Here is a 288358-nt window from a genome sequence, read left to right as displayed (position 1 = left end):
ATTATTTATGTACTTTAAATAAAAACTAGAACCCTTACCTTTCCTTAGTTTAATCTATTTTAAACTGGAGAAAAACACTTTGTCACTACTCACCAATCAGCTCTCACCTTTGTGCTGACATCACTTTTTGAAGCTTCCCCGCACTTGCGCTGGTTCTGATCTCTCCACTGCTCAACCACCCAGTGCCGAAAGAGGATGACTGATCTCCTCCATTCTGCCAGGGTAAGTCACTCTTCTCAAATCTCATCCACTGCCAGTTCAAGGGACATCACCATTCACTCTCGCACACATCTTCATCTGCCCTGCAGATCATGTCCTCATCCCATCCATGGCACCACTCAGCACCCACACATGCTAGGCATACTTATCATCTGGCCTGGCAGGTGTCCTGCTTACACTCTCTACATCTGTAATCATGCAGGACAAGCTGGCACACAATAAAAGGGGCAGGTTGCAGAGTGGTGGAGGAATGCCCGATATCAAGGTCCTCATAAAATTGAAAATAGAGCCATCCAGCTGGCTGGCAATGATCTGGACAGTTCCTGTGCTGATGGTGAGGTCGGCAGTGCTCAACCAAGTGAGGATCCAGCAGTGCAACATCCATCAGACAATCATGCTGTGAGTCAGGTCCCCTGCTCCGCAGGACACTGCCATGCACTGATTATTTCTCCTTGCTTTTGCAGGCACATCTGGGATGCAGCCGAGGGGGTCCACGAGCCAGGTCCTCCATTCCAGACCTGAGGACACCACGGAATAGGAATCCACAGACACTGATATTGAAGACCCATCACAGCGCCCTCACATTGAAGACCCAACACACCACACCCTCCACCAGCACAGAGACACACACGTTTGTGGGACCTAGTTCTAGAATAGCCTTGGGGTCAGAATCTGGTGTGTGCGAGTCAGATGAGGAGCCTCTGGACTCAGTCATACCTCAGTTACTGGAGATGCAAAGGCAAGTTCGGGAACATCAGGAAGGGATGTCCACTGCACTCCTCAGGTTGCAAGGAATGATGGAGGAGTCCATCCACCTTCAGTCTGAGATGATAGCGCCAGCATGCCAATGCACTGAGGGAAACACTGGTAGGATGGTCCAGGATGGTCCAGGACATTGGTCCTGCACTGCTGCAAGAGCTGCATTCCATCATTGAGGCGCTTGCAAGCAACATGAGAGTCAGGGGGGAGGGGGCATCTCGAGCTCACTCCAGCTGCCCCTTCCTCTCAAGGAATCAACTAGGGGTCCTCAGGCACCCACAGGGAGGAGGATCAGCAGGTGTAAACCCCGGGGCCATCCACCCAGAACTACTCTTGCTCAAGTCATGCCCTGCGGCTGCCTCTCAAGGCCCCTTAACACATGCCGGAGAAACCAGGCCACCACATGGGTGTCCAATGTTTAGTGTGCATGAAGGCTCACCATGTCCACGCCCAGCACCGCCACACACCACATGACTGAGTGGCAACAGCTTCGGCCACTTGGCTGCATCCTGAACTCTCATCTCAGGCGCAGACATTTTCCTAGCCCGGACTCCAAGGCTTCGCGGTTTGCTTGTACTATGAAGATGACTTTTCAGTGTCAACTGAAACATAATGCAAGGGACTAGAAGCACATCCCTCTGTTAGTTTTCGATGGGCACTTTTCCAAAGAGGATCCTCAAGCTTGCCCAGTCGCCCAATAGTTCTGCAGCACCATAGCACTCATTCGAGTTTGACATGTGCGTGCAAAGAGTTAACAGTAGAGGAGCAATCATCGGCACTGTGAGGAATTAGTGCTGCTTGAGTGGGCACAACTACTTGATAAAAACAAAAGCTAAAAGCTACTGCGGATGCTGGAAATCCAAAACAAAAACAGAATTACCTGGAAAAACTCAGCAGGTCTGGCAGCATCGGTGGAGAAGAAAACAGCTGACGTTTCGGGTCCACATGACCCTTCGGCAGAACTGAAGTATAGTTAGGAGAGAGGTGAAATATAAATATAAATATATATATATATATAAATATAAATATAACTCATGCTGGAGTTGGCTAGGCTGACTAGGCTGACTCCAAGGTGGGGGGCGGGGGGAGAGAGAAGTTGAGGGTGGGGTGGTTGTGGGGACAAGCAAGCAGTGATAGGAGCAGATGATCAAAAGATGTCACAGACAAAAGGATCAAAGAGGTGTTGAAGGTGGTGATATTATCTAAGAAAAGTGCTAATTAAGAATGGAAGACAGGACACTCAAGGTACAGCTCTAGTGGGGGTGGGGTGGAAAGACTAACAAAGTATTAGTTGTAGATTTAAAAATAATGGAAATAGGTGGGAAAAGAAGAATCTATATAAATTATTGAAAAAAAAAGGGAGGGGGAAGAAATGGGGTAGGGATGGGGGGAGGGGGAGTTTAAGATCTAAAGTTGTTGAATTCAATATTCAGCCCGGAAGGCTGTCAAGTGCCTAGTCGGAAGATGAGGTGCTGTTCCTCCAGTTTGCGTTGGGCTTCACTGGAACAATGCAGCAAGCCAAGGACAGACATGTGGGCAAGAGAACAGGGTGAAGTGTTAAAATGGCAAGCGACAGGGAGGTTTGGGTCTTTCTTGCGGACAGACCGCAGGTGTTCTGCAAAGCGGTCGCCCAGTTTGCGTTTGGTCTCTCCAATGTAGAGGAGACCGCATTGGGAGCAACGAATGCAGTAGACTAAGTTAGGGGAAATGCAAGTGAAATGCTGCTTCACTTGAAAGGAGTGTTTGGGCCCTTGGACGGTGAGGAGAGAGGAAGTGAAGGGGCAGGTGTTGCATCTTCTGCGTGGGCATGGGGAGGTGCCATAGGTGGGGGTTGAGGAGTAGGGGGTGATGGAGGAGTGGACCAGGGTGTCCCGGAGGGAACGATCCCTACGGAATGCCGCCAGGGGGGGGTGAAGGGAAGATGTGTTTGGTGGTGGCATCATGCTGGAGTTGGCTAGGCTGACTAGGCTGACTCCAAGCATTTCAATTGAGCTCAAGCTAAATGCTCTCAGCTGCGATGGAGTGCTCATCTTTGACATGTTTTGCCTTTAGCCCGGCTGTTTTCTTCCCCCACACCACCACCCTCCCACCTCACATGTGTTTGTGCTCAAACTTCAGTTGGTGCTGCCCCCCAGCACTGCCACCCTTGCCCCAATGGTCCCTTCACCCCCTTCCCCCTTGTACTGTTGCCCTTGCCCTGAGGTTCCCTTTTTTCCCTTCTCCCTGGCACAGTTGCCCTTGCCCTGGCACCACAAAGAAACCATTGTGGAAACTTGCCTGTGCCCTCATTGAATCCGCGGAGCCGCTGGGACCATGGCGAGTGCTGCACAAAGTTGTGTGCACTCACCGTCGAGTTCCCCTCGAAGTTGAGGTTGCCAGGTGCACGCTTTTTAAAGGCAGTTCTAAATCACACCATTGTGAAATCACACCAACGTGGGATTTAAATTTGACGTGGGAGGATGATTCTGGTGTGTGGCCAAAATAATGAGGTGCAAATTTATTAAAATTAAGTTCCTGACATTCGATGGTGAGAAACATGGCCCACCACTGGCAGGTGAGGGGGTAATCGCATCCTGGATTTACATCATCGGGAAACACGACTAGGGCCTTCTCGTGAGATTCTCCGATCAGATGTGGAAAATCCCAGCCTCAGCCACACAACATATATTTGCTGTTTCGCCATAAGAATTTCTTTACATGTTGTCAGCTGCCTATTAAATAAATCAATACATTGTATGATGTATTAATTGTATATGCTTTTCAATACAAATAAAGAAAACAAATACATGACTAGACAAATGTTTGATTAAGAAAGAAATTGATGGTTAAGAAGGTTAGTGAACACAGATGATCAATATTAATGCAAGAGTATTGTATTATAATATTGAATGATTATGCTCATTGGAACACCATGATGCTGGTCTTGGTGGGAACATGGGGACATATATAAATGATCATATACAGTTTCATAGCTTGTGATGTTAATCTGTTATCTTGAAGTTTTCACAGAAGTCCCTCTGAGGATTGAGAAAGAATTTTCAGAGTTTGGAATTTTATCTCTGATTAGTCACCCCTCTCAGAGGACTAAATAAGTTGAATGGAATTCACAATAATGTAAAAGACACAAGGAGAGAATGGACCCACTGAGTCGAAAGGCATTTTGTCATGCATACTTCATTGGCCTGAATTATGCAGTCAGCAGTGAAGACATGGCACTCAATATTCATTATGCTTGCAGCTCCCCACACATTTTTCATGGGCAATTGAGCAGCAATCTATGGGCAAGGATATTGAGGTTGGTGAGCAGGGTGCGGGGCCTGCTCACCGACACGTAAAATGATGAGGGAAGACGTCGGGCGGAACTCCCGACGTCACCCCGCGTCATTTCAATTTTCAGGTCGGCGGGGGTGCAGCCAAATCAGCTGTGCACCCACCGACCTGTCAATGGCCAATTGAGGCCATTTAAAAACTAATTCAACTAGTTAATGGACCTGCCCGTCCAACCTTAAGGATGGCAGGCAGGCTGGGAGCCCTGGCGGGCTTCAGAAAAAGCATGAAACCTCATCCACAGGCAGGATGAGGTTTCATGTACGTTTTTAAAAAAATTAATAAAAGTTCGAATAAAAGTGCCACATGAGGGGACATGTCAGGGAAATTTTATTTTTCTGCATTGACCCTTTTTGAAGTTGGCGCCGATTCTCTGAGGCAGCACTTAGCCTCAGGGAGATGAGTGCGCTCTTTCGCATGCATGCGTGAAACAGCACACTCACGGCTGAGGGATTTCCCCCCCACCCCGCCTGCACAGGGAACGCATAGCTTTTCCTGGCGGACGTCACGCTGGGTGGGCCTTAATTGGCCCACCCACATAAAATGGCAGCGTGCCCCCATTTGGGGGTGCTGATCAGAGGCGCGCCTGCATGCGCCCGCTCCTGCACTTCCCCCCAATGGGGGGAGGATTCTTCCCATGGTTATCAAAGATCCTTTTCAGTTTAGCACCCTCTACTGGGGCTCTGTGGCATGTATGAGCAGGGCAAGCAACAGCATACCTCTTCAACCAATCAGATTGAAGCATTCTCACGGAGATATCCAGGGTCTAAACCAAGAGGTATAAATTAGAATACTTAATTCATCATAAAGTCATTTACAGAAAGTGAAAGAAAGAGAGGGAAAGGAAGTGGGAATAAGGAGAGAGGAAAAAGACAAAGTAAAGTTAAAATGTAAGTTTTAACATTTTTAAAATCTCCAATAATAATTATATTCTGAAGGAATGAGAATCCACATTTGTAAAAAAAAAATTAGGATCAGAGAGGTTATTTGTTAGTAATTGTGATTTCTTACACTGCTAAAAATTCACTTACACAAAGAAAGGGAAATAATGTTGGGATAAAGGGAGAGAGAAAAAAAAAGACAGAAGATAAAAATAAATAATTTTTAGCATTTTTAAAATCTCCAACAATAATTATATTCTGAATAATGAGAATGCACACTTGTAAAATTATTTTTCCTTTGACCAGAGAAGTTGTTTAGCAGTAATTGTGATTTATCACACTGTCAAAAATTCACTTAGGATTGTTTGCATCAGTCCTAATGTTTTCTGCCGTATTTAATGGTCAACTAGTTTGTAAGTAAAGTAACTTCATACCTTGACATGGAATTCAAGGTCGATCAGTAAGGTGTCGGTGTAGCTTGTGGAATCAGAGGCGAATCAGACAGCAAATTCCAAATTTCCGCATTTTTCTGCACAGGTGCAGAGATGAATACATATTGTGGTAAATGCTGGGCTATCTTCTGATGGATCCAAAATCCTGCATAAAAGTAATTTTCCTTGGTTATCATATATGATTGGCAATATATTTCTATAGCTGCAGTGTAGATTATAAGGGGTGCACCAAATGAAATTTAGATTTAAAGGCAAATCTTGAAACACGCCAGTTTTCCTTTTTAGGTCACCAAATGTTATAATCCTCTGGCAAAATGAATTAATATATCCCCTAACAAGTCTGTAACCATGCTTACTGGTATTTATATCCAATTAAAAAGCACAAGAACACAATATAAAGAGATTAACATCAGGGTCAGGAAAATAACTCTGCTATTGTCCTGTAAACTCTGAATCAAATGGCTTAAATCTCAATGCCTGATATTTCCAGACATTCCTATTTTCCACCTCACCCTTCCTCATATGAAGTAACTATTATCTATGTGTGAGCTGGAATATTTAGGGTCAGCGAGCTATTAAACAGGTGGGTTATCAACCAAGCTAAAGCCTATCCTCATCTGATATCTCACATATACTAATTTCCAGCTACGGTGACTAGATATCCGTCTGGATTAGAACCCTCACAGGATCTTCCCTTTTCATGCCGGCGGTACTGAGGCCAATGTTAACATCTGTATCTGTTGGTTCATCTGAGATCCGCACAGTCCACAAATCAAACCTAGTAATTTTGTGTTCTCTGTAGTTTAGTAAGTACCATATTGAGTAGTGCACATCCACTGTACACTGAGTCATAACACAGTAGAAACATAAATGCTAGGATTTTGACATTGCAAATTATCAAATCAAAATTGAATGGTTAAACATTTATCTGTAAACTTCTGTTGATTAAACCGTTAAAGTTCAAGTAAATTGACATTTTAGATCTTATCAGATATTTGTGCATTGTTGTTACTCAGTATTTCAGTGAAGAATGTTTGGATATTATAGTTGAGAGTCAGATTGTAAGTCACTGAGTACAACTGTACCAAATATCTGAAGTGAAAGAGAAAGCAAATTAAGAAAATCAAATGTTCGAAGCTTTACCTATTCAACCCAATCAACTCAATGGTCATTTGTGATGAAAATGTATTAATATTTGAAGATCACTTCAATGTTTCTGAAAAACTCATGAAATTACATGAAAACCAGTGACTCTCTAATATCTGCTATACATCAAATATCAATCACTTATGCTTTTATGAGTAATCAGTAACATTATTATATTCTGGAATGATGGGCCATAATTATAAAGTAGCCACTAATAAACTCAATAAAGATTACAGAAGAAGCCACTTTGCCAACAGGGTTAGATTGTGGCACTTGCATGTGTTATATTAAAGAGTCTTTAAAGGGAAGCCAGATAAATATATGAGGGAGAAAGGAATTTAAGGATATGCAGATAGGATTAAATGGTGTAGTGTGGGAGGAGGCTTGTGTGGAGCTAAATAGCAGTAAAGACCAGTTGGGCTGAATGGCCTGTTTCTGTGCTCTGTATAGCTTAGTACCATATTGCGTGCATTTATCCACTGCACTATCAAGAGGAGTCATAACATAGTAGAAATATAAACATTAGGATTTATACACTGCAAAATTATCAAATCAAAACTATAACTTCAATCTAATTGCACTTAATTTAACCTAAGTAACTAGTATGGTTCCTTCCATGAAATGAATCAAACTGAAATTCAAAGCATTTCTATCTGCACTCAATATTTTAGCACTTTTTGATTTTCAATTAATATACATGCAATACATCAACTAGCAGAGTGTAGTCACATAAAATAGATAAGTTTTGCAAGCTCTACTTTCTGACAAGTTGCTCTTTTTCCTATTTACAGTTTTTTTGGGTATTAATCATGGCAGGTGCAACAACAAGAGATTCCCACCTGCTTAGATCCGCTTGGATATTTGCACATTCAACAACTTAGGTAATGCTGTGACAAGGTCATGGTTCATATTAGGTGGTATGCATCAACACAAAAATAAACCTAAAACAAAAACAAAAATACCTGGAAAAACTCAGCAGGTCTGACAGCATCTGCGGAGAGGAACAAAGTTAATGTTTCGAGTCCGTATGACTCTTTTTGTCTATGACATCTTTTGGTTATCTCCACCTATCACTGGCCCTCTATCCAGCTCTACTTGTCCCACCCCCCCACCCCCCACCTTAAACCAGCTTATATTTCAACTCTTTTCTTTTTTTCCTTAGTTCTGTTGAAGAGTCATACGGACTTGAAACGTTAACTGTGTTCCTCTCCGCAGATGCTGTCAGACCTGCTGAGTTTTTCCTGGTATTTTTATTTTTGTTTTTGTTTTGGATTTCCAGCATCTGCAGTTTTTTGCTTTTACAAAAATAAACCTGTTAGTATTAACCCGATGAGGACTAAATTTCTGTTAACTTTCAAATGGCATTGCTGCTAAGATATATATTTTTAAAATGTACTTTCTGTAACTATGATTTGATGGAATGGGTATTAAGTCAGTGGGTTTCAAATGCTTCTGTGTATGGGACTGTGTGCAAATTGGTTCTATCAAGAACCCTCTGTTTTAAAGTTTGAACCCTAAAATCAGCCACCCAAATGAAACTACTATTGTTGTAGACATTTTTAGCAGACAGGGATGGAAATGACATGCTCAGGTGAGAAAAACTTTTCAAAAATATAAAATATATGAGATGGAATTCTTGAGACACTGTGTTCAAAGATACAGCAGCTTGAGATGGACAGAAATCAGACCTCACAGCACCTTTGGGTTCCATCACAGACCCTGGAAGATACACAAATTCCAGTTTTAAAGCTTTATAGTAAATGCTAGAAATGCACCATGTCAATCTCTACCTAAAAGAAAAGTGATAGGTTAGTGTTTACAGCTGGGAACCATTCATTAAATTTCTCTCTGTTTCATTGAAACATTGTTGTGACTATTATTTCAGATGCTGAAAGATCTGCAATGTATACGTGTGACATGTTTGCTTTTTCATGCATTTCCTTCAGCAGTATGGCAGTCTTTTCAATTACGCTACGCCATTCCACAGCTCCTAGGTACTATCTTGGCACGTTGAATCTATGCTTGTTTAAAATGAATTACCTGAATGTAAAAGTTTGCTCACTACATCCAAAAAGCTACAGTCTTGGTGTTCCAGAACCCTATTCAAAAGCAGAGTTCCCAGCATCCAAATCAAATAAGTGTCTCTGAAATTAATTAATACTTTTTCACTTGTATAAGGGAATTATTACTGCCATTTCCCAGCCAGAAATATTTTTCTGCATTCTCTAGATTGCATGCATGATGTATTAATTAATTCCACAAGCTGTTCTTTACAGTATCTATATTTACATGACCCAGAACATAGATTCCATAAAATAGTTCTCATATTTCCTAGAAATAATATTCCTAGTCTTTTGAGTCAAACTATTTTCTTTTGAAAATTCATTTAGAAAGAAGGCTTAAAATATAATTGACCCAAAATTACCATGGAAAAAGTGAAGCATTTTATCTATGATGTATCCTGCTATTGGCTTTTTTCTTTCTGTCCCTGACTGAATGAAGTTTAAAAAAAAGTTTCACAATGGAAAATGTGTTGGATTGTTTCAATGTATAATAGCATCAGAATCGACATTATGAAGCAGGAAGTATTTTGGGCCCAGACGCAGCACTGAGGAGGCAGCACGCACCCAAAGCAAGAAGCCTAAGGATTGATGAAAATTGGTCCTTGGGCCTCATCTGAATAATTCAGAAAGGCCTCCACAGGCAGCTCATGTGACAGAAATTGACCATTTTGGTCCAAATGCATCACTGGCATTGTCCCTCAGGTAAATTGTGTGTGAAAAGGTTGATGCAATTCCCTGGAAGCTGACACACACACACACATACACACACGCACACACTCACACACGCGCATGCACGCACAGCTAGCTAATACCTGGATGAATATTTATTTATCAAGATTACTTTAACTTAGGGTACGAGGTGAGTGGTGGAAGAGGCACCTTATTTTACCCTTATTTTGGACATTATGAACTTCAGTTACTAATTTTAAAAATGGCAATTGAAAAACAATTTTAGGCAAAATCTTGTCCACTTAGTCCCTGTTGGTATTATTTACATCACTCAGAAGGCAGAATATTGGTGAAAATAAAAATGATATTTCCACAGTGATGATATCTTAACCATAAATTTATATTATTAAATTAGAAAAATAGAGGTATAAAAATGGTGAAAACTTATATGTTGTAGATAGAATGTGGCAAGAGCTGTTGTAGTAAATAATGTAAATATGGAAGACTACAAGAAATATTTCTGCTTGCAAAGCTGGCTAAGACTCGGTTCTTAATTTTGTCATGTGTATTAAATTTCACTTATCTGGGCATATCTGACTTCTGCCCATGACCATCTCCCATTTATTTGATCTTCAATAGAACATAAGTGAAATCTTGTCACCAAATTTAAAAATGAACTGAACAACATTTTGTTTGACAAGATATACAAATCTATATTAGCTATTAGTTGGTAGCGTTCTTGCTTCTGAGCGAGACAGTTACAGTACAATTGTCCATTCCAGATACTTGAGCATCTAGTCTAGGCAGATGCTTCGATGCAGCAGTCAGGGAATGCTGCACTGTCAGAGGTTCTTCCTTTTGGATGAGATGCTAAACTGAGGCCCTGTCTGCCCTCTCAGCAGGAAGTATAGGATCCTATGCAATGCTCCCGTTAAAACTTAATTGTTGCGTGAGGCTAGTTTTTTCAATGTGTGCCTTATTTACATTTTTTAGTGCAGCTGTGCACATGCATGATTGAGCATGGCCTGTGCTGGACCCTCCAGTCAGCTGCATGGCTGTACACATGCAGTTTAGCAGGAATGTTAATCCCATAGCACTATTCCAAAGAAAATGAGGTGTTTTCTTTCCATTTCATGACCAATATTTACCTTTCAACCAATGTCACTAAAAATTGATCAACTGGTCATTATTTTGTTGCTGTTCATGACACTTTGCTGGATACCAATTGGTTGTTGTATTTCCAACAGTACAACAGTAGGTGGGGTGAGGGGGCAAGTACTTCACTGGCTGTAAAACACTGACACATCCTGGACAGAATAATACGGTTGCGTGCCGACGGCTGGTTCCGTACCTGGAAGTTGGAGACGTTCCGCTTCTAGGCCCGCCGTCGGTGCGCGCCTGATAACATGGTAATTGCCACGAATTAGCGTCAAGGGTGAGTTACAGACTGTCATCTCACCCAATAAGAGCTGGAGGGCAGGATGTCCGACCCCCGAGGCTGCAGGCTGTGACCTGGAACAAGGTAACAGCTAGCACTTTAAAGGGCTCTCTGGCATGGTCAGTGTCAGGTCACCCATCAGATGATCAATCAAGCGCATCTACTATACATAATGAAGATTTATACATTTTCCAATCTGGCGAGGTAAGTCTATTTAAATTTTGGTTTATCTCTGCCAACCATGTCAATCTTCATAGGTGGCAGAAATTTTAAAAATCAGCAAATCTCCCAACTTTTGGCATTGAGGAGTTGTACATTTGTTTCATATTTCCATGCATAGATGTCTGTGCCATCGGAGTGAAGGGAGAGGCATTCTTGAAGGGGAAAAGCTGTCTCCAGATTCAGTAAGGCCACCCTTGACGCCCTCCTGTGTGCAGCATATGCTCAATGTGACCAGCCCATGCCCAGTGCCGTGAAAAGGAGGACCAACATTTCACTAAACCCCTTCTGCAGCAGTGGCAAGATGTATTAGAGAAACCTTTGCCATATTAGGGCGTCCCAGGTGTCACAGCCATGCACTCGATCATAGCCAGAGCCTTCAGTATGAGCCATGCCATGATCCCTGAACTCATCATCACCCTCATCCTCAGAGGATTGGCTGCCATCTGGCACATCATCAAGTTCCAGGGCATCTCCTCTTTGGATGGTGATGTTATGAAATGCACAGCAAACCACAACTTAGCGGCACTTGTGATGTCACAGTCGCCCTTGAAAGCTCGAGTCTTCTTCTGTACTGAATCTCACTCAGTTGCAGGTAGCTGAATTGCTGCCGATATACCCTACGGGCAGCATAAGCTCATCTTGTATAAATAATCGCACTGCATGGCAATCACCTTGTTAAAGACAATTGCTAGTTAAACAGGTGATGGGCATTGATTATCCCATCTAAATAGAATAAAAAGAAACAGCTAGAACACTGTGTGGAAACTACTTGGAAGTCAGTAGCATTTAGGGGTTGTCTTGAAAATAAACCAGCTTGAACCAAAATACCAGCCTGGATTAATTCTTCCACCACAGCCTCTCATTATGAATAACATGGTAGCCGAGGATGCACTTTAAGCTTTGCTAATTGATTGCTGTATATGAAGTTTTTTGTCTCATCCTCTGAAGGAAAAGAAGTGTACTGTTGCTGACAATTTAAGTTACAGAATGGCGGAAGGATGGTGCAAAATCGCAAACTTTGACTATCCACCAATTTTTTCTGAGTCTGAACCTTATCAGCAATGGAAGGCTGAAGTTGAAATGCAGACCTGGGTTACTTCCATACCCTGGAAGAAGCAAAGCATGGCTTTGGCGTTATCATTACCAGCCAAAAGTACGATAAGGAGTAAGGTATTTTCAGAGTGGAAAGCGGATGATTTGGATCATGAAGAGGGATTGAACCTTCTGTTACAATTTTTGGATAAGTTTTACAAAAAGGATGAGTTATTGGAAGCATATGAATCTTGGACAATCTTTGATAGATTTAGGAAATCAGATGATCAGTCCATGGAAGAATATATCATGGATTTTGATAAATGGTACAGGAGACTACAAAGATTTGAACTTGAAATTCCGGAATCGGTATTGGCATTTAAATTACTGGACTGTGCTCGCATTTCTCATGTTGATAGTCTTTTAGTACGAACAGGGGTTCAATTCTGGGGGAAAGGACCTCTCCTAGATCAAATGGCTGTTGCCTTGAAAAAATTTCTGGGGAAACAGTTGTTCCCTGCCACTTTCTTAGCAAATGCGAACAACTATGCTGTGAAACAAAGGGTAGAGGATTCAATGGTGGCTGAATTTCGAGGTCGACCAAATAATAGATGAAGATACCAATACAAAGATGGGGTTAATGACAGGAGGTCTGTAAATTGTCGTAAGCCTAGCCAATTTGAGATTCGGGACAAAAAGTGTGCCTGGGATGGTGACCAGAGGCGTTTAAGCCCAAAAGATGCACGGGGAATGGTTAAATCGGTGTTTTCGGCGTGATTCCCAGTATCTTTACGCGATGAACTGCCTACAGCGAAGGAATTGCATTTTTGAAGTGACCCACGAGACAGTTTCATCTGAAACTGAAAATGATGATGGTGACTGCCATGATGGAATTGTATTGATCACAGAGTTTGAATCTGGTGATGAGTATCTTGATGGTAGATTCCTTCAACTATGCAGTTCTGGACAGCGTGGCATGGACTGGCTTGACTGCTATCTGGAGTCTCTCAATGAGGCAGACTGGCGGAAGGTCAAGGAGTATGAAAGCTTTACCTGCTTCAGGTTCGGAGATGACCATACATTAACATCCTCCAAACGGGTAGTCCTCCTTTGTAAGATGGCAGGGATCAACCTGTTTATCAGTACTGATGTGGTTTCTAGCAGAGACACCGTTAATGTTGAGTCGATCTGTGATGAAGAAGGCTCAGATGACGCTAGATATGAAGAATGATAGAGCAGTCGTGTTTGGAAAAAAATGTGGATTTACATTTTACTCGGTCAGGCCATTACTGCTTGCCACTAAGAAAGCCAGAGATTTCTCATCAAAAAGTGCGTGAAGTTTTGTTAACTGCTGAGAATAAGAATTTGGTGGACAAAAAGAAGATCATTTGGAAATTACATAGACAGTTTGCACATCCGGCGCCACAGAAACTGAAGACTCTGCTTCTTTACTTCAAGATGTGGGGGTGATCGATAAAGGATATGATGACCTTATTGAACAAATCACTGCTCAGTGTGAAATCTGCCTTAAATATTTTAAAACATCACTATGTGAGCTTGCCATAGCCAGGAAGTTTAACGATGTAGCAGCAATGGACTTGAAAGTTTGGGACAAGGATAGGGTTTTTTTTTACTGCACTTCATAGATATGGCAACCAGATTTAGCCTATCCACTGTGATACATAGTAAAGACAAAAGGACCATTGTCGATAAGGTCATGGAGAAATGGGTAGGAACAGGATTAGGAACACCAACAAAGTTCCTCACAGAAAATGGTGGGGAATTCACCAATGAGGAATTTTGAGATATGTGCGAAAAATTTAAACATCATAGTTATGCACACTGCAGCTGAGAACCTGTTTAGTAATGGTCTTTGTGAAAGAAACCATGCAGTAATAGACATTTTACATTGAATATTGGCTGATCAGCCAGATTATAAATTGCAAACGGCACTACCATGGGCAGTGCACGCAAAGAACTCTCTGCAAATAGCTGTGGGGTACAGTCCGTACCAGTCGGTGTACAGAAGAAATGTGAAGTTGCCGTCGGTGTTATTGGATGCTCCCCCTGCTCTAGAAGGGACTAGCATTAGCTCCACCTTTTCTGCTCATCTGAATGCTTTGCATGCCGGCAGAAAAGTTTTTATTAAAGCTGAGGTTTTGGAGAAAATTCGGCGAGCCTTACAGCATTGGATAAGACCATTGGGAATACAGTTTAGACAAGGAGACATGCTATATTATAAAAGAGAAGGCTGGAAAGAGTGGAAAGGACCTGGTAAGGTAATAGGGAGTGATGGGAAAGTAGTAATTGTGCAATACGGCAATTAAACAGTTAGGGTACATTCTTCACGGCTAATTGGTACTGACTATACCTTTTACAGGTTCCAAACAGGACATAGAACACAAGAAGGCACACCATGCACTTCACACACACACACACACACGCACACGTTAGTTATGAGGAGCAGACGACGGAAGATGCAGGGTTGACTGACTATGAACAAAGTAATACTGAGGTGCAGGACAATGCTATTCATCCAAAAGGGCAACTACCCAAAGTAGGAACAAAGGTAACATACATGCCAGAAGGGGCCAGTGTGTGGAGGGATGCCACTATCATACGGAGCACAGAAAAGGCCACTGTTAATAGAAACATTAGGTAAATGTGCAGGATGAAGGACAGGAGTCAAGACTAGCAAACCGAGGTAAAGATGTGGAAACCCAGAAAGCGCAGTGAGTTTAGACAGTGGACCAGAAAGTGGTCATGACCCTAGAAAAAAATCATGGACTTGCAAACGGGGTTCTGCTCACATGGGAGAATGATCATATAGTAACAGTCCAGAAAGGGAGAGGAAGGTGAGTAGAGGCTGTAGCTTAACAAGGAGGACTGGAGAGCAAGCCAGCAATCTCAATAAAAGTAGAAGTCCTTATGACCGAGAGATTCTAGTAGCTGCTAATATATTGGAAAATAAGCTGATAAAGGAAGCCAAATGGAAAGAGTTAGGAAGCTGGAAGGAATTTGGGGTATATTCTGAAATACCTGACAGAGGACAGCCAGCTTTATCCCACAGATGGATCTGTACAGAGAAGGCACTCCCAGATGGCACATATAAAGCCAAAGTGAGATTAGTAGCCCGAGGCTTTGAAGGGAGACTAGGATGTCAGAATGGACTTGCCTACTGTAGGAAAAGTGAGTTTGAAGATATTTTTTAGCTATTTTGGCATCCTATTTCTGGGAGTGCAAATTGATTGATATAAAGGCTGCGTTTTTACAGGGCAAGAAATTTCAAAGGGAAGTTTTTTAGAAACCACCCAAAGAAGCCAGGGATGTAGAAGGAAAGCTATGGATTGAACAAGTGTGTTTATGGGTTGAATGATGCATCAAGAGTTTGGTATTTTTCCATGAGGTCTGTCCTCAGGTTGCAGGTTGCATTTAGTTAAAGGCAGACCCTGCGGTGTTCTACTGATACCATAAGGAGAAGCTAGCTGGAATCTTTGTCATGTATGTTGATGATTTCCTATAGGGACGCTCTGTAGAATTTGAACAATGGGTAATCGAGGAGATAAAGAAGGAATTCAAAGTCAGAAGTCAGGCTCCAGGAGCTTTTAAATACATAGGTTTAGACATTAAGCAGAACAAGTTAGGAGTGATGTTGAATCAACAATCTTATCTAGAAAATGTTAATCATATCCCAATAACTCGGGGCATATCCTCACAAAAAGAGGATCCTGCTGCCAAGGAAGAAACGGAACAGTTGAGAAGTTTAAATGGGCAGTTGAACTGGTTGTGCACTCAGATTTGGCCTGACGCTAGTTATGATGTGTTGGAGCTGAGTACAATGATGAAACATGCTACAGTTGAGCAAGCTCTGAGAGCAAATAAAACACTTAAAAAATTAAATTCTGAGAGATGTGTGCTCAAGTTTCCAGCCTTGGGTGATCCAGAAGATATGAGGCTGGTCATTTTTAGCGATGCCTCACATGCCAATTTTCCAGATGGATACACTAGCACAGCAGGGTTTATCATATTCTTGATGGGAAAGAATGATAAATGTTGCCCGCTGGCTTGGGAGGCCAAGAAAATAAAAAGGGCATTGAAAAGTACCGTAGCTGCTGAAACGCTGGCCTTAGTAGAAACATTAGATATGGGGGTTTGCTTATCCAACATACTGTCAGAAATATTATATAAGGGGCATTGTGAGAAAAGTTTGCCCATAGAATGTTAAGTTAATAATTGGTCTCTTTGGGACAACGTTCATTCCACAAAATGTGTCACCGAAGAAAAGCTAAGCATAGACCTAGCCAGCATAAAAGAAATGATAGAGAAGAGAGATCTCTAAGATACAATGGGTTGACACCAGTCACCAACTATCAGACTGTTTTACAAAATTAAGTGTCTGCTCTAAGAAATTACTAATTGCATTGGAAGAAGGGTGCCTGATGTTACAATGATGAAATGAAAAGAAAACTATTTTCGTTTTATAATTGTTTATGTATATTTCCATATTTGGTAAAGGAAGTACAGGAACTATAGATGTGGAAATATGTGGCATTATTTCCTTCTGTTTGTTTAAAAACAATGTTTAAGTTTTTTCCCCCCAAAGTTTTGATTTAAAAAGAGGGGAATCTGTCAATGTATAAATAATCACACTGCATGGCAATCACCTTGTTAAAGACAATTGCTAGTTAAACTGGTGATGGGCATAATTATCCTATCTAAATAGAATAAAAAGAAACATTTGGAATGCTTTGCATGGAAGCTACTTGGAAGTCAGTAACACTGAGCTGTCGTCTTGAAAATAAATCAAGCTTGAACCAAAAGGCCAGCCTGGATTAATTCTTCCAACACAACCTCTCATTGTGAATAATAATCTGTGCCTCCAATGAGGGCTTCTGGGCTCTTCCTGACCATCAAGGTCTAGTGGTGCTCTGTCCCCTTCCTGAGGAACCACAGCATCCTGAGCATACCTGTGTTCCCATCTTTCTATCACCCTACTCCTCCTCCTCCTAATCCATCTCTCCTCCTCACTGGAGGTTGTGGCTCCAACTGAGACCTAAATCCCCATCTGTTTCCAAGGGTTTTCACCCCTCACCCCGGGTTACGGACAGGGGAACATTCAGTGAACAATCAAAAGGCCCCACCCTGAATGAGAGGAGATTCCTCCTCATGAAAAAAATATCCAAAATGTCAATCTGCACACTGAAATGAGCAGTCCCTGCAGGCAATGGAGTTTGCACTGCAAGGCTGAGACTCTTGTCTCAGCTGAAGTTTTAAAACCTGCCCAGACAAGCTTGCCTATTTAAAAAACGGTTTCCCCACCTGTCATAAACCTCAGCCTGAAGGTGTATTATTACCTTCTGACTGTATCATTGCAGTGAGATGGGTAGTTAATTAGCTGAATTGTCTTTTATATAGATCTTTAAATAACGCGGGCAGGTTACCATCTTAGCTTCTTCCTTGAACAGAGGCCCGAACAATCCCCATCCACCACTACTCTCCTCCGTCTGGCTGAACTTGTTCTCACACTGAACAATTTCTCCTTTAACTCCTCTCACTTCCTCCAAATAAAAGGTGTGGCTATGGGTACCCGCCTGGGCCCCAGTTATGCCTGTCTCTTTATGGGGTATGTGGAACATTCCTTGTTCCAGTCCTACTCCGGCCCCCTCCCACAACTCTTTCTCCGGTACATCGATGATTACTTCGGTGCTGCTTCATGCTCTCGTCGGGACCTGGAAAATTTATTAATTTTGCTTCCAATCTCCACCCCTCCATCATTTTCACATGGTCCATCTCTGACACTTCTCTTCCCTTCCTTGACCTCTCTGTCTCAATTTCTGATGATAGACTGTCCACCAGTATCCATTACAAGCCTACCGACTCCCACAGCTACCTCGACTACAGCTCCTCACACCCCGCTTCCTGTAAGGACTCCATCCCATTCTCTCAGTTCCTTCGCCTCCATCGCATCTGTTCTGATGACGCTACCTTCAAAAACAGCTCCTCTGACATGTCCTCCTTCTTCCTTAACCGAGGTTTTCCACCCACGGTCGTTGACAGGGCCCTCAACCGTGTCCGGCCCATATCCCGCGCATCCTCCCTCACGCCTTCTCCTCCTTCCCAGAAACATGATAGGGTCCCCCTTGTCCTCACTTATCACCCCACCAGCCTCCGCATTCAAAGGATCATCCTCCGCCATTTCCGCCAACTCCAGCATGATGCCACCACCAAACACATCTTCCCTTCACCCCCCCTGGCGGCATTCCGTAGGGATCGTTCCCTCCGGGACACCCTGGTCCACTCCTCCATCACCCCCTACTCCTCAACCCCCACCTATGGCACCTCCCCATGCCCACGCAGAAGATGCAACACCTGCCCCTTCACTTCCTCTCTCCTCACTGTCCAAGGGCCCAAACACTCCTTTCAAGTGAAGCAGCATTTCACTTGCATTGCCCCTAACTTAGCTAACTTAGTCTACTGCATTCGTTGCTCCAAATGCGGTCTCCTCTACATTGGAGAGACCAAACGCAAACTGGGCGACCGCTTTGCAGAACACCTGCGGTCTGTCCGCAAGAAAGACCCAAACCTCTCTGTCGCTTGCCATTTTAACACTTCACCCTGTTCTCTTGCCCACATGTCTGTCCTTGGCTTGCTGCATTGTTCCAGTGAAGCCCAACGCAAACTGGAGGAACAGCACCTCATCTTCCGACTAGGCACTTGACAGCCTTCCGGGCTGAATATTGAATTCAACAACTTTAGATCTTAAACTCCCCCTCCCCCCATCCCCACCCCGTTTCTCCTCCCTCCCTTTTTTTTCAATAATTTATATAGATTCTTCTTTTCCCACCTATTTCCATTATTTTTAAATCTAAAACTAAAACTTTGTCTTTCCACCCCACCCCCACTAGAGCTGTACCTTGAGTGTCCTGTCTTCCATTCTTAATTAGCACTTTTCTTAGACAATATCACCACCTTCAACACCTCTTTGATCCTTTTGTCTGTGACATCTTTTGATTATCTGCTCCTATCACTGCTTGCTTATCTCCACAATCACCACACCCTCAATTTCTCTCTCCCCCCGCCTCCCCCACCTTAAACCAGCTTATATTTCACCTTTCTCCTAACTATGCTTCAGTTCTGCCGAAGAGTCATGAAGGTTCGAAACGTTAACTGATTTCTTCTCCACCGATGCTGCCAGACCTGCTGAGTTTTTCCAGGTAATTCTGTTTTTGTTTTGGATTTCCAGCATCCGCAGCAGCTTTTAGCTTTTTGTTTTTACCATCTTTTTTACCCACCTGCCTGACGTATTATTGAAACCAGCATGATGATGTTGTACATGGCGCCCAACGTCATCCCGCCTCATAATACGCTCCGTGAAGTAGGGAAGGCTTTCGACCTCAGAGCGTATTATTCAGCCCCCCCCCCCCCCCCCCCCCCCCGAGTATAGTATTAGAGTGTTCGGGACTGAAAGGGTTAATGAAAGGGTTAATGTGGGACTAGGGAAACAGGACCACCCACAAGATGGTGTAAATTGAGTCACATGACTAGTAGTCATCTGATAGTAGTCTGAATGGTGAAAGCTCATGGCTTGGACTGGAGAAGCCTATTGTCTTGTATACCTGTACATAATTAAGTTCCACATAAATAGTTGCTACTCAGATTCTAAACCTCTGAACCTCTTCCTTAGACAACCATAAAATACAACACAGATTGTGAAAGGCCTTAATTAAATGGAAATCTTCCTTTATAAAAGAACTAGTGCCTACATTAGATCATAAGATCATAAAAAATAGGAGCAGGGAGTCATCTGGTCCATTCAGCATACTCACCATTCAATAAGATCATGGCTGATCTGATAGTGGCCATTTTCTTGGCTGCTCCCCCATAACTTTTAATTCCCTTGTTGATCAAAAATCTGTCTCAGTCTTGAATATATTCAATGACCCAACCTCCATCGCTCTTTGTGGAAGAGAATTCAAAGCACTAATAACTCCGGAGAGAAGAAATTTCTCCTCATGTCCATCTTAAATGGGAGCTCCCTTAATTTTAAACTGTGCTGCCTAGGTCTAGATTCTCCCATGAGAGAAAACATCCTCTCAGAACCTACCCTGTCAAGGCCCCTCAGAATCTTTTCAGTTTCAATAAGACAACCTCTCATTCTTCTAAACTCCAATGAGTATAGGTCTAACCTACTCAACCTTTCATCATAAGACAGCCTCATCATCCCAGGAATCAGCCTAGTGAACCTTCGCTGATCTGCTTCCAATGCAATTATATCCCTCCTTAAGTAAGGAGATCAAAACTGTACACAGTACTCAAGGTATGATCCCCCCAATGCCATGTACAGCTGTAGCAAGACTTCCCTACTTATATACTCCAATACCCTTATAAAAAAGGTTAACATTCAATTTGCCTAATTACTGTGCCTGCTGGCTAACTTTTTATGATTCATGTACAAGACACCCAGATCCCCCTGTACTGCAGCATTCTGTGGTCTCTTTCCATTTAAATATTGCATTGGAAGCAGTTCAGCAAAGGTTCACTAGGCTGATTCCTGGGATGACAAGGTTGTCTTATGAGGAAAGGTTGAGTAGGTTAGGCCTATACTCATTGGAGTTTAAATAATATTCTGCTTTTCTATTCTTCCTGCCAAAGTGGACAGTCTTATAACCACATTATACTCACATCTGCCAATTTTTTGCTCATTCACTTGACCTTAGCTAACAAATACTTAGGTGTTATGGCATGGCAGGTGATGTGTGTCAGGCAGTCCAAATCCACAAAGGAAACTTGACTATGCTATCACAACTGTTTTGCAATTTATATTTATTACCAGAAGATTTGTACACTGAATTCAGAAGTAATGAGTCCACTAACACCTTTAGAGATTTTAAAAGTTAAACTAAAACATTTATTAACAAAAGAAAAGATTTCAAGCATATACATAAGATTACAGTTACTTAATACTATAACAATTCCCAAAATTCCTAATTAACCTGACTCCCAACTACACACCCTCTTTAAGGCAACAGTCCAAAATAGATTTTAAATTTAGATAGGCAATCCAGCAGGTTTACCACAGCATCCACTTGACAGTGGAATTCCAAAGGCATTTCTCCAACTTTGGTTACTGGACAGAGCAGACTTCTGCAAAACTGGCTGTTTTCCATAGTCCTTTTAGATCTCACATGCTTTCCACCACCCCCTATCCCCAACATAGCCTTCCATCCTTCTTTATATATATTTCTCTCTTTAATCTGTAAATTTCATTGTTCGCTATGTCTTCAGAAATTTACTTTCCCATAATATAAAAATCTTTCACGTTGCCAATATGGGAAAAATAAACAAACTGATTGGCCTTGCTTATCTTGTTAGTTGTAAACATCCTATCATCCTTTTTGAAACCTAAACAACCCCTTCACTTATCTAAAACTGCAAATTTCATTCACACCCTACATGCTGCCCTCATCCATGTTTACTCATTAGCATTTCAAATGCCTTTTACACCTAACTTATTTTGATAATTTCAACCTTGCAGTCTATGGTGTGCATGTCCACCGGTCCCTTAAATTAGCGGGACAGGTAGATAAGGTAGTTAAGAAGGCATATGGGATGTTTGCCTTTATTAGCCGAGGCAAAGAATATAAGAGCAGGGAGGTTATGCTGGAACTGTATAAAATGCTGGTTAGGCCACAGCTAGAGTAATGCATGCAGTTCTGGAATCCGCATTATAAGAAGGATGTGATTGCACTAGAGAGAGTGCAGAGGAGATTTACCAGGATGTTGCCTGGGCTGGAGAGTTTTAGTTATGAGGAGAGATTGGATAGACTGGGGTTATTTCCCCTGGAGCAGAGGAGATTGAGGGGGGACATGATTGAGGTGTATAAAATATGAGGGGCATAGATAGGGTACACAGGAAGGAACTTTTTCCCTTGGTGGAGGGATCAATAATCATGGAGCATAGATTTATGGTAAGGGGCAGGAGGTTTAGAGGGGATGTGAGGAGGATTTTTTTCACCCAGAGGGTGGTGGGAATCTGGAACTCACTGCCTGAAAGGGTGGTAGAAGCAGAAACCCTCATAACATTTAAAAAGTATTTGGATGTGCACTTGTGATACCATGGTCTACAAGGCTATGGGCCGAGTGCTGGAAAATGGGATTAGAATAGTTAGGTACTTGTGTGACCGGTGCAGACCCGATGGGCTGAAGGGCCTTTTTCTGTGCTGTAGACCTCTATGACTCTATCTGACTCCAATTCAATTAAATCACACAGGCAGAGCCATACAGAGTCACAAACCTACTTTACAATAAACCACAATAATATAATGAAAAATATGATAGTTTCATGACATAGGGAATCCATAAGTTATCCCATTTGAGGATGAGAAGCTGGAGTTGAGAATAAACTTGAAATATTTGTGTTATTTCCACTATGCCAGAAAGCATGAAGAGGGTTTTTAATCAAACTTTTGTTACATAAGGTGACTGTACAAGGATAGACTATCTCCTTTGGCTGGGGCGTCATTGCCGAGGGACCATTTGATAGTAGTCTTTACTGGTCCTTCACTTTCCTAAACTGTAGAGATGTGGACAGCAAGTCCTCGTTGTGTTCACTAGAAGGCAGCAGAGAGAACACGTGGTAACCATGGAAATTCTGAAACGTGATAACCTAGCAACGGGTTGTAACACTATAAACAAGTCACAACGCAACTACATTAAGTCAGGGAGATTTCTGCCCGTCAGAATTCTGCAGCAGCCGCCAGCTCGCTGAAAAAAAATGCCTGAAACCAGAGACCCATTCCCTTTCCCAAGATTTGAAAACGATGATAATTTCAGAGGTCGGAAAAAGGACACGCAGGTATTGCAACAATATTGAAGTTTACATTACCACGCACTATGCAAATTTGCTCCTTGCATCTTATTGCGGATTTCTCCTTTTTTTTTGGATATAATTAGACAATTTTGCCGGCGTTGTTAAAGTAAATTCGGCATTTCATCAGTTCTTTGTATTTTTGATACACACATTTTGGCACGAAATACGCATGGCATACAAGATATCTATATGCAAAACTGCTAGGACGCATTACGGTTTTTATCTGGAGACGTTCACATGGACATTCTATTAAATGTTTGCCGGTTTATTAATTCCTGTAATATGCAGCAAGTTACTGAATAATCCACGATTTCATATGTGAAATATATGCAGGAACGTTCCATTTTAAGTCAGTAAAAGCACTCCGAGTAACGATACAGACCGTAGCTCAGCTTCCTTCCCCTCCACCGAACATTCAAGTCATTGACATTATTTTTCAACGTCCGTCGAATAGTTACTGAGCATAAAAATTGGACACGGGATTAACATTTTAAGCAATGCTCCGGTAGCTGTCTCGGGGTATCAATGGGTGGCACTCTTGCAATCACAAGGTTGTCCTCCTCCAAGGTTTGTGTACGAAGCCAATGCTGGTGCTTCAGCGTGGCACTGAGGGAGTGCTGCACTCTCGAAGGTGTTGTCTTTAGGATGAGACGTTAAAACTGTGGTGCCATCTGCCTGCTCCGCCGGATGTAAAAGATCCACAGTACTATTTAGAAGAAAACCAAAAGCTGCGCGGGGGGGCGGTCGGTATCCCTGCTGCCTTGACCAATATTTATTCTTAAATCAAAAAAACAGATTATCTGGTCATTATTAGATTCCTGTTGTGGGAGTTTGCTTTGTGCAATTTGGCTGCTTCATTTCCTTCATTATGATAGTCACTACACTTCAAAAGTACTTCACTCACTGCAAAGTGCTTTCAGACATACAATGATTATATAAATGCAAGTCCTTCCTTTTTTATATCCAACAGTTTGAGTCATTTTGGTTCCTCCAAGTAGTTTTAATAAATTGATTCCTTTCTTATCTGTGATTGCTCCCTGCAACATAATTACTATCTATACAAACTACAAAAAGGATGCATTGCATACTACACTATCCAACTTTGCAGGCAACATAAAAATAGGGAGTGTGGTTAACTGTGAAGAAAATTATAAGGGACTTTAGGAAGTAATAGACAAATTAATATCCGGGACGAATTGATGTTAGAGGAAACTTAATGCAGAAAACGATGAGGCAACACATTTTGGGGGGATAAATGAGGAGAGACAATATGCACTAAATGGGAACATTTGAAAGGAAGCAGAGACTGAGGTTCAAATTCCCAGATCTTTTAATATGGATAAAAAAAATCTGTAAGAAGGAAAAGCAGACCCCAGATTTTACAAATAAGGGAGTCAAGAACACTTGGCATTTTAAACCCATATAAATCATTTTTAGCCCACTGGTAGAATGTATGTTTAGTTTAGGGCACCTTACTTTAGGAATGATCCCAAGACCATGGAGAAGATACAGAAGAGATTCACTAAGTTGATAAAAGGGACTAGAGCTTAATTAAAAAGAGAGACTAATTAAACTGCAGCTTATTTCATCAGAGGTAAGAAGGTTAAGAGGAGACTGATCTGAGACTATGGTAATTAGAAAACAAATTTAAGATCAGGGTTGACAGGCTTGGCTACCTATCCAGCCAGGAAATCTTGCAGCATGAGGCTATATCCTGGAAGTGTGTAGGTTTAGTGATTATTGGAGGTAAAATGGCAGGTGGAGTGGTGGGTAGGCCATTGCTTCAGGGGTGATTACGGGGTGGTTGAAGCTCAAGGGGAACGTTGGGGAGACCAGATGTGGAGGGGAGGGTTTCTGAAGGAGCGATCATGGGTCAGGGAGGAGTCAGAGATCACCAGGGAGATCAGAGGTGATCAGGAGATACTCTGAGATTGCAGGTGACAACAGGGACCAACGATGGGGGTGCTGGTGATGAGGGGGAGGGTTTGTGATAATGATGGGAGTTGATGATGGGGGCAGATGGTGAAGATGGTTGGGGAATGCTTACAGGTCAGTTTGATGGGCTTGGCATAAACACTCCTGCTCTGACTGGTCCAGGAAAAAAAAGTGTTCTAAAGTACTTACCTGAAGGATCCAGCCCTTCTTGTCTCTGTTAACTGCCAGATTTCCTGAGGTTTGGGAAACATGGCCAACAACAGTTATAGACTAAGACACTGTATAAACAGAGGCATGCAGCCTCCTTAAAAAATGTCAATGATCGATCCGCCACCTGAGAGCCCCCTGTACCACCTCCTTTAAAACTGAAAGTAAGCTACCCCAAACCAAATATACGTTCTACCAGTGGCCTAAAAATTATTGATATGTTGTCTGCAAATTTGGATAATATATGCCGCTTATCGCCAAGTTCTGAATGCAATGCATCCCTTTTGTATTTTGTATGGATAGTAATTGTTAAAGAGAAAGCAGTCACAGTTAAGAAAGGAATCAATTTATTAAAGCAGCTTGGATGAACCAAAATGACTCAAACTGTTTGATATAAAAAAAAGAAAGATTTGCATTTATGTAGCACTTCACAATCACTCAATGTCTGAAAGCACTTTACAGTGAATGACGTACTTCCTAACTTTATCCACTTTTTTGGTGCTGATTCTGCTCTGCATTCAACTTTCTTTATATCACCTACCTACGGGCTGTTTACAAATGGTCTGCGGCGTTTTCTACATTACAACAATGGCTGCAATTCACTTATAGGCTATAAAGCACTTTGGGTCATCCTGAGGTCATGGAAATTGCTTTATAAATACAAGTCTTCTTTTCTTTCATCATTCCATATTCAATCCTTCTTTATCCAATACTTACATTGGCAGGATCACATCTGCCCCTTAATGGAAGTCTCCCATTCATTAATAAAGCTGCTGAGAAGTTTAGTTTGGTCTTTATTGCCAATCATTTTTCTACTCAACAATGCCTAACTTTTTATAATGCTCAGGTATGTGCAAAATTTGAGTACTACTTGTATGTCTGGGAGTGTCTTAAAATCCCTCTTATATCCTAGTCAAAAATGAGAAAAATCTTGTCAGAAAGGTATTCCATATATCACCTTCTGGCCTGCTTTATCAGTACTGTAATGATTAATACTTGCCTGAACCTTCTTCTGTTGCAGTATTCATCCTAAGCTGCTTCCTGGCAGTTCTTCCTCTTCCCTATGTCCAAATGGACATGAATGTGCACCAGCAGCAAAGCTCCTTGTCAATGGTGAGGATTCCCACAATTTAGCCACCTTCCCTCCTTCAGCCTTTCCTTTCTCCTACAATCAGCGAATATTTAAACAAGAAGTTTTGCATCATTTTAACACCATTTCCCTTGTTCTAAAATTGCAATCATATTTTTATGTTGTGGGGAAATGTTTCCATGTTATTTCTAAGAATTTTAAAAAAATGTTTGTTTCATTAAATCTTATAATTCTTGCTTCACTTCTCACATAACTAACAAAGAATACTGAAAAATAATAAATTGATACCAGAATCAGAACTCAAATTTTATGACTGTATTTTGATTTCCAGCATCTGTTCCAGTCTTCTTTAAACCTGAAACTAAAATTAGTTCTAGGATTAAATCTTTATTTCTGCACATTAAATTTTAGTTTGAGTTTAGTTAGTTTGCATATAACATTTTTTCTTAAATTAGGCTATTATTGCTTTTGTTACAAAAATATAATAATTTTCATAATATTTTTCTGGTTCATTGTGACATAGGTTTATGGGTGTAAGTATAGGTGGTTGGGTCTGTGTGATTTAATTACATTTGGAGTCAAGTAGACTGCAAGCTTGAAATCATCAAAACAAGCTAGGTGTAGAAATGTGCTTGACATGCTAATGAGTAAACATGGATACTGGCATAGCATATAAGGTGTGAGGGAATTTGCCTTTTTATTTTAGGTAAATGGAGAGATTATTTGGATTCAAAGATATGTTAGTCTGTTTACAAATAGCCAGATAAGCAAGGCAATGGAGTGTGTTTATTTTTCCCAAAGGTTACTGACAATATTGGCAACGTGGAAGTTTTTATATTATGAGGAAGTTACAGTTTCAAAGACATATGGAACAAAATAATTTACATATTAAGAGAGAAACATATATAAAGGCGAATGAAAGGCTATGTGAGGAGAAGGCCATGCAAGATCTAACAAGAGTGTGTGAAACACCCTTCAAGAAGCTTCCAGCCATTTATGCATAAGTCTAGTATGTAAAGTAACTGAAGTTGGGGAAGCCATTTTGAATTCCACTGTCAAGTGGGTACTGTGTTAACTTGCTGGTTTTGTTTTAAATCTAAAATCCATTTTGGACAATTGCCTTAAAAGGGGGTATGTAACAGGGAGTCAGGTTAATTAGGAATTTTAGGAGTTGTTACACTAGTAAGTAATTTGTAGTCTTACGTATGTGTTTGAAATCTTTTATTTTGTTAATAAATATTCTAATTCAATTTTTAAAATCTCTAAAGGTCTTGGTGGATTCATTTCTTCAGTGCACACATCTTCTCATAAAAAATACAAATAGCAAAACCGGTGTGATAGTACGACCAAGTTTCCCTTGTGGATGTGGTCCACCTGGCACATATCATCTACCACGTCATAACACTTTGTACTGATCTTAAGGCTGTAATATTAATCTGGAGCTAGGACTCCACCTGGCTCTCAAGTGAAACGTAGCTCCTGGAGCACATAATCTTGTGCTTCTTGAGTTTGACAATACATGGAATAGAATAGAATGCAGTGTAATGCTAAAGCAGAAACTGAACTGGACTAGCCATATAAATACTGTGGCTACAAGAGCAGCTCAGAGGCTAGGAATCCTGTGGCGAGTAACGCACCTCCTGACTTCCCAAAGCCTATCCACCATCTACAAGGCATAAGTCAGGAGTGTGATGGAATTCACTCTACTTGCCTGGATGATACAGCTCCAACAACACTCAAGAAGCTTGACACAATCCAGGACAAAGCAGCCCACATGTTTGTTTGTGGAAGGGGTGTCAATCTGTCCCTCCACCACCAACGGAGTCGCAGCAGTGTGTACCATCTACAAGATGCACTGCAGGAACTAACCAAGGCTCCTTAGCACTTTCCAAACCCACATACGCTACCATTGAGAAGGACAAAGGCAGCAGACACATAGGAACACCGCCACCTGGAAGTTCCCCTCCAAGCCACTCACCATCCTGACTTGGAAATATATCGCTGTTCCTTCGCTGTCGCTGGGTCAAAATCCTGGAATTCCCTCCCTAACAGCACTGTGGGTGTATCTACATCACATGGACTGCAGTGGTTCAATAAGGCAGCTCACCACCACTTTCACAAGTGCAATTAGGGATGGGCAATAAATGCTGGCCTAGCCAGCAACACCCACATCCAATAAATTAATTAAAAAAAACCAAAGAGCGTCCTGGCATTTTTTTTTAGACCTCTTGTAAATATTTTAAATCTTCTTGGAGGTAATTTAAATCTTTAGTCAGTATGAACATAGCCACCTGCCGTATCTAAATATTCAGGGAGGACCTTTGTATGCATTTAACAACATGACATGCAGCTCTCTTCTGTGTGGAAGGATCAGAGTTCCAGCAGCTCGTGTCAATAGTGCTGGACAGGCATAAATGTATTAGATTTATTGATGAAAATACAATCGTTTTAGTTCATATCAATTTTTCTCATTATTTTAGTTAATGAAAAGGATCACTGGTTGAGAACTGGGCTTAAACTGCCAAAAAATATGAAACTTAGGCTTTGCAGTTACTTAGCAGAAGAAATTTAATCCAATTAAGCTGATCTGGTTTCAAACCTGATTGTAGTTCTAAAAGGAGCATGCACAGATCACCCCAAAAGATAATTATGTTAAATATTTTTTATCAGCAAACATATTAAAGGGTAAGATTGTGACCTCCTTGATGTTTTGCATTCTCATTTTCTTACAGGATCATCAGTATCTCAAACCAACTCATTTAGCTCAACTGGAGGATCCATGGAATCGACTCAATGCAGCAGGAACTGTGTCAAGTGCAAACAAAGGAATTTACCTCTATAATCCCAAGGTATAAAATGTATAGGATACATGAAATTTTGCAGTAAAACGTGACAGCCATTTACTATGGAGGTGGTTCTGTTTGTTGGTAACTTACTGTTATCTGTAAAGTGAAATTCTAGAATCTGTTCTGGGAGGTTGCTCACAAGATCAATGCAAATTAGGCCCACTGAAGGTCATCCAATCAGAATTCTTTGATGCCGGGAAACAGCCTTGTGTTTCTTTAGTGAACCACCTCCATGGTTTGAATATCTTGGTGACCAAAGCTAAACAGAATAGTGAAGCAGCATTTCACTTGCATTTCCCCTAACTTAGTCTACTGCATTCGTTGCTCCCAATGCGGTCTCCTCTACATTGGAGAGACCAAACGCAAACTGGGCGACCGTTTTGCGGAACACCTGCGGTCTGTCCGCAAGAAAGACCCAAACCTCCCTGTCGCTTGCCATTTTAACACTCCACCCTGTTCTCTTGCCAACATGTCTGTCCTTGGCTTGCTGCATTGTTCCAGTGAAGCCCAACGCAAACTGGAGGAACAGCACCTCATCTTCTGACTAGGCACTTTACAGCCCTCCGGGCTGAATATTGAATTCAACAACTTTAGATCTTAAACTCCCCCTCCCCCCATCCCCACCCCGTTTCTTCCCCCCCCCCCTGCTTTTTTTTCAATAATTTATATAGATTCTTCTTTCCCCACCTATTTCCATTATTTTTAAATCTAAAACTAAAACCTCTAGTCTTTCCACCCCACCCCCACTAGAGCTGTACTTTGAATATCCTGTCTTCCATTCTTAATTAGCACTTTTCTCAAAGACCACCACCTTCAACACCTCTTTGACCCTTTTGTCTGTGACATCTTTTGATTACCTGCTCATCTCCACAATCATCACACCACACCCTCAATGTGTCTCTTCCCCCCCCCCCACCCACCTTAAACCAATTTATATTTCTCCTTTCTTCTAACTATGCTCCAGTTCTGCCGAAGGGCCATGAAGGCTCGAAACGTTAACTGATTTCTTCTCCGCCGATGCTGCCAGACTTGCTGAGTTTTTCCAGGTAATTCTGTTTTTGTTTTGGATTTCCAGCATCCGCAGTAGCTTTTAGCTTTTTGTTTTTATCAGAATATTTAATATATTGATTCTCCAACATAGGCTCAAACAACAGTAAAACTTTCTCTCTAACAAAATAATTAAGTCATTTATTGGTTAGATGCACTCAGTTAAGTTTCATTATCCTGAATTCGCAGGTTATACACGAGGTAGATTTTGACTTTGTGGGGCAACGTAATACAGATGATAGGAAATCAGCAGTTTCCTTTACGTATCTTATGATTTTTATCCAATTGACTTCAATACATCTAAAATCAGAGGAGAGGTATAATGGCCTGCTGATTCCCTATTATCCATTTAGACCATCGCACAAAGTCAAAATCTACTCCATGAATTATATTTAAAACAGGATGCACAAGCGAATAGGTGACTCTGAACTGTTGGTTAAAAGGGCATTAGTTAGTGTTCCAGACTGATATGGTGAATATGATTGTGCACAGGAGCTGGAATGAAAGATAGGGTGACAGATACTTCTGGCCCGAGAGTTAGGACCTGCCTGCCTTGGGGTAAGGAGACTATGGACACAGATTTTAAAAGTCCAGCTTTTAATAAAGGATGTTATCATAGCATGGAACCTGCGTGCAGCATGCTGGAGATCTGAGAATGTGCAGCAGGAGACAAGTCAATGCAACGATTCTGTCATCTACATTGATGAAGGTGTGTGCAGCATTGTCCAACCTACAACATGGAGAATCTCCAGACTGAACTGCAGCATAAGACCTGAACATAGTCATATCTTCTGCAATGGAGACTTGATCTGCTGCCATATATCCTTGGGAACCAAATTGGTTCTGGTTGTCTCTCCAAGCCATTGAGGCTTGGACATAGAGAGGCATCTCTCAGAGTTTCAATAATCTCTTGGACACCATTTGTTTTCCTGCAAATCAATGGCCTTGCAGAGTTACTACCAGTACCAGTGGCATAGCAGTTATGGAGTTTCATGATGATGTTGCATCTCAGGATGGTATCACATGCTTACCTCTCACGTAGAACATGCAGCATAAAAACTGGTCATTTGGCCCAGCTGGTCCATGCCAGTGTTTATGTTCCACATGAAACCCCCTTCCACCTTTCTTTACCTAATCCTGTCAACATAAACTTCTATTGCTTTCTCTGTCATAGGTTTATCTGGCATCCTCTTAAATGCATCAATGCCATTTGCTTTAACTACTCCTTGTGCTTGCGAGTTCCAAGTTCCAACCACTCTCTGGGTAAAGACAGTTCTCTTGAATTTTCTATTAGGTTTATTGATGATGATCTTATAGCTTTACCATGTGGGCAGTAATTGAAAACAATTATGGTTGAACACCTGCCTAAAAGCCTGCCAAGTGAAAAATAACTCTCCATGTTGCCTTAGTGTGCTGAATATCCTTCTGTGATTGTGCTTCCTATTAAATAATAGGGACAATTTTTATCCAACGACGCACATCACTTAAGCACAAGTCATGCAGAGCACAGTCAAAATGCAGTCCACTTCACCAAAACTCTCCTGTATTTGTACATTTAGGATGTTTAAATCAGCTCATGCACCTGAGAAGCCAGCCCATCTCTTGAAAAGGTTTCATCTCTGGATACAGAGATGGAAGTGTAATGGCTGCAGCAGTGATAATGTTTGAGGCTGAATGGAACATCTGCTGATATACATTCTTATGGATATCTGCCCAGCATAACTAGATGAAAGTGAGGGCAGAGGTGATATCCTTTCCATATTATACATGCTTGTGCCTGTTATAGGTGCAACCCAGCATGCCCACTCCAAGAAGCACCAGAAGTCCTGAGGGAATGCAAAATCTTGGCATAACAAGGTCCTACCCAAATTTTTCTCTGCTTTGCTCCCAGAGATTAAGTGGTCCCTGGGAATGGATGAGAAGATAATCACCGAAATAGCTCCAAAACATGTTTGGTATTAAGTTTCATTAATTATGAAGCAGAATAATGTAAATATGCAGAAAGCATCTTCTTGAATATTAGTTAAAGTTAAAACATTTCTTTTAATTAACACTTCTACAGTTCACAGTCAAGTTACTGACTTTGTCTGTATAGTTTTGAAGGCTGTACATTGTTCTAACAGGCACCTAGAGACAGTCTGGATCTTCATCTTAATACTGTTTATAATCATTCAGAAGATTTTTTGAAACATAAGAATGAGGTACTTCTTCAAAAAGCAACCTGTGATCCTCAGAGGTAAGTGTGTTGTAAGACAAATAAATTTCATGTTACCCTATCATTCAAACTTTAATAAAAAATACTCTAATTGTAGTGTAGGCATTCACAATTGGGTTCACAATGGTTTGAGATTAATTTTGACACTTTTGTATCCATTATTTCCAAGACATAGTTTGGGGAAATAGCATTTGCAACACTTTATGAAGGTCCTTTATTCATATAGTTTTGTGCCACCTTGTCAAAAGTTCCCACAGACCAAAAAAACCCCCACTGTTTTTCATGAAGACAAATGTAAAGATCGATCTAGTTAATCTGCACTGTAGACAAGTCAAAGGAAGGAACTAGCTGAACCTAACTACAATGTGAAGATGTAGGACAAACCGTAAATTAAAGAACAATGTAATTGGCTGATTTTCCATTTTGGTGACACCTTTCTCCCATACTATCTTCAAGAATTCCAGTGAGACTTCAAAATTGCTTGCAGCATAATTTTAATGTTTCTCTGCCTGGTAGAAACTCAAATGCTGCAGCAGCCACTGAAACTGGGTTTGAGTTTGCTCCTAATACATACAGATTAGACAATCGGAGATGGCCCTGCCATAAACCTCCTTGCTAAGTCCTTCAATTTCTGGGCCAGCGAGTAAAGTCAGAAAGGCTGTAGACCTCCAGTCTGCTCTTTTTGGACAGCAGCCAAAAAGTCCTTGATCCAATTGCTGTCGGGAAATGGTCTATTTTTGTTTCTCATTTTTGGGTACATGTCCATTCCAAAAGGAATTCCTATAACAACCGCATGCAAGAGTTATGTTAATAAATTGAACCCAGAAATACAGCTGGGTTCAACTGCATTCAGGGACAGCATACTTCTGCTGTGCTTCATCTGTCGTGTCTGGAAAATCAGCCTCATCAAATATAGCTAATGACTTGAGAATTGTATCAAATAACACGTCCCTTCAGCTGCTCACAATGGGCAGAGAACTGACTGTACTCAACCAGTCTGTGCTTGCAAAATTCAGAGCATAATGTCTAACATTCGATGTGATTCCGTGATTGGGCAGCGCTAGGCTGGATAATCCCAAGTGTGATTAGCATAACGCTAACAACCAATTTAGTATTATCAGTTGGGTTCGCAACATAGCTCACTTATGTTTATTAGAAGCTACATATATTCATACACAGGGGTCTATCCTCTGCAGGATAAAGAAACATGTACAGGCATTGTACCATTTTTTGAATTAAACAAAAGCTTAGGGAACCAATAGTTTCCTGGTGTATTCACCAGCTCAACCAGAGTTGAATTGCCAACCAATCAGCATCCTTTTCTCATGCAGTATAAATTGTTGCTCCCTTTGGAATTTGGCATTCTTGCATCTGTCCTGATGATTGCAAGATGAAAAGCTTCAACAGCATGTCTCTCTTATTTCGGCAATATTCAAGTTCTGTATAACCAAGCAACCAAATATAGCTTAATTGTTCTCTTGGCTGTTTATGGGCAAATCACTGTTGTATTTACATATAACACAAATCATTGTATGTAAAATATTTTGAGGCATGATTTTTTTTTAAGATTCATTAGTTGGGTGTGAACATGACTGGCAAGGCCAGCATTTATTGTCTATTCCTAATTGCCTTTGAGAAGGAGTGGTTTGCATACAGCAAAGTGAACAATGCCTCATTAAGCTATATTTGGTAGTGGAAAGAATGTTAGTCAAGACAATTCCCTACTCTTGAAATTGTACCAAAGAGCACTCAACCAAAAGATAAGTAAGACTTTAGTTAACCTTTGCCTTTGAAGTGCCACACTTCTGACAATGTAGCATTCCCATTTATGCTATAGTGAAATAGTAACCTAGGATACTTGCTCAAGTTCTGGAACGGAGCTTGAGCCCATAATTTTCTGGCTTGGAGAGAAGAAGCCTGCCAAATGAAAGCTGACTCTTAATTACAGTAAATATAGCATTAGTTGCACAATAAACTGTTCTTCAAGACCTGCATCAACCCCAAATGTTCCAATAAGAAAGTCATATTTTGTCCCCGTGCCAACTTTTTGTAGGGGTTTCATCCCAAGGTGACAGAACCACACACATTATGAATCTGAAGTAACTATTAAAATGATAGCAGTAAAGTCAGAACTAGCTTCAGCAGCACATATTATCCAAACAGAGCTCAAATATGCACTTGCAATGAATTTTAAATATATTTTTAAAAACTTTACTACCCAAGGCACTTGCCTTTTCTTCGTTCTATTATTTTCCCCAATCCAGTTTTACTACATTTTCCTTCTTCTGCTTTTGTTTATTTTACTGTATCACTATCTAATGTACCCTATCCCTCATAGTCATCCCCACATTTACAAATAAAGAAAAATTAGACAACAGGTATTGTCGTGCATCCATTCAGCACAGAAGGCGGCCATTTGGCCCATCATCCCTGCTTTTTTATCCATACCCTGTAAGTTCCTCATCTTCAAGTACCTGTCCAATATCCTTTTAAAACTATCTATGGAATCAGCTGCCACCACCTTTTCAGGTAGAGGGTTCCAGATCCTAACAACTATGTCCCCAGTAGATCTTTTGCCAATGATTTTGGATCTATGACGTCTGGTCATTGACCCAGCCACCCACCAGAGGGAACAGTTTTTCTCTATCCATACCAAAACCTTTCATTATCTTGAAAAACCTCTACTATACCATCTCATTACCTTCCATATTCCAAGGAGAACAGTCCTGGAATTTACAATCTTTGCTTATAACTGAAGTCCATCATCCCTGGTAACATCCTTGTAGACCTCTTCTGCACTATTTCTAAAGGCCTTTACATCTTTCCTGAAGTGTGATGTCCAAAATTGTGTCTAATACTCCAATATTGGGTTGTATTTATGGAATCATTCAGTATAAATCAAAGGACAACATTCTGTCATTATACAGCACCCAGCTTTGGTTCCCTCACATGCTTTGTAATATGATAGCCTTGGAAAAGGCTGAGAGGGGATGAATGGGAATAACTCCTGGCTTTAATACCCTTAACTACTTAGATAAGCTTAAGGACATGGGTCTCCTCACTTCAGAGCAGAAGCAACCTAACAGAGGTCTATGAAATAATGAAAGAGTTGGATAGAGCAACAATAAATAGATTATTGCAGTTTAACATATTGGGGTGAACAAAGGAACATGAATCTAAACTATGTAAGAATGGGGATAGACTGGATTTTGGACAATCTTTTCCCAGGGAGTAGTGAGACTGTGGAATATATTACTGGCTGGCATGGTGGGTGCTGACTTTCTGCAACATCAGAAATGCTGTAACTAAGCAAAACATTTAAGGTCTTGGCAAATCACATCTGTGAACATATAACTTATTTTTTTGCTACATTTTCTGAATTATTTACAGAGGCTGTTGGTTGGGCACAGATGAGCAACAACCGGAAGACGTTTTTCGTAGGAAAATAGCAAAGGATAGAGTGCATAAAGATATTTGTGGTTGTGCATCCGAGGAGCTGGAACCCAGAGCTCACTATTTATGTGAAAGACCTCCCCCGAGACTTTGGATGTCGCCAGCAAAATTATCTATTCATAGCATTGATGGAACAATAAGTGAGAAATCAGTTCTGTGAATTTTGCATGTACTTATTTCTGTCATGTGTGTTACCTAGCAAGCTTAGCTGCTGGTGTAGGATCTCTTTGTCCCTGACTCCCCCATCCTGCCACCCCCAACCATCCCCCCAACATGCCCATGCTTCAATAGTTAGTTATTTGAAATAAAACAGAAAAGGGACATATATAGAATTCCAACATGCAATGGTTGATTTGTTTTGATTGGGGTGAAAAGAAGCAAATGAACATTGCCATATATTGCCCACATGTAAATAGCATTCACAAATTCGACCTGACATCAGCAAATGGTCCATTTCCATATGGTGCTTCATTATATTGGACCTTTTATGCAAAGCTTTTCAAAAGTGCCCGTTAAAAAGTATTTCTAAACATCCAGAAGGAGGAAGAAGTTACAATAATACTAATTTTAATGCTTAATTTTGTTATTAAGTGATACTGAATACTGAGGTATCATATTCCATCCCACATCAAATTATAGCAACATTATGGAGTTTCATTTGTAGCTATTGACATTTAAATCAAGAAAATTTAGGCATAACTCAAAATGTAAGGTGAGATTTTAACCCTGCTTGTCCAGTGGAAACCATAGGCAGACCAGTGTCTGGCGATGTCATGCTCCCTTTCCACCAACTTCCATTTTAACATGCTCTTCTGGGGAGGCAGAAAGGACACTCTCAGGTATCTGGCGGGTCTTTGTTTAAAGATGCATATCGGGCACCAATGGCCTTACAAGGAAAGTTAAAGTTTCCATGCTCTGGCACCTCACCACTGATTGTGAAGCTGTGCCACTATTCTTTCCCTGTGGCTTATCTCAGCGCTGGAGATCATTCCTTTAGTACCCACCAACAGCTTCCTGTGGCATTGCATGCTGCTCCTGTCCACCAGCCCGCTGTAGCTTCTCTCCATTTCAGGAAAGTAACTGCTCAGGTTCATGCAAATCAAGCCTGGGAGTCAAAATTTCCCAGCCTCAGTGCTGTGATCAGGATGGTTTGGCAACTGTCTCAGCATTGTCCCGACTTAAAATTGGAGCTTTATTTTTAAAAAAAGTATATTTGCTCAAATTAATGGAGATTTTATTCTTGCGCTTCTGAAAGACCTGGTTGGTAAACATTCTATGATCCTGCTGTTACTTGTTGCTGCACCGCCATAACTTCACCAAAAATGTATTGGAAGCCATATTCTGTTGCAGTTCCAGTGAAGTAATGGTGACTTAGCAGCAGAAGGTCCAAGGAAAATTATGGGTTTTTAAATATATATTACTGAATCATGTGTGCTAGGAAGCTCCAACTTTTGATCTCTGTTCCATTATGAAACCTCTGCTAAAATCGTAGCAGGACACTGCATTGTGATTTTTACCCATGTGAAAGCAAATACAATCAATTAACATTCTTGATCTTGATCTCTTCTCTGCCATTAAGTACTTATATGTGAGCTTACAGTGAGGATAGTGTCAATTTTAGATGTGATGCACCCCCATCGGATTAACATGCTCCTGGCTGTTGAGACACACATGTTATCCCAGAGCTGGGCATGACTGGGCCTTTGGAATTATGTCCTTCAGAAAAAAACTGAATGATTTGGGTTGTGGAAGAGATTGTATTTTAGACAGAATGTTACATGTTTTGTTTACTTTTCTTCACAGGAAGCCAACACACAGCTGCCACTAACAGAGGATATTCTAGGAAATTTGATGGTGGCTTCTTTACAAACTGAGCAATACTCCACTAATATTTTGATTGACTGTTTGTGTTTCCCCTTCAATAAGACACTGCAAGATAAGGAGCATGTAGCAGCAATACTGTGAAGTAGCATCTCAATAATGGTCTTTTCATAAGATAATTAAATGATTGCAATAAGAAAACTCAAAATATTGTTTCATGAAATTTTTATCTTTAAGCTTCTTGGGCTTGCAATTCCAAGGTTAGTTTTGGTGCATGATCTAAAACAACATTGTGTGGAAGTAAAATTGGGCATAACTATTTCCATCGGGTTTTTACCACAACATCACTCCCTTTGCATTTCCTCATGCTTTTAGATTCTTCTTACAATCAAGCCGTAAAGTCCCGAATGCCTTTATTTACATATATTATAATTGAGGCCTGTGGCACTGCTGCTTAGTGTTTCTAGTGTTTATGCACACAGATTACTGAGGGTAACTTTGGGAGTTATAAGGCACAGCTACAGAAGTGAAGAATTTCTGAGCCTGAAGTGTCTGGGGAGAATTATTAGCAATTTTTACTCTGGGGAAACACTTTTTTGCAGTACTTTCTTTCTTACTATATGGGCTTGTTTCTCACTGCTCCTGATAGGGTCAAACCACCAGCAGGTTTTTACTCTGCTTCCAATCCTTATCCACAGACAGGATTTCTCAGCAGTAGTTACGATATTCTCTGTAAGCATATTATTGTATGCTGTTATAATGGCCACAGAAGAGGAGCAGAAGGATAATCAGGCAGCATTTAAGGGGGAACACAGCCATCCAGATATTATTCCCTGTCCCGAACTCCCACAGACCATTCAGGCAGCACAGGTCATACAAATGTACGAGATAAGGTCTCGAAGAATGGTAGACTTCACCAAAGGAACTAAAGGGCAACTCTTCACTTACTACAAGAGGATCTGCAGCTATACTCATTTGCCTGCACTGCACTGCACTCTGTGTGGTTTTCAAGGTGATCACCATACTCATCTTTTATGGTACAGGAAAGCAGGCATGTGATCTTTGTAATATCTGCCAGAGTGCAATGCAGGTATGCATTCATCATGTGAATAAACTTAACAGGAGAGCTGAGAACTCGTCACCTTTGGCATCACAGCAAGGTTCATGAAGTTGCCAGCTTTCCCCAGGCACAGGGTGCAACTGATGGAACCTATTTTTGATGCCTCCACAGAACACCTCCTCAAATATCTCAACAGGAAGAGTTTCCACTTCCTGAATATGCAGATACAGAGAATTCAATATGTCACCACCTTATCTGCTGCAAGCTATCACAATAGTTTCATCCTTTCTGATCTCACCAGGGAAGAACATCAGGTACACGTATAGTTTTTAGGTGATAAAGCATAATCCAATGCTCCCATGAAGAGTGGCCAAAACAGCAGTGGAGGACGACTTATAAGGCGGCTTATAATTGGTCATCGAGGTCCATCAAGCTATCAGAGGGTTTTCACTCCCGGACAAGTCAGGAGGATTCTGTACCATGGATCTGGCTTTTATGGTCCCCATGTCTCCCGGCTAAATGTCGGTGGGAAGTCTGCCCATGATTCTGATGGCTGCTGTGCAGCATTTTAAAGCTGGGAGCAGCGCTAAATGCTTTTAAGATGAGACAGTTTCCCCAATCTCAGGATGAAGTCCTGCCTTAGAGAGCTGTAGGTCAATCCGACTACAGGCAGTCCCACCACACCAAGGAGCCCAGGCAAGTCAAGGGTTGGGGCTGGGTGCCTTGGCAAAGGGTGGAGGTGGGGCATGTGAAGGATGGGTTCAAGAAGCCAAATCAGGAGGGTTAAAGGGGGGGGGGGGGGGCGGGGGAGTACCTCTGATAGGCCCAGTTGGCCCTCAAAGGAGGTGTATCCCCCCCCTCCCCCCTTTACTGACACCAGCTCATACAGCTAAAGCTGCCAGGCTTCCCACATGGTGTGGTTTTCCCCTGCCACAGGTAAAGTACCGATGGCAGTAGAATGAGGCCCTTATGGCCAGTAATTGGCCACTTAAGGTCCTCAATAGGCCCAAGCGCAGCAGGTCACCCAACTCCAAGCCCAACCCTGTAAAATTCCAGACAGGCCTGGATGGGCAGGTAGGTGGCTTGTAGGCCACCTGCTGGATTTTATGGAGTCCTCTGCCTTCAAACCTGCTGACTGGGGAGATTGTGGGCAGAATTTAATGTACATGATGGCTGGCTGTATAGCTGGTGAGAGCCGGCTATAGAGCTGGTGAGAGCCCTGTGTTGCCTCTTTTCGGGAAGGTGCGTCACATTGAGTACCAAATAGGACACCAGTGATGGAATTCTCTCCCACTGAGAGCTTCAGGACATAAAGAAGCCAGCAGCTTTTAATTGCTTGGCATCGTCACCATGGAGTCGTTGGCTCGTGCACTCACCCAAGGCCCAGGATTGTTGATGGACCCAGGCCACAGGTGGCAGGAGGGGAATCATGGGTGGGGGTTGTGGAGGAGGGTGTGTCAACAGCAAGAGCAGAGGGGTGGCTCTCAGTGGGTGTGCCACCCACCCCCTCTTTCCTGATGTCGGGTCTCTCGATCAGGCACCGAGTGCCTTTGAACAAAGGACCTCCCCTGGAAGTGCACAAAATACAGTTTGCTTTTTGGGCTTCCCGCATGGCAAATCCCCCACTGTCACTGGGTGAATACCAGTAGAGGTGGGAGGAGGCCCTTAATTGGCATCAGAGCGGTAAGGTCACGGAGTCTCGCCACGGATTTAACTAGGGCAGAGACGGGTAGGTGGCGGGGTCCCCAATCACCACCCTCCTATCCAATTACATGTCCCCATCACCAAATCTCAGCATTGGGTGGGGCGGGGGGTGGTGGGGGTGCACACACATTAAATTCCGTCCCGTGTCATTTATAATTGTAGCCCACTGTGTCCTTCACAATTCCGATTCTCAATTGGACTGGACTTTGACATTGCTGCACTGGAGCCATAACTAAATGGAGGAGAGCATCATGATGACCTAGACTCAATGGATTCTTTAGTAACCATTGCAAGCGACATTAGACCATGTCTTACACTAAATTCCTTTATATAAAATAGTCTACCTTTGATACCATGGCCTTACTTCCTTCTCACCACTTTTAAATAAAGAGATATTCCCTCAGTCAATTACCACTCCTATAATATGGCAATGTCAACTTTTTGCCCCATGTAACTCTGGCAACAATCATTATCTGAGTGAATAAGTTACCACTAAATAAACATGCCATTTCTTGTATGATTCTAACCACTGTGACTAACAAGGCACAATGTCGTTGTGCATTATATGTTATTGCAATGGAGTCTAAAGTGAGCACAAGCCAAGCTACTTTTTGCTAACACTGTTCTACCCCTAGGAATGTATTTCCTTACATTTATTCTAATGTTTCTCCTAGATGCAACCTAAAGGCAAGTATTGTGAGAAGGGGTTGACTGCTCTTGCTTGACAATAGGATCACGGGGCTGAGGTGGGCCCAGCCTTTCATGGTAGATTGGTCCTGTCAGAACAATTGCTGGCTGCCAACAGTCTGGATAGTGTGTTATTGCCTCCCACATTCCACCGATATAGAGCTCTAAAAGAATGGTGCCAAAGTCCTGTCATGTGTTGATGTGCTGAGGATCAGCAGTATCAGGCAAGTTGGCTCCAGCCATCAGCATTCCGCTAAGCCCTGGATTTGTGTCCCAACTGATCAGAAGATGGCTGATCCATCCTAAAATTCCTGAGAGATATGAAGCAACAATGCAGGCTGCTTTTTATTATTTCCCAATTGTCACCCGAGCTGTGTGTGCTTGTGTTAAGGTGGACCACAGCTGCTTCTTAAATTGGGATCTACAGACTCCAGTGAAGCTGCCACATGCTTCATGGATGCCTGTAAGAAAGCAACACTTCACTGATATTGCAGCAATATTGCAGCAAATGAAATCTCGAGGACTGGAAGTCACAGTTGTTTTCTGAAAGCCACTTGGTTATATCAAACTGCTACAGCAATTCCACAAGACGGCCTACTATCATCTTCAGTAGACCACCGATAGAAAATGTATCTTTATGTGCAGAATTCTATTGCTAGAAAAAAGGTATGTGAAATAATGGATGTGTCCTTTTCCTTCTTGCACATTCACTGGTTTTCTGCTTTGGGTCTAGGAGGCATTTGATATGATTATAATGATCAATTTTGACCATGACAGTCCTAATTTTAATATACTTGCCCCAGTATTCTGACCAGCTGTTCTGGGATAGCTTGCTGTCCCAGTATGACAAACCTATTGTTGCAGATGTATTTCCATTAATAGGTTTGCAGACATGTTCCATTTTCACAAATCAGGTCAACTTAGATTTGGTATTATACCATATTTGGTCAAAGGTACTCAAAAACTGTTCCAACTCGTTTGATGTGTTAATAACATTCTCTAAGACACAATCAAATCTGGCAGAACACTACTCTGTCTGAAATGCACTTGCATTACTGCTACCATGCTTAGGCAAACTGCTATCCTCCTCTGATTTTATTATCACTAATCATCACCTTTAGCCTGTTGACTGATATCGCTATGTTTTACTTTATCATTGCTACACCACATTTTACCTTGCCCTTTGCTGTGCTCAACTATATCAATATTGGCACAAATCCTCTGGTCTCCAGATCTTTGGAGATTGGATGTATGACCAAAGGTGTGCGCCAGGACCCTATGGGAATCTTGACATGCAGGCCTACATGGGAATTGCCCATGAAGTTTAAGTTTCTGATGGGCAATTCCCCTGCTCCCCTGTGTGAGCGTCTCTGACTCTGAGCCAGAGTCGGAGACTTCGGACATATCCATGGTACTTACCTGGATAGTTACCAAGAAAATGTTAGACAGATTAAAACCTTGTCCAACAACTGGGTAGCTCCATAACTGACCTGCCAATCACCACCCCCTCCCCACCGACCGCCCTGTATACACAACTACTCCCACCTCGACCAGACGCAACTACCTCCTGACCACCTGAATACCCCCAATTATACACTCACCCACCTACCCCCACCCACTTCATCCATCCATTCACTCAGCCATTCATTAACCCACACTCATGCATTAAAAAACTGGAAAGATCTCAATACAAACCCAAGAAAGTTACTCAGATATCCACTATTTCTTCAGCCCAGCTAAATCTTTACAGACACATGCAAATTCAGAAAGATAAAACAATTTACTATATCTATCTTATACTCTAATACTCAGGGTAAGTATGCAATACATATGAATTAACAGGCGAACTATGGTCAGACACACCACACTCTGTAAGTGACAGATGCCACCAAAGCAGATTCTATGGATTTCTCAACAACCCACCCATTCGCTTGTTACAACATGACCCAACTGGTCTCACTGAAACTCTGCCTTTCTCATGAGGGTTTCTAATCTCCACGTCTGAAGAACTCACCTTGGAATTCTCTCCAAAAGTCGGTCCCATTCTGACAGCTTCAACAGGAATCCGCCTGTGGGGTTTCAATCTCGCCTTCGGTGATTCCTTTCCCCTGGAGCTCTGCTTACACTCAAGCTTCACCTTCCAAGCACAATTTCAGATTTTAGGCTATGCCAAGCAGAACGCCACTGCTCCAAAGGGTATATTTTCCCTTACGGCCCGCAGCACCAAGTCACCAATCCTGGGCTGCCCTCTCAGATCTTCAGGGCTTCTCTTGAACCCACTTTACTTCAAGTCTGTTCCCCGCAGCTCTCTCTCTTTAATTTGGAGCCTAATGCTCTGCTCCTTTCTCTCAACTTTACTTAATAGAATCAGTTTCTGATTTCTGTCCTTGTCCCTTACCTGGGACTGTCTTCTGGGGCCTCTTGATGTCCCACTCCCTTGCTCTTCTTCTTGGTTTGGACCTTCTCCCCGGGACACCTTCTCCGCAATGGCACTACTCTTCAGGTCACCTGACCTGCCGTTTCACGCTTTTTAACTTTACTTCTACGCATGCGGGCAGGGCTGGTTCCTGACCCGAAGACGGTGAAATCAACAAACTGCGCATTCTCCAGCCAGTGCATGCACAGAAGGCCTGAAAACTTAAAAACAAACATGAGCTGCGACAGTTTTAATACCCATTTTCTTTTCTAGTACAGACTTTCCTGAAGATTCCTTAAGCGCTCCTACTACGGCAATAGGTGTCCGATTTAGTTTCCAGCAATTAGCTTAGTATGTCCAGTGTTATTATAATGGAAGCATACTATTTTCTTTATATCACTTCTAGTTTCTGGCCTATCTCCTTTATTAGTTTGACATTCTTCTATACGTTTCCTTGAACTACTAACTTTCCATCACCAGGTTTTCTATTCCTCCAATTTTCCTGTTGATTCCCATATGAACATTTCCCCACATGTAACTACCTGAGTGAGATATCATAGGTATCCACCAACACTGCTGCTTCTCAGATCTTTGATACTTGATGCTCATCTAAATAAGTTTGATACTTGATGCTCATCTAAATGGTTGCTGGAGTACTATTTCAGAATTCTTCCATAATCATAATTTCCCTCAGGTTCTCAAAATTTTTCTCTAACTTCAGTGATCAAAACCACCAATCCCACAGCATTTCTTTTTCCCTAGCAAATTCTACAAATGTCTGATTTGGTGTTTTTCCATGGTCTTAAACTTTAATTGATAAGCTTCAGGAACAAGCTCATAAGCATTGAGTATTGCCCTTTTAACTACTTCATAGTCTGCAGATTGCTCTTCTGACAGAAGAGTGTACACATTCATAGCTGTACCCGACAGAGCATTTTGTAATATTAAGGTCCACACATCTTTTGGCTACTTCAACTTCGCAGCTATCTTTTCAAATGAGGCGAAATATCTTTCAGCTCTATCCTCTGTAAATTTAGGCACTAATCAAAGATTTTTAGTTAAATCAACTCCATAATGGAATCAGAATCATCCTCTGAACCACTATCTCTCTTTTCTTGTTTTATTCCAAGCTTTTCTCTAGCTGGATCATGTTGTCTGATTTTCTCTTTGAGACTCAAGTTTTTGCATGTCCATTTTTTCTTTTCCCTCTTTTGCCAGCTCAAGTTTTTTCATTTCCATTTCTTTTTCAAGTTTAAGCTTCTGTTTTTCTCTATCTCTTACTATCTCCATTTCTTTCATTCTTAACTAAATTTTAGTTAACTCTAGCTGTGAGACACCAATTTCAGGTTTCTCTCCTTTTAATTCTAAATGCTGGGTAATTACATTAATCATATCATCCTTATGAGATCTTGCTTTTATCTCTACATTCAATTTATCTGCCAACACTCTCAGTCTTAGTCAAGGATTTCAAATAATCTTCTACTCCCAGAAAAGTCTTAGCAACAGGTAAAGCCATTTTTGAGTTCCAACCAGTGTAATTGTCAAGGAACGATCAAAATTTTCCTAATATTATTGTGGGATATTTTAAAGCAGGCTTATATATTCGTGTGTGTGGCTAATTTGATTAAACTAGAAACAATTAGACTGCAAGGTTTAAATTATCAAAGATGTGAGGTGTAAAACAGGCATTTGAAATCGAGATGAGTAAAGCTAGGTTGAGGACAGCAAATATGGTGTGAATGAAATTTGCATTTTTAGATAAGTGGGTAAGTGTTTGATTTTCAAAAGGACGTGGAAAATGTTTACAACTGGCAAGATAAAAAAGGCAAGGTTATTAAGTTGATTTTTCCCAAAAGTGCTGGCCATTATGATAACATGAAAGATTTTTATATTCTGGGAAAAATAACTTCTAAAGGCAAGTTGAAACAATGGGATTTACAGAACAAAAAGGGAGAAATATATTTAAATAAGGATTGAAGGCTGTGTGAGGTGTGGCCGTGTGAGATCTTGAAAGGTGCCCATGTGAAACAGACTTGGGGATAAAGCTTCAAGCCACCCTGAAGAAGTTTGCTGTTCCAGGAACCAAAGTTGCGTTAAAAACCTTTTGGAAGTCCATTAATCCAGTGGGTGCTTGTGGTAATATTGCTGGATGACTTAATAAATTTAGGATCTATTTGGACTGTTGCCTTAAAGGGGGTGTGCAGTTAGGAGTCTGGTTAAGTAGAAATTTTGGGAACTGTTATAACATTGTAACTATAATCTTGTGTGCATTTAAGTTCTTTCTTCTCTTGCTAATAAATGTTTTAGTTTAATCTTTAAAATCTCTAAAGATGGTAACAGACTCATTACTTCTGACTTCAGTGCACCAGCCTTCTCGTAATAAATACAAATTGCAAACTCGTTGTGACAGCCTGGCCAAGTTTCCCTTGTGGATTTGGTCAGCCTGGAAAATACCACTTGCCATATCATAACAAAATTGGGGGCTCTTAGTGGGATTTTAAAAATTCCTTGATTGGCTTGGAGTTGGTGAATCTTAAGGCTACGAGTATGAGAAGAACACTGAAGTCAGGAGCTAGTGTTGAGGGATTTTAAAGTGGTTAGGCTGCAAAAATGTCTTTAACAATTGTAAAGGCTTTTCTGGGAGTAGAAGATGTAATCCTGATTAGTTACTTTTTGTAAACCAAGGCACCGTTAACAGAAATGGCAGGGAAGTTGCAGTTAACATTAACTGCAGGGGCAAAGAAAGCAGTCATAATTGAAATAATAGCCCAGCATTTGAAACTGGAAGGGATACCTGGAACTAGTGAGTCACAGCTGGAGGTAGTGAGACTTCAGTTGCAAATGAAAAAAACTTGAATTGGAGGTAAAAGAGAGAGAAAATGGAAAAGAGAGTGCATTTCTAAGAGAAATGGAAATGAGAAAACTTGACCTCCAGAGGGAGAAGTTAGCAATGGAAAGAGAGAAGGAAAGGGAAAGAGACTATCAACTTAAAACTTTGCAAGTTAAAAAAGAAACTTCAGATGCTGATGTAGAAACAACCACTTTTAACCCAAAGCCCAGTGGGGTGATGTTTAAATTTGTGCAGGTTTGAGGAAAGGGATGTAGAGGTGTTCTTTATTTTGTTTGAGAAGATAGCTAAACAAATGAAATGGCCTCAAGAAATCTAGACATTGTTTTTACAGTGTAGGTTGGCAGGTAGCGCTCATGAGGTATATGCATCGCTGTCAGAAGTAGTATCGGTGGATTATGAGACAGTGGAGAAGGCTATTTTGGGTGCATACAAGTTGGTTCCTGAGGCGTACAGGCAGAAATTTCGGAATGTAAGGAACCAGCCTGGTCAGACTTACATTGAGTTTGAGAGAGTAAAACAAAGTAATTTTGATCAGTGGATACAAGCATTAAAGGTAGAGACAATGTCTGCAGCTTTTAGGCAAGTAATTCTTTTGGAAGAATTTAAAGATTCAATTGCTTTGCTAGCTAGAACTCATATGAAAGTACAGAGAATTAAAACAGCTAGACAAGCAGCAGAGATAGCCGATCATTATGAGCTAGTCAATAGATCTAAACCATTTTATCTGCACCCTTTTAAATCTGAGAAGGATAGAAAGTGGGAAGGTAAGAGGAAGGCGGTTAGTCAGGGAAGAGAAGGAACAGTCAGAAATTTTCATGCAGTTTTGCCTCAGACCAGAAAGGAAGGCGCTGAGGGTAGAACTGACTCTCGAAGATGTAAATGTTTTCACTGTAATATGGTGGGGCACATGAAGTCAATGTGTTGGAGGTTACAGGAAAAAACTATTGCAGTAGTTGAAACACAGAAAAGTTCTGAAAATAAGAGTACTATGGGTTCTGAGATTCAGTGGCAAGGAAAACCAGTGGTTTGTGTACAGGTGGAGCAGGAAAAATCAGTGGTAGATAATGTGTTCACAATTTACCCAAGGGAGATTATAAGGGCAGGTTACAGAAATGTTTAAAGATTTTGTGTGTGAAGGGAAAGCCTTTCCATGTGTACATGGTGGAGCAGGCAAAGGTGTTAAAAGTTTAAGGGACACGGGCTAGTCAGTCCTTAATGTTTTGAGTAGTGCTATTTGTTGTCTAGAGGAAGTATCGCAAGAAAGAATGGTAATAAGTGGAATTCATGGAGTTGCTAAACATATTCCATTGTGGAAGGTAAGTTTAAAGAGTAAGTTGAAAACAGGTGAGGTGGTTGTTTGAGTAGAGGAAAATTGCCCATTGCAGGAGTTCAATTTATCTTAGGTAATGACATAGTTGGTCACAGATGTTGGTGATGTCTACTGTAGTCGAGCAGCCTGTGGAGATGCATTCAACAGAGGTGCTGCGGAAACAGCATCCTGGATTTTTCCAGATCGTGAAGTAACAAGATCATAAACTCACAGATTGAAACAGGAAGAAGAGGGATCTAAAACTCAGAGGAAGGATGCTGACATCCAATTAGCTGGATCTATCTTTGAAAAGATTGTGCAGGAAGAGAAGGTTGAAGAGAATGAGGCGGAAGTGTTCAGTTCAGTTAAATTGGTAGAATTACAGAAGAAGGATTCACGAATAAAGCAGTTATATCAGACAGTTTATTCAAAAACAGAGACAGAATGTATTCCAGAATATTATACCTTAAAAGGTAAGGTGTTGATGAGGAAAAGGAGACCATCTCATATTCCAACAGATGAGAAGTGGGTGGTAGTACATCAAATAATTATACCATCTGGATACAGAAATGAAATTTTGAGAGTAGCTCATGAAATTCCAACAGCTGGACATTTAGGAATTGGGAAAACTCAGGTGAAAATATAACAACATTTTTATTGGCCTGGACTGCATAAAGATGTAGTCAATTTCTGTAAATCATGTCACACATGTCAGGTGACAGGAAAACCTCAAGCTATGATTAAACCTGCACCTTTAATTCCAATTCAAGCATTTGAGGAATCTTTTCCCAGGGTCCTAACTGATTGTGTAGGGCCCCTACCTAAAGACCAAAAGTGAAAATCAGTACTTGCTGACAAGATTTCCAGAAGTGATACCTTTACGAAATATTATAGCAAAGAGAATTGTAGAGGAGTTGACCATTTTTTCTTAACAAGATATAGTTTACCAAAAGAAATACAGTCGGATCAGTGTTTGAATTTCATGTCACAGCTATTTAAGGAAGTAATGAACAGCTTGGGATAAAAACAGCTTAAGTCATCAGCTTATCACCTTGAATCATAAGGTGCTTTAGAGAGATGGCATCAAACTTTAAAAACTACGATGAGGGCTTATAGTCAAGACTATCCACAGGACTGGGATTGGAGGATTCCATTCTTGTTATTTGCTATTAGGGATGCCCCTAATGAATCGACAGGAATTTATCTATGGTCATGAGGTAAGGGGGCCACTTAAGTTGAATCAGGAGAAACTACTGAGTCAGAGTTTAGAAACTACTGAGTCAGAGTTTAGAAACTACTGAGTCAGAGTTTAGAAACTACTGAGTCAGAGTTTAGAAACTACTCTCCTGGGTTATGTGACAAAACTCAGAGAAAGATTGAACAGAGCATGTATGTTAGCAAAGGAACATTTAAAGATATCACAGCAGGTGGTGAAGACAAAGGCAGGGAAGAGGACCAAAGTTCATAGTTTAATTGCTGGGGAAAAGGTGTTAGTTTTGTTACCAGTGTCCGGTGAACCATTAATGGCAAGGTTTAGTCGGCCTCACAGGATTGAAGTGAAGTAAATTATTTAATAAATACTCCAGATAGAAGAAAGAAGCAGAGGGTGTGTCATGTAAATATGCTTTAAAAGTACTTTGACAGGGAAGATAACCAAAAGGAGGTATTAGTAGTGGTAGATGAAGAGAAAGAGGTAGAAATGAAGGATTCTGAAATTCATTTCCTCTAATCAAATTAGACAATAAGGGGGTACTTAAAAATTTAAATGTAATATTGAGTTATCTTCAAGACAAGTGTCAAAGTGATTTGGAAAAGCTATTACAGTCACACAAAGCTATTTGTGGGAATAAGCTGGGAAAAACAAATTTAGCTATACATGATCTAGATGTGGGAGATTCAGTTTTAATGAGGCAAAATCCTTATAGATTAAATCCAGTAAAATTAGCTCAAGTGCAAAAAGAAATTGACTTCATGCTTCAGAATGACATCAATCTAGCTGCAGTAACTGGAGTTCACCTATTGTGATGGTGCCGAAATTGGATAGAACACAAAGACTGTGTGGGGATTATCGAAAAATAAATGCAGTGATAAAAGTGGGTTCATATCCTATTCCATGGTTGGAAGATTGCATTGAGAAAGTGGTACAATCAGAGTTTATCACAAAGATTGACTTGCTGCAAGGATATTGGCAAGTGTCATTATTGGAAAGAGCAAAAGTGATATTGGCTTTTGTAACACCAGATGGACTATATCAGTTTAAAGTTATGCCATTTTGTATGAAGAATGCACCAGCAACATTTCAAAGACTGACAAACAAAGTAATTGCAGGGCTAAGCAATTGTGCTGTTTACATTGACAACTTGATAGTTTTCAGTCAAAAGTGGGAGAACCATTTACAACATCTGGAAGAACTATTTAGTCGACTACAAGAAGCTAATTTGGTGGTGAACTTGGCTAAGAGTGAATTTGCAAAAGCGTAAGTTAGATATCTAGGCCATAACCATTAGACATGGTCAGGTAGCTCCAAGAAATGTGAAAGTAAAAGCCATTGTGAATTTCCCAGTGCCTACAACAAAACAGGAAGTTTTGAGATTTCTGAGCATGAGTGGATTTTACCAGAAGTTTGTGCCAAATTTTAGCAGTGTGGTTGGTCCATTGACTGAACTACTGAAAAAGAACAAGAAATTTCAAAGGACACAAGATTGTCAGGAGGCATTTCACAGTTTACAAACTGTGGTGACTACCACACCAATTTTGGCAGTATCTAATTATGCCAAGCGGTTTAAGTTGGCAATTGATGCAAGTGATTTGGGTATTGGTGCTGCGTTATTATAAGATGATGAAACAGGAACTGAAAAGCTGGTAGGATATTTTTCACAGAAGCTGAATGTACATCAAAAAAGATACTCAACTATCGAAAAAGAGTCTCTAAGTCTGGTGTTAGCGTTGCAGCATTTCAAGGTTTATGTTGCAAGTAATTCTTTGGAAACAATTGTTTATACAGACCATAGTCTTTTAAAATTTCTGAAGAAATTTTGAAACCGAAGTGCAGGGCTGTTCAGATGGAGTTTATTACTGCAACCGTTTAATTTACAGATTATATATGTGGCTGGACGAGAAAATTTAATTGCAGATGTGTTGTCAAGGGTTTAAAGTTCCAAGGAAATTGGACATTTGAAATATGGACACTAGACTGAAATGACCTCTGTTGATACAAAGGATTTGTTTGTATTGTCATGTTAATGCATGCACCTGGTAGTGTAATTTTGTGTATACAAATAAGAATAGTAAATAACGTGAAATTGGTTGAGAAAATGAAACCGTCTTTTAAAATTATGATGGTTCATTTTTACATAAGGATGGCGGTGTCAAGGAACTATCATATTTTTCCTAATATTATGGTGGGATATTTTAAAGCAGGCTTGTGTGTGTGTGTGTGTGTGTGTGTTTGTGTGTATGGTTCTGTGTGTGTGGCTAATTTAATTAAACTAGAGACAATTAGACTGCAAGTTTTAAATTATCAAAGAAGTGAAGTGTGAAACAAGCATTTGAAATGGAGATGAGTAAAGCTAGGGTGAGGTCAGCAGATACGGCATGAATGAAATTTGCATTTTTAGATAAGTGGAGAAGTGTTTGATTTTCAAAGGGACATGGAAAATGTTTACAACTTGCAAGGTAATGAAGGCAAGGTTATTACGTTGGTTTTTCCCCAGAAGTGCTGGCTATTATGATAACATGAAAGATTTTTATATTCTGGGAAAAGTAACTTCTAAAGGCAGTTGAAACAAAGGGATTTACAGATCAAAAAGGGAGAAATGTATTTAAATGAGGATGGAAGGCTGTGTGAGGTGTGGCCATGTGAGACCTTGAAAGCCATCCTGAAGAAAAGTTTGCTGTTCCAGTAACCAAAATTGAGTTATAAACCTTTGGAAGTCCATTAATCCAGTGGGTGCCTGTGGTAATATTGCTGGATGATTTTTTATAAATTTGGATTCTATTTGGACTGTTGCTTTAAAAGGGGGTGTGTGGTAGGGAGTCTGGTTAAGTAGAACTTTTGGGAACTGTTTAACTGTGTAACTGTAATCTTGTGTGTTTAAGTTTTTTCTTATTTTGTTAATAAATGTTTTAATTTAATCTTTAAAATCTCTAAAGGTGGTAGTGGACTCATTACTTCTGACTTCAGTGTACCAGCCTTCTTGTAATAAATACAAATTGCAAAATCGTTGTGATAGCGTGGCCAAGTTTCCCTGGTGGATTTGGTCAGCCTGGCAAATACCACCTGCCATATCATAACAAAATATACTTCACAGCAAATCCTGTTCCCATGCCCAGTACCTTCACATACTCATTTCTTTAAGGATTCACAGATCCCATTGAAAATCAAGGATTTTTGCTCCCACAAGAGCCCCCGCTTTGTCATGATCCCAGCTGATGTTACTACTGGACAAGTCAGACCTGAGTGAAACTTGGCTTGATAGATGCTAACTTATATTTTCAGAAACCATGGAGGAAAGTTTCTGAACAAATTCACAGGAGTTTACTGATGAACTTTTAACAAAGAATCAAATATTTATTAAACAAGGAAAAAATGAACTATATTACACCAGATAAAATGATGGAAAGATCTCAATACAAACACAAGAAAACGATTCAATTTCCCAATATTCCTTTACCCCAGCAATATCCCCTTAGACACAAAACCCAGTACAGATTTACCACTATCTTGATGCCAGGTCTTCTTGCTTGGGCTGGAGCAGTTGCAAACAGTTTTCTTCCAGTGAATTTCTGAATATTCACTTAATATTTTTCACCCAACTAGTATCTTTTCCTGAGACACCCAAACCCACACTCTAAACTCACTATTGCATCAACTGCAGTGCAAACTCGAATTCCCTAGACTCAGTCTCTCAGTAACCTTATACTATTTCTTATCAGAGAGCTTAAAATTCCTGTCTTCTGTCCCTGACACCCACTGACTGAACTGCCTCTCAACTCCTGTCTACCTTTGTCTACCTGTCACTTGAGCACTGTTGCTAGGCAAAAGTTCAGTTTTTTCTAGTGCGTTTTTTTTCCAAAATCACTAAACTTCTAACCTTTTTTTAACACCTGTCTTTGACATCAGGGGTTGTAAAACCTCATTAAAAATGTATGTAACAAACCGCAAAAAGCTGGCCTTTCAGCAACAGGTCCACCCAGACTTCTAGGCGCTAAGGTTCATAAAAAAAAATAAAGTGAAACTGGAATCACAATCTTCCTCAACACAAAAATACATATATTGTTCATCACACAGCATTGTGTGATGCAAGATGTGGGAACAGCACTGTGGGTATACCTACACCCCGAACTACAACGGTTCAAGAATGTGGCTCACCACCACCCTCTCAAGGGTAACTAGGGATGGCCAATAAATGCTGGCCTAGCCATCGATGCCCACTTCCCATGAAAGAATAAAGAGGTAAGAGAGATCCAAGCTCAGCTTCTCAGATATAATTGTGAAAGTGCTGCTGTATGTGATCAGGCAAAGAAAGAAGACCCTGTTTGGAACTGAATAAAGCAGGTCATAAGTAGGCCTAGTCAGGGGCTGTGGAAGGAATTGGTTGGGATAGTGAGTGCCAATTCCAATGCTGACACACAACTAGTTGAAAAAGTGTAATGGCCTAACCATATCAAGGATGGAGTAGCTAGCCACACAATTTAAGAATGTATTGTACTAAGTATGTGTACAATTATCTCCTCCTCACACTGAATTAAATTCCTTGAATTACTTAACATCATTGTCAATGAGATAATGCAATGTCCTTTACGCTTCCACTATGAGTTTGACTACAGTCACATCCTTAAATTCTTTCAATCCAACAAAAAAGCTTTATATGGTATGGAACTGCATGCCTAGGTCATCACAATTATTTTGGACTGCACTCTGAACTGCACTCAGAACAATGTATTACTGCTTGTCAGGGTAACAAAAGATAATTTGTCTCTTTTTGCTTTCTTTTTCAAGGACAAGATAGCAACATGAATGGCAACAGCAAAGATCACATTTCTGTAACACTTCTATAATATAGAAAATGTTTCAAGGCACTTTGTAAAGGTGTTAGGAGAAAAAGACGTCAAGGTAAACAAGGGAATATTAGGAAGTATGAAGAAAAACTGGGCCAAAGACTCTGATTTAAGGAGGTGGTTCAAGGAGAGAGGAGAGATGGGCAGGCAGAGGGGTTGGGGGAGGGAATTCCAGTGTTGGGGTTAAACAGCTGAAGACATGACTGCCAAAAGTGGGGCTCATTGCCAGCAGATGCACAAGAGGCTGGAGTGAGTGAATGGAGAGTTTGATGAAAGATTGAAGGGCTAAAAGAGGTTACAGAGGAAAGGGTAAAGCTACGAAAGTCTTCAACATAAAAATAATCGTTTTAAATTTGAGGCATTGGGGAATCAGTCAGCAATATAGGGTGTTGAGCGAGTAGTTGTGGGATAGGATACATTTAGCAGGGTTTTGAATAAGCTTGACTTAATGGTGTGCAGGACATGTGGTTGTACAGAAAAGCGTTTTGAAACAGTTGTGTGTGGAAGTGACTAAGGCACATATAAAGCAGATGGGCCAAGATAGGGAAGTGATTATCTGATGGAGTTGGAAGATGGATTTTGTGATGAAGAGGATATGTGATTAGAAACCCAGAAAAGATTGAACAGGATGCCAAGGTTGTGAACAGTCTGTTTCAACTTGAACCAGTAGCCAGAGAGGAAGATGGAGTAGGTGTCATGACTATGGAGTTTGTGTCAAGGCCAAGTTTGATGGCTCCATGACTTCCCAGTGTTTAACTGGAGGAGGTAATGGCTCATCTAAAACTGGATGTTGAACAAGCAATCTAATAGCATAGAAAAGGAGAGAAAGGCGGATGAGGGAAAGAGAGATGGGGAAGTGATATATCTGCATGTCCACAGCATACATGTGGAATTTAACTCCATGTATGTAGATGATATCACTAGGTTCAGCATGTAAATGAGGACTAGGAGGCCAAAGGTAGACCCTTGGGACAATTTTGCAGTGATGTTGCAGGAGGGGCAAGAGAAGCTATTGCTAAAGATGCTCTGGCTATGATTGGATAGGTAAGAGTGGAGTAATTGAAGACAGAGTACAACTGAGTTGGCATTGGAGGAAGATGCAAGGATCATTCATATCACATATTGCAGAGGTTCAGGAGGACAGGAGAGTTAATAGATCATGTCACAGGTAGAGATTGACTAATGAATTTAGGTTGTTAGGGCTGTTTCAATACTATAGGAGCGATAGAAACCTAATTTGAGGGATTCACACAATGTGGGATCTGGGAGCTCACAACACTTTCAAGGAATTGGAGAGGAAAGGGAGGTTAGTTAATGAGGACAGAGAGGTCAAATTAAGAGAGCTATGACCAATAAACTACTGCTTCCACTACCAGTGAAGAAGCAAAAACACATTCCGAGGAGGGAAGATATAGGGCTGGATTTTACACTCCCCTGCTAGCAAGTGGCCTTCCCACTACCTACCCACTTGTCCCCAGCCTGTGTGAAATTTTGTGGGGATGGTATCAATCATCCTGCCTGCCTTTGGGCCTTCTGAGGTGCTTAAGAGTCCACGAAATGGCCACCATCCTGCTCCCACTGCTATTTTACCCTTGGCAGGAAGACCCCCACGCCAAGCAAGTAGCCTGGCAGCTTTAGCTGCACAGGTTGGTGTTGAGCAAGGGTGGGGGGGGAAATCTACTTTGTGGGTGCCCTGTGTCCATAAGAGGCACCCCTCCCAAGATCTCACTTCCCCCCTTACCCTCCTCGTTTGGTCTCTCAAACCTGGCCTCCCCCCATCCCCCTTGGTGGCGCCTGCCAGCTTGACCCCGGTGAAATTCCCTCCATTTACCTTGGCATCTGGCTCCAGTGATAATCTCCGTTGCTGCTGGGACTACAGAGCTGCCAACCACCTGACTGGCCAGCAGCTTGCTAAGGCAGGACGTAGTGTCTCTCAGGGGTAGAAATCCCACCTACAGCCTATTAACGGCCATAATGACAGTAGGGCAGCCGTTCTTGCCATGGGCAGGTTCCCCACTGACTTTTTAGCCGGGGGTGAGACCATGGTGCTCCGTAAAATCCAGCTCTTGGATATGCAACCTTCAGGGCTGTGGACCAAAAGCTGAAAGGTGGGGTTAGGCTGGAAAACTCTTTTTCAGCTGGCATGGACACGATGGGATGACAGGCCTCTTTCTGCAACATAAATTTTTCTATGTTTCAAAACACTTATTCAATTTTCCTTGCAAGTAATAAGTTAGATTTACAATATAAGAATATTTTACAATGCATAAAACTATAGATAGGTACATAAAATGACTATAGAAATTAGGATATGGAAAAAGCATGCCTATTATGGCTGAAGTGATTACTTTTACAATTATTGTGTTTCCTCTAAATGAGAAGACAATTGTGACTATTATAGGATCATGATGTATATGGTTATTAGATTATATTATAGGTTATCAGCTGATATTCATGATAAGCTCACTGACTCCCACAGCTTCCTCAACTACACTTCCTCACACCCAACACCCTGTAAGGACTCCATTCCATTCTCCCAGTACCTCCCTCTCCATTGTATCTGTTCTCATGATGCAACCTTCCACACCACAGTTTCTGAGATGCCTTCTTTTTTCCTCAACTGAGAATTCCTTCACACCAAGATTTGACAGGGCCCTCAGCTATGTCCACCAGATTTCCCACACCTCAGCTCTCACCCCTTCCCAGCATGATAGGGTTCTCCTTGTCCTCATCTTCCACCCCACCAGCCCCCATATTCAATGGATCATTTCTGCCTTTTCCACTGCCTCCAGCATGATGTCAGCACCAGAAACATCTTCCCCTCCACCCACCTTTCAGCATTCCAAAGGAATTGTTCCCTCTGTGTTACTCTGGTCCACTCCACAATCACCTCCAACATCCCATCTCTTCTCCATAGCACCTTTACATGCAACAGAGGAGATGCAACATCTACCCTTTTACCTTCTCTTTCCTCACCATCGAAGACCTCAAACACTCCTTCAAAGTGAAGCAGCAATTTATGTGTACTTCTTTCTACTTATTCTATTGTATTCATTGCTCACAATGTGGTCTCCATAAGACCATAAGACAAAGGAGCAGAAATTAGGCCATTCGGCCCATCGAATCTGCTCCACCATTCAATCATGGCTGATAAGTTTCTCAACCCCATTCTCCCACCTTCGCCCGTAACCTTTGATCCCTTACCAGTCAAGAACCTATCTATCTCGGTCTTAAATACATTCAATGACCTGTCCTCCACAGCCTTCTGTGGCAATGAATTCCATAGATTCACCACTCTCTGGCTAAAGAAGTTTCTCCTCATCTCTGTTCTAAAAGGTCTTCCCTTTACTCTGAGGCTGTGCCCTCGGGTCCTAGTCTCTCCTACTAATGGAAACATCTTCCCTACATCCACTCTATCCAGGCCTTTCAGTATTCTGTAAGTTGCAATCAGATCCCCCCTCATCCTTCTAAACTCCATCGAGTATAGAGCCAGAGTCCTCAAACGTTCCTCATATGTTAAGCCTTTCATTCCTAGGATCTCGTGAACCTCCTCTGGACCCTCTCCAGGGCCAGAACATCTTTCCTGAGATACGGGGCCCAAAATTGCTCACAATATTCTAAATGTGGTCTGACCAGAGCCTTATAAAGCCTCAGAAGCACATCCCTGCTTTTATATTCTAGTCCTCTCGAAATAAATGCCAACATTGCATTTGCCTTCCTAACTACCGACTCAACCTGCAAGTTAACCTTAAGAGAATCCTGGACTTGGACTCCCAAGTCCCTTTGCACTCCAGATTTCTGAATTCTCTCCCCATTTTGAAAATAGTCTATGCCTCTATTCTTCCTACCAAAATGCATGACCTCACACTTCCCCACGTTGTATTCCATCTGCCACTTCTTTGCCCATTCTCCTAACCTGTCCAAATCCTTCTGCAGCCTCCCCGCTTCCTCAATACTACCTGTCCCTCACCTATCTTTGTATCATCTGCAAACTTAGCCAGGATGCCATCAGTTCCTTCATCTAGATCATTAATGTATAAAGTGAAAAGTTGTGGTCCCAACACTGACCCCTGCGGAACTCCACTAGTCACCGGCTGCCATCCTGAGAAGGACCGCCTTATCCCCACTCTCTGCCTCCTGCCAGACAGCCAATCTTCTATCCATGCTAGTACCTTGCCTCTAACACCATGGGCTCTTATCTTACTGAGCAGCCTCCTGTGCGGCACCTTGTCAAAGGCCTTCTGGAAGTCCAAATAGATAACATCCATTGGCTCTCCTTTGTCTAACCTACTCGTTACCTCCTCAAAGAATTCTAACAGATTTGTCAGGCATGACCTCCCCTTGATGAAACCATGCTCACTTTGCCCTATTTTACCATGCACTTCCAAGTATTCTGAAATCTCATCCTTAATAATGGACTCTAAAATCTTACCAACGACCGAGGTCAGGCTAATCGGCCTGTAATTTCCCGTCTTTTGCCTCATTCCCTTCTTAAACAGGGGGGTTACATTAGCGATTTTCCAGTCCTCTGGGACCCTCCCTGACTCCAGTGATTCCTGAAAGATCATCACTAATGCCTCCACTATCTCTTCATATTTTAATCTTCTCCCTCCTTATTTCTTTTCTAGTTGTCCTCTATTGGTCTTTGTAGGCTTCCCAATCCCCTGGTTTCCCACTGCTCTTCGCCGCATTGTATGCTTTCTCTTTAGCTTTTATGCTGTCCCTGATTTCTCTTGTCAGCCATGGTTGCCTCGTCCTCCCTTTAGTATGCTTCTTCTTCCTAGGGATGAATTTTTGCTGTGTCTCCCAAATTACTCCCAGAAACTCCTGCCATTGCTGTTCCACTGTCTTTCCTGCTAGGCTCATCTCCCAGTCAATTCTGGCCAGCTCCTCCCTCATGCCTCTGTAGTTGCCTTTTTTCAACTGTAATACCGTTACATCTGATTCCAGCTTTTTCCTCTCAAATTACAGGGTAAATTCTATCATATTATGGTCACTTCCTCCTAAGGGTTCCTTCACCTTAAGCTCCCTTATCAAATCTGCCTCATTACACATCACTAAATCTAGAATTGCCTGTTCCCTAGTGGGCTCCACGACAAGCTCCTCCAAAAAGCCATCTCATAGACAAGCAAGTGCCCCATGTGAGGCTCGAACTCACGACCTTCAGAGCATGAGACTGACGCGCTGCCTACTGCGCTAACGAGGCTCTGACTACTACATTGGGGAGATCAAATGCAGAATGGGTGACCTCTTTGCGGAACACTTCCATTCAGTCCGCAAGCATGACCCCAAGTTTCGAGCGGTCTGTCGTTTTAATTCTCCACCTTACTCTCACACTGACATCTCTGTCCTCAGCCTTTGGCAACTGTTCCAGTGAAGCTCAACGTAAGCAAACAGCACCTCATGTTTCAATTCAGCACATTAGAGCCTTCCAGGCTGAACACTGAGTTGAACAATTTAAGACTGTAAATTCTGTTCCCCCTATTTTGTTTCCTTTTCATGTTTTGGCTTTTCTCTTATCTTCACTTTCAGACAGTAGCACAAATGCTCTGGACAATCTTTTCTTGCCCATCACTATTCCCTTTGGCTCTGTAAGACTAACACTTCTGTTATCCAATCTCTCCAATATTCCACCCTATGGCAGCCCTTCCTTTTGTCCTAGTTCCACTCACCTTGGACATCTATTACATCTCTAAATTTTTTCCAGTTCTGATGTAAGATCATTCACCTAAAAAAAAAACACGAACTCTGTAATTTTTCCTTCCACAGATGCTGCCTAACCCGTTGAGCATTTTCTGTTTTTAATAGGAGAATTGGGAGATCGAACGGCGCATTTCTCAGGGCGATGACGTCACGTCATGTCGGTGACGTCACCGGCCGGCCGGCCGTTCGGTCCGCTACCTGCGGTCGGAGGTCGGAACAGCAGCCGGTGACATGAACGGGCGGCAGCGCCAACGGGCCATTGTGTCCTCCCACCTGACGGCCGGAGGTCGGAACAGCAGGCCGCGAGTGGGGAGGACGTTAGAAAAAGCCCGTGGGTTTGCGCTTGCGCGGCGAGTCTGTGAGGAACCGGCTCCAACATGAGCTCCCGAAAAGGTGAGGGAAGCTTTTTAGCGGTAACCCGCTGTGTAGGGGTGGGCAGAATAACCGTCTTCGGGACCCTCGAGCTCCGCTCTAATCCTCTGTCTTGTAATTTTTTTTCTCTCTTCCAGTTCTGGCTCTCCAGGCGCGCAAAAAGCGAAGCCGAATCAAAAAGGAGAAGATTCTGAAAAAGTGAGTGCTGGTGGTTTTTGAGCTGGGGCCGTTCACTCTCTCGCCCTGAGCCATTGGCAGCGCAAGGCCGAGGCTCTGACTGCGGCCCAGGCCTTCCCGGCAGCTTCCATTCTGCCTCTTGTTGCCCGAGTGAACGCACTGAGAGGGGAGCTGGCCGGATATTTTTTTTTTTTGCTGCCTCTGGTTTGGACTCTTTTGTGTTTGGTCTGCTGTGTGTGTGCGTGTTTCGTTGGAGGTGGGGCGGGTGTGCTCTAAACGTGCTCAGTGTGCCACCCATAATGAGCTTCTTATCCACATAGGATCGATAAGTTTGACCGTTTTTATTTCTGAAGTTTATTCAGCTCCATCGACAAAAAGTAATATTAATATTTGGAATTGGAAAAAGCTAATCAATTTGTATAAACTTTCCTCCTTCCTTTTCCTCTTTCTTTCTTCCTGTAGGAGAATCTTTTAATATTTTAATTTCTGCTGCTGAATCATCTAGTAAGAGAATATGGGTCTTCTGTGGTGTGAAATCTGGAGTAGGAAAAGGCTGACTAGTGTAAATATCTTTTTTATTTTGTTTGGTTTTGCAGTTGAGTCTTTAAGCTCCCATTGTCTGAAGACCTTACGTTAGTTTTCACTGAGCCAACAAAAGTGTTGCAGGGCTTTTGGAGAGTTCCTGATGGGAGGGTTGGGGTGGCCAAATGTGGAATAAAGGGAAGGGTGAAATCCACAGGAAGCCTGAGTCAGAAAATAAGAGGGGAAATGTAAGATGGGAACAATACTTAGAAGTATGGGGTGAAGCCCTGGAATAATTTGTGGACTTAGATCAAGTATTTTACATTTGATTAATTGAATAATGGGTGAGGTAGGCTTGGGCAATAAGAGTTTTAAACAAATGGGTTTGGTAAGGGGTGATGGTCTTGAAGTTGGTGAGGAGAGCATTGTAAAAGTCAAGTCTAGAGATGATCCAGGTCTAGATCAGAGTTTCTGCAGCAGAGAGGATAAGGTAGGGGTGGAGGTGGTTAATGTTGCAGAGCTCAAAATAAGTATTGTGATAAAGTTTGGGACACTGCTTTGGGTCAAACAGTGCTAGCAGAAACAGATTTGTATGTTCTCAACAGGCTTGCACCAAAGTTTATTGTAATCTTTTAGGCTATTGCTTTTGATGAATAGATCTCTTTATAACCCTTTTGTTTTCATGGTTACAAGCTACAATCTGTTTCTATGACGTGAGATCATAATGTCAGTGACATCACAAAGCAGTTTCAACTGATCATTTTCAGTTTTTTAAACTGAGCTATATAAATGTTTTTGATTGTTCCTGCTATTATTTGATTACTGCCATATTTTAATGTATAAATAATTTGCTAGTGCTGCTTCTAAATCTGTCTTATTGATATCTTGTTGAAAGATAACTTGCCACATCTTGTCAATTCATAGCCTTGTTTATTAGACTCTAGTGAGCTGTGTGATTCATAAGCATTTAGCAACTAGTAGAGCTTGCCTTAAGCCACTGATAAGTCCTGTTACCCATGTGTTGAGGCTGGCCCCATTTGTGGTGGTCATGGTCAACCAGCCAAGCTTAGATTACTGCTCTCAATAATGGTAGGTATATGCAATTTTCGGTCCTCCATCGGGTTGTTTTTACTCATTGGTGATTTTTTTTGAATAAAGTGTCAAGAAAATTTTCTAAAATAAATGCTCATCAGCATTTTTGCTTCATCTCATTGCTGTGGTATCTGAAGATAATATAATTTTGTTTTGGGCAAAAGTGAAATAAGGAACAAATACTTCTGCGGGTACAAAGTAGTAAATACCAGGCAAGAAGATAAAAGATGCAACGTCAGTCAACATCGTTTATCTGACTAAAACATCTTAAGATTTCCTTTTTATGGAATCGAAACAAATACTCATCTTGTGTGTTGAAAATCCTCTGTTAGGTGAAAAGAGGGAATGTCTTTACAAAGTGGTTGTCACAGTGCAAAGTGGTTGAGGCAGGGACTATTTATCTCGAAGGAAAATTGGACAAACTTTTGAAAAAGAGGAAGATTTCTTTTGGATTGATCTAACAAAGAGCTGGCACAGGCACAATGGGCCGAATGACCTGTAAACATGGTTCTCAATGTTCTGTACTTAGTTCCCTTAATGCTTTCTAGTGTGTTCTACAATACAGTAAACTCAAAGGAAATATCTTAAATTGGAAATGAAAGTGTCTTGCTTTCATGATGTGACAGAAAATAGAGTGGGCAATTTTCACTTGAAACTGACGACTTCACTGGTAACCTTTACTGCTGCTCTGTCTTAAGAGGGCAACTCCTACTGTTCGTCACTATTTTAATCAGCCATGTTAAATCAGTTGCTTTTTGACTACATTATTTTGTGCTACAATATTGTGACCTGCTGTCATTACATTTCCGCCCCCCCTGCCACCAACCCCAAACATACACACACCCCTTTTTTAAAGTTACTGTATAAAATTTGTTTGTTGGGGGTGCATGCAAATAATTTGCTGTGACATCTAGCGATGGCCTTGAACTAATTGTTCGGAAGTGACCCAAATTTTTGACATTGCATCCTGCGATGGGAAGGGGAAGAAAGAGTTCTTGTTCCTACAACATTAGATTATGGATTTCTAATGATCCTCCTGAAAAATATATTCTGGGTGAAGCCAGGATCAAGTTTTTGTGCTATCACTTTTGATCAAGTAGCTTGTCAACACTTGAAGTCATCCATGCAATTACTTGGTCATCCACTGGCTTGGGAGTTGGGGAAAGAGGGGAAAATTGAATGTTACCAAGGATTTGCCTCATTTAAGGAAAAAAACAACTTGGTGCATTCATTATTAATGAGTTTGCATCCAACTTGGATTTTAGGAAACTATATTGCTTTCAGTGTATACCTGTTGGACATTGTAAAACTGGTGTGTTAGGTAATTGTTTAAATTAGATTTGAATATGAAAGTTGTGTGATGGGAAAACAAAGTGCAAGCTTCCTATTCATATGCCAAGTTACTGTATTTATAGAAAAGACCTTGGAACTATGGATATACTGCTGCGAAATTTCATTGTCCCAGGAGTTAAGTTTATGGGAGTGGATCAATTTCTACTTGTTGAATGTTTAAGTTGGGAAAGGTTTCTATTGATTAGAAGCACTACTTATTGTATATAAAATTTTTGTGGAGGTTTATTCTAAAGTAACTGTAATCTTCAAGTGAGATTAGCAGTTTGAGATATCTGGCAGATTACGTTTAATGAGGCATAAAAATTTTGGGTTCTGGTTCTCTTAATAACAATCTTTTTCTACTGCTCAAAATGAAGGACATTTGCCTGGGTGTCCAGTACTTTATTAGGTCAGTTGTAGCACAGCTAGATGCAGAACAAAGCTTTCAGTGCTCTGCCCGAACTTCAGAAGAGGGTTCTCTCTCTCTCCTGCACCAGTGTAACACTTTTTTGCATTTCACATTAGCCAACCTGTGGTCCCTCGAGTAACATTGCAAATTAGATCTGCATTTGAATGTTTGTCCTGGAGGCTGAGTTTCTCCACTACCCCCCGACACTTTGAACCAGATTTGAAACTGTTGAAACTCATTTCACATTTGGCTTTTTAGGAGATGTTCCACTTTCAGTTGGGGCTGGACTTTAACACTGGATTTTCAATCTGTTAGCTTTTGTTCGCCCTCTGGAGATGGGTTGAAAGTGAGGGGGAAGGTCTTGTAAAATGGCAGTGGAATGCACCGGGGGAAGAATCCTGACGTCTTCCTGTCAGTGTGGGATATTACCAGTAGTGGGGACCTCAGCTGCCCACTGACTGAAGTTGGGCAGCCAATTAAAATGACAGACTGCATACCCAACCCTGTGAAGTCCTCCATACTAACATCTAGGGGCATGTGCCAAGACTGGGAGGACTGTCCCATAGACGAGCCAAGCAACAGCCTGGAATGGTCATGCTCAGAATCGTGCCTCACAGCCAGCATCCCTTTCAAGCCGTCACCCTCCCTGGGGATGTCCTGTCCAGCAGAGGCGGGGCAAAATGGTACTCAGTCGGAGGAAGTTTCCCTGGGAGCCCTCGATATTGAGTTCAGACTCATGAAGTCTAATAGTATCTTGTTAAACGTGTGGAAGGAATCTCCTGATTACCATCTACCATTCTCCCTCAGCTGATGAATCAGCACTCCTCCATATTGAACACCACTTGGAGGAAACAGTGAGGATGGCAAGGGCACAGAATGCACTAATTGGGGGACTTCAATGTCCATCAACAGGAGTGGATTGACACAGCTGGCTGAAGGATATATCTACCAGACTGGGCCTGCAGCAGGTGATGAGGGAACCAACAAGAGGGAAAAACCAACTAGACTTTGTCCTCACCTATTTACTTGTCCCAGATGGATCTGTCCATGACAGTATAAGTAGAAGTGACCACTGGCAGTCATGGGGGACACAAAGTCCAGTCTGAGCATACCTTTGTCGTGTTGTGAGGCATTACCACATTGCTAAAATGGGATAGATTCAGAACAGATCTAGCAACTCAAAACTGACCATTCATGAGGTGCTGTGAGCCATCAACAGCAGCAAAATTGTATTCCACCACAATCTGTAATCTCATGGCCTGGTTTATCCCCTCACTCTATAGTGCCATTAAGCCAAGGGATCGACCCTGGTTTAATGAAGAATACAGGAGAGTATGCCAGGAGCAACACCAGGCATACCTAAAAATGACGTGACAACTTGATGAAGCTACAACACAGGACTACTTGCATGCAAAATAGCGTAAGCAACATGCAGTAGAGCGAAGTGATCCCACAACCAATGGATCTGATCAGTCCCGTCACATCCATTCGTGAATGGTGATAGACAAATAAACAACTACCAGTAGGAGGAGGCTCTGCAAATATCCCTATCCTCAGTGATGAGGGAGCCCAGAACATTAGTTCAAAAGACAAGGCTGAAGCATTTACAGCCATCTTCAGCCAGAATTACTGAGTTCTCCATCACAGATGCCAGTCTTCTGCCAATTCGATTCACTCCATGCGATATCAAGAAATGGCTGAAGGCACTGGATACTGCAAAGGCTGTGGAACTTGACAACATCTTGGCAGTAGTACTGGGTGCTCCAGAACTAGTTGTACCCCTAGCTAAGCTGTTCCAGTACAGCTACACTACTGGCATCAACAGGACAATCTGGAAAATTGCCCAGATATTTCCTGTCCACGAAAAGCAGGACAAATCCAACCCAGACAATGATTGCCCTATTAGCCTTCATGCAGCCATCAGCAAAGTGATGGAAGGGCTCTACCATCATTGAGGATAGGGATATGTGTGGGCCTCCTCCTACTATTGTCCACCGCCTTTCACAAATGGATGTGACAGGACTGCAGAGTTTTGATCAGATCCATTGGTTGTGGGATCGCTTAGCTCTATTGCATGCTGCTTTTGCTATTTATTTACAGAATAAAGGAACACTCATTTAAAACTGAGATGCAAATTTCTTCTGAGGGCAGTGAATGTCTGGAATTCTCTACCCCAGAGAGTTGTGGAGGCTAGATCACAAAGTATTTAAAGAGGAGGTAGATAAATTATTGAAATATCAGAGAGTTGAGGGCTATGAGAAGCTGGCACAAAAGAGGAGATGGGTCCTGGAGCAGATCAGCGATGATTTTATTGAATGATGGGGCAGGTTTGAGGGGCCGAATGGCCTACTATTATTTCTAATGTTCTTACTCTTGTGTTCGTCGACAGTGCTATAAAGCGGCACTTAGCAAAAACTGTTCACTGACGCTGAGTTTGGGTTCCATCAGGGCCACTCTGCTCCTGACCTCATTACAACCTTGGCCCAAACATGGGCAAAAGAGCTGAACTCGTGAGGTGAAGGTGACTGCCCTTGACATCAAGGCAGCATTTGACCGAGTGTGGCATCACGGAGCATGAGCAAAATTGGAGTCAGTTGGGAATTGGGGAAAACTCCACTGGTTGGAGTCGTACCTAGCACAAAGGGAGATGGTTGTTGGGGGTTTTACAGCAGGAGTTCCTCAGGATAGTGTCCTAGGCCCAACCATCTCAGCTGCTTCATCAATGATCTTCTCTCCATAAGGTCAAAATTGGGATGGCTGTTGATTGCACAGTGTCAGTGTTTGGTACTATTCACAGCTCAGATGCTGAAGCAGTCCATGGCCTTATGCAGCAAGAGTTGGGCAACCTTCAAGATTGGGCTGATAGGTGGCAACTTGCATTTGTGCCAGACAGTGACCATCTCCAAGAGAGAATCTAATCATCTCTCCTTGACTTGCAATGGCATTACCATCATTGATCACCCACTGTCTAACCATCTACATGGCACAAGTCAGGAATGTGATGGAATACTCTCCACTTGCATGGGTAAGGCAGTTCCAACAGTACTCGATGCAGTGATATCATCTGGGACAAGTCAGGCTGCTTGTTCACTACCACGTGCCCCCCCCCCCCCCCCCAATCCACCAACTTAATCCATCACTGATGCAGAGTGGTAACAGTGTGTACTGTATACAAAATGCCTTGCAGCAACTCGCCAGGACTCCTTCAACAGCACCTTCCAAACCCCCAACCTCTACCACCTAGAAGGACGAGGGCAGCAGGCACATGGAACAACACCACCTGCAAGTTCCCCTTCAAGTCTCACACCATTGCCATTCTTTCACTGTCACTGGATCAAGAACCTGGAACTCCTTTCCTAACAGCACTGTGGGTGTATCTGCAGCAGTTCAAGAAGGCCATCTTCTCGAGGGCAATTAGGAATGGGCAACAAATGCTGGCCATGCCTGCGTTACCCACGTTCTGTGAAGGAAAAACAAAACTATTGGTCAATTGTTACCCACTGCCCACCCCTTCCAACGTTTTACTAGTGTTGGGAGGAGCAGCTGTTGCATGGAAAGACTCCTAGGTAAAGTGGCCTCTTAGGTTGCTGGGGGGAATGGTGAGGGGCTCCTTCATGGTTGCCCCACATGGATGTGGTATTGCTGCTGGTCGGTTAAACCCATCCTGATTGCTGGGACCTGCCTGCCTGATCCCAGCACTAAATAAAAAAGCTTATCTTGCCTTTGAGAATACTTTAACATGAAGGCACCTCCTTCCTGCAGCCTCAGCAGCGGCCACCTCTATCAGTGGTACTGTTGAGCTGCTTGTCCTCTGGGCCAGCCAGCGGTTCTGGGTGGCAGACTGTCATCATTAATTGAATGGCAGTTCCAGCAGCAGCCACTTAATTGGCTGCTTGCCAGTGCAGGGTCGGGTCCCACTTTTGGCCCTGGCGGCAGGGCGACTTACCTTCCTGAACAATTCTGGCTCCACTGTCTAACTGCACCACCCATTTCCTACTCATAAGTTCTAAATGATCAGGGAGCATGGATAGGTGATTAGAATTGCACAAGAGGCCAGAATTTGAGTAATGCAGAGTCCTTGGTGATCATTGGGCTGGTGGAGGTTACAGAAGTGGAGAAGGGTGATGTTGTGCAGGGATTTGAACACAAGCTTCGGAATTTTGATGAACTCACTAATAATATGCCAGATATTTCAATCTGCTAGTTTCCAAGATCAATTACTTTAAAACAGCCCTCGAAATGTTAAACAATACGTAGGTGTTGACGAGCTGAGATCCAAATATAGGCCTGAGTACAGGACTGATGGTTGAGGAGGACTAAGTGTGAGCTAGGATATGGGCAGCAAAAAATTGGAAATTAGTTTTTTTGGAGGATTGCAAATTGCATCCCTTTTGTGGTAGCATATGGTGTGTAATCTTTTGTTTATTGTTAGCATCTAATAAGTTCTGTTTACTGAATGTTAAAATAACCAGTGCATGAAGGTAATAAGGTAAAAAGGTGCTGGATGTTGATTTGTTAATAATGGGAGGGTGGAATACTTCTTTGTGAACCTGCTCCTGGGCCTGGCCAGGCTGGCCATCAATAGGCCCAGGCAGCAGGTGACTGAGGAGGTCATCCGGCCAGACTGTCTGCCCCTCTTCCGTGGTTACAAGTGCTTCAGATGTGGATCTATGTATAATTATGCGTTGAATTTCCTGAAGTGAAAGAGTTTCTGAGACGACACATGGCATCGAAGGTACGGAAGACTAGGAGGGCGATACCAACCAATCAGAAGGAATCATGTTAGTGACCAAAAGCTTTAGTCCTGTAATGAGTATCCTAATTGCAGACTCAATCAATTGCGCAGTTCTAGATAGTGGGTGTACGTCCACGGTATGTGGAGTGAATTGGCTAAACTGTTACATAGATTTTTTGAGGAAGACCGGAGTAAAGTCAAAGAATATGACAATTCTACTTGTTTTAGATTTGGCGATGGTAACATGTTGAAATCACTAAAAAGAAAGTAATTCCGAGTAAAATAGGGGTAAATTACTTTATCAGTACTGATGTATCGAGTGAAATATCTTTATTGTTAAGGATGCCTTCAATGAAAAGGCCCAAATGAAGTTAGAGTCACCTGAGGAGTCTTTGGAAAATCTGTACATTTGGAATTTACACAGTCGGGATATTGTTTTATTCCTTTAAATCCTGTAATCTCTAGACAGAATGTTAAAGAGGTATTAAAGGCAGCTGGAGATGAGGATTTACGTGAGAAGAAGCAAATTATTACAAAACTGCATCAACAATTTACACATCCCTCTGGCCATAGGTTGAAGATTCTGTTAAAAGATGGGGGATTGGTGGTGGTGGTGGTGGCGGGGTGGGGGGGGGTCACTGGATGGGGAATACACTAGACTTGTTGAGGATATTAATGAAAAATGTGGTATCTGTAAAAAGTGTAGGAGGACGCCATTATGACCAGTAGTAAGTCTTCCATTGGTGAGACTTCAAATGAAACCGTAGTTATGGACCTCAAGGTAAAAGATAAAAGAAATATTTTTCTTCTACATTTTATAGAGTAGTGACTAGATTTAGCTTGTCAATGGTAATTTTTAGCAAAGACAAAAGTAATTATTCAATTAAAATAATGGAAAGGTGGGTAGGAACGGGGATGGGAGCACCAGATAAATTCTTAACGGGCAGTAGAGGAGAATTTGCCAACAAGGAATTCAGGAGTATGTGCGAAAATTTGAATATTGTTGCAATGCACACAACAGCAGAAAGCCCGTCTAGTAATCGGTTATGAGAAAATCATGCCGTGATTGACAAAATGCTCTGAAAAATTTTGGCAGACCAACCGACTTTTAACTTGTCAACTGCTATAGTGTGGGCAGTGCATGTAAAAAAAAAAAAACACTTCAGGTTGTTGGGGGCTCCAGCCCTTATCAATTAGTTTATGGCAGGAATCCAAAGGTACCTTCAAAAATGTGTGACACCCCCTGGCTTTGCAGGGGACTACCATAAGTTGCATTTTTGAGGAGCATTTGCATGCATGCCAGGAGGAAAGCATTTATTAAGGTGGAAGCTTCAGAAAAAATCAGGAGAGCTTTGGGGTATCGAATCAGGCTGTCTGAAATGCATTTTCAGCACAGGGATATGGTGCACTATAAAAGAGAAGGGCAGAAAGAATGGAGAGGCCTGGGACAGTTATGGGCACTGAAGGCAAAGCGATTAATCTTGCGACATGCTAACCAAGCTGTTAGAGTACATTCCATGTGACTTAGTGACACTGATTACACATTGATGAAACCTGAACAAATGATGGAAACACGATGCATCAGGTACCTTGCATGTACGAACAACAGATTGTGACAGATAATGCACCAACTGAGAGTAGACCAAGCAATAGTGAAGACCAGGATAGGGCAATTTGTCACAAAGGTCAACTACTGAAAGTTGGAACTAGAGGGATATATATGCCAAAAGGGGCTAGTGAGTGGAACAAAGCCACCGTAGCAGGAAGGGCAGGAAAGGCCCCAAGGAAATACAAAAACTGGCTGAATGTACAAGACAAGGGGCAGAATATCAGATCTATGGATTGGCAGAAGGAAGTGGAAATCCAGGAAACATAGTGTAAGCTCAGATGGTGGGCCTAATGGTAATCATAGCCCAAGGAAAAGATCAAGAACTTATGAAAGGAAGTCTAGTCACAGGAACGATGAGTCAAGTAGCCGCAGTCCAGAAAGGGACAGGAGATCTAGTAGGGGAAATACTGGTGGTTCAGGGATTCGAAGAACAACTGGGTGACCAGGAGGTTAAGAGCAGATTCCCCAACAGCAGGAAAAGCAAGCTTGAGGATTTTCCTAGCACTTCTATCGACATACTCTTGGGAATCTAAATCCACGTCAAAGCAGCATTTTTGCAAGGGGAGTAATTTCAAAGAGAAACATTTTTAAAGCCTCCAAAAGGAGCTGGAGATACAGAAGGGAAATTATGGAGGTTGAATAAGTGTGTTTACGGGCAAAATGATGAATCGGTGGTTTGGTATTTTTTAGTTATGTCTGTCTTTTATTTAAAGCTGGTTGTGTTCAGCTAAATGTAGATCCAGCAATGTTTAATATGTATTATGAAGGAAAACTAGCGGGCATTTTCTTATTGCCCGTAGATGATTTCCTGTGGGGGTGGCGGGGAGCTGATCTGCGGGATTTTGGAAATTTGTAATAGATAAAATTTAATAAGGAATTCAAAATTGGAAGTCTGACTTCTGGAGCTTTTAAGCACGTAGGGTTGGATGTTAGGCAGACTAAGTTGGGAATAACCTTGATTCAACAGTCTTACCTAGAGAATGTTAATAGGATCCTGATAAACCGGGCTAGGTCTTCGCAAAAGGAAGACTCCACAACCAAGGAAGAAGCAGATCAGTTAAGAAGCTTAATGGGCAGTTAAACTAGTTGTGTGTGCAACCGAGGCTGGATGCGTGCTATGCTGTATTAGAGTTGAGCACCATGCTGAAATATGCTACTATTGGGGGAGCACTGAAAGCAAATTAGACTTAGTACATTCTACTGAACTTAATTCCTTCAATCAGATTTCCAGACGTTGGTGACACGGAAGGGATAAAATTAGTTAATTTTAGTGACACCTCACCCACTAACCTGCCTGATGATGATTCAAGTACAGCAGAATTCATGATATTTTTAGTGAGAGGAAATGATACATATTGCCTATTAGCGTGGGAATTGAAGAAGATAAAGAGGATATTTGAAAGCACCTTAGCTGCAGAGACATTTCCGCTGGTGGAGGCAACAGATATGGCTATATATTTATTGAGCATTTTAAAGGAACTCCTATATAAGGGACAACCAGGGAAAAATAAGCCCATGATGCTACATAAATAATTTTGTCCCAGAGAGAGCAATGTCCATTCAACAAAGAATGTCGCAGAAAAGAGGTTGAAGATTGATCCTGTGAGTATAAAAGAGATGTTGGAAAGGAAGGAAATTTCCAAAATTAAATGGGTTGACACAATTCACCAGTTATCTGATTGTTTCACAAAAAGAACTGCTCGTCCAAAGAAATTGTTGAATATCCTTGAAGAGGGACGCCATGTATTATAATGGATTATGACAACATGGAAATTTTCATGTTAAACTTTTTTTAAGAAAGGAATTTGGATTATGTCAGAGACTGTATAATATAACATGTATTTTCATTTTGTATGAATTTTTTTATGCATATCAATTTAATTTAAAGAAAAAAGGGAAATCTGTTAGCTTCTCATAGGCTCTCCTTAATGAATGTTAAATACTTGACGGTAATAAGGTGAACAGGTGCTAGGAGTTGATTTGTTAATCATACTCAATTGAGTATATAAGGAAGACTTGGGCAGCATTGGCTGTCTGGTGGGTTAGAGGGGAGAAATCAGCTCTGTGGTAGGCAATAAACATTCTCTACCTAAGCATCCGAGTCTCCTGTATCCTTCACATCCAGGCTTGGGAGTTGGCCAACACTTAGATACTCCTGTCATAGTACTTATGTGAAAGATGTTATTGTGGTGTGCTGGATTCTACATGTACTCTGGTGCTTGTGGTATCATCTTGCAAGCCTCCTAGAAAAAGGTCATGAGTGCATATGTTACTATGGTGATATGTAACATAGCTGGGTAGAGTTGCAAGGTAAAATTTTGAATGTACTGCTGTTGTTCGGAATAAACATTTAAGTTTGAACAAAGACTGTAAAACGGTTCAGGAAGATGTAGACTGGTTAGTAAAATGGACAGACAAGTGATGGATGCAATTTAATACAGATAAATAGGAAGTAATATATTGTGGGCAGTGTGGTGGAGGGAATGAGGAATGCAAGTAATACATTCAATAGAAAGACGCTGAAGATTTAGTTTAACTGGAAGACTTGGGCTGATCACTAAGCGCAAGTTGAAGTGCTTAAATAAAGCAAAAATTTGAGTTTTAAAATTGAGCAGAGACCAAGTGCAAACAAGTAAAAAATAAATAAAAACAAAAATACCTGGAAAAACTCAGCAGGTCTGGCAGCATCTGTGGAGAGGACCTGCTGAGTTTTCCCAGGTATTTTTTTTGTTTTGGATTTCCAGCATCTGCAGTTTTTTGCTTTTATCTTAAAGTAAAAATAAATGTTACGATGAACATGGAGACGGGTAACTTTTAAAGAGAAATTTGAACTAAATTGGCTAAAAGGATCACATGACAAGGCTTCAAGTTTTAAGACTTTTAAAGTAACACTAAAACTAAATGCAACATTAACTACTATTTTAGTAGGCAACTTATACTCTAAACTACAGAAAGGTTCCCCCATTTAACACTTAAAATGACTGAAAATCACCATCTACATTCATACTTTGCATTGACCCTTAAGTAGACACTCTATTCTCCTGGAGCCAATCCAAACTGATTCTTAGCTACTGAGGGCTTGCCTCTTTTTCCTTTTCCAGTCAGATAACTTCTAATCCCCGAACTGGCTTTCATGGTAAGATTTACCCTGGAGATCCCTCCCTCTAACCAAAGCTAGGTAAATCTTCCAGTTTCATTTAAATCCTCACGAACTTGGACTCATCAATCCAAGTGCGTGCTCCCACCCACGTTCTTACATTATGAACCATAGAGACTTGCTGTCTACATATCTCTCGGCTCGCCCCCTCTCAGTTCCTTACAGTTCCCTGTCTGAGAGGCTCGGATAAGAAACAGGAAAGGTAAGAGATCAGTTGTGGGGGTAGCTTACAGGCCTAACAGTAGTCACACTGCAGGACAAAGTATACAGGAAGAAATAAATGGGGCATGTTAGAAAGGTACTGCAATAATCATGGGTGACTTCACTTTTTTCATTGGGCAAAGGCAGCTTGGGAAATTAGTTCAGGGTGTGTTTGGGACCATTTCTTAGAGCAGTACAATCTAGAGCTCATCAGAGGGCAGGCTATCCTAGATCTGGTTATGTACAATTAAGACAGGATTAATCAGTAACCTCAATAAAGGAGCCTCTTGGCAGCAGCGATTATAATATGATAAAATTTCATTTTCAGTTTGAAGGTGAGAAGTGTGTCAAAGACTAGTGTTTTAAACCGAAATAAAGGTAGAGTTGGCTAAAGTGAACTGGGAAGCTGGATTAAAAGGTGGGACAATAGAGATGCAGTGGCAGACTTTTAAGGTGATATAACAACTTTCAGCAAAGATTTATCCCAGTAAACACAAAAGGCTGTTTGAGGGGACTGCTTCATCATGGAAATAAGGAAGTTAAGGGGAGTATCAAATTGAAAGAAACACTACAATTCTGTGAAGGTGAGTGATAGGTCAGAAGTTGGACAGATTTTAAGAACGAGCAAAGAATAACAAAAAGAGAAATTAGAGGGAAGGCTAGTGAGAAATGTAAAAACAGATGGTAAGAGTTTCTACAAGTATTTAAAAAGGAAAAGAGTAACTGAAGTGAGTGTGGGTCCTTTATGAATTCCCCAGACTCTCTCTCTAATGGAAAATAAGGAAATGTCTGTCTCCACTGAATAAGAATTAGAAAACTTCCAAAGATAATTGAAAATTAAGAGATGAAAGAAATGGAGCAATTGGCAATCACCATCACCAGGGAAAAATTACCGAGAAAACCTTGACCTAAAGGCTGACAAGTGCCCAGGACCTGATAGTCTGCATCCTAGGGTCTTAAATGAAGTGGCTGCAGAAATAGTAGATACATTGGTTATAATCTTCCAAAACACCTTAGGTTCTGGAAGGGTCCCAGCAGATTGGTAAATAACACATGTAATGCCTTTATTCAAGAAAGAAGGGAGACAGAAAGCAGGAAACTATTAGCCAGTTAGCTTAATATCTGTCATAAGGAAATTGCTAGAATCTATTATTGAGGAGATTGTAGCAGGATACTTGGAATATCATAATGTGGTCAGGCCGAGTCAGCATGGTTTTGTGAAGGGGAAATAGTGTTTTACTAATTAATTGGAGATTTTTGAGCAAGTAACAAGCAAGGTGGATAAAAGGAAACCAGTAGATAGTGTCCTTGGATTTCCTAAAGACATTTGATGAGGTGCCATGTCAAATGTTGCTACAAAAAATAAGAGCTCATGGTGTAGGGGGTAACATATTAGCATGGATTAAGGATTGGTTCACGAACAGGAAGCAGCGAGTGGGGGATAAATGGATCATTTTGGGTTGGCAAGCTGTAAATAGTGGAGTGCCCAGGGATCATTGGGCCTTGGCTATTTACAATTTATATCAATGACTTGGCTGAGGGGACCGAATGAATGGTAGCTAAATTTGCTGATGCACCAAGATAGGTAGGGAAGTAAGGTGTTAAGAGGAGGTAAAGGATCTGCAAAAGGATGTAGTCAGGTTAAGTGAGTGGTCAAAAATTTGGTAGATGGAGTATAATATGGGAAAATTAGACCCTGTCTAGTTTGGCAGGAAGAATTGAAAAGCACAATACTATTTAAATGGAGAGAAAATTGCAGAACTCGGTGGTGTAGAGGGATCTGGGTGTCCTAGTACATGAATCATGTAAAGTTAGTATGCAGGTGAAGCAAGTGTTTACTTGCTCCTGACACCACAGCTAGGGAGGTCTCCCTTCTGATTGCCTGTGCCTGCCTGACCAACTGACCCTGGCACAGAAATTTTTCAATTACCCTGTCAGGGTGCCTCAATATGGAGGTGTGTTCTCTATCTCCTTGCAGCCTCCGTCATGGCTAGCTCTATCAATGATACTGTCGCGGCTGCAGAGCTGCCGGCCCTTTTGATTAGGCTGGCAGGTTGAAGAGGCAGGCCGCCTTTCTTACGGTGGAGATGAGAAGAAATTTTCAGAGGGTTGTTAGTCTGTGAAATTCTCTTCCCCAGAAAGCATTGTAGGCTGGGGGTCATTGAATGTATTTAGTGCTGACTTGGATTAGATTTTTGACAGACAAGGGACTCGAGGGTTCTGTTGGGGGCTGACAGGTAAATGGAGTTGAGACCACAATCAGGATTAGCCATGATCTTGTGAAATGGCGGAGCAGGCTCGAAGGGTTGAATGGCCTACTTCTCCTATGTTTCATTGTTCAGTGATGTTGTTAGGAAAACCTGTAATCTGATCCTACAATGGCTTCCCATGGATTCTTTTCTCAAAGCCCATCTCTGTGGCAATGTATCCAGGTAGAAATGCTGATTAGCTATCTTTTACACTCCTAACTGCATTCTATCTTGAAATTAAATAAGCAGTTTAAAGTATAATAGTTTATAAAACCTGGCATTCCTAGCATCTTCCTGGGACTTGGAAACTAACAGTCTATTACTGTGACACATTCAATGGTAAATGCTGGGCTGCTCAAGTCCCAGAGGGAAACTTGAAACAATTGTCAAAACCAGTTTTTGCAATTTGTATGTTTTGAGATGCAGGCTTTGAATTCAGTAGGAGTAAGACCACCAAGTCTCAAGAGGTTTTTATAAAACTAAATTAAACATTTTATTAATACAAGAAAGATTGTAAGCACATACATATGTCTACAAATTACTACTATAATAACTACAAAAATCCCCTAATTAATCTGACACCTAGTTACATCTCCGTTAATACAACATTAAAACACATTTAAACAGACTGCTGGCAAAGCGCACTCTGGGCAGTAGCATTCAAAATGACTTTCTTTCAGCTCTGGGTCCTTGTAGATAGCGGTATGAGGCTTACAGGCTGGAGGCTTTAGATCCTGGAATCCCCCTCCTTTTTACCAACAGCCTTCTCTTCCTTTATACATATTTTCCTATTTGCATGCACGTTTTCATTGTGTCACGATATCTTTTGAACTTATACCTCTTCCAAAGTTGCGACCCTTTCATAATACCCACTTTGAGTAATCCTTGGGAAAAATAAACAAACACGCTGTTTCTGAGCTTTACCTGGTTAAGTGTAATATTTCACTCCGTCTTTGAATCCAAGTTACGCTAGTTTGTTTAAAGAAAAAATGCAAATTGTCCCCATATTTACCTAATTAACATTTCAAACTAACTTCTCGTCTATATGTCAAAGACTCTAGACCAGCTGGCTTTAATCCAATTAAGACACAGACACAACTAGAACTCTATTTTCAAATAATTTCCAATAACATTATAGACATTATATCATCTTGATGCTATCCACTGTCACCATATCTGTCTGGGTCATTGTTTACAGGTGTAAATATTTTGCACCTTCTTCCCAGTAAAACAACCAGGGCATCATTGTAACCTTGAGCAACCAAAGCTATCAAGCTTGTCGGGCAGAATCCAGAAAGGTCAAATGACCCCATTCATTCCTCCATTTTATCCCAAATTAAAGACTCCATCCCAAAACAACATAAACTTATTATAAAACCTTGCATTTGTAACTCTGTGCAAAATATTGGTTAAGCCACAGTTTGCACTGTGTGGTTTTGAAATTCCATTATAGGAAAGACATTGGAGCATATAGAGTAAAATTACCAGAGATGGAACTCATCTTTTAAGGAGAGAAGTGAGCTACTTAGTCTAATTCAACTGGAACAGAGGAAATTTGAGCATTTAAAATTTTTTTTAACGCTTTGAGAAAGAAATGGAAAAGTGAATGTTTTGATGGTGAAAAGATCCTCTGGTTGAGGACTTGGCAACAAGGGGCAATCAATTTAAAATCCTCACAGGGCAGAAGTTAGGCAAAATATCTTGATTCAGAAGCTGTTGGAACAATGAATGCTTTACCAATGAATGTGTGGGGTTGAGGCAGTGACACCTACCTTAAGGGAAAAGTGGATGACTATTTGAAGCATCAGGACTTGGGGTGAGGAAGGCAATGGGATTAGGTTTGGATCACTCGAACAGAGAGCTGGCAGACAAGATGAGTAGACTGGCTATCTCTTTTGCTGTAAACTTTTGCAGTTCTGAGAGTATGATGGTGACTGAAGCTGCCAAGCTTTCAAATGTCCTCAGTTGGTCAACTATTTTCAGGGTTCTTTCTTGTTGGTTGAGTTCTCTTGAGCTGTGAGAGCCACTACTAGTACTTGTTGCCTGTCCATAGCTGAGGACGGTCTTCTCCTTAAATCCACAAAATGTACAAACAATAATCAGAGTGTTTTCCAATAACTTGTTTTGTTTTAGAGTGGGTTTCATATTAATGAACTTTCTCTAAGTGCTGCCAGCTGCGACCTCAGTTTTTGGTTTGGTGTGGTTGGTAAATCTCAAGGGACTGAATGGACTGCTATTGTGATTCCTGAGTGATTCTTGGCAGGATGGAATCTTTCTGCTCCTGCCCCCCACTATCCCTGCTTGGGTTGTTAGCCTGTGGCTGCTCCAGGCTCTCCCAGTTGCAACTCTGGCTGGAGTAGGCTTGTGACTTTCCTGGGGCCCTGGCTGCTAACCGCCAGTAAAGGCAGGACTCTGGGCCTGGTAGCAATCCCGGACTTTGGGCCTGGCACTTGCTCACCTTCTCTGTGTCTGTGTTGCTGCCAATCAGGGCTGAGGTAGAAGCTGAGACTTCTCCACCATTTCCTGCTCTCCACCACTGAGTGACCTCTGTGTCTGCCTGGAGGAGCAGCCGTGTCAGGAACGTAACTCACCCTTGTTGTTATCTTCTGGAAGTTTTTCCTGTTTGCTATGCTGTTTTCTGGGAACAAGTTAGGTTCCATAATCAAGAGATTACTGTGTTTGCATTTTGAAGAGCAGAGAGTGCTCCCCAATACCACCATACATCATGCTTCAAAAAGGTATGTTCAGGTGACCGTTTGATCTTTGACCACAATGTGCACGTAGTATGATATTGAAACTTTTGACCATAAATTTCAACCTGCTGCCTAATGGATGTGGAAGTACGTGTGTGAAAGATTACTTCTTTCTATGTCCCTTGTGATGTTGTGGACACAGTGCTTGTAACATGCCACAGACTTGAGGGTTGGCATACTTTAGGCATGTTCAGATTGACACTTCCAAGTTGAACATTTTTCTTCATTTATTTCCAAGATGTCTAGACTTGGAAGACCTTGTCTCAAACTCCAAATAAGCCAACCTTTCTGCTTTTCAAGTGCAGTTATCCCAACTCTGTTAGTATTTTTTTTCTTGGCTTGGATTTACAGGGAGGTATAGGTGAGCTTCAAATTTGAGCAGGAGCTATCTGGATTCCCCAGTATATGTTAATCATGATGATCCTGGCATTTGAGTTTGTACTATCGTTGACTTTGTTGAATCTATAGAAATTATCTGCATGCAGTCTTGCGAGCCTTCTGTCTCTGGTGCTATTTTCACTGGGATTTCTGAATTTGTTCTTTAGTGCAGTGGTGTTCAATTTAGCATATATGTTGTGCCAGATACTTGATTGGCTGATGCTTAATTGGCAGGTTGTTGACGTAAGAACTATTGAATGCAGTAGAGCAACTTTCATGTTTTCCTTCACTGAAATGGCTGACCGTGGTCTAATTAATTTGGTTCAAAACAAGGAGTGTAACTTGAAGGGAATTTGCTTACCAAAAATTCTGTTTGCAGTCTTTCTCTCCCTATTCCTAAACTTTGTTTGTTTTCCTATTTTTTAAATCAGTTTTAAGTTAGTGCTGTCTCAGCATGTATGCCATGGGTCATGTTTTTAGAATATTGAGTACTTTATTTATGTTTTGATATTTGCGGATTAGCCATAATTTACTGTGTTCTACTCTACTGAAGTCACTTTTTCCCACGCATAATTTATTACAGTCAGCATTCTGTTGCATGATTTTGTTTTTGCTGCTTTTTTTCAAGAGTTTCATGGACAATATTATCCGTAAGTCAATTTCACATCTCCCTTTCAGGAAACCAAATGATAAAATGAGTTTAGCTGCCTTTATGACCTTTTTCACAGCACTCTTGCCTTATTGTACTGTATTTCTGATTTGAAACCAGCTCAAAAAGATATAAAATTACACAGCAGTATTAACTTGGAATTTTAAATTACCAAATGTGAAAATGAAAAAATGGATCTCCTTTTACCCCATTTTAATCTTTTGCACATTTTCTTCAGTTAACAAAAATAGAAAATGCTGGAAAAACTCAGCAGGTCTAACAGCATCTGTGGAAAGAGAAACAGAGTTAATGTTTCAAGTCCATATGACTCTTCAGAGCACTGAAGAAGAGTCATATGGACTCGAAATGTTAACTCAATGTTTTTCTCTCCTCAGATGCTGTCAGACCTGCTGAGTTTTTCTATCATTTTCTGTTTTGTTTCAGATCTCCAGCATCAGTATTTTGCTTTTTTCTTCAGTTAACAGTTGGGCACTATTCTTGTCTTGTAGGTTTAGGAGCTCTGCTTCAGGAAGTTAGAGTATTAAGTAGTTTGCAAGTACGAACTGTTGCATTCTCAAAATGTGATCTGGCCTTTTTGTTCTAAATAGCCAACAGCAAAATAGTGATTTTCTTTTTTGTTTTGGCCAAGTTGGAATATGTCGCTTGGAAGCATGTAATTCTTTACTGTAAGCAGGAAAAGAGGCTAAATGTTCTAATTGCTGCATTAAGCTTGCCTTAATATCTACCAGTATTTTTGAAAGCAACAGTAATCATTCTGAAGTTCTTGATTCAATATTGCATGGTGATTAGTTTGATGTTGAAATTGTAGCAGCATATTTTTTTAAAGGTGAATCTGCAGTCAAGTATTTTGAGAAACTATTTTTGTCAAAATGCTAATATTTAATTTGTAGCAATTTATTTGTTGGAATCATTCTCAACTTGAATTTTTAACTTTCTATTCTTGTATTTTTATCTCCCATATAAAGTCCTGTGTTCACATTGATAATAGAACTGACCATATAAACCTATTGTTCCAGTTACTACATCCTAACAGTAATGTTGTGAATACTAGCAAAGAAATATAATTATAGCTGGATAAGTTTATAGGCATTGTCCACAAACTGGATACTGTTATTTTAATGTTGCCATTGTAAATTCCTTTGTATGATTTTAAAAAGGGGAATAAATTATGCTCCTAGCCTTGGTTCAATTAGCCCCTGCCCTACTATCCTTGCTTAAGCAATTGGTTTTGACCCTGTCCACAACAGATGATTGTCTATGCTGGAAGTTTTGCTGCACCCCTGTCTTCTCCTGCACTGTCCCTTTGAGAAGTCAGCCTGTGAAACGAACACAAATGACCAGCAAGCTTAGTGCTGTGATTTTTTTTACTATGGGTAGAGTGAGGAGGTAGGCCCTGAGTCTGCTTCAGCTAGAGCGGGCATTGAACCCAATGCAGAAGGCATTGATTTGATCCAGACTGTAGTCAGTGGAGCTAACCAGCACCCCCCCCCCCCCAACCCCATATAAGCATTTAAAATGTAGATATATTTATGTAAATGTTTGCTTATCACTGCAGCTTCAGGCTCCTTTTTCACCAGGTAGTGCTGTGGAACAGCAGTTCTTGGCCCATTAGGATTCTGTGACAATTTCAAGTTGTTTAGAATCATGAAATGGTAATGGTAGAGAAAGAGGCCCCTTGGTTCGTTACGCCTGTGCCGACTCACTAAAAGAGCTGCTCAGCTAATCCCACACCCATTGCATTTCGCTGTAGTCATGCAAATCTTCTCCCCTCAGATAATTATCCAGTTCCCTTTTGAAAACCACGATTGAATCTGCCTCCAGCGCACACTCTGGCAGTGCATTCCAGATCTAACCGTTGCATAAATATAGCTTCTCCCTCATGTTGCACCTGATTCATTTGCCAATTACTTTAAATCGGTGTCCCCTGGATCTCAACCCCTCCGCCAAAGGAAACCGTTTCTCCTTATCCCTTTTAAGGAGCGTTACGACCAAGTAGAGGCCGAGACGTTTAGGGAGCAAATTCTAGAACTTGGGACTCGGTGGAGCAATTAAAATCAGGGGATTGAAGAGGCCAGAATTAGAGGAGAACTGATAACCTGGTTATGGGGCTAGAGGAGATTACAGAGATGGTGATGGTGAGGTCACACAGATCTATCTATTGCTCACTGTCTCCTTTGCACGGACAATTTAATGTAAATTTCTTGCTTGTCCCCATATGTTAGTATCAAAGATGCACAGTTTTACCTTCTAGCCCGAGTTACCAGCTGACACGAGTACAATGTTAGTCTGTCCCCAACCTTGCACAGGATATGAGGAATCTGAGACTGCCGATTGACCCCAGAGGAACATAGACATCGGTCCAGTGCCGTGTTGTCAAGGAGACATTATCTGGTCTGAGCAAACATGCTCACCTAGTAACAGATAGGAAGAGAAAAGAGAGTTGGTACAGCTGTCAACACACTCGCTCTCATCAGCACTCTTGTCAGCTTCAGTGATAGTCTACCCACCTTTAATGACAGTGTTCTAAACCATAATGGAGTCAGGATGAGCATTTAGCGTGACATGCATGTATGATTCTTTAAGATGCCTGCATGTCTTGAGAGAGTTGCTGCTCAGCATTAAGTAAAACATAATATATCTTTTAGTATGATTAAATTCTACACCGTAAAAATATTTATGGTGAAAGAGGTCCATTGAATTTTTATGACATGAGAGGGGTGCCTCCTGTTGTAAAGCAACCCATCTAGTCATTTGCTTTTGAACCTCTGCTCCCTCATTACAGAGATTTACTGCAGGGGATTTCCCTTGCAGTAAAAGTTTCTTTCCTTTCGACTTTATCTCTGTGTCTGTTCAGTCCTGCAGCCAACTTAATTTTTTTATTTGGCTCCTGTTTCCTTCAGCCCGATTTTGACCTTTTTAGCATCTGCAGCCCGGCTTCTTCCAGCCAGGATTCCTTGGGCTCATGAGGGCATTTTGCCCTGCTCTTTGTTCGTAGTGTCAGCCCTATGGGTTTTTTGTTTAGCTGTCCCACAAACCGCAATGAAATAATGATGAAATAACTTAGTGATGTTGATTGAGGATGAATATTGGTCAGGACATCAGGAAGAACTTGCCTGCTCATCAAATATGGATGATTTGTGTCCCCTCGAGAGGGCACTAGGGACCTCGGTTTTCATATCACATCTGAAAGATGGCACCTCCAACAGTGGAGGCACTCCCTCAGTATTGCACTTAAGGGTTGAATACTTGGATTATATAATCAAATTGGTGGTAGGCCTTAATCCACAGCTTTAACCACGAGCTACTAATACTGTACAAAGTCTCAACAAGACAGATCATCCAATGTTGTGGGAGCTGTGTACGTCAGAATCCACACAGAGGTCAATACAGAGTTCAGATTGGAAGCTGTCAATATCCTGATCTGCACTGGTCATTTGAGGAGGCACCAGTAAACAGCAAACTCCATGACATGAACACAAAGTTGGTTAGTTTACCACCTCATTTGACAACAACTGCCTGTAATTCGGGCTCTCCTGAGCAGATTATGTTTAATAGCCAGTTGAACTGCTTGTAACCTGTCAGTATGATGCAAACTGTTTTAAACTACACAGAATTTTAGCAGTGAGCTTAGTGGCGATCTGCTAACTGATACAACCCCACCACTTACACTGCCTGTTTATCCCAGACAGCAGCCTGTATCTGGTAAATGGTGCTAGCCATTCTCTATTACCATCAGCATCTATTACTATGGTACTGTTTAAAAATTCTTTTCGAGTTATCAACAGTCACAGATTGCAACTCTTTCGAGTACAATCACAGTTCTTGGTTTCCGGGAGTGGGACATGAACCCACAACCCTCTGATTCAAAGGCGAGGGTGCTATGAACTGAGCCATATTAAGTGGGATGGCTATTTTGAGCAGTTCAGCTGTACAAACTTCAAAGTGTGATTACCCATTAACTATTGAACTTTTGGCGACTGATCTTCATGATTGATCTTCAATGGGGAGACAATGGCATTGTGACTGAGCTAGCAATTCAGGGACCCAAGCTAATGTTCTGGGGACATGGATTCAAATCCCACCATGGCAGCTGGTGAAATTTTAATTCAATTAATAAATCTGGAATGCAAAGCTGGTCTCAGTAATGGTGACAATGAAATTACCATCAATTGTCAGGAAAGCCCACCTGGTTCACTAATATCTCTTTGATTAGAAAAAAATATATCTCTTTGAGAAGGAAATCTGCCATCCTTACCCTGTTTGGCCGACATTTGATTCCAGACCAACAGCAATGCAGTTAACTACCTTCTAAAATGGCCAATCAAGCACTTGAGGGCAATTAGGGATGGGCAGCCTTGCTGGCGATGCCCACACCCCATGAATGAATTTTTAAAAAATCAACTCTTTCTTATTTGACTTTTTGCGGGTAAAGCTGGAAGGAGTTTATGTCCATTATTCAAGGTTTTCTAATTCCACTTCTCGCACCTTGTAGATTGTATAAATTACCTGACACCTTTGTAGAATTGGTCTGTGTGGATTCTGAGGCACACAGCTCCCACAACATTGGATGACCTGTCTTGTTGAGACTTTGTACAGTCAGTATTAGTTACGCAATGGGCTGCTAATCTGCCTGTCTTTTGGGTACTGTGCTAGAATCATGAACTGCTACATGTTTTTTAACTAAGACGCAAAGGACATTTTAAACAAAGTGACAGAATGCGAGAGATGTAGAATTTTTTTTAAAAATCAGTCAAGGGGCAGTTGAATGAACTTAAAACAAGGATAAATAAAATAGTAATGAGAATGGGCCAAGTCTCTGGGCTTTGTTGCAAAGATTTTGTGAAATGTACACAAGCACAATTTACCTTATCTCATTCTTTGATGTTTCCTGACCCACGACATTGAAGAGTTCACTACCAACTGACCATTGGAAAGCTCATAAAATTAAGTTTTTCCTGGCAAAGAAATATCTTAATTCATGGGCGGAAGAAGGACCAGTGCTTGCTTGTATTGCAGAATGAGAAAGACTGTTGTTACCTCTCGTATCTTGTATTTTGGGCAATGACTATTTTGTGGAGAACATCGGGAAACATTAGACCGAAAAGAACCAGCTTATCTATCAAACCTGTCTGATAGTCATGTTGCAGATATGTCATCTGCATGAAGCAAAAAAAAATCTCAATCTCCTGAGCCACTTCCCTGAAAGATGCTTCTCTTTTTTAAAAAAAAATTCTAAATTTTTGGACCCTGAAGACAAATCAAAGCGAGTTCTGAGAGACTACACTGAAACATGCAAGACTAATTTTTCTGATTGTGATTCCATTAGATGTTAAAAATCTTGCACATGTATTTTCTGTCACCAAAACCTTTCTTCCTGTTACTTTTGAGCACCACTTTTGTGGTGATGTTTAATGGTTAACATTTATGATGGCAATTTCCTATTTCATCATCAACGCTGGGCTGTCACAGCACATTTCCAAACTTCTATTTCACCATCAGGCTAATGCCTGCTTCTTCCAATTTGATGACCCTAACCTACCTCTGTTTGCAACCATTATATGCCCTCGGGCAAGTTTTATTGAGCTCCCACTTATTCCAGCCTTCACCTTTTGAATGAGAGCATGACTTGGCTGTCTTCTTGCCGCCTCCCAATTTAGCCTGTATCTTTACACCGTAGGATTTCTTTCACTACCTTTCTGCTCCAAACCTGTTAATTTAAGTCATTCTGCCAGCCTAATTGACAGGAGGGCACAGTTACAAGTTGTGACAAGTTGTTAAATGTAGACCTAAGAATTTATAGTAAAAAATATGAAATGAGGACAATGTATATTTTTAAAATAATTGCCTCCAAACATGCATTGACATGGGGAATTGACAAGTATTGATCCCTCAAAATATAGACTGAATCTAGCTGCTCTAATCATAAAAGTTAACTTTGGTATTACATTTGTGCATTTCTTAGTGCTCATGTGTTACCTATAAAATTCTGTTAATAGTCACCCTGCAGCAACCCCGGGAGAATGATTGTCCTATTGATGGAATCTAGTACAGTAACTTCATACTTTGCTCTAATTCAGTTGAATTCAAAATTCAGTAAAAAGTGAGGTCTGAGTACAAAAAGTAATTCTGAGACTATTGGGGAGTTTGTTTGGGAATTGACTGTGATTGGGAATAAATCGCTTGTGGAAAATGTTTTAAAACATTTTCGGATGAGAGGGCCTTGGGTACATGTATGCAGGCACGATAAAGCTCTCTATGCTCAATCATATGCTTGAAATGAAAAATGTTCCTTTCCCCAGAATGAACACACTTAGCCTTGATCAACCCAAACTACAATAAAGATTCTTTTTTCAGCTAAGCATTTAGTTGTCTCTGTTTTGTGGTGGCTCTTTCTGCTTTAAATAAGCTTTATGCGTTACTATTTGTACCAATTCTAATTAATATTATTTCCGAGAGCAATCTTTCAGTTACAAAGAAAGATATCACACTTTACTGGAGAAAATGCCCTCAGGAATTTTGTATAACTATGGGGAAGAACCATGCACTGAATAAGCCTTTTCAAACTACTGCCATGCTGCTTGCCTTCCGATCTGGCAAAGCAGTTTAGCAAGAATAGCATTTTTTTTTATTTACAGTAAAGTTGGGAAGACAGTGGCAATACACCTGCATAGTGATTGTGATCTCCTGAAGTTCAGACCTGCTTCCAGTTATGCTACATTCTTCATGACTGGAATCTTAGAATTTGTACATAAGATTGTCTGAGCTTGTTTCAATGTAATTTGATGAGCAGATATACTTTTATTTTAACAAAGGAAACAAATATATTTGACAATATTGTAACTACTGCATTACAGTCAGTTTGCATGCCCTATTCCACAATTTTCATATTCGCATTTTTATAAGTGTGAAGGGACTTGCATCAGCCTCATTAGATAAATGATTTCTCAGGATGGGTGGTGATAGGTACAGATTTGAAAAACATTCCTTAAAATCAGTGAAACATTTTGGCTCTTTAATATATAATGCATTCTTGCTACTGTGAATGTCTGCCTTTCCTTTTTGAAGTACCATTATCAAATGTACGTTTTTCTTAGTGTAGCATAAGTTGTTGAATTTTACAGAAGCTCTTCAAATGTTGACTTGATAGTTTTAATTTGACTTACTCGGACAAGGATAAAACTTGAATCAATAACTTGTTGCTATAGAGTGGCAAAACTGTTTAGGGTGGGAAATTTGCCTGACCTTGAGACACATCTTTTCTATTTTAAATGTAGAAATACCAAATTATGCAGAAACCTGAAGCTATTGCTATAGCTACTCGTATCAACACGGTCTGTTACTGATACAAGAACAGAAAATGCTGGAAAAACTCAGCAGGTCTAACAGCTTCTGTGGAGAGAAAAACAGAGTTAACGTTTCCAGTCTGTATGACTCTTCAGAGCTCTGAAGAAGAGTCATACAGACTGGAAACGTTAACTCTGTTTTTCTCTCCACAGATGCTGTTAGACCTGCTGAGTTATTCCAGCATTTTCTGTTTTTGTTTCAGATTTCCAGCATCCGCAATATTTTGCTTTTATCCATGGTCTGTTAGTGATCTTTGTTTTTGGATTGAATGTTATTGGCTGAAAGCTAAAATAATTTCAGTTGTGGTAGGTGGGAAGACAGGGAGACTTGAATACAGTGTTGCTGAGACTTTTATTCATTCATGGGATGTGGGCTTCGCTATCTAGCCCATTTATTGCCTAGCCCCAATTGCCCTTGAGAAGATGGTGATAAGCTGTCACCTTGAACCATTGCAGTCAGTGTGTTGTAGGTACGCCCACAGCGCTGTTGGGGACTCCCAGGATTTTGACCCAGTGACAGTGAAGGAATGGTGACATAGTTTTAAGTCAGAATGGCATGTGTGGCTTGAGGGGATCTTGCAGGTGGCAATGTTCCATGTATCTGCTGCCCCTATCAGCCTAGGTGGCGAGATGGAGAATTTGGAAGGTGCAGTCAAACAGGGCTTGGCAAGCTACTGCAATGTATCTTGCATATGGTATACACTTCTACCACTGTGCATCAGTGATGGATGGGCTGCTGGTCAAGCAAACTGCTTTGTCCTGGATGGTGTTGAGCTTTTTGTGCGTTACTGGAGCTGCAATCATCCAAGCAGGTGGATAGTATTCCATCACACTCCTGCCTGTGCCTTGTAGACAGTGGAAAGGCCTTGGGGAGTCTGGAAGTGAGTTGTGCTCTGCAGAATTCCCAGCCTCTGACCTGCTCTTTGTAATATTTATATAGCTAGTCCAGTTCAGTTTTTGGTCAATGGTAACCCCCAGGATGTTGATAGTGGGGGATTCAGCAATGGTAATGCCATTAAATGTTGTAGAAATTGGTTGGATTCTCTCTTATTGGGGATGGTCATTGCCTGGCACTTGTCTGGTGCAAATGTTATTTGCCACTTAGCAGCACAAGCCTCAATGTTGTCAAACTCTTGCTGCACATGGACGTGGACTGCTTCAGTATCTAAGGAGTTGCGAATGGTACAGAACATTGTGCAGAGCATTCCTACTTCTGAACTTATGATGGAGGAAAGGTCATTGAAGCAGTTGAAGATGGTCGGGCCTAAGACATTGCCCTGAGGAACTCCTGCAGTGATGCCCTTGAACTGAGATGATTTTCCTCCTACAACCATCTTGCTTTTTGCCAGGTATGACTCCGACCAATGGAAAGTTTTACCCCCAATTCCTATTGACTTCAATTTTGCCTGGACTCCTTGATGTCGCACTCAGTCAAATGCTGCCTTGATATCAAGGGCAGTCGCTTTCACCTCGCCTCTGGAGTTCAGCTCTTTTGTCCATGTTTGGACCAAGGCTATAATGAAGTCAGTAGCTGAGTGGCCCTGGCAGAACCCAAACTGAGTGTCAGTGAACAGATTATTGCTGTTGTAAATGCAACTTAATAGCACTGCTGACAACTCAATCACCTTTGCTGATGATTGAAGTAGACCGATGGAGGTGGAATTTGGCTAGGACGGATTTATCCTGCATTCTGTGGCGAGACGTACCTGGGCAATTTTCCACATTGCTGGGTAGATGCCACTTTCGTAACAGTACTGGAACAACTTGGCTAGGGGCACAGTTAGTTCTGGAGCACAAGTCACCAGTTCTGTTGCTGGGATGTTGTCAGGGCCCATAAACTTTGCAGTATCCAGTGACTTCAGCCATTTCTTGATTTCGCATGAATGGAATTGAATTGGCCAAAAACTGGCATTTCTGCTGAGGACCAGTGGAGGAGGCCAGGATGGATCATCCATCAGCATTTCTGGCTGAAGATAGCTGCAATAGTTTCTGCCTTGTATTTTGCACTTGATGTGCTGAGCTCCTCCATTATTGGGGATATTTGAAGAATCTAGAAATCTACATAGTTATGTGGGGGTGGTGCGGTGGAAGAGGTAGAAAGCAACTGGAACCTGGACATAGTTGGAATTATAGCTAAATGTGGCTGACATCAGGAATTAGGACTTAATGCGACCAAGTTACTAGCTTGTAGCTTCTAAATATTTCTCTAGCTTTACCTGCGCAAGGAAAACTTGTCACATTTTGTTTCTGGATTCAAGGTACTGACTATTATCTAAGAGAATTTAATACTGAAGGTATTATGAATTTGTTTAGCATCCTGCTATTGGAGATTTACTTTACTTTATGTTGAGGATGTTACTGTGTGTATTTTTTTAAATGGCCAGTTTAGCATTACACAAAGTCAAGCTAAAGAACTCAGATGGTTTCTATTTGTGACAGTTTTGTGAAATTTGCTGAGTGGAATGAACATCTTGAAGAAATATCCACCAAGAAATATTCATAACATTTGCTTACATAACTTCTCAATGAAAGAAAGATTTGCTTGAAGCCCTAGTGGCTGAAAGCTGAGATTTGATTGAAATGAAATGAGAGGCCAGAGTGTGTTTTTTAACACCTTTGTTTTAAGAATTTAAAATTCTGCAATCAAAATAATTAAATACATATATTTTGGAAGCAAACTCTAATGAAGTGACTTATCATTAGCATCTTACTGTATTGTGAATGCTAATTTATAATGGAACCAGTCAGATCAAATGTTTCTTTTGATTTCTGGATGCATTTATGCAGCATTCTGGCTGACTGCTTTCCTTAAAATGCAGTATCTGTAACTGGCCCAAGGCTGGTTGTGCAAATTATTGAAGGAACGAGATTGCATTTAATAGACCAGGCAAGTTTTGGCTACAGGACTGAAACCTGTGCTGATGCCCAAAGTGATGAATCACTTAGAACAAGATTGCTTGACAAAGTGGGACAGTTTGCTATTGCGTAAAAGTCCTACCTATTCTTTATGTGCCTCATATTGATTGAACTTTAGGTAAAATAAATCATTAGCATGGAATTTTACAAACCCGATGGCATTTGTGCTGCCTCCCTGAAAGTGCTATCCACTTAGTCCCATTTGCTTCTTGTTTCCCTGTACCTTTTCACCTTTCTAAAGTATTTATCACTTCCCTTTCATTACTGTTTCACCCACTGTTATTTTTGGTAGAGCATTCCACATCCAAACAACCCTCTGTGTGTAAAAAAGACTTCTAATCTTTCAGTGGTGATTTTAAATCTCCTTTGGTTGTTGACTGATCAAACAGTGGAAATATTTCTTTGTTTGCCTTCACAAAACATTTGGAGCACTACCATCGTATCTCCTTTTCAGAACTCAATTTCTCTTAACACCACAGATGAGGGACAATATTATCTAATGAATCTCTTCACCATCCCTACAGCTTTGTCATCATTCTTAAGGTAACACAACCACATGTTGCATCTGAACCAATAATATGCGTGGGCTTAGAATTTTTTCTTTTGCTTTTTGTATTCTGTGCCCCAGTTTATAACACTTAAGATTCTATGTTTTTATTTTACAGCTTCATTATTTGAACTCGTTTAAATATACATGAAGCTCTAGGCGTCTATCCTTTACTGCTTTCAAAGCTGTAACTTTTGGACATAATTCTTCATTCACACTCTTTCTCACTACCACCTCTCATTTCTCCATATCACATTTCATCTACCCTCCTGCCAAGTTAACTTGTCTACATCCTCTTGAATTTGTTATAGTTATCTTCACAGTTAACTGCACTCTGGCATTGTGCCTTCTTACCCTAGTCTGGATCAATACTATATATTGGGCTAGAATTTCATTGATGCACTGTTATTTACTGAAACTCCCTGAGAATCTCAGCAGCACGTGCCCAGTTGTGTAAAAATAAAACTTGTTTCAGAAATTAAGCTATTTTTAGTATGTTTGGAGACGAATTTTGGTGGGCTCCATTCTCATGTACCTTTTGAAGGAATTGAACAAAATGATTCTGTGCAAAACATATGTTGGGTGCAAATTAATGATACTCCCAAGATTGACATATCCACAGTCCATTTGCTTACATCCTCAGTTCTGCGTATGGTCTAACTTTTCAACCTTTTTATTAAAAAAAAATGGTTAGCATGAATTCGTGACTGGAACCCGATTTTAAAAATTCTTGAAAGAAAGACTTGCATTTTTGTAGTGCTTTTCATGTCCACTGTACGTCTCAAAGCACTTTAGAGCGACTGAAGTACTTTTTGAAATATAATCACTGTTGTAACGTAGGAAACGTGACAGCCGGGTCGCACACAGCAAACTCTCTCAGCAATGTGACAATGGCCAGGACACTTCGGATAACTCCCCTGCTCTTTGAAATTTTGTCATGGGATCTCTTACATCCACCTGAGCAAGCTGATTTAACATTTCATCTGAAAGACAACACCTCCAACAATGCAGAATCCCATCAGTACTGCATTGGAGTGTTTGCCTTGAATTTTTGTGCTCAGTCCCTGAGTTGACATTTGTCTCAGTCAGTGTTCAGATTTCAAGAATGCTACCCACAGAACCATGACTGTTATATAAGACTTTATTGGATATTGAAGAGGCACCATAGACAGATTTGGGCAGATGCATGGTAAATAAAATTTACTGCATTTTGGTGGGATGAATGAGAAGAGGCATATAAACTAAATGATTCAATTTTAAAGTTTCTGCAAAGCAGAAGTACTTGGCATATGCATACAAATATTTGAATGTGACAGGACAAGTTGATACAACTGTTAAAGCATTTTAGATCCTTGACTTTAGTAGATGCAAAGAGTAAAAAGCAGGGAAATTATGCTAAATCTTTTATAAATTACTGGTTAGGCCTCAACTGGAGTATTGTTACAATTTTGGGCACCAGTAGGATGTTGGGGCCTTAGAAGAGATGCATAAGAGATTTATTGGAACGGTACCAGAGATGAAGAGCTTCAAGTTATGTGAAGAGACTGGAAAAGCTGGTGTTGGTTTCCTTTGAAAAAATAAGCTTAAGAGATTTAATGGGGGAGTATAAAATCAGGAATTTTTTTGATGGAGGAAAGACCAACTCTCAGTTGCAGAATAGTTGGTAACAAGAGAACAAATTTACGGTGATAGAACCAGAGGTGGCATGAGGAAATTTTATTTTGCAGTGAGTTGCGATCTGGAATGTATTGGCTGATAGCGTGGAAGCAGATTCTGCACTCACATTTGAAAGGGAATTGTATAAATACTTGGGTGAAAAATGCAGAGCTATGAAGAAAGAGTAGAGGGTGGGTGAGGGGTGAGATTAATTGACTAGCTCAACCAAAGATCTGAATGGCCCCTTTTCTGTGCTGTCTAATTCTATGGTTCTATCACTCATGTTCCCAGCTTAAAAATTGCTATTGTGTAGGTAGACCATTGTTATTTCTAAGCCCTGCTAGTTACATCTTCACAAAACTCGCAGGTTTGTGAAACGTGATTTCTCTTTCATAAATCCATGACTCTGCCTAATCCTACCACAGCTCACCACAGATGTACATGTTAAATTCAATGCCAGAAGTTTGCTTCTTCTTTGGTCTCCATCAGGTAAACAACCGCAGTAAGCAGTAACTGAGACCCTCAATCACTTTAAATCTAGATTTTAAATTTACATTTAAGAAAATAATTACTTGCACACAATGACATTTATTCAATTGTTTCCAGGTAAACTTTCCAAAAGGGCAACTGCAGCAAACTAACTTTCGTACATTTCCCTTAATGATTTGCCTTTACAATATGTTAAAAAAAAATCAGATCCACAGATGTCACTTTACATTATGGTGATGATAACATCAGACATCTATTACAGCAAATTAAGTGTAAAGATTTCTTCCAGCATCCTAAAATCGCAGATAATCCCATAGCTTGCAGTGACAAAAGATCATAGGACCATAAGATGTAGGAGCAGAATTAGGCCATTCGGTCCATTGAATCTGCTCTGCCATTCAATGAGATCATGGCTGATCTGATAATCCTCAACTCCATTTTCCTGCCTTTTCCCCATCGCCCTTGATTCTCTTGTTGATTAAAAATCTGACTATTTCAACCTTGAATATACTTAATGGCCCAGCCTCTACAGCCCTCTGCAGTAAAGAATTCTACAGATTCACCGCCCTCTGAGAGAAGAAATCCCTCCTCATATCTGTCTTAAATGGGCGACCCCTTACTCTGAGATTATACCGTATGGTCCTAGATTCTCCTAGAAGGAGGAACAGCCTCTCAGCATCCACCCTGTCAAACCCCCTAAGAATCTTTTATATTTCAACAAGGTTGCCTCTTATTCTTCTAAACTCCAATGAGTACAGGCCCAACCTACTCTACCTCTCCTCATAAGAAAACCCCTCCATACCTGAGATCAACCTAGTGAACCTTCTCTGGACTGCCTTTAATGCCAGTATATCTTTTGGATAAGGGGACCAAAACCATTCACTGTATTCTAGGTGTGGCCTAATTAGTGCCTTGTATAGTTTTAGCTAGACTTCCCTATTTTCATACTCCATTTGCTTTGAAATAAAAGTCAACATTCTATTTGCCTTCCCTATTACCTGCTGAACTTGTATACTAGCTTTTTGTGATTCATGCACAAGGACCCCCAAATCCCCCTCTGCTACACTTTCTGCAGTCTTTCTCCATTTAATTAACATTCAGCTCCTCAGTTCTTCCTGCCAAAGTGCATAACCTCACATTTTCCCACATTATATTCCATTTGCCAAGTTTTTGCCCACTTAACCTGTCTATGTCCCTCTGTGTCATCCTCACCACTTGCCTTCCCACTTGTTTTTGTGTCATCCGCAAACTTGGCAATAGTACATTCACATCCCTCATCCAAGTCATTAATGTATTTTGCAAATAGTTGTGGCCCCAGCACTGATGATCCCTGTGGTACTCCGCTAGTTACAGGTTGTCATCCTGAAAATGCCCCCCTTATCCTAACTCTCTGTTTTCTATTAGTTAGCCAATCCTCTATCTATGCTAATATACTACCCCCAACACCATGGGCTCTTATCTTATTAAGTAGCCTTATGTGCAGTACCTTATCGAACGTCTTTTGGAAATCCAAATATATTACATCTACTGGCTCCCCTTTATCTATTCTGCTTGTTCCCTCCTCAAAGAATTCTAATAAATTTGTCAGGCATGATTTCCCCTCCATGAAGCCATGCTAACTCTGCTTGATTATAATTTGCATTTCTAAATGCTCTGCTATTACATCCTTTATTATAGACTCTAACATCTTCCCAATGATAGATGTTAAGCTAACTGGCCTCTAGTTACCTTTTTTTTTGTCTCCTTCCCTATTTAAATAAGGGTGTTACATTGGCAGTTTTCCAGTCCTCTGGGACTTTTCCAGAATCTAAGGATTATTGGAAGATTACCACCAGTGCATCCACTATCTCTGTAGCAACTTCCTTTTAATATCCTAGGATGCAACCCATCAGGTCCAGGGAACTTATTGGCCTTTAGCCCCATTAGTTTCCCTAGTTCTTTTTATCTAGTGATTGTTATTGTACTTATTTCTTCCCCGCCTTTTGATTATTTAGTATTTATGATATGCTATTAGTGTCTTCTACCGTGAAGACTGAAGCAAAGTACTTATTCAACTCCTCTGCCATTTCCTGGTTCCCCATTATTATTTCCCCATCCTCATTCTCTAAGGGGCCTATGTTCACTTTGGCCTCTCTCTTCCTTTTTATATATTGAAAGGAGCTCTTACTGTCTGTTTTTATATTACTTGCTAGTTTACCCTCAAAGTTTATTTTCTCCCTCTTTATTGTTTTTTGGTCATCTTTTGGTTTTTGAAACTTTCCCAATCCTCTGGCTTACCACTAATTTTTGCCACATTGTATGTTTTTTTTTCAATTTGATACTATCCTTAACTCCCATGGTTGGTTTATTCCCCTAGTATCCATCTTCCTCGCTGGGATATATTTTTGTTGTGATTCATGAAATATTTTCTTAAACGTCTGCGATTGTACAACAACTGTCTTTTCTGTTAAACTTCTTTCCCAGCCCACTCCAAACAACTCTGCCCTCATTTCTCTGTAATTACCTTGATTTAAGTTTAGCACAGTTGTTTCCGACTCAAGCTTCTCACTCTCAAACTGAATGCTAAATTCTATCATATTATGGTCACTCTTTCCTAGGGGATCTTTTGCTCTGAGATAATTTATTAAACCTGCCTCATTGCACATTACCAGATCCAAAATAGCCTGGTCAGATCCACAATATATTGTTCTTGGAAACTGTCCCGAATGCACTCTGAATTTTTGCTCATGGCTTCCTCTGCCAGTTTGATTTTCCCAATTTACATGAAGGTTACGGTCAACCATGATTAATGTACTGCCTTTTTTTTTTTACATGCCCCCATTATCTCCTGAGTTATTCTCTGTCCTACAGTATAGCTACTGCTAGGGGGCTTATAGACTACTCCCACCGGTGTCGCCTTCCCCTTGTTATTTATTACCTCTGCCCATATGGACTCTTACATCTTCCGATCCAAGATCATTTCTTGCTATCTTACTTATTCCGTCCCATACTAACAAAGCTACCCCATCACCCTTTCCTTCCTGTCTGTCCTTTTGAAAAATCACACACCCCTGAATATTTAGTTCCCAGTTTTGATCTCCTTGTAACCATGTCTAAGACCATACCCATTAACCTCTATTTGTGACAATTCCTTTATTTTGTTCTGAATACTGCGTGTGTTTGGTGAAGAGCCATTAATTTTGCCTTTTCACCATTTTTTTTCCTCTTTGACTCTATTTGCTGCTTTTTAAAAACTGTTTGTACACTCTGTCCCTTCCTGTCACACTCTGGGTATCAATACCTGCAAAGCTGCCATACCCCTTTGTTTTGTAAGACTATGTACCCCGTCTCCAGAACCCTCCCCCACTTCCTCTATTTAGTTTAAAGCCCTCTCTACAGCCCTAGTTATTTGATTCACCAGGACACTGGCCCCAGCATGGTTCAAGTGAAGACCATCCCACTGGAACAGCTCCCTTCTACCCCAGATCAATGTAACACCCAAACTGTTGTTGAGTTTTCTATGGCAGGACCATTCACTATGTAGCACCATTCATGACTTCAAAATATCCTAAAGCACTACAAGACTTTTGAGGTACAGCCAAAATAATGTATACAGGAAAACATGGCAGCCAACCTTGGTCTCCCAAATAACAGTGAGATGAATGACTAGATATTCTGTGAAAGGTATTGGTTGAAGCAAGAACGCTGGAGGTGATTCTCTTGCTGACCTTCATAGTGTAATCGGGTTTGTTATGCACATCTGACATGGCTTCAGTTTTGTGTCTGCTTCAAAAGATGACACCTTTTATAGTGCAGTACTCCCTCAGTACTGCATTAAAATGCCAGTTTAAAATGTGTACAAGTCTCTGGAGTGGGGCTTGAATGCACAACGTTTTGACTCGGGCAGGTATGCTCCATTGGAGAGGAAGCGCAGTTGCCACAAAGGAACAGTTGTGAACCATCTTTGTAGTCTGGCACCTGATTGTAATGGATCACTGCCATTTAACTTTGATGTGGATGATGAGCTGATAGATTTCATGTTCCAACATGAGCTAATTTTGGCAGGAATAGGGCAAAGAAGGCAAGTACTGATGTGGCATTTCTGTTCCGTGGGGTGCTTCCATTACTGTGAATAATATGTTTTTGCTTTGTTCATTCTACTAGTGGCTGTGTTTAAAATTTGTTTTTGTTCTTGCATGCATCCGTGTATTGCAAGAAGGAAAACATTGAATATAACCACTGCAGTTGTGCATCCAGAATTCCCTTCAGAAGCAAAGCTATTTTTTGAATTTGGATTTATACTTTCCCTCTTCTTGCATACTAAAAGTTCCTTTTAAATATAAGAGCATTGAAATTTTAATTACTAATGACCTGAACTGTTGTGGTCACTTTTAAATATGTAAATACAATACCCTGTACTACTTTTAGTTTTGTAAAATCAGCTACATTTGATCAGATTAGAATATATAAAAATTATCAATAAAAATATTGTTGGAGCAAGATGTAGTACTTATTGCAAATTTACTATTATATTTGGGTAAGAATTGCTTGTTTAAAACAACGCTGACTTTAATGTTCTAAACTCAATTCCTTAAAAACTAGGTCAGATTATATATTTAGCTTATTCATATCAGGAATCAAAAGCCTATCTTTTGAGATGGGTTTCTCAAATGTGATTCACCATTTTATGTTGACACTTCATCTCCTTATTCTGAAGCCACAAGAATTTACTTTTGAGTGACTTCCTATCCATTTTTTAAAAATTTACCATTCCGTTGTCAAGAAATCAGAAACCATTACCTGCTTCCAGGTCTCTGCCAAAAATGTTCTTGAGTCAGACACTGGGAACAATTATCTGTCTGTGCACAATGGCAACAGCCCAGAATAATAACTACTTGTTTGGAGAAAGTGTCTAGTCTCAATTTGTCGAGGTTATCTTAAGGCAGTTGGGGCAGTACAATTGGTCTCTGCAATTACAGGGTTTGTGAGGGGGGGGAGAAATGGCTGGGATTTTTGCACCTGACCTGTTATTCAGTTACTCCTCAAAGCAAGTTTGTGCTTTTTTTAAAGAGTCATCCATGTTTGCTCTCAAACCCAATAACTAACTAACTTTGCACCATCTATGCTTGTATATTAAGAATGGCTACTTGTACAAAGTACCAGAGGGCACTTGAAGCCGAGGGAACTCTTTCCTCAGCAGGATGTGTACATCCTCCTAAGTATAACTTGCCATCCTCCCCCTCCATTTTCAGAAATGTCACCAGAAACATTTTTTCATTCCAACGTATTCCCTCATGTTTCATTTGCTTTTTCTCCCTTCGCTCTGTAAAGCATTGAACTCTCTATATGAAAGAAAAGCTATAGATATTAGTTATTCTAATAATCTGGCACTCGGTGAGGGGCAAAGGCATGCAATGAAGCAGGTGGAAATACATGGAAGATGAGGCAGATTCTTAGCTTATTGATCAATTATACTGATCAATCACACTAATCAATCACAGCACAGATATTGTAAGTCTTTATTTAGTTCCATTTAAAAGTTCATTGGTTGAAAAGCTGAGATAACTCTGGAGATGATTTGCCACACCTCATTTCCTTGTCTGAGCTGTTACTTTGACTCGACCTGTAAATTCTTTTCTGTTGCTTTATGTCCCTCCTTTGGTTGCTTCTTATCCTCACAATGTAAGTGAACAAGCTGCTAGTTATAAAGTAGAGGGTGGAAAACTTGTGCTCAGAATTCCTTCAGTGCTATATTTTGTTGGCTGTTGAAGCACACAAGTGTCCTGATGAAGACCACCACTCCAGCAGTGCATCCCTTACTACTTGATTAGCAACCCATCTGACAGCCCAGTAGCAGGGCCAGGAAGTGAAACCATAGGCCCTGATGCTTTTCTTACTTCTGGGCCTCCTATCCCCACTTCTTCCCCCCACAACCATTAACTCTCCCCCTTACATCCTTTCTGGGCACCCAATTGGGAGCCATAGTCACGGTGGGGGCAGTTTTAAATAGGTTTAACAAAACTTCTTGGTTTGTGCACTCTCTTCCCTATTTATAAAGCCCATCAAAAGCTTAAGTTTCAGTATGATATACTTTACAACCATGGCTTTGTCAGACAATTACACACAGCATGGTCATATTATGCAACCAACTCTTGCTTATTTGAACCTGGTCCTATGCAATATTTAGGCAGCAACATCCAAAAAACCTGAACCTTAGAAGAACTGCAAACAACAATCCCATGTAGAAATGAGAACATCTTGTACTAACAGTGACAAATTCTGTTGGTACATTACTCTTGGAATTGAAACCAGGAGTTAAAATGGCAAACTTTCCAGTAAGTTAGCACCAACCAATTGACCTGCAATAATATTCTATTCTATTCACACAAGTAGGCCCTTTTTAACAGCAAAATTACACTTTTTTTGTATTGTGATAAATATTTTCTGATTTTAAATTGAAACATAGACCCGATGTGGAATATATAATAGGAGAGCAAAGTACTGCAGATGGAAATACTCAGTAGGCTAGGCAGCATCCGTGGAGAGAGAAACAGAGTCAACACTTTGGGTCTACGACCCGAACTAGTTCTTGCGAGGGGTTTCCGACCTCTTGTTTCCTCTCTGCACAGATGCAGCCAGATGTGTTGAACATTTCCAACACTTCCTAACTCTATTGGAGCAAAGATAACCCCTTTTAGCCAGTCCAAAAGGCAATCGGATTTCTTGTAACACATTCACACTTTTTTCTGAATTGAATTGCATCTGCCCCATCTCTGACCCTTTATATACCCTCCTAGTTTACGTCCTGCTACGGTCTTTCACCAACACTTACTCACCCTGGGGGCATGGGAGGTTTGGAGATTAATATCGCTGAGGACGAGTTCAGGGGGGCTGCGAAAGTAGCAATATATGTTTCCTCTTGGCCCTACCTTACAGTCCAGCTGTCCTGGGCCTTGCTGAAACCACCGCTCCTCCTGGCCTCCTCGCTCCGCCATCACGGCTCCCCTAGCCCTTCAGTTAGTTGGCCAGCACCTGCATGGGAGGGCAAGAGTGTAGCTGAGGGCAGACTACTTCATCCAGAATGCACCCTGGCTGCCACAAAAAATGGCCACATAGACCTGGGCTCTCATTCCAGGACAATTGGAGCTTGTGTGCTGGGCTTTTTCCCAGAGCAGAGCACCCACTGCGTGCTTGTGTGCAAGCGCATTGAGGTATGAGGTGGCCACTTGAGAGAGGGTAATGCTGCCTGGGCCCTCCCCAGCACTACATGGTTTTCACTATTTTGAAGATGGAAACATCTGACTACCTCACAAAAAATAAATCAGTCCAAATTCAGGAGTGCAATACACTGCATTACCCATCTCAGCATTTTCATTTGGCTATTTTAATAATGACTTTAATTTGTTACTTTGTTGCACCATATGGTGATGGGATGTATTTCTTCCACCATATAATGTTTGTGTCTCAAATAAATACAAATAAAATGGTTGGTGTTAAACTTTGAGGGTGCTCACCTGCATTGCAGTATAGTCTTTCTGCAGCTAGGTGGTGGAGTATTTGCTGCTTGTGCTTTTGGAAGACTGGCAGCTCGAAAGCTGATCACTGCCTGCAGTGCACCCTGGCAGAGGCAGCTCAAATATTTGTCGATGGCTTTACAGAGAATCTCTGATCTGACTTCAGGGTTGCCATTGTCAATGGGTATCAGAGCTTCATGCAGGTATTATAAATTGTATGTAAGTTAACCATTTTAAAATGCTGTTAAGTTGAAGCTTTTCTACAGCTTGTACAGCTAGTTTTCAAATTATGATATTAAATGGGACAGAACCTTTTTAATTGCCAGCATTTGCTTCTTTTAGATAATTATACAAATAGATTGTAAGTGATTTTATGGGAAATATGAAGTAAAATGGATATTGGTTTATAGTTGCGGCTTCCCGTCATATCTCTCTTCATGGCTGCTTTTTTTTTAGCATTACCAGATAATTGATATTCTGATCAGGTATACTGTGGGGAAAACAGTGTTTTGATAAAGTGTTTACATTTCCATGTAAGCACTAACCTTAGTAGTCACAAGCAGGTGTGCAAAACTGCTAAGCTTTTGTATGCTTGTTAGAAAAAGGCTACGTGAGCTTGCTTTTATTGGGTTTATTCCCTGGGAGGGAAGAATGCAGCCTTGATATGCCGACATTGCTATTTTTGTCGGTTGATTCTAGTACATTCATTGATCAATTTGTTCTGGTTCCCTGGTCATTAGCATTTTGTTGGTTCTATGTATTGTATTTATTTATAGCTGTGTTGCAAGCTTGTCAATTTTATTTCATGCAGAGGTGGGGGGTGGGGGTACTCGAGCATTATTATAGATTGTCGCTATCCAGATACAAGTCGTGTGTCTTTAATATTGCTTTCTTTTCTACGCCACAAAAGGGGATACCGAATTGTTGGCAAATTATAATTTGCATTATTGAACATTTGTTTAATATGCTTTGACATTAGAAGCACACATTGGATGAAAACACAAAATGTCTACATGATGCTGAGAACATAAATTGTATCTGAAGTGGCAGCAGTGTGGTGAACATGATTAGGATAAACTCAGTTTGAAGATTTTTATTTTGGTGGAGGGGTGAGGTGGATCAATGTTTAGTTCAAAATATTGGAATTTTGATCATTGAGCTGGAGGCCATGAGCACTGAGTGGGTGACTGATTAGAGCAGTAAACAGGAACTTAGGTGATGGCAAAGATGAAGCTTTAAAGCCTCGTTAAATAATTTAAAATACTATTTGGTTTGCATCAACAAATTTCAGTCTGGAAATATTAACTTTCTCTCTTAATTTGCTGTAGCGGAACCACCAGGTAGGTTACAAGATTTTTGAAAAATAAATGTTGTTATGGCCACGTGAGGAGGGGTACAAATGACACCCCTATCCTACTGCTCCAAGTCTTGACAATAACAGGTTTTTTTGTGAATTTAGAAGGATGATGGTATTCACTCAGTCTGTGCTTAACCATTTACGTGCTGGTTGTAAAGAAACTAGGCTTTCTTGAGTTTAAAACAAAAAGGAATTGGTTTTTATTGAGTCAGAAACTTACCCAAGCGAAGATGTAAAAAAAAATTTAAAAAGGAAAACCTGCGTCTTGACCTTTGCAACCCACATTCGCGCGCACTAGGTAGTTACTTTCTTAGTCAAACTAAAGTTCAATGCTGAAAGGTTTTTTAAAAAATAGTGAACTCAATCTTCAGCTCCTTTGCTGGTATCTTGCAGACATTTTTCACGTTTGTTAAAATGGAAGATTTCTTGCCCACTTATTGACTTGCTCAAGTAGATATCAAGATTCTTCTTGTACTCAAATGTAACTCACGTGTACAAACTAAAACACATCTGCGAAATTACGCCATGTGTAGGATTAATTCTGCATTCAGTGGATTGGGTCAGATTATAGACTTGTGTGACTGGGCTATTCCATCCACTGTGTAGACTGTCTGATGCAACACTGATCATCTCAAATTTGACTCTGGTCTTTTGCCAGTGGTGGTAACGATGGGGTTACTTAAGGTTAGAAATGGGATATTTCACTGGGGTACCCGCTTCTGATATCAACAGCTGGTCCTAAAAAAAAGTAAGCGTATTGACTAACTGAAGATAAGCTTGAGCTTGACTAACCATGTGTCTCTTTCATCTTTCAGGGTTTTGAATAGCCCATTGGTGCTCCCTGTCTAGACTTGCATATAAAGAGATGTTAATGTGAATCAGGCACTGTTCCCTAGCTTGAGTCTTTACCTTCAGGAAATGAGGTGAAAGCATAATCAAACAAATGAAGAGGGCACTCAGAGTGCATACCTCTGCCAATCTATGTTAACTGGGCATTATTAAAATCACACAGCTCTTCCTTGAGGCTTTTCCCTGCCTGGTTGATGTTCTGTAACTATAAAGGTGAAGAAAAATCTTTTTATTCAGAGCTTCCATCTCACTGAGGAAGCTCCAGGCCAATCCACATCCAACAATCTGCTCTTTAAAAACTCTGCTCACACTTTAGCAGCTGTAAGAAATTCAATCACAGCAGCTGAGTCCAACCCACAACATTCAAAACCAATCAGCAAAATTCTAAATAGGGCAACCCACAATGTACTTTTCAAAAAAAAAATAGTTTGCCCTATCTCTCAATGCTTACAAATTCTTTAAAAAAAAACAATTCCAGGATTTGGGCCTGCAACTTCACCAAAAACTAATCAGCTCTTCCTTGGGCCATACCCTATTTGTTTCCTATTTGTGTACCATGTTTCATTGAAATCTGTCCATTAGTTTTTTTTGAGATATATAGTTTACAGACAGACAAACAGGTGAAAACATCACACTGCTTACTTCCAGTGGCCTTTGTAAAAAAAAAAAAATACAAATGCTGCAAAATTCCAGAAAAATCACATTTTGCTGTTATGACCATGTGTAGATCGCACAAGGTAGAATAAAATCTCCAGTTACTTGAACCATGAAATATTCTGGACCATTTGAGGTGGTAATGCTTCAGAATGCAATGCTGTAGCAATCTAATTTTCAAAGCAAGTGCATTTTTTTAAATTAAAAAAATCAAATTGAAAAAAATGATAGTGGTAATCTAAATTTAGATTTTAACTTTGAGTGCTGCTTTGTGCAGGTTTATGCTTCAAGGTTCTTACATGTATGCATAAATAGGAAGAAATTTGTTTATTAACGCTGGATTTAAAGTCACTCTGAGGGGAGAAAGCATCTGCCATTTGACATTGGCAGATCATATCTAGACTCACTGCTTGAAAAATTCTAATTAATTAGTAGAAATGATCCAGCTCCTCCAGAACCAAAGAGCTGCATGAAATAACTTTGGAACTGAAATAAAGAAATTATGAACATGTTCCAAACTGGTTGCATTACCGACTGAAGGGAATTGCATCAGTCCTGAAGACTACTGTCCTCCAATATAAAAGCAAAAAATGCTGGTTTTTACAAAGTTGTGTTTTTTTTCTCTATACTTTAAAGTGCTGTTTGAGTGGGAGACTTACCTGCTGAGAAATTTCATGCAGTTTGCTTTTTTTTCTTATTTCTGATACCACACTAAACGAAGAGTAATGATAGGTGGGTGGGGGAAACCAGGAAGAAGGGTAGTAATGTCAGGCTGAAAATATTCGGCAAGTCATAAATCCTAGAGTGAATCAGTCTCGATTGTACCATGTTTTAGTTTCCCTCACTGCACTGTCAAGCTTGATACTCTTACGAATCATTGTGCTTGATTTTTTAAATAAAATATTCTTCCAAAAATGATTACCACATTTTAGTCTATCATGTTAATCATAATTGTATACAATTTACTTTTATTCAACATAATGTGGCAGTATTAGTGACATTTCTACTTTAGAAGTATGTCTTTGGTTTACCTAATTGGGACTCATATTTGCAATTGCCTTGTATAAATTTTTCTGCAGTATGGTTGTGTTCTTTAAAGTTTGACTAGAGCAAAATTGCAAGTACTGCCTAATTTATTCTGCTGCATAAATGACAGGTGAAAATTTTCTTCAAAGGGGTCATCAGAGACTAATGTCTCCCCTTCAGTTTTCCCTGCCCTAGTTCCCTGCCTGCAGTGGAATGACACAATTTTTTGTATTTAAGAGGTTAGAGGTGAAAGAAACAGAAGAATGAGGATCTGTTTATACCAATCTATAATTGTGAGTTATCTAAGCCATTGGAGAGCATTTCTGAAAGGTATTAGTTTTCTGTGCTCTTGATTTTATAAGCCAGTGAATTTACGGTACAGCTTTCGTGTTTACTGTGGTAATATCTGACTTTGCTGCTACAAGTTTCTAAGATTGTGAAAGGTTGAAAATCATCTTTTGTGAATTAAATTTTGAACCTTTAATTTAGGTCTAGAGGACCTGGTTCTACAAAACAGAACTGCTTGGAAGATAATTAGGGATGTTTTGCTCTGTGTCTCCCTGTATTCACCATTTTCTGTCAGCTTGCTTCATGGTCAGCTGGCAAGATAGAGTAGCAAATAAACTCATACACATCTGTAAGGCAGGACATTAAATATATGTAAGTTATGCTATGGTGCATGATATGAATGTTCTCCGAAGAAAAGCATAAATAGAAGCTGTATTGGCCATGCGGCATCTTGAGCCTGCTTTGCCATTCAACAAGATCATAAGCTACTCTGATCTTGACCTCAACTCTACATTCCTGCCTTTTCGTCATAACCCTTGGCTCCCCTGCCGTTCAAAAATCTATCTGCCTCAACCTTGAAGATATTAAATGACTTGGCCTCTACAGCTCTCTGGGGTCGAGAATTCCAAAGATTCACAAGCCTCTGAGAAAAGAAATTCCTCATCTCCTTAAATAGGAAACCCCTTTACAGAAACTGTGTCCCTAACTCCAGATTCCCCCACTAGGGGAAACACCCTCTCAGCATCTATCCTTTCAGGCCCCCTCAGAATATTATGTTTCAATAAGATCACCTTTAAATTATTTAAACTCCAATGAGCACAGGCCCAAGCTGCTCAAACTTTCTTCTAAGACAACCCGTTCATTCTAAGAATCAAGCTAGTTGCCTGCAATGCAAATCCTTAGATAAGGAAACCAAAACTGTATGCAGTGCTACATATGAACATGAATTAGAAGCAGGAGTAGGCCATTAAGCCCCTTGAGCCTGCTCCACCATTCATTAATGTCATGGCTGATCTGATTGTGGCCTCAATGCCATTTTTCACCTGTTCCTGATACCCCTTTGACTCCTTTGTTAGTCAAGAATCTATCTGCCTCTGCCTTCAAAATATTCAATGACCCTGCCTTCACCACTTTCCGGGGAAGAGAGTCCCGCCACTTCACGACGCTCTTGAGAAAAAAATTTCTCTTCATCCCTATCTTAACATGGGAGACCCCTCATTTTTAAACTGTCCCCTTGTTCTGGTCTTCCCCACGAGGAATCTTAGCATCCAGTCTGTTAAGCCCCTCAGGATCTTGTATGTTTCAATAAGATCACCTCTCATTCTTGTAAACTCCAATGGATACAGTTCCAACTTGTCCAACCTTTCTTCATAAGATAACCCCTCATTCCAGGAATCAGTCAAGTGAACCTTCTCTGAACTGCTTCAAATATAATTTTGTGTTTTCTTAAATAAGGAATCTTGTCATGGTCTCACCAATGCCCTGTACAACTCTAACAGAACTTCTCTGCTTTTATATTCCATTCCCCTTGCAATAAGCGCCAACTTTCTATTTTCCTTCCTAATCACTTGCTGTACCTGCATACTATTTTTTTTTGTGATTCATACACCAGGGCACCCAGATCTCTCCTCTGTAGTCCGTCTCCATTTAGATAATATTCTGTTTTTCTATTCTTTATATTCTAGTTGTGGTCTCGGCAATGTGCTTTGTAGTTGTAGCAAGACTACTTCATCCCCTTACAATAAAGGCCAGCATTCCATTTACCTTTAATTATTTGCTGCATTTGCATGCTAATTTTTTGTTTCGTGTATGAGGATACCCAGAACCCTCCACTGCAGCATTCTGTTGTCTCTCTCTATTTGCATAATATGCTTTTCTATTATTCCTACCAAAGCAGCCAATCTCACATTTTCCCACATTATACTCCATCTGCCAAATTTTTGCCCACTCACTTAACCTATCTATATCCATTTGCAGGCCCTTTTGTGTCCTCCCCCACAACTTGTTTTCCCACCTATATTTGTGTTGTCAATACATTTGGATATAATACATCCTGGCTTCATCCAAGTCATTAATATAGGTTATAAATAGTAGAGGCCCCAGCACTGATCCTTGTGGCATCCCACTAGTTACAGTTTGTCAACCTGAAAATGACCCTTTTATCCTGACTCTGTTTCCTGTTAGTCAGCAAATTCTCTATCTATGCTAATATATTACCCCTAAAACTAAGGGTTGTGCAGAAAGCTTTTTCATGTGGCACCTTTTAGAAATCCAAATACACTACATCCACTGGTTTCCCTTTTATCCACCACCTTGTTACATCCTCAGAGTTCTAATAAATACATCAGATCGAATTCCCCTTTCATACAACCAAGCAGAGTCAAAATGGTTTTATGATCTTCTAAATATAGTGCTACTGCTTCCTTAATGGGTTCCAGTATTTTCCCAATGACAGTTGTCTTTAGACATGGCCTTTAGTTTCCTTGAGTCGTGGCATTACATTTGCAACTTTCTAATCCTTTGGGACCTTTCCAGAATAGAGGTAATGATGGAAGATTACAATCAAATATCCATAATCTCTGCAGCCATTTCTTTTAAGACTCTGAATTGAGTGAATCCCAGTTTACTAACTATAAGCATGTTGTAGCAATTTAAGCTACTAAATGTTGGCTGTTCTCCAGTGATTTTGATTTAGAATAAAGTTAGTAATGTCGGAAAATAGATTCCACCTATAGGTGAGCCAATAGCCTTGAAGGCCAAGGATGTTTCTATGATAACCTAAGGTCTTTGGTGCAGCAAATCTCATATATCCCAATTGAGGACTTTTCACCTTGAAGGCAGTTATTTGCTTACATACCTTTTTGCAACAAGCTTTGATTAACTTTTAAACTATCAAATGCACAATTTTTAAACCTGGCAAGTGACCCAATAAAAATTGATGCTTCCTATGTACATTTTAGCATCTAGGAAGAAGAAAGCAAAGTGCATGTACTGTTCCCAGAACACTTATACATATTGCTTGCAAATGAATCATTGGTTTCAAAATTGCTTTTCTTTTTTTGGTCTCCTTAAGATGGTCTTTCATTAATTTAACCATTGCACTTCCGGGTTAGATTTTTCACCTCTGGTAATAAAAGAAGACTTGCTTGTGAAATTATTGAAATATGACAGATCTTTTTGGAGGGTGAAGAAAAGTATAGCCTTTTTTAACAAAAAGCAGCATTTTGTGCTTAGACATGCTCAGTAATTTGGAATAATTTAAATTCTTTAGTTGGACTTTGCAGTGGCTGGAAATGTTGCACTTCTGGTTGGGTGGTGCTGTGCAGCTAGTTTCTCATAAGATTTTATATTCTAGGAATGGTGGAATAAAGGGATTATTTAGAGACCTCTGAGCAGATATGTTTTTAGTCTGATCAGAATACCATGCAATGGAAGGGAATTGTGCTTATGCATTTTATGAAGCAGTTTGTAACCAATAAACATAACAGTACTTGCTATTCTATTATCATCTTGTTGGATGCAGCTTCTATAAAAGTTTAGATTTGTGAGTATTTAGAGATGTATAATAGTTGATGTATTAAATGTTTCAAATGATGATTGAGGAATAACTGGCTTAGTTTTTGTGGAAATTAGGTAAGTTACTGTGCCTTACTCTGCATGTCCCAAATGTTTTAAGAGTTAACAATCTAACGTTAGGGTTTAATTCTGCTTTATTACCATATCACTAGATAGTTAAGAATAAAATACTAAAATTTCAATTGCGCTTCTAAAGGAAGTGGTTCAATGTGTTTATATAAATACGTTTAATATAATCGAATGTCTCGAGGCACTTCACAGGAGCATCTTGAAGGAGGTTATCGAAGTGGAGGGGTTTCGGGAGGGAATTTGAGCTTAGGACCTTGACAGCTGCAGGCATGGCTGCCAATGATGGAGCAATTAAAGTTGGGAAGTGGAAGAGGCAGGAGGAGTGCAAATACTCCACTTGCCTCGATGAGTGCAGCTTCATCGACATTCAAGAAGCTTGACGCCATCCAGGGCACAGCAGCCTGCTTGATTGGCACCCCATCCACCACTGACTCAGTGGCAGCAGTGTGTACCATCTACAAAATGCATTGTAGCGACTCAAGGCTCCTTTTGATGGCATCTTCCAAACCCGAGTTTCCTACCACCTGGAAGGACAAGGGCAGCAGATGAACCGGACCCCATCAGCTGCAAGTTCCCCTCCAAGCCACTCACCGTCCTGACTTGGAAACATCTTGCCGTTCCTTTACTGATGCTGGGTGAAATTACTGGAACTCGCTTTCTATCAGCACTGTGGGTGTTCCTACATCACATGGACTGCAGCAGTTCAAAAATGCAGCTCATCACCACCTCAAGGGCATTAGGGGTGGGCAATAAATGCTGCTTTAGACAGCGACGCTCACATCCCATGAACAAATGTTTTTTTTTAAAAATGATTGTTGCAGAACAGGTGGAAGTTAGAGGAGGAGGGACGAGGGCATTGAGGCATTTGAAAATGAAGTTGAGAATTTTAAAATGGAGGTTGAGCAAATATGGTTCAGCGAGCATGGGTGATGGGTGAAAGGGATTTGGTGCTTCTTCGAATATGGGCAGCAAAGCTGTAGATGAGCTAAAGTTTATGAAGAGTGGAGATGGGAGGCCAGTCAGAACTGTGTTGGAATAATCAAGTGTAACGGTAACAAAGGCATGGATGAGGGCTTCAGCCTCAGTTGAGCTGAAGCAGGGGTGGAGTTGGATGATGTCATGGAGGTGGAAATAGACAGTCTTATTGTGGCTATGTATTTGCATAGAGCAGATATTGTTGCCTTTACTCTTGGTGAAATGAATACTGTAATTTAGATGCTCTTGAAATTAAAATGGCAAACTGGGGCAAAGATACCTTGCTTGAATTTTGAATGTATTTAATGCAGGTTGTGCCTGCACTAAATTGATTTACTGCTTTACATACAGTATGTAAACAGTTTAGTATCAAGGTACAGAGTTTAAAAGAAATTGTGAATAGTGTTGGGCAATTAAACAACTAACCGGATGAGGAGGCTCCACAGATATCCCTATCCTTAATAATGGAGGAGCCCAGCACATCGGTGTGAAAGACCAGGCTGAAGCAGCTGCCTGGATGAGTGCAACTCCGACAACACTCGAAGCTTGACAGCGACAAAGCAGCCCACTTGATTGGCACCCCATCCTCAAACATTCACTCCCTCAATATGTACCATCTACAAGATGCACTGCAGGATCTCACCAACCCTCCTTAGACAGCACCTTCCAAACCCATGACAGCTACCATCTAGAAGGACAAGGGCAGCAGAGTCATGGGAACACCACGATCTGGAATTTCCCCTCCAAACCACACATATTCCTGACTTGGAAATATATCGCCCTTCCTCCAATGTCACTGGGTCAAAATCCTGGAACTCCCTAACAGCACTGTGGATGTACCTAAACTGCATGGACTGCAGTGGTTCATGGAGGCAGCTTACCACCATTTTCTCAAGGGCAAGAAGGGATGGGTATTAAATGCTGGCTAAGCCAGTGACACCCACATCCATGAATGAATAAAAATAAAAACCCTTCCTTTCCATCATGAGTTAAGAAGGGGAAATTTTTGGTGATGATTTGCACCATGTTCACCATTCGTGACTCCTCAGATGCTGATGCAGTTTGTCTCTAAATGCAGCAAGAACTTGACACACATTCAGGCTTAGGCTGATTAGTGGCAAGTAACATTTGTGCAAGGCAATGACCACCTCCAACAAGAGAGAATCTAGCAACCTCCTCTTGATATTCAATAGCATTACCATCGCTGAATCCCCCACTCTCAACACCCTGGGGGTTACCATTGACCAGAAATTGAACTGGACCGGCCATATAAATACTGTGGCTACAAGAACAGATCAGAAGCTGGGAATTCTGCAGCACGTAACTTGCTTCCTGACTCCCTAAAACATGTTCACCATCTACAAAGCACAAGTCAGGAGTGTGAATGGAATACTCTCCACTTGCCTGGATGAGGCCGCTCCAACAACACTCAAAGCTCGACACCATCTAGGACACAGCAGCATGCTTGAATGGCACCCTGTCCACCACCTTAAATATTCACTCCCACCAGCACCGATGCACAGTGGCAGCAGTATGTACAATCTCCAAGATGCACTGCAGCAACTCATCAAGGCTCCTTGGACAGAACCTCTCAAGCCTGTGACCTCTACCGCTCTCGAAGGACAAGGGCAGCAGATGCATGGAAGTATCACCACCTGCTTCTTCCCCTCCAAGCCAACCACTATCCTGACTTGGAACTATATCAGTAATCTTCACTATTTTTCAAGCAAAGGCCACTTTAGCAAAAAAACCTGCAATGTGAGAGCCACATCAACTTCTATAATAGAGGCCATTGCCTGAATGCAATAACACAAAGGAAGAAAGGACATTAATCAAAAAGCAGAGTGCATTGTTCTATGGGACTGATTTGGCCACGCCCCAGTGTTAGTGAGGGAATTACTTGCAGATTGTGCTTCTCTTTCCTGATGAGCTGGTGGTGCACTCCTGGTATGTTCTACTGCAATGGCAGCTTGAACACTTCCAGTAGCCAACTGCATTGAAATGCCAGGTGGCATTTTCCTGCGTGGAGGCCACTGTCAGAATCGGCTCACTCCTGAAGGAGTGGGCCCATTTCCTGGATACAAATTGATGCCCCACACATTCTCCCTCTCAGTAGCGTACGCGCACACACTTGGGTGCACACCCTCAGCCCCACTCATGTGTGCGCACACACTTCCCTCAGTCCCACCCCATCCCATGACCTTTGGCTCTGCTCCACAGTGGCTCACTCACTGACTTTGGAGCCAGCCTCTCCTTCCAAGGGGCCCCGGACCTCACGGCCAGCATCTCCTCCTCCCAAGTGAGGACTGCACACTGCTCTCCGGGCCCTGGCTGACGGTGCCAAAGCTCTGCTCTGATAGCACTGCACCATTGGCCGGGGTGCCTCGCTTAACGTCAGTGAGAGCAGCCACTGGCTTGCCGGCCTTGCACTGAAGAACACTGAATTATATTGTTGTTCCTTCACTGTAACTGGATCAAAACCCTGGAACTCCCTCCCTAACATTACTGTGGCTGTACCTACGCCACAAGGACTGCAGCGGTTTCAGAACGTGACTCATGACCTCCTCGAGGGCAAATGGGGATGGGCAGCAAATGCTGGCCTAGCCAACGATGCCCACATCCCATGAAAGAATAAAGAAAAATCTTTATATTTTCTGATGTCATACAGTAGCTTGCATTCAAATTGAATTAAAAAATGAGAAACACTGCAGTCAGCTGTATCTAAGAAACATGCTTCACCACGTAATACCAAGATGGGAATGGCTTCTTATCACTTATGCTCTTTTTCAAAGGGGACACTAAGGTAATCCACCAACATAATTGAAGCTGAAACTTATTACTGTGGTTTTCCAATGCATTGTATCATTGTATTACAAGCTAAAACTTGTAGATACAGCAGATCTACTAATCATACTTGTAATGGCATCGATTTTATTATTTGATTATTTCAAAAGAAGCACGCTAATAAAGGTGTGGTGTCTGCCTTCAGCTAGGAACATGAGAATATAAGAAATAGGAGTGTGAGTATGACCCCTCAAGCCTGCTTTGGCAATCAATAAAATCATGGCTGAATTATATCAACTCACTTACCTGCCCCATCCACACATCCCTTGATTTTGTTAATGCCCAAGAACCTATGGATCTCAGTCTTGAATATATTCAATGACTGAGTGCCCATAGCCCTTTTTGAAGTAGAGAGTTCCAAATATTCGCAATTCACTGAATGATGAAATCATTCCTCATCCTAGTGCAAAGTGGTCAACCCCTTATCCTGAGACTAGATTCTTCAGCCAGGGGAAACAATACCTTAAGAGGCCTCAACAGGATAGATGCTAAGCATTGCTCATTTCAATGAGGCCATCTCGAGTTCTTAACTACAGAGGGTATAGGTCCATTTTACTCGATTTCTGCTTGCAGGACTTCCCTCTCATCCCAGGAATCAATCTAGCGAACATTCGTTCCATCTCCTCAGGCAAATCTATCCTCCCTTGGGTAAGGAGACCAAAACTGTATGCAGTTCTCCAGTTATACTCTCACCAAAGCCCTGTATAATTGTAGCTAGATTTCCTCTTTTATACTGCAATTCCATGCAATAAAGGCTAACCTACAATTTGCTTTCCTAATTACTTGCTGTATCTGCACATTAGCTTTCTGTAATTTGTGTACGAGTGCCTCCGAATGTTAACATGTTCTATACTCCTTTTTAAAAAAAAGTGGTACTTTTTAAGGAATAAATTTATTTTGTAGGAAGTAAGTCGCCACAAGAAACGTTGATGTTTATCAGTTGTAAAAACAAAACTTGGGTAGATTAAAACAGTTTAACTGCAGCTGTGGAATTCCTCCATGGGAGTAATTTGCAAATAAACTCTTGGGTGTTATTTGCAGGCCTGAGCCTCAACAAAGACCCCATCCTACTACGACAGAGTCTGAGGCACAAGAGCCAGAGGATGAGATTTTGGGGTCTGATGATGAAGAACAAGAAGATCCAAGTGACTATTGTAAAGGTGAGTTTCTTTATAGCCACAAGCCATATCAATACAGCCCATGAAGACCAAACATCATGGTAGACTTGTTGTTCAAGGATCTCCAAGCTGTAAATGATTTCATCGTCTTCCTGTAATGGCTGCAGAGTCTGATGCAGGATTGGCATGGATGTCCACAGAACTGGCAATTGATGTTGGTGCTTGGGGGAACTTCTAGAGCTTTGCCACCTTTTGCCTTCCTCTGGGCATGTCAAATGATGCGAGTTTGGTGTAGATGGTCCTTGAAATATGATGAACTAAATTTCAGTACTTGCCTCTGTGTGGGCTGATGTGGAAAACCCTGTAGCCTAAGAGAGGTGGTCTGCAATGCAGATGTATGTAAGGCTCTTTTTTAGGGTGTCCTCGTATCCTTTGTATTGACCATCTTGATGCCGTTTTCCTGAAACTGTTCCCCATAGAAAATCTGTTTGGGGATTCTGCAATCATCCATGCGGCAGACGTGGCCTGCCCATTTAAGACCAAATAACTCAGCTGTTAGATTTTACTGGGACTAAATGTTTGCAAAGGGGTGTCTTTGGGCACTGTTGCTTCATTGATACATTCTATGTCAGATTACCAAGATCCATTGGCATCAACAGTTTGAGATCACAATGTACAAATCAAGGCAGCCATTCAGTTACCTGATTTAAAATAGAAACAGAAAATAGGAGCAGGAGTTCATCATTTGGCCCTTTGAGCTTGCTCTGCCATTCAATATGGTCATGACTGATCCTCTATCTCAATGCCATATTCCCACGCTCTCCCCATACTCCTTGACGCCTTTAGAATCCAGAAGTCCATCTATTTCCTTTTTAAATATATTCAGTGACTTGGCCTCCACAGCCAAGAGAATTCCACAGTTTCACCACCCTTAGAGTGAAAAAGTTTCTCCTCACCTCAGTCCTAAATCTCCAATTTCTCTATGCCCCTCTTCATTCATCACAACTATTGTCTCTGGAATTATTCCAGAATTTATGCCTCTGTTATCCTAGTAGAAGGTTGCTGCCTGCCTGTTTTTTTTTTTTTGCATCAAAAAGTGTTTGATGTCAAGCCACATTGTCGTTTACTGGTTTGCGCCTGTGCCCTCACTCCCTGGAGGCATCATTTAACCCTGAATAGTATGTTTGATATTTCTATCCCACATGGAATTTTTGACTCAAACACCCCATATACATGTCTATTCCAAGGCAACGTCTGTTTTTTTTTTCCCCCACCCTTTCCTTATTATCTCTGATCTAGAATGCTGAGCTAAGTAAGAGGAAGTAAAGACTTGTACAGTACAGGTATGAAAGGTGTGCCAGAGGATTGGGGGAGGGTTTCCTTTGTAGTATCTCCAATTAAAAAAGTAGAAAGGGATAATTGTAAATCAATTAGCCTGGCTTTGCCTAAGATGGCAAAAGGATGCAGTGAATAATGGATGTTTTGAACTAAAAGTAACCGGTGGTGACCCCCAGGTGCTGTTAATATAAAATCTGGACTCTTGTTATTGGTAGCACAATATTAACATTTGCAGAAGACCCCCGTAAGTGGCTTCGGACCATGATGAAGTGGTTAGTAGCTTGGTCAGGTGTGGGAAGTGTCAGATGAAATTTCATGGAGAGAAATTTTGAGGTGATAATGGGAGAATGTATAAGAATGGAAATTAAACAGAAATAATGTAAAGGGAGCAGATAAGCTGAGAAATCTTTAAAAGTGAGACGGCCATTAAAACATAAATTTATGGCTACAGAAGGAGATCATACAGGCCATCGTGCCTTTGCCAGCCGAAAGAGCTATCTAGCATAATCCCACTTTCCAGCTTTTGGTTTGTGGCCCTGTAGGTTACAGCATACCAAGTGAATAGATTTGCACTTTTCAGTTGCGTTGAGGATTTCTGCCTCTACTACCTTTTTTAGACAGAGTTTCAGACTTACAGCACCCTCTGGGCAAACATTCTAATCAACTCCCCTGTAATCCTTCTGAAAAATACTTTAAATCTCTGCCACCTGGTTATTGACTCCACTGCAAACGGCAATAGATCCTTCCTATCTGCTCATACAGTTGATTTTTTTTTTAAAGTATATGGTATCCAGGATCGTGCATTAATACTGCATAAATTTCATCATCTGACCCTGTGACTTATGGCAGTACCATCTGATGAGGACTGGTGCAGGAGATTTCAGCTTTTAAGTGACTCTCGATGTTGCAGCATGGAAAGTAACAACTGCTTTGTGCTTCTAGCATCACCTCTTGAGATAGATGGCTGCTGTAATAATACGTCTGAAGAAATTAATTAAGGTGCCATTCTGGTGAACTTTTTGAGCCCGAGTTATATTAGCCAGTCGCATAAACCCTGATCCATGCTGCCATCTGGAAAGCATGTTTTTAATGACACATCTCGCATTAATGATCTATCGTTTTTGAAAGCACAGAAATTTGACTCAAAATATTGAAGAAGCTTGGAGGTATCCAGAATACCTAAAATTAAGCAGTTCAATTTGTAGATATCGTCAAATGTTCCACCAGATTTGTATTTACCGTAATTTCCTTTTAATAAGGTGAAATTTGCTTCTAGATTTCATGAAGTACCACCAGCTGTGTACCTTTCCACCCTTCACTGCTTTGTCATCTTCATAACTTTAAACTTGACTGTTTTACTATGCTGTATTACTATTTGTGCAGGAGGCAAAACCCAACCTATTTGAATTTTGCATGACTAATGTGGGTGGTTAGGGAGTTTCCCATTGATAGCTTGCGTACAACAGGACATTTGTAAACTCTATCCAGTTAATCCATGACTACTAGTTCTCAATTAATTTAGCTCTTCACGAGCAATATCATTACTATTTGAGTCTGTGCGAACTTGTTTTTCTAACAAGAAAATATAGGGATATGATACATTGGTGTTACTTTTGACTTGGAGTTAACAAATTACAAGCTATATTGAAGTTGGGGCCTTGAGAGGAGGATCCTTGGGACTTGTCTGCAGTTTGTACCCCCAGGCTACTTCTCTATTTCAACTGGGGCAAGAATCATTGCATTTTATTTCTTGAATTCCACCATACAAACCACAGCTGAAAAATAATTCTTGCATAGGTTTAAGTTACTGGCCTTGTCTTTTTTGATGCAATTCACCCAACATCTGGTGAAATCAGCCCAAAAGATTGGAATTTTCAGCACAAATTAATGCAAGTAGGGTTTCTGTAATCTCTCAAAGAACTTGAGAGTATTTGGTCCTGCCCACAAAGCTGGCCACGCCCCAGGACAAATTAGTCACTGAACTTCAGCTAATTGCATCCGTTTGAAGCCCTTTGCAGATGTTCTTTAAAGTTAAGCTGAAAATTTTGACCATAAAGATAGCATTAGATGCTTTTTAAAAAATCTTTGGACTTTTGTTTCATTTACTAAAGAACTGACTGATGTACTCCAATATGACGAGTGAAGTGTTTTTATTCCAAGTCATTTTTAGCCATTCTAAAACTGGCTACTCAAAGTGGTGGATTGACTCAGTGATTAAAAACGTATTTTTTTGTGATAAACCCATTCTCAGCTGTGTTAATGAAACTGCACCAAGTTACCACTCTTAAATATATTGGAATATTTTTCAAAGCAGTATATATTTTTTTTGGAACCTCTACCCCAATAGTAAGTAATAAGTATTTTGTTTCAGTTTGGCTTCAGGCCAAAATTAATTTGTGTAATGGCTCCAGTTTATGGGTTTTATGCAGTTTTGGGAAGGGAGCAGACATGATGTCTATCTCAATATCTTCTATTTTAATGGGCATCTTCATGTGATTTCCCCACATTACTTCAAAAGCCCTGGGTTCAATCCCTTGATGTATTAACTTTTCGATCTTTTGTAAGAACACATTCTTTTACTTTATAAATCACTGACAATGAAACCTAAGTACAGATCTCTTCAAGTTTTAATAGCTGATACTTCAACATACATTGTCCTCTTTGGATGTTACAGGTGGATATCATCATGTCAAGATTGGCGATCTTTTTAATGGACGATACCATGTGATTCGAAAGCTGGGATGGGGCCATTTTTCCACAGTTTGGCTATGTTGGGATATTCAGTAAGTCACTTCTAACTAAGCCATTTAAATCTCTAGCTATCTTTTTTCTGTGGTAGCTTTCATGTTGGCAATTTTAAGCAATTTGTGCAATTGATTACTACTGGCAAATTTTATGGTGTGGAGTTCAATGGCACTAGATCGAAGTGTGAATGGTGTCTTTTTTAAACAAGTCCAGACCAACCGTATTTAACAGTCTGACTGTTGGCAGATCACTACAACTGCATGGCTTAACTTCACACTTTGTTTATAAGAAATGCAGTGCTGCGATCTTGCTTTCATAGAAAGCTGCCTGGATGCATCTGACTCATGATTTTGGGAAAGTCTGCAAACTCTTTGAAGCCCTAATATGTTGTCTTGGTTACAAAAACTGTCTCTGGCTATGTCCTACTGACTCATCTAATACACACAAGATTTGGACACAATTGTGAAAGCTAAGTGAGAGGTATCTTGTCCATCATCATCCAACCCTTAAAATAACTGGTGACTGACCAGTTGAAACAAATCCAAACGCTTTTTGTTTGGGTCAGTTGAAATTGAGTAGGAGAGGAGGTTCAAGTTTCCTGTGTATATCTGTACTTGAAATTAAAACAAAAGCACAAGACGTTTTCAATTTTTAAAAGAACTCCAACTTAAGACACTCTTGGGATGTGGCAGATTGCTAATTGTATTTATTATGATCAAAAATGGAAGATTATTTCTACATCATCCTTGTATTGAAACAAGTATTAAACTACTACTCTTAATTTAGAGGGAAAAGGTTTGTTGCCATGAAGGTTGTCAAAAGTGCTGAACATTATACAGAAACTGCCCTGGATGAAATCAAACTACTGAAAGCAGTAAGTATGAGGTTTTTATTTTGAACATTTCTAATGACAACGGCATCAATAATAAAGATTTCTAAACCTGACCCCTAACAATGGCCCTGTTGATAGTCATTATGACAGGCCATGCAGGTCGATTTCATTGTTTTGGTGATTATTTCTAGTTATACAATGAATTTCTTAACCTACTGATTACGCCACTTTAGATGAGAGATCTGTTTATTCTGATGGCAGTGAAAAGGTGAGAAGCATTGGGGTTGATCTGAGTTGAATAGTTTTCCAAAAAAGAAATTTAGGTGGCCTGTCCAGGTACAAATGGAGGCAACTATAACCAGAACTTGTACCATATGAAATTCTGGCAGTTGCACACCAGGTCAGAAGAACAACTAAGGTTGCAAGAATACTCTACATTTTGTAGTGATTTTTAAAATGTAGTTAGCTATTACCCCATGAGCCAGAACTCCATGCGATACAGATCTTAGAACTTTGGAGTGTACCGAGTCCTAGGGTAGGATTTTTTTCGGCACTTACCAATACAGTTATAATATCATGATTTGGTAAAAGTTGCTGACCCAGATGCAAGTCAAGGAGTTACACATTCACAACTGAAGAGAACTTGTTACTCAAACACTTTTTTTTAAGAAAAAAATCTATGCTTCACTTTTGGGTCTTGCACGTGAGCTTCACTAATACAGCAAAACTTTACAAGTAAATCAAGGTACAATATGTTGTTTCTCAAAGTCTAACTTTTGCATGGTTGTTGTACAGAGTCTTGGTCAGATACTATCTGGAGTACTGTGTTTGGTCTTGAGCATTGAACCTTTAAAGGATATTTTGCCCTTGGAAGGCATACAATACTAATTTGCTGGAAGGGTGAGAGGGATCTAATCAACGTTTAAAATAATAAAATGATTAAGTAGGGTAGATAGAGAAATTATTTCCTTTGGTGAGGGAGTCAAAAGCAAGAGGGCATAATCTTAAAACTGGAGCTAGACCATTCAGGAGTGAAATCAGAAAACACTTCACCCAAAGGCTGGTGGAAATCTGAAACTTTTACCTCCACCGCCACCTGTCCCAAAAGGCTTACTAATGTTAAAATAGGTGCAATTTTTAAGCCTGAGACTGATGACCTTTTGTTAGCTAAAGCTATCAAGAATTGGAATGAAGGATTTGAGGTACAGATCAGCTCTAATCTAATTTAAATGGCAGGACAGGCTCAGGGCAAAATTGTCTACTATGAACAATGCAAGGTTATCAAGTTAATTGAAAGGCTGGGGACATTTATTTTTTCTACAACCGTTATTATTTTAATTGAAGCATCTATAATTAAACTTTTATGAAAAATTATTTTTATTTTGAAAGGCATCGTTAGAAATGTGTTTTGAATATATCAACTTTGGCAACAAGAATGTGAGCAGCGATCTGACAGGATTTTCATTTTTGTTTACTTAAACCTTTCCTCTTGAAATGCATAGATAGCAAAAACAGCTATGACAACATACCTAATTGTACTTCAAAATATTACTGATAAATGACAGCATAGACCTGATCCAACAGAGATTCCTTGAGGGCCTGGGCCTCTGTATTGAAAAGCACTTCTTAAAAATCATTTGAATTTTTCATTGATTTAATAAGCATTTAGCTATTAATTTATAGATGCAGCAGGTCCAAAAGACTAATAGTATGTAATTGTTATGACTTAAGCTTGTTCCACATATTTTGTCTCCTGGGCAGTATAAGCAATCTGCTTGCATTGATAAGCCCATATCCTTATGAACAGAAGTGGCATTATGTGCAAAATAATCTGAAATAGCAAACAGCTGGGACCATTTTTATAGTTGTGGTATGGATTTGTATCTTTGTGTTCATAATTGTTCTGTTTGAACAAATACCACTTAATTTTTCTACTACTGTGTTAAACCAGTGTCTATGTAGATAGAATGGTACTTAGATGAGAAAATATAATTTCTTGGTCATCTTTTTCAGGTTCGCAATAGTGACCCCAATGACCCTAATAAAGAGAAGGTGGTTCAGTTATTGGATGACTTCAAAACTTCTGGAGTGAATGGATCCCGTATCCTTTTTTTTGAAAAACAGTTTTCATTTTCAGCTTAATGAAATTAAACCAGTGGGCTGTATTCACAATGGTCATAAAGCCATTTATTGCACAGAAGGAGGTCTTTAGGCCCATCGAGTCCAAGCTGGCTCCTTGCAGAGCAGTCCAGTCAGTCCAACCCCTCCCTTGCCCTCAGACCCTGAGGCCCTGCAAGTTTATTTCCTTCAAGTGCCCATACAATTTCTTTTTGAAATCATTGATTGTTTCCACCCTTGTGGGCAGCACGTTACAGGTCTTTACCACTGGCTGCATAAGAATTTTTTCTCTCATTCTCCCTGCATCTTTAGCCCAGCATTTTAAGTCTCTGTCCCCTAGTCCTTTTACTCTAGTCCTTGTACCATCAGCTAATGGGAAAAGCTTTTCCTTCTCTACCTTTATGCAAGCCTGTCATAATCTTTTACACCTCTGTCAAACCTCCCCTTAATCTCCTTTGCTTCAAGGAGAGAGCAACCCTAGCCATTCCAACCTAACCTCGTAACTAAATCCCAAGCAGCAACCATTCCGATAAATCTCCTCTGCATCCTCTCGAGGACCTTCATACCTTTCCTACAGTGTGGTGACCAAAGCTGGATGCAATACTCTAGTTAGGGCCTAACTGGAGCTTTATAAAAATTCAACATAACTGCCCTCCTTTTGTACTCATGCCTCTATTTATGGAGCCCAAAATCTGGTGTGCTTCGCTAATTACTTTAAGTATGTTCTGTTGAAGGGTCATTGGACTCGAAACGTCAACTCTTTTCTTCTCCACCGATGCTGCCAGGCCTGCTGAGATTTTCCAGGTAATTCTGTTTTTGTTTTGGATTTCCAGCATCCGCAGTAGTTTTTTGTTTTTACTTTAAGTATGTGGTTGACACTTAAATGCCCTCTGAAATGGCCTAGCAAGCCAGTCAGTTGTATCAAACCACTAGAAAGTCTATAAGGAATGAAACCAGATGGACCACCCGCAATTGACTTAGGCACCGGAACTCACCCCTATTGACCCTGCAAAGTCGTCCTTACTAATATCTGAAGGCTTGTGCTAAAATTGGGAGAGCTGTCCCACAGACTAGTAAAGCAGCAGCCTGACATAGTCATCCTTACGGATCATGTCCCAGACACCATCACCGTCCTTGGGTATGCCTTGACCCACCGACAGGACTGGCCCAGCAAAGGTGGCAGCACAGTGGTATATATTCAGGAGGGAGTTGCTCTGGGAGTCCTCAGCATTAATTCTGGGCTCCATGAAGTCGCATGGCATCAGGTCAAACATGGGTAAGGAAACCTGCTGTTACCACATACCACTGCCCCACCCTCAGCTGATGAATCAGTACTCCGCCATGTTGAACACCGCTTGGAGGAAGCACTGAGGGTGGCTAGGGCATAGAATGCACTTTGGGTGGGGGACTTCAATGTCTATCACCAAATACTGAGGAGCTGTCTTGAAAATAAACCAAGAGTGGCTCGGTAGCACTACTATTGACTGAGCTGGTCGAGTGCAAGAAGACATAGCTGCTAGACTGGGTCTGTGACATGTGGTGAGAGAACCGAGGGAAAAACAAACTTGACCTCATCCTCACCAACCTGCCTGCCACAGATGCATCTGTCCATCACAGTACTGGTAGGAGTGACCACCGCACAGTCATTGTGGAGACGAAGCCCTGTTTTCACATTGAGGATACCTTCCATCATGTTGTATGGCATCATGCTAAATGGGATGGAATTTGAATAGATCCAGCAACTCAAGACTGGACATACAAGGTGCTGAGGGCCATCAGTAGCATCGGAATTGTACTCAACCGCAATCTGTTATCATGGCTGGCATATCCCTCACTCTACCATTGCAGCCAAGCCAGGGGATCAGCCCTGATTTAACGAAGAGTGTAGAAGGGCATGCCAGGAGCAGCACCATACATAGCTTAAAAAAAAATGAGGGAGATGACAACCTGGTGAAGCTACAGCTTGAGACTACTTGCATGCCAAAGAGCATAAGCAGCATGCGATAGACAGAGCTAAGTGACCTCACAACCAGCAGATAAGATCTAAGCTCTGCAGTCCTGCCACATTTGTAAAAATTCATTCATGGGATGTGGGTTTTGCTGGCTAGACCAACATTTATTGCCCATCCCTAATTGCCCTTGAGAAGGTGGTGGTGAGCTACCGCCTTGAACTGCTGCAGTCCATGTGGTGCAGGTACCCATAGTGCTGTTAGGGATTAAGTTCCAGGATTTTGACCTGCTACAGTGAAGGAATGGTGATATATTTGCAAGGATTGTAAGCGGCTTGGAGGGGAATTTCCAGGTGGTGGTGTTCACATGCACCTGCTGTCCTTGTCCTTCTAGATGGTAGTGGTTGCGGGTTTGGAAGATGCTCTCCAAGGAGGCTTGATGGGTTCCTGCAGTGTATCTTGTAGATGGTATATACTGCTGCCACTGTGTGTTGGTTGTGAAGGGAATGAATATTTGTGGATGGGGTGCCAATCAAGCAGGCTGCTTTGTCAAGCTTCTTGAGTGTCGTTCGAACTGCACTCATCCAGGCAAGTGAAGAGTATTCCATCACACTCCTGACTTGTGACTTGTAGATGGTGGACAGGCTTTGGGGAGTCAGGAGGTGAGTTACTCGCCGCAGGATTCCTAACCTATGACCTGCTCTTGTAGCCACAGTATTTATATGGCTAGTCCAGTTCAGTTTCTGGTCAATGGAAACCCGCAGGATGTTGTTAGTGGGGGATTCAGCGATGGTAATGCCATTGAATGTCAAGGTGCGATGGTTAGATTCCCTCTTGTTGGAGATGGTCATTGCCCAGCATCTGTGTGGCACGAATGTTACTTGCCACTTGCCAGTGCAGACCTGGATATTGTCCAGGTCTTGCTGCATTTGTCGGTGAATCCTGCTTCCAGTTGTGAATGGTGGTGGACAATTAAACAGCATAGTGGAGGAGGAGGCTCCACAAATATCCCCATCTTTAGTGATGGGAGAGCCCATCATATTAGTGCAAAAGATATGGCTGAAGTATCTGTGACATTCTTCAGCCAGGTGCTGAGTAGATGATCCATCTCTGCCTCCAGAGGTCCCCAGCATCACAGATGCCAGTATTCAGCCAATTCGATTCCCTCCACATGATATCAAGAAACGGCTGAAGCCACTGGCTACTGCAAAGGCTAAGGGCCCTGATAATATTCTGACAATCATACTGAAGACTTGGGTTCCAGAACTTGCTGCGACCCACCATCCTGACTTGGAAATATATCGCCATTCCTTCACTGTAGCTGGGTCAAAATCCTGGAACTCGCTTCCTAACAGCACTGTGGGTGAAGGTGCACCACAGGGACTGCAGTGGTTCAAGAAGGCAGCTCACCACCACTTCTAAAGGGTATTAGGGATGGGCAATAAATGCCTACATCCCATGAATGAATAAAGAAAAAGTATGTCCTGCCACCTTCAAAGATTGATGCACATGTACTGCCAGGTTCCTTCCTACCTGCATAGTCTATAGAATTGTGCCAGTAAGTCTATATTGCCTCTCTCCATCTCTTCTACCAAAATGCTTAATCTTTCACTTCTGTATTAAATTCAGTCTGCCACTTAGCTGTCCATTCTGCTAGAATACCTATGCCCTGTCGATTGGTGTCATGCTGTCTGTTTGCCACACCTCCCCAAGTTTGGAAAATTTTGGAACTCTACTCTGTATTCCACGATACAAGTCATTTATGTAGCATAAAAACAGTGGTCCTTGGAGACACCTCTGTCTACCACCTTCCAGTCTGAAAGCAACCATCTATCATAACTTGCTGCTTTCTGTCCTGAAGTCAATGTTTTTGCAATTGCACAATGGTCCTCCTATCCTATTTCATCAGCCTCAATTTTGTCAACCAGCCTTTTATGTGCTACCTTGTCAAATGCTTTTTTAAAAATCCATATAGACAAGATCCACTGCATTTGCTTCATCAAGCTTCTCTGTTAACCTCATCAAAAAATTCAATTTGATTGGCCAAGTGCTATCTGCATTTTACAAATCCATGTCAGCTGTCCTTAATTAACTCAAACCTCTCCAAGTGGCTGCGATATTTACCCTGATTAAGGTTTCCAAAACCTTCCAACCACTCATGTTAGACTAACTGTCCTGTAATTGTTAGGACTGACCAAACACCCTTTCTTGAATAAGCATTTGCTACTCCCCAGTCATCTGGCATCTCTTGCCAACACTGCCCACCCCCACAACTAGGGAAGTTGGAAAAACCAAGATAAGCCCTTCCACTATCTCCATCCCCACTTTAGCAGCCTGGGATGCAAAGCCACCTGGAACAGACTTATCTACTCTCAGCAGAACCAGTCTGTCCGGTACCACCACGCTTTCAATTTTTTTGCACTGCCTATTGCCTCTATTATTTCTGCAGCAACTGATATTTTTGCAGGTTCCTCTTCCTTAGTAAACACCAATACAAAGAACTTAAATACCCTGACCTTGCCCTGTGCCTCTAAGCATCCATCACCACCTTTGCCCCTAATAGGACCCACTCTACCTCGTACTACCTGATCATTTACATGCTGATTGAAGCTTTTTGGGTCCCCTTTTATGTTGACTGCCATTCCTTTCTTATAGTCACTCTTAGCCAGTCTTATTTTCCTCTTCTCCCTCTCAACCTATTGTATTTGACCTGGTTTTTATTTCTCACCTGACATGCAGCATGCAACCTTTTTTTGGTTTCCATTTACCTAGTCATCCAGGGAACCCTGTTTTTGACTCCCTTGCCTTTTGCCCTTTGTTGGACTGTATCTAGTGTGTACCTGAAGCATTATTTCCTTTAAGATCAGTGATTGCTCTTACAGTTTTTCCCGTTGCTCTCTGGTTCCATTTTACCCTGGCTAGATCCTTTTCTCGTTGCACTGAAATTAGCCCACTTCCAATTTCGAAGTTCTAATATTAGATTGTTCTTTGCTGTTCTCTGGTACTAATCTAAACCTTATGATACGATGATCACTCTTGTCCAAATGTTTCCCACAAGCACTTGGCCCACCTCATTTCCCAGCACCAGATCCACCAATGCCTCCTTTCTAGTTGGGGTTAAGAACACACTGATCCAAGGATAGCCAAGATAAAACTTAATTTCTTAAGTACGCTTATATATTGTATTATTAAGACTGAGTAGCTGAGTGAGCTCCCTGCCTTGACTGGTTTCTTCTTGTCTGGTTTGCTGATTTTCTGTTCCTCTGTTAATCTGGAGCTAAGGGCTACATTTGAATATTTGCTGTTTGGTTGAAAGTATGATTCGTTTTACTGACAGTGGGGAAGTAAGAATGCTGAAAGTTGATCTAGTTTTGTCATTCGAATGATCGTAGTTTTTTTAAATGTTGCTTTGAGCAATGCTTTGCATTAACTTGCTTTGGCTTATTCGAAGTATTGCAAAGCCAAATTTCGTTGGTGCGTTGTGAAGCATAGTTAACTATTATGAAGCAAACAATGGCCATATTCCAGAACTGCCTGTTGGTGTAGCTCTGATTTTACTTCTATGACTGATATAATCACATTTAATCTGTCATATAAAAAACACAACTTTTTTAATATATAAATTGTGCCCATCAAGATGGGAAGGAACACCTCATTTCAGAAATGCAATGTCAAACACTCTTAAATCAGTTAATACAGCCAGATCACTTCTACACTGTCCCAACAGCATGCCTCGGAAAAGCAACCACTTTTCTACCAGTGTGCGGTCTTTTCCATTTCCTAGCCATATTTCGGCCTCTCTGATTGCCACAGAAGTAAGAACATGGAAACAAACTTTCAGCCCAAACAGTACACATTGCTGCTTACCCTCCACATGAACAGTATTTCAGCAATGTTCTCTAGGTGCGTGTATTAGGAACTAGTTAGACATTGCACAAACTCATCTTGTATTAAACAATAAATAGCCTGCAGTTTAAAGAGATTAAAGAGTTTAAAATTATTCTGGATTTTGCGAAGGGCTGATGGCGCTTGGGCAGTGTTTGTGAAAGTACTTTCTTGTATAACGTGCCTGACCAACATTTTCAGGGTTGCTTTGGAAGATTGGAATTTTTTGACTAAATGTGAGCTCAATACATGCCACTGAAATTGACTCTCTTCTTTAAGTAATTGTTCCCCTGGAGGGTTCTTATCTAAATGATATAAATTTCCTGGTTTGAATAACATCCTTGGTTTAGTGCTAATTGTAACCAGCATCTGAAGATCCAAGACTAGAACATATCCTTGACCTAGTTCAAGATGTTTGTATGGTGTTTGAGGTATTAGGTCATCATCTATTGAAGTGGATCATCAAATCAAACTACCAGGGACTTCCTATCAATTGTGTCAAAAGCATCATTCGACAAGTAAGTGTGTGCTTTTTAAAGAAGGAAGTTGTAAGGAAATGAAACAAATGGGAGGATCTACAAATCGATAAGCTTGGGGCCTTATTGGAAAGCTAATTGAATTAATAAATAAAATGCAACAGTAGCTGACAATTTTTTGCTGTATAGTGCTCCCTCTTGTGGTAATCTTCGTTAGTTTGTGTTCATTTTTCTGATTACCAGTATGGAAATATATTTCCTTCGACAATATCAAACAACTTGTGCTACATTTGTTACATATTAAAGCCCTTGGTAGCTAGCTGAGAGTTTGTTCTGAAAATGTGTAAAAGGCAGAAACTTAGACAGCATTGTAGATTTTGTATTGTAATCTATAATGAGCTGTTTAGTATTTACATTACTACACATTTCTTTGAAATGTTTGCAGTAGTGCTGCCTCTGGGCTACAGTGTTCCAATTTTTAAAATAAATATTTATTTAGTTTGCATGTTCATTACTTCACATATGAGGAAATGTAAATAATGTAGTGTTGATCAGGTTAATCTAGTTAAGTGATTTTTTTTGCTAACCAAGCTTAAAATTGCAAGATGGATGGGGGTGGGGGAACCCTCTGAATCTATGCCTGACTTTAATGAAATATAAAGTATTTCCTTTTTTTGGAATTTTGTAGTTTGTTATATAATTCAGAATTTTGAAACTTGAAGGGGTTTCACACAGATGCATACAACAGTCAGTGTCAGCTGTGGCCCAGGTGGTACCAGCCTCACCTAAGTCAGAAGGTTGTCGGGCTTCAAGCCCTACTCTAGGACTTGAGTGCACAAATCGGAACTGACACTCTGGTGTATTGAGCAAACACTACTGTTGGAGGTGCTGTCTTTTTGATGCAGTGTTGAACAGAGGCCCTGTCTGTCCTCTTTGAGTGGTAATAAAAGATCACACAGCACTAATTCAAAGAGCAATGGGATTATCCCTGGTGCCTTTGCCAATATTTATTTATCCCTCAACTGACTCTCAGATTATCTCGTCATTACCATGTTGCTCTTTGTGAGCATTTGCTGAGTTCAAATTAGCTGCTGTGTTTTCTGCATTATAACAGTGACTATACTTCAAGAAATGCTACTTTGCCCTAAAGTGCTTTGAGACTTCTGGTGTTAAGTGTTTCTTTTTTCAGAGAATTTGGTTACACAAATGAGTAAGAAGAGTTTTATTACAATCACATTTGCAGGATAAAATTCCATTCTATTTGTGCAATGAAGATTTTGCCACTGTTGATCAGTTGTAGGCGATATAAACTTGCATACAATTAAGTGTAGAGAAAGGCTTATTAATATTTGAAGATTTACAAAATGGTGAATAACAAATGCACCCACATCTGGAATAGAAAGAAAGCTTCAAGTTTCAGGTGTTGCTTTGCATTCTAATGGTGGTTACAAGGGTGTAACCTACATCAAAAGTTCCATGTGTGCACTTTTCGTTAAGAGAATTAGGGTTCACTTGTGAACATGCACTGGTATCGTGTAACATTTTTCAAACTCTTTTAACTCCTGCAAGGTCCTTCAAGGACTGGATTATTTACATTCCAAGTGCAAGATTATCCATACAGACATAAAACCAGAAAATATCCTGTTGTGTGTGAATGAGGCTTATGTGCGCCGCCTGGCTGCAGAAGCAACAGAATGGCAAAAAGCTGGTGCTCCTCCACCATCTGGTTCTGCAGGTAAGTTTTTATCAAAACTGCAATGGTAGAAATTGAATTTAGGAGAAGACCATTCATCTCATTGCGGCAATTATCCAAACTTTCAATACTTATTTCATTTCCCAGGCCTTTTTCTATGCTTTTTTTTATTTTCCTTCAACAATTTATCCAATTCCCTCTTAAATTTCACAATTAACTTAGTTTCAGTAACTAAAAGGGAAAAAAAAAAACTCTTGGCATTTCCCTTTATGCTTCTAATAATTTTGCATTTTATGTGCCTGTTTCAACTCACTGACTTGCAGCAATAGTTTTACACTGTTCATTTTCAAATCCTTTAATTACGAATGCTTCGACAGAACATCTCCTTAACCTTTTCTCTCTTGATGACCAGCCAGCCTCTTTTCTTAAAAGTTCAATGATATCCCTTTAATCATTGGGATTATTTTAGCGATCTGAATTGTTTCAAACCTATAATCGAGGTACATGAAGTTGTACCTAATATTCTAACTCTCTCCAAACTACCTCTCCACCTCAGATGCTGCTTTTTCATTTTTCTATCCATATGGAAAGGCATATTGGCTGATAAATACTGCAGGAATTTAACCTTGTACTATCTAGAAAAGGGAAACAAGTCTTCACATGAAGAATGCCTGACAAGTCCAAAATCTTCCTGTCCTTTTGTGCCGCTGCTATGAAAATATTATCACTCTGCTCATAAGCACTTTATCTTGTTTTAACCAAGTTCAGTTGCACTTACAAAAGCCAAATTGGCCAAGAGGACTGTGCTTTTTTGTGGTGTTTTTGGACCAAGTCACTGTCACTATCTTAAGGGAAAGCAGTCTTTGACTTTCTGCTCTCTTAATTTGATTTACTCCTATGCTGTGTATGGGATGCTTCCTTTTCAGAGACTTTGATCAGCACATCTGCTGAAGTTTAGGAAATTATATTTTATCTTCATAATTTTTGTTTATTTTTCCCTTGTAGTGAGCACTGCACCGCAGCCAAAACCTGTAAGTACTCTAACTTCTAGATTCTGTTGTGGAATTTTAATTTTCTCATTATTCAGACATATCATAAAGCAGGTTTTTTTGAAAAAAGAACATTAAAGATTCATCATCCTTTTATAGGCCATAATTATTAGTAGCCAAGTTGAACATTTTGTTTAAATGGTGCCAGAGTACTAAATAGGATCAATGAGACTTCTGAACAAATATTTTCAAAAACAAAATAATAGAAACCAAATTTAAGGCAATGCTATTGTTTTGGATTATAATTAGCACTTTTGTTCAAAGTTGGCTGGACTTGTATGCATATTTCCCTCAATGTAAACCAGTTAGGATTCTGGCATCATTTTATGTTGGGTCAAGTCATAAAGATTTTAAACATGAACCACATTCAACCAAATTATTTTATTAATTTCAGCTTGATTATAACAATTTAATATCATAATGTGGAATCGCATTTAAAAATAACCCAGGGCTCTTGAATTCTGTGGCACCTCAGGCTGATTTTTATAGGAAACGCAGCCAAATTCTACAACATGAGAATGTAGATTACAAGTTATCCTGTTCAAAGTTTGAGTGACATCTCAATATAGGTCACAATATTGGTATTTCGTTTCATTAGAAAAAAATAACATTTTAGACTTTAAAAGCAGTTTGCTCTGCCCAACCTCTATGCTGCCATTTCATAGCTTGCTATCTCTAGGTCAGACATCTGAGTATTTAAATAGCATTAGCTAAGTCCATGTTTTTTGTTTAAAGCACCTGGCATTTACAGCAGTGTATCTCGTAGAATAGTGCAGAGTCTACGCGTTATAAAAGAACTGTTCAAGCCGAGTTTGTTCATTTCAAAATGTACTTATAATTGCAATAGTATCTGTGTAAAACTGCCAAATCCTACATTTGCTCAAAAGGAGTATAATTAAGGTCAGACATATTAGTCAACAGGTATGTTCAACATGCACTCAGCTCAGCAGTCCATTAAACAACAGAAGATCCATTTTTCTGTTTTCAATTACAATTTCCAGTTACAATTTTCAAGTACAGTGCCTAAACATTTAAATGATTATAGTTTCTACAAATCCAGCTGAAGGTAAACAGGCTTTCATAATTGACAAAGCTGCTATATGGGTGAACTGTACAAGCTGCTAATAAGTGGGCACTGGGAAATTGTCAGCTGATAGCATTCTGATTGGAGCACTAATAATAAAATTGCGAGGAGGCAAAAGTGGAAGAAGGAATGCAGCAACAGATTGGTGGAGCTTTGTTCTTGAAGGAAAGTTCATTTAATTATGAATCTGTGAAGTTTTTTGGCCATTGATATGCTTGCAGATGAGCGAGAATTATTATTGAAATAATCAAACAGATTTAAAAAGCAGGTGCATATTTCATGTAAACCTAAATATTGCATTTTTGAGCAGGTTGGAAAAATGTCCAGGAACAAGAAAAAGAAACTCAAGAAAAAGCAGAAGCGGCAGGCAGAGTTATTGGAGAAAAGAATGCAAGAAATTGAAGAGCTGGAACGTGGAGCAGGAAATATGGATAAGGAGCAAGGATTGGAGGATGGTGAGGATGGAGGGCCAGAAAATGAAGAGACTCAACATGTCATAGAGCAGATGGAAAAAACAGTGGATAATATGGCCAATGAAGAACAAGGTAGTTTGTGGCATCCTTGGAATAATCAAAAAACAACTACTGTTAGACTAGGAGATTAGAAATTAGTATCTTCCTCCTATGTTACTTTTACCAAACATTTTAAAAGGAAACCTTTGATGCAAAGGGAAAATACAATATTCTGTGCTTCAGATAAGTTCCACCTAATGAATTTTTGTGCACAATTCCAAATGTAAGCTGCTTTTGTGGAAACCTGTTGACTATCGGGATAATGTAAGGATTTTTTTTTGTCTGCTCAGTTAAATTGCTTTTAGTGCGATTTGGATGTTGAGGCATATGAAAGATTGTTTGCTTTCTTGGAGTGCTTTAAGTGTTGGAGTATTAAAATGTGTATGGACCTTTATTGGTTCCAGAATTCTGTAATGCAATGCACATGGATTCCATGGCTTTTCATTGCCTTGACATTGACTGGTTCTCCTGCTTTATGATTGCATTTATGTCATGTTGGTAAGCTTTTTTGTTCAATTTTTTTAAATGTTGGAGCATACTTAACAGCTGGTTATAGTTAAACACTGGCATTGGTGAAGTTAAAATATAGTTATTTTATTGATATTGTGACCTGTTCTTGTCCTTTTATTTTGATTAAAATTCATTACATTTGTTCATTTCCTAATTCTGAATAATGCCTTGTTGAACATAAAACTGGCATATACCAGTGATATTTGCATCCATTTGTTGAAATACCTTTTTTATAGGTAAATGGCAGTGTTTTCTCTGATGTCCAATTGCATGGTTGCTTTGTTTTGTAAACTAGGAGAAGTGTTTCAAATTTCTCTATTGTATTTGTAGATGAAAATGAACCACAGGAAAAAGAACAAGAGCATTTAGAAGTTACCACTGCTGAAAAAATAAGGACAGAATCACTAAACTGCAATGGACATGTAGAGGTTGGTCCCCTTTCTGATCAAGTTAATAATGGTGAAGAAGAAAATAAGGAAGATATTAATCAAAACACTGATGACTGTGAGCCTAAGGAACCATACAGAGATGGAGACTTCTCCTTCCCTTGTACTTATGACATGTTAAATGGACTTCTGCAAAATGGAACAGGGAAGAACCAAAACAACCAGAGTAATTTCTCAGAAACATGCGGACCTTTAATAACTGGAATGTTGGAATCTATGACCTGTAGTTTGAATTCAGATGGAAACCCATTGGATGAAAATGAGGCCAAGCAGAACAGAAGTAGGGAAGATTCTGTTTGCAGCTCTGGTGACAATGGTTAGTTCCCTTTCAATTCCATAAAACACAAGCAATATTTGGTAAGAGTACAGTGTTGGGTTTTGATGTGTTATGGATTTAGTTTAGTTTATATTTCAAACTTGATGTTCTAGCATGGGCAGTTGGCTACTGAGAACTAAGTTTTCATGCCTTGTGATGATAAATGTGTGTGTAGAGAGCGGTGGCATGAGAGAAATTAATTTAATCCTTTATACTAATTGTAATCCTGGCCCTGTCTTCCTGCTACATACATTCTTCACTGCAACTTGTTAGTTTTCCAAATTTTACACCAACAAACTTGGATATTATTCCTCGGTACGGATTCACCTGCCGTGTGACAAAACTCTTTCACTGTTCAATATTTCAGAATTTTTCAAACATTACTTTGCGTCCTCCTCAACTATCTGCTTCAGTGAGGGAAAACCTAATTTTTTGAGCTTATCTGCTCTGTCTCGTTACAGAAATTGTATTGATACGCTTTTTATAGCTCTAATATCCTTTCTATAATGTGCCTGGAATTACACAAAAACTCCTTACTGTCCAACAAATGTGAAAATTTCACTGCACTTAAAATCTAGAAGTGTGTTTTTCCTTTGGCTTTTTGTGGGTTCTCTTCTTTTACCTCTTGATCCCTCTGTTCATTCACATTTTAAGCATTTGGTGTTTGAGAGTTATCCTGCTATTCTTTACTGCCTCAGTCACTGAATGGCATTAATTGCTTTACTAAGCTTGTCTGTCCTGTTGCTTTCTTCCTTTCAATTTACTGTTTTTCCCTAACTTGTCAACCAATTTTATCACTCCCTGTGTACCTATCTCAATCATCACCTTTTATGTAAATGGAAATAAAGGCCTCAGCACAAATCACGGGGGGACAGTTGGAAGAAACCAAATATACCGCACATTTTTAAAGGCTTGCAGGTTTTATGGATGAGCCTAAAATCATGACACAAGTTTTGACTTGAGTTTGCAGAACTTCCTGGCCAACTTGATTTCTGTTGACACTCAGTATTTAAGTTTTGAACAAATGTAAGATTCGTCAGAATTAATGTGCAAAACTGACTTCCATTTGAAGTCAGGAGGCAGACATTATTTCTAAGAAAGAAAAAAAGTGGATATATTTACACTGCAACCAATTCTGTTGCGTGTGAGTGTGTCAGCAAGAGTCCTGTACCTGCTTTCTAAATAAGTTCTGCTTTTATTTATAACATGTCCAGCTAATTCAATGGAGCACTTGCAAGCTTGACTCGACACCATGACGGAAACACTCTTCCAAGGGTTTTCATGCAGCTGTGTTCTGGGTCAACGCTGTTTGGTGTTGGTTTAATTCAAACTATAGTGATTGTATAATGTTTATACTCGAGTTGTGAGAGACATTGTGCAGATGTATATCTACTAACATTAGTGAAATCTAGAGTAGTAATCTTCCACCTGTCTTTCCAAAAGCCGCATTGCAGCCTAATTTTTAAATTAATTTGTTCTGTGAATATAGAATGTTTCCAAGAACGTAATATCTGGGTTGTTTGTTTCACAGGAAAATCAGATGCTGCCAGCTTGCTCATCAATCCTCTCGACCCTATCAATGCAGATGGTATACAAGTTAAGATTGCCGACCTTGGAAACGCTTGCTGGGTTGTAAGTGTGTACCTTAATTCATTCCTTAAGATTCAGAATTACTTTTACATTTGTTTCAAGTGTGTTCCTTAGTTAATTGAAGTAGTTATCTTGGTTAACCTGGAACTACTTAATTATTTGGAAACTTTGGGGAAGGAAACTAAATTAAAGAACCCGTTGAGACTCATTATTTGTGATAAATGTTAATTTACGTACTTGTTTAGCATAAACACTTCACAGAAGACATCCAAACGAGGCAATATCGGTCATTGGAGGTTCTAATTGGTGCTGGATACAGTACACCTGCAGACATCTGGAGCACTGCTTGCATGGTATGTAAGATGGAATGCTGGAAATTTCGAACAAACAACACCTGTATTCTCATTTTAATTAGAACCTTTTTGTGTATTGTTGCATTTGATAATGTCAAAATAAATTTTCCCCTAAAGTATTAGCGCATATTAATAATTATGATCTTCAGGATTGCAGTAGCATAGAGTGTGTAGGCATAATCCAAAAATGCCAGCTATACTAATTGAAGTCAGTCTGTTTTTCTTTGCTTTATTTACATGAGAACTAAAAAAGGTTCAGCATCTACCAATTAATATCAAATCAGAAAATGTATTTTTTTAAATAAAAAAGACAATTCCAGTGTGTTTGAACCAGAATTATTTTAATAAATTTGTATATATTGTGTCCTTGGTAAACAGACATTACATTATGCTTTCCCTTTCTTCTCTCCAAAGGCATTTGAACTTGCAACTGGAGACTATTTGTTTGAGCCTCATTCTGGTGAAGATTATTCCAGAGATGAAGGTGACTATCTTTCATTGATGAATATTTTTAATCATACTCTTCCCTCCTAGTTTTTGAGATGTGAAGTGTTGTTTTAGCATATGCAGCTTGAGGATAGGATTCTTCTTGTTAAGTCTTTAATGTAATTTGAAAGGTTATGGTTAATGCTAGAGGTAGTTGGGATTGTAATCAATTACTGTTCATCTACAAATTTGAGATTGGTATGCTTTTTTATCTTTCTTATAAGAATGCTAATGTAATTCACCCTTTTTTAGTAATAGATTTATTTGTGCAATTATCATTGATATGCTTTTAATTTTGACAAATCAGTTTTTGACCTGGTGCACATATATTAATTTTACCTTGCAATTGTCACTTCAGATTTAGCTTCCATTAACAATTGTGCAACATGTATTTTATGTATAGTAATTTATGTTTGGCGTTTCCATGAAATGATTTGCTCAAATTCATCTATTGTGTAAAGATTATTTGCATCTAATCATAATATAAATGTGACAACACTTAAAAACATATCAATTGAAATATTGGAGTCTCTGCCTTTGAATCATAGTGTGTGGCAGGTTATGTTCTGTTTATTGAATCCTTGTATGTTGCATTTGTTTAATTTTCAAAGTTGGTTATTAACGAATGCACAAGTTGTGTCAACTTCACAAAATTATAATTTTGTGGGGAAGATCACATTTTGTTTTGGAGTGTTGAGAATTCCTACAAATGTGAAATGGACCCAATATTTTTGCTCAATACACTGTTCATGAATGTTATGTATTTTTAATAGTGAGAAATAACTTTTAAAGCTTTTGCTCTTGATTACTTAGTTAATTGTGTAAAGAATGCAATTTCAGTCCAAAGTAGTTCTATATCTTGATTCTTGTGATGTTACAGCTGTTCAATATTTATACTTAAGGTACGAGCAAGTCCGGAGGGTGAATAAATTCCTCCCTTTTCCACTCTTGAGCTTGGTTATGACAGATTGAACTTTTCAAAAAATTGTGATTTTTCAGTTCAGTATGTACTTAAACCATAAGACATAGGAGCAGAAATTAGGCCATCCGGCCCATCGAGTCTGCTCCGCCATTCAATCATGGTTGATAAGTTTCTCAACCCCATTCTCCCCATAACCTTTGATCCCCTTACCAATCAAGAACCTATCTATCTCGGTCTTAAATACACTCAGTGATCTGGCCTCTACAGCCCTCTGTGGCAATGAATTCCATAGATTCACCACTCTTTTTGGCTAAAGAAGTTTCTCCTCATCTCTGTTCTAAAAGGTCTTCCCTTTACTCTGAGGCTGTGCCCTCGGGTCCTAGTCTCTCCTACTAATGGAAACATCTTCCCCATGTCCATTCTATCCAGGCCTTTCAGTATTCTGTAAGTTTCAATCAGATCCCCCCTCATCCTTCTAAACTCCATCGAGTATAGACCCAGAGTCCTCAAACGTTCGAACGTACTTGATCAAATGTAAAGCTAATATAAAGAAATAAGCCAGCCAGACCTCTCGAGTTAACAAGGAAGGAGTTAGTTTTATTGTAAAAACTCACTCGGGTAAAAATATAAGACTTGTTAAAAAAGTAAAAACACATCGTGGTGCATGCGCGTGTTACATGGTGAAGGAGGTGGAATTGATGAGAGCTAAAGCGTGTAAGAAAAGAGCTAGATGTGTTATGAGGTCTTTTTGGTGGCCTTGAAATTCCAGTGAGGAAGCAGCCATTCTAAGCTTGTTGTTTCTTTTGGGGACAGTCTCTTCTAAACTGTAATCTGCCTTTTTCCAAAGTGGATGGTGACACTTGAAGTTTCTTTCGATCAAAATTCTCTATCTAGTTGATGTATTCTAAAATGTAATAGAGGTAGGGCCCATGAACCTTCGATGAGCAGAAAGAGAGAGATAATACATTCTGTAGTCTTTTTTCCAAAAATATACTTTATTCATAAAATTTATAAAAGTACATTACAAAACATTCCAGCTTGAAAATTACAGAGTGCAATAAAATTCCACTTGTATCCATAAAGTATGTTCCACTCTTAGGGTGCCTCTAATATTCTTTTATTTACAATGTACATTCCATGTCAGACACGCAGCCTGTAGTCATCATCTTGATGTTGCTGGTGCATTCTGCAGACTTTTTTTTACAAAAGGTAAGCGTATAATCATAGCTTTTCACAAGTGGGTTTCTGATCATGTGACAGCTGGCTACAATGCAAGGCATTCCATATTCATGAAGGAGCTTCGATCTCCCATCATCAGTGTTCAAGATGCCATTGAAACAGGGGGTCCTTAACACCCTCCTTACATAATGAGTTTCATTAGTCCTTTATTCGTGGTAGTTTCCAAAGTCAGGAAATCTGGTGGCCCATTGTCCTTGGGTTTTGCAGAGATTTCAGACGATGGCAGGTGTGAAGTACATCGGGGAAATGCCTAGACATGTCCCTTGGTAATCTCCTTTTGAGAGGCTTCTAGAAATGACCAATTTGTAGGTTAGGTGACTTCTGCAGCTATTTTAAAACAGTGTCTTTGCAATTCTAGCTTTCCTTTCAAAAACAATTGAGGGCATTACACCAGCTAGTGAAACTAATGATTAATATTCCACATTGCGCATGACCCACATTGCCGTGACACTTATCAAACAGTTTAGTAGTAGTAAGTATAAGTAGTCTAGCTTTTATGTTTTATAAAATGAGTCAAAGCCAGAATTGATGTGATTTTAAATATGGATAATAGTTGAGTATCTAAGGTCAGTTTTATGAAATATGATGTACAGTTAAAGGTAAAAGTACATGGAACAAAAAACATCTTGACCATTTTAACATTTCCCTTAGCTTGTTCAAGAACTCCCCCCTCCCCCTGGGAGGCTTAGGTGCCTGTCTAGCACCTGACTAACATGCGTGGTGCCACCTAATATGTTGGTGACATAAGTGCATTTCCTGTTAAACCATTCCTTTAACACTATATATCATTATTACTGTGTAAAAAATGAAGGAAAAGATTGAACTTTTCAGTTGCTGAGAGGCTGTTTAACCTGGTGGGAGGGTCTGGAAAGTGGACTTTCAAGATCGGTGGCCAGTCGTTTGGTTCCTATAAGTAGGTTGAACAGAATAGACATTTTTGGAAGATTGAGTTGTAATCTCATTGAAACATAAGATTCTCGAGTCTTTGAGAGGGTAGATGCTGAGAGACTGATTCTTCTGGCTGGAGAGTTTAAAATGAGGGGTCTTAGCCTTGGGATAAAGGGTTAGCCATTTAGGACTGAGATGAGAAATTTCTTTTGAATGCTCCATTTGGAGTGTGCTTGCTAAAATTTGATAGTGTATTTACATATGTATGTATTAAGTGTCTCAAGTACATTCAAGATTTGGATTTTTTTTGGCCACTACTGGAATTGACAGTGATAGGGATCAACCATAATCTCATTGAATGGTGGAGCAAGTGCTCAGGCTCTAGAGGCTGTACAGCTTTTATTATGTTCTTTCCTGTCTCCTATGCATATGGATGCAATATATTTTTGAAGGAAATTTTTTATAGCTGTCTGTGGCCAGTTTCAGCAAAATCAGTTGAAGTTGCTTCATGATGTCTCTGTCATTGTGATGTCATTCATCGTTATGATCATGTCATGATCACCTGCCACCGACACCCAGAGGAAACGGTCTGTCTTTATTCATTGTTGTCCAAACTGCTGAGATTTTAGTAACCTAAATTGACTTCCCCTTTAGGATTTTAAATGCTTCGATAAGATCACTTCAAAGGCTCCAAAGAAAACTTCCCTAATACCTCTCAGTCCACTTATCAACTTTAAATCTTTGTATTCCCTTCAAAGCTGGTGTCCCCTCTGTATTTTCCAGGGCTGTACATGAGTATTCATGGTGAGGAGCAGGGGCATCCTATACTGGGATGGCTGAGATAACTTATGAACCACACCTTTCCCCTTTTGATCAGGATCAGAGGGATCCTGAACACCATAAATCCCTTAATGAAAACAGAAAATGCTAAAAAAAAGCTCAGCAGGTCTGACAGCATCTGTGGAGACAGCAACAGAGTTAACGTTTTGGGTCCGTATGACTCTTCTTGCGAGCTAAAAAGTAGAAATGTAATGAAATTTACACTGTTTAAGGGGGGAGTGGAGCAGGTGATGCTGGATAGAAGACCAGCGATTGGTGGGGACTAAGGAAAGATTGATAAAGATGTCATGGACAAAAAGACAAAGGGAGTGTTAATGGTAGTGGTAAGGGCTAAAGAAGGTGCTGATAAGTGGCATAAAGGTAAGAAAGCAGATTGTGTTACTAGCAGGGCAAGGATGAGCACTCTGTGAAAGAACAACATGGAACAAGTAACAAATGGCCCTATTGGAGGTGGGGCAGCAAGAATGGTGGTTGGGAACAAAAGGAAAGAAAAAGGGATAATATAGGAGATAAAACAATGAATGATCGTGGATTTAAAAAAAGGTAAATTTAAAAAAGAGGGTGAGGATGGAGGAGAGAGTTCATGGTCTGAAGTTGTTGAACTCGATGTTAAGCCAGGAAGGCTGTAAAGTGCTTAATTGGAAGAGGAGGTGCTATTCCTCCAGTTTGTGTTGGGCTTCACTGGAACGTTGCAGCAGGCCAAGGACCGACATGTGGGCATGAGAGCAGGATGGTGTGTTGAAATGGCAAGCGTTAGGAAGGCCTGGGTCATGTTTGCGGACAGACTGAAGGTGTTCCGCAAAGCAGTCACTCAGTCTGCGTTTGGTCTCTCCAATGTAGAGGAGACCGAATTGGGAGCAGCGAATGCAGTAGACCAAATTGAAGGAGGTGCAAGTGAAGCACTGCTTCACCTGAAGGGAGTGTTTGGGCCCTTGGATGGTGAGGAGGGAGGAGGTAGAAGGTGCAACACCTGCCCCTTTGCGATTGCATGGGAAGTGGATGAGGTGTTGAGGGTGATGGAGGAGTGTACCAGGGTGTCCGGGAGGGAAAGGTCCCTATGAAATGCTGACGGGGCTTGGGGGGAAGATGTGTTTGGTGATGGCATCATGCTGGAGTTGGTGGAAATGGCAGAGGATGACCTTTGAATGTGGAAGCTGGTGGGGTGAAAAGTGAGGATGGGGGGACACTATCATGATTCTGGGAGGGAGGAGAAGGTATGAGGGCAGAGGCGTGGGAGATGGGTCGGACACTGTTGAGGGCCCTGTCAACCACAGAGTGTGGGAAACCTTGGTTAAGGAAGAAGGAAGACGTGTTGGAAGCACGGTTTTGGAAAATGACATCATCAGAACAGATGAGTCGGAAGCGAAGGAACTGAGAGAATGGGATAGAGTCCTTACAGGAAGCAGGGTGTGAGGAGCTGTAGTCGAAGTAGCTGTGGAAGATGGTGGGCTTGTAATGAATATTGGACAGTTTATCACTAGAATTGAAAATAGGTCAAGGAAGGGAAGTGTTGGAGATCAATCATGTGAAGGTGATAGAGGGGTGGAAATTGGAAATAAAATTGATAATTTTTTCCAAGTCCAGATGAGAGCATGAAATGGCACCAAAACAGCCATTGATGTACTGAAAAAAGAATTGTGGGAGGGGGCTTGAGTAGGTCTGGAACAAGGGATGTTCCACATACCCATTAAGAGTCGAGCAAATTGGGCCCCATGCAGATACCCATAGCCACAGCTTTTATTTGGAAGAAGTAAGACAAGTTTAAGGAGAAATTGAGAGAGCAAGTTCAGCCAGGCAGGGAAGAGTGATGGCGAAAGGGGATTGTTCGGGCCTCTGTTCAAGGAAGAAGCAGAGAGCCCTCAGACTATCCTGGTGGGGGATGGAGGTATAGAGGAATTGGATGTCCATGGTGGCGAGGAGGTGGTTAGGGCCAGGGAACTGGAAATTGTTGATGTGACATAGGGCATCAGAGGAATCATGGATGTAGGTGGGAAGAGACTGGACAAGGGGGCGAGAGAATAGAGTCAAGGTAGGAAGAAATGAGTTCCGTGGGGCAGGAACAGGCTGACACAATCGATCTACTGGGACAGCCCTGTTTGTGGATTTTGGGAAGGAGGTAGAAGTGGGCCGCCCAGGGTTGGGAGACTGAGGTTGGAAACTGTGGAGGGAAGATCTCCAGTGGAGATTAGGTCAGTGACAGTCCTGGAAACAATGGGTTGATGTTCGGTGGTGGGGTCGTGGTCCAGCCAGAGGTAGGAAGAAGTGTCTGAGAATTGGCACTCAGCCTCTGCAAGGTAGAGGTCAGTTATCCAGACAACAACAGCACCACCCTTGTCGGCAGGTTTGATAACAAAGTCAGGGTTGGACCTAAGAGAAAGGAGTGCAGCAAGTTCAGAAGGAGACAGGTTAGAGTGGTTAAGAGGAGCAGAGACATTGAGATGGCCAATGTTACGCCGACTGTTCTCAATGAAAAGATCAAGAGCAGGTAAGAGGCCAGAGGGAGGGGTCCAGTTGGAGGGAGAATACTGGAGGCGGGTGAAAGGATCCATTGAACAGGGGGAGGACACCTAACTAAAAAAGTGAGCTTGAAGACAAAGGTGGCAGGAGCTCAGCATCGTGCCGAGCCCGAAATTCTAAATCCTTTTCCTATTTTCACTGTCACTGTGCTACTGATTTTAAATGGTGTTTCCTGTTAAAGATCAACTGTGAACTGAACGAGGGTTGTCTACGATACAGTTTGGATAAACGCAAAACACTTAACGGTGGACTATAAGAAATAGACTTTATTCATATACAGACAACTCAGGTGGTTGACCGGTTTAAAGTAATTTTTGGTCTCTATCTTTCAAGCCCTCCAAATAACTTGAAACCTTGTTCTTTTGTGCACCTTACTTTGCCTGCATCATAAGTACGCCACAAGTCTTCCTGACTTTACTACTACCTAATTTTTTCATGGAGTTCTACTAAGTCATTTATTACTTTTGCACAAGCATTTCTTGTAGATGATACTCAAAGCCGTTATTCCGTTTATATTGTTCCTCTAAGATACAAGGACCTTTGATCATTAATCCCTAACTGCACTAAAATTCCTGATCCTATGTTTCATATGTACGGTTTCATTTATTTTATACTCCATTTGTTTTCCTTCCCAGCTTCACATTTACCCTTTTCTGAACAATATCTCACTTTTTATACCAACCTGAGTCTATGTTGTTCTATTGTTTGCATCTTCTAATTTGGTACCATGCACATCCTCTCAGGTTTCTTAGTTTTCCTTTTTCCAAATAATTAATATTCATCCAAATTAAGAGTATAAACAACTTCTTCTGTTATCTCAATAGTCACCACTTTGTATTGATGCCATTTGTCAATAACTACTCGCTACGTTCTCTAACTCTATCAGTACCCTTTTCAAAGTTTTGTCACCTGTTTTGTGCTTTGCTCTTTGCCAATAAGATTACCGGAATGTGGCAGTCAATTGAAAAGTGTTAGTACAAAATCCGTTTCTGCTTGAGAATTTGATGGATTCTAATCCAGTCAACTATTGAGTTTTTTGTCACTTTAATAGCAGTGAGTAGATGTCTGATTTGGTTTGATCTGCTTTATAAATTGATTTTTTTTCCCCAAGCTGTTGAGTACACATTTCTGTTACCTTTTCTGTGATTCCTAATTGTATTCCCGTTCTCATCACTTTATCTTCCCCTGGATCATATTGCATACTGGAAAGGACTTGCATTTAATAGCACCTTTGACCACCATAGAACATCCCAAAGCACTTTGCAGTCTATTATGCAGTCTTTGCATACTTTTAAAGAGTAGTCACTATTGTGATGTAGGAAATGTGGCAACCAATTTGTATCCAGCAAGGTCCCAATTTAATAAAATAAATGGCCAGATAATCTGTTTGAGGAGTACTTGCTTAGGAGTACTTCACTTACAGAAGCAGCACCAGTTTTCTGCAGTGTTCTGTGTTGCACACATTGAAGATTAATGACATTAACACTGAGAAATGTACTATTGAATGTCTGTAATAGTGATGTTTTTTATTGCTCAAGAATTTCAATATTCACCTGATCACTTGCCTGCATTGCCTATTCAATAATGTCATGTTAATTGTCTCACATACATCCCATTTAGTTCCCTTTTATATTGGAACCAGCTGCGCTCTGTCATCTTGGGAGAAATTCTTCGGGTTAAGAATTTAACCTGACCCCATGGTAAAATTAACAATTTCTTTGCATACTAAAGTCAAACCTATTAATATAGGTCATCTTGTCCTACTATAGAAATTGCTAAAAGCAGTGTGAGATCCTTGCAGTTTTTTGTCTAGTAATTGAGCTAACATTTATCCAATATAGGTCATTCCAGTATAAACCTGTCTCAAATACCTTTACTCGTCTACTTAAAAGGGCTTTGTATGAGTGAAATGCATGAATGGCACAAGGAAAATCTGGCACAACTTTCCCCCTTCCAGTAGAACCACATAGACTTAATTGACTTTTTTTCTTCGTTCTCGGGAAATGTTGCAAGTTTAATATGATGTGGGATAGCAATTTTTTTATATCATAAAACTCCATATTTAAGGATGTAACATACTAATTTTGTTTGAAAAATGGTAAATGAATTTACCCCAGACTGTCTGGGCAGTATGTATGTAATGCAGTGGATGCATTGTATTGCTAAAACTGTTGCTTTGATTTTGTAAACATTCCTGTATGCAGATCACATTGCTTTGATTATTGAACTGCTGGGGAAAATGCCTCGGAAGCTTATTCTCGCAGGAAAATATTCCAAGGAATTTTTCACCAAAAAAGGTAAAATGTCCAAGAACGTATGGGTAAGGTTTTTTAATATTTTTAACTTGCAGTGAATTTGAGAGACTATGATGTTTGTATGCATGTTATAAAAATGTAATGGCAGACAATTCAGTAACTCAACCCAAGTCATGATTAAGGAATCTGTTTTTAATTTACAGTAATTATTAAATACTATTATAGCTGCTGTGCTTCTTACAAGGTTTCAATATGTTCAATTTTATTCAATGCTGCTAATGAGCCATATTTTTTTCAATGTGGTAAAGTGTTGGTAGTTTTTAATTGTTGCATACATTGTGTTGGCCTATGAAATTTTGTTGATCATGTAGATCAATTGGGCTACCAAGATCTTAGTTGCATGATGTAGCTTAGGACTTCTGCAATTTACTACCTAATAAATAGTAATGAAAGCAACTACGTATGTAATATTTCCAGTACAATTGTACATAATTCACACTTGTGAAGTGTTACATGGTATCTAACCTCAAAGGTAAATTCAGATTATAATGGCCTAACTTTGCACGTTTTTTAATTGCAGCTCTATTAAGTAAAACTATTAACTTGAAGTGAAATTTTGAAGAATGAGTTATGTATCCAAACTTCATAATTTGATTTGCTTTCAATTGAAGCAGCACTGCTCTTGCTGTAGATCTGTTACTAAATAAAACTAGAAGGTTACGCATTGTAGACCTATTCCACTTCTCTCCTACCTTCAACATTGTGTAGCTTAAATTGTCGCACATGTTGCTATGGATTGTTGAGTGTATAGTGCAGCAAGCTAAGCTACCTTAAACAATTTCAAAAATATTTTTAAATTTTACAATCAATTTAATGAGACTTATAAGTTGTGCAGAGGGAGTTTGGAGGATGTTGAGCGTCATGCCCCAAAGCTTGATATTGGGACCATTGCTGTTAATTTATGTGTATGATATAATTGCGTAAGGCCTACGCAAATTGGTCACATTTTCAGATGTTGCCAGTCTAGGAGGGGCAGTGAAATTGAAGTGGCTTAGAAATTACAGAATGAATTAGGTAAGATATATAATAGAATTTGCAGCATAAAAACGTCATGTGGTGTTTATGCTCTCTGCATGAGCCTCCTCCCACCCTTATTCATCCAACCGTATCAGCATAACCTTCCATTCATTTCTCCCTTGTGTGTATAGCATTTGCTAAATGCTTCTATGCTAGGCGCCTCAACTACTCGACTTGATAGCGAGTTCCACATAACCACACTCTGGGTAAAGAAGTTCTGTCTGAATTTCCTATTGGATTTATTGGTGGCTGTCTATATTTATAGTGCCTAGTTTTGGACTCTTGCACAAGTGTAAACATTTTCTTTACGTCAAACCGCTTGACAATTTCCAAGCCTTCTACCAGGTCACGCCTCATTTCTTTCTTTCGAGAGGAAAGAGCCCGTTCAGTCTTCTGATGAGTATGATGTCATCCTGGTCTGGTATCATCCTTCTAAATTTGCAACTTCTCCAGTGCCTCTGTGTCCTTTCTATAATATGGACATTCAGAACTATGTATCGCACTCCAAGTGTAGTCTAAAGTTTAACAGAACTTTCTGCTTTTCAATCAATCACTCTGGAAATTAACCCATTAGTTGTATTGAAATTCATTTGCCCATTAACGCCCATTCTGCAAGTTCATTTATCACAGTCTTCCTCAGTAATGACGAATTCACTGTCCACAAATTGAGTCCAAATCAGTTTTTGTAAAACATGGACAACAGTGATCCCAGCAACATTCAAATACTTGAAACAGGTGACATTCAAAGCCTTGTGAAACAAGCCAATGTTTTTTTTTGAATCTTCTAAAATTACTTCCCACCTCTTCCCAACCTTTGCTAGCCTGAATACCTACCCTTAATTTACTGTTCTGTTTTGCAGCCAGCTTATTATCCATTCTGCTACTTGTACCCTGACTCTAGATGCTCTGACTTCAGTCACTAGTCTGTGGTACTTCATTAAAAGTCCTTAGGAAATCTAAATGTATTGCATCTATATGTGGGCACTGTATTGGGAGATGAAATTTATCATAGGTAAGTATAAAAGTGCTGTGCATAGGAAGAAAAATGGGTGAGACATATTTCATGCATATTGAAATAACTAGGAATCTTACTAGTCTAAGCTTCTTAATTGGTCCAGAAAATGCAGAGCAGCACTCAGAAGTCAGTAGAAAATTGCAAAATGGCACACCAGTCAGAAGAAGTTATAATCTTAACTACGCATCGCTCTAGTTGGGCTATACCATGAATAGTGTTTCTGCTGGTTCCCAAGATCCAAGGTTGATATTCGTGTGCTGGCAAAGAATAATGATAAGGCCGGTCCCTAATATTGAGGGTCTGAATAACGAGGACTGAATGATGAAGCATGAACTTATTAGTCTAGAAAGGATGCATCCAATTGGTGATATAGAGAGATGAGACCACTAAGAATGGATTGGTAAATCTAGATCATTACTTCAAATTAAATTGCAAATCTAGGGCTGAGGAATATGGATTCAAAGTACAAGATAAGTTTAGGACTGAAATCAATACACAATATGATCAACACATGAGCTAGAGTCCAAGATGGGACAGTAGAGGAATAATTTAAGGGACAATTGAGGCCTGCAAATGAAGGGACTAAAGTCTTGTGGATTGATGTGTAAGTTAAGATGTGCCTTTCCCATGTAGACTAATTTACAGTAACTTTCTTATAGATGACATTGAAATGTTCTATCTCCAGTGACGGAATGGAAATCTGGCACAGCCAGTGTCATCTCAGAGCACAGTTCTTCTGTTTTTGTGCCATTGTTATACTGACAGCATTGAAGAGCTTTGTGGCCCCCGACCCAGTGTAACTTAAGCTGTGCTTGTACAGCCAGATGGAGGGAGTTTGACAGTATAGAAAATGATAACTCGGTTAACAGTCTTTTGTAATTCAGCTTGTTATTCTGTAATGTTTAAGATGCTCACCATGTTGTTTATCTCTTTAGGTGAGCTGAGGCACATCACAAAACTGAAACCTTGGGGACTCTATGAAGTGCTGGTGGAAAAGTATGAATGGCTACAGGAGGAAGCTGCTACATTTACAGAGTTCCTGTTACCAATGCTGGAACTGATACCAGAGAAGCGAGCCACTGCAGCAGAATGCCTCAGACACCCTTGGCTTAACTCATAGCAACCAAATTCATATTTGTTCTTTCCTTAAACTAGTGCAGCACCTGGTTCATTGTCTTACAGGTACAAATATATCTGTATGGGCTACTCCAATCTTTAGGCAGATTTTACACATTTAGTTGAAAAAAATATATACCGGAAAAGGGATTATGCAGGGGGTTTGGATTACAGAGAAATATGCATAGTCATTAATAGCTGCAGATTGTTAGCTGCTAATGAACACTAATTTAGTCTACATTCACCAGTTGTGCTGTTCATAACATATATGATGAGTGCGAGTATAAATGAGTAGTTCAAAATTTAATGTCTTTTGCCAAGGAACTGTAAAATCTACAAGTATCAGCATATGACACGAGAGACCACGTGAAATCTTACCTTATACTCGTACCAAAGAGATAGCTATCTGTGTTTTACACATAGGATATTGATCATTGAATTGGAGATTAAGGTATCTAGTAAATTAACTGCTTTTGCTTTGGAATGACTTGTGGCCAGTCTGCATGCTTTCAAGTTAGCCTGCTTAAGACCTAGGCTGTGCACTTGGCCTCCTGACCATGTTTTCTGTAGGTAGGTTGATGGCTGAGTAACTCATGTAGTTGAGTGTTTAAGATATGTTCATACTTACCAGCTTCCCAACTGCCATTCCTGGAACAGCACTTTAGAAGAAGCATTCTGTCAGTGACTGTTGAAGTTCCAAAGTACTTATTAGTACTTGAAATCTCGAGTTTATTATTGGAAGAGCTATAAGATATATAGTAGGAAATTGATCCTTTCCATTTGTCCCTTCTGTGTTTACATTTACTGCAGATCTTAGAAATTATAACATTGTATTTAAATATTACTGTTTTCTAATGAAGGTTCCCCATTTTGTGTTTTGTGTAACATCTGTCCAGAAAATGTTTTTAAAATTTGCTTCACTGCATAGTCCAGGAAAACCAACTGGAATTAATCATTAATTTGGTCGTGTTCTACTGCATTGCAATGTGGCTTGTTTACCTAAACAGACTATATTTCAAAAAAATAAAGTGAACTTTTTGCATACAACTTACGTGAATATTGTACATGAAAGGAAGTTGCGTTTGTAAAGTATTTTCTCTATAATTAGAGGAAGAGATCCTCACCAGTGCCAGAAGAAATGACAACCAAACACTTCCAGTGAAAATTTGCCTTCTAAAACACACATTATAAACCAAAGGCATTTAATTTAAGATTACACTACTATCTGTTTTTAGCTAGTGCTATATCCAAAGTCTGCAGAAAAGGTGCTGATCTTTTTTTCCAGTTGAAAAGTATCCTGTGGAACATCTGAATTAATCACATTTGACCAAAGCAACTAGCTGAACTTTTATTTGCTTCCGATAACATTTGGCCAGGTTGTGTGTTTAATGAATATTTAGCAAATCTAAAGTACAGGAAATAAGTGCAGGAATCATTGTCACATTGTCTTATACTGCAGGGCAGTGTTGGGTATGGTTTCACTGCCTTTCGAAATGGGCTTGAAAATGGTATATCAATAGTCAAGCTTTAACAACTCTGTTCTATACTGGTTGGAACTGCTTTATTAATTGCCTGTTAGAAATCCTGATAAAGATTCTTTGTATATATGATCCCAGCAACATTTATAGGGTGCAGTGATCGGTTTATTTTTTTTCCCTTTTTTGGAATTGCACTTCTTATGTAAAGCACCACAGTGATCAATCTAAATTTGAAATTGTGCACCAGTGCCATTTTGTAGGTCCCTTGCAAATTCCTCCTTACAGTAAGAACCCAATTGTGTAAATTTTGAAATAAAACAGATCAGGTGCAATTCTCAGTTCTTTTTCTTTCGCCGTCTCCCACCAAAAGAACAGTTGCATCTATGAGTTGTTATAGAATGGACTTCACCATAGACCCTTCTGGAAGATTTAACAATGACACAAATATGGCCAACTAATCACATCAATAGCAATGCTACAAGTGGTTCAACCAATATTCCAAATCTTTAAGGCATGAGGGATATGTTAATCTGTAATATCCCTTCACTTTCCAGCCATCATAGAATTAAAGTTCAAGAAATCAACTGACAGTCACAAATGTGTTTACTGGTGGCTATATCATGCATGATGCACATCATGGTTTCGCTAGGGAAAACTGGAACCTTGTGACTTAAAATGACCATTGACAGATGAAATTCCAACACCAGCAAACACGCTTACATTTTCATTTTTTAATCTTTGAGTTTAAGTACAGAAAACATGGGAAAGAAGAATGTTGCAGAGCTGAGAGGAAATGAAAAATAGTTCAACGAGATCCCTACTCTTCTCTGCAGGATTCCATATATTAAAATTGCAAAATTGTGTGAACTAAAACTTACAAGGAGCAAAAAAATGGCAATAAAGTTATGAAATTTTAAATTATTTTTCTAATGCAACTTAATTGGTTTGCCTGTATCGTGAGTGAAGGAAGGTACATGGGAGAAATAAATGGATGTTTGTTTTTTAACATGCTTCTAGATCAGTAACTCGTGACTTTGGCTGCAATACTAATAGCACACCTTTTGCATGACAGTGTACACTTGTATTTTATTCAACAGTGATGCTGTACTAATGTTTCCTATGGCTTAAAAACCTTGCGGTTTCATTTGTATCTCACATCTCTTTGCAGCTTTGGGGATCCAGGATTTCTTTATTTGGCCTCAAGTCCAGTTTTAAAATTTGAGTACAGGACTGTCTTCTTGATAACTGATGTACACTAATGAACAGTAACTTGGTAAACTTTCCTGAAAATGCTGGTATGAACAGACTGAGGAGATAAACTTCATGTGTGCGTGCAGAGTCAGTGGCGTAATGATAATGTCACTGGACTAGTAATCCAGAGACACACACTAATGTCCTGAGGACATGGGTTCAAATCCCACTGTGGCAGATGATGGAATTTCAATTCAATTAATAATAAAGAAATCTGGAATTAAAAGCTAGCTTCACTAACGGTGACCATGAAGCTATCATCAGTTGTTGTAAAAACCCATCTGGTTCAGTAATGTCATTTTAGGGAAGGAAGTCTGTTGTCCTTGCATGTCCTTCCAAATCCACAGCAATGGGGATGACTCTTAAATGTTTCCTGAAATGGCAGAGCAAGACTCAGATCAAGGTCAATTAGGGATGGGCAACAAATGGTGACCTTGTCAGTAATGCCCACATCCCTTGAAATAATTTTTTTTAAAAGATCATGACCCACATGGATATAATTTAAATTTTTGTGACCAAGATCACTGATTAGAACTCTGACTCAGTGGCACCCTTGCCTGAGTCAGAAGTTGGTTTAAGGTCCATTTTATGATTTAAGCATGTAATCTCAGCTGGTGCTTTGGTGCAGGACTGAGGAAGTGCTGCATTATTGGAGGTTCTACCCTTTGTACAAGCTGTTAAGCGGAGGATCAAAACCTTTATTAGTGGTACTGGTGAACTGGAAAGATCCTGTATCTCGTTCCAAAATAAGTGGCAATTTTCCTTGGTGTTTTGTTAACCCTTCCACAATCAACATCTTAAACTCAAATGAATTATATTGCTAGCAGTCTTAGATTTTGTGATTTGCTTTATTAAGTGTATTAACATTTTTTACACCTGTACTATTAAGTGAGAATTAGATGCATTGACTTATCTCTGGTCTTAACCAAGAAAGGGAGTTGCCCTTACTTCTGAAGGACTTTTATCCCCTGACCATGTGACTGATCTGTGTTGAGTGCTAAACGCATTGGAAAACTGACTGGAAAAAATCGACTTTCCTGAGAAATAAGAATTTTGTAAAAAGATGAAACACACTCTACTCAACAGGCGTGTGCAAAACTCTGCATTAGTTACCTGTCATATTTTGGAATTCACTATGATTGGCCAGAATGGTTATTTTAATTTAGAATTTCATTAACATTTTGTGGACAACAATGATGTAGGAGGCAGACTTTTCACTGCTTAAATTCACCAGTAATGTTTTGACCAAAAACTGCTTCACGTTTAATTGACCATTAAAATTTTTACGTTCAAAATTTTAAAACTTAAGTTGCAATTTCTTTGGGTTTCAGGCTTTAGGCCAGCCACATGCATGCCTGAAATTTGGGAATTGTCAATCCAAATGGTTTAACCGTTTCCACAGATGCTGCCAGATCTGATGAGTGTTTCCAGCATTTTCCGTCATTGCTTGAAACCATTTGGACTTGCTTAATAGTGTTACATAACAGCTGGTAACACAATTAGCCAGTATTGGTAGAGATGAAAGGTTTGGCTTTTACCATAGCCTTGAGTGGTATTCACTATCCCATATCTCTCTCATATTTAGAGAGAAAATATTACAATGAGTAGTAACCATAATTCTAATAATTGTTAATTCCTTAGACTTTCAATAACTGCTCTAATTAAATTCACTTTCCTAAGACCTAACCATATATATTTGCATACAAGACCAGGAATTTGTGTCCTTGTGGCTAAAAGGCTGATTTTCTTGTACCTGGGTTATATCTTGCTCGGATTTTCCTCATGGCTAATTCCCTCCAGGAGCAATTTCTACAAAGCTGCAAACCCAGCAGCAGTGCTGTGTGAACATAACATCCCTTCAGTTCCACTGTTTTCATTCCACATTGCTCTTCCAGTGTTATTTAAATAGAAACTCTCCTGCCTGACTCCAGCCTAGGCTTCAGCAGGTGTACCTTCTCGACTGGGCTGAGAGATTTTAAATCTGCATTGGAAGTATGGACTGAAATTGGGAGTGGAGTGTAAATGTCTTGGCACAAGAGAGGGAGAATGCTGTTCAAGAACACTTCAGTAATAAAAAAAAGTATTCCTATCCCAGGATCATTACTTACTGTATCTGTGTACTGCAGTTGAGTTGAATTTGTTTTAGTTCTTTGGGCTGCTCCCAAAAAGTGGGTAAGAGGAAGAAAAATGGTGAACAGCAGCTGAACACATGATTTCTGTCCCTATTGGATGTTGTTAAGCTGTTCCTCCAGCAATTTAAAAGTTCGATATAGCACCATAGTTTCAGAAATGGTGAAAAATGGTCAGGTATAATATTTAATACAGCGACTGGTATTTAGTGTATTATTCAACATACATGATTTTCTATGCCTACAAATTATTATTCTACTTGCTAATAGATTAGTGTTGGGTACAATTGAATCAAATGACTTGGCCTTATGAATATTTCCTGATGTGTCTTATTTCAATCGGAAAATAACCAACAATCTGCCCTCCTGCAGGATCTAAAATGGAACTGGACTGAACTTTGGGAGCTTTATTCTTGCTACTTTTAAAATGTTTTTGATGTTGAATTAATAGAATAAATTGATTTTTTGAAGTTTGGTTTAAACCACAAGTATGTAAAATTAATGGTCATCTCTGAAATCAGAAACTAACATGTAGCATGTGGCTTTATTTGACACCACTCGATACTCTACTGTAGAAGTTTGGTTCAGGGTTAATACTCACACACACAAATGCACACACACACAAATGCACGCGCACACAGACACGTGGACACACACTAGACACCCTGTACAAACAAACCTAATGCTGCTATTGGCATGATGACTGAACCCGAATTGATATCAAATCCACACATATAAAGGTTTGGAGGGTTGTGGAGCTGTGCAATACGCAGTTGTTAATGCATAGCAAATATATTACCAACATTATTTCAAGTTGTTGCAAGGTTTGTACACTTTATTTCTAAAGCTTTGCACTTTTATATATTTTTCAATAAATTACAGGACGGTCTCCTTGTCTGAATCTTGTGTTGAATTTTAACAACTAAGGCTTGATGTAGTGTTTGTGTTACTACCAAGATGATTTAACATTTTCCATTTTGGAACAAGGATTTCAGGATAGATAAAAAAAATAGAAGCCATAATATACATTCTCTGACAGGCTCCCTCGAATGCTGTATTTTTAAAAATGTTATTTGTTCCCTATATTTTATTTGTTCTGGCACTGTTCTTTATAAAGGATTTTGTGTTTTAGTTACAAATGTCTCTTTAAAAATAAGTTTAAAACATTTTTGAATAAAAACAACTTGCTGAAATGGTCTGATTTTCTTGTCATATTTTTATATAATTTTGCAACAAAATTTTGATTCAATGTGTGCCCAAAATATGAGAAGATAGTGATTGGTAGAAGACTATCTTAGGGGGACAATAGAATTAATATAAGTTTTTTTTTGATACTGTTGAGTTTTGGAGTTGCATCTTTCTTGTGCTGGGTTAGTCCTTAGCTTCCTGTATGAGATTGTGTAAAATTCCAAAGCTTTTAAGAATGCTACAGTGCTTATTGTAAATTACTGCATAATCCAGTATAAGATACTAGAACAGTGCAATCAGTGCCAAATTTTGGTTTAGGTTTCTGGCACAGCTTCTGCTGTGTTGGGAATAGGGACCTTTCTAGAAAGAAACATTTGTCTTAAGTGAACGCATCAACTTCCAAGCTGTTTACCTGTGTCCATTTTGTGGTGGCGGTCCAATCACTAAAGTGCAAACAAATCTGTATGCTAAACTAGCTAACAGTCTGGTATATTGTGAGGAATTGTCATGTGAGGTGGTCAAAATGTCAAAACATGAAAGCAATGCTCTTGGTTTATAAATATTGTCTTAATTCTAAGGCATTACGAGGCAATAAAATTGTTATTCTATACAATAGACTACAAACTTAATTTATTTTGTTTCTCTGGTGGGTTGTTGTTCCACTACGGACACCTAACTACAAGCAGCATTGTTCCATGTTATTTTGGCAGTAGTTTTCTGAGATTATAAATCATTGCAAGTTATAATGGACTATCATAGCCCGTTTGTAAATGGGTAAAACACCATTTTTGTAGGAAGACCAGCTCTGTGAAGCTGCAGCTATCCATTTCCATACACAGCAAGATTTCTGTAAATCTATGGTGAAAAACTGCCCTAATACTTGCCTAACTCGCATCACATTTTGGGATTTTTAAATAATTTTTCTAAAGCCAAGATCTATATAGGAAATATTTTAAATATGCTTGTAAGTTAAAGCTCGCCTTTAAAAGTTAAATTCATTATGCCAGCAGACATTAGATTTCAGGCTGCCAATCCAAATTGGCATCCTGCAGACAGAGGTATTTGACTTGCTGCTTCAACAAATCTCATTTGAACTTAACAGGCGTCATTGGTAAGCTTTTGTCTTTGAAAGATGTTGGGCAGGGGAGTAACACATAGCTTATTCTAATTAAAACTAATTTTGCCACCCACTACAAACAGATTAGAAAGAACCAATCCCTTATTCCTATTAAAACAGCTTTATAATCTTTGTTCAAAAATGGTGTAATATGAGATCTTTTCACTTGTGACAATTTGAAGCATACATCAATTCTTCACATCTAATTAAAACATTGCTTGTGCGTTGAAACATTCAGTCTTAACTAGTTTTTTATCATAAGAATTAAGACATCATAGATGAATAGCAGCTATTTGTCAAAGTTTAAGATACGTACATTCAATACAGTGTACACACAGTACAGAACCATGATACTTCACTCTGTTTGGACTTAAGATGATAATGCAAGTGCTCTTCCTAATGAGGTTCATTTGTATCAACACAGTGGCAGGAATTAAAACCTTGTAACACATTCATCCTCTGATTTATGGCCGTGTAGCATGGGCCTCCAATGAATGAATCAAAGTAAATCACATTTCATAATTTTGACTGTTATAACTTGAATGCAGTTCCACAGAATGAGGTACAAACTGCTGTATTAACCATTCCTTTCGGGAATCTGCAACATAATTCACCTGCTAAGGAGAATACTGAAGCTTCTTTGATCCAATATCACAAGCATGCTGAACAGCTCTGGAAGTAAACAAAAGAATACAGCTATGAAAAATATTTTACTCTAGGGCCTCATTTCAAAATGCTGCAATACCCGTTTACCAATAAACTAAGACTGGTGTGATCTGAAATGAGAGAAAAAGCTTCACACACAGTTTAAATCTGGTATCTAGAATATTTTGCTTGATTTTATAGGCACTTCAGCTCCTATAAGAAAATTTTATGCTGTTTCAAACTACCAACACTGCAAGAATGCCATTTTCTGTTCCAAATATAACTGTGTGGACTTTATAGATGACTTACCATAATTGATACAAATGTTGATGTCTTTATTAGGCATTGTCCACATCTGCAATACAGGAAATAAATTCAATAAGGTGTTTGGAACTGATTACCATATAAATGAGTAATTGACTTTGTGACCTGACTTGTGTAGTAGAATTTCTAAAATTAACATAAAACCACATGCATAAAATGCAATAAGCCCTGTGAAGGAATACATTTTAAAAAAAACTTCAGTTTTGCCTGAAGTAACTTTTTATCTCCCTTTTATAAACTATGTTGAATCCTTATTACAGCTTAGTTTATGTTAGCACATTATTACAGACAGGAGGGGGTTTAATTTAAACAGCCTGAATTTCTCCCCCCTCCACATGTCCAGAAACAGAAACTTGTTTTAATTTTGATCTCCCCTTTGAATGGTGAGGTATTTTTCCCACCTCTCAATTTTGGTGAGATCCAATTTTTATTAATAACCCCACAGCAAACTCATGATGGGCTAAAATCAGAGGGTTAGTTTATTTGTGCACACACAAATGTCGGGTTGGGGGGAGGGGTGTTACTATGTAGCATCACAGTACATTCTTACAAAAAAAGAGGGCTAGAGAAAGAAAGGGGTACAGGGCAAAGAGTAGAGAGAAAATATTGTTTCACGTGAGTCCCAGAGTCCAGAATCAAAAGTCCAATGGTGTATTCTTTCACCGAGTAAACTAGCTGAGGACTGATGCTGGATATTTCATTTTTCCAGCAGAGATGACTTGAGTGATGGGAGGGCACATAATCTTGTAAGTGCTGGTATAGAAGTTCCAGTGGAAACAGTGTAAATGGAGGCCAAGCATTGACCCAGACCGAGCCCTTGTTCTGAGCTGCTGTTTTGGTTGATGGAAGATGACAGTCTGAGCTTTGCAGCTCCAGCAAGACCGGGTAACTGGTTGTTGCAACTGGTGGTAGTTTTTTTTTTGGTGTGTGTGGGGCGGGGGGGGGGTCATGTGATATGTCTCCCACATCTCCACTTTGGTTTGGACAAGGGATGCTTATTACTTTATTTGGATTCTTGATGGTTCATGTTTCAATCATTAATAATTTCAAAAGATTTCTCAGGGTCCTTTGTCCATGCAAACTGTTTGTCTCTGTTGGCCAGGTCTAGCCCTAGAAATGCAAATGGACTTTGTAGAACTTGCTTGGATTTGATATCTGCAGTCACAGGGGTCATTAGTGCTTCTTTACAGATAACGAGGTGGCAGTTGTTCTGAATGCCAGGAAAGTTCCCTTTTGTTTGAGTCATAGCCAGCAATGGCTTCGGTCATTTTAAAGCCCTTGCCCAGTATTTTTTTTAACTTTAGTTAGCCATGATGTGTATATAATTTCCATAAAAATATAGTGAGGCCTTAGCTCCAGGACAACATTAATAAAATTAAAAGACCCTTTTATATTACAGATTTAGTTTTTGGGAGCAGAGCATCACTTTTCTACAATTGCGCTGCACTTGTGTACTTGGTCTTTCTCTGAATCAAGACCATTATGTGTGCGCAGAATTGGTCACTGCACATCTGTAATGTAATTGTCGTTTTGAGATTTATCGTAATATGCAAAATTCTTAACATAATGAAATGCTTGATGTTACACTTTCACATTTTAGGTGGCACAACACTTTGTGATTGACCATAGGTACTAAGATCGAAGGAAATGCAGGCTGCCTTGGCCATCCATCTTAAAATCTGACAGCTGTACCTTCAGCTGCCTACTGCTCCTGGAGATCTGTGGGAAGCCAATAGCTGAAGATCCACATGAAAGCTTCTCTATATTTTGAACAGAACACACAAATTTAAGGTAATTGGCAAAAAAGCCGTGATGAGGTTGAGTTTTTTTGCGCAGTGAGTGACAATCCAAAATGCACATTGAAATAGTAGTGAAGCAGATTTAATAGTAACCTTCAAAAGGAGAGTTGTATTTATACTTGAAAAGGAGAAATTTGCATGGCTATGGGAAAGGAGCATAGGCATAGAACTAAAATTGAATAGCTTCAAAGAGTCTTCACAGGCACGGGCCAATTCCTTCTGAGCTGTGCTTTTCTATCTAAATTGAAAATAGAAAATACTGGAAATGCTTGGGTCTAAGTGGTGTTGACAGAGAAGGTAAGGCATGGGTAAAGTTTTGGGTTCCTGGCCACTTTTCCAGAACTGACCTTTAATCTGACAGCCATAGTGGATCCCCATCCCAAAACCAATCCAAAATTTCTTCCATTCCCACATGCACTTTTAAAATTTTCTATTTAGGGTGGGTGTTCTAAATTACCAGCACTCGCTGTTCGAGAGGATGGGTACTATGGGTAAGACCTGTATTTGAGTCATTGGCCTAGATTTTGTGAAAGAAGTAATGGTGAGGCTAACAGTGATCGCCATTGTTAAAGTGAATCCAGCCTGCAACTAAAAGATCCAGGAATCAAATACATGGAATGGTGTTAAGTTGGGTTATTTGTGTGATAGATCTACACACTAAACATGCCAGAAAAGATTAAGGCTTGTCTATTCAAATGCAATTGAATTTTTAATGGTGTGATATGTTTTAATTACTCCTAACTCCTCTGGCAATGAAAGTTAACTTCTGCAACTACAGAGTCTCATTCTTTCAGTTTTTAATGTTGGAGATTTTTTTAAAAATTGAAAAATGTGTATTTTTAAAACATTGGGTGGAATGGCCCCAGATTTGCACTCAGTGCAGTAGTGGCCGGGTAAAAGCATGTTTTACCCACCGGCTGCGATGGCAGGATTTCAAGCTGTATCGGCCCAAACCCGCCGCATTACTTATGCATTCCCGGGAATTATGTAGTTTCCATGGTGGGTGTGCTGTCATTCACCTGCCACACAATCAGCTCGCCACTTCACCCCAGGCGCCATATTTAAGGTCCAGCCGCACGCACACATCCCAGCCCATGACTACATGCAGGGAAGATGTCTACGAAAGGCAAAAGGACTGCAGCCCCCAGATTTAATGACACATCGCTGGAATGCCATTTGGTCACCATGGAAGCCCGATGCGATGTCCTCAACCCCCACTATGGCTGCAGGATGGGCAGCGGCATCACCAATCCAGCATGGCAGGTGGTGGCAGCGGTGGTCGACACCAATGCCCTGCAAAAGAGGACAGCCACCCAGTGTCACTATAGGATGAATGGTCTCACCTGTTCCACCAGGATAACTCGCTCTTCTCATCTAACTCAACTCTCACCCTCAAACCCATCTCACATCCACAGGAATCTCACACCTCAAGGGACAACAACAGTAACTATCTCCCACTCACACCCTTACATCTCCATTAGGCTCATATTCTCTGGAGCTCACATCCTCATTCCTGTCCATGACTCTGCTCACCGCACAAACATTCCACGCAGTGCCATGTGTCCTCACACCCTCTCCATCTGCTCCCATGCAGGAGAAACTGGCTCACGTCAGCAGGGAGTGGTCCCAGACCAGGGGTGGAATGGCCCAGATTAGACCCTTCACTCACTTTTTGAGGAGCGTGCCATTGTGCTGACTGGTGAGGATGTGGGCCGTGCCTGTGGCAACAGTGAGGTTGGCAGTGAACACCCACCTAAGGATCCTACACCACACAATCCCTCCCTCAATGCAACTGAATACTCTGCCCCCTGCTTTTGACTCTGCATTACACTAATGATCTCTATGTTGGTTCACACGGAGATCTGCCAAGGGACCGACACCCTCAGCCAGCCAGTCCCTCAGCTCCATCCACGTCCTCATCTGTAGCCAATAAGAGGTGGAAATAAGCAGCCCAGACAACCTGTGCACTTGCCCACACCGTCCAATGCAGAGAGACACACCTTGGTGGGACCTAGGTCTAGAGCAGGCTCGGGTTCACAATCTGGTGGCTACAGAACGGGCACCTGTCTGCAGCAGGAGGAGGCAGGTTTAGCTGAGCTCCCTGGCATTCAGAGGATTGCTGGGGAGGAGGCACCTGTGAGGTCTGAGCCAAATGAAGAACCTCTGGAATTGGCCTTCCAGCTCATCCTAGAGAGTCAGAAGAAGGTGTGGGAACATTGAGCAGAGCTGTTGGAAGCCCTCAACAGAGTGGCATGCGAGCCAGAGGAGTGCGCCTGCCTGCTGTCTGATGCAGTGGTACCCACGTGTGCGCATGGAGTTATCCATGGGGAGGATGGTGGATGCCATGGAGACTCTGGCCCAGCAGACTGCAGAGGTGCGTGCAGATCTGCGCTCCATCATGGTAACCATGGGTGAGTTCTTGCATTTGTAACACGAGTGGGGAAATGGGGCACCCCGACGTCCCTCCAGATGCTTCTTCCCCTCAAGGAGTCGGGCTGGGGCCCTTGGGCACCCGAGGGGAGGAGGAGTGAAAGTGGACACTCCTGGGTCATCCACCAAGGGATCTCAGAGGCTATCCTCTTCCTCCGAGTCTTCTTTGCCTGTGACCCTTCACCCTCATCCTCTGTCACCCGTAGAGGGAGGAGCTGGTCCGTGAGTGATTCTGGAGGGAAAAGTGTGTGTGAGAGGCAGGGCTTTTCGGAGCCTTGGGCAAGCACACTCACATGCACACAGATCCTTCTCATTTTACACTCTTCTCAATGTCCTGAGCATTTTGAATGGTGGCTGCTGGGGTTCGCTTCCAGCTGTCCATCTGAGCTGACCTGCATCTTTGCCCAACCACTGATCATACTCCCATCCAGCACCTGACCTTGCCCACCACGACTCTCTCTTCATGTTTGATTTGGACAGCATCGTCTGGATTTGCTTTTTTTTTGCGCTCCCCGGTCACCCATTTCCTTTTCCCCATTGCAGTTGACCCCCAACCTCCCGGCATCACGTTCCGCCTCCCCTCCGTGACCTACCAGCCACAACCCTTTTCCTTCAGGGATGTCCATGTGAATGTGCACATTCCCTTCCTTCCTGAAAACCCTACCCCATCCACATTCACCTCCCTGACCACCTCCTTCCCACCCCTAGGGTCTGTGTCTGCCACTGGGACCCCACCAACTACCCTCATTGTTCCTTCCACCCTACCGCCTCACTTTACCCTTGGTCATTCTCACCCTTTCTCCATACCATGCCCACCCTCAGCTCACACCCCAGGAGGCAGATATGGACTTATCTGACCCCTTCTGTGCATGTCCACCCGCACACCCCTTCACACCCATTCCCCCTTTCACACCTCTCCTCCCGCACCCCCCCCACAATCCCTTCTGCCATCCCTTGTCCCTCCCCTCTCCCCACTCCTTTCTCCAGCCTTACCTCTTCCTCCAGCCTCACTTCTTCCTCCGCCCTTACTCCCTCCCCTCCCTGCACCCCTTCCTCCCCCCGGACCCCCTCTCCTCTCCACACTCCTTCCCTTGCACCTTCCACCCCCCCCTTACACTTACCTCCCCAGTTCCCTTCTTCTCCTCTGTTACCCGCTCGTCTCCCCCTTCCACCCGCCAACACCTTCATTGCCCCCCTTCCAACCTCACCCCCTTCCAACCTCACCCCCTTCTGACACCTCTTCCTCTCCCAGCTGTTCCTAGACCTTCCTTAACTATCATCCATTGTGAGCATCAACGGTAACTTTCCAACTTCCGTGAGCTACTTCGCAGCAGAGCCATGTCCGTGAGGATCCACCCAGCATGCCATGGACGTTCCCCCAGGATCCCATTGCTGTTGGGCTCCAGCATCTTCTGCTCAGATGTCTGCAATGTGAGCAAGGCCCTGGTGGTTAAGTCCCGACTTCTGGACATCACACTTGTCAAGACGTGTTCTACACAAGCATGTTTTCCCGCCGATGTGGGCAGACGATCCAGCGGCTATGGGGTGGGAATGATTCCGGTGGGCAGGCTTAATAATATGCTGATGTATTACAATGAGGTTCCCGGAGCCCAATGGCGGAGAAAACAGCCCGCCGTTGGCGGACGATCGTGAATCAGTTTCACGCCATTTTGAATCTGATTGCGCCATATTGTTCACTCATGCCACCAAACACTCCCGACACCAATGGGCCACTGAAAATCCTGGCCATTGTTTCTGTGTCTCCTCTCGCAATCCCATCTTTAACTCCCTCCCTTTATTTTGCTTTCTGTACGTGATTTGGCATTGATTCAAATATTCTAACTTGCACTCCCTGGTTCAGACTTTGTATCTCAATAAGGACCCTTTGATGTGTGGTTAAGGAAAATAGCACCCCTCCGCAAGCTCCCCTCCCCCTCCCTTCTGCCCCACATCTGCTAACATCTGAACACTGGATGCCAGAGCCTTTACAGGCGGACCTTGTATCCAAGTTTCACAGTGCAAATGGAAGGGGGTAAAATAGCAAAGATTATGCTTCTCACGTGCATGTTTTTATCATTCACCTGTCAATTTTCCCCGATAGATATAGCTGTCAGAAAATTTCAGCCTGCTGGGGAAAGAGCAAAGCCCATTGCCAACGTGCTTTCTATTTCTAACTTCGTCCGACCTGAAAAAAAGGTGCATGTGGTGGAAAGGTTAGTCCTGTGCCTGAACACAGATCCATTTCACAGATTCAACGCTTCGAGTCCAGATGACCCTTCAGAAGGGTCATATGGACTTGAAACATTTACTCTGTTTCTCTCTCCACAGATGCTGCTAGACCTGCTGAGATTTTCTAGCATTTTCTGTTTTTGTTTCAGATTTCCGGCATTTGCAGTATTTTGCTTTTATCCATTTCACATATTCTCCATCTCAATATGAACAGGCCCCATCAACAAAAATTTAAATATTCCTGAGTTTTAAAAAAAAAAACCACATTTTTGATGCAGCGCTTACTCTGCTGTGACAAGCGGTTGTTGCCACCTTCCCCAATATAAATGAACTGGACTAGTATCAGCAGGGCATAGCTAGAGCAAATGGAAGTCCCGCTGATCATGGTCATTCTCCTTGGTCAGTAATAGGGAAAAGGTTTTTCTATGACCCCAGAAAAATGTTGTGCTATCTTTCCCTTGTTATACTTGCTTCTGGATTCACCTTAATATGGCAATTTTTGAAAAAGTTTACCCAACAAGTGTACAAAATGGTCTAGGACCAATTGTCCCTTCAATCTGTTTTCATTTCTTTTTGCCTCTGATACTGATTTTTCATAATTTTCATTATTTTTGAAATTATCACCACTAAACAGTAAATCTAAATGCATATTTAGAAACTTCTTACTGAGGTAAATTAGTGAATAAAGCTGAGAGTTAAGTCTCCTGATCTTATAAGGGATTAATCAGTAAAAGCCACACCATTGAGGCTCTTAACTTCTGTTTTAGCAACTTCTTGAAATTGGACTAAAACATATAAACTCCCAATCTCCAATCATATAATTTGTACATCAAAAAATGTTGCTCACAACACGTCAAGAATGGAGATGAGCTTTTTTCTGCTTGCTCTTCTATTTGCAGTACATATTATGTGCAAATCTCTAGTTTGCCACTATAAAAATGTGCTGTTTATCAAATAAATTTCAGCTATTTTCCTTCATTCTGTGATCCCGTTTTTGTACTAGTTAAAACTTATATTACAGCTTATAAAGTGCAAGCAATATTAGTAGTGGTTTCATGCTTCACCATTATAAGATCTTAAGGAATAGGAGCAAGAGTAGGCCATTTGGCCCATCGAGTCTCCTCAGCCATTCAATAAGATAATAGCTGACCTGATTGTGGCCTTACTCACTTTCCTGCCTGCACCACCACAGCATCCCTTGTCCCCATAACCCTTGATTCCCTTATAGATCAAAAATCTAACTCTGCCATGAATATTCAATTACCCAGCCTCTAAGTGGAGATCTCTGGAAGGGAATTCCAAAGACAACCCCCTGAAAGAAGAAATCCCTCCTTATCTCCGTCTTAAATGGGATATCCCTTATTTTTAAAGTACATCCCCGGTTCGAAATTCCCCCGCAAGGGGAAACATTGTCTCAGCATCGACCCTGTCAAGCCCCTTCAATCTTTTTTCAATATTATCCCCCTCATTTTCTAAAATCTAAAATCAACCTTCCCTCATAAGACAGGCTGTTATCCTGGGAATCAGCCTAGTGAACCTTCTCTGAACTGCTTCCATGGAAGTATATTCTTCCTTAAGTAAGGAGATGAAAACTGTACACAGTACTATAGGTGAGGTCTCTCCAATGCTCTGAACAGTTGTAGCAAGACTTCCCTACTTTTATATTCCATTTCCTTTAAATAATGGCCAACATTCCATTTGCCTGCCTAATTACTGATGTACCTGCATGTTAACTTTTTGTGATGTATAATACTTGCAGTCAACTCTCCTACTTGGAATTTTATATAATTTAAAGATGTGAAACCGTTTTGCAGATACACACAGTGGATGGAGTTACAATACTGCACTTCAGCTGCTAGGGGCTGCCTGAATAATAGAACTAAACATGTATGGGGAGAAATTTGGATTCTTTGTGTCTGTTTTTTGGGTGCTTAGAGTGCCCGCAGAGGTCCAAAATGCTGTCCACAGTGTGTGCACACATACTGGGTTGAACTGCACTGGATGCCATAATGGTGAGGACATTAGTGTGTACGCAGTGAACAGCTGCTGGATGTAAACACTGCAAGAAGATCATGGCTTTAATCGGCATGTAACATTGAATGCTTCAACAACCACCACTCTTAACCTCTCATAGCTGAACACGCATTCAGAAGTAGGAAGGACCCCACCGCCAAAACTATTTAAAGGAATCATCAATTACTTACAGGTTAGTTGCCGGTTGATTTCTTATGGCTGTTGCGATAGGTCCACAAGTGTTTAGAGTTTTCTATAGCTTAAAGTTGCAAAGGTCTATGGGCAGTAGTTCTTCTGCATGTGCTGTAGGAGTCTTTGCTGCCTTCAAGATGTCTTAGAAATCAATTGCTCCCAGACAAGTGTACACTGGTAGAAAATGAGCAGAGCATGTAGAGCAGAACAAGTTGCTGGAAGAGAGAGGTAGATGGAAGGGAGAAAAGAGCTTTCAGCAGGAGGCCACATCTGCCCACAATGCCTGTGGAGCAATTCTCCTATCTTAACTTAAGTGAGAAAAAATGGATGAGACTTCTCTGCTATAGTAAAGACACCATCACTGGAATCTGCCACCTGATGCAACCTCAGCAGGGCAAGACTTGTGCTGTAATAGAAGCTGCACCATCAGCCCTCAGGCGCTGCATCATGGTTGGATCTAAAAGTGTGGATGGAGTTGGTCACTAATCCATGCTGGGAAGGATGGGCTCTAAGCTCTTTGCAAAGTTGATGCTCGACTGCACGTTCCCTGATATTGATCTCAGGCATCCCATTGCACCAAGCACTTTGTTGTGCACGCAAATCAGCATTCTTCTGTAGATTGCCCCATTAAAGTATTCAACTAAACCCTCTGCAGCAGAACCTGTGCGACCTCCCTTCTGGTGGGCTGACGTCTGTACTATTCTTACCCCCTAACCTGGCTGCAGGCCACTGTGCTCAGTGTCGAACCACATGCAAATCCCACATCTAATGGCATCCTCTCAATTACGTGTAGTATCAGTATCTGAGCTGGTGGCCGAGTGTGTGAAATCAAGTGACACTGTGCCTTCATCATCACCGTTGTCTTGCTGTTTCTCCACTGCCTGACCAAGTTGCATTTTGAAGTATCTGAAAGGAGAAAGGTACAAGGGTAAGATTGTGGTATGAGGAGGATGGGAAATTGGATGTGAGAAGGAAGATCAGATATGAGGATGTCGTCATCTTCAATGGTTTTAACCCCGCTGCTGGCCATAGCCTCATCAATGGGTATTTCAATAATGGCCAGCACTGCCTCCTTCATGGTGTTAAGTCATGCAGGTATGTCTGTTCCCCTCCAGTTAGCTTCTGCTGCCTCCAGTTGTGCGCCATCTTTTCCTACAATAGAGAGGGTATAGTCAGTGAAATTGTCACGCACTCTGGGTGATGTTTGTCATGCTTGAACTGTTGCAGTGTGTGCAAACTGTGAGAGAGAGGCTGGCACCAGTGCTAAGTTTGTGACTGAGAGGTGAAGTGAATATGAGGTATGAGTCATGCCTGATAGAGATTGTTGGTAGGTGATTGAAGGGGGCAGTGGTGAATTCAGCAGTGTCAAATTGAGCCAGTGGTGCAGTTGGTACAATATTACATTTGAAGATACATTCACTGACCTTGACCACTCGCATGAGGTCATTGAACTTCTTGGGGCATTGCATCCAAGTCCTTGGTTTGACTCCTTGACCTCCAAGGCTACCTGCTGCCACTGCATTCTGAATGTTTGTCTGGGGGCACACCTGGCCCCCTGCTGATACACGGTATCCTTTCCTTCACCTCCTCCAAAGTCTTCATTGCAGCATTCAAAAATCTTAGAGCCTATGATGTGCCTCTCGAAAGGTCATGACCTGAAAATTAACTCTTGTGCATCTCTCTCTATAGATGCTGCCAGACCTGTTGAGTATTTCCACAATTTTCTGTTTTAAACCTGAACACTGATTTCGAGAAACCAAGATTGGGAGCATCAGTCCCAGCTGACACCGTCATACTTTGAATGGCAAGTGAGAACTGACTGATGTTAAAGTTGGCTCCAAAGTTTGACGGAAGGTTGGCTGCTATGAATGCATGAAATAACGATTGTCATGACAATATATCCCTTGACACTTGTACTATTTATTTGGTCAAGTGTTAGCTTGGAACATTACAAGTTGTTGTTGATACTGACTCACTCAGAGCTTTGTGTATTCAACTATCTTTTATAAACTACTGAAGTTGACCCTAAGGTAATTATGTAAAAGTTTGAGGTCAGTAGCCATCAACAGCCCCTGGGATTGTGTGAATAGAGGTGATTTATAATAGTTCCTAAAGTATTTATTTTACTAGCAAACTTTTTATCTTTTTACTTACCTAAAGCCATATCCCATCATGTGCTTTCTATACTTCTACTGAATGGTATAAATGTTATTACACTGGAAGCTCATATCTCTCTGAGCTACAAACCCAATTTTCTTTTTTTGCAGTCCTGGTCCTAATACGTTTTTCGCGATTGAATGTTGTTCAATTTCTGCCAGAAAGGATCTTAAAATAGCTACTTCCAATCTTTGCTGTAAAGCTATTCTCTAACCTTTCTCAAACAAGGTTTTGCATTTTGAGTATCAGATTTTAGTATCATTTTATGTTTAATTTGGAAAAAATTATGATTTACCCCATACCCCTGTCCCACTATACATAGGTACTAATCAAAATGTACCAGTGGAGATAGAAGAACAACGAGGACTGTAACCTGTTCCTTTAACTCTGTCTCCCTAATTTGAGGCAGATCAACAGGTATTATGGTTTTCCATGAGATAATTCCTTAAGTTCAACATCACAGGCCACTCGTATAAGTGAATCTCATGTCCCTTTGTGAACCAGATTGTGTCCTACAAATCTGGTCAATATTTAGGCGAATGCAGTGATGCCTGGGGCCATGCAGAGAATCATTGTGACTGTACTCCTCACTGGAAGATATCCATAAAATGTGGTCACTTTGTTCTTCTGCCTGCCAAAGACACACAATCTTTCAGTCTGTTGCAAACCATTGACAAATCTGGGTCCTTTACTTATGTGGCTAGTCGTTACCTTGATATCCTCTGACTATTCCTGTATCTCTGCTAGCTTCGGACTAACTGCAGTCATCATGCAATACTGATCATGATACTACTACAAATTCTTCTGAAGATATCCCATAACAAAGGACATTAAGGATGCTATATAAACGCCATTTTTTATTAATGTAGCAAAATGCCACAATGTCCTTCACAGAAACGATAACCAAAGTTTGACACCGGGTAACATAGAAATATCAGGACAAGTGACCAAAAGCTTGGTCAAATGGATAAGGTTTAAGGAGGACCTTATAGAATGTAGAAAGGTGGAAAGGTTTAGGGAGTGAATTCCAGAGCTTTGTGTCTTGATAGCTGAAAGCACAGCTGCCAGTGGTGGGGTGAAGAAAATAGGAGATGCACAGAGGACAGAATTGGTAGAGTACAATGATCTTGGAAGTATATGGAGCTGCGAGAGTTCACTGTTTACGACATTTAGCTGGTCCAATATTCACAAAATGGAAGATGGTCTTTGGCCACTAAAATACAGCTGCCAAATGAGTGTTGTCTGTAAACAGCCCACAAGGTGTTTATAATTGAATGAAATGGCTTGAGCTATTGATATGTTCTAAGCGTGGAAGCCCGATCCCCAAATAGGGGCATGATATGTGGACCCCCACAATATTGTGTTCACAAATGCAGATGGCAGGCATGCATGGTGATAAATAGGCCTCTCGTTTTCTCTGCTAGCTATGGGAGAGACCTGACATTTTTTAATATTTTCTTCTGTAAAGTCAGCTAAGATTAGGAACTCCAGGGATCAAACCTTTGTGCCTTTGCAATGCTGTGCACAGGGGCTCCAATAGGTAGCACCAGCTGGTCCAAATGATAACACATTTGATATATCTATAATGAATATATGAAAAGATATTTCTCCTTGTGTGGTTTCAAGTCATTTAGTTTAATTCACACCATGTAGTGTCATTATCTAGTAGTAGAAATAACATTATCATCAAATCAACTAATAGCACAAAACAAAATCTTTATGATGTAAGAGGATCAATTTTAACTTGACCTGCTCAGCAGAAAATTGGAAAGTGGACATTTAAAAAATGAGCAGGTTACTTAACCACTCAGAATGTGACTCTTTTCCAACATCTCTGACATTAACCTGCAAGGGACTTCTTGAATTTATGCATATCAGTGTCAATAGGGCCATGACTGCATTTTAACCAGGTTTGAGTGGGCAAATCACTACAGCTTTCCTGCTAAGCAGAAGTGGATCAGCAGCTGATGGGAAAGACAAAGACCCCATAGGAAAGTTTAAAAAAGGAGCCAGATTGCTTATCTGGGGCTCCACAAGAAAGGTAGTGATCTCCCTTGCTCTAGCCCTTCTGCACTCCACCACTAAACTGGAAGCCAGCAGGTGACTAAAAGCTGACAGCTTCCTTGCACCCTCTTCCCTCCCATTCTAGGTGGAAGAAAGCCCTGTGGCATTTAAATCCTTGTGGATAAAGATTTTGTGGCCTCCTGCTGGTTCTGGAGGGCTGAAAATTCACCTAAAGTTGCAGTTGTGAAAATTCTATGATTAGATGTTGGCCACATTTGAATCCATTTCCGCCAGTTCACACGAATGAATAGCATGTTTTCTTTTGGACATACTTTACCAATTTACTTACGAATTCCAATTAGTTAGAATGTAAAGCCCAGATTTGCATTCAACTTTATCATAAAATAACAGAACAGAAAGAGGACAGTTAGTGCAATGCCTATGTGGCTCTGCTCGCTTTTCAAGTGGAGCTGTCTACCACGGATGATCTATTGTCTTGATTTTACCTAAAGTGCATTTACTTATCTGCTTTAGACATTATAATTTCTATGTTCCTAAATTCTATCTGTCACAACTGAAAATTGCTTTGGTATAATGTATGGTACGGGGTACCTGAAATAGAATTCTCACATTCCAAGGAAGAAATGTTGTACTGCTGTCACGTACATCAGATGGCTTATTTTTATCTGGCTAAAGCCAAATACAGTTTTCTATGTATGCTATTCAGGAAGCCCAGGTAAGTACATTTTGTTATAGGTGCACCAATTTCTTAACATGTGCTTTCCAAAAGCCTAAACTATAATTCTAGAATAGAATACTTAAATCATTAAGTACACTGACTTAACACTTTTAAAAGCCTTGTGTATATACAGCTTTATTTTAAGATTGGTTGTTGTCACCCTTTGTCATAGGAAGAATAAACATAGCAATATTGACAAAGGTCTCAAAGCTGCTCTCGTGAGTGTCTCAAACCAGTTCAGTTTTGTTACTTACTGCTTCAAAATGAACTAAAGACGTGTTCATGTGAAATTGTTTCTGCATGAAGCCCTACCAGCAATGGAAAATGTGATATTCATATGTGCATATTGAAAAGGCCTGTGCACCTGCTGAATAATAAGAATCTACCTTCTGTGGCAACTCATTGAGACTACACAGTCTCTAATGACTTGTTATCTCTCATCATTAAACATTGAACGTTCTCCACACATGCTTAAATATATCCTCCCATTTTCATCTTCTTTGCATTCCTGACCGTTCCCCCCATTACAGTCATCTCCTTTCACTTATTCATATCATTGTAGTACCTCAGGCTTTCATCCATGCATGCAAACAATAAAGCATCACTTAAGCTTCAAGAAGAAACTCCTGAGTCCAAAGTTGTTACTTCCCATTATTCTTATTAGCATTTTATTTTAATTCTTCCCTCCTCTTGGTTTATTTTCCCTGTGCCATACACCATTCTCTCAAATTTCTAAGTTATTTTCCAGACAAATGTGCTCTGTGCTGGCTGCCAGGAGGCGAACTGAGATTTTCATACTTTGTTATAAGGAAGGATAGTTGTTTTTTTTTTGGCTCTGCTTGGCCAAGACCATATGTAAGCAACATGTTCACATTTTATCAGTGTGTAATGAAACACCACAACTTTTACTATGACTTGCCATTTATTTAGTCAATCTGTTGAAGTTTTTTTTTATTAATCATGTAGTCTGTAAAAACCTCCACTTCCTTTGGTCTGAGGCACTCCAGCAGTTATTTGCCAATAGAATGAGGAATGAACAGTTATTTGAAAGAGTGGGATCTCAGCCTGAACATTTTTATAAATTGACAGCCCAGCTCTGGCCTATCAAAGTAACTGCAACAATAAATGCAAAATCGCAATCTCAGGCCTTTGAGAGTTGCTTGTTAACCTCTAGCCTGTCTATCACAGTTGCCCTTTCTAATGATCAGCTGGAAAGGTCAGATGAATTTAGAGACAGGGAAGTTCTTGAGAAGCCAACAGATAAATATTTGGATCGATATAATGAGGCTTTCATAATCTTCTCTCTCCACGTAACCTCCATTTTGATGTTTTCATTCATGCTTTGAAACAGGATTGAGTAGTAGTAGTGCCATAAAATTGTTCTTTCTTATGTCTAGGTCTCTCTGGCTTTAATGATTTAGAATGCTTAAGTGCAAGGCAAACATAGGGTCTGATTTTAACTCCCTCATCCTGGCTTCTGCCAGAGTGGGAGCCAGTTAAAATGGAATGGTGGGTTTACCTACTTCTTACCTGTCTTGACCTGGCCAACTGCAATTTTAAATTGCAGGCAGCAAGAACTGTTACTCTTTACTTCCTCCTTCCTTTCTTTCCCTTTTTTCCCTTACCCCTGCCACCTTTCCAGATCTGACCATTTTGGCCAGTTGGCAAATGGCATGCTAATGATGCCCAACCATTAAAATCAGCCAACCTGCTTGCTGTCACCCCTGGATAGGCATGTTGCTAGCTTTGCTGCATCTCCCATCTAGTAGTTAAAATTGAGCCCCGTACATGTTAAGGGATGGCTATAGCTCTATACTGGAAAGTGAGCACCGTGATTATATTTTGATGCAGAAGCTTGTGTCATTGGACTTTTCTAGCAGATTGCATTTGGTGCTGATGTGGAATTTTTGAGTGATTGTGTACACAAACAGCATCAACAGGTGAGTTGTTCAACATATTCAATTTGGATATAATTGGAATGGTGTCACACATAATATCATCTGGGATGCTAATTTTGGCAGGATAAGCAGCTACATGCTTGAGATTTTTCAGTCTTGTTTCCTAAACAGTAAAACTACCATTGAATTTGGAAATCAGAGGAATAATAAGCATTCAAATGCTTTTGGAAATGTTCCCTGACTTCTGATTGGTCACAATTCATGATTGAAAGATATTAGCAATAACAGATTGAGAACAATTCAGTGTGACTCTGTTATGAAGCAATTCAGCATTGTTCAAGGCAGGAATATAAAATTAATGTTAATAACCAGAAACTTACAGTTTAGATTCTTTTCTTAGCTCGTTATCTTAAAAGATTTATAACAGCTACAGGCAGCGTTGTCGGAGCTTTCATCTTCCACTGCTATCTCTGCCTCACCTTTGTGACAACACTGACAAATTAAAAGACTATTTATTTTTTACATTACAAAGCTGCTATTTTACAATAATCAACTTGCAATCACAGTATAATTTTTAACTGAGGGAAGCAGCTTAACTGGCTGTAATCTCATACTTCATTCAAATATTCCTTTCTCAGTTAAAATTCTCTTCTGTGTTCACTAGTACTGAGTTCTAATAAGCAGTACAATAGGAAAGGATATGATATGCCAAAATTCCAATTTTACTTCTAGATACTATCAGATATTGTACCATTTTTTGAATGTTTAAGGAATAGAATGATAGCCAACCTTTGAATTAGTGTTCAAGTGAATCATGTTGCCTGACTTTATAAAATGACATTTGATGTGGATTGAAAATGATATGTGCAGGCTTTTCTGTCTGAGCTATTGATTTACTTAAAAGATCCCTCACAGGCAACACTACTGAATGCAGACTGAGACATATCGGGGGTATCTCACTGACTTCATTAACAATGACATTGATCCCAATGGCACCACTTGTTCCTTGTGATTTCTTTTTGAGCCAGTACTTTTATTTCCTTCAGCAATCTTATTGTAGAGGAGATCAAATTGAATAAAGCCAGATGCACAGACTAAAAGGGCCTACAACTCCCCAACCATTACTGGGACATCAATAGAAATGCTTCGTAAAGATGAAATGAAGAACATGAAGGGTGAGTTAGTCATTTTTCGGCAATTGTGGTGGCCAATTAAGTTTGGTATTCCTGCAGACCTGTGAGCCTCCCTTGAGATTGGAAACTAATGGTTAGCACAGGAGAAAGATGTAAATGTTGCATTTGCACTTGGGAACCAGGCCTCAACAGACTGAAGGGCATAGCTGTCCTTACTGAGCTACTGAAATGCAAGTACAAGGCACATGTTACTACTTATCAGATATTAAAACCTTATCTTATTTAATTAAAATATATGTGTTGCTAATGGCTTGTCTCTTGACAGTTTCCTCAATTAATTTTTAGCAACTCCATTGATTTAAAGACACATTAATCCCCTGCGAGAACGCCAGATTTTGTTCAGATACAAATGAATTCAAGTCATGGCCCGAAATGCACAAAATCACTTACCTTTATTTTCTACCTTGAAATCCTCAGGAAGAAGGCTGTCTTGCCTGTTGCCAAGCACAAAGGCCAAGAAGGACAGAATGAGAGCATCCAGGATCCCAATTATAGCCAAGATGTAGGCCCAACGAACAGAACATGCTCCCAAAGTGTACTTGTCCGTTTTGTCCCCACACATTTGTTTGACTGCATCTGAATCCCAGCCATCGGGGTAAATCATGCATCCCATTATGAGGCCAGTAGCTAAAGGGAAAATAATCTTTGTTATACCAATGTTTTTTTTTGCAACATACAATAAAAACATATGCTGATATACTACAATTTTAAAAATTCTTTAATGGGATGTGAAAATCGCTGGCTAGGCCAGCATTTATTGCCCATGACAAATTGTCCTTGAGAAGGTGGTGGTGAGCTGCTGCCTTGAACCACTGTAGTCCATGTGGTGTAGGTACATCTACAGTGCTGTTAGGAATGGAATTCCAGGATTTTGACCCAGCGACAGTGAAGGAATGGTGATATATTTCCAAGTCAGGATGGTGTGTGGCTCGGGGGGGGGAACTTGCATGTCATAGTATGCTCATCCTTCTGCTGCCCTTATCCTTCGAAGGTGGTGGGGGTCATGGAGTATTTATTAACCTATTTGACATTTTATGGAAATCTAAATTGTTTGTAGCAGCAGCAGCTTCAAAAATTGAAACAAACACTTCTCCCTATTTGGTTTCATTGAAAGGCCTCCTGTTAAAACTGATAAAAATTAACCTTTTAAAAACATGACTGGAACAAGACATATTTGCAATTTTCATTTACTTCAGGAAATAAAAGCCATAGCTAAGGGAAGTCATGAAGGACAGAAACATTGAAAGTGTGAGACTATCCATTTCAATATTTCCAAAAAGTGGAATCAACATTTCTGCTATAGCCAAAATGATATGCTAATGTAATGTAGCTGATCTCCGGTGGTATTGTTCCCTGTTGCCTGAAACACAATTCCGAGAGGAGAATATTCAGAGAGATCTCAAATCTCCCACTGCTGTCATTAGCTGGTTATACCATATCTCCAATGTCTGCCAAAAGCTATAAAATGTACAAACAAAGCAATAGGATTCATTTCTATTAACATTGAAAAGCAGGGAAGTTATGTTAAATTTTGGCCACACTTGGAGTACTGGAGTTCTGGTCTCCAATATTTTAACAAGTGCAAAAGCAATTTACAATGATGATATCAGAACTGAGAAGTTAAAAACCATCAGAAATGAATAGACTGAGAGGTGACCTGGTAGGGTTCTTTAAAATTATGAAGAGATTTGATAAGGTAGATATAAGCCCAGATCTTTCTATCTCCGGTGTCATGAAAAGCAGATTACAGCTACAAATTACTTACAAGTGTAATGAACCTTTTAAGGAAGACTTGTGTGTTTTTAAAGAAATACAAGCAAGGCCAGTGAGTAAAAGATGGCTGATAATGTAAAGTGGCCACTTTCTGGAAAATTCCTATGTGGATTATACCGACAGACCTATCATGAGAGAATATGGAACGTCACACCTGAAAATGTGTCATGGCCTTCTTCAAAAGGGAGATCGGAAACATGCATAAGATTGAACTTTAATCTCCTATGGTTGTGGTGACAAAAGACTGATTTGCGCATCTCAGCAGTCACCTGAAAATCCAACTCCTGTTGGTTTATATCTCAGAATGTATAACTAGTTCTGATATGAATGCAAGACAACTATTTCCTCTCCTGGAATGCACAGGGGCGAAAAATGGGTTCAAAAAGCTGGTGTGCTGTGTATGTGACAGCAAGCAGAAGAACAAACTCACCACCCCCTCCTGCAGCTTGCAGGTGAAAGATCTCTTGCACTCTCTCACATGAGCCCTCCCTCCTGTGCCCAAGCTCAGCAGAAGCCACAATGGAAAGAAACTAGTACAGCTTTTCAACCATCCTGCAGAATGAAGTGTCTCCAAACTAACTCTGAAACTGCCAAAGCCAGCTTTACCAGAATCACCCAACTTGACGGCCGCAATGTACTGCCATCTATGCCTCACGGACAAGCCAAAGACTGATTCATTTTTTAAAACTTTTATTTGGACTCTTATCATTTCTTGTTCATGTGTGGGCATGCATGGGTGTAGTCCGTTTTTATTATTTTTCTCGGGTTTTATTAACTAATAAACTTACATTTTTTTTTACTCAAAACCTGGTTGAATTGGCTCCTTTTTTAAAAAAAAAATGCATTTGGACTGGGAAAAGTCTCCACGGGGGATTTTAAATTGACCTCCTTGTGACCAACTGAGGGGGTTGAATAGGAAGGGGAGCCAGCTCATTCCCCCTCACCCGGGAACATAATAAAATTGGGGTGCCGGTCAGGAAGTTAACAAATTGGGGGACCTCACCCAGGGACTGGTCATAACACTGGATAGTTGGAAACCAGACATACCCCAGAAGATGCACTATGGGGCCCTTTGGAAGTCCCAATGCATTGACTTCTTGGGAATTGCCTGGGAAGATTGAACTTCCAATGGGCAATTCCCCTGCTCCCTGGGGCTCTCCCAAAAAAAAGTCTCCAATTCTGAGTTTGCGACTTTGGACGGTTCCGACTTACTTGCCTGACTAGTTACTCGGGAAATGTTAGTCTAACTCCCGGGTAACTATAGAACTGACCAACCTCCTGCCCCAACCACCCAATAGCTTTTACTGCCCCCCCACCGCCCCCCACCCCCACCCCGACCTGACATGACCAACTCCCCGATCCCCCAGCCCACTCCCTGACTACCACTCTGACCTCCTGACTCCCCAACTGTGCGCCCCCCACTGCCCCACCCCTGTCTCCCTAATGATCCAATCTGACCCGACCTCACCTCCTGACCTGAGTAGCCCCCAGCCTGGCAACCCCTCCCAACCCAACTACTCCCCAACCCACCTCCCTGCTTGCCCCCTTGCCCTTAACTTCTCTCCGTAGCTTTTCAAAGGGGATTTTGGGACATTTAAACTCAATACTTATGAGAATACAGCAGCTAATACTGTAAAAAGGGGTTGTGGCTTCTGCACAGACTTCCCTTGCTGTGGTCTCTGAGGTTCCCTGTGCTGAGTGAGTTTTTTGTGGGATCTTCCATCAGGAGATTGCCCAGAAAAATCGGACGAAGGTAAGTGGATTTTATTTGCCGGACCAGGATTGGGAAGAAAGGTTCTGACCCTGATCAGATTTCGGCCAATGATTCCACTTGTGGGGGTGTTCGAACTAGGTCCAAAATCTACCAGAAGCCATATTGCCTGATAGTCACTAATAAACCCAATAATGAATTTAGGAGAAACTTCATCACTCAGTGGTTCAGATGTGGAGCCTGTTTCCACATTGAGCAGTTGGGAATAGCATGGACGCATTTCAGGGGAAGTCAGAGAAATGCATGAAGGAGAAAGGGATAGTAGAATATGTTGATAGGATGGGAAGGCATAAGGTGGGAGGAGACTCGAATGGAACATAAACACCAGCAAAAACCTTTTGGGTGTAAAGGCCTGGTTGAGCTGTAAAATTCTATGTAAGATTGGGTATGAGCATACCATAACTATTTGAAAGTCCTGCCCTCCCTGTCGAGTACTGTACTAAATGCTATAGGAAGCGACATCTTGTGCAACATTATGGGAACTGAAGATTCTTCAAGTGATATGGTACATTCTAGGAAATTATAGAATGTTACAGGACAGGAATATGTAATTTGGTACTCTCAGCAGCCAGCGGTGGCTCAGAGGTCACGATTTTTAGGCTTTTAGCCCCTCATTCGATAAAGGTGTTAAAACCAAAGCCAGCATGTTCAAATCCTAATCCTCTACTGCTTCTTAAGAGTAAGTTAAAGTTACATCCCACAAGAAGGCAGCAAGATTGGAGGGGTGTTGAGTCATTGTCTGAATTTTTAACTGTCCATTGGTGCAGTTTATGTTGGCTGGATAGGGTTAAAATGGGGTTTTAATTTATTCCAATCCCACGTTTAAAATTCCCTGCGCTTGTGATTTGACTGCACTGAACTGTGAAAGGACCTGGCATGTCCTTCTCATGCAGCTGCACAACTAATTGAATATTCCTGTTTTCACCTGTGCCTGACACTGACAAGTTACCCTGACATACTGCAACCACAGAAAATTAATTTAATAGCTTCCTTTAAACACCATATGCATGCGGACACCAGGAAATTCGTGCAGGCCAGGATGAGAAGGTGTTCCCCTTCTGGCCACTCAAGCAAACATTCAGCCTCCTTTCTTTTGATTGCTGCCAAGATTGGTGACCCCCCACCCTCTGATTTCTAACTGCCTATCCCAGCCCACTAAGCCCCAGTTTTGAGCTGCCTGCCCTGAGATTACCTAACTTGACCCCCAACTCCCCACACCTTCACCTCCCACTGAGCCCCTGTCATCCCCGATTGCTGGACACCAACCCAACAGTGGCCTTCTATCTCTGGCTTTCCTACCTGACAGCTGACCAGCTTGTCAACCTGTTTGGCTGCCAGGTAAGCAATGGAAGGGAAGAGTTGATAATGAGGTCCTGTTAAATTTTGCATGACTCTGGCAACCCTGAGATTTCTGCGCTTCCATCCAATCCACAACGGCTATCCAATGTTCCTACATTTGTCACTTTTTGTTTTATTCTCTTATTTTCCCTCTTTCAGGAATTAACATTTTTAATGGTTACAAAGGGTCTACACATGAGGTTGAACTGTCTAATGGATAGGATGAGAACTGACAGGCGTGATGGTCTTTTCACACTTTATGTACAATTATTTGTTTGTAAGAAGTTAAGTGCTGCAAAGCCTGCTAATCATGTGGGACACATTATTGTCCTGATGGTCTATGGAAAATAATGCTGGTTGTCACATTCAGCCTGAGGAGGTGTACCAGTAGTTATGTTTACAATCCTCGGGTACATTTGTGAAGTAAGGTCCAACAATAGGGTAGCAATCTTGGTGTAATTTTGGGAAATGGGTTGCATTTTATGTTGTACTTTAGTTCTGTTATGTTTTATTTCATGCGAAGGATAAACTGACTTGAATTCAGACAACTGATTGAGTCCATGGATATATAAAGTTGATACATATTTTGTGCTTTTTAGGTTACAACTGAAACACTGCGAGTCAAACTGAGGATACACTCCTTCATCCAATGGTTAAGGTGGATCTTCCTAAGGGCTTCTCATTAATTATAATCCACAAAATCACTGTTAGCCTTTAGGCTTCCAAGGCACAGACTAGAAGGGCCGAATGGCCTGTTTTCTGTGCTGTAGTGTTCTATGGTTCTAACAGCTGAAAAACTTCCCATATTCTGATTCTTAATTCTTCCTCTCTCCATTGTTTTGGATTTTCCATCTTGATGCTGTTAGCCAGCATTAAACTGAAAGTGTTTGGGAAAGTTTTAGCAGAGAACATATTTGAGGCCTGGGACTTGAAACCATACCACAAATCATAAAGTATTTAGCTACTGTGATCCTGGGTGCTGAGGACACATCATATTAATATTAAGAATCAGATCAACTGATTTATTTATTGCTTTAAGCGCAAGTGGTGTAACCCCTTTACTTCTGAGGTTTGGAATAAGGTTAGGATTTTAAACATTCATCAGTGAGCCAATGTTCTGCTTGTCAAACAATCTATTCCCTTTCCCCAGCCTATTTATTTAACAGCTGTGGTTGGGAAGGAAATCAGTGTTAGTGAAGGAAAAGGCATTCAAATGTTCACAGACATGAGTGCAAGTAGCATGTAATAGGGAATGAATGCCAACCTACTCTCCAAAAGTGTAAAAGAGCATTCATTAACCTTTTCAGACAACAGTTGCTCAGCTCTAAATGCCAGAGAAAATTAAGTGAAACAGTCTAATCCTATTTCCCCAATTAATCCTATTTCCCCAATTAATTATATGACATACTTATGAGACAATAAAGCAGCGATGACAAGCATTTTGAGAGAAGCATTCTTGGGCCTGATTCATTTTGAATATATCATGGTCACATGAACTGGTTGGAAATGGATATGTTTCGTCTAATTGATCTCTTGAGATTTATTCTTCAACTGATGAATTTCTTGTGGAGCTTGCTGGCAGCAACATTTGAGAAATATAAGTTGTTCCTGTTAAACTTTCACAGTGACGATAATTATAAATATAATCCTTGATTCATGGGATTCATCAATGATGTGGCTAGAAACTGTAACATGAGATTTATTTGCTACAAAAATAAAAAATAGTTGGTTCTCACTTACCTAACCTCTGCCTAATGAGCGGCTCAAATTTTTAATCCAATATAACTCTATATCTACTAATGAATGGATCATATATATTTCATTGCTTTTATCATGCTATTTAAAACATTTGAGCTTATTTTATTTCCTGACTTCTATCCTTCCAGACTGTTTCCAAGTTACTCAATAGAGAATCATGCTGTACTCAGAGCAAAACTCGACTACAATACTACAACCTACAGAGCACAGCTATGGATTAACAGACTCAATCTGCAGTCACACCACAGTTCGGAGAGATTGCCATAGTATCTGAACCCTGAATCTGCTTCTACACCCTTCTCTAAGCAGGACCTGTGGATCACCAACTACTGTGCCACAGTGAGCCATTAATTTATTTTTCTGCCACCACCACAACTTCCCCTTCTATGCTAAGCTGCAACAGACCAAGAGCTGCATTCACTGGATTTTGCAGCCTAACCAGTGTACTGTAGGCCAAGATTTTTCAGCAAGGCTCTCCTATTAAAGTTAGGAGTAACCCTTTCATCTCAAAATTTGATGTAACCGGATTGTACACAATGGGTGCAGGTACCCCCATGCCTTGGTCAACTGCAGCCTCAGTTTTGCTGAGACTGCAAGATCAGGGTATAAGGCAAAGCTAACTTCCCAAGTTGATCCAACAGTGTGCAGTACCATTGTTATACAAAAGTGACATTAAACCTTGTACTCTATGCTGCTTTGGTTTCAAGTTACTGTTCAGTGACACAAGGGAGAGCAGATTTGAGCCAGAGTTTAATGTTGCCTAAAAGCTTGATTAAGACTTATGCAATTCATTTTGTTCTTTAATCTCTGTCGTACAGGATAAAACCAGCACTAATTACTCATTCAGCAATGAAAAATAACATACAGGTTGATTTTAACTTCCAGCACTGCTAAAAATGAGGCAGTGGCAATTTAGCCATTGTACACACCACCCAATTTTACTTTGCATTGACTTCATTGGAAAGGAAGGTCAGGCAGGGTATATAAAAGGCTATATTGTCCACTTGTGCCTAAAGTTGAAATTAGCCTGACAGAGCTTTGGAGTTATGATTACAAGTGATATAAGATTCTATTTTCAGCCTTGAAATTATGCAGTGGAATACTATCATATGAATGTTAAACGCATTGGTCTGATTTTTTTCCTGTGCTAATTTAACAGAAACTTGGATTAATGCCTCAATAAAATAATGATGGGAGTAATTTATTTTAATCATAAGATTTGAGATGTTAGTATCCTGTACTATAATTTTAAGGCTTTGCTTCTCCAGATGATTTTCCTTTCTAATAATTGGTAATACCATTCCTCCAAACTCCTCATAATATTGTTTAGATAGTCATTTGGTAGTACAGAACTTGAGTATTGCGAAAAAAAGAGACATGTTGAAGGTTTCCATCTTGCACTCACCAGAACACTGGCAAGAATACCAATATAAGGGGAAAACAACAATTTATACTGTATGTGAAGAAAGTGCTTGCCAACCAATCGGCACTCTCTTCACACACGTTATAAGTTGTTGTTTTCCCCCTTATATTGGTAAGAATACCAATAACTTGTAAGAATACAAGTGTCCTGATGAGTGCAAGGCAAAAAGCTTAGACATGTCTCTTTTTTTTCAGCAATATTGTTTAAAATTAAGCAGGATGCAATATTTAAAATAAATTGCTCTAATGTTTCCAGTAATCTACTGTCTATAGTATGGCAATGAAGTCAATACATTGTGCTTTGAGAAGTAGGGAAAGTATATTCTTTTATAAAGAAATTTGTGTACATATCCTTTTGCTTTAATTAATCTGTGACATTTCTGGCATTGGTTAAATTGATCAGCCTGTAATCCCTCTAAATGTTTACTCTCCATAGTCAGAGACCTTAAGGTGGTATGCAAGCTGGTGCCACTTATTTCTTACATTCAGATCATTATAACAAACTCCTTGCTGTTTTTCATTTATTGAATCCCTCTCCTTTCCTATAACCCACTCCATTTAATTTCCTTTATTCTTGAGCTGAGAGCATTCAAGGTTACATCATTTGACGTTCTGCTGGCATATCCATAGCTACTTAATCTTTGTTCAATGTGATCAATTCTTTCTGCTGCAGTTTCACTTCTGATATTCTCACTGGAGAATTCTGTCTCTCCAATTTTCAGAACTAATTTTCTTCTTCATTTTTCCTTAATACGGCGTTACGAATAACTGGTGTAGCATATCAAATTTCTCCATACATTCTAATGTCACTTTATTATGCAATTTTAAAGGTCGTCATCATTGACGTTTTATGCAACATCTGCCGTAAACTGGATAGTGAATTTTAAAAATTTCTAATTAAAAATCCATCAACTGCCAATAAATTTTCAATTATGTATTATAATACCGCTAATCAGGTCAAAAAATAATTTTGTGCCCTGTGCTTTTCAAATAATTCAGTTGCAATCTCCATCTCATCTGGGGATCCTTTATTATCCAGGATGACTTTCCACTTTCTTCATGGTTAGAGAAATATCTGGATTTTCCAAAATTGCTGCAGTTTGACATTTTCCACAAATCGGGAATAATTGCTGTACTATCAGATATAGTTGTACATATATTGGTTATAACGAGGAGGTCCAAACACTCTGTAGTTGTACTCCTTACTGACTAAGACTTCTGGTTCAGTAAGCCAAAGGAGAAAAGTACTCCACTCATATTAGCAAATAACAAATCAGGTCCCTTTTGGCTCAGTAGTTTACTGATTTAATACCTGTGAAAGATCAGTGAGTCCTTGTCTACTTGGAGCTCAGTCTCGAACAGCAAATTACAACCAAAAGAAGAAAAGATAAGGATTCTTTGCCTGAAAAGTCTGTGGACTAATGTATTTGCATGTTTTACCATGTTCAAGGTGCTATATAAATAAAAGTTGTCATTGTTGTACAGGGCCATGTAATGTCCTCTGTGCGCCTTTTGAGTAACCAGGCTTATAGTTCATTTGACCTGTGAATTACAAGGGGATTAAGCAATGACTCACCCAAAAACCCTTATGTATGACCACATTTGCATCGAGCATGCAATTATAGATTTTAAATGGAAGTATAATACCTGCAATAGTGTTCTGACAATACAATGGTCAGGATTTTCCATGCCCACCGGTGTCAGGCGTGTTCGGCGGCGTGAGCGGACAACATGGTGCGATCAGTTTCATGACAGCGTGAAACCAGTTTGTGATCGTCCATTTAGCCCACCGATGGCGGGCCACGTTTCCCACCATCGGATGTCGGGAACCTCATTGTAACACACAACATATCATGATAAGGCCAGCCCGCTGGACTTATTCTACTGCACTTAGTGCAAATCTGGGACACTTCCGCCCAATTTTTCTATAATTCTATCTTGAGCAACGTAATGCTCAGATGTATTATAAGTAAATTGTCAGAAATTGCCCTGAATGGTCAGTCTTTGTTGATTGTAGATCTTCTTTCATTGATCCGTTGGACTTGTTTCCCCCTCTGACTGCCCCAGTGTAATCTCAAGTCTCTTTGCACCTTTTATTTAAGGAGGGACAAGATGGCTGAATGCTGACCCTTATTCTGAGACTGTGACCACCAGTTCTAGACTCCCCAGCTACGGAAAACATCTTCCCAGCATATACCCTATTAATCCTCTTATTAATTTTATGTTTAAAATGTAATCACCTCTCATTCTTTAAAGTTTAAAGAAACACAGGCTTAATCTACTGAACTTCACCTCGGAGAATATTGCGGTAATGTTCACTAGACTGATAGAAATCAATCTAGTGAACATTTATTGAACTCCCTGGAAGGCAAGTATATCCTTCCTTAGTTAAGGAGATCAAAACTGTACACAGAACCATGGGTGCACTTGTAAGAACTGAGTATGAGGAACAGGCTTAAGAAAGCAGAGTGAGGGGATGAACAAGATGTAGGTGAATATGCAACTGTACTCACCACTCCTGACCTGGTTAGGTCATTAAAACACCACTTGTACTGAATCCTGGAGAATGGCAAAATACTACTGACCTCCTCTCTCAACTCCATCCATGCCTCCTCCTTTGGAGCAGTAGGTTGTTTCTTGCATTCCTAGGAAAAATGCCTCTCTCCTCATCACTGTGCCTAGCAGTACATCAAGTGATGCACCATTCAATCTTGGCAAAGCCTGTGTCCATCTGAATCTATCTCTTCTCCTTTGGTTTGCTGCAACTCCTAGTTCCTTCAAATTCCATGTTTAGATTGGCCCTTTAAATGCTTGAGTTGAGATCGCAACTAGAGATGCCAAACCTAGAATTAATATTATAATAAGGTAGTCCTGCTAAAATTGCATATTCTGACATGCCTTCCTTTGGCTTTCACATGTGCTGTTACTACTCAGCTCTGAACATGTCTCAGTTATTAATGACCCCCTTACTTCCATTAATTCCGTATACGCAATAGCACTGTGCTGATGTTATAAAGATAGCGTGCACAATGCAGTGTGTGTTCTATGGCATGGCCATGATCTTTACAAGTATTAATGTAAGATTTTCAAATTGCTCTTTAGTGAACTCCACAACAAGAACTTAATCCAAGTCAAAGCAAAGCTTGGAAAAGCCATAAACATTGAGGAGAATTGCAGGCTTCAGGAAGACGTGGGTAGACACATGGCTGATGAAATTTAACACAGGGAAGAGAGAAGTGATGCATTTTGAAAGGAGGAATGAAGCGAGTGAATATAAACTAAACTGAACAATTTTAAAAGGGGTACAAGAACAGAGAGACCTGGAGGTTTACACACAAATCTGTCTAAGTGAAATGACGAGCTGATAAGACAATTGCAATCCTGGGTTTTTTAATAGGGGCATAGAGCACCAAAGCAAGGAAGTTATGTTAATTTTTGTAAATCACTGGTTAAGCCCCAGCTCAGTATTATGTCCAATTCTAGGCATCAAACATGAAGGACACCTGGCCCTGAAGGGAGTGCAGTGGGGATTTACAACAGGGCTGCGAGACTTCAATTATGCGGAGAAACTAGAGAAACTGGGGCTCTTCTCCTTGGAGCAAGAAAACTTAAAAGGAAATTTAATAAAGAGGTTCAAAATCACAAAGGGGTTTGATAGAGTCAAAAAGGAAAAAGTGTTTCCACTGGCAGAATTCATTTTTAGAGAATGTGGGCATCACTGGCTAGGCCAGCCTTTATTGCCCATTCCTAATTGTCCTTGAGAAGGTGGTGGTGAGCTGTTGCCTTGAACTGCTGCAGGACCAATAACCAGAGGACACGGAATTAAGATTATTAGAAATATAATCAGATTTTTTTTTAATGTAGTGAGTAATTAGGATCTCAAATGCACTAACAGAAATGGTGCTGGAAGCGGATCCAGATATTCAAAAGGGAATTGGACAAATACTGGGGGAGAAATGTGCAGGACTATGGGAAAAGAACAGGGGCATGGAATTTATTGGATAGCTCTTTCAAAGAGCTGATAAAAAGATGAATGGCCTGCTGTGCAGGAAGATTCTGTTTTGATGATTCTTAAATCCTAGTCTGCCCTCTGTGATATTTTCATGTTACTTGACAGGATAGTACTGAGATAAGGTATTCTCTGTAGGTAAATTATTGATGCATATTGGCTTCTCTTTTGAAAGCAAGCACTTTCAATAAAATCTTACAAACCATGAAGGCTTCTTGAGTGCAACTGTGGTAATGCATGTATTTGTACTTGTTAGAAAATTCCTACCTCAGATGATGTAAAGCAAGGTGTAGTCATCCAAGAGCAGATGCCGACAGTCAGGAGGATCAATTTTGAAGCAATGTATTTCATGTGGTAGTCATACAAGAAAGCTAAAAATTTTATATTTTTCCTTTATGGTTCATCTCAATAAAACCCATATGTTACAGTACATTAATACTGCCATAATTACACCATGTTAAAGGCATGTACACCTCAGTTCAAAACCTTTATGCCCAACCTCGTTAGATATTGGTATCATTATTTTCAGTGTTTAAGTACATGAGATTCTAAATCAAACAATATTTTTTATCCTTTTATACCTTGTAGAGGTTATAAAAAGGTTAGTTTTGCAAATAGCCTTTTAAAAAAAACATTCTAGTCACAAGAAATCCAGCTAGCATTGATTAATACTCAGAACTATAACACAAGATATTAAGTATTATGTGACACTGTGAAAGGTTACGTTAATGAGCATTTATCACACTTCATGGGCTGAGAAATCTTGATAATATTCTGAAATTGGCCCCATATGAAGAATCCAATTATGCTGAATGGTAAGTCCAGGACTTTCAAGGTTATCTTCTTAATTGACTCAAATGGCTGTGGGCAACACCGATTACATTTTGTTATAACACAAAAACAGAAAATGCTGGAAAAACTCAGCAGGCCTAACAACATCTGTGGAGAGAAAAAAAGAGTTAACATTTCGAGTCCTTATGGCTCTTCAGAGCTAAAGAGAAGTAAAAATGTAATGAAATTTATACTGCCAGCGATGTCATGGACAAAAGGACAAAAGGGCGTTAATGATAGTGATACTGGCTAAAGGAGGTGCTGATGGGGGCACTAAGGTCAAAAAGCAGAATGTAATAATAGCAGGACAAGGGTAAGCACTCTGGAAAGAACAGCATGAACAAGAGACAGTTGGCTCTTGTGGGGGTGGGGTGGGGGAAGGAGACGTTGGGAAAAAAGATTGAAAATAGGATAAAAGATGGGGATAAAACAAAGAATACAAATGAAAATAAACAAACATAAAAATAAGTGGATAAAAAATTTTAAAAAATTAAAATGAATATTGAAAAAAGGGATAAAAAGGGGTTGGGGGGTGAGGATGGAGAAGAGAGTTCATGGTCTGAAGTTGTTGAACTCAATGTTAAGCCTGGAAGGCTGTAAAGTGCCTAATTGGAAGATGAGGTCCTGTTCCTCCAGTTTGCTTTGGGCTTCACTGGAACATTGCAGCAGACCAAGGACGGACATGTGGGCATGAGAGCAGGATGGGGTGTTGAAATGGCAAGCGACAGGAAGGCCTGGATCATGCTTGCAGAAAGACTGAAGGTGTTCCGCAAAGCGGTCACCCAGTCTGCGTTTGGTCTCTCCAATGTAAAGGAGACTGCATTGGGACAGCGAATGCAGTAGTCATAACATTTTGTTATGAACTGTTAAGGATATTTATACTTGATATTACAAAGTTCCTTGACAGAATCGCAGCGTATGGTCAGCTAGTTAGTTCCCTTATTTATGTAACAGATATCACAATTCATGTGGATTGGCCAGGATTAATGGAAAGTGAAAGGAATGGTGGTTGGTGGTATAAGGAGAAGGAAGCGATTTTTACTTTATTTCTTTTCCACAGCAATGTTGCAATGTCTGTAATATTTTCTTTCTATTCATTCATGGGATGTGGGCTTCACTGGCTGGGCCAGCATTTATTGTGCATCCCTAATTTCCCTTCCAAAGGTGGTGGGGAGCTTCCTTCTTGAACTGCTGCAGACCATGTGGTGTAGGTACGCCCACAGTGCTGTTAGGGAGAGAGTTACAGGATTTTGACCCAGCCACAGTGAAAGAACGAGTGATATATTTCCAAGTCAGGATGGTGAGTGACTTGGAGGGGAACTTCTAGGTAGTGGTGTTCCCATGCATCTGCTGCCCTTGATGAGTTTTCGTGAGCCTTGGTGAGTTTCTGCAGTGCATCTTAGAGATGGTACACACTGCTGCTACTGTTCGTCATTGATGGAGGGAGTAAATGTTTGTGGAAGGGTTGCCAATCAAGTGGGATGCTTTGTCCTGGATGGTGTCAGGCTCCTTGAGTGTTGTGGGAGCTGCACTCATCCAGATAAGTGGGGAGTATTCCACCACACTCCTGACTTTTGCCTTGTAGATGGTGGGCAGGCTTTGGGGAGTCAGGAGGTGATTTACTCGCCATAGGATTCCTAGCCTCCGACCTGCTCTTGTAGCCATAGTATTTATATGGCTAGTCCAGTTCAGTTTCTGGTCAATGGTGATGTTGATAGTGGGGGATTGAGCGATGGTAATGCTATTGAATATCAAGTGGCAATGGTTATATTCTCTCTCATTGGAGATGGTCATTGCCTGACACTTGTGTGGCACGACTGTTACTTGCCACTTGTTAGCCTGGATAATGTCCAGGTCTTGCTGCATTTGGACATGGACTGCTTCACTGGTATCATTGTGATTTAGCCTTATTCTTGGTGCCAAAGTAATGCTAGCACCAATTCTATTTCAGATTTAGAGGAATCAGTGCTAATTTTCTTTCAAAGGAGTTTAAATGATTTTGCAATATAAAAATCTAGAATTCAGTGAAATTGCATAATTATTATAATCTATTTATCCTGTAGTACTAATACCATTTATTATTTTGCATAATCTTTGTAAAGAATGATCTGATTTATGTTTATTTGATGTGATGATTTTTTTGGGGAATCAATGGATAATAGGGGTAGAGTGGGACAGTGGAATTCAGTAGATTAGCCATGGTTTTATTAAATGGTACATCAGGCTCGAGGGGCTACAAAGCATCCTTCTCATATTTCTCAAGTTTGGTATAGGATGATGAATATTAAATGATTTGTGCTGCATTATCATTTTTCATTTCACCGAAATTATCTTGCTAGGACCTGTGATAAGCAAAAGTTGCAGAGTACAAACCGTGCCACTTAAGCTGTTAGCTACAACAAATTTGGGATTCCAAGGTGCCATGTCTGTGAAATTTAGTGCTATTATGGATCAGATACTTTCTATTGCTTATGCCTTATTACAATATTTAACCTATTTTCTTTTTGCACATAAAATGTATGTCAGGCTATATCCAAAAGCAGTTATAGATAATCAGCCATTTTGATTGAAATACTCTGGTAGATTCTACCTTTATCAGTGAAATGATATATCTCTAGACAAAATGAATCATTCAGAAATGTGCTGTTTTCTTGTGTTTGAAATCTAACTAAATGAGAACGATTTTGCCTTTTGATTTAGTACATATGCACAATACTGACTGAACAGCTGGAATTTATAACATAACAAAATGAGATGCTGATGTTCACAAAAATTTTAAGGCACAATTGCTTTAATTCGATATCCATCCTTTTTCTTTCCTCTGCTGGTTTCCATGTGACTTTTAATCTAATTTAGTTTGCAAAAACAACATGGTTCATTTAATGGTTGAGGCAGGATAGACTCTTCCATTTGTTGCTTATGACCATGATTTAAACGTTATAATCTACCATTTACTTAGTAACCCATCTTTAGTCATGTATTTATATTAACGTTTCTGGGTGGCATTACTTTTACTCATTTCAGAATATACAATGACCGCCATATAATATCTCCAATGCATTTGTTAGTCTGTCAAATACGGTTTATCATTTTATAAATTCTATATTTGAGACAAAATCCTACATCAGTCACTGAAGAGTTGGATTGCAGTAGTACATTGGCATGGAATGGTAGTATGTGAGTTGACATGTGTTTCCACTAAGTTACTTGACTTGTGCCATTGTGAAAAAGTTGCAAGCAGAGGAGTGGCTTGGGAAAAGGGAAAATAGGGAATAATAAATAAACCCATAGAAAGACTAGCCATTTTCAGCTACTTTTGTGGTTAATGATTTTTCCCTGGTCATTTTCATTATCAGTTTAACTGACAGTTTGACATACAAACTGTTTTTTAAAAAAAAACAATAAGGGATCAGATTTTCAGAATTACTGAGACCAACAGTAAGGTCCTGAGCATACAAATTGAGAGCAGGAGTAGGCCACTCATTCCCTTGCACCTGCTCCACCATTCAATAAGACCATGGCTGATCTGATTGTAACTTCAACTCCACACTCATACTTACCCCTGATAACCTTTCACCCCAATGCTCATCAAGAATCTACATAGCTCTGCCTTAAAAATATTCAAAGACTCCACTTTCCCTACCTTTTTGAGGAAGAGAGTTCCAAAGGCTCTCTATCTTCTGAGAGAAAATTTCTCCTCATCTGTCTTAAATGGGTGACCCCTTATTTTTAAATAGTGACCCTTAGTTTTAGATTCTTTCATGAGAGGAAACCTCCGCTCTACATCCACCCTGTCAAGCACCCTCAGGATCTTATGTGTTTCAATCATGTCACCTCTTACTCTTCTAAACTCCGGATACAAGCCTAGCCTGTCCAACATTTCCTCATAAGACAACCCTCCCATTCCAGATGTTAGTCTAGTAAACCTTCTCTGAACTGCTTCCAACGCATTAACATCCTTCCTTAAATAAGACGACCAATACTGTACACAGTACTCCGGATATGGTCTCACCAATGCCCTGTATAACTGAAGCATAACCCTTCTACTTTTGTATTTAATTCCCCTCTCAATAAACAATAACATTCTATTAGCTTTCCCAATTATTTGCATACTAACCTTTTGTGATTCATGCACTAGGACACCCAGATCCCTCTGTATCTCAGAGCTCTGCAATCTCTCACCATTTAGATAATGTGTTTTTTTTTATTCTTCCAGCTAAAATGGACAATTTCACATTTACCCACGTTATACTCCATTTGCCAGATCTTTGCCCACTCACTTAACCTATATCCCTTTGTAGCCTCCTTCACGACTTACTTTCCTACCTATCTTTGTATCTGCAAATTTAGCAACCATACCTTCGGTCCCTTCATCCAAGTAATTTATATAAATTGTAAAATGTTGAGGCCTCAGCACTGATTCCTATGGTGCACCACTCCTTACACCTTTTCAATCAGAAAATGACCCATCAGCACTGGCATTCAGTTACCTCAGATTACCAGCGTATGTTATAGTTTATACTGATCACTGCTTAAATATTCAAATATCACCTACTACTTGGTTTACCTGGTCTCCAGCTCCATTCTTTTCAGCCTTGGTATGGCTGTGACCATTCACATACTTCATTAAAAAAAATAAGTAATCTGTAGTAATGCAAATTCATATTATGGGCTGTCTCTTCAGCCATTGTTTTCTCACTCTATTTCTTGACATTTTATAAACCATTCTGCTCCTGAAAACTATAGACTTTGAGTCAGTTTACCAATGACATATCATATCTGGTAATGTTTCATGTTATGCTACTGTGATACTTTACATACGCTTTAAACCTTAATCTCTATTTTAACTGTTACAACTGATTGGAAGCGTTCAAAATCCAAAGTAGTTTTGCACAATCCACATTTCAGCAATAAATCTATGTTTATGATATACTTGTAATTTAAACTACAACTGACGGGTCATCTGGCAGTAGCAAACAGTACTGCGTTGTGAATGAAAAAATAACCTGTGAAATTGTAATGGATTCCAGTTTTAATACAATATTATTAGTTGCATTCTCATTTTAGATTGATTCACTCTCTGCATATTATGCTCTAGGAACTTTAAGCGGTGTGTTATAATAAAAAGTGGGATAGATGTCACACTGGTGTAAAGGCTACAGTTTAGTTTTAAAGAGAACCCTTGAGCAGTGAAAGATAAGCATAAATTGCATCCTCAAGTTTCAAGGTCAAACCCTGTCAATGTAGCTTGTACGAACTTACAGTTTATGTGCTGGACTGATTTTATGGTGGTTTTTAATACTGCAGCCACTTTAAAAATTATTAGAAGTGGTTGCTGCCAGGGGTATTTAGAAATACATTGTGAACTCCCACCATGGTAAAGACCTTTGAAGGAAAAAGGATCCATTGCTGGAGGCATTTTGCTCCAGAAGGGTGTCAGTTTTCAAAGACATTTTGGAGGTGAAATGTCAATATTATTAATTAGTTAAAAGGTGTTTCATCAATTTCGCAACAGTAATTAGCTTATTAGGGTCATATAAGCCCTCAGTCTGGTGAGGGATCAAATGCGCACTTGCCAGATGGCCAATGATTAGCTAATGATTACCTAAAACAGATGCAGTTTGCTGTATACTGGTAGTCTGCATAATCTTAGCTGCACATTCATAGCTGGTTAAGCTCTCGTGATATAATTGCATGCACTTAGGGTCCTTAAACTTGGGGTCTTAGACCTGACTTTAAACCTGTGTAACTTTCCCACTTTGGCTGCAATTGGCAATTCTGGTGCAAATTGCACCCGAAGTTATATTTGTTTCGAGGTGTTTTTGTTCCTGTGTTTCGCTCAAATTCATTTCCATATTGCTGAAAGCAAAATCTGCCATGGCCCAGCACAGTTGGGCAGCATTTTAAAACATAGTTTCTATTTTTTTTTTACGAAGAATTTGCTTTAAAGTGGTAACTTGGCAAAGTTTGATTAATACAGCTGAAAATGGATTTAACAAAAAAAAAGCATTTTAAATCATTGTGTGAATAATGTGATTTTAAATGACTGAAAATGACTTTTTTAAAAAATCGTTCAAAATCTGTCAAAACATACCTATTAGAGTCCTTACACCCAAAAGATGTGGTTTAATTTTAGGTGTCTCATTAAAGGCTGCAAATAATTGCAATTATCAGAAACTCAATGATGATTAATTCATCCTGGCAGTGGGGCTCGCTCCCAGCACAATGCTTTTAAAATGAGAGAAAATGATTGCAGAATCTGGAGTTGTGCTGAATGCAATTTGTACATAAAATTCCAAAATCTTCTGTGCAGTTTGTACAAATTTTGGGTGAATTGTGGTGAAAAAAAAACAGTGCAATCTATGTTGAGGGTGTTGGGATGTGGCCCTTTGGGGTGGGGAGAGGAGAAAGAGTGTGTACAGCCTATATTTGATAAACAAAAACTCTACGGGCTGAATCCCCCCCCCCCCCCCCCCCCCGCCCCCCACATCGGGGGGGAAGTTGATGGGCAGGCGCGTGCGGGCACGCTTCCAATTGGCGCCCCCAATCGGAGGCATGGCGCCATTTTATGTGGAAGGGCCAATTAAGGCCCACCCAGCATGACGTCCGCAGGGAAGCGCTATGCGCTCCCTGTGCGGGCGGGAATGTCTAAAATCGAGAGTGCGCTTTTTCGCGCATGCGCACGAAAGAACACAGTCGTCTCCCTGAGGCTAAGTGCTGCCTCAGGGAGATTGCCTCTACTTTCAAAAATATTAAAAATAAAAGAGAAAAAAAAATCCCTTACATGTCCCCACATGTGACAATGTCACATGAGTTGGGACATGTTCATAATTTCCAAAAAAACTTTATTAAAATTTTTAAACCCCTACATGAAACCTCATCCCGCTTATGGATGAGGTTTCATGTTTTTTCTAGTTCCCGCCGGGGCTCCTGGCCTGCCCGCCAACCTTAAGGTTGGACGGGCAGGTCAACTAATTACTTTAATTGCTCTGTCAATGGCCTCATTTGGCCATTGACAGGTCGGCGGGCGTTTAGCTGATTTTGCTGTGCCCCCGCCTTCCTGAAGATTTAAATGGGACGCGGTGACGTCAGGGGTTCTGCCCCACGTTATTGTGCGTCATTTTACGTGTTGGCGAGAAGGCCCCGCCCCCGCTCGCCGACGGTAAAATCTAGCCCTACATGTGCAAATTTGAAAACACTTAAACATGGTGAAGGGTCTTTGACTATTGCTCAGCCAACTGATTTTTTAAGAAAGTTGGGTATTAATGAACACTGTCACAATTAACATTTTAACTCAAAAATATTTCTTTTAAATGGGTTAATATTATTAATATATCAGTTAAATAGATATGCTAATATCACTGCAACAGTATCTAAGGCACATTAAGGATATTTTTGTTCTCACAATGAGAGGTAGTGTTCACCCAGAGGCTACCAGGGGAATTTGTGGACGTAGACCCTGTGATTTTCCACCCATTAAATTTTGCCTGGCACTGAAACTTCCCCATGATAGATTTGTGTTTTCTTATTGTCAGTTATTAATTGCTCTTTTACAGGTAGCATTTATTAAATGATTGGACTCTGGGGAGATTCAAGACTGTGCGCTGTGTTAAGACAGCTGAGTTTGGGGCGGGTGAAGAAAGGAAACTGGGGAAGAGTGTTCTATTGGCCATAAGAAATTTATTTGAGTGAAGGCCAATTATTCCTTTTCGATCATTGAAAGAACCAAATATGTAAAAGAAAAAGGAGAGCCTTGTTGCTTTCACCAAATGCATTACGATAGGTGAAGCAAATGGCCCATGTTAAACAAGTGAGGAACTTGTTCCACTGCTATCATTGAACAGCAGCTGAATTAAGTACTTTCTGTTGTATAGGGAAAGATACTTGAGCCCGTTTGTATGTTTACAGTATCTGATTTGACTAAACAATTAACTATTAAAATCAGCATCCCTGCTTTTTCATGAAATTTTCATGTATTATAATTTTTGTGCAAAATTCAACAGATATTGTAACTTTCATTGGTGTACTCACTGGCTTCTCACAGTTGAAAAATTCAAATATTCAGAGATGATTATTTGAAATGTTAGAGTATCCATCAAATACGTGCAAATACTTGGCAAAGATTGCATTTTTTCCACTTTAACAGTCAACAGATAAAAGTTCTATGGAACTGTTTCTGACAGTACAGCCTACTCCCGTTATTTCAATGTTCTAGTTAAAAACTACTAAATTGTTCCTGCTCATGTGAGATTAGCCATGATTGGTATATAATTTGGTAATTGTTATCACCACAACAGCACACTGGCAAGCTAGTGAAAGCTTATTGTCGCTGTTTGGATAACTGGTAAATGCAGTGCAAGTGAGAAATACATACAAAGCCCAACCTGGGCCCAAACCTTGGTCTATGTTGAGTTAGCTTCTCTCAGGCATTGTGGCAACAATGAGTATCCTTGGCTACTGTGAGCATCAGCATTTCTGCCCCTTGCAATCAAATGACATCTGCTAGAATCGGTTCTTATGTCAACTTTGAGTAGGCCGGTATTGAACTCAACTGTGACTATTTTTGTTGTAAAATAGCCTGCAATCACTGTCAAAACTCTGGAAAAACTACATTTCCTGAACTGCTGATTTAGGCTGTCAGTAAGTAAACTGACTCAAATTAAAAGATCAAACCACAGTTTGGAGAGAATGCAATAGAATTTGTTGTTTCAGCCTGGGCTGTTTGATAGTGCACAGAACGCTTATCAAACTTACGAATCTTCAAACCAAGCTACTGAAAAATTCACTTATTTCCCTTCCCCAAAGTCACTAATTGACCTTCAGACAACTGAATAATGGAAGTGTTTCCTTTTCTTTCTTGCACATGCATTTGACGGCATAAGAGCTAATAATAAGCATTTTGTATAAATTAATGAATACAGGGACAGCCAGTTGCCGCCAATGGCTTTTGGGATTCTTGGTCAACTTATGATGATTACTCTTGTCCAAAGGTACACATTATCTCCAAGTACACTAACCCAATCAAGATTAATACTGATCAAAAATTCAAAAGCAATTTTGTTATCCATCAACGAAAGTGCAAATTTCACTAAGTAATCTATAGGTGTGCTCAATATGGGACAGAAAGCTTCCAGGGGCTTCTAGGAAAGTTATGTTTTCATTTTTACTGACTGCACTGGCATTGTGATCACAACTGCTGTGTGCTTTTTGGTAGCTGCCAGCACTCATTTATCAACCTCATCATTTCTTCTGTCATGGTCAACTAATTCTGATTACCCTGAGCACCAGTTGAATATTTATAAAGAATCATTTTACCCTTGACTGACTAAAGCTTTATTTTTATGGAGAATCCAATTTTGAGATTGATTTCGTTGTTAAATTATATATAATAGGGAATATATTAACCGTTGTAACTGTTTCCCACTTGTTTTTAGTGACTTATTTTCTTTAGACTCTAACCTAACCACCAGCAATGTGAGATATGAGCAAATAAAAACAGAAAATGCTGGAAAAACTCAACAGGCCTGGCAGCATTTGTGGAGAGAGAAATAGATTTAATGTTTCGAGTCTGCATGACTCTTCAGAGGTAAAGGGACGTAGAAATGTGATGATTTTATACTGCTTGTATTCTAGTTTTTCGAGCATTTTTTGTTTTTATTTCAGATTTCCAGCATCCACAGTATTTTAAGACCAACGCATACTGAAAGAATAGCATCTCATCTTCCGATTATGCACTTTACAGTCTTCTGGACTTAACATTGAGTTCAACGACTTCAGACCATGAACACGCTCTTCCATTTTAACCCCCTTTTAATCCAATTGTTCTTTTTTTTTGTTTTTAGTTTTTTAAATTATTATATTTATTTATTCAATTTTTTATCCTTCCCCACCCCACCACCCCCCACAAGGCTATTTGTCACTGGTTTCTATGTTCTGCTTCACAGACCCCTGACCCTTGTTCTGTTTTTAACACATTCTGCTCTTACCATTATACCACTATAAGCACTTTAGGGTAGAATTTTCCCAGAATTGCACAAAGTGCGTTAGTGGGCGGGTAAAATGGAGTCCTACCCACCGACGAAAATGGTGGGTTTTCATGCCGTATCATCCCGAGCCCACATCATTATTTATTCACTCCTGTGAAACACACCGTTTCCATGGCGAGCGGGATCTCATGCACCCACCCGCCATCACCCCGCTGTTGCATGACGCTGGCCGCCATCTTTAAAAGGCAGCCGCCAGCAAAGTGCTCATCACCAGCAGCTCACCACCATTGCCTGGGAGACATGGCCGGCAAAGGAACAGAGACTGCAGCCCCCGCTTCAATGACGGGTCCCTCGAGCGACTGCTGGATGCCGTGGAGGCCCGCCAGGATGTGCTCTGCCCCTGCTCTGGCCGCAGGATGGGCAGCAAAGTCACCTACGGGGCTTAGGAGGCAGTGGCAGTGGTGGTCAGCGTGAACACCCTGCAGAGGAGGAGAGCCACCCAATGCCGCAAAAGGATGAATGATCTCCTCCGTTCCGCCAGGCTAAGTCACTCTTTTCATCACTCCCAACTCTTTCACTCCCAAACCCATCACACATCCATAGGGCCTCACTCACTGCCAGTGTAAGGGACATCACCATTCACTCTTTCACATACACCATCATTATCCTCATTCCTTTCATGGGACCACTCACACAGGCCAGGCATACTTATCGTCTGACCTGGCAGGCGCCCTGATACACTCTCCTCATCTCTATCCATGCAGGACAAACTGGCTCACAACAGGAGGGAAAGGTCACAGACAGGTGGAGGGATGCCAGAGATCAAAGTTCTGATAGAATTCAAAAACAGACCCACCCAGCTGGCCGGCGATGACCAGGACAAGTCCTGTGCTGACAGTGAGGTTGGCGCTGCTCTAACAAGTGAGGGTCCAGCAGTGCAACATCCATCAGACAACCATGCTGTGAGTGATGTGTCCTCTTTCACAGGCCACTGCCCTGCACTAATTATCTCCCCTTGCTTCCGCAGGCACATCTGCCAAACAACCGACAGAGTCCATGACCCAGGGCTTCCAATCAAGCCCTGAAGAAACCTCTGAAGAGGAATCTGAAGGCACCCTCCCTGAAGACCCGTCACAGCGCTCCCACTCACCCTCCACCAGCGCAGAGAGACACACCTCAGTGGGACCTAGCTTTAGAGTAGCCTCAGGATCACAATCTGGTGAGCACATCGTACTGTCTGATCCACAGCAGGCGGAGGCAGGGACTTCCCAGGTCCCCAGCACTCGGAGGACTGCTGGAGGCCAGAACATTGCTGAGTCCGAGTCAGATGATGAGCCTTTGAACTCGGTCATGTCATAGTTGTTGGAGTTGCAAAGGCAAGCTAGGGACAACAGGAAGGGATGTCCACTGCACTCCTCAGATTGCAAGGCTCGATGGAGGAATCCATCCGTCTTCAGGCTGAAATGATAGCGCCGGCATTGCAATGCACCGAGGTCAACACTGGCAGGATGGTGGCCACCATGGAGACCTTGGTCCAGGACGTCACTCCCGCACTGCTGTGCGGGCTTAACTCCATCACTGATGCCATAGTTGGCCTCCAGTGTGTACGTGAGATTGGTGCTGGGCAGCTCGATCTCAGTCCAGCTACCCCTTCCACTCAAGGAGTCAGCCTGGGACTCTCGGGCACCCATAGGGAGGAGGATCAGCAGGTGCACACTCTGGGGCCATCCACCCAGGTGACTCTGGGACTGACCGGCCTATCGAAAGCCCATCTTCCTGTGACCTCTGCAGCTCCAGCTTCACAGGCTGAGGAGGGTGCCAGTTCCACACAGCAGGACCCTGAAAGCAGACTGGGTCCCTCCAGGTCTCGGCCCTCCAGAGGATGCCCGCCAAAGTATATCAGACAGGTTGTTGCAGTCAGCAGGCCGCCTCCACCTCTGCTGTGGATGTCCAGGGAACACCAAGACACTAGGAAAGTTAAGGAGAATTATTTGCACAGCCTGGGCATGGGTGTTAATCACTTGTACATACTGTTCACTGCTGTCAATAAACTCCTAGGAATGTCTCCCTGACTGTGGTTCCTTGTTCTGATGAGCAGTGTTCTTGTAACTCAGATGTGAAACCTTTCTGCACAAGATTAAAGGCAGGTGTCTCAGTCCAGGTTTTCTTCCCTGTGCTCTGTGCAGTCTTCAGACCACAGTGATGGTCCAGCCTCACACTCCCTGGAAACATTACTGATGCCTGGACCTCGGGGGTGCTGGTCATTGCCGCCAGAATGTAGTGGGCAGGTGCCACAGTTTTCTCACTCTCTTGATGTGCTGTCAGCACCTTTAAGGTGGGGCTGGCCCCCATCATACCAGCATCTGTGGCCAGTGATGCTGTGCACCAGCCCCTGAAGGGCTGAAATACTGAAGACGGACACAGCATCAGATGCATCTAAAGTTTCATGGCTGCGTCTCTGAGATGGCCCTGATCATGGAGCGCAAATGATCTGCCCTCAGCCAGACAGGAGTCAGACATTCTCAGAGGCTATGTGACGATCTATGGAGTGCCCTCACTGCATATTGTCTTCATCCTCCTGCGATCAAGTGACTATTAGGGCCTCCACTGCATCTCCATGACAGGAGCATTCTCACAGATGGTATTGGCACTGCCACAAGCCAAACTGGAGTCAAATGTTCACAACTGCGATATGAGGATCTATGGGGACACCACACTGCATGTCATCGTCATCATCTCCACAAATCTGGCATCTATGAGGGCCTCCCGAGCGTGCCTGCCTCATCTAGTCAGTGCGAGAGCCTCCTCCCCATCATCGTCACCACCGAGGACCCTCTCACTCTCATCCCCATCGGCAGCATCCTCATCGGAGGAGATGTGCAGCTCCTCCTTCTCCTCCAGCCAGCTCCTCTCCCTGTTGCAACATCAGGTTGTAAAGGGCGCAGCAGATGACGACGATGCATGACCCCCTCTACAGACTGGATTGCAGGGCTCCACCAGACCGGCCCAGGCACTGGAAACAATGCTTCAGCATCCCGATGGTCTGCTCCACCAAGTTGCGAGCTGCTACATGACCCTCATTATAGCGTCGCTCTGCTGCAGTCTGAGGCCACTGCATGGATGTCATCAGCCACGGCCTCTGCAGGTAGCCCTTGTCCTCAAGGAGCCATCCCTGCAGCCTCTGTGGACTTGGAAGACTGTAGGGATCTGCGAGCGACTCAGGATGTAGGCGTCATGCACACTCCCTGGAAACCGTGCGCGCACCTGCAGGATGCATTTCTGGTGGTCGCATACCAGCTGCACGTTCAGTGAGTGGAAGCCCTTGCGGTTGATGAAGTCCACTGAGTGTAGCGATGGAGACTTGAGCACCACATGAGTGCAGTCAATCACACCCTGCACCGGTGGGAATCCTGAGATCAGGGCGAATCCAATGGCCCTTGCATCCTGGCTGTCCTGGTCCCAGGCGAGATGCACAAAGTTGTGTGCCATGGAGAAGATGGCATCCGCAACCTCATGGATGCATTTGTGGGTGGCGGATTGTGAAATCCCACAGAGGTCACCTGTGGAGCCTTGAAAGGAGCCACTAGAATAGAAATTGAGCACCGCGGTCACTTTCACAGCCACTGGCAGTGGATGCCTTCCATGTACCCTTAGCACTAAGTCCTGCAAGTAAGTGGTAGATGTGAGCCACCCGTGTCCCCAGACATGTGCAGTCGTCAGCGACACTGGTTCTCAGTCACCTGCAGGAATGGCAGGCAGCATCGGTAGACCCTGGGTGTCGCTTGTCACCAGCCAGCCACGTTCATGGGCAGCGTGTGTGGGAGCCTCTGCTGCCCCTTCATGAGTTTGCTACTCCTGCCTTTGTGCAGCCAGGCACCTCAGTAGCTTATTCCTCTGTCTTCTATGGTCTCTGTAAGCCGTCAGGCATACAGCTAGGTCACCAGGATCCATGATCCTGACATGGTCCTCCAGCATGAAAGAGAGAGAGAGACATGGTTATCAAGGGTGTACTTAGCACCTTTCCTGCCCCTGTGTGACTGCCCCTTAATACTTCCCAGAGAGTGCTGGTCACCCCTCATGGCCAGAGATGAGTGCGCTGCATGGCTGCCCTGTCAACCTGCGACATGGGGGACACTGGTCCAAACCGGGATGCTGAGATTGCAAGGGGCTGTGAGCACCTCCAGCAGTGACTGCTACATGGCCAGCGTTGGTGAGGAGATTGTACATCGTGTGCAGCCCATCTGCTCCATGGTCCAATAAAGTGGTGGCGGACTCGAAGTCTGTGCCGGTGGGTGGGGGTGTGGGGTGGCATGAGTGGGTAAGGTATGGAGTGCTTTGTGGCCCTTTGGTGCCTCTGTATTGCTTGCATGGGGGTGCAGGCTAGGTGCCCACCCCCAATATCACAGTGACTGCACCTGATCTGTCATAGGCATGGTCAGTTTATACAGATGTCCCTAATACGTGGCCACTTCCCCTGTTTACCCTGCCCACCACCTCGATTGCCTGTGTGTGGGATGCAGTGCCAGGGCAGCACTTGACCCCCCCCGCCGACAATGGCGTCATGAAGCTGTTAATATATATAATATTTTGGCAAATATTTTTATTTTAAAATAGAGGTTTAGTCTGCGGAAATGTCTTAATTGGATTAAAGCCAGCTAGTCTGGGTGGTTTGATATGTACTAGTTTTGATATGTAAGGGAGAGAGCGTGCATTTGCATTTTTTGATTAGAGCATTCAAGAAGTGGGGTGAAAACTTGATGCCTTTCTAACAGCTACCAAGCACTATGTTTATATTACTAATAAAGTTGGCACAATGAATGGGGTTTCATTGTTAAAAGGTTAAGTTCAAAGAGGCTGATGAAACAATGAGAATTTGAATTCAATCAGTGGTGGTAGGTAGAACTTTAGTAGTTTTCGGGTGTGCAGGCAGAGGCAATGTAAGATCAAAAGGCAGCTGCAAGCCTCCAATTGGCTCTGCAGTGAAAAGAACCTCATTTTGAATTCGTAAGGTGAAAATGCTTTGCCTGGTGTTTGGTTAAGTCTATGGGTTGCTGTTGCCTTAATGGAGATTAGTTTAGGAATTTGTTAACAGTTATGATAGTCGTCATTTGTAGCCATGTGTATATATTTTAACCTGTGTACATTAATAAAATGTTTCAATTAGTTTAATGTAAAGCCTTGAGAATTGGTCTGATTCCTGGATTTGGACTCATATCTCAAACAACACTTAAAAGTATAGGTTATGACAGTTATTTAAAGTTTCCCTCTGGGATTTTTAAATAACTCCGCTTTACTAACTGCATCAGTTATAACAATGGTTGCCTCCGAAGCTGGCCAGCACTTGCCCCCGGACACCTCTCCCACCTCAGAAGTCGCCTTCAGGGCCAGGCATCAATTTCCCCTGACGGGATGGCCTTTTAATTATATGCTGATGTATTACAATTAGCTCTCTGCCAACCGATGGCGGGGAACGTGGCCTGCTGTCGGTGGGCTGAGCGGACGACCGTGACCTGCCTTCAGGCTGTTGTGAAACAGGTCACGCCATATTTTCCATGCACGCCACCTATCACGCCCGCCGCCAGCGGGCTCGGAAAATTTCGCAATTAGTCTTTACCACTACCGTTAACTCCCTTTGCCTTGTGTCCATTGTCAATCTCTCCTTAGCTCCCAACTATCTCCAACCTTCTCTCTTGCCCCACCGTCTCCACCCCTCTTACACAGTATAAAATCCATCACATTTCTACTTCTCTTTAGCATTGAAGAAGTCATATAGGCTCGAGAGGTTAGCTCTGTTTCTCTCTCCACAGATGCTGCCAGACCCGCTGAGTTTTTCCAGCATTTTTTTTTATTTCTGATTTCCAGCATCTGCAGTATTTTGCTTTCATCTGAGATATGAGCATGTGACCCACCCTTATGTCTGCTAATATTGCAGGTGCATGGGAATAGCATGGCACTATTTTCTCTTGTATTTGGTTAAATGCTATACCCTCTTTTGCTATCTATGGTTGATAAGTCAGCTTAGGTAAGGGACGTACTAACTGAGATTCGGGTACAAACATGTTGATTGATGCTCCCCTTCAATAAAATGGGCAAACTAATCTCACCAATGAAGTTACTTCAGCCCTATTCAAGATAAAACCAGCTTTTGGATTTTGGAAATGCCCACAAGGCTTTTGTGCCCAATTTTGGCCAATACTCAGCCTGATCTTAGCATTTTTCATTCCTACAGTTGTGCAGAAATTAAGATGTCACACTCATGATCAGGTGGCCTCTAAGGATAAGACATTTAAAATTCACCTTTATTTTCTGTTTCTTTTTTCACATTGCCTTTCCTGGCCCTCCTGTTTTTTTTCCCCTTTTAGCTTATCAGTTTTTATTCCTGGCTTAGCATTAAGGTGGCATTTGATATATTACATACATTTATTCATATTCTTGGAATTGCCAACAAAAGTGTTAGTAAGCTTTACTTCTGCCACAACTGAGTATACTGAAAATAATATGCATGCTTGTATATATATATATATATATATATATATATTAATTAATTGAGGAAAGGCCGCATTAAACCTTCATTGATTTACTTAAAGCCGTTAACTAAGAGGAATATTGCTGATCATTAATATGACAGATTCAAGCTGCTTTTCGAGTTCCTTACCCAGCAGCAGCCAAACGGAACTTGCCAGAATTATGAAGACCAGACGTAGGGAAAACACAACAAAAATATAGGTTTCCTGGTCACTGGTCTTTGTGTATCAGCTTGGTTTAGTTGGTGACACACTCACCTCTGAGTAGAAAGTTGTGGGATCAAGCCATGCTGTAGAACTTGAAAGATTAACTGGTGCTAAGTGCAATACTGAGACATACTACTTTCAGAGGCTTTTTTTGATTAGACATTAAAACAAGGCTCAGTCTGTTTGTTCTAGTGGTTTGGTGCTTAGTTCTGAAAAAATAAGCAGGAATTAAAGTGGATAGATGACCAGGCCTTGATGGCAAGCACTCTAAGCTGTTTATCGAAGCCAACAAGAAGATAGCAGAGACGGACCACAATTTTTAGAAATCCTTTTTAACTTTGCAAGTTATGCTGTGAGAGTAGCCAATGCAGCACCTTTGTTCAAGAAGGGATCACAGGGTAAGCCAGTTGATTTAACGTGAGTTGCAGGCAAACCCTTTGGCCTGAATATTTACTGACCTATGTTACATAGGTGGGGAGGTGGAGTTTCAGACAGAAAGCGGGTTTCCTGCCGATAGTCAGGTTTTAACACCACAGCGTGTGTAGGCCCTGAGAAGTTCCCCACGCAGAAGTCAGCCTGATTGATAGGATTTAGCTTCCAGTCAGGTGGGGATGGGAGCAGGCTGCAGGATCAGCTAGGTCTGATCCCTGACTCTGGAGGCTGGGTGTGGATCCAATTCCAGAGCTCTGGGTTCTTTGAGTGATCCGATAGCAGGAAAGATTGAGGAAATGATAGGGGAGGCACACAAGTAGTGCTGTAGAAGCATTTACCTTCTCCTTGAATTTGTCCTCTCCTCACTTCAGCTGCTGGTATCCCAAAGCCTGGGAAAACCAACTGCGCACAATAAAACCTACAAGGCAGATTAAATCAGAGGCTGCCATCTTAAAATGCTAACCCACCTCCCAAAACTGCTATCTTAATATATGTCAACATCAATGCAGGTTTGCTGCTCACTCTGTGTCCCTTCTCAGTAAAACCTGGAGGTCAGTGGGTTGCAGCTGGCTTCCCGACATACTTGGAATTTTTCCTGATTTAACCCCCCAACACCCCACCCACACCCCACCATCCCCCCCCGCCTGCCCACCTGCAGTCTCGTTGGTGTTAGATGTCCCCCTTTATAACCTATAATTCAAGTTACAAGGGAAGAGCATTTGGAAATGCATGGATTATTTGAGGACAGCCAGCATGTATTTGTTAAAGGCTAGTCATGTTTGAAAAGTGTAATTGCGTTTTTGGAGAAGTGACTGATTAGATTTATGGCACTTCACTTATTTATCCAGTGAATAATGATTTTCAGAACATATTTGATGACCTCTCATGAGACCTGTTTTAAAAATTCAGCCACGGGACACAAGAGAAAATATAGCAGAGAAAATAGTTCTGTCCAAACAGCAAGTTTGCTTCTTTGTTCCTTCCCTTTTAATGGTTAAAGTGATGTAATATGCCAACATCAATGCAGGTAATAACAAATGCAAATCATAAGGATGTAAAATAAATATTAAGAAACTGTGCTAGGCGTGGGTCACACCCTGGTTGGGTGTAAAAAAAAGGTACATGTATCTTTTTTATTCATTCACGGGATGTGGGCTTCGCTGGTTGGGCCAGCATTTATTAGCCATCCCTAGTTGCCCTTGAGAAGGCGATGGTGAGCTTCTTGAACCACTGAGGTCCATGTGGTATAGGTACACCCACAGTGCTGTTAGTGAGGGAGTTCCAGGGTTTTGACCTAGAGACAGTGGTCAGGTGGTGAGTGACTTGGAGGGGAACTTCCAGATGGTGATGTCCCATCTATCTGCTGCCCTTGTCCTTCTAGATGGTAGTGGTTGTTGGTTTGGAAGGTGCTATCTAAGGAGCCTGGTGAATTCCTGCAGTGCATTTTGTAGATGGTACACACTGCTGCTACTGTGTGTCAGTGGTGGAGGGAGTGAATGTTTGTGGATGTGGTACCAATCTAGCGGGCTGCTTTGTCCTGGATGGTGTCAAGCTTCTTGAGTGTTGTGGGAGCTGCACTCATCCAGACAAGTGGGGAGTATTCCTGACTTGTGCCTTGTGTTTGGTGAATAGGCTTTGGGGAGTCAGGGGGTGAGTTACTAGTTGCAGGATTCCTAGCCTCTTACCTGCTCTTGTAACCACAGTATTTATATGGCTAGTCCAGTTCAGTTTCTTGTCAATGGTAACCCCCAGGATGTTGACGGTGGGAGATTCAGTAATGGTAATGCCATTGAACATCAAGGGGCGATGGTTCAATTCTCTCTTGTTGGAGATGGTCATTGCCTGACACTTGTGTGGTGCCACATCTCAGCCCATGGATATTGTCCAGGTCTTGCTGCATTTGGACATGGACTGCTTCAGTATCTGCTTTCAGTGAATGGTGCTGAACATTGTGCAAACATCAGCAAACATTCCCACTTCTGAACTTATGATGGAAGGAAGGTCATTGCTGAAGCGGCTGAAGATGGTTGGGCCAAGGACGTGAACCTGAGGAACTCCTGCAGTGATGTCCTGGAGCTGAGATGACTGATCTCCAACAACCACAACCATCTTCCTTTGTGCTAGGTATGACTCCAACCAGCAGAGAGTTTTCCCCTTGATTCCCATTAACTCCAGTTTTTCCAGGGCTCCTTGATGCCACACTCGGTCAAATGCGGCCTTGATGTCAAGGGCAGTCACTCTCACCTCACCTCAGGAGTTCAGCTCTTTTGTCCATGTTTGAACCAAGGCTGTAATGAGGTCAGAAGCTGAGTGGCCCTGGCGGAACCCAAACTGGGCGTCAGCGAGCAGGTTATTGCTAAGCATGTGCTGATTGATAGCACTGTTGATGACCCCTTCTATTACTTTACTGATGATCAAGAATAGACTCGTGTGTATGTTTGTTTCATGATGTACTAGCATTTAATGGCAGGCCAGGGCCCCAGTATTGATGATAGATTTCAAAATAAAGCAATCAACACAATTCTGATCTGGCAGTCACATGCTTCAATCAATTTTTGTGCCTTTGGGTTAACAGTAGACTGTATTCCTGCTCCAGCTTCAATCCTCACAGCATCATTTGGAAAAGGCATTTCCAAAAGACATTTTAGTCTGCCTCTACAAATTCTCAAATACTTAGTTTTAATGACTATTAAAATATGCTGGTACATAATCCTCTTGATTATTAAGGGTGGCTCTGTTCTGCTTTAAGGGCTGACTTGGCTGGTATTGTGTTTTCCTTTACACCTTGAAAGGGAGCAGTCTGCAGAGACACACTGAGGTCTCAAGCAAACTTATGACAATCTGCGACATTGCTGAATGAGGGCAGAGACACCTGAATAACAGTAAAGACTTTGGGCACTGTGCTGCGGGTTACCTAATGATCTTCCTCTCAAGCCACAAGGCTTTGGGGTAAATTACCTGAGGTAAAGTTACTTTGCATTCCTGCCGAGTTGAGCAATGAGCTGGTGATTTATATTGGTGTGTTTTCCTTATTCACTGCCAAATACTTCATTCTTACTGCACTTGCTTTCTCGTTGTGCCTGATCCTTGGTCTCCGTGCTCAGCTTTATTCCTTTGTGCCTTGTTGAAGCTATTCATTTATCCTATTGACTTTTCCATTCGGTTGCTGTACCCTTCTATGTCTTTTATGCTTTATTCCTTAAATGTTAAAATTCATGCAAGTATTTGGGAATTGAAATAATTAAGTTCACTTAGAAACAAGTTCTGCTAATCTAGCATCAAGTAACTTTTAAGGTTACCTTATCTGATTTTGCAAGGTGTGCAGTTAAGATCTAAAGTTACAAAAATATTTTAAAAATCAGTCCAATTTATGTAGGCTGTTCTAACCACAACACAGGAAAAGTCAGAGATGACAACCCTTCGAAGATAAAATGAGAATGTAAGTTTTTCAACTTTTTTTTGGGTGGCAGGTAGGAGGCACTATTCAAACTAATACTGGTACCTATTTATTCAGTACCCACCAATACAGGTCGGCTATCAGTATATACAGTCCCGGGACAACTATGGGTTGACATCTGTAACTTTGAAATTTCTAGCAAATCCTCTGTAACATTGTTCAAGCAAAGTTGAAGATGTGTTGTTTTAGAATAACAGGAGCATTATGTCATGAACCACAATGTGTTATTCTGCTGCAAAGGTGAAGCTGTGTGCAATCTGGCTGGCACTAACCCTACAAGGTGAAGCTGCTGTAAGTAAATCCATTTTAAATTCAGCTTGAGTATAATAGTCAGGCACATCCTGAGACCAATTGGAGGTTAATTGTTTCTCTGTAGATTAACTGCTGCTCATCAATCCCTGGCTCCTTCCCAAAATTTACAGAATCCAGCAGGAAATGACTGGCTTTTTTTTTAACACTCTAAAAACAAAGTTGTCTTGCACTTGTAACAAAAAGTGACTTTTGAAATGTGACCTTGTATAGAAAGGAAGTAATTATGTGAGTGAGGAGCAATGCTTTTAGGCTGTTGCTTTGCTTGGGGAAAGCCATTGATTTTCTGTCCATTGAAATACATTTCCTGAGTTGTGCTCCCTGTAAGCTCCGCTAGGGGCACTGGAGCAGAGAGAGAGAGAGACAGTGGACCATAATTTGCCATAAAAATAATAATGGAGCTAAGAGTACTTCCCATTTTTATGCGCAAATGCTGCGGCAGCTCAGGTGAGGCTAGGAGAATGGTTAAATGTGGAAATTTAGAAGTTGCTGTTCCAGATACTTTGTGAAAATGACATCTTGCATTGAGCGATATAAAATTACTGTATCAGCACTGTAGATACAAACTAAGCTCATCACACAAAGCTGTCTTGTCCATTTCAGTTTAAGTACACTTAATGATGTGATAAATGATAATTACTGTCAATCAAACTCTATGAAACAGGAAATTAGCTATTACAGTTGGAATGACTCATTCCTTCAGGTTTTAATCGTTGGAGATTTTAAAAATGCAAATATTTTTTAAATTTTCCTTTTACATTTCTAATCTGTCTCTTTTCTTCCTCCCTCTGAAACTAACCTTTTCTTTCCTCTCTTTATTTCTTTTTCTGGATCTGAATTGATATTGAATTCACCCAGCCTAATTTCTACTTCTCAATCTGTGCGCTGTTCATTTTACTATCCTTCAATCTGATTGGTAAAGGAGATGCATAGTCAATTGCCCGTTCAGTCATGCCCCAGATGGCCCATTTCCCTGGTTGTGCATTAACAGCTCACATTTTCTGCAACTTACATGCAAAATATCATGAATAAACTGGTAAACCTAACAGCACTGCCCTGCCACGGCACATTATGGCCCAATATCTATCAAAATAAACTGATTTTTTTACTGTAACAACAATTTCAGGAGGAAAATCTTGGTCTAATTTGTCTTTACAAGTTTACAACAATTATTTGCCCAGGCTTCAAGGCCAGTGGTGAAATGGTGATGCTCACCGCTGACCTGAAAGAAAGTTGCCCACAATGACCTGGAGATCTGTGTGGTATGAATTTCTATTTTCCCAATGACAGTTTGAATTTGATGCCTTGTCAAGAGGAACTGCAGACATCTGGCAAAAATGATGTCAGAAAGTGGGATAAGCAGCCAATTGCATTGAAGTATTCTCATAGCCAGCAAACTAGAAAATATATGCACTGAATTTTTCACTTTTAATTAAAACTTCACAGTGAGTGAAATAAATTATTGCGGCATACACATGGGATTAAGGTATAAACTGAAATATCATAAACGATATGTATTTTAAATGTGGTTATTTGTTATACTGGAGAAATTTGACATCCCACAAATAGAAAACTAGTTATTCAGGGCTAGTGAGGCAGTTCAGTAATTATGACCTTGGCACTCCATTAAAGACCCAGCTATACTGTGACAAGGTGTAACTTTTTCAAGGGATGAGACAATAATACTAATAGCATATAATGGCAAGTTCTCAACAGTTCAGTGATTTCTACTTGATTGCAGTCTTAGGGTACCCTGTTGACGTGCCCCATGGGGAAGTTTAGAATCACTGATAGCAACTCCTGGATTCCCACATTTAGCTTGGCATGTGAGAACTCTAGATATTGTTGTCAATTTTAGATGAGTAATGACAGTGAACACTGATAGTTTCACCATCATTACTATTACAAAATCTGGACCAATATTTGAAATAAAAACAGAAAATGCTGGGAAAACTCAGCAGGCCTGGCAGCATCTGTGGAGAGAGAAACAAAGTTAATGTTTCGAGTTCTTATGACTTGAGTCTCAGCTCTGAAGAAAGGTCATACGAACTCGAAACGTAAATTCTGTTTCTCTCTCCACAGACCCTGTCAGGCCTGCTGAGTTTTCCCAGCATTTTCTGTTTCTATTTCAGATTTCCAGCATCCACAGTATTTTGCTTTTACCTGGACCAAAATTTGTTGTGCCTTGCTTTAATATTATATCAGCATAACCCTTACTTAGATGCTGACTTACATGAGTTACCTTGCACACAATCTTCTATTTTACCATTATGCTACCTTTGACCTGCACATATCAATGATATGTTGCACAGTGTAATAATATTCCTTGCCTGTTTCTGCTTCTGCCAGATTGCTCATCTATTCAGAAGTAATGGTTATCCCTTTATAGGGGCTATACCTATTGAAAGATTAAATCATGTCTGGCTTGTTTAAAAACCATGCTGGCTTACAAGCTGATTGGAACAGCAGTGTTTATTCTTTTTGGATGTCTATTCAATGCCAAACCTCAAACCACTTCTATATTTAAAATATCTCTGTTTGTACTTTTGAGTTATGGAAATTAGAACCGAGCCTCCCATATTTTAAACTCCTCTTCTGATCCTAAATAGACAAGTATTGACCTTCGCAGTTTCACACTCGTCTGCTCTGCGAAGCATGAGGAATGATGTGAACATCATCATCTTCAGTTTAGCCCTTATTTATTGACTGAACTCTGAAATGCTATTCTACAATTGCAGTCTCCTTTTAAAAAAAATCTCTATCCACTTCACCTCAGTGAGCTCACTCCCTAAAAATCTAAAATCTGCCCTATTCCAATCCAGTGCCCTTTATATTGTACTAATTTTTTTTTAACTAGATCTTGTCATGACAGTGGATTACAGCCCGAATTACTTACGGCATATTGAACTTTTTTGAGGAAGACCTATGTTTTTAAAAAGGGACATACAAGCAAGGGCTGGCTGAGACTGTAGAGTAACCACTTTCTGGAAAATTCCTATGTGGATTATACGTGACAGACTAGTCCAGAAAGGCCCTGGAATGTCGCACCTAAAAAAGTGTCAAGACCCACTTCAGACAGAGACACTTGAAAGAGAGAGATGCAATGCAGAAGAGTAAGTGAACTTTAATCTCCTGTGGCTGTGGAGGCAATGGAAACTGACTACCATCTCAGCAGAAACCATCTCAGCAGAAACCATCTCCTGTTGAGCTATGTCTCAGAACGTGGAATGATCTGAATTGAAAGAAAGCCGTTTTTGGGCGAAAGACATGTTTGTTTTTTCCTTTCCAGGAATACACAAGAAAAGGGGTTAAAAGCCAGCTGCAAACTTGATCCATGTGCTTTAATGTTCTAGTTCTGATGTACTAGTGTGCACTCTGATGGTCACAGCAGAAGAAGAGCAACTAGGCATCCCTGCAGCTTGTGGGTAAAAGTGTCCTTGCTCTCTGTGGCTGGAGGCAAGTCAGCAAAGCCACAGACAAAAAAGAAACAGGACAACTCCTTCAGCTAACCAGCAGAACCAAGTGTCTCCAAACCAAATGCTCAACTGCCAAAGTCAGCTCTACCAGAATCGTCCAACTTAATGGCTGCAACATTTCGCCATCTACTCCTTATGGTCAAGCCAAAGACTGATTTGCATATCTTCTGTAACTTTTATTTTTGGACTCAACTTCCCATTTCTAATCTGTGTATGTGTGTTGCATTTTTATTATTTTTTTCCTCGGGTTTTAGTAACTAATAAACTTAATCTTTCTTTGACTCAAGAAAGCCTGGTTAAATTGGCTCCTTCTAAACATAAATACATTTGGACAGGGAAAAGGTATTCACGAGGGAAGGGATCCTTTTTAAATTAACCTTATTGAGACCAACCGAGGGATTTGGATAAGGAAAGGGAGCCAGTTCACCTCTCCTCTCCTCCTGGGAGCACAACAATTTGGGGTATCTCATCTGGGATCATAATAAATTGGAGGACCTCGCCTAGGGACCGGTCAAAACAATCTAGAAAATACCCCTCTCCTTCAGGAAGAAATCCTGCACATATTTTAGTAATCCTGTTTGTTTCTCTCTGACCTAATCAATTTAGTGAGTAATTAAAATCTCCTAGGACAATCATTTGATATTCCAAATTATCCTTCTGATTAGTCCTCTTTCGTTTCCCTCCCACTAATGAGGGGACTGTCATACAACCCTAATAATGTAACAATCACTTCTTTTACCTATGATCACTAACCATTTAGATTCTGTCTGAACCCCTTTTTGTCTACAGTATGTGTTTACTCTTTTTACATACTTGCCCCTCTTAAAGTAACTGAACTGATGTGGTTATTTTCCATTCCTATCCGGTCTATAGCCAAGCTTCTGTGAATGTGATTAAATCTATATCTTCCTGCATCATGATTACTTAGAACCATAGAAACGTTACGATGCAGAAAGAGGCCATTCAACCCACCATGTCTGCTCCGGCCAAAAAGAGAAAACAGAAATTAGCCGCTCATTTTAATCCCACTTTCCAGCACCTGGTCCATAGCCTTGCAGCTTACAGCACTTCAGATGCAGATCCAGATACCTTTTAAGTGAGTTGAGCGTTTCAGCCCCAACCACCAACTTAAGCAGTGAATTCCAGATGCCCACCACCCTCTGAGTGAAAAGGTTTTTTCTCATGTACCCTTTAATCATTTTACTAATCACCGTAAATCTATGCCCCCTGGTACTTGACCCCTCAGCGAGCGGTCCTGTCCACCCTATCTAGGCCCCTCATAATTTTGTACGCCTCAATTAGATCACCCCGTAGCCTCCTCTGTTCTAAGGAAAATAACCCTAGCCTATCCAATCTCTCCTCATAGCTGCAATTTTAGAGCCCTGGCATCTTTCTTGTAAATCTCCTCCGCACTCCCTCCAGAGCAATTATTTTCTTTCCTGTAATGTGGTGACCAGAACTGTATACAAATTTCCAGCTGTGGCCTAACCAGCTTTTTATACAGTTCCATCAATATATCCCTGCTTCTGTATTCAATACCTGGCCCAACAAAGGAAAGCATTCCATGTGCTTTCTTTACCACCTTATCCACCTGTTCTGCAACCTTAAAAGACTTGTGGACATGCACTACAAGGTGTCTCACTTCCTCTACCCCTCTCAACTTCCCATTTATTGAGCATTCCCTTGCTTTGTTTGCCCTCCCCAAATGCATTACCTTGCACTTTTCCAGACTGAATTCCATTTGCCACTTCTCCACCCGCTCAACCAAACCATTGATATTGTTCTGGAGTCGACAGCTATCTTCTCCACTATCAACTACATGGCCAATTTTTGTCACTTGCAAATTTTCCAATCATGCCTCCCACATTTAAGTCTAAATCATTAACATATGCAACAAACAGCAAGGGCCCCAACATTGAGCCCTGCGGAACATGCTGGAAACCGTTTTCCATTCGCCAAAACATCCATCGACCATTACCCTTTGTTTCCTGTCACTGAGCCAATTTTGGACCTAACCTGCCACCTTCCCCTGTACCCCATGAGATCTCACTTTCCTGACCAGTCTGCCATGTGGGATCTTGTCAAATGCCTTACTGAAATTCATGTAGGCAACATCCACTCCACTACCCTCATCAATCCTCCTTGTTACTTCCTCAAAAAATTTGATTAAGTTAGTAAGACACGATCTTCCCCTAACAAAACCACGCAGACTATCCCTGATCAACCCATGCCTTTCTAAGTGACAGTTTATCCTGTCTCTCAGGATTGTTTCCAATAATTTTCCCACCACCGAAGTCTGACTGACCAGCCTATAATTTTCTGGCCTATCCCTCACACCCTTTTTAATTAATGCTACAATGTTCACAGACCTCCAATCCTCTCAGACTTCTATTTGTCCCAGTTAATTTCCTCACTCTGGACCTGATTTTGATTGTGTGCGAGTGGATGGGTTTTGAAGCGGGTTCAAATCTGACTGAGTAGTTTTTGAACAATATTGACATATTAAATATTTCAGAATCTTGATGAATTGATCAACATCAATAATTCCATAAAGCACTCATTCTACAGGATAGCAAAAGTGTCAGTTAGGAAGCTGCCAAATGTTGATCTCACATCGATCCAACCCCTCCTACCCTGCCTCAGTTATTGTACATCACTGCAGGTTGTCAATGTATAGTGTTGCAATATATAAAATAGCAAAGATATCAACATGCATGTATGCAATCCCGTTGTATGTGTGGAAAGCTGCACTGCAGTTTTTGTGGGAAATATTTAAAGGGAAGTCGTGACTCAAATAATACTGAAAACAGTTAACTTTTTAGTATTTAATACTTGAATATTAATTCATTTACTTGCTCATAATTAAATTTAAAATTAATTTTTAAAGGGGATATTATCCATTATTGCATTTTTGTGGTTTGTTTTTTTAGCACTGTTCGATAACTAGATGCCATGTTAAATGCTAGGGTTTGGAATAAGTGATAATTTTGGTTAATAGGATATTTTTTCGATGCTCAGTGCAGATCGCAGTAAAGCAGATCATAGTCCATTGCAACTTGAAGCTGGGCGATTCACTTTTTTGCATCTTCACGTTCTATTGAGCTCTCATGTGACCTTCACACAGCATGGATATTTCAAGATATTATACTCATTAACAATAGTTGAGTCACTTCTGTGGTGGCTAGACACAAATGTATTTATATTCACTTTTCTTGGCTACCTGTCTGGCCAGGTAAATTGTTCAAGTATCAAATCAGAAATTGTTCTCAGCCTCTACCTTTATAAATAGCCTGTGTAAATGGAAGTTTACATTGCAGCAAATTGAACACATCTTGAGCAGATGGGCATCATCTTTTATTCCATTAACTTAAATGGAACTTCAGATGAGGCTTAATGCTGATAAAGGCTGCTAGTAAGCTGCAGGGACAGCTAAGTGGAATAAAGAGATTATTCTGAAGAAGGGGACAAATGACCATGACTTCAGTTTATTCACAGCTCTGGTCAGTTTTAGTTATGCTGCATAGCAGAAACTTGAGATTCGCTCCTTTTTCCTGTTCTAAGAATCCTTTCTTTACTGTTTGTGAGGACCCCCTTGTGAAATGACTCGGGGCAGTTTAAAACTAATCCCTAGCGGAAGATTAACTTGAAGCTGGTCACAATTCAGCACAATAACCACTGAATTGAGAATGGGTCTGATTTTTGCTGGAGCAGAGCATCCAACGGCATCCAGTTGAGTTCTGATGAAAGGTTACAGACCTGAAACATTAACTCCGTTTCTCTCTCCACAGGTATGGTCTGGCCTGTTGAGAATTTCCATTATTTTCTGTTTTTATTTCAGATTTCCAGCATCCGCGGTATTATACTTTTGATCTGATGGCAGCTTTCAGCTCAAATGTTTTCCCTACCAAGCTTCTGGAACTACAAGCTGATAATGGCACAATGAGAGAAACAGGGTATCTAGGACTTTGTTTTTCCCTTTTGCTCAAAGCCAGCATTTATTGTCCTTGAACCTTTGCAGCGCAGGTGGTGAAGGTCATAATGGTTTTAATACCAACGGATGGCTTGCTGGGCCATTTCAAAGGGCAATTAAGAGTCAACTACATTGTGAGTCCAGTTACAATGTACAGGCCAGGCCAGGTAAGGATGGCATCAGATTTCCTTCTCTAAAGGACATTAGTGAACCCAAATGTGTATTTAGGACATTCTTGTAGATTATCACCATTATTGATGCTAGCTTTTTACTACCACATATAGTTAATTAATTAACTGAATTTAAATTTCCTAAATGTCATGGTGGGATTTTAACTCCTGTCTCTGGATCATTAGCTCAGATCGATGGATGAAAATTCCAGTGACATGACCATTGTGTTACCGTACTATCGAGTGGATAGGGCAAACTGGGCATCTCCTTAACCAGTGACATTTAAGGTTTGGGAAATAAGTGGAAAGACTGAGAAAGGTGTATTAGAATGGGTGAATTCAATAACAAGCCAGGTACAGAAAACAAAATAACGGGAGAGAAAGAAAGATTGAAGAGAAAGAAAGATAAGTCAAAGGGAAATAAGAAAAACAGTTTTAAAATGAAAAATTTGACATTTTTTAGATTTCCTCCTACAATTTCGGGATGAGACTTCACAATTAGAAATAATTAATTTTCAGTGTCGGAGGATTTGATTGGCAATCATCAACACTTATCTTGTCATTAACCGGTGCTTACACTTGTAATTACTAGCCTTAAATATCTATGGGGAGTTTTGCTTGAACCTACTGCACATGTATAGCAACCTCCGACGCCATTCAGTGCATTTCAATGACGAGATAGACAGGTAAATGGCATTTTTGCGAAACTAGCAGTGCAACTCCAACAACTTTTGGATGTTCACATTTTAGCTGTGTATCTGAACCTCACCTGAAGTTACTTGTACCATTTATGCATAAATAACACATGCCATTAGCCTATCTGTTACTTTGACAGCAAAACAAGAATCTGCCCAATCTCGCTCAAAAACATCAGGAGAGTTGGTATGTAATCTGGTCAAATCATGCTGGGGGAGAGTAGGAGGTTGTTATAATAGGTGCTTTACCATGCTTGTAAACATGCTATTGTTGCTCCTGCAATGTTTCATAATGGGCCAAAAGTAGGAGAATGTCCTGTTCCCCTGCACTGACACAAGGCTGACTAAAAGTGGGGAACCCATAATTATCACTGGACCACTTGGAGTGTTTTATTACGGCACAGCTTGGAAAGTAAAGCTAACAAGAACTTATAAATGTTGTTATGACCGATGCAGTTGGTACAGCAGAGCTATTTAAAAAATCCCAGAGGGAAACTTTAAACACCTGTCACAAGCAATAATTTAATTGTTATGTTTGAGTTGTGATTTTAACTCAGAAATCAGACCACTAGTTCTTAAGTTTTTACATTAAACTAATTGAAACGTTTTATTAATTTGCACAGGTTAAAAATATATATACATATGGCTACAAATGATTACTATCATAATTTTTAACAAATTCCCAAACTAATCTCCATTAAGTCAACAGCAACCCATAGACTTAACCAAACACCAGGCAAAACATTTTCACCTTACGAATTCAAAATGAGGTTCTTTTCACTGCAGAGCCAGTTGGAGGCTTGCAGCTGCCTTTTGATTTTACATTGCCTCTGCCTGCACACCTGAAAACTACTGAAGTTCTACCTACCACCACTGATTGAATTCAAATTCTCATTGTCTCACCTGTCTCTTTGAACTTGACCTTTTAACAATGAAATCCCAATCATTGTACCAATTTTATTAGTAATATAAACATAGTGCTCGGTAGCTGCTAGAAAGGTTCACCCCAAAGGTATTCACCCCACTTCTTGAATGCTCTATTCAAAAAATGCAAATACATTCTACCTCTCTGTTTACATCTCAAACTAGTTCATATCAAAGCACCCAGGCTAGCTGACTTTAATCTAATTAAGACACACCCGCAGACTAAACCTCTATTTTAAAAGAAAAATATTTTCCAATAATATTATATACATTAATAGCTTCATGACAACCTCCACTTTATTTCTACGGGTATGTGTGTAGGGGGAAAATAGGAATTAAAATGAAAACTTCTTGGCTGTGTCATGGGCACTAACCTTTGCAAGATGGTTATGTTTCAAACTGTCCCTTTAACTTTACAAAGTTCTGAAAAAGGGGTGTGGGTGGATTCCTCGAAACATCCCCATTCTAAGAAGTGCCCATATTATCTCAGGTTGCGATGGGGATAGAAAGTTAAATAGAAACCCACTGTGGTGATGAGTTGAAGAATAAGCACCTCTCACCGAAAAGGCACTGCCTACAGAAGAATCTGCTGCTGTGAAGAAGCAGGGAAAAAAAACTATTTGTGTAAAAGGCCATGTAGGATGCTTTTAAGGTTTGTTTGCTTTCAAAAGAAAGGGAACAGAAGTGACGGGGCTCAAAGAACAAAGAAAAGTACAGCACAGGAACAGGCCCTTTGGCCCTCCAAGCCTGCACCGATCATATTGCCCGTCAACTAAAACATTTTGCACTTCCGGGGTCCGTATCCCTCTATTCCCATCCTATTCATGTACTTGTCAAGCTGCCTCTTAAACACCACTATCGTACTGCTTCCACCACCTCCTCTGGCAGCGAATTCCAGACACTCGCTACCCTCTGCGTAAAAAAACTTGCCCCGCACATCTCTATAGTTTTCTCCTCTCGCCTTAAATCTATGTCCCCTAGTAATTGACTCTTCCACCCTGGGAAAAAGCTTCTGACTATCTACTCTGTCCATGCCACTCATAATTTTGTAAACTTCCATCAAGTCACCCCTCAATCTCCGTCGCTCTAGTGAGAACAATCCGAGTTTCTCCAACCTCTCCTCGTAGCTAATAACCTCCAGACCAGGCAGCATCCTGGTAAACCTCCTCTGCACCCTCTCCAACGCCTCCATATCCTTCTGGTAATGTGGCGACCAGGATTGCACGCAATATTCCAAGTGTGGCCTAACCAAGGTTCTATACAGCTGCAGCATGACTTCCCAGCTTTTATACTCAATACCCCTGCCAATGAAGGCAAGCATGCCATATGCCTTCCTGACTACCTTATCCACCTGCGTTGCCACTTTCAGTGACCTGTGGACCTGTACACCCAGATCCCTCTGCCCGTCAACGCACTTAAGGGTTCTGCCATTTACTGTATAATTCCTGCCTATATTAGACCTTCCAAAATGCATTACCTCGCATTTGTCCGGATTAAACTCCATCTGCCATTTCTCTGCCCAAGTCTCCAACCGATCTATATCTCGTTGTATCCTTTGACAATCCTTTTCACTATCTGCAACTCTTCCAACCTTAGTGTCGTCTGCAAACTTACTAATTAGCCCAGTTACATTTTCCTCCAAATCATTTATGTATACTACAAACAGCAAAGGTCCCAGCACTGATCCCTGCGGAACTCCACTAGTCACAGCTCTCCATTCAGAAAAGCACCCTTCCACTGCTACCCTCTGTCTTCTATGACCAAGCCAATTCTGTATCCATCTTGCCAGCTCACCTCTGATCCTGTGCGACTTTACCTTCTGTACCAGTCTGCCATGAGGAACCTTGTCAAAGGCCTTACTGAAATCCATGTATATAACATCCACTGCCCTTCCATCGTCAATCATCTTTGTCACTTCCTCGAAAAACTCGATCAAGTTAGTGAGACACGACCTCCCCTTCACAAAACCATGCTGCCTCTCACTAATATGCCCATTTGCTTCCAAATGGTAGTAAATCCTGTCGCGAAGAACCTTCTCCAATAATTTCCCTACCACTGATGTAAGGCTCACCAGCCTGTAATTTCCTGGATTATCCCTGCTACTCTTCTTAAACAATGGAACAACATTGGCCATTCTCCAGTCCTCTGGGACCTCACCCGTAGCCAGTGAGGGTACAAAGATTTCTGTCAAGGCCCCAGCAATCTCCTCCCTTGCTTCCCTCAGTACTCTGGGGTAGATCCCATCTGACCCTAGGGACTTATCTACCTCAATATTCTTCAAGACACCTAACACCTCTTTTTTGATCTCAACATGATCCAGGCCATCTACACACTCTTCCCTAGACAAATCGACCGCTAAGTCCTAAAGAGTTAGGCACATCCATCGAGATGTGCTCTGCTGGTGATGATTTGTTTCTGGAAAAGCTCAGGCGGAGTAGATTGTCGAAGAACACTGGAAGTTTTGACCTGGTATGGCAGGAGTGGCGAACCTCTGCTGGAGAGCTAGCAGTGACTTTGAGACTGTCCTTTTATACCATGCTTCTGGCCAATACGATAGCATTTGGAGTAAAAGTGTTTGACAGATGGGGAATCCCTCCTCCCCCGCACAGGATGCGCATAGCGCTTCCTGTCGGGCAGGCCGCTGGGCGGGCCTTAATTGGCCCGCCCGCTCAAAATGGCGCAGGCCCGATTCGGTGGCGGAGTTCGGCTGCCCGCCTGCCCGCCTGCCGCTGAGCCGGTGGGGCCCACCCACCCATCAAGGTAAAAATTCTGGCCATGGTGTTAGTGCTCTGTTCTTAGTTCCAATAAACCACAATATTTGTTCAGCTAATCGGCCTCTCTGCCTATATTGTTTCAAGCACCAACTAATGTGTCAATATCAAGGGCGCAGCTGGCGTTCGCCGGACAAAGTGAACCTGAAACCCAAAAACATAAAAGCTCAGATCTTCCGAGCAGCGGCAATGATGTTTGGGTTGCCGCTGTGCTCAAAAATTTCCCCGACTCGATGCTGCTGCACATTTCTTCCGGGGTCTTCTGATCCTGCCTGTCACAAAAAGGCGCAGTGCAGAGTCCCTCAGGGAATACCACCAGAGGAGAGTTGTGCCAGAGGAGGACAGGACACGCCCCTCTTTTATGGCACTAGCTGCCGTATGGTAAGTTTAAAGGTCCAGTATCTGAATGTTAGTGGATAGGGTGGGTGAGAGGGTAGACTGGTCGAATCAGGTGGTCAGGGTGGAGGGGTGTGATTGGGGAAGGTCAGTTGTGGAGATACCCAAGGTGTTAGACTAGGTTTTAATCTTACTAACGTTTCCTGGGTGACCATCCAGGTGAGTACTGCAGAACTTTCCGAAGTCTCCGACTGTGATTCAGATACGGAGGGTGGGTGGTCCTGTAGAGCAGGGGAATGGCCCATTGGAAGTTTAAGCTTCCCAGCCAATTACCACATAGGTTTGCGTGTCAGGACTTTCACTGGGTCCCAACACACATCTTCAGTCCTACGTCTGGTTTCCAATGATCCAGAGACTGGAAGATTTGGCCCATAATTTATAGGACCTAGAAGGAAACAATAAATGTTACTACCCACACAGGTCCTGATCAATGAAGTGCATGAGATCCTGAGTATTTGCTGAGCGGGACCTTCATGTGGCTAACCTTTTAATCCTACTTCTTCATATTCCATTCAAGTTTATTGTGAACAGGAGAGCCACTCTTATCCATTGCTGAATAATAGAACTCCAGTTTCACAATTAATCATTTATCAGTAGAAGGTATCGTTTACTCAAGTCATTCCTTTATTTCAACAACAGCAATAACGTGTAAAGCACCTTTAACATACAAAATGTGTCAAAATGTAAATGCTACATCAGTTACCAGAATAAAATATTGATCAGTTTATTACCAGTGGCTTAGTTTTATTTTGTTGCTGCTTTTTCTCCCTGTTCATATACAAAATTTTGCAGGCACTAAAAATCAAATGCAAGCCTATGTTCCAATTCCCATCACTATTTATTCCCTTAATAGGTAACAAATCAACCATTGAAATAAAAATAAGTGGGAGGAAAAGGCATCAACCTGAAGAGAAAGAGGGTGAAAAAGAATGGAGTGATCAGGGATGACAAAGGCATAGTTTAAGATGATGATGGTCATGGAGGGAAATGTTACACACTGCAAGCAGTTTGAAACCAGCAGTTATTTACAGTTATCTAATATATATCTTGACAATATTGTCATGGGTCAAAATTCTTGAAGCTGTGGCATACCCTTGTCTTGACCCTGTTCCAAATCTCTTTGAAGTTTTTTGAATATTAGGGGCATATATTTGGTCCACTAACAAAACTACAGGGGTACAAGCCTGGAGCCCCAGTGGATTTTAAGAGCGACACAATTGATTTCTACTCTTGAGATGCATTGCTGATGCAGCAGCAATGATTGAGCATTCTGAGGTTGATTGTTTTATGGACAATTCATTGTGGGTCGATTTACAGCAAGTGTGACTACTTTATGTAATAGGCAGAGCTGGTGGGGTATCTTCAGGGAGGCCAGTTTTATACTAGTTCCACCAGCACATGTGGAATCACAACAGAGGGAGGGCAGTTGAAAGAATTACCCACCCACTTACACTCCCGTTCCCCCTTTGGAATCCATTAATAGGGCTACAATGGGATGGAAACTTGGAGCAAATAGATCCACATGAAAATTTTGCTCTTCCATTCCTATTATACAGCAACGATGCATTGCAAAACATGGGAATTTGAGGGGGTTACTTCTTTTATATTCAACTGCTGATTATTACTTGATAAACTTATTCTCATTATGCTACAGTTATTAATCTGTAATATGAACAGTGTCATGAATCAAGGATTACTAGCTCTCTATTATGTTGATCCTAAAAGCCATTGTCAGCAAATAAATTGAACCCAAAATGGAATAAGGCTTCCAAGTGTATCTAATTTTTAAAAATGAAAAATTTGGTGCCACTAAGGCTGTAATAGCACACTAGAATTAAGATACGGTTGATAAATGGCTCAAGATTCACTCTTATTAGACGTGACATTATATGAACTCCTTTAGAGGCGATGCAGCTAAGAGGATTAGAGTCATGGTGAGAATTCATAGACAGGCATTCCTACCTTATTTCACTCCCGAACATCCATTGATTAAACATTGCAAAAAGGTAATATATCAGAGTGTTCGGTTTATTTCAAAGCACAATAGTGGGAAAAATGAATAAATTATGAAATGTGATAATCACTAGCCAGTAGTGATATACAATTGCACTTAAAATGGAGCCTGTCATTGCACTTTAATTTCTTGTGGAATTGCGCACTCCACCTTTGGTGTGAGCTGCTTCACACTGATGAACACAGGTTACTCATGGCACTTCGAGGTTCTAACAGATATCAGATCAGTGAATGATATAAAAATTCTAGTGATGAGTGTTCAGTTTTTGAAAAAAGTATCACTTTTAGTCTCAGGCTGGTTGAACAAATTATACCAATTTGGCCCAGTTTGGGATTAAAAAAAAATATTGAAATGACGAATAATTTATACATTTATAACACCAAAGGAAGGTTATTTCAATAGGTTTATTTGCGCACTACTCCTGCTTCTAGGGAGATAAATTGTTGCTTGCAACTAAAATTAACATTGCTTTAATCCCACTGGATTACTGTTTTATCTACTGGTGTCAGCTCTCTATATTGGGCACTTACCCTTCAATGTAAGCGTAGGTAAATAAGAAAGAGTTCTGAGTTAAAAGTGTATTTTTTAATATGAAATCTCCCCAGGAACTGGGTTGTCTTTGTTTGGTTTGGGTTATTATCCTCTATTTCAGGGAGCACAGCATCATGATGTTCTGTTGTTTTGCTCTTGATCTCACTACCTTTCTATTCTATCAGAGTATGCAGATTTAGAATAGCTCTCCTAAGGACCAGTCAGCTAGATCTAAATTGGAGAACTCGGCTGTTTTTCTAATGAAGCTTGTAAGTAAGGGAGTGCGCTGCAAGAATATTAAATATTGCATTTTAAGTCATTATGGATCTTGGATTTTAAAAAAATATTTTCAATGCTAGCCAATTATCAACCCCAACCATGATTAAACACAGCAACACACTAGAAAGACTTGGAAACGCCCAAGGACATGACATCCTAATTATGAAGCAAGCTACTTTGCCATCAGTTGTTTTATATTTAGGTGGTTATTGAGGTATATTTAGGTAAGCAGCCCTTTACACATTGCACAGCTCAAGACCTCTTCCAAACTGTGATTATACTGTCAGGAAATTAGAAGTATTGAAAGAATTAAAGAACTGATTTATATAGTGCCTTTTGTGCCCTCAGGATATCCCAAAGGGCTTTGCAGTCAATAAAATTCTCTTGGGGATTGTCACTGTTATAATGTAGGACACTTAAAAGTGGAAGTTAATATGCAAGATTCAACAATAATATATGTAACCAGGTATTCTGCTGGTTGGTGGGGTTGAGTGAAGGTTAAATATTGGCTAAAACATCAGGAGAATTCTGTTTTTCTGAAAACTGTGTTGTGGGATCTTTTACATCCCTGAGAGGGCAGACTATGTTCAGGTTAAAATTTCGTTAAGAAGAGCAGCATCTTTGGCAGTGCAGCACACCCTCTGTAATGTATGAAGCCTACATTACATTCTCAAATCTCAGGAATGGAGCTTGAACCCATGATCATGTAACTTGGGGGTGCAATACTGAGCCAAGGTGTCTGCAAGACATTCTTCCCAGTGAACAGTAAAAGACTTAACAAACTAAACCAATCAATGGGCTGAATTTCTGCCTCCTGTGTTGTAGTGACCCCAAGGGTAGAATTTTTCAGATGACGGGGTTTCCTGCCTGTCACCTGAAGAGTTGGGAAATACATCCCAGCTGATCATGGCAGTCTCACAGCCATTTATCGTGCTTTGAAGCATTTAATGGCCAGAGGCGGGACCTCTACCCTTTACTTGGGAGGAATTCCCGCCTCGGACAGCCTCCAGCCAATCTGATTGGCTGGCAGCTCTGTAGTCACAGCAGCACCACTGGGAATGGTGGCCATTGCTGGGGCTACAAGCAGTCTCACCAGTGAGTGCCAAAGCCCACAGGACCAGGTAAGTCTGGGATCTTGCAGCGGGGCATGGGGAGGGTGGGCGTTCTGATGGCATAGTCAGGCAAGGAGGGGCTGTCGAAGTGGGGTGGGCCCAATGTGGAAAGGGGGCTAGTGGTGGAGGCACATTTCCACGCCCACCCACACCCCCAGCAACCCCAATCCCCCTTCTCCTGTGGCCCAAACAGAGTGATCTGCCAGGCTTCCTCCCACCACTCCAACCCCGTTCCTGAACTCCTTCCACTGAAAAATTGTATCTGAGCAGAAGCAGCCCTTAAGTAGCCATTGGGGTGAGGGCCAACAGGCCACCATAGACACCGCCTACCCAGCTCCCCTGGAAAATTTCTAACAGGTTGGCGGTGGGTGGGTATGGCACAGGAAGGTCACACAGTGAATTTTATAGGCACCCCACCTAAAAACCACCAGCAGGGGACTGTAAAATTCCTCCCTATGACTCGAGTTGATGCGAATTGTTAATATTTTAAAAATTTATTGAAGAGCTACCTGGCTTTGAGAACCTTTCTTTAAATTCTGAAATAACTTCCTTCCAAGCTTGGGGCAATGATACTGGCTGATTTGGTCCAGTCTGTTCATTGTTGATGACATTATAATAGGATATTCATTGTTGCTGGGAAATAGTCTGATATTTGTTTTCAAATAGTTATTACATTGTGTTACAGGAAACAAATGTGCACCAGTGATTAAAATTTAAACGCAGCAAGGGAAGTGGTGAAAGCTGGTGGTGTTGATGGGTTGCCATCAAGAGAAATAGCTTTTGATGGATTTTCATTCTTGTGCTGCAGCTGTGGAGGTTTCTGACAGCGCAGTTGCACACAAGCAAAGCATTTCAAAGAGATTAGTTGCACTGATTCAACTGGAGAAGCTCGCTGAGAACTTCAGCTAAGATGATAATGAGCCTCTAAATAAAGCAGAGTTTTCACCAAAATCCAGGAGAGAACCCAAACCATTCCCAGGTAGATAAGAAAAATTTGTAGATCGTTAAATGTCTGATATTTTAGCTTAGAAGGCATTGGAAGCAGGAGACAGAAGCAAGGGCAGAATTTTCCACTCGGCGTGCGGGCGCGCACCCGACACGCTCGAGTGTGAAATAGTGTGTGATGACACCGGGTGAGCGTCCTGACGTCATCGTGCACTCACGCGATATTTCGGTTGGCGGGTGCGCGCAAGAGTCGGCAGCGTGCCCGCCGACAATTAAGAGGCCCATTAAGGCCATTAATTCATCAATTAACAGAAATGTTTTGCTGCCTGTCCAACGTTACGGTCGGTGGGCAGGAAAATTGGCCAGGCGGCCTTTGCATTTTTGAGGAAAGCTCATCCACGGCGGGATGAAGTATCCAACATTAATTAAAACAAATGTTTTGACCTAAATTTTATTATGTATATGCGCATGTGAGTGAGTCCTATATGGGGACATTATTTTCTGAATTTCAAAATCTTTATTTTCAATTTTAAAATTCTTCAGCTCTCTGCCTTCAGGGAGCTTTCATTCCGTGCTCCCCCTGTGCCTGCGCAGACTTCAGCACTCGCCCTTCTCCCAAACCCCACCCTAGCAGCGATGAGCTTTTCAGCGCGCCTTCCACGCTGGCTGCCCGTTACTTGGCCCGCCAGTGTGAAATCGCAGTCGGGGGCTGTTCGCGGGCGGCGGACCTGTTTCCCAGCCGCTCCCGGACCCACCCACCACACCTGCCCTGGCCTCAAAATCATGGCCCATATGCCAGTATATTGACCCTAGTGGCTGCTTCCTATATTGACACAAATGGCTTTTGACGTTAATTTGTATGTGGCTGCTGTTGAAAGAAGCTGGAGGTTGCACTCAACGTTCTATTTCATTTATACCTCTGACACCTAATCAACCAAATGGACTGGACGCTACATGCCTCAGTTAAACAGAGCAGCCCAAATAGTTAAAAAGCAAAATACTGCAGATGCTGGAAATCTGAAATAAAAACTGGGAATGCTGGAAAAACTCAGCAGGTCTGGCAGCATCAGTGGAGAGAGAAACCGAGTTAACGTTAGCGCAGCCCAGATAGTGTCGTGACCTGATTTTTTAATTCTTGCTGGTCTTCCGTTGTTGTGCAAACTCAGGTGGGTAATTGGGAATGTGAAGAATGGGAATACAGATAGTAAGGTTTTATTGACCTATACTTTCTGACAATACAGCCGTGCTCTACTTTAAAGCCTTCAGCTCACCAGGTTCTCAGTTTCTGTGCTGGAGCCTGCACCTCAAGCAAGTTGCATGTAAATTGACTTACCATAACAGACGGCTACCAGATGACCTCCATTTTTGATATGTTATTTTAGTGTACATAAATTCTATGCTACAGCTAACAACTTACAACAAATGTAGTAATTCTGCTCTATAATGTCAGTAGTTGGGACTGGTGTTTGGTTATAGCACTGGAGTTAGGTTACCAACTTAACACTGTTCTCAGGTCAGTCAAAGGATAACCCTGCAAATGTGTTCTTACGCAACTGCACAGATCTCTGTTCATCAGTGTCCAAATACTTGTTAAATGTTTAATGTTCAAGAAGAGCTGAATAGCATTTTACTATCAGTGAAAAGTTCAAAGTAAAGTTCAAAAAGTTGGCCAGCTGTCAGCCGCAGTTGCTTCACACCACTCACAGTGAGAGACTGCATTCTTAAGATGGTCTCACAGTGCTTGCAGAAATTGATGTGCTGTCAGTTCTCCAACTTCACTTAGCAACAATATCACCAACAACAGCTTGCAGTTATATAGCGTTTTCCATGCAGAAAACAGCCCAAAAAATGCCTCACTGGGTGATGAAATGCTGGGTCAAAGAGTTGGGTTTCTTGGAAGATGCTAAAAGAGGAGAGGAAGGTGTAAGAACAGGTTATGGGAGATAATTCATTTGATATAGAGACTATGGTGTAGTTTAAAAGTAACACAATTGTTTTTACATCAAAGAAGCACACAAACTAAATTGTAACAATGCAAAAACCAGGCTTTATTCCAATCATTCCCACTGCACATTGTGCACAGAAGCTCAGGCTCAATCTCCTAACTTTATGATACGAGCTTGAATAGGAGAAAAGGCCTTTGTATTCCAGCATTTTCCCCTTTTACTGCTTCAATGAAAAATAATGCTATTATTAGTTGCCTTCAAACTGACACCCCTCAGAAGATATTGATTATGACAGTTATTAATACTGGGAGACAATGGGGTACTGGTATTATTGCTGGACTAGTAATCCAGAGACCCAGGATAATGTTTTGGGACCAGGGTTCAAATCCTGCCACAGCAGATGGTGGAATTTGAATTTGATGAAAATCTGGAATGAAAAAGACTAATGATGACCACGAAACCATTGAAGATTGTTGTAAATACCCACCTGGTTCACTAATGATCTTTATGGAAGGAAATCTGCTGTTCTTACCTGGTCTGGCTCACATGTGGTTGACACATAAATGCCCTCTGAAGAAGGGCAATTAGGGATGGGCAATAAATGCTGGCCTAGCCAGCAACAGCAATGTCCACATCCCATGAATGAATAAGAAAAAACTTTTTCAATGTTTTACCTTTTATTTATTGAACCAGAGATAATGAAATTATCTTTTGCAGATCTTGTAAGTGTTTGTTTAATGTCACTGGAGATTTCACTTGGTTTACCTAAGAGTACATCAAGCTCTGCGTTAATTTGACCTATTATCCTCCACACAACATTTTAAGTACTCTCAAAAGTTCTGAAAATTAATGTAATGTAATGTTTCTCCACTAAATGAAAAAAGTAATAATTTGTGCTCTTAAAAAGAAGGAAAGACCCTGGCCGGGAATTTCCCAGCATGAGGTAAGTCCCAGTGTTGGGACCTAGTGTGGACAGGCAGCAGGACCATGGCGGCAATCTTTGGTGGCTGCAGCTGGGCCCACTGTCCGATTTAGGAAGATGGCCTGCCTCTCTGAGCTGCCAGCCCAACCAAAAGGGCCAGCAGCTCTGGAGCCTTGGCAGTGCCACCAATAGAGCTGGCCACTACGGAGGCTGCAAGGGGAAAGAGAGGATACCTCCATATTGAGGCGCCCTGATAGGGTAATTGAAAAATTTTATTTCTGTGGCGGGGTTAGTCAGTCCAGGCAGGGGGCACCGGTGAGCGGAGGGGAGGCCTTACTGGTAGCGACATCGGTGGTGGGGGGGTGGGGGTGCGGGTGGTAGCTGTTGCTCCCAAGGGCGTCCTCTTTGGGGCTGGAGCTCCAGAAATCAATGCTCCCACTATTTCCCACCCCTTCCTCCCCCCCTCCCCCCCCACCACCACCCACCCACCCAATCCAGGAAACCACTGGAAAAGCTGCCTCCAAGCATCTGGTGGCCTCCCCAATGACCTCAGAGTGGTGAGATATTTTTGTTTGATAGAACAGGAGTAGGTCACGCGACTCTTCGAGCCTGGTCCGCCATTCAGTAAGATCATGGCTGGTCTGGTTGTGCTCTCGACTCCACCTTCCCGTCTGCCCTCCTAACCCTTAACTCCCTTGCCTAGCAAAAATCTATCTAATTCTACCTTGAATAAATTCAATAGCCCAGCCTCCACTGCTTTCTGGGCAAGATAATTCCAAATAATAACATTTGATTTTTAATGGAAATCATTTGTGAATTAGTCAGGAAGATTCATTAAGTATGTGCACTGGATCTACACAGCTATGGAGATGGAAGGAGTGTTTGAATTTAACATGAGATGCAGAGCATAGGATCAGAGAGAAAAGCACTTACAGCAAGCTGGAGAGTAAATGGGACCAACAGAGACAAGTATCCCTAGAGATTAGTACCAGTCCAGATTAATATTCATTCTTTTATTATCACTTGTGGAATACCACTTGCAGACTATTCTATAGACTGCATTTATTTTCCCCATGATTTTTGTCATCTTTAGCTTTGTTCCATAATATTGAGTTCTTTTTTTCCTCCCCAGGATTCCATTCTCTCTCATTACCGTGCAATACTGTTACCAGCTGCAAAATGAACAAAATACTTTCATCTTAGCATCATGACCTTCAAGTCCTTGATAAATGCCACCTTTTATGTTTTGAAATGATCCATTCATTTTCAGTTTAAGAGAGCAAGGAGAGCCGGGAGTTGGGTTTAAAACAGTGAGGAGAGCCAGGAGGTCAGCACACGGAGAGCGGACCTGTGTGAGAAAGGCAGCAGCAGCGGGAGATAAAAACTGGTGGCAGAGAGCTCCTTCGACCTGTTTCTACCTGTCAGAGCGAAAGTGTGATGTCAAAGGGAAACAGGTAGGAGATTGGTGGGCATCTCTCCCATGTATCTTTTGATTGGCCAAGTGGTTTAAATCAGGAGACATTATTACAGCAGAAGAGTACAGTTAAGAAATTCATTTTTAAAATATTTAACATCCAAATTAATTAATTAAATGAAATAGAAATGGCTGGGCAGGCGATTTGTTGTCGCTGTAGCATGTGGGAGCTGGTGGACGTCAGTGCGATGCCCGGTGACCACATCTGCAGCAAGTGCTGGCTGGTCGAGGAACTTCGGCTCAGAGCCGATGAGCTGGAGTCCGAGCTGTGGATACTGCGACACATCAGGGAGGGGATGTGTTACCTGGACACTGTGTTCCAGAAGACAGTCACACCCCTTAGATTAATTACATCAAATTTGGACCATGGTCAGGGACAGGAGGGTGTCATTGCGAATGAGGCAGGTATGGAGATCCAGAATTTAGCTTTGGAGGAGCCTCAGACAGTGCCCTTGTACAATAGGTATGAGATTCTTGCTGGTGTGGACAAGGGCACAGACTGCAGGGAGGATGAGCGAACTGACCACAGCATCATGGTACAGAGCGCCATTCAACTGGGGGAGTGGAAAAGAGAAATGTATTAGTAATTGTGGATAGCATAGTTAGGGGAATAGATACTGTTCTCTGCAGCAAAGACAGAGAGTCCCGAAGGCTGTGTTGCCTACCTGGTGCCAAGGTTAAGGACATCTCTTCTAGGCTGGAGAGGAACTTGGAGTGGGAGGGGAAGGATCCAGTTGTTGTGTTCTGCATAGGTACAAAGGACATAGGTAGGGCTAGGAAAGAGGTTCTGCTGAGGGACTACGAGCAACTCGGGGTTAAATTAAAAAGCAGAACCACAAACGTAATAATCTCTGGATTACTACCTGAGCCACTCGCAAATTGGCATAGGGTAAATAAGGGTAGAGAGGTAAATGCGTGGCTCAAAGATTTGTGCGGGAGAAATGGGTTCCGATTCATGGGGCACTGGCACCAGTTCTGGGGAAGGAGAGAGCTGTTCCATTGGGATGGGCTTCACTTGAACAATGCTGGGAACAGTGCTCTGGTGAATCATATAACTCGGGTTGTAGATAGGACTTTAAACTAATTAGTTGGGTGGTGGGGGGTGGGGGGGGGGGCGGTTTCAATTGAAGGGAAGTTTAAAAAATCAAAAAGAAACGAGAGAGCAGAGGTGCAGGGTAGAGAAGAGGCGAACGATAATCAAAGTGTGACAGGAAGGGGCAGAACATATAAGCAGAAGAGTTCAGCAGAAATTAGAACCAGAATGACCAATAATGGTTAAAAAGTCAAAGCTTAAGGTTTTTTATCTGAATACACGCAGCATTTGTAACAAATTGATGGCACAAATAGAAATAAACGAATATGTCTTGATAGCTATTACAGAGACGTGGTGACCAAGACTGGGAACTCAAAATTCAAGAGTATTTGACATTCCAGAAAAATAGGCAAAAAGGAAAAGGAAGTGGGGTAGCATTGTTAATAAAGGAAGGTATCAGTGCGGTGGTGAGTAGTGATATAGGTACAATAGATTGTGATGTGGAATCAGTTTGGGTGGAAATGAGGAATAGCAAGGGGAAGAAGTCACGGGTGGGTGTTGTCTATAGGCCTCCAAAGAGTTGCCTCGCTGTAGGACAAAGTATAAATTGGGAAATAATGGAGGCATGTAAGAAGGGCACCATAATTATCATGGATGATTTTAATCTGCATATTGACCAGACAAATCAGATTGGCAGGGGTAACATGGAAGATTAATTTGTAGAGTGCATCAGGGATTGTTTTTTAGAACAATACATTGCAGAAGCTATCTGGGAACAGGCTATTTTAGATTTTTTAATGTGTAATGAGGTGGGATTAATAAGAGATATTGAAGTTAAGGATCCTCTAGGGGGTGGTGATCACAACATGGTAGAACTTCAAATTTAGTTTGAGGGTGAGCAACTCGGGTCTCAAACCAGTGTCCTCAACTTAAACAAGGGCAATTACAGAAGTATGAAGAAAGAGTTGTCGAAAGTGGGCTGGGAAAATAGACTAAGGGGAAGATCAGTGGATGAGCAGTGGCAGACATTTAAGCAGATAATTCATAATGCTCAGCAAAAATTTATCCCGGTCAAAAAGAAGGGCTCAATGAGAAGGATGAACCACCCATGGTTAACAAAGGTGGCCAAGGAGAGTATCCAATCAAAAACTAGGCATACAAAGTGGCGAAAACCAGTGGTAGGCCAGAGGATTGGGAATTTTTTAGGAACCAGCAGCGCTGACTAAAAAGCTAATGAAGAGGAAGAAAATTGATTACGAAAGTAAATTGGCAAGAATCATGAAAACAAACAGCAAGAGCTTCTATAGGTATATGAAAAGAAAGAGATTGGCTAAAGTGAGCATGGGACACTTGGAGGATGCAACTGGATAATTGATAACAGGGAACAGGGAAATGGCAAATAATTTAAACCAATATTTTGCATCGGCCTTCACAATGGAGGACGCTATAAACATCCCAAAGGTATCAGATAAGCAAGGAGCTAATGGGAGGAAAGATCTTGTAACAGTTTCTATCATGAGGGACAAAGTATTTGACAAACTATTGGGACTAAAAGCAGATAAGTCACCAGGACCTGATGGCCTGCATCCAAAGGTTTTAGAGGAAGTGGCTGCAGGGAAAGTGGAGGCATTGGCCGAAATATTCCAGAACTCACTGGATTCCGGGAGGGTCCCAGTGGTTTGGAAAACCGCTAATGTGATGCCCCTGTTCAAGAAGGGAGGGAGACAAAAAACAGGAAACTATAGGCCAGTCAGCCTAACATCTGTCATTGGAAAAATGCTAGAGTCCATTATTAAGGAAGAATAGGACATTTAGAAAAGCTTAACTCAATCAAACAGAGTCAACATGGTTTTGTGAAAGGGAAATCAAGTTTGACAAATTTGCTAGAGTTCTTTGAGGATATAACAAGCAGGGTTGATAAAAGGGTAGATGGAGTGTATTTGGATTTCCAGAAGGCATTTGATAAGGTGCCATATAAAAGGTTACTGCACAAGATAGGAGCTCATGGTATTGGGGGTAACGTATTCGCATGGATTGAGGATTGGTGAACACACAGAAGACAGAGAGTTGGGATTAATGGGCCTTTTTCAGGTTGGAAAGACGTAACTAGTGGAGTGCCACAAGGATCAGTCCCAGGGCCTCAATTGTTTACTGTCTATATTAATGGCTTGGAGGAGGGGGCAGAGTGCAATGTATCCAAATTTGCTGATGATACAAAAATAGGTGGGAGGGCATGTTGTGATGAGGATGTAAGGAATCTGCAAGGAGATATAGTTAGGTTGAGTGAGTGGGCAAAACTTGGCAGATGGAGTTTAATGTAGGAAAGTGTGAGGTCATGCACTTTGGTAGGAAGAATCAAAAGGCAGACTATTATTTAAATGGAGAGAGACTCCAAGAAAGTGCAGCACAGAGGGATATGGGTGTTCTTGTGCAAAAAGTTAGCATGCAGGTGCAGCAAGCAATTAAGAAAGTAAATGGAATTTTGGCCTGTATTGCTAGGAGGCTGGAGTTTAAAAATAGGGAAGTCTTGTTACAACTGTATAAGGTGTCGGCGAGGCCGCATCTGGACTACTGTGTACAGCTTTTGTCCCCATATTTAAGGAAGGATATACCAGCATTGGGGGCAGTTCAAAAGAGATTCACTGGGCTGATTCCTGGGATGAAGGGGTTGACTTATCAAGAACGGTTAAACAGGTTAGGCCTTTATTCATAAGAGATTAGAAGAATGAGGGGTGATATTATTGAAACGTACAAGGTTCTGAGGGGGCTTGACAGGGTAGATGTTGAGAAGAAGTTTCAACTAGTGGGGGAATCTTGAACTAGGGGACAGAGTTACAAAATAAGGGGACACTCACTGAAAACTGAGATGCGAAGGAATTTCTTCTCTCAGAGGGTAGTGAATGTCTGGAATTCTGTACCTCAGAGTTGTGGAGGCTAGATCACTGAAAGAACTTAAAGAGGAGTAGATAAATTTTTGAAATATTGGGGAGTTGAGGACTATGAGGAGCTGGCATGAAAGAGGAGATGAGGCCTAGGGCAGATCAGCCATGATCTTATTGAATGGCATGGTAAGCTTGAGGGGCCGAATGGCCTACTCCTGCTCCTATTTCCTGTGTTCTTATGTTCTTATTCATGTCCACTAGGTCAAGCATTTGACGCTCATTAGTATCCAACTGTTGTCTACTCTCCTTCATTCAAAAATGGCTTAATTTAAATTGCCTTGCAATTTAAATTGAAATTATGCAAAAAAGCCTCCCATGTTGTTTTATTTAAATTGCATAATTTATGTTACTGAATAATTTCTTTTCAAGCAAACGCTGACTTCAAAATAACCAGAGAAGATTATAAATCAACCTGTTTGTAGGAGAACTTTTGTCAGTATGTAACCACTCTACAGCTAACTGCATATAGTCATCAATATAACTACATAAGCTGTATTAGAGTGTCATTGCCTAGAGCTCAGTGACTTGTCTATAGAAGTTCAAATGAAGAATGAACCATCATTTAGGATCTTGTTATTCATTGGTATCTCAGTGTAATTCCATCAAGTCTTTCTGCAATTCCAATAATCACCAAGGGCAATTCGTTGAGACATTTGTCTTCCTTACAATTATTCCCATCTGCATCATGTTATGCCAATAGAAAGATTTTCAAATGATTAGATGATTCATATTTGTATGCTATTTTTACCCTATTAGCATCGAACATGACCACTAATCATATGTTTGTAAGTAATTCAAATACTTAATCATTTTTCAATGCTATTTTAAATAATTGAGTTCAGAATGATTGGATTATACAAGAGGCACAAGATGTTTTTAGTGACTATGATCCAGAGATTGTATCCTGCCTGAATTGTGGCGTGATGCTCGTCCACCCCATTCTGCAAGGACCTAACGAGGCCTGTCACAGAACCAAGGGAAATGCTGCTCCTCCTGCCTCCTCAACACAATCAGTGAAATATTCTTTAAACTGACCTTTTGGGTGGCTGCACCCAGGTAGTCTTTTTATGGGTCATTGCTTTGGCTGCTGAGCACTTGAAGAATCTTTTCGCAGCATGCATGGCACAAGCTGCAGTCATTCAAAGTCCAATTATGCAAATGAGCCCAAAACAGTCACACCTGTTTCAGATGTGTGACCTGGATGCATCCAGAGGAACCACAACCTATGTAGTGGGAGGTGCAATTCTGGCATGAATGGGCACACGTCATTGCGTATTGTGCCTTGAGGTGCTGAAATAAAAGTATTTTGTTAATTTTGCAGCTGGTAACAGTGCTTGACAGTAATGAGAGAGAATTGAATTCTGGGGAGGAAAAGAAGAACTGAATATTATGGAACAAAGTTAAAGAAGGCAACAATCATGGGGAAAATAAATACAGTCTCTAGAATAGTCTGCAAATGGTATTAAAAGAATAAATATTAATCTGGGCTGTACTAGTCCCTAGGGATACTTGTCTCTGCTGATCCCATTCACTCTCTAACTTGCTGCTTGTAAGTGCTTTCCTCTCTCATCCTATCCTCATGTTAAATTCAAACATTCCTTCCATCCCTGTAGCTGCCTAGAACCTGTGCACATACTCAGCAATTCACAAATGATTTCCATTAAAAATCAAATACTTTCAGCACATGCTGATGAGATTTGAGACACTATTATATACCTAATAATCCTGATTGATGGAACCTCACATAGTGCTGTTGGTAACATCTTTCATTGGATAAAGTTGTGAATCATATGATTTTTGTTTGAATAGGAAAGGAGTTTACGCACATGCATCTATAAATTTCATAGATACAAAAGCACATTCAGCAGCCACGATGGAACCCCAGGGGAGTTGTCTAGAACAGAATAAGTCAGAGGAAACGGGTCCAACCATTGCACTGCACTGCAACCTCAATCCATAAAACTTAAGAATTTCTGTTAAAATTTATCTTCATAAATTTGAAATGCCAGCATTTATTATTAAATCTTTCGGATGGAGCTTTGATGTAATGATTCTGTGCAATGATTTTGGAAGCGTTAACTCTGCTATCTTGTATATCTTCAATTCACCATAGATGACACCACAGGTAAACTAGTATATCTGTTGGGATTATGTTACAACCTGTATTTCAATATCATTGGTATGTGATGCAATAATCATGATATGGCTGGCATGAGGATTACACCAGTGCTCCAAGACTCACAATGCCAGTCTTATGCCCAGGCAGCAAGTTGAAAATCCACCTATTGTTTTTCTTGCGTTCTGCACTGAGTCAGTCATACACCTTTAAGAGTTAGGCCCAGTTATCCATGAGTTGTGACCAGGCCTATAAAGTATTTCTGAAATGTGTTCACATCTTAGATAAATAAGCCCCCTGAAATTTGGCAAGGAAATAGCATGGTTTGAGTGGTAGTTGCTACTTACTTAAACAATGTGCATCAGTGGCTGTTCATTTCAGAGGAGCAGATGTTTATAGATCAATGTTCAACTGAAGTACTTCTTAATTTGCCATTTTCCTGAAGCTGTTTCCGGACATGTGCAGTTGTCCTATAAACAGCAGAATTTAAATACTCTTGTGCTTTTGCTATATGTAAAGGTGCCCTGGTAAGCTGATGAAAAAGATTTTTTCCATTGTCAATGGATGAAAATGCTGGTCTATGTTATGTGTTTGCTCTAAAGTGCTAACTTTGTCCTGCATCTATCCAGCCTAAGTTTGATTGCAGGTTGTAGGAGTGAAAGAATGATGTAGCAATGTAGTCAATTCCCATGAAATGATTGTTCTCATCTTATCATAAAATGTAAAAGTTGCTTAGTCTGTAGATGATTAAAATTTGACTTTTTTTAAAAATGGTGTATTAATTCTAAAAAAATTAACTTCCAATGAATAAAGATTGTGTCTTTTTAAATTGCTTGATATGTGGCAGTCAAGCACTGGTATTTTGACCTCATACTGCACATCTCATCTGTTTAACTTACTTGCACTGAAATTCATCTCAATATCCGGAGAAGAACAACATACTCAGGGTCATCCAGTAGATAATGGACTGTGACTGAATCAATTATAAGGTGTGAAATTATTGTATATGTGATATAAAGTACAAAACAATCATTATAAGCTTTCCTTCCCCTCACTCCAAACCTGTACCTTTTCTCTGGAGGTGAAGGTTTTGCAGCCAGACGTAGGGCTACACCAACAATAAAACTTGCAACTAACTTGTCATTTTGCATTTACACTGTATGTTTTGATGATCTATTAGAATAGAAAATGATACAAAGTAAAAAGAAAGGGAGAGATACATTTCCAATTTTGGTTAAAATGTAGAGATTTTCTTAGGTGATTGCTTTTTTAAACAGCTTGGAATAATTTGGTGTTTTGTTGCAATTCTAATCTTATCTTCTGGTTTAATAATACCATCAATTATGAACAATATGACTGGCAAAATTAAATTTATATGAATGTGTAATGTGAACGGAGATTTATTTTTATCACCAAATCCCATCCATGTATCCTAAGGTCACATTGTGGAGAATAGTGACAGAAATATGGACAGTTTTCTAATTTACATCTGTGATGGATATAGAAATCATGCAGGAGAATTTGCGTAGCCTTGCATTTGTATTGTTACACAGTTAGTTTCCCCTCAATGAATTGAGAGTGATCTTTATCTTTGAAAGGTCCCCTTTGCCAAAATTCTGGGAAATGCTGGTAACTTTCTCTTTCAAATAATGCTGTGCTCCACGTGCTAGATGGAAAACTATATTTTGGGGATCTCTGTCGAAGACTTTGAGTTGTTCATAGTCCAATCATCACAATTTACGTTGATTCGCTAAACAATGATTCAAAAAATTAATGGCCCCAGTAGCATGCATCTAATCATTAAACTGTACATGCTAATAGAAAAGCAAGATGTTGCAGATGCTGGAATCTAAAATGAAAACAGAAATTGCTGGAAATATTCAGCAGCTCAGGCAGCATCTAGGAAAGAGAAACAAAATTAACATTTCAGGCTGATGACCTTTCAACAGAATTGGGTATTTTCCAGCATTTTCTGCTTTAATATTAGATCATTTATATATGTGTATAAGTTACTCTCCATATTATGGCTATTTTCATAAAAATCCTTTATAAATGAACAAATTTTACCTTTATAGTTAGCAGCAATAAATTATACATAAAAATATGAATTACACATCAGCTTTTGCAGCATTTCATTCTGACTTGGCTCCTACTTATATCATAATGTAGTTAATTGCTGAATCACAGTTTTAGCATGTGAGTGGCTGCCTTAAGGTTACCTTTTAAATTGGAGGTAAATACTTCGTACTCCTTTTGTACATTTCTCTTACAGTGAATGATATATTTTAAAAAAAGGGCAGCTGATGAAAAAGGATATCCCAAGACATAACCTTCCAAAAGTGGTACATGTTAATCCCTTCGGTCTGATCACATTTCCATAATTAAACTGCAATGTGTTTGTCAATCAGGAAATGGCAAGAATCAGAAATTGCCATCAATTTTAAACATTCACAGCTCAACTTTTAAAATTTATTTCGGGGGTTTGGCATAGCTGGCATTTATTGGCCATTTTGTTACCCTGAGTAAGTGGCAGGATGCCACCTTCGTGAACTACTACAGACTGAGAGATAAAGGCAGTTTAATTCCAGTTATTATTTGTAATGATTTGACATCAGAGAGTAGTTAAGAGACCGCCATTTTGGTGTGGAACTGGAGTCACATGTAGGTCGGTCCAGCTTAGAGAGGTTGCTTGGATAAATAGAAATAGCATCTAGAGATTGAAGGGAAGTAGGAAGAAAAACAAGGCCGGCATGATGTTTCACTGGTATGAGTTTACATGTATATTAAAAACGGCATTACAGCTGTGCTAAATGGGATAGATTTTGAATGGATCTAGCAACTCAAGGCTGGGCATCCATGAGGCGCTGTGGGCCATCAGCAGCAGCAGAATTGTACTCGAACACAATCTGTAGCCTCATGGCACAGCATATCCCTCACTCTACCATTACCATCAAGCCAGGGGAGCAACCGTGGTTCAACGAAGAGTGCAGGAGGGCATGCCAGCAGCAGCACCAGGCGTACCTAAAAATGAGGTGTCAACCTTGTGAAGCTATAACACAGGACTACTTGCGTGCCAAACAGCATAAGCAGCAATTGATAGACAGAGATAAGTGATCCCACAACCAACAGATCAGATCTAAGCTCTGCAGTCCTGCCACGTCCAGTCGTGAATGGTGGTGGACAATTAAACAACTCACTGGAGAAAGAGGCTCCACAAATATCCCCATGCTCAATGTTAGAGGAGCCCAGCTCATCAGTGCAAAAGATAAGTTTGCTACAATCTTTAGCCAGAAGTGCCGAGTGGATGATCCATCTTGGCCTCCTCCGGAGGTCCCCAGCATCACAGATGCCAGTCTTCAGCTAGTTTGATTCACTCCATGTGATATCAAGAAACAGCTCAAGGTACTGGATGCTGCAAAGGCTATGGGCCCTGACAATAATCTGGCAATTGTACTGAAGACGTGTGCTCCAGAACTTGCCGCACCCCTAGCCAAGCTGTTCCAGTACAGCTACAGCACTGGCACCTACCTGGCTATGTGGAAAATTGCACAGGTGTGTCCTGTACTCAAAAAGCAGGACAAATCCAACTTGGCCAATTACCACCCCATCAGTCTACACTCGATCATCAGTAAAGGAAGGGGTCATCAACAGTGATATCAAGCAGCACTTGCTTAGCAATAACCTGTTCACTGATGCCCTGTTTGGATTTTGCCAGGGCCACTCAGCTCCTGACTTCATTACAGCCTTGGTTCAGACATGGACTAAAGAGCTTAACTCCCGAGGTGAGGTGAGAGTGGCTGCCCTTGACATCAAGGCTCCATTTGACCAAGCGTGGCATCAAGGAGCCGTAGCAAAACTGGAGTCAATGGGAATCGGGGGAAACTCTCCACTGGTTGGAGTCATACCTAGCACTAAGGAAGGTGGTTGTGGTTGTTGGAGGTCAATCATCTCAGCTCCAGGACATCTCTCTCCTGGAACTCCTGGACTCCCTTGCTCACAGCACTATGGGTGTACCTACATTACATGGACTGCAGCCGTTCAAAAAGGCAGCTCACCACCAGCTTCTCAAGGGCAACTAGGGTTGAGCAATAAATGCTGGCCCTGCCAGTGAAGCCCACACACTGTGAATGAATTTATCAATGATATCATGATCTTGCTGGGCTAATGATTAATGGAACTCTTATCTGAGGTGGCTAAGGAAGGGAAGAAAGTTTTAATCATATATTTTCCAGCTCCATCACTCTGGTATATTTGTTCTTGCTGGTGTTACATGAATAGGTTTTAAACTGGAGTCAATGAGAATAAGGGGTAAAACTCTCTGCTGGTTGGAGTCATACCTAGCACAAAGGAAGATGGTTTTGGTTGTTGGAGGTCAGTCATCTCAGCTCCGGGACATCACTGCAGGAGTTCCACAGGGCATTTGGACATGGATTGCTTCAGTGTCTGAGGAGCCGCGAATGGTGTTGAACATTGTGCAATCACCAGCGAACATCCCCACTCCTGACCTTATAATGGACGAAAGGTCATTGATGAAGCAGCTGAAGATGGTTGCCCTGTGGAATTCCTGCAGTGATGTCACTGACTCCAGTTTTGCTAGGGCTCCTTGATGCCACACTCTGTCAAATGCTGCCTTGATGTCAAGGGCAGTCACTCTCACCTCACCTTGGGAGTTAAGCTCTTTCGTCCATATTTGAACCAAGGCTGTAATGAGATCAGGAGCTGATTAAGCCTGGCGGAACCCAAACTGGGCATCATTGAGCAGTTTATTGCTCAGCAAATGCCGCTTGACAGCACTGTTGATGGTCCCATCTTTTACTTTATTAATGTTTGAGAGTAGACTGATGAGGCGGTAAATGGCTGGATTGGAATTGTCCTGCTTTTTGTGTACAGGACATACCTGGGTAATTTTCCACATAGCCGGGTAAATGCCAGTGTTGTAGCTGTACTGGAACAGCATGGCTATGGGCGCTGCAAGTTCTGGAGCACAGTTCTTCAGTACTATTGCTGGAATATTGTCAGGGCCCATAGCCTTTGCAGTATCCAGTGCCTTCAGCCATTTCTTGATATCACGTGGAGTGAATCAAATTCGCTGAAGACTGGCATCTTGTTCAGTCTCTTACCACTGACTTTTGTGACTCTTCTAGTGTCCTCTATCACTTAAGCAATTTCCAATTTCCTGGCCTAACTCTCTCTCCACCATGGATGTCCAATATTTTTAATACCTCCATCCACCCCCAGGATTGTCTCCGAGCTCTCTGCTTCTTCCATGGACAGAGGCCTATTCAGTCCCCATCATCTTCTGTCTAGCTGAACTTGTTTTCTTATTGAACAACTCCTTTAACTCCACTTGCTTGCTCCAAATAAAAGGGGTTGATGTGGGAATCGATATGGTTCCTCGCTGTACCGGCCTTTTTATGAGATATGTGGAACATTCTTTGTTTCAGTCTTACCCTGGTCCACTCCCTCATCTTTTTATTTTTTTGGTACATTGATGAATCTATCAGTGCCATTTCCTGCTCTCGCCCTGAACTGGAAATGTCACAAATTTTGCTTCCAATTTCCACCCTTCTCTTGCCTTCACATTGTCCAAGCCTGATTCTTCCTTTCCTTGACTTCTTTGTCTCCTTTTCAGGATAGGCTATCAATCCATGTTTGCTATAAGCCCAATGTTTTCCGCAGCTACCACGAGTGCACCTCCTTACACCCTACTAGCTGTAAAGATTCTATTCCATTCTTCCAGTTTCTGTCTCCATTGCATTTGTTCTGATGGTGCAACCCTCCATATGAGAGCTCTGATATGTATTTTTCTTCAAGTGAAGATTCTTCTCCCCTCCCCCACCCACACCATGGCTGATAAGGCTGTTGACAGTGTCAGTTTCATTCAATGCACATTTGTTCTGATCCCCCCACCCCCGAACCAGAATTGGGTTCCCTTGTCCTCACTTTCTACCCCGCCAGTCTTCATATTCAATGGACCATTCTACACCATTTCAATCACCTCCAGCATGATTCCACCCCATCAAGCAAATCTTCCCCTCCCCTTTCAGCATTCCACAGGGGCCGTTCCCTCTATGATACACTTAATGACCATGAGGAGGATTTTTCTAGAGGGCTAGAATGTTTGGAGGACCTGTTATAATCTCTCTGTCCCTTCCTGTCCAACTCTGCTTGTCTTTACCCAAATTAACACTCTTCTATTGTCCCAACTTTCCTCTTTAGAATTCTAAAATCTTCTTTCACCTGAACCCTCCACTCCACCAGGACATCAATCCCAGCCCTGCTTAAGTTGAGCCCAACTGTGGTAAAGTGAGGTACCCTGTCCCTTTAAGAGAATGCAAGTGTACTGATCATGTGACAGCACTGATGAATCACTGTACAGCACGGGCAAATGAGAACTGTAAGTCTAGTTCTGGAGGTTTCTGAGTGAGCACGTATGATCTGGTGCTCTGTCCTATGTCTCAATAAACCATCACTGTTTATTCTTACGTCAGTCTCTCTCAGTTATTGATTGCAAGCAGCAATTGATGAGAACATAGGAAGGCATACAGTTAGAGTTCAGTTGGCCAATTAACTCATTTACCCAAGACATAAAACCAACCCAACAGAACAGCTCTAACTTTGCCAAGTAATAATGATGTGAATGCCACTTGAATCAAAACCCTTTCTTTCCATGCCACTCTTTGAGGCACACATATAATTTACTAATCTGCTTAACTCTGTGCCAGTTTGCCCATAGTTCAGTTAACAGTCCGTGTCTTTGAGGTTCTGCAATTTTAATTTGGGCCTAAGTAGGAATGTGAGCTGTGAGGAGGACACAGAGGCTGCAAAGAGATATAGACAGGTAAGGTGAGTAGGCAACAAGATGGCAGATGGAATATAATGTGGGGAAATGTGGCTATTCACTCTGGTAGTAAGAATAGAAAAGCAGAATATTATTTTAAAGGTATGAATATTCAGAGTGACTTGGGTGTACTCATACAAGGATCACAAAGGTAACATGTAGGTGCAGCAAACAATTAGAAGGCAAATGGCGTATTGACCTTTATTGCAAGGGAATAGAATAAGAAAGTCTTGCTATAATTGTACAGGCCTTAGTGAGGCCACACCCGAGCCTGAGTCTTCTGGTCAGCGTGCAGGGGTGGGCCCCGCACGCCGACGCGTAAAATGACACGCAGTGATGTCGAGCATGCGTCCCGACGTCACCGCGCATCATTCTGATCTTCAGTTTGGCAGGCACGTACTGGAGTCGGCTGCCCGCCTGCCGAACTGTCAAAGGCCTATTAAGGCCGTTAATCAACTAATTGAGACACTTGCAAGGGCTGCCCATCCAATCTTAAGGTTGGCAGGCAGGCGAAGAGCCCAAGTGACCTTAGCATTTTTCGTGGAATCTCATCCATGGGTGGGATGAGGTTTCATGAAGGCTTTATTAATTTAATACAAAGTTTCATGTAAATTGATAAACATGTCCCACCTCATGTGACAATGTGACAATTTAAAAAATTATTCAGACATGTCCCCTCATGTGACAATGTCACATGAGGGGACATGTCTGAATAATTTTTAAAATTATTTTTTTCAATTTTCACAATTAAATTAATTTCCCTGCGGCAGCTCTGTGCAGCTCTGACTCTCCCTCCTCCCCCCGCCTGGTGGCGCTGAGCGCTTCTGGGTGTGCGTCAAGCTGGGCGGGCCTTAATTGGCCTGCCCACATAAAATGGTGGCACGCAGCCAATCGTGGGCGGCGATTGGCTGCGCGCCTGCCCATGCCCGCTCCCGCCCAGCCCGCCCGACGAGGAGAAAATTCTCCCCCTGGAGTACTATGCGCAGTTTTGGTTTCCGTATTTATGGACTGTTATACTTGCATTGGGAGTGGTACAGTGAAGGCTCACTGTTTTTTTTCTGGGATGGGATGGTTGTGATATAATGAGAGGTTGAGTAAATTGGACCTATACTTGAGTTAAGAATGAGAAGTGAACTAACATACAAGATAAACATACAAGATTCAGAAGCAGCTTGACTAGGTAGATACTGAAAGGTTCTTTCCCCTGGCTGGGGATTCTAGAATGCAGGGGCACAATCTCAGCATAAGGGGCTGATCATTTAGGGCTGAGATGGGGAGAAATTTCTTCACTCAAAGGGTTGTGAATCTTTGGCATTCTCTACCCCAGAGGTTTGTAGATGCTTAGTTGTTGAATATATTTCAGACTGTGACAAACAGAATTTTGGTTCCCACTTTGAAGAGGTGAACGTAATGTGCTGTCACCATCTAGCTCATGATCACTTGCTAAATATCTCTCCAAGGTTTTTGGAAAAATTTTTTTTTTTTGCCTTCACAGGCAATTTATTCAAGAGTCATTGAATAATTCTTTCCAATTCTTAATTTCAGTTGATGCACGTGATGGGTCTGTTGGTGAGTGGCTGCAATTCTTGTAATGCAGATTGACAACTTTTTCAGTTGATTTGCAAGCATCAGGAATAGAAAATACAGCTCGTAACACATGTTTATTTCACTGAAGCCTCCAGATTGTATTCAGGGCCAAGGACTGTCAATGTATGGTGTTTTCACAGTTGAGGGATAAAATTTGCCACAGCTGAGTCTAAGAATTAGTTAACAAAATAGGTAGAAGGACTAGTGTACATAATTTAGATTGACGGACTTGCCCATTTCCAAAGAAAACTAATCTGGAAAGAATAATGCATTAATGCAATAGCCATGATATCAACTATTGAAATCAATGGTGAATAAGAGCCATTTCCAATGGTTAATTTCACAAAACTTCCAAGTTACTGGAGCAGGTATCTATGAAACAGCTCTTGCTAGCTTATTCAAGTGGGAGATCTATGGTGTAATACATCTTAATTAATGACGTGCCTGGTATTATAATCTCTCTGATATTGAGTTGTGTGCTGGATTGTTATGGGAAAGATGCAATCTCATCAAACACTGGAAGGCTCTTGGGTGCCAGATGGAATATAATAGGCATAACAGGATTTAGCTCAAAGGGATTTCTTGAGTTTTTGCTATAATTCTGAAAATAAATTAAAGTTAGTACATAATCTACTTTCTAACACCATACTCTGCAATTATCCAAGAATTAAAGATACTCAGATATCAATAAAGATCACAATGCCTTTTTTTAAAAATCATATTACTATTTCTGTATAAAGCTTTCTCTTTTTTGTATCAAGTGGAATAATACGATGCAGTCACAGGCAATTGTTACTATGCACAAAAATGACACTTATGGTTGTTCAGAGCACTTGGAGAATTTGTACTGGGTTGTCAGTGGGCAAATCCAGGGCATTCTAACTGTCTGATACTTACCCTGGTAACCAAGGATTAACTTTACATTTCAATCTCATCACACAAGAGGCAAAGCATGACACTGTCTGAGGAAAGAGAAGTAACAGAGAACAAAATGAAAAGCATTGCCATTGGCAATCTGCATCTAGCTTTTAAATCCAGAATATTTGAGGTTTCAGATTTAAACAGTGCGGGCAAAGCAAAGTTAAAGCAAATGGTTCTTTTATTATTCCTGAAAGCTTGAAAAAATAGTCAGCTCAAGTTAATGCTTAAATCTGGTGCATATCACTAATACACAAAACCATCATTTCTGAAGAAATTTTGCTGTTTATTATTTCTGAAAGCTTTATATCCAACCAAATTTCTTTAGAAAAAATGGTTTTATGTATAGTGATTTGCGTCATATTTAAGCATTCCTTGGAGTTGCCTATTTTTTCAAATGATTCTTTTATGTAAAGCTTTCAGAAATAATAAACAGCAAAATTTCATCAGCAATAATGATGGCCTTGTGTATTAGTGATATACAATGTCTCACATATCTATATTATGAGATGCCAGTCTAAGTGAGAATACAGCTATTGATAATATTCAAAAGGGAATTGGATAAATAATTCAAGGGGGAAAAGAAATTATTGGGCCAAGGGGAAAGACCAGAGGAGTGGGATCATGAGTATGCATTAAGTATAAGGGCATCATAGCATAAGAAAGGAAGGTGAGGTCTAATTAATTGGATAGCTGCCAAAGAGTCAGCACGGATATGAGGGAACAACCTCCTCTGTGCTGCATCATATTATGGTTCTATTCTATTCTAAACTATAGAATCCATCTAAACTTGGCATCTAATTCAGACCTGTCTGTTAAATGCCAGTTTTGCTGCTAAAGCCAGATAGACAATTAAAGAAGCCTCGTGTATGGTAAATATTTTTCCCCTAAGTTATTTCTTCCACTTTATTTTGTGGCACTTCTGTACTCTCCTGCGCTGACAAAGTGTGAATGAATATTTCATAATGTGCTGAGTTACTCTGCATGTCTGCTGCTTCCTTAAGCAATTACACTAATGAATTGGATTCCAGCATCTAATCAAGGATGTGATAACATGCTTTTGTTTAGCACTTGCCATCTGGTTAACTCTGGGATCATGAGTGTGCATTAAATATAGGGGCTTCATCACAGCATGTTTGTAAGGAAGCTCGGGTCTAATTAATTCCCATTCAATCAAATTTCTAGTATTTATCGCAAAATAGAAGGTGCGTTAATTGTGAAAAATTCCAGCTCACTTGTGGAAGAGCAACTTAAAAAAAAAAAGAGCTGTTTTGAAATATTCTGAGCAGCCATTCCGATGTATTGGCTGAGAAATTAGTTTAGTTTGATCTCTGTGCTGGAATGAGTAGGCCTGAGGCAGCCCCAAAGTGGGCCTGGGGCCTCACTTACATGAGACTGGCGAGTTGCAGATCCTTGCTGGGCACCTCTAAGCAACACAGCTGCAAAAATGATTTAAATTTTGGGTTGCTGCATCTAAAGCAGTGAGCTTCCGGCAGGTTCTAGATCGAGGGATGATCAAGAGGAAGGGGAGCAATCAAAGGGAGGGATACAATTGAGGGTGGGGGGGGGGGGGGGTTAAATTGGCAGGGAAAACGTCTGGCCCATACCCTATTCTTGTGCCATGGCAGTCACCCGTACCCTCTTCCACTTTATCTGGAGATCAAAATGGACTGTGTCCAGAGGAACATGACGCACAATTCTCGAGGTAAGGCTGAGGGGGAGGGTGGGGGAATATGGAGAAATGTCCCCAACATCTCCCTCAACCTGATGTCCACCTTTGTATGTGGCTGCATCAAGCCGTGCCTAGACCTTTGGTATGCAAACACCAAGTGTCACTCCATTCTGAGGTTCTACCTGTTTCTCGTGTTGTGAAGGTTGAGTCTGAACACATTGCCATGGAACACTCCATTCACTTGGACTGTGCCAAATCACCTGTGCTCGTGGAAAGGTTTGTGCGGAAAATCATCTTTGACCATAAATCCATCAGGCAGTGGGCCTGAGGCCTTGAGGCCCTGCAAGTAAAGGAGATGGTGGATCCTGTCGCACCCTGGGCAGATTTTCAAAGTCATTTGGTAGAATGCCTCATTGCCAGAACCTTCAAACAAGCTCCAAGACATAGCTTGGCTGGTGGTGTGTGTAGGGCCCTCTCCAGCAGATCCTTCATGCACATCCGAAGTCTCAACCCCTCCTCATGCTGCCTTTAAGATGACCATGGTCAGGTAGAAACCCTTGCCTACTTGCTTCTGGAATGTACCTTTACAAAGTCGGTTTGGAACGCGATGCAACAGTTTTTGTCGAGGTTAATACCAAGCAGCTCCGCGATGCAGGACATTGCATGTTCCATCTCTGTGCCCTGGGATGCACATTGAGATGAACATCAACTGCTGCTGAAGGACGATCAACACAATGAAAGACACTCTTTACTCTCTCTGAAACTTGTTAGTCTTCCAATACAAAGAGCTATCCAAGACTGAATGTTGCAGACTGAGATATTCCAAGGTCCATGCTGAGGGACACACTGAAACTTGGGGTAGCCACCACAAAGAGTCAATGGGGAAAGGCCATGGTGTAAGACCCTCCTGCTATATACCCCTTGAGCTATGTGCACCAGAGAATGTGTGACATGAAATATAACTGTATATAATAAACATAACCTGTATGGTGAGGCTCCTCAGAGTGCCACATACTGCGGTGCAAAAAATTTAACAATATTGCACTTTCTGTCAAATTTGACTTTAAACAGTTGTGTAATGCATTTTTACAAATTTTATAAATAAAGTATATATTTCAAAAAAATAGTAGGGAGGAAGGTGTTTGTGAATGATTGGGTCGATCAAGAGAGAGGAAAGGTTCAAGCAGATGCAGGTAATGGTCCATTGCATTGGACCTGGGTGGAGTTCTCCTCCTCATGGCTCCACGTTCGGCTGAGCATTTTAAAATAATCTTAATACTTCGGTGTCAGCCTCCAGCAGCTCTGTTCAGAACTGGTTAGTAAGCTTGGCCAGTGCTGGCTGTATTCAGGATAACCTGATTTTGTAAAGGGGCCTTGCAATTTTAAAAAATTCATTTTTGGGGTGTGGGTATCGCTGGCTAGGCCAGCAATTATTGCCCATCCCTAATTGCCCTTGTTCAGAGGGCATTTAAGAGTCAACCACATTGCTGTGGGTCTGGAGTCACATGTAGGCCAGACCAGGTAAGGACAGCAGATTTCCTTCCAGGTGGGTTATTTTTTTTACGACAATTGGCAATGGTTTCATGGTCATTATTAGACTTTTAGCTCCAGGTTTTTATTGAACTCAAATTCCACCATCTGTCGTGGTGAGATTCAAACCTGGGGTCCCCAGGGCATTACACTGGGTTTCTAGAATACTCGTCCAGCAACAATACTACTCCACCACCACCTCCTCGGTGGACTAACTTGTTTCAGACATGGACCTTGGATGGCTGCCTTTACCAATAAGGTATGTGGCACATTCCGGTGCATAATGCGTGCATAAGTCTCAGCTGCCATATTTATACTTAGGCACCATTTTGCAATGGTGAGCTCAGCACCATCAAATATCTAGGCCATCGGTTTTAAGAATTTTATATAGGTAAGCATTTTGCAAAGGAAAAAGGCAATTCCTACAGTCCCTTTATTATAATATGTTAGGAACAGATTTTCTGACAGGGAAGCTGTTGGTACCTTGTCTCATAAACGTGCTCATTTTATGTTTCATTTTTTTACCAAGGAGTTGTTTTTTTAAAAATGAACACATATTTTAACAACTGTTTGCTTCTGACATTTTGTAAATTTTTCTGGTAGTTTTTAAACCATAATTGCCAATGAAGGAATTGGGGGAAACCTGTGTTGAGGAGTCCCTGAAGCTGGAAAGTGCGAGGGCACTGGCTTGATACTCAACAGTGGCCTCAATTAATGCCAGTAAAATTATTTTAACTGTGTTTCCTCATGCTGCTGAACTCTAACTCCTCTCAACCTGTTTTCCCCCATAGTGTCACCATTTAAAGGTTTAGTGGAAATTTGACCACCCACGCACAGAAGTTAATCATAATTCACTCTAAGTAATTTTGAAAAGGGGGCTAATAGTGAGATTTCATGTTGAATAAGCAACTTTAATTCCTCCAGCATTAATGATGAGCATGTTCACGGAGTATTTGAATTAATTCAGATGATGGTATTTTTAACGCACCTTTTTAATACAAAATATTTGAAATGTCCTGGATGATAAACTGTCAAATAATTTTGCTAACACAATTCATGGAAAGTGCCAGTGCAGAAATGAGTAAGTTGTGGCCCAATAATAGATCCTTGGCATCTGTTATAGTTGTGTCCAGGAAAGGAGGATATGTTGACCATGGCAATTGATGGGTATTACCAAAAAATGAGGTGGAACTCTTGTGAATGCAAATATTTGCTTACAACTGGCCAGGGCATACTTTATTTACATTTAGTTTTAACCTTAATGTTTTGTGCTTTGCTTATGATGCCGCAAGGCACTGACCTATACAGACCAGAAAGGATCACAGTTGATTCTTCGAAGTTTGTAATCAGCTCAGTGGAGCAGATTGGTTCAGTATTCAACATTCCTGGGCTAATTAGGGTAAGAATTGTGTAAGGTCACTGCTCCTAAATTGCTATCCAGCCAACAATACCCATTCTTCCATTGTGCTAAATTGTAATTATTTCTTGCATTTGGTTATACACCAGTCCCTGTGGAACTCTATCTGGCTTCTTAGTCGGGGTCTGCAGAGTGGAGGGTGTTGCTGGGTAAGTCACAAACCTTGTCTATAACAATCTCCGCTGGCTGCTTCACATCTGTACCTTCAGTGGCACTTGTTTTTCTATCAATTTCAGGAATGGAGATGTATGGGGTGGGGCAAGTTAAGGACAAAACAAATGCAATCCTATGTATTTTGATATCAATCTGAATAGACATTTGTATGGAAGCTGAGTGTCCTTTAATACTCCATTGCAAAATATGTATGCCATTCACCTTACTTGTCAGTGCTAAATGGATTTAAGATTCAAGTTAACTAACCCTCTTTCACAATATTTGAATAAATTAATAACAAGGTTGTTAACATTTATAGCTCAATGATTCATCCCCAGATTCATTTTCCAGACTATATTAAAATTTATTATTTCTCCATTAGGACTTTGTGACAGAACAACCCTGTGACACGAAGTCTTCTAGACCCTGATAAATATACAGTAACATAGGTGTTCATCTTATTTGTTGTAACTGGTTGACATTGCACATTATCTTGTTCATTGTACTGCACAGACAACTGTAAAATATTTGGCTGTGATGAGCAGATGCTTAGAGTACTTTATTTAGTATGAGATGGGAGGTAGGGACAGAGATCTTGTTGTGTTACATCTTTTATACCATAGGTTGCACAAACTCCATAGAACTCTCAGTACCATAGGAATATTTCTGTGGGAGTGACAAATATACCAATAAAAAAGAGCAACCAAGTCTGAAGCTGGCAAGGTGTTGAGGGAAGATTATGTCGCTGTTAGGAATAGACCTGGAGGTATTGCTAGTGGAAAAAATTGTAATTGTTTCCTGGTAATTATTTTAGCTTCTCCCAGCTCCTCAGGCAGTGTCTGTAGTGTGTAGGGTATTGCTGGGTAAGTCACAATCCTTGCCAATAACAATCTCCACTGCCTGCTTCACATGTACCTCCTAGCTTTTCATTTCATTTTGTATGGTAATTCCTATGCAGATGGAATCAGAGTGAAGCAGTCAGAACTATGAAGCAGTCAGTAATAATGTGATATTCTGTATCTCAACTGTGTTTTAAAAAAATACTTTTGCCCAATCTTCTCCCTTTATCTGAAGATGCTGATTTTATACAGTTTTATGAACATTGTTGACCCCAAGTATAGTCAGTGAATGTTGGCAGTTTAATCAGTTATGTGAGGCATTGGTGTCAAGTGGAGTCCTTTTCTTACTCAGCACCTGTACACATGAAATTTCCAGCAGGTGTCAGTGCACAGCATTCAAGGAGGAAAAATGAGACGTAATTAATTTTTCCATCCTCAATAAGGGGAGTTGAAGCCCAAACTTGTCCTGGCTAAGATCAGCTAATTCAAATGCAGATCAAAGTTCAAACTTGGTATTCTCCTGCTTTGTGAACTAATAAGAGATTGAATGGTACATTTTGATTTGAAGCGATTTACAAGCTAACATTTAAACTGGCTGCACGGTGACTTAATTAAATATTAAAATGGGGAAACAATTAAAGTGTGAGGTAGGTGCCATTAATTCCCCACAATATGGCCACAGTTTTGATTTTGAAAGTTTTGGTGTAGGAAATTACAAAGAACAAAGAAAAGTACAGCACAGGAACAGGCCCTTCTCCCCTCCAAGCCTGCGCCGATCATATTGCCCGTCAACTAAAACATTTTGCACTTCCGGGGTCCGTATCCCTCTATTCCCATCCTATTCATGTATTTGTCAAGCTGCCTCTCAAACACCACTATTGTACCTGCTTCCACCACCTCCTTTGGCAGCGAATTCCAGACACTCACTACCCTCTGCGTAAAAAAACTTGCCCCGCACATCTCCTCTATAGTTTTCTCCTCTCACCTTAAATCTATGTCCCCTAGTAATTGACTCTTCCACCCTGGGAAAAAGCTTCTGACTATCTACTCTGTCCATGCCACTCATAATTTTGTAAACTTCTATCAAGTCGTCAAGTCGATTAATATCACATGATTCAACAGTTATTTGTAAGTCATAGTAATTCATCAAAACACTTTACGTGTTTACATCTCACTGATTCATTACTTAAATCAGCAGCATTGTCAAAGAAAATATCGGGTGTGTCAACGCACAAATGACAAAAACTCAATTTCTGAGTGAGCCATGCACCAACCTTCAAAGTTAAAGCATTATGCGTGACATTAAAAAGATATCGTTTGGGGAGAGGGTGGTGGTTGTTTGTTATATATTTGCATAAGTATTAAAGCCAAACTCAACTCGTCATGAATGCGCCTACTTCCAGTTTAAGCTTGTACGGTTTGGGTGTATCCACATTACCTGCCCTGGAGAGCTGGGTTAGCAAATATAATATTTGAGTGAAGGTCTTTTCATGAGGCTTCAGCAGCAATCTGAAATTAAAGCCGCCTGCACAGTTTTCCCAGGATTTGAGAAACTCAGCATTAAGACAGAGGTGAGGTCGGGCAGCACCTAATGGAACTAGTTCAAAGTCGGCAGTCCTGAGATTAATAAAGGATCGTTGCTCGCAATTGCTTTCTCAGATACCTCTGGGGAATGCTCCAGTGGCAGTACTCCGTGTGAGATACTTGTTTGTACAGAGTACACACACACACACACAAACCATCAGGATAGATGGTGCCATGGCTGCTTTAAATGAGGCTTCAGAAGAGAGACTATCAACAGCAGCAAGGGTGTGCTGTGGAGAGAACTACACATGGGCAGCAGAGTTTAACAACAGAGGGGTCGAGGTTGCAGGAAGTAGTACTCATATAACAGGGTGTACAGACTCAGCTTCCTTGACCTCTCAAAAGTGCAGTGCTTCTGGAGGCTATGATTGTTGCGTCACGTGTTCACAGGTGTCTGCAGTATCTTCGAAGAAGATTTCTACCTGCTGGGCACTAGTGGTCATGCATGCCTTAGCTTTTTTTGCCTCTGCTTCCTTCTAGCGCTCTACTGAGGGTCTTGTTGGCCCCTGCACATAAATCCTTATGGCAGGTGACTGATGTATTGTTTACCAGGGCTGGGAAATATACAAACTTTACCTGTGATGGCGATAGCAAGAATGAGCAGCCGCTCATGTTTGTGTCTCTGGCTGGGTTCCTGCAGGAGCAAGGTGCCATTGATTGCACACATGCTGCAACCTGACCACCACTAGATTAAGCTAGAGCATTCATTAGCCACAAGGGATTTAGTCCATCAGCTCCATTTAGCTGCTGTGCAAACACAGAAAAAGGCTCAATGCAGGTCTGGATCATATTCCCCGGGAGTTGCCATAAAGCTTTTATGCTGCAATTGTCTAAAATCCCTGAACTTTTATGCATGGAACCCTGTTAGGTGACAAAGAATAGACCCTTCAAACCTGGTTGTTGACGTATCTGAGGAACTTCACCAATGAACCCAAAACTACAATGGCAGCTATATGACAATCAGATATGTTATCAAGTAAGCCATTGGCATGCTCATATTCACTTCAGGTGCCTTGACAGGCCTGAAGGCACATCTCAGTATTTGCCAGCGAAGGTCTTTAGATAATTGTGGTGGGCTGCATTCTCCAAAACATAGCAGTGATAGCTGGACTCAATGTGGAGGAGAAACATACTGCTCAACAATCTTCATTTGATAAGAAAAAGGAAATAGGAGGAGTAGTAAGCCATTTTTCTCTTTGAACTTGCTCCACAAAAGTTGCAACGGTTTCAAGACAGGTTCATCTTTGACCTCTCTGAAGTGGAATCCTCAAATAAGGAGGAGGATGAGGAGATGGAGGATGAAGGTGGGTACTCAGTGTCAGACCTGCTGCTCACATTGTTGCTTGGGATGCCCTAATAGCTCAAAGGTTCAGTTAGTCACTCACATTGGACTAAAGTAAGATCACATGCCCCACCACTTCTTCACTCCCTCCACTGAGAGATGGCAATCCTGTAACCAACCAATTGGACCCAGTCAATTCGGGTCTGTAAACTGAACTCAACTGAAAACTCAAGTTGCCACTCGGCAGGGAACAATGGGGATGTTTTGCAAATTAATGCATTTGATGCGAATAATTAAATGGAATTTAATAACACAGTGTGGTCACCTCAGAAATCACTCCTCAACCCAGAAGTGTCCATGTTTGGTAGTTTACTGCAAGTTTTAAATTAGTACAATTCCATCACAACTGAAAGCATTGTGGGCTATTCTAACAATTTTCATTCTGGCTTACCTCCTCTCACTTCCCATTAGGAAGTCAACAATACATTAACTAAGTAACCACTTTGCAATCAATAGTTGGAGAAAGTCAAATCATTGATGCACTCAAACTATTAACTCTCTGAAGCAGATACAAGAGGGTTTAAACTCATTTTATAAAGTGCTATGTTATTAGCAATGAGAAGTTTGTATTGTTATGAGACAAACTGATGAATGGGATATTTTAAAATGATGCTATTAATGTGTCCTCACTTAATTGTTACAAATCTAACTTCATTTTTCAATAGGAGTATAAAACTTTGGCTGGGATTTTGTGACTCCAATAGTAGCAAACAGTAATCAGGATTTTCTTTTATTCTTTGGAGTATGGGTGGCGCTGGCAAGGTCAGCATTTGTTACTTTGAACGGCATACAAGGCCATTTCAGAGTGGATCTGGAGGCACTGGCAGGCCAGGCCAGACCAGGTAAGGATGGCTGGTTTCCTTCCCTAAATAACATTAGTGAACCAGGTGGGTTTTTATGATAATTGATAATTTCATGGTCCATGATTTTTATTAACTGAAGTTAAATTCCATCAGCTGCCATGGTGGGATTTGAACCCATATCCACAAATATTAACCTGGGCCTCTGGATTACGATTACGTCACCATCTCCCCCTAATGGCACCACAATTTTTGGTGATGGCACTTGCACCAAAAACCAGAAGCCTTGATGGGCTCCAGAGGTGCCTCTAATGATAACCCCACCTTTGTAAAGTTACAGGGACGTGTAATTGATCAATTTAGGCTGATTGCCCACATCTAGCACTGGATTTAACATTGATGTGTTTAGAGCTGATATCAGCCTGCTCAGGAGCACATTCACAAGTTGAGCAAGTTTAACAATCTTGTTTTTGGGAATTAATGCACAAATTGGTAGGGAGTTACCATGAATGGCTGAAAATAAATTCTTCATTAAATTTGTATTAAGTAAAAAATGAAATAAAATTACCATAATAGTTTATAATGATACAGGCAAATGTGATAATTATAGCATCATTACTTGATGTTTAAGCTTTTTGCAATTCATTTTAAAAATAATTAATCAATAGATTTTACTAATTTATTACTTTTCTAATAAGTTTTTTAATATACAAGTTGTTTTAATTGAAAGTTCAGCAAACAAAATGGGCTCACATGTCAGTGTGTTCAGAGAAAGGTGGGCTGAACTTGTGTGCACAAATCGAGGTTGTCTGTAAATACAATTTGATTTTAAATCCTGTTTTTCATGTTAGAGAGAATGGTTAAGTGGAATTTTATGTTGAATTGAATGGGCCCTCCCCAAAGATCTGTGCTAACACAGCAATAAAACTTTTAGCTTTTCAGAGATCATGATAAAAACACTAACTCACTTTTAGACATCCCCAGAAACACTTTCACTTTTAGGCACCCCTTTATCCTTAATACACATAACATAATCAGTTAAAAGCTTGTTGGATTTTTTGATCACCTTTTGTATAACTAACTTACATCTAGAATTGGTTGATCAGTCCCTCTTATTTGAAGTAGGAGCTAATTCAGCGCAGCCTTCAAATACTCAATTTAGAACTGACAGAAATGTGGCCCTTTTTGCCCCGCATGTAATGGTCATCTAACACAGTTTATATGTGGATATAATATTAATAAACAAGTTTCCCTTCTGGGACAGATTTGCTATAATTCAAGAGGAGGGAAAAAGAACAATGGCTTAAAATTCCTGCTATCCCTATCACAAGAGTACATTCTGAGATTTTAAAATTATGCACATAACAAATTTTGATATTTTAAAACAAGAGCGAGTGGTGCCAGGGTTGGCCTTGTTGCCTGGAATGCACTCCCCCTGTAAGGGTGATGGAAGCAGATTGAATAGTAAAGACTGACCTAAATGGGCATGCATTCAGCTTGTGACATCATTAGGGGGCATGGCTTTGGTGGGAACGTGCCGCAGCCCAAGGCCTCACAGGTCTTCTAGTTGGTAGACCATGCTGCAACAAGAAGTTGAAATCCTCGCTGCAGCCAACAAATTAGGTAAGTTTGCGTAGCTCAGTACAGTTAGCAGAAAATGCCACCAATTCATCGCTGACTGCAAAATCCAGGCCTTTATTTTTATGCAAATCAGGGTTATAAGACTAAATTCAGTTTACTCATTTCTCTTTTTTGAGATTTGCATCTTATTTTATTTAGTCAGTGTAGACTTGGGGAGGTGTAGTATTAGGGAGTTTGGGACTGTAAGGGTTAATGTGGGACTGGGGAAAGAGTACCATCGACAATATGATGTAGAGAGTCATATGGGATTAGTAGAGTGTGGTAGTGAGTCTGGTTGAAGTCAGCATGAAGATAGCACCTAGTCAGGATTGTATCCTTTATATATTGTCAGGATGACGGGAAGCTGTGACTGATTGACATCTATCTATAACCTCAGCAGCTAACCACAGACATGTTGAACTGTTTTAAGAAGATCTTTTTAAAAATTCAAGAAAAGTCACTGATCTAAAAGTGGCTGCCACGAGTCACCTGATGTCTGACACTGTAGGTTGACCACTTTTCTGGAAAGTTTCTATATAAATTGCACTTCAGATCTGTAGCATGAAATTTCATACCTGGGGGTGTTGAGGTTCACTTCAAACAGGGACTGTTTTGAAAGGAAGGTATTAAAAATGCAAAATGCTGGACTTTGTCTTGATAGAATAACAGTGGATCAATGGGATTGGTTAATCAGCCAGATATTCATCAAACATTCAAAATCCCCTGTGGAGGATGCAATAACCCCAGCTCTCTGTTGATTTCTATTTTGAAATGTGTCAAAGGTTTCAGAGATGAAAAGATTAAAAGATGGGATTACTTGGTCCGCAACAATAACTGCAAGACATGCTTATCGAATTCCTTTCTGGGAATATACAGACAGGAGTTCTGCCCAGCAGAATCAGAAGGAAGAGGAAAAAGAAACATCACAGTCATCTGAAAAATACTGATGGAAGAGGGCAGAAAAGAAATCTCTCTCTTTCTCTTTCTGTTCCTCTTTATCTCTCTCTCTCAAGCTAAAAGTGTCTTCAACAAATTGAAGACCTGAACCAAGTCAACTCCAGAATGCTACAGGAAGCCAACTAACTTCAAATGGCCGAAACGTTCAATAATCTACACCTCCAAAGACAAGCAAAGGACTTAATTGCGTATTCTTTTAACATTTTATTGGACTCTAACCTTCTTATTTCTGATATCTGTGTGCGTATATGTCATTGTGTCCTTATTATTTTTTCTCGGGTTTAGTAACTAATAAAGTTACTCTTGCTTTAATTCAAGAAAATCTGGTTTGAACGACTCTTTATTGACAAATAAATACATTTGGATTAGAAAAGGCATTTGTGGGGAAAATAAATTTTAAAACCTTTGTTGTGACCAACCGAGGAGGCTGAATAGAAGGGGAGCTAACTCACTCCCCACCCAGTTGTAACAATATATGTATATAGTTTTGTGTTATTAATAAACAGTTATTGTTCAACCATACAAGGCTCTAGACCTCTTCATGAGTCAACATACAACCTTACAACAGTTAGCACTATAGGGGTAGCACTGTAAAGCCCAGCCGAGCAATGTCGTGATTTTAAAATTCTCATCCTTGATTTGAAATGCCTCCATGGCCTTGCCTCTCCCTAACTCTGTAATATCCTCTAACCCTACAATGTTAGAAGACATCTGCACTCCTCTAATTCTGGTCTCTGGAGCATCCTTGATTTTGATTGCTGTGCCATTTGTGGCCATACCTTCGGTTGCCTAGACCCTATGCTCTGAAATACCCTGCCTATACCTCACCAACTCTCTACCTCACTTTCCTCCTTTAATCCACTCCTTAAAACCTACCACTTTGACCAAGATTTTAGTCATATGACTTAATATCTCCTTCTGTGGTTCAGTGTCACATTTTGTTTTATAATGCTCCTGTGAAGTCCCTTGGGACATTTTATTATGTTAAAGGCACTATATAAATATAAGTTGTTGTTGAAAAGTATACTCCTGTGGGTATGGAGGAATGAAATGCAAGTAGCAGGATGATTAGACACAGCAGCAAGTTTAAAATTCTAAAGTACAGCGGTCACTGGATCTGCTTTGTATAGACTATTCACCATGACTAGGACCTATAATATGCTGTAAAAGAAAGACTGGTTGTTCAATCATTTATCAATTTTTGGAATTTTCCCCTTTGCCATGAATGTTTTTCCCAGCTCTTTCTTTCCTATCTCATTCATTTCCAATTATTAAAGAAGGAAAGACCTGCATTTATATTATGCTTTAATAATTATAGGATGTCTCAAAGCCCTTTATCACCAATTATCACCAAATTTTACTTTTAAAGTCTACTCACTGTTGTAATGTAGGAACCATGGCTGCCAATTTGCACACAGCAAGCTCCCACAAAAAGTATAGTTACAGTGACTAGATAATCTGTTGTTTGATGGATAAATATTGGCCTTGATTTAACTTACTGTCAAAATCTTTTATGTCCGCGTGAGAGGCCAGAAAAGCTATTCCCTGATCCAGAATAATCAGTCCCCTTTTATTGGAGGCTGTATATAGTCAAGAGTATAACACCTTGCATCCTACACCAACTGCTCTTCTTAAACCTTTAAACTTGTTCTGATGGCATTTCATGCAAACAAAGATAAAATCATGTAATCTGTCTTTTTTGGGAAAATAATTTAATCATTTCAGGGTATTATTTGAAAAAGAAGGAATGCTAACGAAAAAGCAGTTTCTAGGTGCAATGCAACAATGGCACTGCAGCAGAATTTTGGTAAATGCATCAGATAATCATTCTACTTTTGGGCCAAGTGAATAAACTTAAAATTATTGGAGTTAATTTTGATTTTGGACGATATTGGATTAGCCATCAGTTTTGCATCTTTCCCAAATTTTCCCTTGCATAGAGGTTGAGAGATGTTTCACTGGTAGCTGTTTCAATATCACTCTTTTTACAGTATCATGGAAAATCAAAATTACTCCCACCATCTCCAAGACACGATAGATAATTGTCCAAATTGCCCTGTTCAAACCAAAATAAAATCAACCCAAAGTCATAATAGGAGATTTTGCTGGGTTCTTTACAAGTTTATTTGCATTTCTATAAGCAAAGCACATTATTTATGGGTATGGTTATAAAATTTATTCCACTCGTGCATACCATTGTGTAATCTATTTGGTCACTTGTAAGCCATCTTACAAAGCTGATAGTATAGTTTGAGAAGTTTAAGTGCAGTACATTAAAGAGGCTTTCCATCTTTATCCTTTCATCTTGCAGGAATGCTATAATTAATACTTGGAATATTAAATTTTAACATGTTGGATTGATGCTGCTTCAGAAAAAAATAGCAAGTTTGAGTTATAGCATCTTCCATTTAATTATTATGAACAGTGGTTGCAATCCACATGAGCTTTCTTTCTATAGTGTGCTTTTTAGTGGTAAGAGTTACAGATTGCAAGCTTTGTCATGCAGCCGGCAGGACCCCTTTCCTGTAGAAACTGTACTGACTTCCACCTGTATCTTAGTTAGTTGCCAGTTACATTGTTAAAGTCTTTCGTGTTTATTAAGCTGCTTATTTCAAACTTCTATCAGTGTCATGAGTACAAAGCCTAACACGTTTCATTCATAAGATAGCTCTTGTTTCTTCTATTACAACCCCAGAGGTATCTAATTCTGAAAACATGTTACGGTCAGTTCATTCTGCACATTCGTTTTTGATTTGTTTACATCAACACTTGAACACTTGGGTGTATTTTCAAAATTAGTACAATAAGTTATTGCAGCAAATCAGCTAGAAGTGGGATTGTTTGGCATATTGGTATACAAAAGGGGTTATAGCTGATCTATCGGGTAGTCTATTCACTTGCACCTTGTTAATTTGCAGTAGATAAAAGCTATTTTGCTCTTATAAAAATTCAGTACATGCTTCATGGGACCTTTGCAGCCAATCTTTAAGATAATGAAGCCTTATTTGGATTGCTCAATGAATATGAGAGAGAGCTTTCACACTATTCCTAGCCAGTGTTAGCTACTTGGATATGGTAGATTGTTGCCATTAAATTAAAACTAATAAGAAAATTATGCAGTATGATCAAATGCATCTGTTCTGTGTGACAGCCAGATTCTTAAATTCTTTTAAACCCACTGAGATCGAAGCAATTTATTCCAACAGACCTTCAAGGTTTTCCTGCTTTGGACTGAAACAATTTTACATATTGGGGCATAGGTGGACAGCTTGAATATTCTTAATTTATCTTTGTGATCTTTGTTGAAGAGTTAACCGTGGCTCAGCTTGTTTTACTCTTGCCTCTGAACAGTAGGTTGTGGATTTGAGCCCTATTCCAGGCCTTGACCACAAAAATCAAGGCTGAAACTCAAGTGCAAAATAGTAAAACAGATGAATAAAAAAATCCATGAATATCAGAATTTATAGCCAACGCTGAACAGATGAGCCTCTCCAAATTAATGTGACTACTTAATTGGGGTAAAAATCAATTTTGGCAAGGGTGCAAGATCTGTGGCAGGAGGTCAACAGTTCGTTTGGCAGTCTGCCTGTAAGGAAAGAAAAATTGGGCATGGTATATAACAGGCAGCCAATCCACCAGTTTTGTGTCCTCACCCAAGTTGAATTTTGTCTCCTTGATTCAATCCAGGTCACTATGCAAGTTCTTATTTGTCAACTCTCCGAATCATAATGGAATGCTTCGATTTGAACCTCCATGACATTGTAAAGATGATCCAGGCATGGTAGGGACCTTCTGCAGGGAACAAAATGTCTTAAGAATTTTGTAGGCTGCAGGAAGGGATGATAATCTTATCTTGTATATCAATGACAGTTCTCTCTTCAGGATGCCAAAGGTTTATTTTCACTGAGTGGTTAATTACCTGATAAAGGTGTAGCAAAAGGAGAGAGACCTAGGGGAAGTGTCTAGGAAAGAAAACCTGGAGGTCTGTGAAGCTGGCCTTGTTTCATTAACATTAGTTGACTGCTTCTGATATTAATTTCCAATTGTACATTGAAAGAAATACATCAGTAACAATCAGGCTTATTTCTGAACTATTGGTGATTGAATATGGAAAGAATTTCTCTTTTCTTTCATACAATCACTTTTTTTTGTCTTTTAGATGTTATTTTGATTTTTCTTATGGGATTTCTGAAACTTTCCTAAAGTGAATATTTGCTTCAGGTCTACAAGTGGTCGTTTGGTGGTATAGAAATTGTATTGCTGTAAAAAGAGACATGCTGTTGAAGCTTTTCGCCTTCCTCTCATCAGGATAGATTCACAAGAATATCAATATTAAAGGGAACAATTATTTATATTGCATGAAAATGGAGTGTTGATTGGTTGGTAAGTGGACTCAGACAGGTAAAGGTGTTGCCATGGAGAAAATGCCAGGGAACAGTTAACTGCCAAACATGTCTTTTTTATTCAGCAATACTTGAGTTCTGTACTACCAAACGACCATTTGTGTACCTGAGACAAAGGTACAACAAAGGCTAAATTTGGGATATCGAGAGCATTGTTTGACTCACAGCTAAGTTAAAAACAGGTAAGCTATCTATTGAACTTCTCCGAGGGCCTATTAGACTCAAGATTGTGCTGGTGTTCATTTTCCAGCATGTTGATAATGCTAGAGTGAGACACAGTCCCACAATTGAGCAAGTGTTTATGCAAGATGGGATTAAATAGATTAGCAGTTGGGCTATTAATTTATGCCATGCCCTACACTACGCTTGGTCTGAGATGCACCATTTCTTTCATTTATGAATTGACCTGTTTGTGCCAACATATTGCCTCAATAGATGACCGCACTATAAACAATACCCACTTGAAACATGCCCGCACTGTAAACTCACTTGGGTGGAAGCAGTTTGGCAGTGTAATTAATGATGCCACCAAACATGTAGTAAATCTCTCTGACCATGAACCTTCTGAAAGTGAGAAATTTGTTCTTGTGCATGGTTTAAATTTTGGTGTGCCTTCGTCCCACATCAAACAGGAAGAGGTATTTGCTGAGTTTGAACTCCTCTACTCCCAGCCACCCTGTCACAAACCAGTGTCCACTGAAGATGCTGAATCCTTGAAAGTATGCCTAGCTGATGTAGCGCATGCATATTGCAGGAACGACTTGGGTGATTTTCACTTACAGCGCATTGTGAGGTCTCCAGGCCAACCCAATCATTCATAATCTATAAACCTGACAAAGGGACTGGAATAGTCATCCTTAACAAATGTGACTAAATCAACAAAATGCACGCCATTCTTAATGATGAGTTCAGATTTGTATCCATTGGACCTGCTGCTCAGCATGACTGGACAGCCCTGTTCAGAAGCAGGTTATAAAACCATTTGTTGGACTTGTGTAAGAGTAATGCTAGGTGATTACATATATGATAGGACTGGTGCAATGGCTCACTGTATCGTATATGTATAGGCTGCCCAAGACACACAAAAAGTGATGTTCCTTTTCACCCTATCTTATCTATGACCGGTTCTGCACAACATGAATTGGTCAAATGGTTGGGTGAGTTGCTGCAACCAGTTTTGAGCAAGTTTTTCACATACACGGTGAAGGATTCTTTCACGTTTGTGAAGACTATACAGGACTTGTATATCAATAGCAATGCTGTGTCCATCCACTCGTTTGACATTGCTAGCCTATCCACAAATGTACCGCTCAAGGAAGCCATAGCCACTTGCACCACATCCCTATATCATGGTGATTTAGACACACTGCCAATGTCTGAAACTGTATTTAAGGAACTTATGAACTCAAGAAACTCATGCAATTGAGTTCAGTTTTAATGATGTTGTGTTTGCCCAAATAGATGGTGTTGCCATAGGATCCCCTCTGGGCTCAGCCCTTGCAAACATCTTTGCCGGTTTTCACAAGAAACACGTGTTCAATGGAGTGACGCCTAACCTCCTATCCTTTGCATATTTCTGATACTTAGATACATTTGTTATATTTGACTCCTCAGCTGCATGTATGAATTTCCTTACACACCTTAATGAGCTCCACCCTGTGCTCAAATACGCCTATGAAATGGAGCAGTCAAATTAACTCCCTTTTGTGCTAGTTGAGAAGTCTGCCGATGGGTTCTCTACTACTGTCTACCACAAGCCTACCTTTACTGGCCAATATACACGTTGGGATTCTTACAATTCCACGCGCTATAAGATTGACTTTATTGAAACCTCGTAAATAGGACCCGAACCATTTGCTCACCATGCACGCTTGATGCTTAAGTAGGGTGTATCAAATTCATCCTGCAGGATAATGGCTACCCTGATCAGATCATTGCTCACTGTATATCAAGCAAACTCGTGAATGGGTCTAAGGTGGCCATTTTCGGTCCTGGAAAGTGCCCAGTTTACCAACAGGGTAATATGTCTCCAAAAATTTGAGCAACAGGTGAAGCTAGCCATTTCATGCTGTTACTATGCAGTAACAACACGTGTGGTGTTCTCCACTAACAGGATACTGCCGTCAAGGCAAAAAGACGTCCTGCTTATCACACAAATAAATAATGTGGTGTATGAATTTCAGTGCAGGTGTGATGCCAGGTATGTGGGCTGTACGTCCCAACGACTAGCGGACCATATCAAACAGCTCATCCCTTTGGCTGTTCGCAATAGGCCAAGCACTGGCCGTATTCAACCAGCCCATGCTTGCAAAACTCAAAATGTAGCGTCCAACATTAGATGTAATTCCACAATTGGATGGCACTTGCTAAACAATCCTGTTGCACTAAGAATTACACTGACAACTAATTTAAGATTATCAGTCAGGCTTGCAGTGTGGTTCACTTATGCATGCTAGAAGCTACATATATATTCACACACAGGGCCTTGTTCTTGGCAGACAGAAGGAGCATGATCACGCTTTGTGCCTTTTTCAACTAAGCAAAAGCTTGAGGGACAGCCATTCCCTGGTTCATTCCACAGGGCAATGCCTTGACCAGGGTTGACCTTCTTGGTTTGAATTTAAACAAAAGCTTGACAGTTATTTGTTCCCTTGTGCATTCTCCATGGCAACACCTCTACCAATCAGAGTCCACTTGCCAACCAATCAGCAGTCTCTTCTCTTGCAGTATAAATTGTGATTCCCTTTACTATTAGTATTCTTGCAAATCTGCCCTGATGAATGCCAGCTGAAAAGCTTCAATAGCATGTCTCTTTTTTTCAGCAATACTCATGCTTCAGGTTTACATGCGTTTACAGATTTAGAAAAGGAAATGCCCGTGACTTTTTTGTAAGTGTTGGTCATGACATGGCTGAAGCTGAAAGCAGTTCATTAACAGTTTGACAAAAGCAAAATATTACAGATGCTGGAAACCTAAAATAAAAGCAGAAAATGCTGGAAATACTCAGCAGATCTGCCAGCAGATCACTTCTGATAAAAGGTTGCAGACCCAAAACATTAATTCTGTTTCTGTCCCCACAGATGCTGTCAGACCTGCTGAGTATTTCCAGCATTTTCTGTTTTTACCATTTCCAAATGTAAAAGAGTATCAATGTTGCCAAAGGTGCAGGCATTTCAAGTGTACTGTAGGATTTACTTACTAAAAAACCAAACAAATGTAACCACAGCAAATGATTGCTTAATGATACCACTTCCTCCCAGATCTCAAAATGTCTTTAATGAAACCTAAAGAGACCCAGACGAAAACTGTGACCAGAATATATGATTTAAAAACTATTCATTTGCAGAAAAACAATTGGGTAGATGCCTTCAAAATGCAAAATGAAAAGGTGGAAAATAAAATAACTACTTAGCTATCTCCTAGCAGGCTTCAGTAATTTTAATGCATTAATGTGGATCTATGTTTGGACACTGCATTGTTTAACCACATAATTAACTCAAGATAGTTATAGGGCACTGAAAATGTCTCTGATCTTTATTAATGTTTGAAATAATTGATTATTTCCCACTTTATATTTGTAGGTAGCATACGCCTGGCCACCTGCTTGTTATATGTTAAATAGTATTCTGGGTACAGCAATATATCACTCAAAATATCAAATTGCTAAACATTTCTAATTGAATTTTCTTGAATTTATGCAAATAAGGTGACTTGTCAATATAAAAGAAAGATTTGCATTATAGTGTCCTTCATGACCTCAGGATGTCCCAAAATGCTTTAAAGCTAATGGAGTAATTTTGAAATGTAGTTGCTGTTGTAATGTAGAAAAGACAGCAGCCAATTTGCACACAGTGAGATCCCACAAACAGCAATTTGATAATGATCAGATGACCTGTTTTTGTGATGTTACTTGAGGGATAAATATAAGCCAAAGCAGCAGGGATACCCCCCTCCTCTTCTTCAAAATAGTGCTATGTGATCTTTTACATCCACCTGAGACAGGGCCTTTCTATGAATGCCATACGAACCAAGGACATCTCTGGCATGACTCACACAGTGACCTCCATTTTGTGACCAGCTGCATAATTTTACGACAAGAGCAACCTTATAGGTCATTTCACAGATGGGCAGCTTTTCTTTTGGATGCCACTAAACCTTTTCCTGGTAGAATAAAAACAGCAAATGCTGGAAATACTCGACAAGTAAGGCAGCATCTGCAGAGAAATTTTTTTGATAGTCATTCTGAAATACAGGAAGTGCATTGTGGTCCTTGTAATAATTTTTTGCTTCTCCTCAATATGTTTTACTCATATGCAGCACAAAACATGACGAGGCAAGTTTGTATTCACTATGATCTGGAAATTGACTATACACTTGAAGCATATGAAATGACATACAACTGGGGTAACAATAAATACTTTTGTCAATTGTATTCTTCCCAGTTGATATAAATTACTATTGCTATAATTGTAAAAGCCGTGCTGACAGAAGATAGCTCAGGTGAAGAACAGAAGGAAGAGGTTAGATTTACATCGTGTCTTTTGCATCCTCAGGATTTTCCAAAAATGCTTTCCCCACGGGATGTAGGCCCTGAGCGTCGACCTTATGGCCCGAATAAACTACCTCCTTGGCTTGGAAAAGACATTTCTCTCACTTCAAGCGCACCCTGGCTTGTGAGAAGTGTTTCAGCACTTCCCTCAAATTTGCTAAGCGTTCTTCATCAGTTCGTCCAGTGACTAAGACATCATCCAGGTAAACAACGACATGTGGCAGTGCCTGAAGCATGTTTTCCATGGTACGCTGGAAAATAGCACATGCCGAAGAGACCCCAAAGAGTATATTGATACTATCCTCGATGTGTATTGATGGTCACGAATTCCCTAAAGCTTTCTTCCAACTCTACTTGCTGGTAGGCGTGGCTCATGTTGAGTTTTGAAAATTTGATGCCCCCCCGCCAATTTTTAATATAACTCGTCAATCTTTGGTATCGGGTGTCTATCAAGTTTGGACACTCTTTTTACAGTTAACTTATAGTGAAGGTCTGGCTTCAGTACAGTTGCTGCCCACTCGCAAAATTGTGTGGTTGTAAGATACCCAACTTTTCCAGCCTGTTTATCTCGGTCTCGACTTTGTCCCATAGAGCATAAGGGACTGGTCTGGCTCTGATAAATTCTGGGGCTTGTAGCCCACGAATCCTTCCTAGCTCGTCACTGAAAATGGAAGCATACTTTTGTAACAATTCCTGTAAGTTTATTGTTCTGATTTGAAAAATCTTGGCCAATTGCAACTTAATCTTTTTGAGCCAGTTGCAACCAATTAAACTGGGGCCCGCCCAACTACTATTATAAGGGGTAAATTTGCAGACTGATTCCCATGCTGCACCAGGACTTGACATATCCCTTTCACTCTTATTTCTTCGTCCGTGTATGTTTTTAATTTAGTATCCGATTCTTCCAAACTTAAAGGATGGACTCCTTTACCCAAGTGTCTGAACGTATGTTCTCCTATAGCAGACATTGACCAGTATTGACCTCCATCTTGATGGGTTGTTCATCGACTGGAGTGACTACCTGCATTGAATCAGTTCTACCCACTTGCAGGTTGGATAATGAATAGATGCCACATTCTGCCTCCTCTGGTTCTTCAGCGAGACAGATTGCATGATTTCTACCTTTGTATTTAAAATGCTATCCCGGCCTATCTTGACAGTGCTGTATTATGTGACCATTGTGGTGGCAGGAAAAGCATTTGATATTTCTGAACTGTCGATCACCTGCAGGCTGCCTGGATGCATTTCTCTCATTAATGTTGTGGGTTTTCACTGTAGTACTGTTGTTCTTCAATGGTCTGTACATAGTGGGCATTCCCCGTCTTTCTGCAGAGTCTGATGTTTTTGCGCCTTTTGTTACTGGCCCTTCCCGCCCTACAAGATGGACGGCGTCATTTTGTGTATCTTTTATTGACTCTGAGTCTCTAAAAGTGTTCTCTGTGGCTGTTGTCATTTCTAATGCCTTCCTGAAGTCTAGATTAGTTTCAGATAGCAATGGCTTTTGAATAGCACCATCCCCGATTCCGCATATCAATTGGTCTCTCAACGTGTCATTAATTGAAGTTCTGAACTCTCAATATTCCATTAATTCCTTTAAAGCAGCTACACAGCCAGCAATTGTCTCTCCTAGAAGCCTATTCCTCAAATTGAATTTAAAATGCTGCACGGTGACTGAAGGCTTCAGGTGGTTTTTTTACAATGTTTACTAACTCAGTCTTCGCATCCGGGGTGTTAGGTGACGTGAGACTGCGGATCAGCCCATATGTTTTGCTCCCGCATGTGGACAAAAGAATCACCCTCTTCTTGTCCTCCCCCGTGATGTAATTAGTGGTAAAGAAGAACACTAGGCGTTCGACGTGATGAGACCAGCCATTGGAAATGGGGTCAAATGGTTCAAGATGCCCAAACCATGGCATACTCGATGACTAAGGAGAGTGCGCTTTCAAACAGCTTTCAAGGTAGTGGCAAAGTAACATAGCTGGCTTACTGAAGTTTTCTTGATTGCCGTCAATTGATCAGGTTTATCCTCGTTGCCAGTTTTATGTTTTGCTTTGTCTGGTGAACGCTAGCTGTGCACTTGATATTAGCACATTAGTTGGAGCTTGAAACAATATGGGCAGAGAGACCGATTAACTGAAAAAACACTGGTGGTTTATTGGAACTAAGAACAGAGCACTAACACCATGTGTGCTTCTTCAATCACCTCCAGCTCTGGACTTACAATTACCCAAATTGCCTGCACTGTAGCAATTGGTCAATGGTCAACTAACTACATTCTCTTAAAGGTACATAGCACTTACTTTACCACAAATGTCCAGACTCTATTTGCCTGTAGTTATCAACCTCAGACTAGGAATTCTAAGCAATGAGAACAGCCAGGGCTCTATAGGCTTACACTCTAGGTAAAAGGATTTGGAAGGTGGTAAAAGTTCCAAGAGCATTTATTTATCATTTTGATCAGTTTATATTATATATCTAAACCTGTGTGTATCAGTTATGTGTGATTTATTTGAATTTTCATCTTGTCTCTGGGTACCAGACATAAAGTAGGAGCAACGTGCAAGGAGAACAACTCTATAATTGACCAAAATGAAAATTGCATTCAAATTGTATTTGCATAACATACATTTATTTAAATTTATGAAAAAATGATTGCTCACTGAACTACCTACAGCAATTAAGCCACTAGAGATAACATTAACATCATTGTATAAAAGACTGTGCAGGGGATAATACAGCAAGATATAATTTATAACTGAGAAGCTACAGGATGCAAACAGGAAGAATGCCAGATTTGTTCACACAAAATGCATAAAATAGCACAAGACAATATTGATGATTATGTGATCTTAATTTTTTGGGTCAGTTACAGCTATGTAGCTTATTTCTATTGTGCAATTAATAGCCTCAAGGAGCCTTTTAAGTTTCAAGTATAGTTGGAATGAAATTTTAGTCTTCAAATGAATGCTTATTTTTTCTGGGTGGAGCTAGATACAGACAGAAAATAAAGTCAGGCCTTAGTGATCTTAAAATATTCACTTCGCCTTAGGTTGAGATTCCCATAAACATACACCTTGCCCCTGAATTTTTAGAATTGTCGATTTTCTTGCTTTCAAGCAAGAAAAAAATAGCAGCATAACATAATGGCTGAGCATTTCATTTGCTCTGAAAAAACTGTGCATGCTGTCAAAAAGACTGACCACTATCTTTGTACAGCTTGGGTTGTTCTATATACTTCCACATGACCTAAGCATCACTAAAATTTATGGGAAAACACAGAATTTGTAGAATTTTGCAGTAACTCACTGCAAAGTTGCTACAGCTTTGTTACCAGCTGAGCTTTGAAAGCTATGAAAATGACACTGGAACAAGTACCACGATAAAGCAGGCAAAACAATCCATTTGCCCTTCTATCTATTCTAACATATTGAAATTGCCAACTACCATACAAGCTACTCATATTATTATTATTTAATCTTTACAGCCCAACTGTCAGGGGGAATTGTCATCACCAGTATTCATTTTGTTGTATCTGCTGTCATTTTCAAATTATCAGCCATTGTTAGCCTGTGACAAGCTTCCCACAACCTCTCAACTAATTTAACGGTCACAATCATTTATGTTTAACTATGGCTTTTCTGTGAGTCCTGAAAACAAACAATCCTTTGACACCTTAAATATGCTCATAAATGAAAAGGCATCTTATTGATGAGCGGAGATTGGTTTCGTTGGGATTAAATTTTGTTTACTTCTCCACCCGAAAACAGTTTAATTTGTCATTCGTTTCATTGCTGCCTGTAGGGTCTTGCCCTGAGCTCAATGGCTGCTGCTTTTGCCCACATGACAACAGTCATTGCAGTTGAAATGCATTAATTGTGCTTGAAGCTTGTTTACACATTTCTGGGAGATCCAATAAGATGTTATATAAATGCAAGCCTTTCTTTCCTTCCTTTCATTAGTAGCACTTGTACTCTCGCTTGAGACTTGCTACCTGTAAGATTATTGGTTTTATCCATTTGTGAAATGCCTGCTATAACATGTTATCAGTACCTTCCTGTTACATGTTGTATAAAATGGGGAAGGCAGCACCTTCATAGCAGTGACAGGAAAGAAAAGGGTTTGACTCTGATATGAAATGACATAAAGAAGATAAACTAATGTTTTGTGTTACAAAAACAATTCCATCCTGCTAATAGGAAGAAAAGAAATCACAAAAAATGAACTATGCTAGAATGATGCAATGCTATTGTAAAGACTAAATAGACCTGGGTGATTAGATTGATAAAGGAACTAGATCGCTTATCAGAAGAATTTAAAGCACTTTGCTGAAATACTGTCACGTTGACACTTCTACTGTATGTTTTCAATCTACAGGGTCCTATTGACTCGTTCGTTGTGTTGCAGTGTTGTCAGTCAGAAATATAGATTACCTTCAAAACTTCTGTCTTGTCAGGTCCAATTTCATCAGATGTCAAGGTTCTTTATGTGAACTGCAATATTGTTAAAGATGCTGCAGACAAGCCACTATTAATATCTGCACCTCTCCAACACATGTACCTCTGAATATCCTATGCACTAAATAATTTGGCAACAATAAATTATAGATTGGCAATGGAATCGGGCCACAACATCTTTATTTAAAGAATTATCAGATAACTAACATTCCATATATCATTTTTCTATTTATCATGCATGTCTGAATTGTATTCTCTGACTACATACAGACCAAAATAGATTTATTTTCAACTGGGCAGCATTGAGAAGTATAAAAAAAGGCTTCTAATGATTGTAACAAATGGATTTACATGCTTGAAATATCGTCATTATGCTAATTTACTGGGGTGCTGATTATTTCCCACAGTCTTTGGGATGAACCTTATTTTATCCTCTAAAGGTAATTGCCCCTTAAGTGGCATAAAGATATTTAAACTCGAACAGACATATTATTCTTAATGGTTTTCTCATGTTTTTTTTCTGAGAAAGACATTGGGAGTCTCATTAGCCTGATTTTTCAGGCACTGTATGAACTAAGGCCCCAAAATGTTGGGCAGGATGTGTGTGCAGCCTGCCATATAGGCCAAAGATAAATAAGAGGGATCCATTGCTCATGCTTGTAGCAGGCACTGAGGTAAGACTGTGGAAAGATCTATAGAACAAAATCAGTCAGGAGAAATCAGGCTAAGGAAAAACAGCAATGAGATAGATTGAAAGAGAAATAGGATGACAGTCAGACCTGACAGAGACCAAAAATCAACAAAAAAAAAGATGGCAATGAGACAGAAAGTGGGTAGAAGAAAGATATCAGATCAAAGAGAGAAACAGGTCAAAAAGAGAAAAACTGTCTCCTGCATCATTTTCTGAGATTTCTGCCTAGGCAATTTCAGAGAATGACTCAAAGAAAGTGGGCATTACAGATTGTTGCCAGCACCTTCTCAACAGAGGATCTGAGAGGAGACTGCCATAAAGCATGAATATGAGCCAAGAAAGAGGAATCCATTCATGGGTGATGTTCCTCATCAGGTAAACACCAGTCCATGCAAAATAAACTGAAATCAGCAATTTATTTTTGTCTAGCTACGTTCTAGGTGGGCAATTTTCCAAGGTGGTAGTGCTATTAGAGTTGGGGGTAAATTGTATCATTATCTGTTCAAGTTTCATTTTTTACATTAAGCTATGGTAGCTAAATTTGCCGATGACACCAAGATAGATAGAAAAGTAAGCTGCCAAGAGGACATAGAGGATCTGCATAGGGGCATAGATAGGTTAAGTGAATGGGCAAAAAAAAAATGGTGGATGGAGTATAATGTGGGAAAATGTGAACTTGTCAACTTTGGCAGGAAAATAAAAAAGCAGTCTATTATTTAAATGGAGAGAGACTGCAGAACTCGGAGGTACAGAAGGAGCTGGGTGTCCTGGTACATGAATCACAAAAATCTGGTATTCAGGGACAGCAAGTGATTAGAAAGGCAAATGGGATGTTGGTGTTTATTGCAAGGGGAGTGGAATATATAAGTTAGGAAGTTCTACTGCAGCTGTACAGGGCCTTGGTGAGACCAGATCTCGAATACTGTGCACAGTTTTGGTCTCCTTATTTGAAAAAGGATATATTTGCATTAGGAGCAGTTCAGAAAAGGTTCACTCAACTCATTCCTGGGACGAAGGGCTTACCTAATGAAGAAAGGTTGAACAGGTTGGGCCTGTACCCATTGGAGTTTAGAAGAATGACAGTTGATCTTTATTGAAACATATAAGATCCAGAGGGGACTTGACAGGGTGGATGCCAGGAGGATGTTTCCTCTTGTGGGAGAGGCTAGAACTAGGGGACACAGTTTAAGAATAACAGGTCTCCCTTTTTAAGACTGAGGTGAGGAGAATTTTTTTCTCTCTGGGTGTTGTTAATCTGTGGAATTCTCTTTCCCAGAAAGCTGTGGAGGATGGGTCACTGAATGTATTCAAGGCTGAGTTAGATAGATTTTTGATAGATAAAGGAGTCAAGGGTTATAGGGCCAGACAGGAAAGTGGAGTTGAGACCACAACCAGATCAGTCATGATCTTATCAAATGGCAGAGAAAGTTTGAAGGGCTGAATGGCCTCCAGCTGCTCCTAAGTCCTAAGTTCCTTCGAGCTAGCATACTGCGATGGAGGCTTTAGCGGTTCTCTGAACATCATCTCAGCCTGGTCCATTTTTTAATCTTCACTGTTCGTTGAGCACATGGAGCTACATTTTAACCCTGGGGCTGAGAAACAGAGGTTGGACTCTGTCCAGATGCCACACCTACCCTGGGGGTGGGGATAGTCACTTACCTGTGATTTTCCTTGGGGCAGTCAATTAATGGCCCGAGGGTGGGTTCACCATCCAAGAAAGGACAGAAGGCAGGCTCTCAAAGCTGGAGATTGCTTTTATTAGGCTATTAATGAGGCATGTGGGATGGTAACCCTGCTTCCCCCTGACTCTGCCTCTGCAAAAAAAGCTCAGAGGTGAGTTGCAGCTGGGAAACCTGCATGCCGAATAGTTGGGGTATTTTTAACTCCCACCCGCCTCTGATTCTGGCCCAGCTAGAAGCAGTTCAGCTATTGCATTCAGCAACTCTTTAGATTCAGGTTAAAGGTGCACTGTAAATATATCAACCCTCTCATTATGGCACAGAAGATCCCATGGCAATGTTTGAGGAGAAGCAGGGCAATTCTCTTTGTATCTTGACCAATTGTTATCCCTCAACCAACATCACCAAATAAACAGATATAAAAACAAAAAGCTAAAAGCTACTGCGGATGCTGGAAATCCAAAACAAAATAAAAACAGAATTACCTGGAAAAACTCAGCAAGTCTGGCAGCATCGGTGGAGAAGAAATCAGTCAACGTTTCGAGCCCTCATGGCCCTTCAGCAGAACTGAAGCATAGTTTCAACAAGGGAGAAATATAAATTGGTTTAAGGTGGGTGGGGGGGAAGAGACACATTGAGGGTGTGGTGTGAGCAGATAATCAAAAGATGTCAGAGACAAAAGGGTCAAAGAGGTGTTGAAGGTGGTGGTCTTTGTCTGAGAAAAGTGCTAATTAAGAATGCAAGACAGGATATTCAAAGTACAGCTCTAGTGGGGGTGGGGTGGAAAGACTAAAGGTTTTAGTTTTAGATTTAAAAATAATGGAAATAGGTGGGGAAAGAAGAATCTATATAAATTATTGAAAAAAAAGGCGGGTTGGGGGGGGAAAAGAAACGGGGTGGGGATGGGGGGAGGGGGAGTTTAAGATCTAAAGTTGTTGAATTCAATATTCAGCCCAGAAGGCTGTAAAGTGCCTAGTCAGAAGATGAGGTGCTGTTCCTCCAGTTTGCGTTGGGCTTCACTGGAACAATGCAGCAAGCCAAGGACAGACATGTGGGCAAGAGAACAGGGTGGAGTGTTAAAATGGCAAGCGACAGGGAGGTTTGGGTCTTTCTTGCGGACAGACCGCAGGTGTTCCGCAAAACGGTCGCCCAGTTTGCGTTTGGTCTCTCCAATGTAGAGGAGACCGCATTGGGAGCAACGAATGCAGTAGACTAAGTTAGGGGAAATGCAAGTGAAATGCTGCTTCACTTGAAAGGAGTGTTTGGGCCCTTGGACGGTGAGGAGAGAGGAAGTGAAGGGGCAGGTGTTGCATCTTCTGCGTGGGCATGGGGAGGTGCCATAAGTGGGGGTTGAGGAGTAGGGGGTGATGGAGGAGTGGACCAGGGTGCCCTGGTCCACTCCTCCATCACCCCCTACTCCTCAACCCCCACTTATGGCACCTCCCCATGCCCACGCAGAAGATGCAACACCTGCCCCTTCACTTCCTCTCTCCTCACCGTCCAAGGGCCCAAACACTCCTTTCAAGTGAAGCAGCATTTCACTTGCATTTCCCCTAACTTAGTCTACTGCATTCGTTGCTCCCAATGCGGTCTCCTCTACATTGGAGAGACCAAACGCAAACTGGGCGACCGTTTTGCGGAACACCTGCGGTCTGTCCGCAAGAAAGACCCAAACCTCCCTGTCGCTTGCCATTTTAACACTCCACCCTGTTCTCTTGCCCACATGTCTGTCCTTGGCTTGCTGCATTGTTCCAGTGAAGCCCAACGCAAACTGGAGGAACAGCACCTCATCTTCTGACTAGGCACTTTACAGCCTTCTGGGCTGAATATTGAATTCAACAACTTTAGATCTTAAACTCCCCCTCCCCCCATCCCCACCCCGTTTCTTTTCCCCCCCCAACCCGCCTTTTTTTTCAATAATTTATATAGATTCTTCTTTCCCCACCTATTTCCATTATTTTTAAATCTAAAACTAAAACCTTTAGTCTTTCCACCCCACCCCCACTAGAGCTGTACTTTGAATATCCTGTCTTGCATTCTTAATTAGCACTTTTCTCAGACAAAGACCACCACCTTCAACACCTCTTTGACCCTTTTGTCTCTGACATCTTTTGATTATCTGCTCACACCACACCCTCAATGTGTCTCTTCCCCCCCACCCACCTTAAACCAATTTATATTTCTCCCTTGTTGAAACCAAATAAACAGATTAGCTGATCATTTATTTTGCTATGTGCAAATTGGTGGCACGTTTCCCTACATTAAAATGGTATCTATGTTTCATCGGCAATGGGGTGCTTTCTGATGTTCTGAGGTACTCTCTAAAGACACTTCCTTTCTTTGGGGAATGTAACCTCCAGCAATTTCTGTTATAAAGATGCATACTGCTCATTTTGGACACTACTGTGGAATGCCAAGACCAAATGTTATATGTGAGGGCTGAGCTTCCTGCATTTACTTTGCTGAAACGAGCTCCATTAGCTTGATGGCACATTTGTAGACCCAAATTTTCTTGGGTCAGTGAAGCCTTTGGTTTCCTAAAGGGGTGCATTTATCCTATCAAGTGTGGTTGACAGAGGAAGACCCTTGTGTTTCTCATTGGCTATAACCAGATGATATGAAAGTGTCTTTAGTTTGTTTAAACTGAATATCCAAGAGAGTGCAAGAGAAGGACTCTGGGACAGGCAGTCAGCAGCACCTAGAGGAGAGTGCGAGAGAAGATTTAAAAAGAGATTTTTAAGAGATTTAAAAAGAGCAGGAACTGAGAGTCAGAGCGGAGATTTAAAAAGAGCAGGACCTGAGAGTCAGAGCGGAGATTTAAAAAGAGCAGGACTCGAGAATCAGAGCAGAGATTTAAAAAGAGCGGGACCTGAGAGTCAGAGCGGAGATTTAAAAAGAGCAGGACCTGAGAGTCAGAGCGGAGATTTAAAAAGAGCAGGACCTGAGAGTCAGAGCGGAGATTTAAAAAGAGAGGGAGCTGAGGGGGGTGGGGGATGGTTGCAGGGGGGCTGTTTGCTAGTGCGTTCGGGAGTGGTTTAAACTAGAATGGCAGGGGGATGGGAGGAGGAACCTGAGGAGGGAGACAGAGGAGGGGGAAGCAAGGATAGAAACAAAAGACAAAAGTAAAAAGCAAAAGTGAAAGGCAGAAAAAACAAGGGTGAAAAACAAATGGGGTCATAGTGCAAAATAAAGCTAAGATGACTGACAAGGTTAAAAAGGCAAGTCTAAAGGCATTGTATCTTAATGCGTGGAGCATTCGCAATGGGGTAGATGAATTAACAATGTAAATAGATATAAACGGTTATGATATAGTTGTAATTACGGAGACGTGGCTGCAGGGTGACCAAGGATGGGAACTGAACATCCAGGGGTATTCAATATTTAGAAGGGATAGACAAATAGGGAAAGGAGGTGGGGTAGCATTGTTAGTAAAGGAGGGAATCAATGCAATAGTGAGGAAGGATATTGGCTCAGAAAATCATGATGTGGAATCTGTTTGGGTGGAGATAAGAAACACCAAGGGGCAGGAAACATTGGTGGGCGTTGTCTATAGGCCCCCAAACAGTAATGGAGATGTAAGGGAAGGCATTAAGCAGGAAATTAGAGATGCATGCAATAAGGGTGCAACAGTAATCATGGGTGACTTTAATTTACATATAGATTGGACAAACCAAGCTAGCAATAATACTGTGGAGGAGGATTTCCTAGAGTGTGTACGTGATGGTTTTTTAGACCAATATGTTGAGGAACCAACTAGAGAGCAGGCTATATTAGACTGGGTATTGTGCAACGAGAAAGGGTTAATTAACAATCTTGTTGTGTGGGGTCCCTTGGGGAAGAGGCGACTGTAAAATAATCGAATTGTTCATTAGGATGGAGAGTGAAAAATTGAATCCGAAACTAGGGTCCTGAATCTAAATAAAGAGAACTACAAGGGTATGAGGTACAAGTTGGCAATGATGGATTGGAGAATCTTACTAAAAGGGTTGACATTGGAAAGGCAATGGCTAATATTTAAGGAACATATGGATGAATTACAACAATTATTCATTCATGTCTGGCGCAAAAATAAAACAGGAAAGGTGGCTCAACCATGGCTTACAAAAGAAATTAAGGATAGTATTAGATCCAAAGAGGAGACGTATAAAATTGCCAGAAAAAGCAGCAAGCCTGAGATTGGGAGCAGTTTAGAATTCATCAAAAGTGGACAAAAAAATTGATCAAGAAGTGGAAAATGGAATAAGAGAGTAAACTTGCAAGGAACATAAAAACTAACTGTAAAAGCTTCTATAAATATGTGAAGAGAAAAAGATTAGCGAAGACAAATGTAAGTCCCTTACAGTCAGAAACAGGGAAAATTATAATGGGGAACAAAGAAATGGCAGAAGAATTGAACATACATTTTGGTTCTGTCTTCACAAAAGAGGACACATAATTTCTCAGAAATGTTAGGGAACCCAGGGTCTAGTGAGAGGGAGAAATTGAAGAAAATCAGTATTAGTAAAAAAAATGGTGCTAGAGAAATTAATGGGGTTAAAGGCTGAAAAATCTACATCCCAGAGCACTGAAGGAAGTGGCCCTGGAAATATTGGATGCATTGTTGGTCATCTTCCAAAATTCTATAAACTGAGGAGCAGTTCCTACAGATTGGAGGGTGGCAAATGTAACCCCACTATTTAAAAAGGGAGAGAGAGAAAAAAAAAGAATTACAGACCAGGTAGCCTAACAACAATAGTGGGGAAAACGCTAGAGTCTATTATAAAAGATGTGGTAACAGAACACTTGGAAAGCATTAACGGGATTAGACAAAGTCAGCATGGGTTTATGGAAGGGAAATCATGCTTACTTAATCTACTGGAGTTTTTTGAGGATGTAACTAGTAGAATAGATAAGGGAGAACCAGTGGATGTGGTGTATTTGGATTTCAAGAAGATTTTTTGATAAGGTCCTGCATAAGAGGCTGGTGGGCAAAATTAAAGCACATGGGATTGGGGGTAATATACTGGCATGGATAGAGAATTGGGTGACAGACCGGAAACAGAGAGTGGGAATAAATGGGTCCTTTTCCGGGTGGCAGGCGGTGAAACACTAGTGGTGTACCACAGGGATCAGTGCTTGGGCCCCAGCTATTCACGATATATATAAATTATTTGGATGAGGGAAGCAAATGCAATATTTCCAAGTTTGCTGACGATATAAAATGGGGTGGGGTTGTGAGCAGGATGCAAGGAGGTTTCAGGGCGATTTAGACAAGTTGTGTGTGTGGGCAACCACATGGCAGATGCAGCATAATGTGAATAAATGTGAAGTTATACGCTTCGGTGTGAAAAACAGAAAGTCAGAGTATTATTTAAATGGCGATATATTGGGAAATGTGAATGTACAAAGGAAGCTGGTTGTCCTTGTACACCAATTAATGAAAGTAAATTGGTAGGTGCAGCAAGCAATTAGGAAGGCAAATGGTTATGTTCGCCTTCATTGCAAGAGGATTTGAGTTCAGAAGTAGGGATATCTTACTGCAGTTACTGCAATGTGAGATCACATCTGGAGTATTGCGTGCAGTTTTGGTCTCCCTACCTAAGAAAGGATATACTTATATAGAAAGGGGGAATGCAGCGAAGGTTCACTAGGCTGATACCAGGGATGGCAGGACTATCATATGAGGAGAGATTGGTTCGACTGGGCCTGTATCCACTAGAGTTTAGAAGAATGAGGGGGGGATCTGATTGAAATGCATAAAATTCTAACAGGGCTAGACAGACTGGATGCAGAGAGGGTGTTCCCCTGGTTAGAGCGTCTAGAACCAGGGGCCGCAGTCTCAGGTACAGGGCAGGCCATTTAGGACTGAGATAAGGAAACATTTCTTCACTGAGAGGGTGGCCAACCTATGGAATTCTCTACCACAGAAGGCTATGGAGGCTGGGTCACTAAGTATGTTCAAGAAAGAAGTTGATAAATTTTTGGATATTAGGGGCATCAAGGAGTATGGAGAGAAAGCGGGAATATGGCGTTGAGATAGAGGATCGGCCATGAGCATATTGAATGTCGGAGCAGGCTCGAAGGGCTGAATGGTCTACGCCTGCTGCTAGTTTCTATGTTTCTAAAAGACAATATTGTTATCTGAAATGTTTTGGAGCCAGCTGCAGCAGAAAATTGCTTGTTAAATTCAGAGAATAACTTCACTACTCGAATTACCATATTACAAAAAACCTAAAAAAAAGTATAAAAATGAATGTGGATTTATATCATATCAAAGACAGATGTCCACGTTTTGTTAAGAGCTTTGTGTTTACTGAGGTAAGGGACATTAGGGCTACAGGAGAAACCATTTTCCATTTGTAGTCTCCAATGTCAGCATCAATCACCTTCAGACCAGATATAGCATCCTTAGGTGCAGTATAAAGCATCTATTGAACAAAGGGATGAAAACTCCTGTCCTCATTTATTTTAGTCAGAAAGTGAACATAAGTCATATGTGCAGAGCATGACTTGAAATGCAGAGATACAATCAACTTTTAAGTACCTTTAAGTTGGGATAATTGTTATGAAATAATTGGAACTCTTTTTTAGCCTTGTTAAACGAAGTTAATTCCATGTTCCTATTGCGTAGGAGGAGTGGATGGAAAGGATTTTTTTTTTAGCCTGCAGTCATGTTTTTATTTACCATATTTTATTGTTAAAATTAAATGTATATCAAGGAATTTACAATGTGCCACCTTCAGATTACTGCATATTAATACCTGCTATGTGAGAATACAAATAGCTCAGAAAATAGAAGGCCCATTTAAGTGATTAGGTTTTCCCATCGCTTAGCCTCACATTTAGATCCAACACAAACCATTTTATCTTTTTCCTACCTTGGCATCAAACATATATCTCCTTGTTAGACTAAAAAACTATCCATTTGGTTTTTGAATGTTTCCATCAAACTCTATTTACTGTAATTCCGTAAATTAACAATCCTTTAAGTATGAAGTTGTCACTCTAAGTTGTGTTTAATTTATTCATTCCTTAGTATTTATTCTTTCCCCTGTTCCCTTGCCGTTGTTCTGTTCAATTAAAAGAAAAAAAAACTATAAAATGTTTCATGGAGAAGTATCAGTAAATTTATGTTTTGCTTGTTAAAAAATCTAAAGGCAGTGCTGGCCTCTGTGGATGTGGAAATAGCTTTCTTTGACTAGATATTTACAATTAAAAAAAAATCCTTCTGAATAAACTGTTCAATTCTTCAAAAAATATTGTCCAATTCACCTAACCAAGTTGAGGAAAATATTCAATAACCAATGAAATAGTAAGGAAATACTTAAAACTAGCCATTTAAAAATGCATCTGTTATGAGACATGTAAAAAAAAAAAGGATAATCTGTGGTAATCACTTAAAGATCTGTGTTCTTTCTTTAGAAAGCAACCATTCTTCCTTATAGATTTGTACATTGTATATAATATTTAAGCTCTTTTGAATTTCTCGTGTTGTTTAGATGAAGAACTTGCACTTGCACGTATATAGCATCTTTCACATTTTCAGGACAATCTCCAAACGTTTCAAAGTCATGAATTAGTTTTAGAGTGTAACAAATGTTGTTAAATAAGCAGACACAGCAACCAACTTTCATAATGCAAGTTCCACAAACAGTAATGAGATTCATTCCCAGTTAATTTACTTTGTTAGTGTCGATTGTTGATCAGGACACTGGGAAAACTCTCTGCTTTTCTTTGAATAGTGCTAGAGGACCTTTTACATCTACTGGTGGCAGATGAAGCCTTGGTTTAACATTTCACCTAAAAGACAGCATTTCTGATTGTTCAGCAACTCCCTCAGTGCTGCACTGAAGTGTAAGCCTAGATTATGTACTCAAGCTCTGGAATGGTGCTTGAATCCATAACTTTCCAACTTGTGTATAAGAGTGCTACCAGTGAGCAAAGCTGACACTGAAAAGCCTTGAAAATTGGCATCTTCTTATTCCAAAGAAGAAATACTCCTGAAATCCTCAAGTAACTTCAAACATAGATAGAAATTATTTTCACTAAATTAAGTTTTAACTAACCAATTCTGGATTTATCCACTAGGGAATCAAATAGATGCAATATAGTCTAAAACTGGCATACAATCTGATATTGAAGCTGAGGAGTCATTACTGGAAAGCATAACTATAACATCTACCATTTACATTTAGAGTGCTTTTGTAGAGGGACTGTGAAGACATTCGGCAACACTCAGGATGCAAAAGCACAGCTGAATGGTAACTGTCTGACTGCTAACTGTGTTCAGAAACTAAAGAGTATATGAACTAGGGCAAAAGGCTGTTATGTTTTTGTCTGCCAAAAATAAGCAAAAACACAAATAACTGTGACAAAATGTATAAATAGAAGAACATGTATATTTCTTAAACTATTTGAAGCAATGGAAGCTAAGATCTTTGAATAGATTTTGATACATGAATATGCAAAAATGATACCTCACTTCAATGAGATACAAAAAATGCTCCTTATTGGCAATAGTTCGTTGGTGGAAAAAATGAGGTAGAAATTTGTCTGGACCTGTATCATGTCTACGAACAGACTGCATGCACTAACCACATGGGTGTGCAGAGGAGGCAAAATTGGCCAGTGGTCCTCATTATCTTTAAACAGGTGGTTCTCCCAGTGCCACTAGTGCTAATGATTGCCAGCCCTTCTAATAGGGAAGTAAGAATATTGAGGACCTGTGATGCTATTTAAAGGTAGCCTGCTCCTCTTAAAGGGGAGGTGGACTTTGGTAAGCACCCAGAAGGCAACTTATGAAAACAGAAGGCCAAAGAGAAGTTCTGTGAAGCAACTTCTGAGATACAGTATTGGAGGTCTTGGTGGAGGAGGTCTGCAGAAGAGAGAGATCCTCTTCCCATCAGGTGACAATAAAGCATGTTGATGCGTTGCTCAGGAGGAGTGTGCACCGAGGTGGAAAAATGCATCAGCATTAGGAGCAACACTTCTGGGGCAGGGCTGCAATGCAGGAAAAATTTTCATGACCTACCAGGTTTGGTAGGGTAAGGTTCCTAACTCTTATCTCATCGCTCTCTGCATGACCCTACACTACCTGAAGCCCCAGCATTCTTAGACCTCCCCTCTCCTGATTACAGTCCCTCTCCTCCATTCACTGCAGCAGACTTCATTCCACCTCCTTCTGCTCCTAATGCCACACTCTGCAGCTTGTACGCATCAGCTGTTACTGTCTTCACCTCATCACATGTCTCTCATGCATTACACCAGCACTGCTATTCTACCATGATATGCACATCCTCAAATCATCTCACTAGGCTAAAACCAACAGTCTTTCTTCTTTTTTGCAGGTCAAGTTTGTGAGCAATAGTAGAGAAAAGATGAGGACATGATGAGGTAAAGTCGCTATTTGGGTCCCTTCCCCAGTCAAGGACCCCATCAACCAGACCGTGAGTATGGGTTGCACCTGGCGCAGGCAAGTGACATGCTAAACAATATGTCCTGCAGTGTTCTTGGCTATTTAACACTGTCACTGGAATTTTACCCAATTACATAGAACAAAGTTCAGTTCCTTTCAGCAGTCATTCATCCTTTTTTTCATTCGTTCATGGGATATGGGCATTGCCGGCCAGGCCAATGTTTAGTACCCATCCCTAACTGCCCTTGTTCAGAGGACATTTAAGAGTCAACCACTTTGCTGTGGGCCTGGAGTCACATGGAGGCCAGACCGTGTAAGGACAGCAGATTTCCTTTCCTAAAAGACAGCTCTGCTTCACCCTGACATTAAATACTACTCCTGGTTCTTCTCTTTTCTTTCATGTGAAAAAAAATGTAGAGGGCCCAAAGGCTGGATCAGTCTCACTTGACCTTACTTTAGTAAGTAAGCATCAGCTCAGATATTGGGCATTGTATACTTCACAGGATAGGAAGAAGGAGTCTGCCCTAGGAGGCTCACCATGCACTAGTGTGCAGTAGCATGGACAAGGGGATGGAACAGCCCATGAAGCAACTTGCCAGAAGATTAACATTCAGATCATGCAGTCAACCATGGACCAGGTGACCAGCTCTGTGAATGATGCAGTGGGGCCTAGAATGAAAGAGCAATCACCAGGGGTTCCAACAGCTTTGCTGGGAGCTCAGATTGCTATCACCGTGGCTGTGGGGACTAACCGCTTCTCAGGTTTTCAATCTATGAAGGAAAGAGTAAGCAGGACTATGATGAGCATGAATAGGCAGCTTCCAGAACATCAGAACACTTTTCACTTTGTCCTGAAGAGCAGCGGCCATGTAGAGATGCAGCCTGCTCACAATGATACTAGATCCATAGGAGAGGCTTGAGCTATCCTTTCTTTTACCTGGCCTCTGACCCAGTGCTTTTGTTGGCTCCACACAGCATGCTAACCCAGAGTGCCTCAGCTGACGCTGAAACACAACAACCTGTGGCTTGGCCTTCAAGGACTAGGTGACTTTAAAGTCATCCACCACCACCATCTCAAATGCACTCAGTAAATGATCAGCCTTTTACCTCCCAGACTCCTGTGACTAGGTAACCACCTTGTTAGAGCAGCAGAATAGATAAATAGGCACAAAAGGGATTGCACTAGGGTAATTTCAGTTTAACATTAAGCCAGAATGTGATGTTAAAATAACAGCACAGCTGATGGCGCTCGGCATTATTTATTGGTAAATGGCATGTCAACTTCAAATGAAAAACAGATAGTTAAATGTGAATATCCAAAGGTTGCTGTCCAGGTTCCGCACTCCACTGTTAGCTCCAGGAAATACTCACATTACTTGTGTTGTGTGATTAAAAGGAGTAATTACTAATCTTAGTCCAAATATTTTGATAAATCAACAAGCTTTCTACTGTAGTGTAAATTTGAGAAACTAACATTTCAATGAGCATCTATATTACCAAATATGTGATACATTGAAGTAGCTCATGAAATTGCAAAAAGTAATCAAAAGCCAATTTGAGTGAAAGCTTATATTTGTTTCTGTGGGGCAGAAGTTTGTCTGTGCCCATTTCAACCCAAAGGCAGTTCAAGCCCAAACCAAGAGGCTGAAGGGTGGCCAGAAATTGGACTTTATACCTCATCTAAACAACCCAGACTATCTGATTCACCTGTCACATTTCCACAAGCAGCTCATCCTTTAGGAGAATTGAAATTTGGGCCACTTGCTCCACCAGCAGATAAATGCCGGGAAGGGGATTGCTGGGACGAGGGACAATATGATGGGGCTGCAGAGCACTCCAGTTCCTTCCAGCTTCACATTAAAACATCTTTTAAAAAAACTTTACTCACCTTTTTGGTTGGCAGCCACTTGCAAGTGCACATCCACGCCCAGCAAAATCTGACTGAAACCTCCTCCTATCTTTATCCATTTAACCCCCATCACCATACCCTTCTGTTCCTTTCTCTTTCATGTACTTATCTAGCTTCCCTTTATATGCCTCTATGCTATCCACCTCAACTACTCATTAAGGTACTGTAGTGAGTTTCATATTCTAACCATTCTCCTGGTAAAGAGGTTTCTCCTGAATCTCCAGCTGAATTTATTAATAACTGTCATATTTATGCCCCCCGGTTCTGATCTCCTTGGTAAGTAGAAACATCTACCCTACCAAACCCTTTCATAATCTTAAAGTCCTCTAATTTTAAAGACCTCAGTCTTCTATTTTCTAGAGAAAAGAGCACCTGTCTATCTTTCTTTCCTGATAAATATAACCTCCCAGTTCCGGTACATTCTAGTAATTCTTTCTTTCTCCTTGTCCAGTGCTTCTATGCACTTTTAATAATAATATGGAGACCAGAACTGTTCACAGTACTTCAAGTATATTCTACCAAGATTCTATACAAGTTTAACAAAATATCTCTGGTTTTCAATTCTATCTATCTAGAAATGAACCCAACTTCTATGTTTTCTTTTTCTCAGGGCTTGATTAACCTGCATTGCTACTTTTAGGGATTTGTGGATGCGTACCCCCAAATCTTTGTTCCTCTACCCCTTTAGATACTTATTTTTCAATTACTAGATGGCCACCTTATGCTTCTTACCAAAATGCGCGACCTCACACTTATCACACTTGAAGTTCTTTTGCTAGTGTAGTGCTGTTCAAATGTGATGAGCCTTAAAGAAATGTTACAAACTATTGTGAAGAAAAGGATACTTGCCTGAAATTGTACGAACTAGCCAAGTTGCCCAATAAATCTTTCATCCCATTATTATTGTTAAATATAACAACCAATTTTTTTTCTTACATCACCTGGAGATTGAGCTAAAAATGGTGACTGCTATTATATGCCTCATGCATGTGACCATGCTTAAAACTGTTGTCTGATGAAATGTTACTGCTGATTGGTGAAAGCAGTTAGATGACCATAGATGACCACATACTGAAAATGCTATTTTGACTGTAATTATATAGATCTGTGATAAGGTGCATCCGATTGTCATAATAATTACAGAGTTAGGTCACAGATATTACACTTAATAACTGTGTTTAACAACATTAACATAATAAAGGAAGGGGTCTGGTTGTCTTTCTCTATTTAATCAAATAGGATTTTTTTTGAAGTTCTTGAATGCAGCGTTCATTTAACAGGTAACTACCACAGATTGAAGAATCAATAGCATTGGACTTTGACTCAGATATCTAAAAGAAGGAGGATACTGAGGATTATAAACAGAGACTGTTTTACCACATGGGACTACTGAGGCAGAGACAACATTATCTTGTAAATTTAGAAATGTATTTGAAAAAGAAGAATATAAAAGGATACAAGGATCTTGGCAAAATTTGGTCTGCACAAGCCTGTGGGATGGGGACTCATTGGGAGGTGGGTTGTGCTGAAATTTGCAGCATAAGCCCCCCACAACCCTATTTTGAAATGGTTTGCAGTTTACCCAGTAGATGTGGCTGGTGATACGCTAAGCTGGGCAGTGCAAAATCTCAAAACAGCAGTGCTTAAAAAGCAATGGCTATTCAGTTAAGAAAATTCAAATAATTATTTGCAATGGCACAGTGGAGGCAGCACTAATTGTTTTGAGATGGAATATTTGGAGCTTTTGCTGTAGGCAGTGCATCAAATGAGCTGGGTCCTCTCTACGGCTGAAGGTCATCCTCCTGTAAAAGTGTGGATGCATGCTGCATAGACAGAAGTCACCTGTCAAATCACTGAAGCCACCTGGCTCCCTTCCCACGTCAATAAATGAGGAAGAATTTTGGTGCTTGTAGGAGCAAGATGAAGGTGAGTTAATCTTTTCACACATTTCATAAGGCGTTGATCAAGTATGCAACAACTTGAAGTTGGAAATTTTGACACCCTTTGGGAAGTATCATTTTAAGCATTGTTTACACTATTGTCTTTTTGCAATGCTGTTTGTTTGAGCTGGCTATAAGCAGGCTATGAGGTATGCTTTTGTTAGTGTTGCAGGCGGTGGCCAAGGAACAGAAAGGAAACAGATGCTGACGTAGCCACAATAAGATGTTCCTCCATTGATTGGGTCAGCAGCTAAGGATGAAGAGGATGACCTGGTTCCTCATATGAGGCATTGACTCAATGTTACTCCCTCTTCAGAAAATGTGAGCAATGTTGACAATTACATAATGAGGTCATCATGGCTGCTTCCTGACATCCATGATGGTGTGGTCAGATACCACCCGAGTATAAAATGCAATTCTTCTCTCTTCATGAAGGGTTTATATGAAGAGCCCTGTTGGCCACACAAATACTCATGTGATTCTTTGCAGCAGAGGGGACCCTGCTAACTGGTGGAAGTTTTGAGTCCTGTAGAGTTGAAGTTTCCTTTCCATGGAGATAGCTGCTGCTTGTAAACAACAGCTGTCATTTCCCTAATATGTGTACAGTGCAGGCTGCCATATATAGCAGATGCCTTTGGGTTGACTCAGAAGGATGCAGAAGCATGAAAAAGTTGTTCAGGTCTATGGAACAATCATTCTTAATGTCGATGTTGTTGCACAGAACATTGGGCAGCAGGTCACTGAGTTCTGAGCAGCCTGTTTTGAGAAACAGAGGCAGTGAAGCTGCAGCTCTTCTGACATGTCCAAGTACAAGCCCTATGTTAATGTTGGATGTAGTCAAAACACCTAAAGGTCATTGCACGTGTCGATTCCTCATGAATTACCTTTCTTATCTTGATTATGGCAGTATGTTCAAAATCCAGCAATATCTAATCTCACATCTTTCAAAGAGCCAGTGTTAAAGTCAGCATTATAAAAGAATAAGGAAAAAAAATATTGACAATGGAAAAAAAAACATTAGTGCTAAAATGGAGTTCTTCCCAGCAAATTCAGTTAATGCCTTGAGAAAACTGTAGCAATGGGAAACTTAAAACAGAAAAACCCTGCAAACATATCTTCTCTTATTAAGAGGAATGCTTGAGGACACTCAAGCATTCACCTCTTAAGGATGAGATTTAATTTGTGAGCAGAATGTTGCCCCCAATATCATAAAAAACTTGGGCTGCAAACTTTATTATGAGAAACGAGGCCCAGTTTTCTGGAAATACAGCTTCATTAATTGCTCTGATTGGGAAATCGGGTAGATCACACATGCAAAATTATCCCACCAGTGATATTGTGTGTCTCAAGATTTATCCTCTAGTGTCTTCTATGCCTAAACTCTCTGTAATTGCAGCTTCTAAACTTATTTTTAATGATTATTAATTGCATCTGCTGAAGAGTAGAGCAATACAAATACACAACGCACCTTTTGTATAAGTGTGGATAGTTTAAGACAAGAACTATGTTTTCTTCCATTTATCCAAACTTGTATTATTATTTTGTTTTAGGTTATATATGATTCAGTCCCCATGATTCATTTTATAATTCTACATGAATGAATTTCTGCATCTTTGATATAATTTATTTTACTTAAAGCTAAATGCCTTATTTACATGCACACAGCATATGTAAATGCATAGAAGTAGAGGAGTTCTTGCAGAGTTAAATAGTCCCCAAGTTTTCATATTCTGATTTTTTTCTGGCAAGGTTTTGGGGAATTAAAAAGCTACAGTAGGATGGAGTATCTGTCAGTTAGTTATTTCCACTGAGTACAGTTTCTCCTCAAAATATAATTAAATGGCACATGGGAAAGAATATTGTTTTAAATATTGGTATGTGGAAATTTCTTTAGGTGTTCTCTTGCTTACTTAATTCTGATACAATTATGCTTTTACCATGAGTGTAGGGATTTTCTAGACTGATTCCAATAAATGAGTATTCTTGTAATTTAATGGAAGGATTCAAATTCAACGTAGGACTTCTTTGAATGACACAAAGCCACCACCAAGGAAGCTTAACTTGTGATCACAAACACTGGTGCAATAGTTTACAATGTGTTTTGAATATTTTTTAAAGGAAAATATGAGTCTATAAAGTTGAGACAAAATGCAGTGAACTCCCCAGAAAAGGTTTTCATTAGCCAATGAATGGTGTGGAGTTTCAAAGGTCATTCGAATGTCAAAAAAGTTGATGCTAATTGTAAATACCAATTTTATTGGAATGAGCATTTAATGGAAAAATCAGTAATAGCATTAGACACAGGAGGAATGGCCTTAGAGGAAGCAATACTTGTGTTTGAAGGATTATTTAATGAAAATATTAGAGAAATCAAGCTGGGCTGGCAATGTCAATCCAATTGTTTAACAGAATTAGCTCATTAACTAAAATAAGGAAAATGAAATATAGCCAGTGACTTTAAAGCTGTAACTTGATCTAGGGGTTTAAGTGACATTTTCAAACCATGTTATGTCAATACGTTACTGCCGAGACAACTTACTACTATACATCTTCCTATAGTGAAACACAACAAACTTGCATTAGGCATATGCTTATAGTTAAGGGTGAAAAGTTGTTGCGAAATAAATCATGATTAGTAAGGAAGGAAATGGAAGCGACCATAGATGAGTTGATCGTTTGGATAGTGCACCTTCTGAAACAGCCAATTAACAGTAGCGGAGGAAAAACAGTGTGTCTCAAAATCTTAGAAAAATGGGAAAGGCGGAAAAATAGCTCTGATTTTTACCCGGGTGTAATGTAGCAGTAATTGAACTTCAGTCCGGATGGGAGGTAGTTGGCAGTACTGGAACTTACCTGACGCAAGTTGCATCCAGGCGCATACTTTATAGACCGTAGCGGAGTTGCAAAAGAAAAAGAGACTGAAGCAAACAAGGCAGCCAATGATCAGAAGCATGGAGATGCCAACGAAGAACATGGCAGTTTTGAAGGCTCCCGAGGGGATGGAGCCGAAATCCAGGGCACTTCCTTTGCAGATCAACTCCCTGGTCAGTCCGTTCCCGATACAATAATGAAACAGTCCGAAATAGCCAGCCTGGGGCGTATTGATGCTGTCCCCAATCCAATAAGGCTGGATAAAAATGACCACAGTTATAATAGCAAAACAAATAGTGAAAATAGCCCAGAGAACACCTATTGCTCTGGAATTCCTCACATAATTGGTGTGATAGATCTTAGCAGCCTCTTGGGCCGGTAGCATTTTGTCCCCCATCCTTAAATATTTCAAAGGCTTTAAAACAAAAAGGTCCTAACCCAGTTCGTGCTTTGCTCTTGTTCTTTTTTTGATGCGGATAATCGTCACTTAAGATGCTTTCTCGCTGGCTTTTTCTTGAGTCATGTTGCTAAGGAAACGAACAGCTGGGTTTGAACGAGACACAAATAAATTCTGCTGTCTCGATTGTGTTCTGCCTCGGGTCCAGTTAAATCGCCTTTGGTCCAGTATTTGTTCTCTGGGGGTGGGGAGAGGTTTGTTCAGGTTGACAGTTTCAGCACCGTGGACAGCAGCTTCAGGTGAACAGAGTTTGAGGGTGACGCGAAATTGACGCACAAAACACGCGGCTCCCCAAAGCAGACTTCGGGAAGTCTGGCTTATTAAAAAGGCAATAACTCAATTTAAGAAAGTATCTGTGAATCATGTTTTACTCAAATCAACCATGGAGTCGGGCAAGAAGTCCCTAAAACCCGGTTGACCGCGCAGGCTTTTCTTTGTTTTTGAAATGCAATTTCCAAGTGTGGTTTGTGGTGGGTCGCGTGGATGCGATATTTATAACAAAGTGGGATGGAACGATTTGTAGCTTAAATCAACTAAAACGGTAAATATGAATAATTTTGAAAGAAATGAATGTATTTTTCGGCACGCACTCCGATTGTGCATTTTTTGTGGGACCCGTTGATAGCATAATTGCCCTTTAAATGTTGTTTTTCAAACAAGGCACACATTTCCAATGTCCAGCCACAATGGTAACTACTCTTTTAGAATAAATATCATTGATCAGTATTTGGGAGAAAGCTTATTTTAGAAAGAAGAAAGCATGACTTATTTCAGTAATATTTCTCAAACATTGTGAAATGTGCTATTTTTCTGTATCAATATGAGATATGAAATCAAATAAAAACAAGTCATGTAAAAACGGAACAAAATCGACAAGGGCTAATTTTGTGACTTAATTCTCTCAATGCCCGCCAAAATTACAGATTGGAAACTTGGGACTGTACCCTGCACACACACACGTTCTACCCATGACAGTGCACCTGAATTTCAGATCTGTGCTCTTGGTGGATTAAGCTGCCCACCAGGAGCACCAAGTCAGAAAATGATCCTTATGGATCCTACTACATCCAGATCGTGTGGAGAAAGGAAAAAATGAGGGATTGGGCTGGACTAAGTAATCTCTGTTTTTTTCTTAGAAGTTGTGCACAAAATCTAACGATTCAAATCGAAACCAACCATCGAATGTTTTCAAAACCTTTAGAATGCTGATTTTACCTGGTGCAGGGTGTTCGAATTAACCTCAGCAATTACTGAGTTAGGGAGGAGGAAACCAATGCTCGTTTGCACTCCAATTGCTATATAATAGCCCATCCTTGATATGCATCTCTGTGGAGTGGATTGCACTTAATTTGGATTCCCATTTCCGACCAAGACCAAATAAATCAAATATTATTGAGGCTTAGATTAGGGAACAGCCAGCACCAGTGGAATTGTATGCCAACAATGAAACAATGGCCTGCAGGTGAGGAGTGTCAGGGAGAAAAGTGGCTAGGTAAAAGCATTATAGAATGATTGGATAGGATTTCTAAGCTATCATTCTCCAGACAGTATCAAGAATCAAGGCAATGCTTACCTTTGGGGGAGGGGGGAATAATTAAGAGATTGTGTTATACAGCTTACACTTCATTGTTTATTGAGAACAGTTTGTACACCTTTAAATTATTCTTAATTTATATAACTGCATGCCTACAAGAATAAGAAAGACAATGAAATGTAGGTTTCCCTTTATTCACTTTGCTGTTTTAATTGTACTACTTTTGCAACAGGCATTTGACTGTAGAAATAATAGACAAAGATACATTTGAAGCAATTACATGGAAGAAAGAAAAACCAGAGAAAGATGCATGGTTTATAGTGAGACTTTAGTAAAATAATTTTTTCTCTTTCTATTGCAGAGACCCATACATGAAGCAAGGGATGGTTCTTCTAAATCTATGTACTGTTAAAGTAATAACATTCTCAGGCCACTCCAACAGCCACTGTATCTGTGTTAGTACATTACATGGCATGATTGTTGTCACCACAATATAAGTCTTCAAGGTATTGCAGTGGTGAATTCTGTTTACCTCAGCATTTACCTGAAGCATTTAATTCAGTGACTGAATGCTCCAGATTGTAGATGCAGAGAAAGCTGGTTACATGACAAATAATGATTTTGATGTTTATCTTAGTCATCTTGTTTGTTTGTAGATTCAACATAATGTTCAAGATTAAAAGCTGCAGTATCCAACAAACCACTGCAGTTAGGCTTACAATTCCAAAACAAATGAACTGCTGACTTTTTTCATTCTTATGGAACTAAACAGTTCAGACATTACTAAAAATAAACTCTCGGCATCGTAGTTGCAAATTGAAAAAGCAATGGACTGAAGGAAATAGAAGAAATTCAGATTGCAGGATTAACAATTTTATATAAATTTACAAAACACCCAGGCTTATTCTTAAATCAACAAAGCATCTTAGAAGAATATATATATATTTGAATTTAGTTTTTCTGCATATGTGCTTCCTAAAAGCATTCCATCTGATTTCCTAGAAGGCAAATTTTGTTGTGACATACTGGTTATGTTAAAACAGAGTTACGCCACTCTGTTAATATGCTATGGAATCTAAATTAAGAGAAACCTTTAAAATACTAGTCACTCACTTTAGTGTGTTACTGAATATCTATATTTCATCTATAGTGCATTATGTAGTGTTATTATATTGCAACATTTTCTCAATATATTACTGTGCCATTTAGATCATTAAATTACTTTTTATGATCGCTAGCACATAATTCATGCTGGATTTGCCACTAATCAATCACTTTGCTAAAATTTCAATATTCATACTTTTAGGAT

At 40.7% G+C, this 288358-nt stretch overlaps 3 protein-coding genes and 1 non-coding gene across 4 annotated transcripts; 2 read left to right on the top strand and 2 right to left on the bottom strand.

Moving 5' to 3' along the window:
- Positions 1-22982: 22982 nt before the first annotated feature.
- Positions 22983-37829, top strand: cfap276 (cilia and flagella associated protein 276). Its single transcript, XM_078547752.1, has 5 exons — positions 22983-23063; positions 29043-29159; positions 32327-32439; positions 35809-36011; positions 37675-37829. Exons 1-5 carry the CDS (start codon positions 22983-22985, stop codon positions 37743-37745), a joined length of 585 nt encoding a protein of 194 aa, XP_078403878.1. The 3' UTR covers positions 37746-37829.
- A 21083-nt stretch (positions 37830-58912) lies between these two features.
- trnam-cau (transfer RNA methionine (anticodon CAU)) lies at positions 58913-58985 on the bottom strand. Its single transcript has one exon. It is a non-coding gene; the product is annotated as a tRNA-Met (tRNA).
- Positions 58986-59695: 710 nt separating this feature from the next.
- Positions 59696-146636, top strand: LOC144683520 (SRSF protein kinase 1-like). The gene is made up of 16 exons (XM_078546590.1): positions 59696-59875; positions 59992-60052; positions 112262-112380; positions 116351-116459; positions 117208-117295; positions 119267-119354; positions 125617-125723; positions 127251-127416; positions 128380-128405; positions 129818-130052; positions 130860-131291; positions 132823-132923; positions 133127-133234; positions 133649-133718; positions 142331-142423; positions 145409-146636. The coding sequence occupies exons 1-16, from the start codon at positions 59860-59862 to the stop codon at positions 145591-145593; spliced, it is 2004 nt and encodes a 667-aa protein (XP_078402716.1). The 5' UTR covers positions 59696-59859; the 3' UTR covers positions 145594-146636.
- Positions 146637-163163: 16527 nt separating this feature from the next.
- Positions 163164-285443, bottom strand: LOC144684075 (LHFPL tetraspan subfamily member 5 protein-like). The gene is made up of 4 exons (XM_078547791.1): positions 285041-285443; positions 170766-171002; positions 169662-169674; positions 163164-163290 (listed from the first exon to the last, which is right to left on the bottom strand). Exons 1-4 carry the CDS (start codon positions 285441-285443, stop codon positions 163164-163166), a joined length of 780 nt encoding a protein of 259 aa, XP_078403917.1.
- Between the last annotated feature and the right edge of the window lie 2915 nt (positions 285444-288358).

This window comes from Cetorhinus maximus, chromosome 8 (assembly GCF_964194155.1).
Source record: "Cetorhinus maximus chromosome 8, sCetMax3.hap1.1, whole genome shotgun sequence".
Classification (NCBI taxonomy): Eukaryota; Metazoa; Chordata; class Chondrichthyes; order Lamniformes; family Cetorhinidae; genus Cetorhinus; species Cetorhinus maximus.
Note: the sequence above shows the minus strand (reverse complement) of the source record. Positions and strands in the feature narration are given on the sequence as shown.

Coding starts and splice junctions, on each gene's coding strand:
- cfap276 (XM_078547752.1), top strand. CDS start 22,983: ATGCCTGAAACCAGAGACCCATTCCCTTTCCCAAGATTTGAAAACGAT. Junction 29,160..32,326: donor TTTACCTCTATAATCCCAAG/GTATAAAATGTA, acceptor TTGTTCTAACAG/GCACCTAGAGACAGTCTGGA. Junction 36,012..37,674: donor TAGCATTGATGGAACAATAA/GTGAGAAATCAG, acceptor TTTTCTTCACAG/GAAGCCAACACACAGCTGCC.
- LOC144683520 (XM_078546590.1), top strand. Junction 131,292..132,822: donor TTGCAGCTCTGGTGACAATG/GTTAGTTCCCTT, acceptor TTTGTTTCACAG/GAAAATCAGATGCTGCCAGC. Junction 133,235..133,648: donor TCTGGAGCACTGCTTGCATG/GTATGTAAGATG, acceptor TTCTCTCCAAAG/GCATTTGAACTTGCAACTGG.
- LOC144684075 (XM_078547791.1), bottom strand. CDS start 285,443: ATGCTACCGGCCCAAGAGGCTGCTAAGATCTATCACACCAATTATGTG. Junction 171,003..285,040: donor CTGGATGCAACTTGCGTCAG/GTAAGTTCCAGT, acceptor TTTTCCCTTTAG/CTACTGGCCTCATAATGGGA.